The following is a 288,358-nucleotide window of genomic DNA, read 5'->3' on the forward strand; positions in this document are numbered from 1 at the left end:
GAAGTGGATATAATGCTGTTTGTTGTTGTTGTTTTAATTGTTCCCATTTTATAGTTGAGGGAACTCAGGTGTATTAAACTACTCTCCATGGTCGTGTGGTTGGTAAACAGAAAACTCAGAGTAGGACTCCACCCTGTGACTCCTAGGTCAGCCCTTTATCCACTGCACAGTGCTGCCTCTTCAGCCAAATTTTTGGGTGTAACTTAAATACGTAAGAGAAATTTAGAATGACCCAGTTGAAAGAGTAAAGAGTGGCCGGTCGTGGTGGCTCATCCCTGTAATCCCAGCACTTTGGGAGGCCAAGGCGGACAGATCACGAGGTCAGGAGTTTGAGACCAGCCTTGCCAATGTGGTGAAACCCTGTCTCTACTAAAATTACAAAAATTAGCTGGGTGTAGTGGCAGGTGCCTGTAATCCCAGCTACTCAGGAGGCTGAGGCAGTAGAATTGCTTGAACCCGGGAGGCGGAGGTTGCAGTGAGCTGAGATTGCCCCATTGCACTCTAGCCTGGGCGACAAGAGCAAAACTCTGTCTCAAAAAAAAAAAAAAAAAAAAAAAAAAAAGAAAAAAAAAAAAAAAAAGAAAGAGTAAAGAATTCTTAGTTTTCCAAAAACACAGTGGGCATTGTACAGGCAAATAAGTCAAGGAAACAGACCCTACTGCCTTCTGATAAGGAACTCCTGAAAGGACTGAATATTCTAAAGCCTAACATTAATAGTGAGAAAATGGTCTTTCCAAGGGGCCAATTAGAGGCTTGATAACCTGATATATTTTACAGAATGTCACAGCTCAAGAAGGCTGAAGAAAAGTAGTTATGCCTACCTTGAACAATTGCTCAAACTGAGTTAGTAGCATTGCTTCCATTTTTATGAAAGAGAATGCCTTTCTAATTTTAGAGTTCTTCAAGAGGTGGATGGGCTTTTGTGCAGAGGGAAGCTTTTCCCAGTGCTCATCTCAAGAGGTGCCTGTGAAATCATTTTATATCCTGTTTGGAAAAGGAAGACAATGTGGTAGAAATAAAAAAATGAGTTTGCATAAAAAGTTATCTTCCCCAGAAGAGATGGTAGAAATAGGGTTCTACAGCCATACTTATTACTTTTTTCCTGTTATAGAGCTATGTGTTATCAGTTTAATGTAGTTATTTGGATCCTTTAACTGTAATGTGTCTCCTGATGTTATACAGTAAGAACTATTTATTTAGCAGATCATTCAAGAAGGGATAGAGACTTTTTAACTCCTGGAGGGTGTTGGGTTTTTCCCAGCTTCTCAACAGCGCCATTGTAATTTATTTTGCAAATTCCAATTCTTAAAGCATTAAAAAGTAGCTTGTAAGACAACCTTTTTATTTTTGAATCCATTGTTTCCTCTGGTAAAACAGTAAATATTCCAAATACAAAGACCCAAGGAAAAGAAGAGAGTTCCCATCAAGGACCTGAGGTCTCTTTACAGGCTGGCAATTACTGTGTGTAGCTTTGTTTAAGTTACTGAGGTTGGATTATGTCCTGAGAAGCCATTTTTCAAATTTCGTTTTACCCAAAATTTTACATGTACTTTAAAAGTAGGAATTCCATCTAGAAAGAGCAAAGCTTAGAGAAACATAGGACCCAAATCTGTAAAATTATCAAGTGGTCTGGTGGTTGCTAAGTCCTGGAAAACTAGGGGGAGTTTAGATTAGAATTGAAGGTATTCTTTTCAGAACCAAAGCTAATGAGATTTCTCTGAATGGAGAGTATATTTTTAAGATGTCCATTATCTACAGAGAGTGTGTAAATGTAAGGATTAAAAAAAAAAGGATCCTAATGAGTATTTGACATATATGGTCCCATTTAATCCTCACAGACTACTCTGTAAAGTACATATCTTACAAAGAAAATAATAAGTCACAGACAGAAGTTCAATAATAGGCTTAAGGGTAATAAATAATAGAACTAGAATTACAACCCAAATCTATGAGGCTCTCAAAGCAGTGCTCATCTTATCATAGTAGGTTCAAGAAGACCTTAGGTAAACCCTTCGTAGACAGATATATATAGTTATTAAGGAAAACCAAGAATACTAAAGCTCTCCTTAGTATTTGAGACTGATATCAAGGACAGCTAGGCCTTTCTACCTTCAACCCCAGAGACAGAACTTGAAGCCAAGTAGACTCTACAGCTGAAGTTGCAGTCATGCCAGGCTCCTATGTAGGCCAGTTTGCAATAGGTACCTTTGACTTAGATCAGTTAGATCACATCCATAGCTCAATCAGCTAATGCCAGTGTGTCCTGGTGCAAAACATTAGGATTGTTGGGGCATATGTGACCTATAAGGATTTTTTTCTGGTTACTGTGTTCACCTGGTGCTTGTTATAGGCATGCAATTTCCTGTCCTGTATAGGTGGATATATAGAAGAGATCTGTCCAGGATGGATTTTTCACTTGCTAGTATTGGACAAACTGCCTCTAGATCCAAAATAAGATTTATAATCATTAAGATCTGGCTTAAATGGAACTTTTTCTTCCAATAAATATTTTTGTTATATGATATTTTCTAATTTTTTTGAATTGATGTCTTGTCATTTTTAGTCCCTCAAACTAGATCTTAATATGCATTTTTCATAAAATTTTTGAGGGCCCTGGCCAGGTGCAGTGGATCACAACTGTAATCCTAGCACTTTGGGAGGCTGAGGTGGGTGGATCGCCTGAGGTCAGGAGTTCAAGACCAGCCTGGCCAACATGGCGAAACCCTGTCTCTATTAAAAATACAAAAATTAGCCGGGTGTGGTGGCGGTCACTTGTAATCCCAGCTACTCAGGAGGCTGAGGCAGGAGAATCGCTTGGACCCTGGGGAGTGGAGGTTACAGTGAGCCAAGATCGTGCCACTTCACTCCAGCCTGGGTTTAAGAGCAAAATTCCATCTCGGAAAAAAATAATTTGTTTTGGAGGGCCCCTCATGTGTGCATATGCATATATGTGTATGTATGTGTGTGTGTGTGTATATATGTGTATATATGTATGTATATATGTATGTATACATATGTGTGTATATATGTATGTATACATATATGTGTGTGTATGTATGTATACATATATGTGTGTATATATGTATATACATATATGTGTATATATGTATATATACACATATGCATATACATATGTACACATATGCATATACACACAAATATATATATGCATGTATGTGCATATTATTTTGAAATCTCTATCTTTAGCTCCTATCTCTTTCCAGAGTATCATAACTCATCTCGAATGTCTCCTCAGCAGCTTAACTTGGATGTCCCACCTCAAACCTGGACTCATTTTTTTTCCACAATACCTCCTCTCTCTTATTTTTAGCATCTCTGTGAAGGGTACCACCATCCACAGAACTACTTACATCAGAAATGTGGGAGTTATTATTTACTGCTCTCTTTTCTCTCCACAGTAGATCTCTCACTAAGTTCTATTGATTCTACCTCTAATGGTATCCTGAGGGTGGAGTGGGTTGTGGAGAGTGAGGAGTGATTGCTAATAGGTGCAGGGTTTCTTTAGGAGATGATGAAATAATTCTGAAATTAGATCGTGGTGATAATTGCAAAGCCTTGTACATTTTCTAAAAAATTTAAAAAAACACTTTAAAAAGGTGAATTTTGTGACATGTGAACTATGTCTCAAAAAGCTATTTAAAAAATTACTATATTTCAGTAACTCTGAGATTTTGTCTTAGACCTGTCAGCAGGATGTAACCTTTTTTTTAATGCCACTTTTTGAAAAACTGCTGAAAGAACATACTCCTGCTTAATTGATCTCCTGTTAATCTCTGGTTGAGGTGGCCTCTGTCCTTCCCACTTCATTGTGTTCTCTGGTTGCTGGGCTGACTCATTTAATCAAAATAAAATCTTGGCCCTGTCATGATCATTTTTCTGTCTTCATCTTAATAATAATGATAATAAAAATAGTTTATTTTATTGTAGGTTTGCCATGTGCCAAGTACCTTTTTCAATTAACCCTTACAAAAATCTAATGAGTCAGGTACTATTACTATCTCTTTTATCCAAATAAGGAAATTTGCTCATAAAGGTTAAGTGATTTCCTAAGATCAAGCAGCTATAAATATGTGATGGAGCCAATATTCAAACCCAGGTCTATCTGACGTCAACGTCCCCACATTCTCCTTCTTTCTTCCTCCTCCTTCCCCTAGGCCTCCTCTTCCCCTCTCTTCACATATATTAGCTTTTTCATAACACAAAGAAGAAAACAAATAAATAAAACACTCATAATTCACCTCCTAAATAACCACTTCCAGGGCAATATATGTAGAAAGTTTGAAAGAAAGTTGAAAATCCAGATAGTGCAGAAAAGTACAAAGTGCAAAAGAGAAATTTTCTCTGTCCCTCCTCAAATATCTCTTCCCAAAGTATACCATTGTTAGGAGTTTCTAGTAGTTTCTTCCAACGTCCATTTTTTCTTTTTTATTTCTAAGAAGTAGTATTCCATGGTATGGGTATACCACAGTTTGTTTAATCATTCATCCACTGAAGGGCATCTGGCATGATTCAGTTTGTGGCCATTACAAATAAAGCTGCTATTAACATTGTGTACAGATTTATAAGTTTTCATTTCTCTGGGAAAAAATGCCCAGGAGTGCAATTGCTAGGTCATCTGGAAGTAGCATGGTTAGATTTTTAAGAAACTGCCAAACTTTTGCGGAACAGAGCTACCATATTCTGAGATTATTATCTCTCTCTTTTTTTTTTTTTGAAAAGCACATGAATAGTATTTCAGTTTTCATAAAATTGAGTTTCTTCATATGTATACATTCTTTAATCATTTAGTGTTCCCACAAGCAGTGTATGAGTCATCCAGTTTCTTCACATCCTCTCTAGAATTTGTTGTTGTCATTATTTTTCATTTTAGCCATTCTCAGAGGTGTATAGTGATATTTTCTGGTTTTATTTTACATTTCTCTGATAGCTAATGATGCTGAGCATATTTTCATGTGCTTATTTGCCATCCATTTATCCTTTTTGGGGAAATGTCATTTGTCTGTTTTCTAATTGGATTGTTTCCATTGATTGATTGATTGATTGTTGGAGTCTTGCTCTGTCGCCCAGGCTGGAGTGCAGCAGCACGATCTTGGCTCACTGCAACCTCCGCCTCCCGGGTTCAAGCTATTCTCCTGCCTCAGCCTCCCATGTAGCTGTGATTACACGCGCCCGCCACCATGCCTGGCTAATTTTTTGCATTTTTAGTAGAGATGAGGTTTCACCATGTTGACTAGGCTGGTTTCGAACTCCTGACCTCAAGTGATCTGCCTGCCTTGGATTCCCAAAGTGCTAGGATTACAGGTGTGAGCCACTGCACCCAGCCTCCTTTTATATTTTTACTGTAGAGCTTTGAGAATTCTTTGTATATTCTAGATACTTCTACTCCATTATCAGATATGTCCAATTTCTCTAGCACCATTTGTTATGAAAGTTATCCTTCCTCTATTGGATTGCTTTTGTACTTTTTTCAAAAATCAGTTGGACATATTCTTTTGGGCAATATTTCTAGAATCTCTATTCTGTTTCACTGATTTATGTGTATAGCTTTCCACCAATATCACACTGACTCGATTACTGTAGTCATATAGTAGGGCTTAATATTTAATAGACACATCCTTCTCACTTTATCTTCAAAAGCATTTTAGTTATTCTAGTTTTTTGCCTTTTCATATATATTTTAGAATAATTTTGTCTATATCACAAAAAAGTCTTGCTGGAATTTTGATATAAATTGAGTTAAACCTTGCTATGGACAGAATTGTGTCCCTGACAGATTTATAGGTTAAATCCTTAACCCACAATGTGTTTGGAGATAGGGTATTTAGGAGATAATTAAGATTAAATTAGGTCATAAAGATGGGACCATGCTATGCTTTGGTTATGGTTTGTCTCCATCAAAACTTATGTTGAAATTTGATCCCCAATGTGGTGGTTTTGGGAGGTGGGGCCTAGTGGGAGGTATTTGGGTCATGAGAGCCAATCCCTCATAAATGGCTTGGTGCTATTGTCATGAGAGTCCTCTTTCTGGCAAGATTATATTAGTACTCGTAGGAATGGATTAGTTCCCATGAGAGTAAGTTGTTAAAAAGCTAGAAACCCTTTGGATTTTGCCTGTTTGCATGTATCTGTTTCCCCTTTAACCTTCATAGTGTTATGATGCAGCACAAAAGGTCTCAGCAGAAGCCAGGGCCATGCCCTTGAACTTCCCAGCCTTCAGACCCATGAGCTGAATAAACCTTTTTTCTTTATAAATTACCTAAACTTAGATGTTCTGTTATACCCACAAAAAAACAGATAAGATAGGCCATAATCTGATAGGAATGTGGCCTTACAAAAGAGGAATATCTGTTCCTCACTTATTCTGTCTCTCTGCCAGGTAAGGACACAGTGAGAAGGTGGCCATCTGTAACCCAAGAAGAGAGCCTTCACCAGACACCAACACTGTTGGCACCTTGATCTTGGATATCCAGTCTCCAGAACTGTGAGAAATAAATTTCCATTGTTTAAGCCACCTAGTCTATGGTATTTTGTTAGGGCAGCCAAAGAAAACCTGTACATCAATTTAGAGAAAATTGACATCTTTACTATGCTGAGTCTCCCAACCCATGAACATGGTGTATCTCTCCCTTTATTTAGGTCTTATTTGATTTCCTTCATTAGCATTTCCAGCATGTAAGTCCTGTATGTGTTTTGTTAGATTTACACATAAGTATTTACATTTTTCAGCAACTGTAAATGACAGTTCTTTTTTTCAGCACTTAAAAATGGGACCATTTTCTGGCCTTCATGGTTTCTGGTGAGGAATCCACTGTTACTTAATACTGTTTTTCCCCATAAGTAAAATATCTTCTCTCACTTACAGCTTTTAAGATTTTTTATTTGTCATTAATTTTCACAAGATTGGCTACAATATGTCTTGGTGTGGACATCTTTGAGTTCATCTTGTTTTCAGTTTGCTCAACTTCTTGAATCTTTAGGTTTGTCTTTTGCCAAAGTTTGAAAGTTTTAGCCATTTATTTGAATATGTTTACAACCCCACTGTTGCTACTTTCCTTCCAGAACTTCGATCACATGAATGTTAGGTATTTTAAGTCTCACAGGTCCATAAGGGTTGGTTCTTTTTTGCTGTTGTCTCATTCATTTTTTTTCTCTATTGTTCAGATTGGGTAATTTTTATTATTTAACCTTACAATTTTTTTGGTTCCTCCATTTTGCTGTTGAGACCAACTATTTGGTGTTTTTATTTTGATTATTGTAATTTTCAGTTCTAAATGTTTCAGTTAGTTTTTCTTTATGTTCTTTATTTGATCGGATTATACTTTTTCATTTGTTTATATTGTGTTCATAATTTCTCTTCCAACCATTTTATAATGACTACTTTAAAATCTTTTTAGCATCTCTGCCATCTCAGTGTTGGTGTTTATTGATTATCCTTTTACATTCAAGTTGAAATTTTTCACAAGTGATGATGCCACCATGTTTCTTCTCTGCCTATTGTGATTCTAGTTTTTGGTTGGAGACTGGGATGTTAATTCTCTGGGGCAGGAAAGAATCTTGGAGGAAAGAGAGAATGCCTTCTGGCAAAGCCTCAATTCTTTCAGCCTAATAAGTTAGAAATGCTTGGTAGATGCTACTCTAGAGGGGATGGAAATTTGCAATTACTTTTCTAGCTTTGCAATCCAGCATGTTGCATCTCTGCCTTTTACCTTCACAACTTTCTAAGAGCATCAGTAATTCAATTTCACCCCTTGTTTCTAGTAAGGAAAGTATAAAGACAACTGTAATTTGACCTAGAAGCCCTGGGGAACAGGTTGTATGTAGAGAGTGCCACCATGGGGCACTCCTTTTATTTTAGGTTTTTTAGTTTTTAGATGGAGTAACGCTCTGTGGCACAGGCTGGAGTGCAGTGGTGCGATCTTGGCTCACTGCAACCTCCACTTCCTGGGCTCAAGTGATTCTCCTGCCTCAGCCTCCCAAGTAGCTGGGATTACAGGCATGTGCCACCATGCCCAGCTAATTCTTGTATTTTTAGTAGAGACGGGGTTTCACCATGTTGCCCAGGCTGGTCTTGAACTCCTGACCTCAAGTAATCCGCCTGCCTCAACCTCCCAAAGTGCTAGGACTACAGGCGTGAGCCATATATATATATATATCTGGGGTGTAACACATTAATTTTTCTATCAATGAAATGTAAACTGATCTGGGCTTCGGTCTTTGCAATCTCTAAGTTACCCCCTTTACTGCAGCCAATATGACTTATCTCCCTTGTCTCTATTTCCAGCCTAGGCTTTTGCACTGAGCTACTGACCCATATAAACAGCTGCCTAAGTAACATCTTCTTTTGGATGTTTCAAATACACTATCTTCACTCCCACCAAAACCTACTTCCCTTTTAAGATTTCTTTTCTTTTTCTATTTATTTATTTATTTATTTGAGACAGAGTCTAGCTCTGTCACCCAGGCTGGAGTGCAATGACGTGATCTCGGCTCACTGCAACCTCCGCCTCCCGGGTTCAAGCAATTCTCCTGCCTCAGCCTCCTGAGTAGCTAGGATTACAGGTGCATGCCACCACGCCCGGCTAAGTTTTGTATTTTTAGTAGAGACATGGTTTCACCATCTTGACCAGACTGGTCTCGAACTCTTGACCTCGTGATCTGCCCGCCTTGGCCTCCCAAAATGCTGGGATTACAGGCGTGAGCCACTGTGCCCAGCCTTCTTTTCTTTTTCTTAAAAGAAATGACTACCCAGCTCTAGTAATGCACTAATCAGAGTCTGTCATTTCCTTGACCTCACAGCCTCTTAACTGGTTTTCTTGCTTCTACTTCTGTTCCTCTCCACAGTTCTCTACCTAGCAGCCAAAAGAGCTTACTAAAATACAAGTCTGATCACATCAAATTCCTGCTTAAAATTTTTTTAATGGCTTCCCATTGCTGTTAGAATGCCCTGAATAATTTGCCTACTTCTACCCTTCCCAATTTATTTTCTTTTCCCCCATGTCCTATCGAGTGACAGTGATGGATATTTTGCCTCCAAGATGTATTCTGAATGTATCTATTTATTTCCATCTTCAGTGCCACCACTCCATGTCAAGCCACCATTTTTTTCTTTACTGTATGTTCATTTTGTGGTAACTAATTACCTAGATTTCCTGATTATACGCTTGTTTCCCTTTATCTACCTCTGCTTAGCAGTTACAATAATCTGTTAAACATAGATATGCTCATATGACTTCTTCTTTTACCCCCTCTTTCATATAAAGCATAGAATCTCATCTTTATAGTATAGCACACAAGGCCCTCCATGATCTGACTTCATCCCTATATTTTCAGCCACACTACAGCATTAATTCACCCTGTACTATAGTTTTAACAATAATTATGATAATAATAGTACCAAATACTACAAGCAGTTACTGATTACTAACCCCCTTCAATACACTAACCCTGTAAATATATTACCTCTAATTCTCAAAACAGTCTTCCTACTTATATAACTGCTACTCTAGGCATTATTAATTGTAATGCTGATTATTTGTTTGAAATGAAAATGTCATGTTAAGTGATTATCTTTCTGTTTCAAGTTTATTAAAATTTTATGAGGAAAACAATGTGGAATTTGATAAAAACCTTTTTATATCTACTAAGATGATGTCTCTATCCATTCAGGCTGCTATAACAGAATACCTTAGACTGGGAATCTATAAAGAATATAAATTTATTTTACACAGATCTGGAGACTGGGAAGTCCAAGATCAAGGTGCTAATAGATTCAGTGTCTGGTCAGGGCTTGTCTCTGCTTCTCAGAGGGCACCTTCTCACTGTGTTCTCACATGATGGAAGGAGCAAATGCTGTATCCTCACATAGCAGAAGGGCAAAACAACTCCCTTGAACCTCTTTTATAAAGATACTAATCCCATTCATGAGGGCTTTGCCCTAATCACTTAATCACCAAATAAAGGTCCCACCTCTTAATACTATCGCATTGATGATTAAGTTTCAGCATATGAATTTGGGGGGACACATTCAGATCACAGCAGATGGTCATATAGATATTTTTGTTACTTTATTGATGTGGGATATATTATGGCTGCAGATTGCTAATTAAAGGATGTGACATTTGAGGAATTACTCCTACTTGTTATCATGGTATTTTAATCTTTTAATATGCTGTTAGATTTGTTTGAGTTTATTTAGCGTTTTAAAATCTATATTCATAACCGAGATGGGTTAATTGAGATGGGTCAATACCTTTTTATGTATGTATGTGTGCACATGCAGATATGCATGTGTGATGTCTTTATAAGCTTTGTTATCAGAGTTGTACTACCCTCATAAAACTGGTAAGCCTACACAATATTCTCATAATTTTTTTGTTTAGTATCTGTCCCTCCCAGTAGATTATAGTCTCTGTGAGGACAGAAAGCAAGTCTAGGGTAATCCTAGCACAGTACTTGGCACACTAAAATTAATATGTAAATATTTGCTGAATGTTTAAATGAATCCTGGTTTTGTAGACAGGAAAGTGAGGCTCGGCACATTAAAATTAATATATAAATATTTGCTGAATGTTTAAATGAATCCTGGTTTTGTAGACAGGAAAGTGAGGCTGAGAGTATTTAAGCAATGTGGTCAGGATCCTATAGTTAGTAAACGGTAAAGCCGGTCCTAAGATAACTATAAATAGAATAAATAGAATCTAATGGCCAGGAGTTGGGTAGGAAAGTAGGGTACATGGATTGGAAATTTGAGGTTTTGTGGTTAGAATTTCAAAAACGCAAAATCAAATCTCAAAGTCATCTTCTCTTGTTTTGATTCAGACTTATGGATTCTATTCTGACTTCAGAGTCTGTGCAAGCTTCCACTTTATCATATGGCCTCCCCAACCTACAGCTTTTTACATATGCAGAGTATATTGCATAATGTATTGTCTTGGGCACCAGGATGTCTGATCCTCCCGTTCATATATATATTATGTGTTGTCACTCATATCCGTACATTTGCCCATGCTGTGCTCTATGCCTGAAATGCCATTTCTCCTTTATGTAGCCCACTCTTACTAATCCTTCAAATTCTTCTTGCTCTGAGAAGCTTTGTCAGGCTCCTGCTTTCCCCACAGCATCAGTCAAGTGTTTTATTCTTGTGTATATTCAGCACTCTGTGATTATTCCATTCCAGCATTTATCATACTGTTACAACTGTATGTGTTTAATGGTCTCCCTTCCTGATAGGTTGTGAGCCTACCTGAGGTCAGGAACCATGTCTTTCTGCCCTAGTGCCTGGAAGTGCTTGGCATATTTTAAGGACTTACTAATTGTTTCTTGAATATATGAATCCATGGACAGACAAATGAATGAACAACAAAATAAAATTGCTCTTTTCATACCCCCAAACGGCTATCTTTTGTGAAGGGAACGGGGCAAGAAAACATGCTCATTCCTTCCACTTGATGTGCGTGGCTGAGATCTCTCCACTGTCAACCGTTTAGGAAACATTAGGGCTGGAACAGATGGCCTCGCTATGCTGTGAGGCATGCTAAAGGGTGCTCTAAACAATACAGCTTCCACTAGTGTGCCACACTGCCTGGAATGCTGCCACCACAGCCATTCCTTTGGGGTAAATACTGTCTCCAGATGGCCACTCCTAAAATGTACATGTATTATCTGAGAAGAGTAGCCCTGTAAATTATCACTCTTTCCTTTACCCACTTAGATTTTACTGGAAATGGGATATAATATATAGAATGGTTGAATCTGGGTGGCAGTGGGATAGGTCCATTGGATGGAATTTTCCTTGTCTGTAATTATTTATCTATCCATGAGATTAATATGTGTCTCCCTCACTATACTGTGAGCTCCATGAAGGCAGAGAGATGTCTCCTTTTTTACTCAGTACCCAGTATAATACTATATATACTGACCTATGTATAGTAGATGTTCAATAATGTTTGACGACTGACTGATACTGTGGTCACATACCACTTCGTATGTACTTATAGACCTTATATCATTGAACCTCATTTGTTTATTTACATTTTATCAGACCTTGCTTTTATGCAGCATCACTCAAATTGAGGAACATTAAACCTGTGGGTTTAGACTGCCCATCCCAGCATCCAATCTGACCAGTGCAGGCCAGGCATGGTGGCTCACGCCTGTAATCCCAGCACTTTGGGAAGCCAAGGCAGGCAAATCACGAGGTCAGGAGATGGAGACCATCCTGGCTAACATGGTGAAACCCCATCTCCACTAAAAATACAAAAAAAAAAAAAAAAATTAGCTGGGCGTGGTGGCGAGCGCCTGTAGTCCCAGCTACTCAGGAGGCTGAGGCAGGAGAATGGCGTGAATCCAGGAGGCGGAGCTTGCCGTGAGCCAAGATCATGCCACTGCACTCCAGCCTGGGCAACAGAGCGAGATTCCATCTCAAAAAAAAAAAAAAAAAAAGAAAAGAAAAGAAAAGAAAAAAATCTGACCAGTCCAGGATCTATATTACCAAGTGGAACATTGACTTGTTTTACTTCCTGGTAATTAGTTATGTGTGTGTAGACCAAATCTCAGAGCCCCTGTGTGCTTAAGGAGCCACAGCATGTCTACTAATCCCTGCTGTTCTGATCTTCAAATAACCCTGATTGGCTCTTTCCATATTCCCATCCCCACCTTCATGGGATTGGATCATGCTTTCTGTACCCTCAGATTCTGGCTATGTCCCTGTATTATAAGATTGGATAATGATAATTTTAGAGTGTGAGCTTCTAACTGTCAGATACTTTGTTATATTCATTGCTACACTCCTGATGCCCAGTACAATGCTTGGCATGGAGTAGGCGTTCAATAAATGCCATTCAGATGAATGAATGATGAAACCCTTTCCAGAGAAGGTATGCCTTCTGTGTGTGTGTGTGTGTGTGCGTGCGTGTGTGTGTGTGTGTGTGTGTGTAGATCTTGGACTGTAGTAGTAATAGCTATCATGTATTGCTTTCATATTCTGTGCCAAGTCCTTTGCTAAGCATTTTAAGAACTTTAAAAAAGTTGGCATAATGATGCCTATGAAGCAGGTAGTATTATCTCCATTTTACAGATTCCTAAACTGAGGCTCACAGACATTAAGCAATATAACTAAGGTCACAGGGTAGGTTGTGGAACAAACCCATATTGTTATGATTCCAGAGCCCCCATACTTTCCATTTTATCTTATGAGAGAGTAGTGCATTGGTGACAGTGGGATGGCAATTTGGTGGGGGCACAGATGAGTTAGGGAGGAGGTAAGGGTAGTAAAGAGACTTTATTTCCTGACATATTTGCCAAGTACCAGCTCTGTTGCCCTTTGAGTCTGAAGCTGCTGCTACCCTCAGAAGAGTCAAGCTGTCTATCTCTGAGATGTATGTGGCTCAGTGAGCACTGAGATCAGACAGGACAGAGAAGGTGGATAGGTGTTGATTGGCTATGCTGGGAGGTGGCTCTGTTTTTTACCACCTGCTCTGTGCAGGCTAGTCAAGGTGCTGGGAATTTGTGTTTACATAGGATTTTAAGTTGAGGAAAAGATTATTATTATTATTATTAGTTCTGGGGTACACATGCAGGATATGCAGGTTTGTTGCATAGGTAAACATGTGCCATAGTGGTTTACTGCACCTATCAACCCATCACCTAGGTATTAAGCCCAGCATGCATTAGCCATCCTTTCTAATACTCTCCCTCCCCCAACCCTTCCCCTCAACAGGCCCCAGTGCTTGTTGTTCACCTCCCCATGTCCATGTGATCCCATCATTCAACTCCCACTTATAAGTGAGAACATGCAGTGTTTGGTTTTTTGTTCCTGCTTTAGTTTGCTGAGGATAAAGGCTTCCAGCTTCATCCATGTCCCTTGAAAGGACATGATCTATTCCATTTTATGGCTGCATAATATTCCATGGTGTATAGGTACCACATTTTCTTTATCCAGTCTATCATTGATGGACATTTGGGTTGATTGCATTTCCTTGCTACTGTGAATAGAGCTGCAATGAACATACATGTGTATGTATCTTTGTAACATAATGATTTATATTCCTTTGAGTATATACCCAGTAATGGAATTGCTATTTCCTATTTCTGGTTCTAGCTCTTTGAGGAATTGCCTATTTCTGGTTCTACCTCTTTGAGGAATCGCCACACTGTCTTCCACAACTGAGGAAAATATTTTTAATGAATTTGGGATTATCTGCTTGATTCCCCAAGAGAAAAACTCAAATGAATTTATCTATAAAATTTAATCCCCCCCATCTCATTCCTTCACCAGCTCTGTCTCTCAGCAGTATATCTGATGAAATCCTTTTGGGGTAGTTTATTATACTTAGGAATAACTAGTGGCAGGAGGCTGGAATTTGAATGGAAAGGAAGCCAAAATATGAAAATAATTGTGTAAAACATTTTTTAAAAATATCTGAAACTCAAAGGAAATACTGAATTATGGGGAAACCAACTCACACACTTAGCTTTTGCCAGGTTGGCTGGTTTGGAGGTGGTGGACATATGGGGTTAGCTGGCATATTATAAATAATCTAGCCTCTTGCTTTCTACCCAGGATGCTAGGGACTTAATCTAGCTGAAATACATTCTAAGGAAAAATTGGACCAGCCTACTGTGGGTGGAAATTGCAGGTGGCACTGCTTTTGTTAACAGTGGAGGGTGTCCAGGTTCTTGGTGTCTGGAACAAAGAATTGGACAAAACATATAAACGAAGTAAGGAAAGAATGAAAGGACTTATTGAAAATGAAAGTACACTCCACAGTGTGGGAGCGGGTTTGAGCATAGAGGCTCAAGGGCTCCGTTACAGAATTTTCAGAGCTTAAATACCCTCCAGAGGATTCCATTGGTTACTTTGGGTATGCCCAATGTAAGTGGAGAGGATGAAGTAAAGTTACAAAGTCATTTACTTGGCCTACGCCCTATGGAGAGGATATTTCCTGTCATAGCTGAAGTTTGAATCAGCCTTATGTTCCCTGTCTCCAGACCCTATTTTCCTGCCCCATCTTCCCTCTGAGAGATGTAATCCTCATAAATCTTTATGGGAGGCAGAGGGACCAATGGTCTTTTTTCTGTAACTGCTTCATGCTGGCTTGAGGTGTAGTTCCTACCTATTGAGGATCATGGAACTCTCACCCTGCTCTATGTAGTGGAAGCAGAATAGCTTCTTGATGACCAGGGGTGGTGTCTTCACCTGGAACTGACTGTAACCTTCGTTGCATGATTATCTGAAACTTGATGATCTCTAGGTGAGAGGTAAAGAATTTGGTTAAAATATTTAATGGGAACTTCAGGGGGTGGATAGCTATGCTGTCAGAAATGTTTGTTATAGAAATTTGCAGGAGAAAAAACAAAACCTGGTCGGTTCTAGAATCTTATGTGTTTCCTTAAAGTCTTAACACAAACGACCCCATTTTGGCTTGATTTGGTCTGTTGGGGCCTAGTGCATGAGCTCAGTCCAAAACAATGGCCTCCCAGAATTTTGTTTAAAAAATTCCCCCTTTTTGGTTAGGTTCTCACTTAGGTGAGAGTGTGACCAAAACTTGGGGCCATAGCGCCACTCTCAGTTACCATCATTTTGGGTTCCCAGTCTCAGCACACCACTTATAGGTTATGGTGTCCTCATGGTTGCACATTTCTTTCAGCTTTTGTAATTCCAGTAGAAGAGAGATCATTTGACATTCTAGAGATGGCTGCATGCAAGCATTTAAAGCCTTTGAGAGAATACAGCACACCAGGGAGACTATTGTTATGACTGTCGGGTGGGTAATACCAGAAGTTTGAAGTATGCTCCTTACCCAGGATCACCATAAACCAAACCACCTAGAATTAAATAGATTAAAGAACGAACTAGATGAGGAGTCTATTTGCTTAACTAAGCAATTTTTTTTGTCAGTCCCCTACTGTTGAGTTTCTATAATCTTCATTTGATGTATTTCCCCATAGGCCACAAGTGCTAGCAGCTGCACAGGTACTTTTGTTTAGCCAGTTCTATTATATAGCATAACTTTCTAAAGAGAATTTAAAGTCTGTTGTGTAACGATAACCTTTCATGTAGAATTTGCTATAGAGCCTATCATAAGGGATGCATTTCTAATCATTGCTTCTTTTACTTTAAACCATGGAAAAAGGGCCTAATAAGTTAGGCCCTTTTGGAAGAGTGAAGGCCTCTTGGCCCTGTTCTCTTCAACCCAGGATGTGGGTTAAGAGGAGTGATCCAGTGTGTTGTTCTTGACCGATTATGAGGCAACATATGTACTGTTAAAGTTTCTTACCTACGTTGGGCCTTCATCTTTTATCTATCAAAGTATAAGCTCATCCATGTATAAGGCTGGCTGAAAACTCCTTCACAAATAAAAGTGCACCCCATTAGTGCACATAACAGACCCCTTTTCCACTTCTATTGTTCATAGAGGCATAAGCACGGAAAATTCTTCAAAGATAATAACTTCATGATAATAGAAGTCTTAATCTGTGAACTTGGGAAAATATATTCACATCAAGGATGCCATCTTCTTCTTTGGAGAAATGTCCCTGGTTAGTTTAACCTTAAGGGTTCCAGTGGGTGTACAGTTCCAAGAGTGTGGAGGGACCCTTCTTAGTTATGAGACCATGAACCCAAAGCCCAAATCCCCAAGTTTTATTGTGGTCTGGATGGCAAGGACAGTCTTTCTGTGATGTTTCCAGAAGATTCAAACCATAAAAAGTTTTCTTTACCTGGTGAAAATACACTGTAGCATAATAATCTACTGTTATAACAACGCTCTTGCATGGGAAAGCTTTTATACCACCAGAAAACATGCACTGAAAATAACAATAGAATGAAATCCCTTTATACAATGTTTAAATGGCTGACCAGGTGATCAAATGTGCCTGAAGCTTTAATTGTTTTTCCAGGAATATGGGACCAAGCATTGGTTATAAATTATTTTAAACAATTTTAGTATCAGCTGGTTTAACATGAAAATCTGACAAAGCATTTTCTTGGTATTTAATTTTTCTTCTGCTTGGGTTAGAAGATTTATACAAGGAAATTTGGTTATTTCTGTGGTTTACAATAACTTAACATAATAATCATAATTACAATTGATAGCATACACTATTTTAGAAATCCCATACAATTTTGGATCATATATTAATATTATTCAAAAAATATGACCTAAAGAAGATTGAACATCATTTTGGCAATCCCATGTACCTAAACAAGTCAGATAACCCTGTTTACCTCCTTTCTGGATGCTTCCAAGGGCCCTTTGATCCATCCAGAAAGCCAGGCATTAGGAAAGACAATTTTGAAACTGAAGTGTGATTTTGGAATTCTATATTACCATAAATTATTTATTTTGCCAAAATGATGTTTCAGAAATTTTAAAGAAGCAAAAACCTTTTATAACCTTTTACCAAAAAAACCCACATTCTACTGCTTTTACACACCTTGCATGTAAAACTGTTTCTAGTAGTCTTCATTGCATGTTACAATGGTGACTCTTAGCAATTTTAACTTTAATGTAAAACCTGGTAAGTTATGTTCTGATAAAGTTTGGCTATTTCCAGCATAGCTAGGGGCGTGGCCAACTCCACATGTCCTCAGGACTTACTTAACTGGAAAGCAGGCAAGTTAAACAATTTTCAAAAGCCAAAGAAGCAGTTTAGCAAACCTAATACTTGAACATAATTTAGACCACATATTTACATTTTGAAGACATTGTAGTTTACCAATAATCTTTAAAATCCTCTTTATTTCCCAAAGATTGCTAAAGTCACTTGAACTAAAAGGCATTACGCTTTCTACTTTTCTAACAAAATATTTAATTTAAGCTCTTACTATTATTAAACTAATTAACTTAAAACTTTACACAGGAGTTAAACAGTGACTTTCATTTTATATATTTAACCAGTTGGCACAGTTAAAGAGGTCAGAGACTGACTGGTAAGAAATTCTTACCCTTTTGCCTGCATGCCAGGTTTCTAGACTCTCTCCCTGAGTGGTCCTAGTGACCCTGCTTGACTGTATGCAAACAAACACATTGCCTTGAATTAAGAATATTCATGGGGCTGAGCGTGGCGGCTCACTCCTGTAATCCCAGCACTTTGGGAGGCTGAGGGGGACGGATCATGAGGTCAGGAGATCGAGACAAGCCTGGCTAACACGGTGAAACCCTGTCTCTACTAAAAATACAAAAAATTAACCGGGCGTGGGGTGGGTGCCTGTAGTCCCAGCTACTCAGGAGGCTGAGGTAGGGGAATGGCGTGAACCCGGGAGGCGGAGATGGCAGTAAGCCGAGATTGCACCACTGCACTCCAGCCTGGGCGACAGAACGAGACTCTGTCTCAAAATATATATATATAAGCAGTTTATAAATTTTAGAGAAATTAGGCAGAGAAAGAGATAGGACTAAAATTATATTTATGAGAATATTTTCAACATTCTTTTTTTTTTTTTCTGAGACGGAGTCTCACTCTGTTGCCCAGTCTGGAGTGCAGTGGCCGGATCTCAGCTCACTGCAAGCTCTGCCTCCCGGGTTTATGCCATTCTCCTGCTTCAGCCTCCCGAGTAGCTGGGACTACAGGTGCCCGCCACCTCGCCCGGCTAGTTTTCTGTATTTTTTAGTAGAGAGGGGGTTTCACCGTGTAAGCCAGGATGGCCTTGATCTCCTGACCTCGTGATCAGCCCATCTTGGCCTCCCAAAGTGCTGGGATTACATTTTCAACATTCTTAAAGCATCAGGAAGCCTAAAATTCAAAAAATTAGTTTATAAGGATAGAAAGCTGGTGTGCTCCATTAATTCTTGTAGCTCAATAAAGGTAGCTTAGGAATTCCAAATAAATGGAACAAATGATGACTTGCTAGAAATGCAAAGGAAACAAAGTAACTATTCACAGAACCAAATAAAAGCCTTCCACTAGGAACTAAAAAAAATCGTAGTTTTATATATGTGGACACACAAGCAAAGCCAGAAAAGAATAAACAGCAAACGAATGAAAACTAGAAGCAAAAACAAATACACAGGAAACCAACCCTAAATTTTTATACTCAATTCACCCTGGAGGCTACAGTGTTACCTAGGACCCCTCCCAAAAACCCACTGTATTAGTCCGTTTTCATACTGCTGATAAAGACATACCCAAGATTGGGAAGAAAAAGAGGTTTAATTGTACTGTGGTTCTACATGGCCGGGGAGGCCTCAGAATCATGGCAGGAAGCTAAAGGTACTTCTTACATGGTGGCAGCAAGAGAAAATGAGGAAGATGCAAAAGCAGAAACACCTGCAAAAAACCATCAGATCTTGGGAGATTTATTCACTACCCCAAGAACAGTATGGGGGAAACTGCCCCCATGATTCAAATTATCTCCCACCTGGTCCCTCCCACAACACATAGGAATTATGGGAGTACAATTCAAGATGAGATTTGAGTGGGGACACAGAACCAAACCATATCATTCTGTCCCTGGCCCTTCCAAATCTCATGTCCTCACATTTCAAAATCAATTATGCCTTCCCAACTGTCCCCCCAAAGTCTTAACTCATTTCAGCATTAACTCAGAAGTCCATAGTCCAAAGTCTTATATGAAACAAGGCAAGTCCCTTCCACCTAAGAGCCTGTAAAATCAAAAGCAAGTTAGTTACTTTCAAGATACAATGGGGGTAAAGGCATTGGGTAAATACAACCATTCCAAATGACGAAAATTGGCTAAAACAAAGGGGCTACTGGCCCCATGCAAGTCCAAAATACAGCAGGGCACTCATATCTCAAAGCTCCAAAATAATCTGCTTTGACACCATGTCTCACATCTGGGTCATGCTGAGGCAAAAGTGGTGGGTTCCCATGGTCTTGGGTAGCTCCACCCTTGTGACTTTGCAGGGTGCAGCCTCCCTCCTGGCTGCTTTCCCCAGCTGGCATTGAGAATCAGCAGTTTTTCCAGGGACATGGTGCAAGCTGTCAGTGGATCTAATATTCTCAGGTTTGGAGGATGGTGGCCCTCTTCTCACAGCTCCACTAGTCCCCCTCCCAAGTAGGGACTCTGTGTGGAAGCTTCGACCCCACATTTCCCTTCTGCACTGCCCTAGTAGAGGTTCTCCGTGAGCTCCCCGCCCCTGCAGAAAACTTCTGCCTGGGCATCTAGACATTCCCGTACATCTTCTGAAATCTAGGCAGAGGTTTCTAAACCTCAATTCTTGACTTTTATGCACCACAGGCTCAACACCACATGGAAGTTGCCAAGGCTTGGGGTTTGCACCCTCTGAAGCCGTGGCCTGAGCTCTATATTGTCCCCTTTCAGCCATGGCTGCAGCAGCTAGGATGCAGGGCACCAAGTCCCTAGGCTGCACACAGTACCGGGACCCTGGGCCTGGCCCACGAAACCATTTCCTCCTAGGCCTCCAGGCCTGTGATGGGAGGGGATGCCATGAGGACCTCTGAAATGCCCTGGAGACATTTTCCCCATTGTCTTGGGGAATTAACCTCATTACTGCAGCTGGCTTGAATTTCTCCTCAGGAAATGGGTTTTTCTTTTCTAATGTATGGTCAGGCTGCAAAATTTCCAAACTTTGATGCTCTGTTTCCCTTTTCAAGTGAAATGCTTTTAACAGCATCCAAGTCACCTCCTGAATGCTTTGCTGCTTAGAAATTTCTTCTACCAGATACCCTAAATCATCTCTCTCAAGTTCAAGGTTCCACAAATCTCTAGGGCAGGGGCAAAATGCCACCAATCTCATTGTTAAAACATAAGAAGAGTCACCTTCGCTCCAGTTCCCAACAAGCCCCTTATCTCCATTTGAGACCACCTCAGCCTGGACCTTATTGTCCATATAATTATCAGGCTTTGGTCAAAGCCATTCAACAAGTCTCTAGGAAGTTCCAAAGTTGCCCACATTTTTCTGTCTTCTTCTGAGCCCTCCAAACTGTTCCAACCTCTGATTATTACCCAGTTCCAAAATCGCTTGCACATTTTTGGGTATCTTTTCAGCAATGCCCCACTCTATTGGTACCAGTTTACTGTATTAGTCCATTTTCACACTGCTGATGAAGACATACCTGGCTGGGCATGGTGGCTCATGCCTGTAGTCCCAGCACTCTGGGAGGCTGAGGCAGGTGGATCACTTGAGGTCAAGAGTTTGAGACCAGCCTGGCCAACATAGTGAAACCCCATCTCTACAAAAAAATACGAAAATTACCCAGGCATGGTGGCACACACCTGTAGTCCCAGCTACTCATGAGGCTGTGGCAGGAGAATCGCTTGAACCCAGGAGGCGGAGGTTGCAATGAGCCAAGATCATGCCAGTGCACTGCAGCCTGGGTGACAGAGCAAGACTCCATCTCAAAAAAAAAAAAACAAAAGTCATACCTGACAATGTGAAAAAAAAGAAGTTTAATTGAACTTACAGTTCCACATAGCTGGGGAGGCCTCCAAATTATGGCAGGAGGCAAAAGTCACTTCTTATATGGTGGCAGCAAGATAAATTGAGGAAGATGCAAAAGCAAAAACCCCTGATAAAACCATTAGATATTGTGAGACTTATTCCCTACCACAAGAATAGTATGGGGGAAATTGCCCCCATGATTCAAATTATCTCTCACTGGACCCCTCCCAAAACACATGGGAATTATGGGAGTAAAATTCAAGATGAGATTTGGGTGGGGACACAGAGCCAAACCATATCACCCACACAATGAATATTTTATTCCTGATTCACAATTTGATATCCTAAATTCACCAATATTATTATACATTCTGTGCAATCAAGAAATTCACTTTGGGCACATGACCAATAAGTACTCTAGCACTATCCACACAAAATGATAAACATAGTGTGAAGCAATGCAAGTATGTAGGTGAAATTTGGCTCCACACTAAATACAGCTTTATGCTTAACTTTATTAAAGAATTTCCAAACTGCTGATGCATTTATTTACAATACTTCCTGTTTTACTTTAATCAAGACTAAGAGCTTTAACTATGAAATTCTTTGTTTGTTTCTTTTTGAGATGGAGTCTCGCTCTGTTGCCCAGGCTGTAGTGCGGTGGTGTGATCTTGGCTCTCTGCAACCTCTGCTTCCTGAGTTCAAGTGATTCTCCTGCCTCATCCTCCCGAATCTGGGATTATAGGCATGAGCCACCATGCGCGGCTATTTTTTTTTGTGTGTGTATTTTTTGTAGAGATGGAGTTTCACCATGTTGGTCAGGCTGTTCTCGAACTCCTGACCTCAAATGATCTGCCTGCCTTGGCCTCCCAAAGTGTTGGGATTACAGGCGTGAGCCACTGTGCCTGACCAACTGTGAAAATGTTAATTAGCCAAATGTCTCCAATTCTCGACCAGGTTTTAAAGAATATTTTATTATTTAGACTTTTCCACATCTTTGTCACCTATTTAATGATTCCTTATGACATTGTTTAATAAATAACCTTTTCAAATCTGTAATTTGATCTAACTTTTAGATAACTTCTGAATTAGACAAAATTAATCTTTTTTCCACTGATACCATAACCCTTTCTGGCATATTTGTATACATAATTATGTGTTAACTAGAATTTTATCTTTAGTAACCTAAAACTGTAGTGAAACCCTAAAAAGCAAGAAATACTGAACTATTAGATATGGACATTTGTAGATAAAAGCAACTCCACAATTTTAGAAACATACTTCCCCATATTACAATCCTTTCTTAATTGAAAATGACCCAGATATTAAATGAGCATCAAAAATAACTTTAAGATTTTAAATTACACAAAAAGTTTACCTAAAACAATTATCCTATTCGCTGTACTTAATTTTTCACTTTTAACAAGGGAGACATGAGACATCAATCAACATATGTAAAATGAACATTGGTTTGGTCTGGAAAGGCAGGACTACTTGAAGCAGGGAGGGAGGCTGGGGCTTCCAGGTCACATGTTGGTGTGAGAGGAATGGCTGCATTCTTTTGAGTTTCTGATTAGGCTTTCCAAAGGATGCAATCAGATATGCATTTATCTCAGTGAGACTTTGAATAGAACGAGAGGCAGGCTGGCCCCAAGCAGCTCCCAGCTTGAATTAACACTGACATTTAAAAATATCTAGCAAAGACAAACATACAATTCAGAAAAAATGTATGCTGACAATTCTGAAGGCATTTCTACTTTTATTCCACCAATAATTTTAAAGCTAGTTTGTTTAGTAAACTTATACTTTAAGTCATGTGAACTTGAAAATTGCTTAGACTTATTTATTTAATTTATGAGGCTCTTTTACTTGTAAGCCAATTTTGGTACACACAACCTATAACAATAAGTGTAGATACAAATAAACACATCTAGACCTGTATACACACAAGTAAATGAAGATCCAATAGCTTGGAACCTTATCCATGAGATAACAATATAAGCTTGCCAGTTGTACTTTGCCCCAGTAGATAATCCAATGAAGGCTGTGAACCAAAATTTTGGATAATGCATTCTCCATGGGAGTTTGATATTTAAAGGCCGAACCTACCAGACTCCAAAGAGCAGTGGGGCCAAACTGTACAAAAGGAGGGTGTTACACACTAACCAGGCCTCCTGCCTAGAACCGCAGCACAAAAGCCTGGATACATGCAATGCCGTTCCACTTTCCCATTCAACAGTAAACTCCAGATTCCAAACAATGTTGAGGCTAAACAGCATTGCAGCTATGAGAGAAAATTCTAAGCGGGGGCTTAGTACTGGACTTCAGAACCTCTGCCAAGAGCATCCCTTTTGGGCAGGTCGAGGTTTGCAGAACACTTGGAGCATCTTCCTGTGGGGTCTAATTTTAGAGTGTCAGTTGTCTCTGACATTAGGTGGGCACCAGCACCACATACAGGTTTCTCCCTCCAGAGCATACTATGAACTTTATAAGAATAGCCATGAACTGTTGTGAGAACTGGATGTTGGGTGTACCTCTTTATTCCTTAGCCAGTTGAGTATAATAAGGGAAGAATTTACCATAGGAAAAGAAGGTTTAAGTCCCCTGAAACATGTACAAATTTGCTTCGAGCTCTGCCACCCATAGGGACCAGGGACCACACGAGGAAAAGATAAAAAAAAAAAAAAAAAAGTCCTTCCACCTTCGGGGCAGCGCAATTATAAACAGCCACTGAAAGACTGAAATAGAATGAAGGGACTCTGGAGGCTGAGACAGGAGAATCATTTGAACCCGGGAGGTGGGGGTTGCAGTGAGCTGAGAACGCACCGTTGCACTCCAGCCTGTGTGACAGAGCAAGATTCTGTCTCAAAATAATAATAATAATAATAATAATAATAATCATAATCATAATAATGAAAGAAAAAAAAACCCCAAAAGCCCCAGGTTCCTTAAGCAAACTGGGTGGTGGCAGTCAGGCTTCTTCATATGGAAACCCCTTAGTTTCACTGGCCATGACCAGAAACCTGCAGTTGTCTCCATGTTTAGGTGCTGCCCACCAAAAGTCCCAAATTGGAAAGGAAAAGAGAGAGAGAAAGCCCCTGTACCGAGCAGAAAGGAAAGGGAGAAAAATGAATCCCAAACTTTGAGCTTACTTCTTCCTCCTGGCTGGGTCACCAAAATATGTTAATGGTGGAAGGGGTCCAGGTTCTTGGCGTCTTGAACAAATAGTTGGACAAAATGTACAAGCAAAGCAAGGAAAGAATGAAGGAATTTATTGAAAATGAAAGTACACTGCACAGTGTGGGAGCAGGCCCAAGCATAGGGGCTCAAGGGCCCCATTACAGAATTTTGGGGAGTTTAAACACCCTCTAGGGAATTCCATTGGTTACTTGGGAGTACACCCTATATAAATAGAGAGGATGAAGTAAAGTTACAAACTCATTTACTTGGCCTATGCTCTATGGAGAGGGTATTTCCTGTCATAGATGAAGTGTGAATTGGCCTTATGTTCCCTGCCTCCAGACTCTATTTTCCTGCCTCACTTTAGACCAGTGGAAAGCAAGTGACCTCAGGTCTAAGGAGATGTACATGGGGCAATTAGTTTACTGACCAGGACTAGTGGTAAGTCTGTCAGGTCTTGAATGCACTTTCCAAAACCAGTGGGCATTTGGCTTATTCAAAGGCGCTGCCAAGAAAGGGAAACAATTGAAATTATAGGGGAGCTTCCATGTGGTATTTCAAAGTTTTGACTTCCTAAGAGGGAAGTTGTTCCTTGGTAACAAGTAGCTATTGGTATTCTCTGTATGCATCAAAAGACGCCTCACTACACCCAACATGTTTCTTGTCATCAAATCAGACTGGTCCATGCTCAACCTATTCATTCTTGCCTTTGTGTCTTTTTTTTTTTTTTTTTATATTGTACCCTTTGCCTGGATTACTTTCCCTATTTTTTTTTTTTTTATGTGTAGGTAATTCTTCATCTTTCTCCAATTCCTCCTTTTCCTTTTCTTTCCCCTCCACCTTCTCTTCTCTTTCCCCTTTCTCCTTCTACCCTTCTTCTGCTCTGAATAAACACAAAAAACCAGTGATAATAAAATAATAGATTACATTTAATGTTTACTTAAAGAATTACTACAAAATCTGTATGCATGCTAAATAGAAGTTACCTGAATGATCTCTCTTTTGAGAAAATTTTTTCTTTTATAATCTCATGCATAAGGACTCTATCAACAGTTGAAGATCCAAAAATAGCTCTCAGATACTGCTTAAATGATTTCCAACCACTAACAAGAAGAAATATCCAAGGAGAATAAAGAAAAAGTAAAATTTATCTAATGGAGGAGAACATATGGATAACACTTAACTAGCACACACAGGGACTTGTGGCCACCGTGTAAAATGTGACAGGCACTGTGCTAAGTTCTTTAACTTTCATTATCTTGATTAATCCTCATAAAAACCCAATGGGGAAGATATTATTGTTATCTTTATTTTAAAACAGATACAGACACTGGATTTCAGAAAGGTTAAGTAACTTGCTCAAATTCAGGTAGCTAAGAAATAGTGGGGTTGTAATTTTAACTCATGTTAGTTTTATTTCAACACATCCAGCTCGTAAAAACCTCCTTGGGAACTCTAACTCAGTAAGTTGGTTTATAATCTGAACTCATATAACACAGTCTGTACTACCCAATTTAAAACTCGAGTATATACTATCACAAATTATCTTTTAATTGCTTTATATATATGAGCTTTGTCTTAGCCGCTAGACTTAAGCTTCCTTTTATATACAGTGCTGAGCATATAGCAGGTACATAGAACATACAATTCATCTTGAAGAAGAAGGAAGTAAAGCTGTGGTTCTGGCAGTAGACGTTTCAGGAATGAGGGGTCTATGTTTATTCAAAATCAAAACAAGTGGATAAAGCATTAAAAATTCCAGTCAAATAACTGTTATGTGTGGATTCGTTTGGGGAAAGCTGAGGTGAGGTCAAGGAACTAGATAATGCAAAAAGATAATTTGGCTGATTTTTCTCTTCATTGATTGACCAGTTGATGTAGAAATCACAGGTTTCACACATACAATCCCATTGACTATGTTGGCTGAAACATCCAGGTAATGACGAATCATAGGGTAAATAAGACAATATCAGATAATTAAAGTTGGCTCTATAGATGCACCACATTCTATAAGTTGATCAATTCCTGAGAAGTACATGTTGATTCAAACCCTCTCTTTTATAACTTGGGTTTTCACTTCAGATGGGCTTCATCTTTGACTGGCAGTGGTTTATTACATGTTAGCTTTAAATTTTTATCTTGCTCATCTCTCTGTCAATTACGAGTGACTTCTTTAAGAAGACTTAAGTTCAAAAAACAAAAATGAGACAGTGGTTATTTCTATTATGAAATCATTGACAAGAAGATTTCTATCCACAGTTTGCTTTATGTATATTAACTAGGATTGTATTTCTAAAATTTTCACTGATATATATATGGTCAATATGCACAAAATGTATACAAATTTTAATAATGTCTATTAAGTGAAAGAAGCTGTAATTAATCTATAAACCACCCATAAATGTATTGAGTTTTTGGTACTTGAAAGTACTCTTTGGTGAAAGGTTTTTGATGTGGGAATAACCACCTGTTATTTATTGGCATTTGTCTCTCAGAATTTTGTTCTGTTGAGTTTTCATAAAGTGAAGAATGCCTGTATACCAAGTTTTCTCAACTTTGGCACCATTAATATTTTGATCCAGTAATTTTCTGCTGCATGTGCATTCTTTCCTATTCACGTTGGCCATGGAGAGGGATATTCTACATGGTCAGCTGTGTGCCTGTCAGCATGGAGAACTTCAGATAAAGGCTGATGTATGGTTTTTGTTTATACCAAACTACACATTTGTAGGCCTAATCTTGGTCATTAACCACTTTTTATTTATTTTTTAAATTGACAAGTGAAAATTCTACATATTTATGGTGTAAAACATGATGTTTCAAAATATGTATACATTTTTGTGAAATGGCTAATTGAAACTAATTAACAAATGCATTATCTTCCATTCTATTTTTTTTGTAGTGAGAACACTTAAAATCTATTCTTAGCAATTTTCATAGTTACTATGGTGTACAATAGACCTCTTGAACTTACTCCTCCTAACTAAAATTTTGTATTTTTTGACCAACGTCACTAACCACTTTTGACTGAGTCCATGAAAATTATGCTGTTTGAGAGACTGAATGTGGTGCATATTCAGGTGGAGCCCATCTTATGCTGACTCTAGGATTAAACATTGTTGGTGGATTCTATTGCAGTATTTTCATGAAAAATAATTCATAATTCAATTTTAGCTGAGCTTGGTGAACTCACATTGCTCAAGCTTGATCCCCTAGCCTGAAGAGTGTGGGTAGTTCCAAAATGCCAGTGTATTCCTGCTGGGCAGTTATGCAAAATTTTCAGATATGAACTTTCGGTAGTTTGCAGATCAAGGATAGAGTGAAAACATAAACCCACGATCTTTTCTTGGGTGAACAGCAGGTGCTATTGAAAGTGTATAATTTGATCTCTGGTTTTTGACATTGGGTTTTGTTATTCTTTACAAACAGCTAGCACCAGACCCTTGATTGGTTATAGTTTAAAGAAGTATAGTTGTCTGAAAAGGCTTTATCAGGTAAGACAGTTTCTGCAATTTAATGCATTCAATTCCTTTCCTCATTCACCATTTATTAAGAGTCAGTATAGCATAATGTTTAAGACTATTGGCTCTCAAATCAAATTTTACCTATGGCACTTACTAGTTAGTTGGATGATCCTTGGTAGATTACTTAATCTTTTAAAGCCTCAGGTTCCAATTTGTAAACTTGAGATGTGTAAATAGTATTCAACTCAAAAGAATTGTTTTGAGGATTAAATCAAATAATGTATATAACGTACTCAGTACATACTCAATAGGTGTTGGCTATTACTAGTATTGTGTACCTATTATGTCACTGTATATCTACTAGGGGAGAGAAAACAAGGACATAAATAAATACAGCAGAATATGGCAGAAGGTGATATGTCACAAAAGAAGGAATGATAAAATGCTTTGGTAGTTCAGAAGAGAATGGGAGTCCTTTTGGATGAAAAAATAAAGCCAGAATCATGGAGGAAGTGACATCTAAGATGAGTCTAAAAGGAAGAATAGAATTAAGGCATACAGTTGTGAAAACACTATTTCTAGAATCAGCTATAAATATCTTCTGGGACTGGACTGCAAATGATGATTCATGCTTTTCTTCATCATCCTAGCAATATGCAGAGAGGAAATCCACAGTGAAAGCAGATTTCTGCCCACTGGTGTCCCCCTTCCTTCATTTTCCAAGGAGAACATAGAAGGGCAGTCTTATTTCCTGGTGAAATAATAGATGCACTAAGTTCAAGGTCATGTAGTCAGCCTTAAATTAGATGAAGGTTATGAACTCTGTAATAAGTAATCAAGCACCAAGTAGATTTGTTATTAGGTATCTACCCTAACTCAATATTGTGTGGTACTTTGGGGGTATAGCCCTTCAAGAAATTATGTTCACATTGGGAAATAATGACATAAATACACTAAGTAATATATAAAATAGAATAGACTCCAACATTCAACTATGTGGGATAGATTCTCTAGTAGAAGTTCTGAGAAAAGACTGATCAGTGAGTCCTGGAATTTCTTTGGAAAAAAGGTTTCATGGAAGGATAGGAGCTTGAGTCGTTTGGAATTGGTGTTGCGGGGTAGTGGGGAGAAGAGCATTTGAATTGGGAAAATTCATATAGCAAAGCAACTGAGGTAGTAATTCATGAAGAATGAATGAAGATATCTTTTAATTAATGGATTAAAACTTCAGTAATCTCTCCATCTTCTCAGCTGAGTGATATTTGCAGAGATGTGTTTGGATCTGTGTCCTGATGTACCTGCTCCAGCTGATTTATAAACTGCACATAATTAGAGTACTTTCCTCAAATTCCTGCTCTTGCTGATATTTCCTATCATCCAGAAACTATGCATGCATGAGTTAAATGAATGTCATGCTATTGACAGGAATGATTCACCTTTCTAGACATTGTGAGGAAATGAATAATATTGGCTTATTTCAAAAAGGGGTCTTTCAAAGTCAGCACATTCTGACACTTCTCTCTTCTCCCCCTTCAGCGTGTGAACCCCACTGATATCTTAGGAAGATGCACTGGTTGTCATGGTAAAAGCTATGCTAATTGGCTTCCTCTAGTTGATGTTCTGTCAAGCTCACTGCCCCACTGAGGATTTGGAATAAAGCGCTTAACTTTTTGCTCTCAAAGAACATGTTCCCAGCAAGTCAGCTGCCTCAGCAGAAAATGGAAGGTATTTGAAATGTCCAATATGTTATCCAAATATTTCACTCTTCATGGGGCCAGACATGCACAGTTTCACTTTCATTTGGTATCTTCTTTCCACAGAGAGTACTGATGGAAACTCAGCTGGATATTTTTAACTGAATTAAGTGGATTTGGGGAACTTGTAAAGAATGAAAGTATGTGGGCAAACAATTACTTTGCAGAGACCTGAGTTCAGGTCAGAGTTGGTCTGGAGCCAACTGTGAAATAATCCTCTCTTTTGTTGTTTTCTTGCCCCTTTTCTTGTTGCTACAAGGAAAAAAGGAAGGAAAAAGAAAAGAAAGAAAGAAAGGCATACAAGCCTAGTGCTTCCCTTACAAGGTGGAGTCTCAGCTTCAGACTATTTCTTGTTTTTCTTCTGCTATAGTCTGAATGTCCCTCAAAATTCACGTTTTGAAACAAAATTCCCATCGGTGCTATTAAGAGGTGGAATCTTTGGGGAAATGATTAAGTTAGAGGGCTCTGCCCTTATGAATGCATTAGTGGCTTATAAAGGAGATGAAGGGAACTAGCTTGGGCCCTTTTTTTTGGCCTTTCCATCCCTTCTTCTATGTGAGGGCACATCATTCATCCCCTCTTAAGGATGTAGCAACAAAGAGCCATCAAGAAAGGAGAGACGGGATCCCTGATCAGGCACCAACCCTGTGGTGCCTTGATATTGGACTTCCCAGACTCCAGAACTACGAGGAATACATTTCTATTTTTTTAAATAAATTATCCAGTCTGTGATATTTTGTAATAGCAGCACAAACAGGCTAAGACACTTTGTATTCCAGACTTTCAAATCAAAATGTAACTATCTGGTACATCTTGCCAGGGATATTTTCTCTGTTTGAAAACTTATAAGGAAATCTGAACTATGATTTTCATGGCTCTAAATGACTTAACATATCACTTATATAACTTATCATTTGAAACTGCCCTTGAGGACCACTGGGCTAGATATTTTGGTAATTCTTATACAAGATCAGGTAAACAGGTGCCATCATCTACATACTGATTTAGTTTTGTTCTAGATCTTATTGGTAGGAATGACTCACTGAGAAATTCTGAGCAACTTGTGTAACTCTATGCCTGTTTTCCCACTGGAAAAATGGAACTTGTAAGGCTGCTTCCTCTTTGTTTGAAGGAACTTTACATGGTATGATATCTTATATCTCCTGCAACACTTTTAGCCATATTGCAAGCTCACCTGAAAACTCCCATCTATTATTTTAAATCCAATTTTAACTGTCATTGGTCATCTATACCTCAGTGTGAATGGGTGTGAGAGAAAGTTCTGGGTCTTGGCCACTTGAAAAAACAAAGAGGTAAAACACTAGGAAAAAAAAATGTGTCCAGTGGGTGTTTGAAACTAGAAAACAAGTTGCCTTTTGAAGAATTTTGCCTCAGGCTTCATCATTACGAAGTGCTGCCCAATTAATTGCCTAATTGGGTATGATGTTATATATTGAGAACTTCACAGTCAGTTTCTTTTCTTTCTTTTTTTTTTTTTTCTAGATGAAGACTCACTCTGTCGCTCAGGCTGGAGTGCAGTTGTGCGATCTCTGCTCACTGCAACCTCTGCCTCCTGGGTTCAAGTGATTCTCCTACCTCAGCCTCCTGAGTAACTGGTATTATAGGCACGCACCCCCAAGCCTAGCTAATTTTTTTTCTTTTGTATTTTTAGTACAGACAGGGTTTCATCATGTTTACCAGGCTGGTCTCTAACTCCTGACCTCAAGTCATTTGCCTGCCTGGACCTCCGAAAGTGTTGGGATTACAGGTGTGAGCCACCATGCCCAGCCTTGACATAGTCAGTTTCTGCAATGAGCCTAATGCAAGCATACTGTCATAGATACTGTGTTGGCATATGGAAGTATGGTAAGGTGGCACAAAATATGTGGTCCACATTACACACAGGCTAAAGATCAGTTGATTTGGGGGAATACGGGTCAGTGAGATTAAAACTATGCAGGGAAAAGGAATCTGAATATTGATTTGGCTTTACCTTCTCAGATATTTAGAAATGTTTCTGCTCTCTTTCCTCCTTCAGAAAGTAATGTCATAGAATCTTTGGTGATAAGGAAAGCCCTTGCTAGGCATCAGAAACATTGTTCAGACTAACAGAGATCACTGTCTATTCTTGGAAATGGAGGTGGAGAAGGTGAGGGTTACATAAAGATTCACACAAAAACATCCCTTGGAAGATGGTTTTGGGAGACCTTATAGAATAAAAGAGGATAAATATATACTAAGACTTACTGTTACTAGGTTTCAAGTACTGTGTGAAACACCCTATGTCAATTATCTTATTTAATTCTGCTAACAAATGTTATATAGCTGAGGAAATTGAGGAACCGAGAGTATAAAGAAGTTGCCCAAAGTCATACGGCTATACATATTACCCAGCTCCTCCCCATACATACACACTATACTAAATTTGTGTGATTTTTTTTGTTTGTTTGTTTTGGCTTTGTTTGTCATCAGGCACTTTCTTTGCAAAAAGTAGATGCAGTTAGTTGAGAACTCCACTTCTTTGGGTTTCTGGTTAATTGAGGTTTGGCTCTTTCATAGGGAGTTCGCAGTTCAGTCCAGGCAAATTTAGCCCCTTTTTTTCCACTAAATAATCACATCTCATGGTAGCTTGTAGTTGGAGACTGAGGAGTCTAATGTTAATACCCCAAAGGAACTTGAATCATCAAAGGAGAGGCCTGATTTAAATAAACTAATTTAAATGGCCTGGAACTCTGTTGAATTCAAGCTGTTAAAATTCCATCATTGTTAAATCTCTTCTTTTCCAACAATCCACCAGCTGCCCAACCATAATGGCTTGTTTATAATACATAGGGTTCCTTTGTTTGAAAGACAAAAAGAGCTTTGCAGCTCATAGGGCGGTGGTGAAGCCTGCCTATGCTGTAGTTCCTACAGTTTGCCCTTACATGTTTCCATAGAAACAGAATTGTTGCTTGAAGAAAAAAATTCTTAAATTTTATTTTCTCTTTATGTTCTTTGAAACTTGTGCTAACTTTGTCAGAACTGAAGGACAGATTCCTGGGAAATTAGTGGAACCTGTGTGCTCAGAGGAGAAAGAGGGCACTCACGAGTTTTTAGAGTCAGGTTTGTGTTCACCCTTGATACCAGTGAAGAGAGAGATACTTGGAATCCCTTTCCAATCCTCTTTTCCAACTCAGTTTTTCCATTCAGCTCAGCCATTCTGTCCCGGAGCATAAGATCATTTTCAAGGCAAGAGAGTGGTTAAATGGATGTGGGCTGTATAGTCAGGCAGACTTGGGTTTGACTTCTGCCCCTGCTACATATCAGCCTATCTGAGCTTTAGCAAGTAGTTTAAGCACTCTGATCCTCCCATCCTCATCTGTAAAATGGGGGATATCGAAATACTGTGAAGGTTAAATGAATTAATCCATGCTTGGCATAATGCCTGAAACATAGCAAGCACTCAATAAATGGCAGCTTTTTAAAAAGTTATTTTTCTTCTCCCTGAAATCTTATCAATGTCCCCTAGTCAATCACCCCTTTTAAGGCCTTTTCTTAAATCCCATTGTCAAAGGCGTCCAAACCAGAGCAACTTCATTTTGAGTGAGGGCTAGGAAAATGAGGCTGGGGATTGCTGGGCCGCAATCCCAGAAAGTCAGGCATTCCTAACCTCTAGATATTTAAGGTTAAGGGAACAAATTAATAATGTTACTAAACAGAACCAGACTCGGGAGTGTCCAGATATCCTGATACCTAGAGAACAAAAGGAATTCCTAATTTTGCTTTAAAGATAATAATACTGATTCTTGCAAAATATAGTAATTAAGAAAATTAATAGTTTATCACAAACCGTTGTAGCACAGCACATCTCCCCATATATACAAGCATTGTACCTAGGGTGGATGCGTTCCTCTTCTTACTTTCAGGAACCTCCTACTCTGTCTATGGAGTAGCTGTTTTTTCACCACTTTACTTTCTCAATAAACTTGCTTTTACTTTGCACTGTGAACTCGCCCTAAATTCTTTCTTGCACAAGATCTAAGAATGCTCTCTTGGTGTCTGGATTAGTACTCCTTTCCTGTAACATATTTCTGGCAACCCAGATGGGACTGTAGTACAGAAACCCTGACTCAACGGCTACCTTTGGGTAAGTGTTGGGGTCCTGTAACATATTTCTGGTGAACCATGGAAGGAGTGATACTGAAGAAACCCCGCTAACCCAAAGGAAATAGACTGCAGCACTGATTGGATGACTTTGGGTAACTAGTGGTGTACCGGGATAAAGAATGGGATTGGGTTAGAGGCCCAACTTATGGGAGTTAGAGCCTCTCTTAAGACAGAGTGGGTTAGAGGCCCTTCTTAATAAAAGGCAAGGACACTTGATGACCTTGGGTTAGAGGCCCAACTTAGGAGGGATAGAGTCCCTTCTAAGATTTAGGGGGTTAGAGGCACCTCTTGATAAAATCACTCTTGGCTAAAAATGGGTTTAGCACCACAGGCTATGTATTTTGTATTAATCTGCATTGTCCTCCTTGCTGCATGAACCAATTTCTTGGCTGCTGTCTCTGTTTCGCTGTCATTTTCAGCAGACTTTATTTAACTGGTCTTAGAGATTTAACTTTCTCTTTTCCTATGTGCCTCCTGATTTCCGTCCATCTGCTTGTGAAACATTGGGAACAAAAAACATTGAAGGCTCTGTCTCTAAAATTGCTGATTGAGATTTGGTATTTAACAGCTATGAGCAATAGGATTAGACAGATGTGGTTATGTTTTGTTGCCGCTATGCCAACTAGGTGTGATCCAGAAGCAGTAGGATGGAAATCAGGGGACTTTCCCCCTTGCTGTTTTGTTTCATTTTGCACACTAAAATACACTTCTTTCTTGGATTTGGGCAAACCAACTATGCTTCCTGCTATTGTCCAAAACCTGCTTGCTCTGGTCATTCCCATCTAAATCCTCTTCATTTCCTTTGCCTTATTTCACATATTTATCGAAGTCCATGTTGTGGTTTATCTAAGATTCATGGCTCGGATCACTTTCATTATTCAGATAATGTGAATCATGTTTGATGAGAAGAAAGAAAGAAAAAAGAAACTAGACATACTAAATGATCCTTTAATACAAGCCCCCTTTCCCTGGTTCAGTGGGCAATTTTGGGTGGAGAAGAACCTCCTTCTGTTGGCTCTGAAGTTGCAGATGTGTTGGTCCTTTATCCCTTTCGTCCACCTGAAAGTTCTATTGAGAATCCTTTGTCCCCTCCTCCTTACCCATCTACTCCAACTCTATACCCATCACTCGTGAGGAACTTAGCCCAGTGAGTACTACTCAGAGTGGAGCCTCCTATCAACCTCCAAAGGGAAATCTTCGTCCACTTAGAGAGGTGGCAAATAAGGAAGAAGACCTATGAGAGAACGTGTCCCCCTTTCTAGGTCTGATTTGACTCTATGTAAAGAGAGGTTTGGTCATTTCTCTGAAGATCCAGGAAAATTCATAGATGGGTTTGAGACATTAACTCTGACCCATAATTAAACTTGGCAGGATCTATACATTTTGTTGTCTCTGTGTTGTACAGTGGAAGAGAAACAATACATTTTGGGGACAGCTAGGGCCCATGAAGATGAGGTATTGGCTTGCAACCCAAACCATAGTATATATCAGGCAGGGGCAATTCCAGATCAAGATCCAGATTGGAACTATCAAAGGGGCAGTGAGGACTTGGGGAAGAGAGATCATATGGTCACTTTTTTGTTGGAAGGGTTGAAGAAATTTATAAAAAGCCTTTTAACTCTGAAAAGGTTAAGGAAGTTTCTCAGGGTAAAGATAAGAATCCAGCTTTGTTTCAAGGGTGTTTAGTTGAGACAATCAGGAAATATACTAACACTGATCCTTCCTCAAGGGAAGGGCAAACCCTTTTGGGGGTATATTTTATATCCCAGTCTGCCCCAAATATCCATAGGAAACTACAACAAGCACCTATGGGTCCCCAAACTCCTATGGAACAGCTTTTGGATATGGCATTTAAAATTTTTAATAACAAGGACAAAGCAGAAGAAGCAGAAAGAGCAAGAAGGACCTCCCACAAGGTGCAGCTCTTAGCTGCAGCCTTACGTTCACCTCTCACATGGGGTTGTCCTCCTGGCTCTTGGCTGGAGAAAGGAAAGCTGAAAGGTGGGAAGTCCAGAGCTGGACAGCTTTGGGCATAAATCAGTATGCACACTCTAAGAAAACTGGTCATTGGAAGAGGGATTTCCCAGCGTTCTGAAGGGAGACATTGGCACCTGAACCAATGATGGCCGAAATAGCCAGGCAAGCCCAAGAGTGATTGGGTCGAGTCCTTCTACCCCAGCTCCCATTGAACAACTAGCCATATCTCCAGAGAAGCCTCAGGTAACCCTTGATGTGGCAGTCCCACAGGCCAATGGAAGGTAAGAGACTGATACCATTTATTCCTATGAGCCAGTCAGTGACCTCCAACTCCTGTTCAGAAGAAATGAAAGGGATGGATAACATAAAGATATGGATTGGCATTCTACTTTTGGGTATAAGTTGGAATCATGCAGAGAGTAACTTATTTACTGAGTGGGCAAAGGTTTAGCCCCTCTTTTCCCATATATTGTATATAGCCACATGGGCCTTAGCCCCTTCCCCTACTGTGAAAAGACAAGAAGGTACCTTTTTATTTTAATTAGAAAACAGCTAAACTCCACCCTAACTTTAGGTTATACTATACATAATGAACTTGGGTGAATGCCAGCTGTTCAAGTGCAGGTATCAGGCAAACTACCTCTATGTTTTGAAAGGCACAATAAATAGTCACCACCAAACTGGAACCCATGATATGGAATGACTGTTATTTCAACAATGTAATCAGACTCTTCTTCTAACAGACCAGATGTAGATGGGATGGCAAGATAATTTGCCAAAAATGAGTGCCTACCCTTCTTCTTGGAGATGGTTATGAGCTTGTGGAACTTATGGCTGGCCATACTTACCTTATAACTGGACTAGAAGGTGTAAGTGGGGTTGCCCTTATCTCCCAGGACATATCCTCACCAAATTGGACTCTCTGTCATCTAACTGGGAAATTATAAAAGCTCGCCATGGGCAACAAAAACAAGCATCTTGGAGAGTCTATCCTATGGCTATATTTTCCCTGCAGGCAACTACAATCAGTATCGAGTTAAAGTTGAAGCCTTAGCAAAGCACACAGTTGCAGCTTTCCATAATACATGCCATGCCCTTACCCTCCTAACTGAGGAAACTTCTCAGATTAGGCAGGTAGCCTTACAAAACTATGTGGCTTTGGACATTTTAACAGCAGCCCAGGGGGAACTTGTGCTTTGATCATAACCAAATGTTGTGTGTGTGTTTCGACTATTCACATAATATTACCCAGGCTGTGAAAGCTTTCGACACTCATATATCTGCCATTGATGTGCTATCAGTCGACCCTTTATTGGCTTGGTTGCTACAACTGCCCAGTTCTTGGAAGGCCTTTCTGTTTAGTTTACTTGGAATGACTTTACTTATTTTGCTTTGCTCTTGTGGAATATATTGGGGTTGTACTCTCTGTGTAGGAATGCAAGACAAGCTCACTCAATGCTTTCTTAAACTGGGTACTTGTTAATCTTTGAAATATCACCTTTTGTAGGAACTCAGAGTTATGAACGACCTTCACCATAGCAACGCTTTCTAACTGCGTTTCTCTCTACCCTGAATGCAGGAAACCCTAATAGTTAGGCAGGAATATCATCATCCCTATTCAGCCTGATGAAGTTACAGAAGACGAATCTTTGTCCCTCTGCAACCCTTAGGATTAAGGGTCCTCTTGTAAAGGGAGGGGGGATCTCTGTCAGAGGCGTTTGAACCAGAGTGACTCCGTTTTGAGTGAGGGCTAGGAAAATGAGGCTGGGGCTTGTTGGGCTGCATTCCCAGAAAGGCAGGCATTCCTAGCCTCTAAGATGTTTAAGGTTAAGGGAATAAATTAATAATATTCTCTAAACAGACTCAGACTTGGAGTTTCCAGATATCCTGATATCTGGAGAACAAAGGCATTCCTAATTTTGCTTTAAAGATAACAATATTGATTCTTGTGAAATATAGTAATTAAGAAAATTAATTCTTTATCACAAACCCTTGTAGCAGAGCACATCTCCCCATATATATGAGCACTGTACCTAGAGTGGACGCATTCCTCCTCTTACTTTTGGGAACATCCTACCCTGTCTATGCAGTAGCTGTCTTTTCACCACTTTACTTTCTTAATACATTTGCTTTTACTTTGCACTGTGGACTTGCCCTAAATTCTTTCTTGCGTGAGATCCAAGAACCCTCTCTTGGGGTCTGGATTGGGTCCCCTTTCCTCTAACACCATCTCATCTTGCCTGCTTTAATGTCACATTGCTTGCAACTTTTGAGTTGATTGGCAATTAGGTTTTAGTTATTTTATTATAGATGGGTTTTGTCTCCCAGATCAACTAGATTGTAATCACTTGAGGGCCCAAGTGGGCTCTTGTTTAGCACACTACTGAGCACTCAGGAAATGCTAATTAGATGTTTATTGAAGTAAAGACTGGACTCTGGGCTTCATTAACTTTCCTAGAGACTGTTTTGAGTTGGCTTTTTGTCTCCACAGGAATCCAGATAACCACTCTGTTTCCTAGCTTTTGCAGCCTCACTAATACAATCTGGTAAGACATGTTCAATGTGCCTAGTATAATAGATTCCATCTGTCTAAGGATTGGTGAAGGTGAAAGAATGATATCACATAACCTGAGGCTTCTCTGCCTTGAGTGTCCCTGTGCCTGAGGTTTATGTTATTTGGGGGAAGCACTATATTAAGTTTGGTCAGCCTCAAGGACAGACACTGGAGCCTCTTATTTGAGAGTAAGATAGAAATGCCTCCAGGTGGACTGAGCTGGGACCAAGGTCCACTTCACTTTAAGATTATCCTTTTGATCATCACCGGGTGATGGTATTACATCAGTAGATTGAAAATGTTAACTTTCAGCCTGGGCTATTTTTCTCAGATATTTTGTGGTTAAAGATGATATCTAAGGTGAAAAATCAATGATAGGAAAGTGCACAAGTTAAACAGTGAGTTGTTTGCAGGCAGCTTGCTGGAACAAAAGGGGAGACAAGGAATTATTAAGGAAAAAGTCAAGCATTTACTAGTGCTTTGCAAAATAGAGGAGGAAATGAAAGTAGGGTTTCTGTGGTAAATGAACACAGAACATGGATTTGCCTCAGTTCTAAACTTTTTTTATCACTCCAGTCAAATAGTAGAAGTTATTTGAACTTTTTTAAATTATTTATTTATTTATTTATTTATTTTTTGCCACACTGAATAGAGCAGGCATCCAAGGAGGGACTTCAAGAGCTTTTTCAGGTCAAAGTCACATTCCAATGAGATAGGAATTTTGCTACTCTCTCTGTAGCTTTCCCTATAGCTATCATTGTGGGTGGCATCTAGATGTCAAGTTGGTTGAATTTTTTCCATGAAGTAAACTACCCAACCTTGGAAACTTCTCCCTCCAACTTGGAGACCTGCCTGCACTTCCACCGGGGACTAAGGGCAGGCCTGAGGCACTGACTGGTGAGAAGGCAGAAGATAGAAAAAGAAGAAGGGGGAGTGTGGGAGGAGAGAAAGGACGGGGATAAAGGCAAAGAGAAAATTATTGAGCCAGCCTGTTAATTGCACTTCCTACTTTTAGTCCTGTCTCTCTTTAATCCACTTTTCGCAGAACCACCATTGATCTTCCTCAACAAACATCTGATTGTCTCATTTTCCTCTTTAGTGTTCCCTATTAACATGAGCATCAAGTCCATCCAAGCTCCTTGTCATGATGTATAAAGCCTTGCATTATCTGTCTCTTGCCATGATCAGTCTCACCTTCTCTTACTTTCTGCCTCCCACTTGATACTATGGTAATAGTGATACTTACATACAAAAGGCTTTCTCATGTCCTTGCCCAGGCAAATTACTCTTCCTGAGATAACTGTTTCTAACTTTATTTGCTAATTTCTGTCCATACTTCAAGATACAGCTCAGATAGCACCTCCAATTCCTTCAGTTCCATGGGATCTATGAATACCTCTATATCTGTCTCTTACCCCATTATATTAAAATTATGTATTTACATATTTGTCTTCCTCACTAAACTGAGAGCTTGTTGAGGAGGAAGCTAAGGGCACCCAAAGTATTTCAAATGGTGGTAAGTGGTATAGAGAGGGCAAAGGCAGTGGTCTTACGTGCCTGTCAGAAGCAGGTTTGAGCTTTCTTCCTGTTCAACAGATGCCTGATCTCTCATTGGCATACATATTTGTGAAAAGTTGTTATGCAATTATTCATTAAACTCCTGGCTCCATGAAATGTTTGCATTTGCAATGGATGTCCTTAATACCTTACCTCTGGGGAACAATGGAATTTCAGAAACTGAGGCAGGCTGACATAGAGACATAGTTTTCTGGACCCTTGTACCACCTGGTGTAGGCAGCTGTCCATTAAGCCTGTGCTTTCTTAGGGTCACCTTGGAACCCAATGCCCACTGAGCACCATGGTGATTTGTCAGTAGTCAGTTAATTTGTCTCTTCAGAAAAAGCATGTGGGTGTGTTGATTCTGGGGCTCTAGCTAGAGTGTGAACTCTTTGAAGAGAGAGACTGTTTTTAACTTGGCTGGGACTCCCCAGAAGGCTCTATAATATGAGAGAGCCTTGTGGGGAGGGGGATTTCTTGACTAAATCTGCTGATCAATGTGGGGGTTCTCTTTTTACATTATGCCTAAACCAGAATGGAGAGCAACACTTTAATATAGTGCTATCAAGATTGGTTGTCCTGTACCTTAAACCCCAGAGTGCTCTCTTAACTGTAAGTCTGAGGCTTAAATAAAATCTAGTGCAAAGGAAGTGAAGGATAGATGGGGAACAGCTTGGACCATCAAACTTGGTTGCTTTTATCACACTATCATTTCTCAGAAATTTCAAATGCTTCTTATTGAAAAATGAGAAAAAATGAAGGAATCACATCTTATAGTATCCAGAGAAAATGTGCTTTAATTAGCCAGATCCAGTCTTTCCTTATTGGAGGAATGCCAGTTTTACTAATGGAAAGAGTTTTCTCAGACCATCTGTCAGTTATCACAGCAGGCTGTGCTTAACCCTTTCTGTGCCAGCATGAAAAAATTCACTAATCTAGTAAATTGCTCCATCAGGTGCTATGGAGAATAAGGCATGGCATCTGCCTTCGAGGGGCTTAAAATTTAATAGGCAAGACAGGAGACATACACGACCATGTATAAAGCAGGCAGAATGCACTAAGCATTATAAGAGAGCTACCAAATGTGGTGGAAGCATTAATGAGAGGAAGATTACTCTTGGCTAGAGGCTAGGGAAGCCTTCATGGAGGCACCTGAAGATAGGTGAAAAAGGCAAAAGTTGTGGGCATTCTCGGTAGAGGGACTAGCATGTTAAATGCCATAGAGGGGAAAAAGCCCAGACAGGTCTGTACAATGAACGGGAATAGTCTAGTGTGATAGGAGTATAGGATGTGGAAATAACAGTGGATATGGTTTTTCAGATTGTTTGGGGATCACATGAAGGAGGCATCTGATTGTCAGATTAAGAGGTAGGCATTTTATTCTATAGCGTAGACAATGGGTTGTCAGTGCCTTGCTCAGAGCTGTGCTTTATTTGGGCATCCTAGGCAGTATGAGTTAAATGCTGAGCTATTTTCTCTAACCTCAGGGGAGGTGGAAATGGGTCCCTGGCTTCTGTTGTTCAAGATGTGATGCACTGGGTTTTGCAGATTTAGAGCTATATTTTTATTTTATTATTTGCTACTAGATTGATAGCCCTGAGGTGGCTGCTTAGGATAAGACATCTAGCCTGGCTGGGATGAGAAGGTACATTTTTCTGCTGGACTTTGAATCTGTGTAAACTTTGTAGGTTTTGAGTTAACCTGAGCCAAAGTTTTAATATCTGCTTGATGTTCTTTATGTTATAAATTGTGTATGTATTTACATATGAATGTACATGTTTCCAAATTTTGCGGGGGGCTGGGGGATAATTTTTATAACTCAGTTGTTCTGTGTTTCATGGAATAAAACAGCTGGAGGTTGGGGGTGGTGGTGAGGAGGATGTGGAGTCACATCTTAAATATCTATATTTTTATTCTCCAAGTTCCTTCTGGCTTAGTGCTATCAAGAGGCTTACATTATGGGGTATATTTTTTAAATAGGAATAGCACCAGCATTTCTCAAAATCTGGCCCTCCTTGAAAATTTGCCACAGAATTCACCCAGAGAGGTACCTCGTTGGGCTGAAATCAGAGGCCATATAGCAGCTGCCTGTTTAATAAGCTAAACATGAGATTCAGATACGTGCTCAGATTTGAGGACTACTTACGTAACAAAAGATTAAGAGCCAAGAAATGGATTTTTGAATTTTAAAAAGGTGAAAAATGGCAGATAATAAAGCTATTAAAAGGAGTTTTGAAAAGCCTAGGAAACTTGGGCTTTTGGATATTTTTCTTTTAATTTGGCAAGATAGGAATTTCGCAGTCAAAAAGAAAAATTTGTGGTAGAAGGACCTTCACATCTTGAAATGGTCTTTCTCCTTTTTTTCCCTCCCTCTAGAAATCTGACCTATTCCTAAAGGCTTATCTTCTCTTACATGTTTCATGACCACTCTAGTCAATGAAATTTATCTTGGTTTTTAGAGTTGCCTTCTCTTATATTTGACATTCAGCCTTAGGGCCTCTTTTATTTTTAACTTGCCTACAGTGGTGACTTCACCTTTTAATTAGGATTTACGAACTTCATGCCTGTTGATATGGTCTCTCCAACTATCCATGTTTATCACCCAGTAAGAGCCAAATAGATGCTTCCAGTGTGCATGAGAGTATTTCAGAGGGCATAATGCAACTTTGCTTGAGGAACATGAATACTAAAGCTCTGTTGAGGGAAAGTGAACTTAAAACACATGGTTATATTCACTAAAATAGTCAAATATTTAAAAATGTAGTGTGCAGAGTTCTCTTTCTCCCCAATAGTTTTTAAAGAAATGTGGTGAACCAAAATTCTTTATTTTCATTTATGAGAAATAAACCCATTTCCATAACTCACCTTTCGTTTCAACACTTTCTTTCAATTTCACCTATGACTCAGACTTGGTTTATTTCTGGCAGTATGTTGTCTTTTAACTGAGAAGTAAAAGAACTCGGAACAATGACTTTCCAACTCCTCTAGTCCTTCTATAATAGTTCTTAAGTGCTGAGAGATAGTCGTTTGTGTGTTCACTGATTAAATCATCCATTATACTGGCCCTGTCTTGGGATCCTTTTCTTCCTTTTGGAATTTGACAACTGACTTTCTTTAATTTCATTTGTAGAAATGCATCTCACCCATTTATCCCTTCCCCCTCATTCTCCCTTCGAAGCCCTAGTGTCCCTGATTTTAGTGTGGGGGACTAGGGGTGGGTGGGAATTGATGCCTGCCTGGGGTTTTTAAGTACCAGAAGCAACATTATTTCTATATTTTTTGTTCTGCCACTGAAAATGCCTCAGCCCACACATAACTAGTTCTGGTTCTCTTCCTGTTCCTCCGCCTACAGCATCCTCCCTCTCCTCTTCAGATGCCTGCCCCCCTTCACAGAAGGCCACTTTCCTTCACAGTTCCAGAATGGTTTCATTCATCACTGTCACAGTCCCTGTCAATGGTAAACTCTGCCATCTTATCTGTGGCCACCAGTAAATGAATTTGCATTTAACATTTTAAAGAGTTTTCTTTGTTTCTGACATTTCTCCACCCACTGATACTTGTACTTATGCGGCTTGCTGTCACCTTTTTTTCCTGCCAGTTGGTTGGCAGGAACAAATCTCCCCCAGAAAATGCAAGAGGATCGTCCTGCCACTCAGAAAATCTTTCTAATCTTAATCTGACATTGGTTACAAGTGCTCACATTCTTCTTTGGGTGAGAAAGACAGACTTAAGAAGAAGAGGAACAATTTGAGAATTTGGCAGAGGTAGCTGAAAGTTGCAAATGATTATATTGGACATTGGGAAATTTTGGATTTGACTCCCTGCCCTGGGCTGACCTGCTGTCAGTTCTGTGTAAATTACTTAGTCTATTTGTGTCCTCTTCTGTGCTATGGGGATGACGTTAATTTCTAAATTGGGATGGGAGGTAGGTAATGGATACCACAATTTGAACTATTAAGATTATCAACAATAATGATATTGTTTGTTGAAAGCTTGGTATGTGCAAAGGTGCTAGGTGATTTGTACCCATGATGTCTACTTCTCAAGACAACATTGAGCAACTTGGGGCCCAGAGTAATTCAGTGTCTTGCTCAAGATCACACAGCCACAGCTTGTAAGGAATAGAACAAGAATTTGAACATACATCTGTCTGGTTCCAGAGTTCGCACATGTATGATGACTTTGTTACGTAAGATCAGGGTAGTACTGAGCACAATTGGGTGTTCTCAGTGATTTGTGTCTCCCCTTGCCTTGGTCTCCTTCAGGATATCGACTGATACTGGGTTTGTGTGTGACCAATAGTGTCTGTGTTTGAATTTCAGTTCAGCCATTTGCCAGCTATCTAACTTTAGGCAAGTTAGTTATCTAATCATTCTGTGCGTATTATCCACATCTGTAAAATAGGATGATAAAGGATGATAAAAACTTTTACCCCATAGATTTGTTGTGAGTGTTGACAAGTAAACACATATAAACAACTTTTGCTTAACATATTGTAACCCCTCAACGATTGTTACCTATCATCATTGTCAGCTGCAACATTATTTCCCTTCAGTGCTTCTCTGCAGACCTGTTCTGACTGGTTGTTTGACCATGCTCCAGATGGATTCTTCCTTTTATCCGTGTGTGTGTGTGTGTGTGTGTGTGTGTGTGTAACAACCTGTTCAGTTTTTTTTTTTTTTTTTTTTTTTTTTTTATGAGAGTCCCACTCTGTACCTTCCAAGGTGACTGACTCTTCCAGGATAAATTAACTCATTCTGTGGTATTAGTAGTAGATGATTTATTCTTGACTAGAATTTCTATTGACACGATACTTTAACCCCAAGATGTAAAATCATTTAGTGTAGATTGCAGGGATGGGGTGTGTTGGGTTATGGTGTAGTTTGTACTATAGCACGTTTTCTTCAAATAGAGCAGGGCCATATTTTATCTTTTATGCATACATTTAATTTCCTGGTAAATTTTTTATTTGAATTATAATAATAGCTAGCACCTACATAATACTTAACTTTATGCCAGATATTGTTCTCAATACCTCATATTATCTCCTTTAATTCTTTTTTTTTCTTTTCTTTTCTATTTTTTTGCGACGGAGTTTCACTCTTGTTGCCCGTGCTGGAGTGCAATGGCATGATCGTGGCTCACCGCAACCTCCGCCTCCCGGGTTCAAGCGATTCTCCTGCCTCAGCCTCCCGAGTAGCTGGGATTACAGGCATGCGCCACCACACCTGGCTAATTTTGTACTTTTAGTAGAGATGGGGTTTCTCTATGTTGGTCAGGCTGGTCTCAAACTCTCGACCTCAGGTGATCCACCCGCCTCGGCCTCCCAAAGTGCCGGGATTACAGGCATGAGCCACTGCGCCTGGCCTATATACTTTAATTCTCAAAAAACCTGTGGGGTAGATGTTCTTATCCTCATTTTCTGTAAGCTAAAGCACAGAGAGGTTAAGTAACTTGTTCAAGATTGCATAGCTAGGAAGTGATAAAACTGGGATTTGAGCTCAGACAGTGCCCGTAACTGGTACAGTGTATTGACTCTAACTGAAGAAAAGGTTGCCCTGGCACTTTGGTAAGTTTGAAAACCACTGATATTTAATATTGGAAATTTAGGGCACAAACCTGTGCAAAGGCTGGGTGATGTCAGAAAGGTGTCAGCCTGAGACTGTAGTTTTGATTTTTTCAATATTTCTATATTTTTAAATGTTTCAAGATTTTATTTACTTTTTAGTAACTGACCCTGTAATTTCCAAACACTTCTCACCATCAGGTGGTAGAAGACAGTTGTTAAGTCATGTGATTCATAAAGGTGGAAGCAGATATCAAAATGCTTACATATGTTTTTTTAAAATTTCAACTTTTATTTTAGATACAGGGATACATGTGCAGGTTTGTTACATGAGAACATTGCGTGATGCTGAGGTTTGGAGTATGGATTCCACCACGCAGGGAGTGAGCATAATATCTGGTAAGTAGTTTTTTTTTTTTTTTTTTAACCCACCCCTCCTCCCTCCACTCTCTAGTAGTCCACAGTGTCTATTGGTCCCATATTTATGTCCATGTGTGCTAAATTTTTAGCTCCCACTTATAAGTGAGAACATGTGGTATTTCGTCTTCTGTTCCTGCATTAATTTGCTTAGGATTATGGCCTCCAGTTCCATCTATGTTGCTGCAAAAGACATTATTCCATTCTTTTTATAACTACATAGTATTGCATGGTACATATATACCACATTTTCTTTATCCAGTCTACCATTGATGGGCACCTGGGTTGATTCAATTTCTTTGCTATTGTGAATAGTGCAGTGATACATATACAAGTGCATGTGTCTTTTTGATAAGAATAATCTATTTTTCTTTGGGTATATACCCAGTAATAGGATTGTTGGGTCGAGTGGTAGCTCTGTTTTAAGTTCTTTAAGAAATCTCTGATACATATGTCTTTTACTTAAAATACTGTCTTTATTAGCAAAAGAAACTCTTAATAATATGGACCTTAATGTTTTCAGAACTCCTTATGGAACAAAATCAATATGTCTGATACAAATAATCTCTAAAAACCATGTCATACAGAAAAATGGTTGAAAGAAGTAAGGTTGTTTCACCTACAGTGAGAAGGCTTATGGAGATGAGATAACTGTCTTTAAATATTTAAGCATCAAATGTTTGTTATGAGGGGGTGGAATTGGGCTTGCTTTCTTTGGACTGAAGGACTGAGCTAGGATTCATATGTAAAAGTTATAAAGATAGCAAATTTTGGCTCATTATAAGGGAGGGTTTTCATAAAGGTTTTTCTCTCAAAAAGTTTTTATTGATACACAATAGACATACATATTTTGGGAGTACATGCCACATTTTGATACATTTATGCAATGTGTAATGATTGACTATTGTATATTTGAAAATATCCAGAAGAGAATGAGGAGCTTTTTAATGACACAAAATTTCTTACGATTTTTAAAATTATGACTAAAATACACTTGGGGAAATAAGATTTTCTGAGCGATGGCTATCAAGCAAGTCTTCATATATGTATTTTCTTAGTTTTTATTAATATTAAATGTGTTCTTTCAAATTGTTAAAACGGCTCTAGTAGTGAGTGGTCTCTTCTGTACACACACCACTTACTGAATACTTACTATGTCTCAGTTCTGACTTATTTGAGCTTTGGGTCCCTAGTCCTTAGACAACCTCTAACTTTTCACCATAGCTGTTTATATTATCAGTGACTTAATGCCCTCCTTCAGGTGGCCCTCTTCTATGTGCTACTTTGCCTTTTGATTTAACCTGAAAAACTCAAGAGACTCAATCATTAGACCTGTCAGAACACTAAAATTCCACATCTCCTCATCAAGAGAAGGGAGAACATCTATCTTATTCTCTTGGCTGGTTGAATAAGCTTCCTAGTATGCAACATTTTTCCTGAGAAATTACTCTAAAATGAAGACAGAGAGGATTATAAGATGACAGAATCTTGTAATGCAGAAATTGGAACAAAATTTGAACCTTTTAAAATCACAGGGTGAACCTTGGTGTGTAGTCTAAAATCACTTCTAGGTATTTTCCTATTTTACCCTTTTAGACTCAGGCAAAAGGTTTTATCACTATATTGAGAAGTATAGTTTTGTTAAATAAATAACTCTCTTGTTTCTATGAGGAAAGCAAACTTCAGTAAGAGCTCTTCAAATATTTTTTTTCAAGACAATTCTGAGACAGAGTTGGGGTAAAAGAGGCTGTTTTATCTGCTCTATGCTGGTAGTACCAAATAGTCTCTCATTTAAAATTCATCAAATTTCAGTGTCCCATGACAGATGAAAAACACTGATGAAATACTTGGAAAGCGATCATATCTGGTGTGTCAGATTCAAACCTAGTGAGATTTTTAAAGAATTTAAGAAGTATTCTTAGAAGTATATAATCATTTCTTGGTTGAGGACTCCTTAATATAATGCAGATTATATTACGAACCAAGCTCCCTCCTCCCCACCCTATCCTCAGTTTTCTGTTATTTTCTTATTTCATAAGCATGGCTAAATATTATGTTTCTCTAGACTCATGTTAGACAGGAGGAAGAGATGTGTCATCATGTTTTGACTAACGTGAGGGATGGATAACAAAGATAAATTAATCTTTCAAAGCAGGCTCCATTTTATTGAGGGTTCAATCTAACTATAAACCTTACTTGGTGCTGTTAAACAAAAGTTCACATTTTTCTATTTGGAGTTAACACCTTTTGTTGCTCTGACTACTGTCTAGTCTGCAAGCTAAGGGAGCCAGGATCAAGTCAGGGAAGAAGCTTAGAGCCCAACGAATATCTGATTGGCCCAACCTCTCTTGAATACATGAGAAATAACTAAAGAATCCATAGAGGGCTGCATTAAAGGAGAGATAACTGTATTTTTTAAAATCAGTGTTTGCAAACTGAGGATTGGAAAATAGGGGAATTGTTATAACCGCTGCAAAAAAATGGTATTGCATTTTTAACCTAAGTCAGTCAGTTGAGAGAAACCAGCTGCTTCTCAACTACTTTCATTCTTTTCTGCACTTTTCATAAGGAAACCTCTATTAACCTGAATGTATGTAGGAAGAAGGAAAGCATGAAAGGTTCTGATTAGGAGGATTTTTAGGACATGGAAATTCTTTTTTTTTCTCTCTCTCTCTTTTGGTGAAAATATTTTCAAAACATTGGAATAAGAATAACTACTATGTATTGAGACCCACCTGGGTCAGTGCTTACTTTATACCTGCCCTGGGTGGTAGCTGGTATATATTATCCTGATTATACAGACGAGAAGTCTGAAATTCAGAGAGCTTAAATAGATTTTCCAAGGCCACTCAACAAGGAAATAGAACACAAGGGATGAAATCCAAAGCTTTTTGCCCTTGCTCTGCCAAATTTACCACACGAGGATCATGTTAAGCCTTAGGACTTCATTTTGGTGTCAGCAACCACCTCAGTGTTGGGGTTATTGTTCCCCACTTGACCGTCTTCTACAATAAAGTTCTCTAATAGAGACTATTTATTAAGTGGTAGTTGATGCCTATAAGAGACAGGAGTCAAGATGGTTGTTTTGGGGCATTATAATCTAATAGGAGGAACAGGAAACATGTTAAGTCTTTTTTAAAAAATCACCGTGCTCTGTCAATACACAAGAGAAAATCTCCACACAGGTATGACAGAATTTCTCGGTAGGTGTGCAAGTTCTGCTGTATAAAGGTTCAATAACTACTCAGAGATAAACATCATTTCATGGTGTTTGAAACAGGAATGAATTTCACTAAGAAGTCATGTCCTTCTGCAGGAAATACTATGAGAATACTCAGAGTCTCCCCAGTGCTGGCCAATGTCCTATTTTTTTTTACAATCTGTGATGTATCTCAATTACCAGATAAATTTAGACTGACACAGTAGAAATGTTCCTGAGAAGTTAACTGGTGAACACCAATTTTTTTCTCAAATGAATTATTTTTAACGTGTGCTTATGGAGCAATTATAAAAATCCTGTGATTGATCTCTTTTAAAACAAAGTAAGCATACCCCAGTTGAGTTGGTTTGTGTGTGTGTGTGTGTGTGGTTTTTTTTTTTTTTTTTTTTTTTTTGAGATGGAGACTCACTCTGTCGCCCAGGCTGGAGTGCAGTGCAGTGGCACGATCTCAGCTCACTGCAACATCCGCTTCTCCGGTTCAAGCAATTCTCCTGCCTCAGCCTCCCGAGTAGCTGATATTACAGGCACCTGCCACCACGCCCAGCTATTTGTATTTTAGTAGAGACAGGGTTTCACCGTGTTAGCCAGTCTGGTCTCCAACTCCTGAGCTTAGGCAATCCACCTGCGTCGGCCTCCCAAAATGCTAGGATTACAGGTGTAAGCCACTGCGCCCGGCCTTGACTTGTTTTTATGTTTGTTTTTTTATCTATTAAACACCTTGAAGTGGAGCAGATCAACACACACAAACTCTGGACAGCTCCTTAATTTATTGTAATAAGGTTTAAACTTTATTTCAAACTATAGTCACAAATGCCAAGGGGCTGTGTAGAAAAGAGGGACAAAGTTTCCTGGGAGAGGCTGTCTTCCCTCAGCGATGTGAACAGTACAGCTTGTCTGTTTCCCCCTTAATGGCACGTGGGGATACGCAGCACTATAATAATGAAGGAGATACTGTTTTCCCCTAAATGAGAAATGGCAGGCGAGGTAGCTTTTGGTGTATTATGGATTTCTGAGAAATACTATAGGGATTCTGATTTTAATTCAGTCCGTTCAGATTCATGAAGCATTTTGTGTTTAAAAATATAGTGCAGAGTTTCCGAGTAGGATGTGCTAGATGAAGGAGTGTGTTTTAGATCTGGTTTACAGGGGAATTCTTGAGGGGAATCCTTTAGTAAAACTGTAGAAAGACACTTATTTACTGGAACCATACATTTTAGTGGTTACCTTTGGTAATTGTGGGTCAAGGCTGAGTCCTTAGTTGTCTGCCTTTATAATTGTAGGGGAATGCAGGTTTTCATTTTTGTTTTCATGGCCATTTACAAATATTAATACATTGATACAACAAAAGAGAAATAACTAAATGAGATTAAATTTATTGTATTTTACTTAATTATGTACTGACAAAAACATATAATAAAGGATCCTGGCTGCAGAACTATGTAATAATACTTAAGTTTTGCATCTTTCAAGCATTTTACAGATAATAATTTCCATAGAAACACAGTGGAAGAAGTAAATATTATTTCCATAGATAGGCAGATCCCAGCAAAATGTGACCAAGGGATCTAGGTGTAGGTTTCAAAATTTGCATCTGGCCTTTTGGGCATATCTGGTAAAGCATCAGCTTATGTGTTTAGCGGGGAAAAAGCAATCATTAAATCCTCTGAGGTTGACCATTTGTTTTAAGGGGGAGATAGGATTCTTCAAAGCAATCCATTCAGAAGGAAACAAAAATATGTCTGAATTTTAAAAAATGTGTTAGTTTTTTAATGAAAACCACATGTTTAGCATTGAGTTAGCAAACTGCAGTCTGTGAATCAATCCTGGGTGCCACCTGTTTTTGAATAAAGTTTTATTGGACCACAGTCACCCATTCATTTCTGTATTGTCTGTGGCTAATTTCATGCTACAATGGTAGAGTTAAGTAGTTGTAACAGAAACTGTATGACCTGCAAAACCTAAAATATTTACTTATATCTAGCTATTTACAGAAAAACTTTACTTATACCTGCTATATATTATTTCATAGAAGAATACATGCTGAGACAGCATTCATATGATATCCCTTGTAATTAATGCATTATTTCTTATTGTAAGAAATACACAAGTACCTAACTTTTATTGAGGATTTATCTGTTCCAGATAGTTTACTATGTTCCTTACATACAGCCAATTTAATTTTTACAATTATGCATTCAGGAATAGATACTATCAATATTTTCATTTTATAGATGATGAAATTAATGTTTAGAGAAGTTGACTACCTTGATACTTTTGTAAGAGGTGCTAAAAGATTGAATGACTCATTTAAAGTCATATAGTTAGTGGTGGAGCCAAAATTCAAACCCAGACTTCTTTTTTATATTGTGGTAAAATATATGTAACAATATTATTTTAACCATTCGTAAGTGTACAATTCAGTGCCATTAAATACATTCATAATGTGTAGCTGTCACCACTATCTACACCCCAGACTTTTTCATCATTTCCAACAAAAACTCTGTACCTATTAAATAACTCTTCCTTTCCACTTTCCCTCAGATACTGATAACCTGTCTTATACTTTCTGTCCCTATTAATCTGCATATTCTAGGTATTTCATAGAAGTAGAATGACAAAATATTGTCCTTCTGTGTATCACTTATTTCGCTAAGCATAATGATTTCAAGATCCATACATGTTATAGCATATATTAAAATACTATTCTTTCTTATGACTGAATAATATTCCATTGTATGTATCATATTTTGTTTATCCATTTGTCTGTTGTTAGACACTTAGGTTGTTTTTGCCTTTGGATATTGTAAATAATGAACATTGGGGTACACATATCTGTTCAAGTACCTGCTTTCAATTCTTTTGGCTGTATACCTAGGAGTGGAATTGTAGGGTCATATAATAGTTCTATGTTTAACCTTGGAAAAACTAACAAACTTTTTTTCAAAGTGGTTTCACCATTTTACATTCTCACTAGCAAGTGTGAGAATTAATTTCCCCTTACCCTAACCCACATTAATTTAAAAATTTAAAATTATGGCCATCCTGGGAGTGGAGGTAAAGTGGTATTTTGTTGTGGTTTTGCTTTCCATTTTCCTGATGACTAATGATGTCGAGCGTGGTTTCATGTGACTATTGACCATTTGTATACTTCCTTTGGAAAGATGTCTTCAAGTTCTTTGTCCATTTTTTAATCAGTTTTTTTTTTTGTTGTTGAGTTTTAGGAATTCCTTATATTCTGGATATTAATCCCTTAGCAAATATTTGATTTGCAAATAGTTTCTAGTAAATTAGTAGATTTCATTCTCTTAATAGTGTGTTTTGATGGGTAAAAGTTTTAATTTATCTATTTTTTCTTTTTTTGCTTGTGCTTTTGGTGTCAGATCTATGAAGTTGTTACAAATCCAATGTCATGAAGATTTTCTCTAATGTTTTATTCTAAGAGTTTCATAGGTTCAGCTGTTAAGTTTAGGTCTCTGATCCATTTTGAGTTAATTTTTGTATATGGTGTAATGTCCAACTCATTTTTTGGCATGTGGATGTCCAGTGTTCCCAGCAACATTTGTTGAAAATACTGTCATTTCCCCATTGAATGATCTTGGTATCCCTTTAAAAAATCAACTAAAACCAGATGTGGCAGCTCACAGCTGTAATCCCAGCATTTTGAGAGGCTGAGAGGGAGGATTGCTTGAGCCTGGGAGGTTGAAGCTGCGGTGAGCCATGTTGCACTCTAACCTGAGCAGCTGTGTAAGACCCTGTATCCTCCTAAAAATTAATTGATCAGAGATGTGGCAGTTTATTTTTGGACTCTCTATTCTTTTTTAAAAAATTTTTTTAGGCTGGGCGCGGTGGCTCAAGCCTGTAATCCCAGCACTTTGGGAGGCCGAGGCGGGTGGATCACGAGGTCAGGAGATCGAGACTATCCTGGCTAACATGGTGAAACCCCGTCTCTACTAAAAATACAAAAAACTAGCCGGGCGTGGTGGCGGGTGCCTGTAGTCTCAGCTACTTGGGAGGCTGAGGCGGGAGAATGGCGTGAACCCGGGAGGCGGAGCTTGCAGTGAGCCGAGATCACGCCACTGCACTCCAGCCTGGGAGTCACAGCGAGACTCTGTCTCAAAAAAAAAAAAAATTATTATTATTATACTTTAAATTCTAGGGTACATGTGCACAACGTGCAGGTTTGTTACATATGTACACATGTGCCATGTTGGTGTACTGCACCCATTAACTCATCATTTACATTGGGTATATCTCCTAATGCTATCCCTCCCCCCCTCCCCACAATAGGCCCCTGTGTGTGATGTTTCCCTTCCTGTGTCAAAGTGATCTCATTGTTCAATTCCCACCTATGAGTGAGAACATGCGGTGTTTGTTTTTCTGTTCTTGTGATAGTTTGCTGAGAATGATGGTTTCCGGCTGCATCCATGTCCCTACAAAGGACACGAAGTCATCCTTTTTTATGGTTGCATAGTATTCCATGGTGTATATGTGCCACATTTTCTTAATCCAGTCTGTCACTGATGGACATTTGGGTTGATTCCAAGTCTTTGCTATTGTGAATAGTGCTGCAATAAACATACGTATGCATGTGTCTTTATAGCAGCATGATTTATAATCCTTTGGGTATATACCCAGTAATGGGATGGCTGGGTCAAATGGTATTTCTAGTTCTAGATCCTTGAGGAATCGCCATACTGTTTTCCATAATTGTTGAACTAGTTTACAATCCCACCAACAGTGTAAAAGTGTTCCTATTTCTCCACATCCTCTCCAGCACCTGTTGTTTCCTGATTTTTTAATGATTGCCATCCTAACTGGCAAGGACTTCGTGTCTAAAACATCAAAAGCAATGGCAACAAAAGCCAAAATTGACAAATGGGATCTAATTAAACTAAAGAGCTTCTGCACAGCAAAAGAAACTACCATCAGAGTGAACAGGCAACCTACAGTATGGGAGCAAATTTTTGGCAATCTACTCATCTGACAAAGGGCTAATATCCAGAGCCTAGAAAGAACTCAAACAAATTTACAAGAATAAAACCCCATCAAAAAGTGGGCAAAGGATATGAACAGACACTTCTCAAAAGAAGACATTCATACAGCCAACAGACACATGAAAAAAATGCTCATCATCACTCACCATCAGAGAAATGCAAATCAAAACCACAATGAGATACCATCTCACACCAGTTAGAATGGACTCTCTATTCTATTCTATTGGTCTGTATGCCTGCCCTTATGCCAGTAACATCATGTTTTAATTATTGTAGCTTTGTAGTAAGTTTAGAAGTCGAGAATTGTGAGCCCCCCATCTATGATCTTTTTCAAGATATTTTTTGGTTATTCAGGCCCCCTTGAAATTTGATGTGAATTCGAGGATAAGCTTTTACAGTTCTGCAAAAAATATTCTTGAGATTTTCATAGAGATTTAAGTGAATCTGTGTATCACTTTGGATAGTACTAGTATCCTACAAATGTCAAGTCTTCCTATTCATGAACATGCATGTCTATTTCTGTAATGGAATTTAAAGACTTAAAAATAAAATCTATTTTTTCAGCATTATTTCGTAGTTTTCATTGTATAAGACTTTCACTTTCTTGATTAGATTTATTCCTAAGTATTTTAATTTTTTAGATGCTATTATAAATAGACATGCTTTCCAATTTTCTTTTTGGATTATTCATTGCTGCTGTATAGAAACATGATTGATTTTTCCATGTTCATATTGTTCCCTGCAACTATGTTGAATTTATTAGCTTGACTAGCTTTTTTGTGTGTGGATTCTTTGGGATTTTCTATATATTTAATTATGTCATATGTGAATAGACATTGTTTTGCTTTTTCCTTCCCAATTTGGATACTTTCATATCTTTTTCTTGCCTAATAGTTCTGTCTAGAACTTTCAACACTATTTTGAATAGCGGGGGTAAAAGCAGGCATCCTTGTTTTGTTTCTGATTGTAGAGATAATTCTTTCAGTCTTTCACCATTTAGGATGATGTTAACTGTGGGTTTTTCATGATACTCTTCATCATGTTGAGAATTTGGATATTTAGATTCATGTTTTTCTTTAAATTTTGGAAGTTTTCAGCCATTATTTTTTCAAATATTCATATTTCCTCTTTCTCATTTTAGGATTCTCACAATGCATATATTTATCCACTCAGTGGTATCCCACAAATCTCTTAAGTGCTTCATACTCTACCATCTTCCCTGCCATTATCCTCCAAACCAGACTTCTCAAATGTGGGCACCTATTCTCTCTCTTTTTTCCTTTTATACACACACACACACACACACACACACATTATTTTTTTAGAATATGAAAGTTATATATTTTCATTTTAAAAATATTAATACCTGAATGTGGGAAGTAAGTTCATTTACCCCCAAATGAGCAGTTTGTGAAAATTTATATATATATATTTTTGCATGTCCTATTTTAAAACAAAAGTGGAATAACACTACATACATTTTTAAGTAACTGCCCTTTTTTGCCCAATTTTAAGCACATGTTGTATAGCATTGAAAATTAAGTCAGTTTTTTTTTTTTTAATGGAGTGATACTAATATGACTGGCTACTACAATTTTTTGTTTTTAATTGTACAATTCACTGGTTTATAGTATATTTACAGAGTCATGCAACCATCACCACCATTGTTTTAGTCTGTTTTATGCTGATATAACAGAATACCATAGAATGCATAATTTATAAGGAACAGAAATATATTTCTCACATTCTGGAGGCTGGGAAGTCCAAGATCAAGAGAGCTGCATATGGTGAGGTCTTGCTGCACCCTCACACAGTAAAAGGAGAAAGGGCAAGAGAGAATGAAACTTTTTTTTAGTGGCAAAAAATTTTTTTAGTGGCATTGATTTATTCATGATGCCTCCCATTAGGCCTCACCTCCCAACATTGCTGCATTGGGGATTAAGTTTCCAACACATGAATTTTGGAGGGACACATAATCAATTTTAGAACATTGTCTTCACCTCCCCCGTAAAACCTACATCCATAAACATTTATTCCCCTTTTTCCTCCAACCTCTATAGCCCTAGTCAAACACTGATATACTTTCCTTCTCTATGGAACTAATATACTTTCCTTCTTTATAGGCATTGTAAATAAATTTAATCATATAATACATAGTCTTTTGTGACTCATTTCTTTCATATATAATAATTGTTTAAATCTCATTCATGTTATAATATGTATCAGTACTCCATTCCTTTTTGTAGCTGAATAATATTCTATTCTAACTATATACCTTTGTTTTTTTGTATTTTTAATAGAGACGGGGTTTCACCGTGTTAGCCAGGATGGTCTCCATCTCCTGACCTCGTGATCTGCCCACCTCAGCCTCCCAAAGTGCTGGGATTACAGGTGTGAGCCACCGTGCCCGACTACTTTGTTTATTTTCACATTGGGTTATTCATCTTTTATTATTGTGTCATAAGAATTCTTTGTATATTCTAGATACAAGTCCTTCATCAGACTTGATCAAATTTACAAGTATTTTCTTCCATTTTTTTGTCTTTTCTCTTTTTTGATAATGCTCTCTGATGCACAAAGCTTTTAAATTCTAATTAATATTTATCTATATTTTCTTTGCTTGTGTTTTGAGTGTTATATATAAGGAACCATTTCATAATTCAAAGTAATGGAGATTTACTCCTATGGTTTTTACTAAGACTTTTTATAGTTTAAGGTCTTATATTTAGGTTTATGGTCCATTTTAAGTTTTTATATGCAGTATGAGATAGCAGTCCAACTTCACTTTCTTGCACATGCATATCTAGTTGTTCCACCACTATTTGTTGAAAAGTCTGTTGTTTTCCTCATTGATTTGTCTTAGCACCCTTGTTGAAAATCAATTTACCATAAATATAATGTTTTATTTCTGCACTCTCAATTCTGTTCTATTGATTTTTATATGCCTATCTTTATGTTAATGTAACATTGTCTTTATTAGCTTTAAAATTTTTTTCATTCATTTTATTCCACTTTGCACACATAATATTTTCAGAATAATAATGCTAACACTACCACCTACTATATAATTACTAAAAAGAGTTTAAGAGGTTTTTTTTTTTTTTTTTTTTTTTTTTTTTGAGACTGAGTTTCACTCTTGTTGCCCAGGATGGAGTGCAATCTCCAGATGGGATATCGGCTCACTGCAACCTCTGCCTCCCAGATTCAGTCGAGCTTGCCTCAGCCTCCTGTGTAGCTGGGGTTATAGGCATATGTCACCATGCCCAGCTAATTTTGTATATTTTAGTAGAGACAAGGTTTCACCATGTAGACCAGGCTGGTCTCCAACTCCTGACCTCAGGTGATTCGCCCACCTTGGCCTCTCAAAATGCTGGGATTACAGGCATGAGCCACATTGAGAAGAAGAGAGTATCATACAAAGATGTGATGTTAGAATAAGAGTAAGAAAAATACAAGGGAAGTGACTTGATTCATTGGCTTTAAAGATGGATAAAGGAGATGATATACCAAAGAATGTGGGCAGACTTTAGAGCTAGAGAAGGCAAAGAGACAGATTTTTCCCTTAGGGACTCAATACCACCCTGCTGATACGTTGATTTCAGTCCAATAATACCCATGTCAGACTTACGACTTACAGATCTGTAAGATAATAATTTTGGGGGATTTTTTATTTTTGTTTTTACTTCAATAGTTTCTGGGGGAATTGGTGGTTTTTGGTTACATGGATAAGTTCTTTACTGATGATTTCTGAGATTTTGGTGCACTCCTTACTTGAGCAGTGTACACTGTACCCAGTGCATAGTCTTTTATTCCTCAGCATCTCCCCACCATTCCTCCCGAGTCCCCAAAGTTCACTACCTCATTCTTATGCCATTGCATCTTCATAGCTTAGATCCCACTTATAAGTGAGAAGATACAATATTTGTTTTTTTATTCCTGAGTTATTTCACTTGAAATAATGGTCTCCAACTCCATCCAAGTTGCTGCAAATGCAATTATTTCATTTTTTTTTGTTTTTTACAGTTGAGTAGTACTCCATAGTATATATACACCACATTTTCTTTCTTTTTTCTTTTCTTCTTCTTCTTGTTTTTTTAATTATTTTTATTTATTTATTTATTTTTTATTTTTGAGAGAGAGTCTTGCTCTGTCTCCCAGGCTGGTGTGCAGTGGTGTGATCTCGGCTCACTGCAACCTCCGCCTCCCAGGTTCATGCCATTCTCCTGCCTTAGCCTCCTGAGTAGCTGGGACTACAGGCACCCGCCACCATGCCTTGGTAATTTTTTTTGTATTTTTTTTTTTTTTTTTTAGTAGAGACGGGGTTTCACTGTGTTAGCCAGGATGGTCTTGATCTCCTGACCTTGCGATCCACCCGCCTCGCTATACCACATTCTCTTTATCCACTCGTTGATTGATGGGCATTTGGGCTGGTTCCATATTTTTGCAATTATGAATTGTGCTACTATAAACATGTGTGTGCAAGTGTCTTTTTCATATAATGACTTTTCTCCCTTTGGACAGATAATCAGTAATGGAATTGCAGGATTGAATTGCAGATCTACTTTTAGTTCTTTAAGGTATCTCCATACTGTTTTCCACAGTGATTGCACTAGTTTACATTCCCACAAGCAGGGCAACAGTGTTCCCTTTTCACCATATCTGCGCCAACATCTATTATTTTTTTATTTTTTGATTATGGCCATTCTTGCAGTAGTGAGGTGGTATCCCATTGTGGTTTTAATTTGCATTTCCCTGATAGTTAGTGATGTTGAGAATTTTTTCATATGTTTGTTGGCCAGTTGTATATCTTTTTTTGATAGTTTTCTTTTCATGTCCTTAGCCCATTTTTTGATGGGATCATTTTTTTTCTTGCCAATTTGTTCGAATTCCTTGTAGATTCTGGATAATAGTCCTTTGTCAAATGCATAGTTTGTGAAGATTTTCTCCCACTCTGTGGGTTGTCTGTTTACTCTGCTGATGATTTCTTTTGCTGTGCAGAGATTTTTACTTTAATTAAGCCACATATATTTATTTTTGTTTTTGTTGCATTTGCTTTTGGGTTCTTGGTCACTAAGTCTTTGCCTAATCCAATATCTAGAAGAGGTTTTCTGATTTTATCTTCTAGAATTTTTATGATTTCAGTTCTTAGATACAAGTCTTTGATCCATCTCGAGTTGATTTTTGTATAAGTGAGAGATGAGGATCCAGTTTCATTCTACATGTGGTTTGCTAATTATGTCAGCACCATTTGTTGAATAGGGTGTCCTTTCCCCACTTTATCTTTTTGTTTGCTTTGTCAAAGATCAGTTGTGTGTAAGTATTTGGCTTCATTTCTGGGTTCTCTATTCTGTTCCATTTATCTATGTGCCTATTTTTATCATGCTCTTTTGGTAACTATAGTCTTGTAATATAGTTTGAAGTCAGTTAATGTGATGCCTCCAGATTTGTTCTTTTTGCTTATTATTGCTTTGGCTATGTGGGGTCTTTTTTGGTTCCATATGAATTTTAGAATTTTTTTTCTAGTTATATGAAGAATGATTATGGTATTTTGATGGGAAATGCATTGAATTTGTAGATTGCTCTTAAGATTCTTTACTTTGTCTTGACTTTATATAACTTGATGATTATGTGCCTCAGTGATGATCCTTTTGTGATGTATTTCCCAGGAGTTCTTTGAACTTCTTGTATTTGGATGTCTAGATCTCTAGCAGGGCCAGGGAACTTTTCCTCAATTATTCCCTCAAATAAGTTTTCTAAACTTTTAGATTTATCTTCTTTCTCAGGAATGCCAATTATTTTTAGGTTTGGTTGTTTAACATAATCCCAAATTTCTTGGATACTTTGTTCATTTTTTTGTTTTTGTCTCATTAATTTAATTTGAAAGTTTTTTCTTCAGGCTCTGAAGTTCTTTCTTCTACTTTTTCTAGGCTATTGTTGAAACTTTTTCTGGTATTTTGTATTTCTCAAAGTGTGTCTTTTATTTCCCAAAATTGTAATTTTTAAAAATGTTATCTGTTTCTTCTTTGGAATTTTTTTTAAATCATATCCTGTTTTTTTTTTTGTTGTTTTTTTTTTGTTTTTTTTTAGTTTTCTTTAAGTTGATTTTAACCTTTCTCTGATATCTCCTTGAGTAGCTTAATAATTAACTTCCAAAGTTCTTTATCTGACAATTTAGAGATTTCTTCTTTGTTTGGATCCATTGCTGGTGGGCCAGTGAGATCTTTTTGGTGTCTTACAGAACCCTGTTTTGTCATATTATCAGAATTTCTTTCCTGGTTTCTTCTTATTTGAGTAGACTATTTCTTCAAATTGTAATTTATTTTTGATTGGAGTGTTTTTTTTTTTCTAATTTAAATGTTTTCCCCTCTTAAGTACCAGACTTTAATTTTTTTTTTTTTTTTTTTTGCCGAATTTGATTCTTGGTTCCTTAGTTATAGAATGTCTTTGTGCACTGGATTTCCCTGATGCTGCTTGTAGTAGTTACATTCTTGGTGTATGGCTGAGTTCACTGTCTCCTATGGAGCTGATTGGCAGGGATATCTTGAAGGTTATCTCATTCTTTCATGATGTACATTTTATTTATTTAGTTAGTTATTTTCCAGTGTTTTATTTACTAAGTTGATGATTCAGGCTTCAGGCCTATAGGCGCAGTATCCCTGGGTAGGCACCAGTTGTTCATCGATGTTCATCAGGGATATTGGTCTAAAATTCTCTTTTTTTGTTGTGTCTCGGTGAGGCTTTGGTATCAGGATGATGCTGGCCTCATAAAATGAGTTAGGGAAGATTCCCTTTTTTTCTGTCGATTGGAATAGTTTCAGAAGGAATGGTACCAGCTCCTCCTTGTACCTCTGTTAGAATTTGTCTGTGAATCCGTCTGGTCCTGGACTTTTTTTGGTTGGTAAGCTATCAATTATTGCCTCAATTTCAGAGCCTGTTATTGGTCTATTCAGGGATTCAACTTCTTCCTGGTTTAGTCTTGGGAGGGTGTATGTGTCCAGGAATTTATCCATTTCTTCTAGATTTTCTAGTTTATTTGCATAGAGGTGTTTATAGTATTCTCTGATGGTAGTTTGTATTTCTGTGGGATTGGTGGTGATAACCCCTTTATCATTTTTTATTGCATCTATCTGATTCTTCTCTCTTTTATTCTGTATTAGTCTTGCTAGTGATGTATCAATTTTGTTTATCTTTTCAAAAAACCAGCTTCTGGATTCATTGATTTTTTTGAAGGGTTTTTTGTGTCTCTATCTCCTTCAGTTCTGCTCTGATCTTAGTTATTTCTTGCCTTCTGCTAGCTTTTGAATGTGTTTGCACTTGCTTCTCTAGTTCTTTTAATTGTGATGTTAGGCTGTCAATTTTAGATCTTTCCTGCTTTCTCTTGTGGGTATTTAGTGCTGTGAATTTTCCTCTACATACTGCTTTAAATGTGTCCCAGAGATTCTGTCATGTTGTGTCTTTGTTCTCATTGGTTTCAAAGAACATCTTTATTTCTGCCTTCATTTCGTTATGTACCCAGGAGTCATTCAGGAACAGGTTGTTCAGTTTCCATGTAATTGAGCAGTTTTGAGTGAGTTTCTTAATCCTGAGTTCTAGTTTGATTGCACTGTGGTCTGAGAGACAGTTTGTTATAATTTCTATTCTTTCACATTTGCTGAGGAGTGCTTTACTTCCAACTATGTGGTCAGTTTTGGAATAAGTGCGATGTGGTGCTGAGAAGAATGTATATTCTGTTGATTTGGGGTGGAGAGTTCTGTAGATGTCTATTAGGTCCACATGGTGCAGAGCTGAATTCAATTCCTGGATATCCTTGTTAACTTTCCGTCTCGTTGATCTGTCTAATGTTGACAGTGGGGTGTTAAATCTCCCATTATTATTGTGTGAGAGTCTAAGTCTCTTTGTAGGTCTCCAAGGCCATCACAAATAATTTTTTAAAATATTTGATAAGCTTTATTATGATGACATTTACAAAGAATAAGATTCATCAATTTTAAATGTACAGTTCTGTGAATTTTCACAAGTGTATCAAGTTGCCTCACAAATAATTTGTATCCAGCTGGAAGAAGGAAGTGGTGGGAGGACACTTTTATTCTCATCCTGTTGGACAGAACTTAGTCATGAGTCCATACCTAGCTGCAAAAGAGTCTGGAAAATATAGTCTTTCCTTAAGATGGCCATGTCTCCAGCTAAAAACCAAAGGTTCTATTTCTAAGAAGAAAATGGAGAAAGGATACTGAGGAAGAAGTAACCTCAACCACAGGCAGTAATAAATTATTTGAATTGCTGGCTTTTTTTCCCTGAATTCACTCTCATTGGCCTAGTAGGACAAAACACCCATTTTCGTTTTTTTTTTCAACTTTTATTTTAGTTCAGGGATACATGTACAGGATGTACAGGTTTGTCACAATAGGTAAATGTGTGCCATGGTGGTTTGCTGCACAGATCACTCCATTACCCATATATTAATCCCAGCATCTACCAGCTGTTTTTCCTGATCCTCTCTTTCCTCCCACCCCTTGCCCTCTGACAGGCCCTAGTGTGTGTTCCCCCCTCCATGTGTCCATGTATTCTCATCATTTAGCTTCCACTTATAAGTGAGAACATGCAGTATTTGGTTTTCTGTTTCTGCATTAGTTTGCTAAGGAGAATGGCCCCCAGTTCCATCCATGTCCCTGCAGAGGACATGACCTCATTCCTTTTTAGGGCTGCATAGTATTCCAGGAAAACACCCATTTTCTATGGAATGTAAAAATCCATTTCCACCACCTTTAGACAGAACACGAATTTGATATAGAGCTTCTTTATACCATTTTATGAAAAATATAATCGTTAATGATTTTGATTTTTAAGGGGCATGGACATTCATAAATATACTACAGAGTGTTGGTGGATTAACCAGAAGCTAGCATATACTTATTTAGCGCCAAGTACTTATTTAGCGCCAAGTAATTGCCTGGTTCCACAATAAGTGCACATATATGTTAGAGGAATGAGATTAATATGAATGAAATGACTACAGAAAAATAAAAATTATATTTCTTTGTTTGGCATTTACCATGTATTACCTCATTTTATAGCTATCTATGTATCCTATATCTTGTCTTTGAACTCATGACTGTTAAGGTCTCACATGATTCATCATCTTGACCTCCTCAGCACCCAGCATAGCGTTGCATACATAGAAGTTGCTCAGTATGTGTTCAAGTGGAGGGACAAACCAATGAACTATAATTTACTATGTCAATTCAAAATTTAGGGATCCTCTCTAAGGCCTCCCTTTCTTACCCCTTATATCCATATCCATTTCATCAATAAGCCTGGTTGCTTTAGCTCTAAAATATATACAGATTCTATTTTTCATCACCCCTATTCTCACCACTCTAGTCTAATCCATCATTATCCCTAACCTGTGTGGCAGTTCAGTCAGGCTAGTGGGAAAAATTTTAGTTGCAATAGCCACAAACCCTCTTGGAAGGCCTGAGAGTTTGCATAACTTTGGTAATAGATCTGGCTACTCCTTTTTCCTTTAGTTAAATAAATTAAAGTAGATACAAAGGAATGTGGGGGAGTTTCTCTAACTAGCTTGTTTACTCATGTGGCCCTAAGACCTTTGATCTACTGCAGTTGCTTAATTGCTTTCTACTCAGGACGTTCACAAGGTCAATTACCCTCCAGTGGTGTTGACTCAAGCCTTTGTCAATTAATCTTTACTGAATAAATGTGAGTCTCCCTGGTTAGTCGAGGCTGCGGCAGCAACTGTTTACAGCACTCTCCTGGGAGTATGTAAGTGGCCCAGATGCTCAGCTGGACTGGCAAAGCAGAATATCTGTGTCAGTGCATGTTATTCATCCATCATTGGGTCAGGGTCTGCGGGACAGACCCCCGCAAACCTAGACTTCTGCAATAGCTTTCTAATTAATTTTCCCAATTTTATTCTTCTTTATAATCTTATCATAGTAGCTAGATTTGGTTTTTAAATGTATACATCAGATAATTTCACTGCCCTGCTTGAAATACTCTAACTTCCCAGTTTACTTAGAATGAAACCCAAACTCCTTGCTATGATTTGACCCCAGACCATCTCTCCAACTTCATCTCTTATTACTTTTCCCTCATTTATACTACAGGCACATTAACTATCTTTCAATTTTGACACCATGACTAATTCATGTATACATTAAGGCCTTTGTACCTCTGGTTCTCTCTGCCTGGGATGCTATTACTGCAGATGTTTGTGTGTCAGACTGGTTCAAATGTTACTTTCTCACTGAGGCCATCATCACACAATCTAAATTAGCCAACCCGATTGAATCTCTGTCACATCACCCTACCTTTTTTTCTTAATACTTATCACTATTTAGTATATTGTTGTTTACTCATTTGCTTTGTTCATTCATTATCTGTGTCCCTTCACTAAAATAACAAGCTCCATGAGAGCAAGAATTTTATCTTTCTCAATGATGCATCCCTGATACTGAGAAAAACTGCCCAGTACACAGGAGGCCCTCAATGAATATTAGTTGAACCAATGAATGTTTAATGAACTAGAATGTATTGGACATTTCTTATATCATTGCCTATGTATTAGGCCATTCTTGCATTGCTATAAAGTTGTACATGAAACTGGGTAATTTATAAGAAAAGAGGTTTGGTTGGCTTATAGTTCTGCAGGCTGTACCAGAAGCACAGCGTCATCTGCTTCCAATCATGGGGGAAGATAAAGAGGGAGAGGTGCGTCACTTGGTGAGAATGGGAGCAAGAAAGAGAGTGTGTTGGAAGTGCCACATACTTTTAAATGACCAGATCTCATAAGAACTCAGAGCAAGAGCTCACTTATCACCAAGGGGATGGCCCAAGCCATTCACAAGGAATCCACCCCCATGACCCAAACACCTCCCACCAGGCCCCATCTCCAACATTGGGGATTACAATTTAACATGAGATTTGGGTGGGATATCTAAACCATGTCAACCTATGTTGTCATAAACCCAAGGATTGAGTTTCCAAGGAAACAGACTCTGAGATGGCATTTAGACTATTAGGAGTATTCTTACGTTCAAAACCTATGGGAGAGAGGAAAGAAGCAAAAATGGGCTGAGGGAGAAGGTGAGCTGTAGACTCAACAATAAGTTTGGCCAACCCCACAGGGAGATCTGGAGATGTAAATGTCCTTCATAGCTTTCCCAAGTTGGGCTAGAGTGGCTAGGCTCTTATATAATCTTATCTGTCAGTCATTGGATATGGGCTGCCCCAGGAAGGATCATGGCTTTGAACAACGTGACTCTCTGCATTTGAGGTAATCTGTGAAGGAGCTAATAGGTGAAGGATGTGTGCCAAAGTTTCTCCAGCAAAGGGAACTTTATTGGAGGGGGATCTGAGCAGTGCATCACAATATGTATCGCAGTCTACCCCTTGTACCATTGAGATCTAATTATTCAAACATGTTTTGGTGCATGTCCTCCAGGATTCTGTGGATGTCTCTTCCTGTGGAAAGCTTAGAGAAGGAACATTAGTGGGGGAAGAATTACTACTCTCACAGCTGCAGGTGGTTTTAGGGATGCAACTGATGTTTATCATCTCCCTCCTCCACTGTTAATTCTAGATTTCCCTCAACTTCAGCTAGCACTTCTGCTGGTCTTGGTTGCTTACATTGTGACTCACACTTTCGATCTTGAGGGGATAACTTGGTGGTGTCTCAATGTGTTCACCATTAGTATATTCTGTCTGAACACTGTAGACCTTTTTAAATTGTGATAAAGTGCCTCAGTGGTTAGCTCAAGGCATGCTTGCCCTTTATTGGGCAGAGGAAAACCATTTCAAAGTCTTTTCTTTACAATATGGCAGCAGGTACAGCCTTGGAGTTGAAAAGCTAAATGTGTCATTGAAACAAATTGAAAGTTGATGAATTTTTTATATAAATGTTTTCAGGTGCTGTAAGAAAACTGCCCATGGCTCCTTTCCCAGCGTAATAAGGTAAGAAGAAAATATTCAAAGTCCCAACTAGCATGGTCAAAAATATGCAAAGCCTATTTAAGGCTTTATTTAAACCCTGAACTTAAGGTAAGTGGAATGCTTCTAAAAAACTATCAATCCCATGTTTCTAAATCGTTAACATTTTACTATGCCTGCATTCTAATTACTTTTTGCTATTTGAAAATTATTTCTCTTTTCTTAGCAAAAATATGCCCCAACTGTATCTGAAAATTAACTTGTGTATTCTTTGTGGATTTATAGAGAGCTTTTTCATTTGATTTTGGGTGCCAGCATTATCAGAAACTTTATCTCAGCAATGGGAAAAACTAAGGTACTTAATCAGTGAGTTTTCCTGTTAGAATCCGAAAGGAACAGTGGGCCAAATGACAGACTCAGAGCCACCTTAATGCAGATTGTATCATAGCATATATTACATGCACTTTCTTTGTGCAAGACACACTTTCTCAGTGTCTCCAATGTCTCCAATGAAGTCTTCCAATGAAGACTTGGTTGCATTGTGTCCCCCTTCCCAACCTACCCTACCTCACCACAGCTCACTAGACACCACATGACTGAATTTCAAAGTTCCTTGTTGATACTATTTTTTCTTCCTTTCCTGTACTTTTTTTTTTTTTTTGAGGCAGAGTCTTGCTCTGTTGGCTAGGCTGGAGTGCAGTGGCACGATCTTAGCTCACTGCAACCTCCGCTTCCTGGGATCAAGCAATTCTCTGCCTCAGCCTCCTGAGTAGTTGGGATTACAAGTGCCCACCACCAAGCCCAGCTAATTTTTTGTATTTTTAGTAGAGACAGGGTTTTACCATCTTGGCCAGGCTGGTCTTGAACTCTTGACCTCGTGATCCACCCACCTTGGCCTCCCAAAGTGCTGGGATTACAGGCATGAGCCACCGCGCTTGGCCTCATCTCCTTTTAATAAATAATAGTAATAGTACCTACAAATATTGAATGCTTATTGTGTGCTAGGCACTTTGCCAAGTGCTTTACATGTATTGAATCATTTAATTCTCCCAGCAACTTTGAGGTAGGTGGCAGTGTTATCCCCGTTTCACAAATGGGTCAACTATGGCACAGAAAGATTATATAACTTACCTAAGATTATTTATTCATTCACCAAATATGCATTGAACACTTCCTAATTTCCAGACACAATCCTAGGTGTTGGGGATATAGCAGTGAACAAAGCAGATGACAGTGCCCTCATGCCCTCATTTAGGTTACGTTCTGGAGTGAGAGCTAGACAATAAACAGAAAAGTAAATTTATTTGAAAGAAAAGTAAATATAATTGAGAGAAAGCATATTGAAGGCTGGGATTGAAGGCATAGATATTGTATTAAATAGCATCAGGATAGGCCTTACTGATAGTTATAATTGAGTAAAACCTGAAGGAATGGAGAGGAAAAGCTTTGTAGATACACGGGTAAGAGTTTTCCAGGTTTAGGGAACAAAATGTATAAAGATGCTGAGGTGGAATCATGCTCAACATACTTAAGGAAGAGCAAGGAGCTACCATAAAGTGGGATAAGCCAGTAGGAGATGAGATCAGAGGGGTAACAATGGGGGAAGGGAAGGCTCTTTGCAAGACCTTTCAGGATTTTAGCTTTTACTACGAGTGAGAGAGGAAGTCCTTGGACGGTTTACAGCTGAAGAAGCACATGATCTGACTTATGTTTTAATAGGATCTCTAGCTGCTCTGTTGGGAACAGACTATGGAAGGCCATGACAAAAGCAGGAAGGCGAGTTAGGAAGCTGTTATAATAATCCACGTAAGAGATGATGGTGGCTTATACCAGAGTGGTAGTGGTGAAGTTGTTGAGAAGTGGTAGAATTTTGAAAATGTTTTGAAGATAGGGGCATCAGGATTTGCTAACCAAATGGATGTTACATATGAAAGAAAGATAAGAGTCAAAGGTGGTACCAAAGTTTTTGGCTTGAGCAATCAGAACAGGGTTTCCAGCAACTGACATGGGGGAGATGATTAGAGAAACAGGTTTGAGAGGAAGGGGCTGGAGTTTGGTTTGGGATGTATTAGGTTTTAGGGGCCTATTAGCCAAATGGGAAATGTTAAGGGAGCAGTTCCGTATACATATCTGGAGTTCAGGGGAGGTGCACTGGCTGGAATTATAAATTTCAGAGACATCAGTGATTGGATATTTAAAGTCATGAGATTCAATGAGATCAGCAAGAGAGTGTTTTGGAGAGGAGAAGAAATTTCAGAATGGAGCCCAGGGCCCACTCAAGCATGTAGAAGTTGAGAAGAGTCAAAATGGGAAAGTAAGAGAGAGAAGTCCATGAGATAGGAGTAAATCCAGGAGAGTGTATTGACCTGGAGTCTAGGTGAAAAAAGGATATCTTTCAAGTTGGAGAAAGAAAGTGGTAAATACTGCTGATAGTCAAATGAGAACTGACAATTTACCATTGCATTTGGCAAAGCCATTCTTCACCTTGACAAGAACAGTTTTGCGAAATGGTTATAAAAACTTGACTTGAGAAGACTTAAGAGAATTCACACAAGAAAGAAGTGGTATGAACTCAGTGGTATATGTCACTTGCCCCCAAATAAGATGAGAATCATTGTCTTAAAGTTTTATTAATGGTGGAAATTTCAGGCACCACAAAAGCCAGTGTCAGAATGTTCCCAGGATTTCACAAGATATACCATATAGCCTCTGAAAAACAATGTGGAAATGTTTAGAAAGTTGAGCATGGTGACAGATTATAGTTTTTTTCCAATAGCATTTTAAAATCAACCTTTGCTTTTTTGGATTGCTCCCTTAGCTGGTTGTGTGTGTGTGCATGTGTGTGTGCGTGTGTGTGTGTGTTTGTTAGAGAAGCAGAGCAAGAGAGAGGGAGGGGGAGAATTGGAGAGAGAGAGAAGAGGAGGAGGAGAGTGAGAAAATGGCTCAGTCCTTAAGGCTTAGGTAAGGCACATAATCTAGTTGGGGACTTGAGTTTTGTCCATAGGTCACATTATCCTTTCTGCTATGCTAACTGCTTTCTTTCATGTAATTTCATTTGTGTATGTTGGGTCTTCCAAAGTAGTTTAAAAACAACTCTAGGCTAAAGGCCAAGACTTTTACTTTTTTATGTAGGAAATGCTTAGTAAATGCCTCTTGTTCAGCTAAAGGATGACTTGTCGTTGAAAAGAGGTTGTACTCCCCCTAAACACATTTGGGGTATAATATTTTGTCATAGTTGTCATAGATTATCTTTGTTTCACATTTCAATTTTAACAAAAATTTTGTGATGTTTATATAGTTACAGAGCAAATAAAAGCGGAATTTCTGTTTTTACAATTACATAACTGATTTATATAATATTGTACTTCATGTGGTTTAATCTTTTGGATTGCTGCAAAGTTGTGTGTTTCTCTAGGTTCTTGGAGTGTTTCACTGTGATGTTCAGGTGTTGGGTAGGGGTTATTTGTGCTTCTGACCTTCCTGATGCTCTGCTATAGTCTCCAAACAAAATCCTAATCACTACATGTTTTTTAATGTATCTAAATGCCACAGCCAGACTTTGATTCCTAGTTTATGTCAATGCATGTGGGTTATTCTGATACATTTGCTCCAGCAAGTAATGGAATGTCATTCTCAGCAGATGCCAATTAGAAATTCCCAGGCCAACAAGGCTCTAAGGCATCCAATCTTGCCTAATATAAAATTGTAATCAGTTAGATGGGCCAGCCGAGTTCAAGAGCTACAAATTTAATTGGAAATGCCTTCTCAGTACCAGAAGGCCACTGCAGGAAAGGGAATGGAGAAACTCCTTCTGAGATGAACAAAGAGCAATCCACACTGCTTTTGAAGGTGGTGTTGGTTATATGACCCCTAGAGTCTCCAGAAGATAGTACTAACAAAAATATTACTAACAAAAATAGCACTTAGTACTAACAAAAAATATAACTTAATGTCTTGAAAATTAGTGTTCACCAGAACTGGCTTCATCCATAACAGGAGTTTAGGGAAACCAGGAAAGGTAACCTCTTGCTTCCCAAACATCTCCCTGTTGGTTCATTTGGTGCCCGAATTTCTGTCATTTTTAGGCGTGACTTGGGTAGCTGGAGTATTGCTGCTTTTGGGAATTTCGTTTACTATGTAAATAGATCTGCAAGAAACACTTTACAATATTATCAGTCATTGGTGCCTTTGCATGGAAGACTTCATTGTTTTTGCTGCTTTTCATCAGAAATATATTTTGGAAAACAGGCATAGGAAATCAGAAGAAATATGACATTCAAAAGGAACTTGTTCTGGAACAAGCAGAATGTTTCTTGTTGCATTTTTTTCAGGAAGCCCAGGTGTTCATATTTCTTGGAACTGGTAGCACAGGCAACACCAGCATAGGACAGTAGAAACAGTGCAAGACTGTGAGCTGAGAACTTGGGTTTAAGTCCCATCTCTACCACGAATCAGTTTGATGACCTTAAGCAAACCCTTTCTTTTCCCTGAGATTCAGCATCCTTATTGAAAAATGAGGGAATTTGGACTAGATATTCTCAAACTTTAAGGTGCATAAGAACTATGCAAGAGTGTGTTAAAAATTCAGATTTTTTTTTGTCATCTTCCATTTCTTTATCCTTTGATTTAGTCAGTCTAGGTGAAGCCTAGGAATCTTTGTATTAAGAAGCCCCTCAACGGATCCATATAGCTTAAGGATCATTCTTTGAGAAACTAGATTAGATGATTTCTAAAGCCTTTTCCAGCTCTAAAATTTCCTTCTTTCAGGTAGTTGTACTTCTGTTTTGAATGAGAAGCAACAATTTTTGTACTTTTATTAGTCCTGCTCTCTTCCTTTCTTTATTCCATCTTTTCCTTCCCATGCCACCTTCACTCCTTGCCCACTGTTTCATCTACAAAGTAACAGTTGGGTCCAGTGGGGCTGGGAGCAGTTCAGTCAGCACTGACCCTGGAAGTATCATGTGGGATCCCTGTAAGTACAGGGCAAGAGACAAGGACAGCTAAGCCCCAGTCCCTGGTTGTGGTTGGAGATATGTCATATGCAGCTCCTAGTGATACATGACATGTGGGACGTGTGTTTTGATAGAGATAGAAACTGCAGGGTAGTCACACAGGAGCACAGGAAAGAAATTAAGGGACTTTTGATGGGTAAATATGAAATGTTCCCGTTTTTCCATCACTTCACTTGTGACCTATTGGATACCATTATCAATGGCAAGAGCTAAAAGAATGCAAGGAAAAATGCTGTTCAAATGAAACTTTAAGGTGGCTATTTAAAACCAATTGTAGATACAGTTGTTCTCAACCTGACTGCACATAGAATCCCCTGGGCAGTATAAAAGAATAACAGTGCCTAAACTACACCACAGAATAATTAAATCCAAATCTCTGAGGGTGAGTGTGGGCACTGGCTGCTTCTAAAATATCCCAGGTGATTGCAATGGACAGCTGAGTTTGAGAACCACTGCTATAGAAGGTTACTTGTAGAAGTGAGAAGACTTAAATACTTGGTCTTCTGGCAAGTTCCTTAGCTGCTTACCAATATTGTCCCGGTATAGCAGGCCTGAAAGAGTTGTTGTTGTTGTTGTTGTTGTTTGAGACAGAGTCTTGCTCCGTCGCCCAGGCTGGAGTGCAGTGGGGCAATCTTGGCTCACTGAAAGCTCTGCCTTCCGGGTTCAGAGTAGCTGGGACTACAGGCGCCCGCCACTACGCCTGGCTATTTTTTTTTTTTTTTGTATTTTTAGTAGAGGCGGGGTTTCACCGTGTTAGCCAGGATGGTCTTGATCTCGTGACCTCGCGATTCACCCACCTTGGCCTCTCAAAGTGCTAGGATTACAGGCATGAGCCACCGTGCCCGGCATTTTTTTTAAAATTTGGTTTTGTTTTCTCTTTCCCCAGTTGGCCCCTAGCACTCAACTATGAGTTTAAACTTTTCTTTCTTTCTTTTTTTTTTTTTTTTTTCTTTTTTTTTCTTTTTTGAGACAGAGTCTTGCTGTATCACCCAGACTGGAGTGCAGTGGCGCGATCTCAGATCACTGCAAACTGCGCCTACCGGGTTCATGCCGTTCTCTTGCCTCAACCTCCAGAGTAGCTGGGACTACAGGCGTGACCGCCACCATGCCCAGCTAACTTTTTGTGTTTTTAGTAGAGACAGGGTTTCACCGTGTTCACCAAGATGGTCTCGATCTCCTGACCTCGTGATCCGCCCACCTCGGCCTCTCAAAGTGCTGGGATTACAGGCGTGAGCCACCGTGCCTGGCTGAGTTTAAACTTTTCTTACAAAGCATGTGCCCATGATGTCAACCTTACTCTATATATCCAGATTCTTGTCAGTGCCTTCTCTTACTCTGGGTTCAGTTCTCTGCTTTGGTCAGGGGTAGTGATATGGTTTGACTCTGTGTTCCCACCCAGATCTCACCTTGAATTGTACTCCCCTAATTCCCATGTGTTGTTGGAGGTACCTGGTGGGAGATAATTTGAATCATGGGGGCGGTTTCCCCCATGCTGTTTTCGTGGTAGTGAATAACTCTCATGAGATCTGATGGTTTTATCCGGGGTTTCTGCTTTTGCATCTTCCTCATTTTTTTCTTGCTAACACCATCTAAAAAGTGCCTTTTGCCTCCCGCCATGATTCTAAGGTCCCCCCAAGCTATGGGGAAGTGTAAGTACAATTAAACCTCTTTTTCTTCCCAGTCTCGGGTATGTCTTTATCAGCAGCAAGAAAACGGACTAATCCAGGTAAGAAGCACCCTGTTTCAGTGCATGACATGGATTTGATTTAAATAAATCAAGGGAACTTTGGTCTTTATTGTAGTTGGAGGCTCTTAGGCCACTTACTATTATTGTCTCAATTTTAGCTTTTGCATGTCCTATTAATTCCAGCAATAAAACCAAATATGTGAAATAGAAAATTCCTCTGATTTAGCTTGAGTCTCAATTCATTTCCTTCTAACTCTCAATTCAGGTTACCCACTGACGAGTACATTTTGGACTGTATTGATTGGTCTCCTTTTAGATGCTGTTATTGAATGTATTCTTATAAGCCTTGTCTTTGGAAACAACAGAATCTATAGCATGCTCAGTTTCTTTGCTTGCTCACAGTAGTGAAATAGAAGATTTTCCTCTCTCTCTGATAAAGATTATGTAAACACTTTGAAGTTTACAATAAGCTTTGCAATCCATTCTTTGATCCTTACGGCAAAACTATACAATAGGCTTAGCCTGAGCTGTTAGTGTTCTTTTAAAGATGAGAAGACAATTCACTTGCCCCAGGTTTATGCAGTAAGGACTCAAAATCTATTTTCTGCATAGCACTATCAGATACCTTTTGTATTGTTTGCTTATTAGTTTCCTGTTTATTATCTGTCTTCTCTGCCAATAGAATGCCAGTTGATATGAACAGGGGCCTTACCTGTTTATGTTCACCTCTATATTACTAGAGACTATATTAACATACTGAATATCATGAATGATTTTGTTGAATCTTGAAAGAAACCTCAATCTTCTTTTTTAAGTCTAACAGGAAAGATGAGTTTATTTTTAAGATACATAATGCTCTTAATTCTTTTTTTATTATTACACTTTAAGTTCTAGGGTACATGTGCACAACGTGCAGGTTTGATACATAGGTATACATGTGCCATGTTGGTTTGCTGCACCCACCAACTCATCATTTACATTAGGTATTTCTCCTAATGCTATCCCTACCCCAGCCCCCCACCACCCGACAGGCCCCACTGTGTGATGTTCCCCGCCCTGTGTCCAAGTGATCTCATTGTTCAATTCCCACCTATGAGTGAGAACATGCTGTGTTTGGTTTTCTGTCCTTGTGATAGTTTGCTGAGAATGATGAAGAAGCCTCAAACTTCTTGTCCCAAGTCCTGTGTTCTATTGAATTACCTATGGCTATTCTTCTTTTGTCAGTCTTCAAAGAGATAGAAAAATATATGAATGTTTATGGAGTTAGTAGTTAGTGGAGCTAGAACCAGAACCCAGGTTGTTTAATTCTTGGTATATTTATGTTACTTTATTTTATTTTTGGACACTGGCAGACCCAAAATTATGGCATGACATGTTTTAGAAAGATCCTCAAAGGGTGATATGCATACTCTTAAAGAAACGGACAGAACCAAACTGCAAGGCTGTGGAGTAGGACAAGTTTGTCTTCTTTTCCTGCATACCCTCTTTACTCTTTACTGAGCAGATACTCAGTGGTTTTGGGTTATTAGTGTCCCTACCATGGGGCCCCACCCTAGCCTTCTTCCCAGTGTTCAGGGTCTTTCCAGATCCCTTCTCTCCTATCAATATTTTTCTCTTTGAACCTCTCTTAGTGCAAATGTCAGCTGTTGGCTGAATGGCTACTTTACCTCTTTGAGTCTCAATTTTCTTACCAAAAAACAATGATAATAATTTGTCCTTCTTACATATGTCATTTGTATCGTATGAACATAGAAAGGAACAACATATAGGTTATAGTCAGTTTACAAACGTGGTGGTATTAGTTTTTTTCTAGGAAACTGCCTAGTATAGCAAACAAATCCCTCTAGGGCCCTAAGGCTTTTAATAATGGCTGGAATTACTTTTTCTGTGTCTTCCAGTTATATTTTAACAAAGACAGTTAATACCTTTAAACTAAAAGAGTAATCCCTGTGGTGGGAATTTAAAGATTCTTGGTAGATCTGTGAGGGACAGATTTTTATTTGGGAGTGCAAGGAAAGGGTTTTTAGGATGTAGTTGTTCATTCTCTTTTCTTGTAACATGGTTCACCTTAACTCTTTGTTCATTCAATGTAGCTGCTACCTGTGAATTGATCAGGTCTGCCAGTACCTTGTGATGACCAGTTTGACTTGAAATGATTTTAACTCATACAAGCTAGGGTCTGTTTGGCTCACTTCCAGAAAGTTTTGCACTATAATCTCTAAGAGCCCACTACACAACAGATCTCTACTGCGCAGGTGCAGTTGAATTTGTATACAGTGTTTCTTTGCCTGCTCGTATTCTGTGACAAGGGGACCAATGCCAGTGAGGTGAAAGGTGAGGGTTAGATAGTGCATAGAAGACCACATTTGAAAAGTCTGAGGGCAAACAGGATGGTGTCCTATTCATATGAAATCTTACCCTAATGTGTACTCACTGGGGTCCCTTTGTCAAAATCTGTCAGCAAGTTCTGTTTTTTAGAGTTGTGAGACCCAGAGGTTGGTGTCTTCCCAGGCATTTTCCTGTCAGAACTGTCATTTCTGAAAATTATAGAGTGTGGATTGAAACTAAGATTATAGGTTTAAGCAGCCCTCATGTCTCTCTGACTAGGAACAATCTAAGCAATGCCAAGAAGCTAAATTTGGTCTTGGTCATTATAAAAATTGAAAGTAATGCTTTACGATTAAGAGTTTGAAAACAGCCTTTAATTTAGATTCCATAAAACACTGATGGGGCCGGAGGGTGTGATGCTGAGGGCTCAGAGGGCCTGTATTAAAGATGAGTAGAGGCTTTTAAAGCTTTGTTACTAGTTCAAATATGGTTCAAGGGCCATGTCAGTTTGAAAGCATTGAGATTGGTTGATTATTCCAGGTCCTGTGAAATGCAGTATTCAACATCTTTGTAGCAATAATTATCAGAATTACTGCTTAGAAAGGCAAAGTAAAGCTTAGGATTCCAAATAGGTAAGGTGAACTCTAAATAAATGGAACTAAGAAGTAAGTAAGAGACTGACTTTAAGAAATAGGGGTATTCCAAAAGGACCATGGAATTTTTAAAAAAGTAAAGAAAACTTGTCTTAGTTTGGTATGTAAAGAAGGAAAGAATTGTCAACATAGAGAGCAGACAAGACCAAACTTGGAAACTAAAATAAAAATTGGGTGATGTCTTACAAGTTCCCACTCAAAAGTTTTCAGCCTAACAAAAAATAGAAGAAATCCTGGAACTAACAAACTTTTCCTAACTTGGAAGAGCCAGGGCTAGAAAGGAAGGTAGCAGGACACTATGATGTAGAAACCATTACATTGAAGGGGGCTGGTCTGAGTCTGGCCAGAAAGTAAATAGAGGAAATGAAGACAAAGTTCCTATGCCAGCATTACTTGTGGTTCTGGCTTCCTTTCCATTACCTTTATGCTCTAGATTACTGAGCTAGAAACTAGCTTACACTATGTGCATTTGGAGGTGTGAATGTGATATTTATGGTTTTTGTGTGTGCGTGTGTGTGTGTGTGTGTACGTGGGTATATGTTGGGATGGGGGAAGAAGAAGAAAGAAGTATCCAAAATCTCACTACCTTGAGATAGCCACTTTTAGGATGACCATCCTTTTGTGTGGTTTATTTTGCGTATACATATATACATAGGTAACTTTTCATAAATGGCATCATTGTCGAATGCTTGCTGTATTGTTAAGGACAATTTTGGGGGAAGTTGTCCTCCCCTCTTCTTTTCTTTCTTCTAATTTATACTTCCCCAAGGTAACCAGAGTTAACAGTCTGGTGCATATCCTTCTATACATTTTTCTAAAGTCCCTTCATCTGATTCACACACACACACACACACACACACACACACACACACACACAGAGCTTTTGTTTGGACATTATTTAAAAATGCGATTATTGTATGATACACTTTTTTTCTGTATCTTTTAATCAGTACCTAGTGGAATTTGCATACGTTCCACTGTTGTTCTCTTAGTGGTAGCATAATAGCTCATGATATGAATGTATCACAGTTTATTCAATCATTTCCATATTAATGGGTATTTACTGGATTTCTAGCTTGTCTCTATCACCATAGATACTGCAGTAATTATTTTTATTTTTCAGTTTAAACCATATTAAATTGCTGTTTTGTATGTCAAAAATAGTCAACTGTGAACAAAAAAATGATACTAGCATGTAAAAAATAAATCAGCAGCAGTATGATCAGTTTTGAGAATGCAGAAATAAAATCAGAAATTTTTGATGCAACCCAAAACTCTCCTAGAATGCAGAGGAAAAGAACAAGGAGATAAAAATAACAAGAAAATCAATAATTAATATAATGGCCAGTGAATGTAGAACCAACATATTGAAAGGAATTAGCTAGCTTGCTTTAGGTAGACAGCAAGGGAAGGGTACCAGGAAAGCCCCCAGCCCATAGGTCAGTGCCTTATCCCCACATAACACAAAAAGCAGCCTGGCAACATAATTCAAGCTGCAGGCACCGATAAGGTAACTAGCACAGGGTGTTGTGCCTGAAGACATGCCCATGGCTGCACAGATAGAAAAACCTCCTGCCCGTTTGGATAAAAACTGACACAGAACCTCCAACTCACTCAGATAAGGGAACAAGGCCTGGCATCCAAATGCCTTTGTCCTTTGTATAGTTAGCGTGTTCCCAGGAAAAGTTTCTTCTCCTTTTGTGGGCATGGGCACGGTGGGCTCTGGTGGGTTTGGGTGGGCACTCTACTTTCCTTTATTAGAACTATAAGTCCGGGCCAGGTGCGGTGGCTCACGCCTGTAATCCCAGCACTTTGGGAGGCTGAGGCGGGCAGATCACGAGGTCAGGAGTTCGAGACCAGCCTGGCCAATATGGTGAAATCCCGTCTCTACTAAAAAATATACAAAAATTAGCTGGGTGTGGTGGCGCATGCCTGTAGTCCCAGCTGCTCAGGAGGCTGAGGCAGGAGAATCTCTTGAACCCAGGAGGTGGAGGTTGCACTGAGCGGAGATGGTGCCACTGCACTCCAGCCTGGGCAACAGAGTGAGACACCGTCTCAAAACAACCAACCAACCAAAAAAAAAAAAAAAAACTCAGTAAGTCCGACTTCTATGAATCATCACCTCAGCTCCGGATTGGTCCCAGGCCAAGGTCCCCCCCACCCCTGGCCCCCCGCCAAACTTCATGTCAGCTTCTGATAGGCCCTGGGACAAGCTAAGCAGTATCTGTGAATCATCATTTCAGCTCCTGATTGGTCCCGGGCCAAAGTCCCGGGCCAGGCTGAGTCACGGGTTAGCCAAGACAGCCCACAGACTACGCACATTTCTTCCCTTTTCTGGTCCATAAAAACCCCAGAATGGGCCCCACAGTGAGTATACCTGTTCTGGACCCCCCTCTCTGCTGATAGAGAGCTTTCTTCTTTCACTTATTAAGTTTTCACTCTAAGCTCAGTTTTGTGTCCGTGCTCCTTAATCATCTTGGAGGTAGGACAAAGAGGCGTTATCTCAGACAGCAACAGACTGTTTCAATATGGCTTATCTAATATCTGAAAGACAAGAATAAATGAATAGAAGCAATAATAGAAGAAAACATCTATAAAATTAAGAAACAGCAGAATCTCCAGATCAAAAGGTACCAAACTAGTAAGATATAACTGATATCTACATAATCCTGATGAATGTTCTGAATTTCAAGGATAAAGAAAAAACTTCTGTAAGTATCTAGTCAAAGAAAGAGACAACAAAAACCGAAAACTGGGTACCTCTAAAGAAAAAAAAAAGGGATATCCCTAGAATTTTCCATAGTATTAAATGTCAGAAGACAAATAATGGAACATTTACATTTTTGATGGGAAAATGTGATGACCAAGAAGTTCTCTGACAATGCAACATAAAGATATTTTCAGAAATGCAAGAGCTCAGAGAATGTACCCTTTATAGAACCCTTGGGAAATGACGTGGCGAGATGCAAAATAAATTCTCAAAGCATCTTGCAAACAATAAAAAACAATAAAAAGACCTTAAGAATATAGACTATGTTATAAAAAGAATGATGTGTTCATTGAAACTATTGAATATAGAATTAGTCTAATAGTATAGATAAGGTTACAAAACAGAATGGATATATTAATTCTTGAAAGGGTAGACAACATAATTTTAAATATACAAAAACCAGACTAAAATCTCATACTATGCCACCATTACCTGGGAGACAGAGGGGTGGGGTAGGAAAGTAGAGGAGGTATGAGAGAGAGAGTTTCAAGGAGAAATATAAATTCATTTATTTTAAATTTAGGGGTAACCTCTTATAGAATTAAAACTAGAAAGTATACTTTACAAATGACTCCAGCAGAAAAATAAAACCACATAAAATTAAGAAGAAAGCATAATGCAAATACAACAATTGAAGAAAGACCAATAAATGCCAGTAAATGGGCGTGGGTTAAACATTCCTATTATAAGAGAAAGATTCTCAGTTTGAATTAGAAAACAAGGTTCAACTGTAGTTTCTTTGGTTTATAAAAGACATATCTAAAAGTGATTCTTAAAGGTGAAAGGCAGAAAAACTATATATATACAAACTGTATATGTATATATACATGTATGAATATATACTGAGTATATATACATGTATGAATATACTGTATTTACTTAGTTTATATATATATATGTAGAGAGAGATGGAGAGATAGGTATATAGATCTGAATATATCAGCAATTTGAAACAGAAAAAAAGCATAATATTATAGACAAAGTGGAATCCAAGGCAACTACATTAATAAGATAAGGCTTTTCATTTATTACTGATTAACTATGACTATCCAATCGGGTAGTCACTAGCTACATATGACTATTTGAAATTATTTTATTTTATTTTTTTAATTTCAACGACTTTTGAGGTATAAGTGGTTTTTGGTTACACAGATGAATTGTACGGTGGTGAAGAATGGGATTTTAATGTACCCATCACTTTAGTTCTGTACATTGTACCCAATAAGTAGTTTTTTGTCCTTCCTCCACCTCCTTCTTCTTCCCCTTCTGAGTCTCCAATGTGCATTAACACCAGTCTGTATGCCTTTGCATATCTGTAGCTTAGGTCCCACTTAAAAGTAAGAACATGTGGTATTTGGTTTTCGATTCCTGAGTTACTTCACTTAGAATGATGGCCTCCAGTTCCATCCAAGTTGCTGTAAAAGACATTATTTCATTCTTTATCATGAGTGAGTAGTATTCCATGGTATATGTGTACGTGTGTGTGTGTGTCTATCTATATTTTATATATATATATATAAAATATATAGATAGATAGATAGATGCACCACATTTTCTTTATCCACTAATTGGTTGATGGGCACTGAGGTTGACTGCATATCTTTGTAATTGTGAATTGTGCTGCAATAAATAAACATGCACAAGAGTTTTTTTTTGATATAGTGACTTCTTTTCCTTTGGGAAAAGATTGAATGGAAGATCTACTTTTAATTCTTTGAGAAATCTCCATACTGTTTTCCATAGAGGTTGTACAAATATACATTCCCACTAGCAGTGTATAAGCATTCCCTTTTCATTATGTCCATGACAACATCCATTGCTCTTTGACCTTTTAATTAATGGCCATTCTGGCTGGAGTAAGGTGGTATCTTATTGTGGTTTTAATTTGCATTTCCCTGATTATTAGAGGTGTTGAATGATTTTTATGTGTTTCTTGGCCCTTTGTATATCTTCTTTTGAAAAACTGTCTATTCATGTTATTTGCCCACTTTTTGATGGGATAACTTGTGGGTTTTTTGCTGATTTGCTTGAGTTCCTTGTAGATTCTGGACATTAATTCTTTGTCAGATGTATAATTTCCAAATATTTTCTCCCATGCTGTGAGTTTCAGGTTTACTTTGATGATTATTTTTTTTGCTGTGTGGAAGCTTTTTAATTTAATTAGGTTCCATTTATTTATTTCTGTCTTTGTTGCATTTGCTTTTGGGGTCTTAATCATAAATTTTTTGCCTATGCCAATGGCCAGAAGGGGTTTTTTTTTTCTAAGTTTTCCTCTAGAATATTTCTGATTTCGGGCCTTAGATTTAAGTCTTTAATCCATCTGCAGTAAATTTTTGTATAAGGTGAGATAGGGATCCAGTTTTATTCTTCTACATGTGGCTATTCAATTTTCCTAGCATCATTTATTGAATATGGTGTCCTTTTCCCAGTTTATGTTTTTGTGTGCTTTGTCAAAGATCAGTTGATTGTAAATGTACGAATTTATTCCTGGCCTCTCTGTTATGTTCCATTGGTCTGTGTATCTCCTTTTGTACCAGTACCATGCTGTTTTGGTTACTATAGCCTTGTAGTATTATATGATTTGAAGTTGAGGAAAATAATGCCTCCAGATTTGTTCATTTTCATTACGATTGCTTTGGATATTTGGGGTCTTTTTAAGTTCCATTATGAATCTTAGGACTGTTTTTTCTAGTTCTGTGAAAAATGAAGTTGGTATTTTGATAGGAATTGCATTGAATCTGTAGATTGCTTTGACAGTATGGTCATTTTTACAATATCGATTCTTCCAATCCATGAGCATGGTATCTATTTCCATTTGTTTGTGTCATCTATGATTTCTTTCTGCAGTGTTTTTTAGTTCTCCTTGTAGAGATCTTTTACCTCCTTGCTTAAATATATTCCTAGTTATTATATTTTTTGTAGCTACTGTAAATGGGATTGAGTTCTTGATTTGATTCTCAGTTTGGTCACTGTTGTTGTATAGCAGTGCTACTGATTTGTGCACATTGATTTTGTACTATACTGAATTGAGACTTTACTTACTTCACTTATCATACCTAGGAGTCTTTTGGGGGAGCCTTTAGGGTTTTCTAGGTATATGATCATATCATGGGCAAACAGCAATAGTTTGGCTTCCTGTTTTCCTATTTGAATGCCCTTTATTTCTTTCTCTTGCCTGATTGCTCTATGACTTCCAGTACTATGTTGAATAGAAGTGGTGAAAGTGGACGTCCTTGTCTCGTTCTAGTTCTTAGTGAGAATTTTCAACTTTTCCCCATTCAGTATGATGTTGACTGTGGGTATGTCATATATGGCTGCTATTATTTTGATGTATGTTCCTTCTATGCTTGTTTGTTAAGGGTTGTTAAACATAAAGAGATGGTGGATTTTGTTGAATTCTTTTTTTCTGTGCCTATTGAGATGATCATATGGTTTTTGTTTTTAATTCTGTTTATGTGGTGAATCACATTTATTGACTTGAGTATGTTGATCCATCACTTCATCTCTGGGATGAAACACACTTGATCATGGTGAGTTATCTTTTGGATATGCTGTTGGATTTGGGTTGCTAGTATTTTGTTGAGGATTTTTTTGCATCTACATTTTTCACAGATATTGGCCTGTAGTTTTGCTGTTGTTGTTGTGTCCTTTCTTGGTTTTGGTATCAGTGTGATACTGGCTTCATAGAATGAGTTAGGGAGGATTCCCTCCTTCTAAGTCTTTTGAAATAGTTTCAGTAGGATTGGCATCAATTCTTCTTTGAATGTCTGATAGAATTCAGCTATGAATCCTTGTGGTCCACCTCGGCTTTTGTTGTTGTTGCTGTTGTGGGCAGTGGTTTCCTTTCTTTAAATTACTGATTAAATTTTACTGCTTGCTATTGATCTGTTCAGGATTTCTATTTCTTCTTGATCAAAGCTAGGGGGATTGTATGTTTCCAGGAGTTTATTCATTTCTTCTAGATTTTCTGGTTTATGTGCATAGAGGTTTTCATAATAGTCTTGAATGATCCTTTGTATTTCTGTGGAGTCAGTTGTAAAGTTTACCATTTCATTTCTTTTTTTGCCAATTTTAAATAGTTTTATTTAAGACTTTACATTTTTCCACATACAATAGTGTTTATAAAGTGCAATGTTATATCCTTCCCCTGTGCATATGTTCCATATTCAAGTATTGAGAATGCCCAGTAACTTACTATAGCAGCTGAACTTTTTAAAACTGCCACAGAATTTGCTACAAATTTAGATCCTTCAATATTTTAAATGTGTGGAACAATGCTACATCTATACTTGTGTTGACTTAATCAACCTCTTCAATGGTGAGCCCTGATGAAGCACCACCAGAGGGAGGAGCTCCACCACCAGGAAATCCCCCAGGCATTCCTCCTGGCTTGCCTCCTGCCCTCAGGTACAGCTTGGTAATGATGGGGTTGCAGACTTTCTCCAGCTGTTTCTGCTGATGTTCAAATTCTTCCTTCTCAGCAGTCTGATTCTTATTGAGCCAGTTGATAATTTCATTATACTCGTGCAGAATCTTCTGTTTGTCTTCATCGTTAATCTTGCCTTGAATTTTCTCATCTTTGAGAGTTGCTTTCATGTTGAATTCACAGGAGTCAAGTGAATTCTTGGATGACACTTCGTCCCTCTGCTTCTTATCTTCAACTTTGTACTTCTCAGCTTCCTGGACCATATGTTCAATGTCTTCCTTGCTCAAATGGCCCTTGTCGTTAGTGATAGTAATCTTATTCTTTTTTTCTTGTACTCTTGTCCACAGCAGAGACATTGAAGATGCCATTGGCATCAGTGTCAAAAGTGACTTCAATCTGAGGAACACCTCAGGGTGCAGGAGGTATGCCTGTGAGTTCAAACTTGTCAAGCAGGTTGTCATCCTTGGTCATGGTATGCTCACCTTCATAAACCTGAATAAGCACACCAGGCTGGTTGTCAGAATAGGTAGTGAAGGTCTGTGTCTGCTTGGTAGGAATGGTAGTAGTATGTTTGATGAGGTCGGTCATGACTCCACCAGCAGTTTCAATACCAAGGGAAAGAGGAGTGACATCCAAGAGCAGCAAATCTTGAACATTTTCAGACTTGTCTCCAGACAGAATGGCTGCCTGGACAGCTGCACCATAAGCAACAGCTTCATCAGGGTTGATGCTCTTATTCAGTTATTTTTCATGGGAGAAGTCTTGGAGAAGATTCTGAATCTTGGGGATATGAGTAGAAATACCAACCAGGACAATATTGTGAATCTGTGACTTGTCTAGTTTGGCATCTCGAAGGGCTTTCTCTGCCAGGTCCAGGGTTCTATGGAACAGGTCAGCATTCAATTCTTCAAATCAGGCATGGGTACTGGAGGTATAGAAGTCGATTCCTTCAGAGAGAAAATCTATCTCAATACTGGCATGGGTGCTGGAAGAGAGAGTACTCTTAGCACGTTCACAAGCAGTACGGAGGCGTCTTACAGCTCTCTTGTTCTCACTGATGTCCTTCTTGTGCTTGTGCTTGTGCTTGAACTCAGCAATAAAACGGTTGACCATTCGGTTGTCAAAATCTTCTTCACCCAAGTGGGTGTCTCTGGCTGTAGATTTGGCCTCAAAGATTCCATCCTCAGTATTGAGGATTGACACATCAAAAGTGCCGCCTCCCAGGTCAAAAATCAGCATGTTTCTTTCTGCTCTAACCTTTTTGTCTAAGCTGTAAGCAATAGCATCAGTAGTTGGTTCATTAATAATTCTAAGTACATTGAGACCAGCAATAGTTCCAGCATCTTTGTTAGCCTGATGCTGAGTCATTAAATTAAGCTGGCACTGTGACCACAGCATTAGTAATAGTCTTCCCAAGGTAGGCTTCTGCAATTTCCTTCATCTTTGTCAGAACCATAGAGGACACCTCCTCTTGGGTAGAAGCTTTTGGTCTCTCCCTTGTATTCTACTTGGACCTTAGGCCTGCCAGCATCATTCACCACCATGAAGGGCCAATGCTTCATATCAGATTGGACAACAGCATCATCAAATCTGAATCCAAATAGATGTTTGGCATCAAAAATCGTGTTGGTGGGGTTCATTGCAACTTGATTCTTTGAGGCATCACCGATCAATCGTTCAGTGTCCGCAAAGGTGACATAGCTTCGAATGGTTCGGTTTCCCAGATCATTGGCAATTATCTCTATTTTTCCCTGCTGGAAAACACCCACACAAGAGTATGTGGGGCCAGGAGCCATACCAACTGCAGGTCCCTTCGACATGGTTGCTGGCATGCAGGCCTGGCTGCAACAACAAAGAAAGCCACAGGAACCCTGAGAGCTGCAGGCAAGCTCAATGAGCTACAGTTTCATTTCAAATTGAACTTATTTGAATCTTCTCTCTTCTTTTCTGGGTTTATCTAGTTACTGGGCTATACATTTTCTTTGTTTTTTTCTGAGAACCAACTTTATGTTTTATTCATTTTTTTGCTTTCAATTTCATTTAGTTCTGCTTTAATATTTGTTATTTTTTTCTTTTGCTAACTTTGGGTTTGATTTGTTCTTGTTTCTCTAGTTCCTTGAGGTGTAACAGTAAGTTGTCTATAATAGACTTGTTATCTTTCTGTCTTTTTGATGTAGGCATTTAGCGCTGTAAACACTCCTCTAGCAGTGCTTTTGCTGTATTCCTGAAGTTTTGATAACTTGTCACTGTTATTCATTTTGAAAAAATTCTTAACTTTCAATTTGATTTCATTATTAACCTACAAATTATTCACAAGCATATTGTTTAATGTCCATTTATTTGTAGTCTTGAGGGTGTCTTTTGGCATTGATTTCTAGTTTTATTCTACTGTGATCTGAGAAGATACTAGATATGATTTTAATTTTTTAAAATTTTATTAAGATTTGTTTTGTGGGTGAGGTGGCTAGCAAGATGGCCACATAGGAACAGCTCTGGTCTGCAGCTCCCAATGAGATCAAATGCAGAAAGTGGGTGATTTCTGCATTTCCAACTGAGGTACCCAGCTTATCTCATTGGGACTGGTTAGACAGTGGGTGCAGCCCACAGAGGGGAAGTCAAAGCAGGGTGGGGCATTGCCCCACCCTGGAAGTGCAAGGGGTTGTGGAACTCCCTTCCCTAGCCAAGGGAAGCCGTGAGGGACTGTGCCATGAGGAATGGTGCATTCCAGCCCAGATACTATGCTTTTCCCATGGTCTTCACAACCTGCAGAACAGGAGAGTCCCTTGGGTGCCTACACCACCAGGGCCCTGTGTTTCAGGCACAAAATTGGTGGCCGTCTGGGCAGACACCGAGCTAGCTGCAGGAATTTTTTTTTCATACCCCAGTGGCACCTGGAATGCCAGCGAGACAGAACCGTTCACTCCCCTGAAAAGGGGGCTGAAACAAGAGAGTCAAGTGGTCTAGCTCAGCAGATCCCATTCCCATGGAGCCTAGCAAGCTAAGATCCACTGACTTGAAATGCTTGCTGCCAGCACAGCAGTCTGAAATCGACCTGGGATGCTCAAGCTTGGTGGGGGGAGGGGCATTTGCCATTACTGAGGCTTCAGTAGGCAGCTTTCCCCTCACAGAGTAAACAAAGCCACTGGGAAGTTTGAACTGGGCAGGGCCCAGTGCTGCTTGGCAAAGCTGCTGTAGCCAGACTGCCTCTCTAGATTTCTCCTCTCTGGGCAGAGCATCTCTGAAAGAAAGGCAACAGCCCCAGTCAGGGGCTTATAGATAAAACTCCCATCTCCCTGGGACAGAGCACCTGGGGGAAGGGGCAGTTGTTGTGGGCACAGGTTAAGCAGACTTAAACGTTCTTGCCTGCTGGCTCTGAAGAGAGTAGCAAATCTCCCAGCACAGAGCTCGAGCTCTGCTAAGGGAGAGTGCCTCCTCAAGTGGGTCCCTGACCCCCATGCCTCCTGACTGAGAGACACCTCCCAGCAGGGGTCAACAGACACCTCATACAGGAAAGCTCTGGCTGGCATCTGGCGGGTGCCCCTCTAGGATGAAACTTCCAGAGGAAGGAACAGGCAGCAATCTTTGCTTGCAGCCTCCGCTGGTGATACCCAGGTAAACGGAGTGGACCTCCAGCAAAATCCAGCAGAACTACAGCAGAGGGGCCTGACTGTTAGAAGGGAAACTAACAAACAGAAAGGGATAGTATCAATGTCAACAAAAAGGACGTCCAAACCAAAACCCCATCTGAAGGTCACCAACATCAAAGACCAAAGGTAGATATAAGCCATTTGAACTGGAGTGGGATGATATCTCATTGTAATTTTGATCTGCTTTTCTTCAATGACCAGTGGTGTTGAGCACCTTTTCATATGTCTATTTGCTATTTGTATGTTCTTTTGAGAAATGTCTATTCATTTCTTTTGCCTATTATTTAGTCATATTATTAGCTTTTTTCTATAGTGTTGATTCAGCTCATCATGTATTCTGTTTATTAACCCCTTGTCAAGTGGGTAGTTTGAAAATATTTTCTCCCATTCTGTGGGATGTTTCTTTACTTTATTAATAGTTTTCTTAGCTGTGCAGAAGCTTTTTAATTTTATGTGATCTCATTTGTTCATTTTTGCTTTCCTTGCCTGTACTAGTAGGACATTACTCAAGAAATTTTTGCCCACATCAATGTCCTGCAGATTTTCCCTAAGGTTTTGTTCTAGCAGTTTCATAGTTGTGGGCTTTGGATTTAAGACTTTAATCCATTTTGATTTTTTATTTTTCTGTATATGGTGAGAGATACGTATCTAGTTTCATTCTTCTGCATATGAATATCCAGTTCCCCAGCACCATTTATTGAAGGGACTGTCTTTTCCCCAATGTATGTTCTCAACATCTTTTTTTTTCTTTTTTTTTTCTATTTTCTTTTTTTTTATTATTATACTTTAAATTCTAGGGTACATGTGCATAACGTGCAGGTTTGTTACATATGTATACATGTGCCATGTTGCTGTGCTGCACCCATCAACTCGTCAGCACCCATCAACTCGTCATTTACATCAGGTATAACTCCCAATGCAATCCCTCCCCGCTTCCCCCTCCCCGTGATAGGCCCCGGTGTGTGACGTTCCCCTTCCTGAGTCCAAGTGATCTCATTGTTCAGTTCCCACCTATGAGTGAGAACATGCGGTGTTTGGTTTTCTGTTCTTGTGATAGTTTGCTAAGAATGATGGTTTCCAGCTGTATCCATGTCCCTACAAAGGACACAAACTCATCCTTTTTTTATGGCTGCATAGTATTCCATGGTGTATATGTGCCACATTTTCTTAATCCAGTCTGTCACTGATGGACATTTGGGTTGATTCCAAGTCTTTGCTATTGTGAATAGTGCCGCAATAAACATATGTGTGCATGTGTCTTTAGAGCAGCATGATTTATAATCCTTTGGGTATATACTCAGTAATGCGATGGCTGGGTCATATGGTACTTCTAGTTCTAGATCCTTGAGGAATCGCCATACTGTTTTCCATAATGGTTGAACTAGTTTACAGTCCCACCGACAGTGTAAAAGTGTTCCTATTTCTCCACATCCTGTCCAGCACCTGTTGTTTCCTGACTTTTTAATGATCGCCATTCTAACTGGTGTGAGATGGTATCTCATTGTGGTTTTGATTTGCATTTCTCTGATGGCCAGTGATGATGAGCATTTTTTCATGTGTCTGTTAGCTGTATGAATGTCTTCTTTTGAGAAATGTCTGTTCATATCCTTTGCCCACTTTTTGATGGGGTTGTTTGTTTTTTTCTTGTAAATTTGTTTGAGTTCTTTGTAGGTTCTGGATATTAGCCCTTTGTCAGATGAGTAGATTGCAAAAATTTTCTCTCATTCTGTAGGTTGCCTGTTCACTCTGATGGTAGTTTCTTTTGCTGTGCAGAAGCTTTTTAGTTTAATTAGATCCCATTTGTCAATTTTGGCTTTTGCTGCCGTTGCTATTGGTGTTTTAGACATGAAGTCTTTGCCCATGCCTATGTCCTGAATGGTACTACCTAGGTTTTCCTCTAGGGTTTTTATGGTATTAGGTCTAACATTTAAGTCTCTAATCCATCTTGAATTAATTTTCATATAAGGAGTAAGGAAAGGATCCAGTTTCAGCTTTCTACTTATGGCTAGACAATTTTCCCAGCACCATTTATTAAATAGGGAATCCTTTCCCCATTTATTGTTTCTCTCAGATTTGTCAAAGATCAGATGGCTGTAGATGTGTGGTATTATTTCTGAGGACTCTGTTCTGTTCCATTGGTCTATATCTCTGTTTTGGTACCAGTACCATGCTGTTTTGGTTACTGTAGCCTTGTAGTATAGTTTGAAGTCAGGTAGCGTGATGCCTCCAGCTTTGTTCTTTTGACTTAGGATTGTCTTGGAGATGCGGGCTCTTTTTTGGTTCCATATGAACTTTAAAGCAGTTTTTTCCAATTCTGTGAAGAAACTCATTGGTAGCTTGATGGGGATGGCATTGAATCTATAAATTACCTTGGGCAGTATGGCCATTGTCACGATATTGATTCTTCCTATCCATGAGCATGGTATGTTCTTCCATTTGTTTGTGTCCTCTTTGATTTCACTGAGCAGTGGTTTGTAGTTCTGCTTGAAGAGGTCCTTTACATCCCTTGTAAGTTGGATTCCTAGGTATTTTATTCTCTTTGAAGCAATTGTGAATGGAAGTTCATTCATGGTTTGGCTCTCTGTTTGTCTGTTACTGGTGTATAAGAATGCTTGTGATTTTTGCACATTAATTTTGTATCCTGAGACTTTGCTGAAGTTGTTTATCAGCTTAAGGAGATTTTGGGCTGAGACAATGGGGTTTTCTAAATATACAATCATGTCATCTGCAAAGAGGGACAATTTGACTTCTTCTTTTCCTAACTGAATACGCTTGATTTTTTTCTCTTGCCTGATTGCCCTAGCCAGAATTTCCAACACTATGTTGAATAGGAGTGGTGAGAGAGGGCATCCCTGTCTTGTGCCAGTTTTCAAAGGGAATTTTTCCAGTTTTTGCCCATTCAGTATGATATTGGCTGTGGGTTTGTCATAGATAGCTCTTATTATTTTAAGGTACGTTCCATCATTACCAAATTTAATGAGCGGTTTTAGCATGAAGGGCTGTTGAATTTTGTCAAAAGCCTTTTCTGCATCTATTGAGATAATCATGTGGTTCTTGTCTTTGGTTCTGTGTATATGCTGGATTATATTTATTGATTTGCGAATGTTGAACCAGCCTTGCATCCCAGGGATGAAGCCCACTTGATCATGGTGGATAAGCTTTTTGATGGGCTGCTGAATCCGGTTTGCCAGTATTTTATTGAGGATTTTTGCATCAATGTTCATCAGGGATATTGGTCTAAAATTCTCTTTTTTTGTTGTGTCTCTGCCAGGCTTTGGTATCAGGATGATGTTGGCCTCATAAAATGAGTTAGGGAGGATTCCCTCTTTTTCTATTGACTGGAATAGTTTCAGAAGAAATGGTACCAGCTCCTCCTTGTACCCCTGGTAGAATTCAGCTGTGAATCCATCTGGTCCTGGACTTTTTTTGGTTGGTAGGCTATTAATTATTGCCTCAATTTCAGAGCCTGCTATTAGTCTATTCAGGGATTCAACTTCTTCCTGGTTTAGTCTTGGAAGAGTGTAAGTGTCCAGGAAATTATCCATTTCTTCTAGATTTTCTAGTTTATTTGCGTAGAGGTGTTTATAGTATTCTCTGATGGTAGTTTGTATTTCTGTGGGGTCGGTGGTGATATCCCCTTTATCATTATTAATTGCATTGATTTGATTCTTCTCTCTTTTCTTCTTTATTAGTCTTGCTAGCGGTCTGTCAATTTTGTTGATCTTTTCAAAAAACCAACTCCTGGATTCATTGATTTTTTGAAGGGTTTTTTGTGTCTCTATCTCCTTCAGTTCTGCTCTGATCTTAGTTATTTCTTGCCTTCTGCTAGCTTTCGAATGTGTTTGCTCTTGCTTCTTTAGTTCTTTTAACTGTGATGTTAGAGTGTCAATTTTAGATCTTTCCTGCTTTCTCTTGTGGGCATTTAGTGCTATAAATTTCCCTCTACATACTGCTTTAAATGTGTCCCAGAGATTCTGGTATGTTGTATCTTTGTTCTCATTGGTTTCAAAGAACATCTTTATTTCTGCCTTCATTTCGTTATGTACCCAGTAGTCATTCAGGAGCAGGTTGTTCAGTTTCCATGTAGTTGAGCGGTTTTGATTGAGTTTCTTAGTCCTGAGTTCTAGTTTGATTGCACTGTGGTCTGAGAGACAGTTTGTTATAATTTCTGTTCTTGTACATTTGCTGAGGAGTGCTTTACTTCCAATTATGTGGTCAATTTTGGAATAAGTGCGATGTGGTGCTGAGAAGAATGTATATTCTGTTGATTTGGGGTGGAGAGTTCTGTAGATGTCTATTTGGTCTGCTTGCTGCAGAGATGAGTTCAATTCCTGGATATCCTTGTTAACTTTCTGTCTCGTTGATCTGTCTAATGTTGACAGTGGAGTGTTGAAGTCTCCCATTATTATTGTATGGGAGTCTAAGTCTCTTTGTAAGTCTCTAAGGATTGCTTTATGAATCTGGGTGCTCCTGTATTGGGTGCATATATATTTAGGATAGTAAGCTCTTCCTGTTGAATTGATCCTTTTACCATTATGTAATGGCCTTCTTTGTCTCTTTTGATCTTTGATGGTTTAAAGTCTGTTTTATCAGAGACTAGTATTGAAACCCCTGCTTTTTTTTGTTCTCCATTTGCTTGGTAAATCTTCCTCCATCCCTTTATTTTGAGCCTATGTATGTCTTTACGTGTGAGTGGGTCTCCTGAATACAGCAGACTGATGGGTCTTGACTCTTTATCCAGTTTGCCAGTCTGTGTCTTTTAATTGGAGCATTTAGTCCATTTACATTTAAGGTTAAGATTGTTATGTGTGAACTTGATCCTGCCATTATGATATTAACTGGTTATTTTGCTCGTTAGTTGATGCAGTTTCTTCCTACCCTAAATGGTCTTTACATTTTGGCATGTTTTTGCAATGGCTGGTACTGGTTGTTCCTTTCCATGTTTAGTGCTTCCTTCAGGGTCTCTTGTAAGGCAGGCCTAGTGGTGACAAAATCTCTAAGCATTTGTTTATCTGTAAAGGATTTTATTTCTCCTTCACTTATGAAACTTAATTTGGCTGGATATGAAATTCTGGGTTGAAAATTCTTTTCTTTAAGAATGTTGAATATTGGCCCCCACTCTCTTCTGGCTTGTAGAGTTTCTGCCGAGAGATCTGCTGTTAGTCTGATGGGCTTCCCTTTGTGGGTAACCCGGCCTTTCTCTCTGGCTGCCCTTAAGATTTTTTCCTTCATTTCACCTTTGGTGAATCTGGCAATTATGTGTCTTGGAGTTGCTCTTCTCGAGGAGTATCTTTGTGGCGTTCTCTGTATTTCCTGAATTTGAATGTTGGCCTGCCCTACTAGGTTGGGGAAGTTCTCCTGGATGATATCCTGAAGAGTGTTTTCCAACTTGGTTCCATTTTCCCCCTCACTTTCAGGCACCCCAATCAGACGTAGATTTGGTCTTTTTACATAATCCCATACTTCTTGCAGGCTTTGTTCATTTCTTTTTCTTCTTTTTCCTTTAGGTTTCTCTTCTCGCTTCATTTCGTTCATTTGATCCTCAATCGCTGATACTCTTTCTTCCAGTTGATCGAGTCGGTTACTGAAGCTTGTGCATTTGTCACGTATTTCTCGTGTCATGGTTTTCATCTCTTTCATTTCGTTTATGACCTTCTCTGCATTAATTACTCTAGCCATCAATTCTTCCACTTTTTTTTCAAGATTTTTAGTTTCTTTGCGCTGGGTATATAATTCCTCCTTTAGCTCTGAGAAGTTTGATGGACTGAAGCCTTCTTCTCTCATCTCGTCAAAGTCATTCTCCATCAAGCTTTGATCCGTTGCTGGCGATGAGCTGCGCTCCTTTGCCGGGGAGATGCACTCTTATTTTTTGAATTTACAGCTTTTCTGCCCTGCTTTTTCCCCATCTTTGTGGTTTTATCTGCTGCTGGTCTTTGATGATGATGGTGACGTACTGATGGGATTTTGGTGTAGGTGTCCTTCCTGTTTGATAGTTTTCCTTCTAACAGTCAGGACCCTCAGCTGCAGGTCTGTTGGAGATTGCTAGAGGTCCACTCCAGACCCTGTTTGCCTGGGTGTCAGCAGTAGAGGCTGCAGAAGATAGAATATTGCTGAACAGCGAGTGTACCTGTCTGATTCTTGCTTTGGAGGCTTCCTCTCAGGGGTGTACTCCACCCTATGAGGTGTGGGGTGTCAGACTGCCCCTAGTGGGGGATGTCTCCCAGTTAGGCTACTCAGGTGTCAGGGACCCACTTGAGCAGGCAGTCTGTCCCTTCTCACATCTCAACCTCCGTGTTGGGAGATCCACTGCTCTCTTCAAATCTGTCAGACAGAGTCGTTTGCGTCTGCAGACGTTTCTGCTGCTTTTGTTGTTGTTTACTGCGCCCTGTCCCCAGAGGTGGAGTCTACAGAGACAGGCAGGTTTCCTTGAGCTGCTGTGAGCTCCACCCAGTTCGAGCTTCCCAGCGGCTTTGTTTACCTACTTAAGCCTCAGCAATGGTGGGCGCCCCTCCCCCAGCCTCACTGCTGCCTTGCTGCGAGATTGCAGACTGCTGTGCTAGCAATGAGGGAGGCTCCGTGGGCGTCGGACCCTCCCGGCCAGGTGTGGGATATAATCTCCTGGTGTGCCTGTTTGCTTAAAGCGCAGTATTGGGGTGGGAGTTACCCAATTTTCCAGGTGTTGTGTGTCTCAGTTCCCATGGCTAGGAAAAGGGATTCCCTTTCCCCTTGCGCTTCCCAGGTGAGGTGATGCCTCGCCCTGCTTCAGCTCTCGCTGGTCGGGCTGCAGCAGCTGACCAGCACCGAATGTCCGGCACTCCCCAGTGAGATGAACCCAGTACCTCAGTTGAAAATGCAGAAATCACCGGTCTTCTGTGTCGCTCGCGCTGGGAGTTGGAGACTGGAGCTGTTCCTATTCGGCCATCTTGCTCCGCCGACTTTTCTTTACTGGGAGTCTTTTTATCATGACTTTGATCTCGTTACTTGTTATTGGTCTGCTCAGGTTTTAAATTTCTTCTTGGTTCAGTCTTGGTAGGTTGTGTCTGTCTAGAAATTTTTCTATTTCCTCTAGATTTTCCAATTTTTTGGCATATACTTACTTATAGGAGCCATTAGTGGTCCTTTGAATGTGGTATCAGTTGTAATATCTCGTTGTTTTATCTCTGATTCTATTTATTTGGGTCTTCTCTCTTTTCTTAGTCTACCTAAAGATTTATCAATTTTGTTTAACTTTCCAAAAAAGCAAATTCTGTGTCATTGTCCTTTTGTACTGTTTACTTCTTTAAAATTTCATATATTTTTCTCTAATCTTTAATATTTCTTTTCTTCTACTGGTTTTGGGTTTGGTTCACTCTTGCTGTCCTCATTTTTTAAGATAGACCATTAGGTTGTTTATTTAAAGCTTTTTATCTTTTTTGTTGTAAGCAATTATAGCTATAAACTTCCCTCTTAGTCCTGCTTTTGTTGTATCCCATAGCTTTTTGTCTGTTGCGTTTCTATCATTGTTTTCAAGAAATTTTTAATTTTTTTCATAATTTCTTCATTGACACCCTGGTAATTCAGGCGCATATCATTTACTTTCCATATATTTTTAGAGTTTCCAAGATTCCTCTTGTTATTGATTTCTAGTTTTATTTCATTCTGGTCACAGAAGATTCTTCATATTTTTTCCATTTTTTTAATGTTTCAAAACTTGTTTTGTGACCTAACATGTTCTCTATTTGAGAATGATCCTTGTGCTGAGGAAAAGAATGTGTATTCTGCAGCTGTTGCATCAAAAGTTCCTTATATATCTATTAGGTCCATTTAGTCTATAGTGTAGATTAAGTCCAATTTTTCTTAGTTGATTTTTTGTCTAGATGATCTGTCCAGTGTTGAAAGTGGGGTGTTGAATAATGTAGCTATTATTGTATTGGGGTCTATCTCTCTCATTAGCTCTAATAATATTTTCTTTATATATCTGGGTGCTCCAGGGTTGGGTGCATATATATTTAAAATTGTTATATCCTTTCACTGAATTGACGTCTTTATCATTATATAGTGACCTTTTTGGCTTTTTAAATAGGTTTTATCTTGAAATCTAATTTTTCTGATATAAGTATAACAACAACTGCTCTTTTTTGATTTTCATTGGCATGGAATATCTTTTTGCATCTCTTTATTTTTATGATATGTGTGTCTTTATAGGTGAATTGTGTTTCTTGTAGGGAACAGATTGATTGGTTTTATTTTTTAATCCATTCCATCACTCTATGTCTTTTGATTTTAGTGTTTATTCTAGTTACATTCAATGTTATTGATCAGTGAAGACTTACTTTTGCCATTTTGTTGTTTTCTGGTTATTTTGTGGTCTTCTCTTCTTTGTCTTCTTCCTGTCTTCCTTTTAGTGAAAGTGATTTTCTCTGGTGATATAAATTAGTTTCATGCTTTTAACTTTGTGTGTGTGTATGTTGTATATTTTTTGGTTTGAGGTTACGATGAGGCTTGCAAACACAATCTTATAACCCATTATTTTAAGCTAGTGAAAACACTTTGAAATGAAAACAAGGAAACAAGCAAAAAGAAAACTAATAAAGGCTCTACATCTTAACTTCATTCCCATACTTTTTAACTTTTTGTAGTTTTCATTTATATCTTATTGCTTTATGTCTTTAAAATTTGTTGTGGTTATTATTATTATTATTATTTGAAACAGAGTCTCACTCTGTCACCCAGGCTGGAGTGCAGTGGTACGATCTCGGCTCACTGCAACCTCTGCCTCCCGGGTTCAAGCGATTCTTCTGCCTTGGTTCATTGTTTATTCTTTCTACATAAGATGAGAGTAGTTTACACACCGCAGTTACAGTGTTATAATATTTTGTGTTTTTCTGTACACTTAGTATTGCCAGTGAGTTTTATACTTTCAGATGATTTCTTATTGCTCAGTAATTTCTCTCTCTTTCTGATCGAAGTACTCCCTTTTACATTTCCTGTGGGACAGGTTTGATGTTGATGAAATCTGTCACCTTTTGTTTGTTTTGGAAAGTATTTATTTCTCTTTCATATTTGAATGATAATTTTGCTGTATATACTATTCTGGGGCAATTTTTTTTTCTTCAACATTTGAAATATGTCATGCCACTCTCTCCTGACCTATAAGGTTTCCACTGAAAAGTCTGCTGCCAGACGTATTGGAGCTCAATTGTATGTTGTTTCTTTTCTCTTGCCGATTGTAGGATCCTTTTACAATTCTTGACCTTTGGGTGTTTAATTATTAAATATCTAGAGGTAGTCTTCTTTGGGTTAAATCTGCTTTGTGTTTTATAACCTCCTTGTATTTGGATATTGATATCTTTTTCTAGGTTTGGGATGTTCTCTGTTATTATCCCATTGTATAAATTTTCTACCACTATCTCTTTCTCTGCCTCGTCTTTTAGGCCAATAACTGAAATTTATATTTTGAGGCTATTTTCTAGATCCTGTAGATGTGCTTCATTGTTTTTTATTCTTTTTTCTTTTGTCTCCTCTACCTGTGTATTTTCAGATAGACTATTTTCATTCCCACTGATTCTTTCCTCTGCCTGATCAATTCTGCAATTAAAAGGCTATAATGCATTCTTAATTATGTTACTTCCATTTCTTCGGTACTTTTTCTTGATTCTTCTGAATTATTTTGATGCTTTGTTAAATTTGAGTGACAGAATTCTGAATTTCTTCTCTGTTTTCTTGAATTTCTTTGAATTTTCTCAACACAGTTATTTTGAATTCTCTTTCTGAAAGGTCACATATCTCTTGTTTCTCCAGTATTGGTCCCTGGTGCCTTATGTACCTCATTTGGTGACGTCATGGTTTCTTGAATTGTCTTGATAGTTGTAGATATTCCTCTGTCTCTGTACATTGAAGAGTTAGGTATTTCTTTTAGTCTTCTCAGTCTCAACTTGTTTGTACCCACCCTTAATGGGGAGGCTTTTCAGATATTTGAAATGACTTGCATGTTGTGATGTAAATTCTATCTGAATTTGGCAGCACCCCAAACCCAGTAACACTGTGGTTCTTGCAGACTCATAGAGGTACTGCCTTGATGGTCTTGGACAAGATCCAGAAGAATCCTCTGAATTACCAGGCAGAGACTCTTGTTTTCTTCCCTTTCTTTCTCCCAAACAAATGAAATCTCTCTATCTGCTCTGAACCACTTGGAGCCAGAGGTAGAGTGACACAAGCACCCCTGTGGCCACCACCACTATGACTGTGCTGGGTCAGACCTGAAGCCAGAACATCACTGGTTCTTGCCTAAGGCTTGTTGTAACCACTTCCTGGCTACTGCCTATGTTCACTTTAGGCCTTGGGGCTCTACAATTAGCAGGTGGCAAAGCCAGTCGAGCCTATGTGTTACCCTTCAGGGTGACAGGTTTCCCCAGGCCTTATATGGTCCCAGTGGTGCCATCTGGGTGCCAAGGACTAAGGTCAAAAATATTAAAAATCTACCTGGTGTTCTGTTGTACCATAACTTAGCTGGTACTCATACCACTAGATGTGGTCTTCCCACACTTTTCTCCCCTTTCCAAAGGCATAGGAACCTCACCCTGTGGCCACTGCTACCTCATACCCACAGTGATTACTGCCAGACTACTACCGATTTTCCCTTGAGTCTCAAGCACTCTTCAGTCAGCTTGTTGTAAATGCTACCTAGCTTGGGACTCACCCTTTAGTGCAGTGGGGTCTCCTGTGGTCCAGGGGAGTTTCAGAAACCAAAGCCAAGGCCTGGAATTGGGGGACCCAGGAGCTTACTTGGTGCTCTACTTTACTGTGACTGACCTGGTACCTAAGGTGCAAGACAAAGTCCCCTTTACTTTTCCCTTCATTATTCTCAAGCAGAAGGAATCTTGCCCCATAGCCACCACATTTGGGAATATGCTGAGTCTCACCTGAAGCCAGCAAGTCTCACCCAAGCACCTCAGTGTAGTCCCTAGGTATCACTGCTGGTTGAGGGTCCAAGGGCCCTTCGGTTAGCAGGTTATCAATCCTGCCAGGACTGGGTGCTTCCCGTCAAGTCAGAGTGTTCCCTTTTAGCTGGGTGTGTGCCTGTAAGTGTCGTCCAGGATCTAGGGCCTGAAAAGGGGTCCTCATGACCCTGATCAGTGCTCTTTTCTGCTCTGGCTGAGCTGGTATTCAATATGCAAGACAAAGTCCTTCCCACTCTTCTCTCTCCTCTTTTCAAGCAGAGGAAGAGGTCTTTTTTTGTTGTTGTTGTTGCCGTAAGCTGTGAACCCTGGGGTTAGGCAAGGGGTGATGCCAACACTGTCTTAGCTACTCTGGCTGGTGTCTCAGTAGACCATGTGTTCCCCTAGTCCACTGTCCCTGGGCCAAGTTCAGCACTAGGACTCACCTAGATGTTGCAGTTCTTGTGGCCTTGATGGATTCCCCTCTGGCTAGGGCTGATTTAAATACCGTGATATGGTTTGGATCTGTGTCCTCATCAAAATCTCACATTGAATTGTAATCCCGCAATCCTAGAGGTGGGGCCTGATGGGATGTGATTGGATCATGGGGGCGGATTTCTCATGAATGGTTTTGCATCATCCACTTGGTACTGTCTGTGGGATAGTGAGTGAGTTCTCATGAGATCTGATCATTTAAAAGTTTGTGACACTTTTCCCCTTTCTCTCGCACTCCTGCTTTCACCAAGTGAAATGCTTTCTCCTGCTTTGCCTTCTACCATGGGTAAAAGCTCCCTCCAACCTCTCCAGAAGCAGATGCTGCCATGCTTCCTATACATCCTGCAGAACCATGAACTAATTAAACCTCTTTTCTTTATAAATTATCCAGTCTCAGGTATTTCTTTATAGCAATGTGAATGGATTAATAGCTGCTCCTTCCATGGACAGGCAATAGCTGTTTGGTCCAATTTTGTTTTTTGTTATAATAGGGCAGCACTGAGTTCAATTCCTCAAAATTACTGCAGTCTCCCTCTCCCCAGGACACAGAAATGCTCTCAACACCACACTGTCACTGCCAGGGTATGGGAGAGAGGTGGCATCGGTGATTCAACACTGTTTTTCCTACCTCTGTAGTGTATATTTCAGTGATACGAAGTTAAAACCAGGTACTGTGAATGTTTACCTGATTTTTGGTTGTTATGAATGTACTTTTTTGTGTGTGTAGATAGCTGTTAAATTGGTGTCCTTTTGCAAGGAACAATTGGTAAATCCTTCTATTCCACCATCTTGTTCCACCTCAACTCTGAAGTATGTGTCTTATAGGAAGCATATAGTTGGATTTTGTTTCTTTATCAATTCAGTCACTCTATGCCTTTTAGTTGGAGAATTGAGTCTATTTATATTCAATATTATTATTGGTAAGTAAGGACTTACTATTGCCATTATGTTGCCTATTTTCTGGTTGTTTTACAATTACTCTTTATTTTTTTTCTTTCTTACTGTCTTCTGGTTAAGAGATTGTCTCTGGTAGTACATTTTAATTTGTTGGTTTTTTATTTTTAGTTAAATAATTACAGATTTTTGCATTGTGGTTACCATGAGGCTTACAGAAATCATTTTATAGATATAAACCATTTCATAGATATGTTTTTTAAAGAGATGACAGATTATCTTAGATCACAAGAATAAAAGCAAAAAAAATGAAAAAAGTAGTTACACTTTTACTCTATTACCCCCTTATTTTGAGTTTATGTTGTCTCAATTTATATATTTTCATATTGCCTTTCTCTTGACAGGCAGCTGTTGCTGTTATTGTTTTTTTAACCCATAACTTAGCGACTTAGCTATTATTGTTTTTTATAGGTTTTTCTTTTGGACTTCATACTAGAATTATAAGTGAATTGCCTACCACAATTACATTATTGGATTATTCTGGGTTTGTCCATGTACTTAATTTTGCCAGTGAGTTTTGTAACTTCAAATCTTTTCTTTTTGCATGTTTTTTCTTTCAGATTGAAGAATTTCCTTAAGCATTTCTTGTAAGATGAATGTTGTGATGAAGAATTCTCTCAACTTTTATTTGCCTGAGAAATACTTTATTTCTCATTTATATCTGAAGGATAGCTTTGCTGGATACAGTATGTCTTGAGTGTTTTTTTTTTTTAATTATTCTTTTAGCACTTTGAGAATGTAATCTTACTCCCTCCTTCTGGCCACTGTGGTTTCTGTTAAGAAATCTGTATGAGTGCCTTATATGTTATTTGCTGCTTTCCTGTTGTTGCTTTTAGGATCCTCTCTGTCCTTGATCTTTGAGAGATTAATTATTAAATGCCTTCGAATAGTCTTATATGGGTCAAATCTGCTTGGTTTCCTTTAACATTTCTTGATCTGGATATTTATCTCTTTCTCAAGTTTTAAAATTTTTTCTGTTCTTATTTCTTTGAATAAGCTTTCTTCCCTTTGCTCTTGCCCAATTCCTTCTTGAATGCCAAAAATTCTTACATTTGTTGTTTTGAGGTCATTTTCCATATTTTGTAGATAATCTTCATTCCTTTTCATTCTTTTGCTTTTTTCTCCCTGTCTGTATATATCAGATATCCTGTCTTTGAGCTTACTGATTCATTCTTCTTTTTAATCCATTCTGCTGTTGAGAGCCCGTGATGAGTGTTTTAGTTGAATATATTTCTTATTTCCAATATTTCTTTTTGATTTTTAAAAAATTATTTCAATCTCTTTCTTAAATTTTTCTAATAAATTTATGAATTGCTTTTTTTGTGTAATCTTGAGATCACTGAGTTTCCTTAAAACTGCTATTTTGAATTCTTGATTGGAGAGTTCACATATTGCCGTCTTGTTAGGGTTAGTCACTGATTTCTTGTTTTGTCTATTTGAAGAGGTTATGGTTTCATGTTCGCTGTTGTTTTCTGTGGATATACATCTATGCCTTTGCATTGAAGAATGACTTAATTTATTCCATTCTTCTCTGTCTTGTTTTGTTTTGTATTGGATATGTTTGCTTAGAGATTCTTTGTAATATACTTTTTGACTTTCTCTGTTTCTTCCTGCTAGATTACTACCTTTTTGGCATTAGATGGTGCCTTAAGCCCGGGTTTGCCTTGGTTCTAGTCAACAATTAGAGTGCCAACTTTCCAGAATGGAGGAGGTTTCAAAGGAGATATCCTGGTGGCGTAGGAAGGCTGGATAGGGGTTCGTGTCCAGAGGACCTATGGAATGAATGTCCTATAGCATGGTGCTACTGAACAACCACACTGAATTAGTGTCTCTGTTGTCCAAGTTACAGATCAGAATTTCCAGGGCTGCAGACTAGCCCTTCCTCCCGCCTTTATCTCTGCCTGTCCTCAGGAATATTTCTCCCTTCAGGCACTCATGATGCTTCCCATGGGTTAAGACAGGGAAAGATCTTTTGCCAATGAACCCAAAATGATGGGGAAACTGGTTGTCCACTCAAATCTTACTTTTTCCAGTGTAGAAATTGTGAGTTGTGTGCTTGGTGCTGGGCAGACTGGGGAGAGTGGTGTCATGAATATGGAAGTCTTTCTCTCTTACCATCTCCTCAGTGTTTTTATTTACTTTTCTGTGGCCCCAGGTACTATCTTATCCTCATATTTGAATTGTACGACATTGCTCCTGATAATCTTGGTGCTATATATTTATGTTTTGTTTTCTGTGTACGTGGAGTAAGTGAAACTAGCTTGCTTCCATGCTGCCATTTTGGAACCAGAATTTTCTCATGGGTAAGATTTATTATATCAAATGATGTAGTACAAGAGCAGTAGGAAAGTATATGCATAGATAAAGGCTGCAGAAGTCACAGGCATGATTCCAATTTCTATTCTCTCCATCTGCTAACTAAAGAGATATGTATGTGAGATGTCTCCATTCAGGGAAGTCCACTCACTTCTTGAGATGCAGAGTTCTCAAAGGGGAATGGTCACATGGCCAGCCATAGTGTGAATCTTAAACCAGGTGCCAGCTGCACATTATGAATCTCTATATTTACTTTAAGAATGGTGACAGTCTGGTTCATCTTGACCCACTGCTTCAGGAATATGGAATAACATTCTTTTTCTTTTTTTTTGAGATGGAGTCTCACTCTGTCACCCAGGTTGGAGTGCAGTGGCGTGATGTTGGCTCACTGCAACCTCCGCCTCCTGGGTTCACGCCATTCTTCTGCCTCAGCCTCCCGAGTAGCTGGGACTACAGGTGCCCGCCACCACGCCTGTCTAATTTTTTGTACTTTTAGTAGAGACGGGGTTTCACCGTGTTAGCCAGGATGGTCTTGATCTCCTGACCTCATGATCCGCCCACCTCGGCCTCCCAAAGTTCTGGGATTACAGGCGTGAGCCACCGCGCCTGGCTGGAATAACATTCTTAATCAGTAACTAAGTGAATATTTCTATAGCTTACTCCTAAGAGTTTGAGCAAGAGTTATTGCTATGGCTACAGAGCTAAGCAAGAACTGAATAAAATGGACCTGCTGCATTAATGCTTTTTTAAGAGAGCTTTTGTAAGTCTTTTGAGTGCACATGTGTGTATAAGAGAAAAAGAGAGAGAGAGAAAGGGTGTTTATACTAATAGTTTGTAAGATTGTATTTTCTTTCTATTTCTTCAGATAGTTACTATTGTAACTATAACTTCATGTATTTAATCTTTCAATTTTAAAGATGGTGTCTATTGACTGCATAAGCAAGGACAAAATGAACCTACTTCTTTTTACTCCTATGTTCTTTTCCCACCATCTTACACCCCCTTCACCCAATTATATTTAGTTGTACTATTGTCTTTTTCTTTCTCTCTCTCTTTCTTTCTCTTTTCTTTTTTTTTTTTTTTTTTGAGACAGTCTCACTCTGTCACCCAGGGTGGAGTGCAATGGCATGATCTCGGCTCACTGTAACCTCCGCCTCCCAGGTTCAAGTGATTCACTTGCCTCAGCCTCCTGAGTAGCTGGGATTACAGGTGCACGCCACCATGTCTGGCTAGTTTTTGTAGTTTTAGTAGAGATGGGGTTTCACCACGTTGGTCAGGCTGATCTCAAACTCCTGACCTCATGATCCGCCCACCTCAGCCTCCCAAAGTACAGGTGTGAGCCACAGTGCCCAGCCTAGTTGTACTATTTTGTTAGTTCTTTTTAGCTTTATACTTTTAAATATACCTATATATATCACTTGATTTATCAGCCTTAAATGATATTGTTTGGTTTCCAGCTTTAAAATACGAAAAGACCAGGCGCCAGTGGCTCATGCCTTTCATCCCATCACTCTGGGAGGCCAAAATGGGAGGATCACTTGAACTCAGGAGTTCAAGACCAGCCTGGGCAACAAAATGAGACCCCCCCCCCCATCTCTTTAAAAAAAGCATTTCATCCTGGTCTCTCATTTAAGACTATAAAAATAAAATAAATTATGAAAAAATCAATATACCTACAATAAGTCCTGACTTCTCTGTCCTTGCCTATCTTTATTTTTTTTAGTTATATAATTCTTTTATTTATAAGATTTACATTCTATTCTGGAGCCATAATTTTACAGGTTGTTTTCATCCTAATCCTGTAGCTAAATGGTTTCTGTGGAAAGTGCTAGCCATCTTACCAGAGATAATCCATCATATTTTTGTGTAGGCTATTTTTCTTCCAATAGTTTTTTTAAGGAAGTGCTCAAGTGCTCATGTTCCCTAAGTTCCTGTATGATCCAAAACACTTGTTGCTTTTGTTTGTGAAAGAATGCATAATAGGACATATTTCTTCTCCTGAAGGTTTGGTAGACAGACATTGTTTCATTTTCTTCTAGTGCTGAATATTGTTCTAGAAACATATGAAACCAGCCTGATATATTCCCTTATTAATGACTTTAATTTATTGTCTAGATACCCAGAAGATTCTTTATTCTTGAAATTCAGTTGCTTTACTAAGATATATTTTAGTGTTAATAATTCTTTATCAACTTTTATAGGGGTGTGGTATGTTTTTTCAATCTGTGCATTTAGTTTTCTCTTTGGTTGTTTCTGGGAAGATTTAAATACTTTCTAGACCATGTTTTGTTTTATTCTTTATGTTTCTCAATTACGTTTACATTGGATCTCCTTTGTCTATTTGTCTATCCTTTTTATCTATTGTGTTATTTTATACCCTTTTAAACTCCTTATTTATTTACTTTTTTTTTTTTTTACTTTTTATTTATTCTGTATACCACATATCACCTACTGGGTTATCAGTATCAATTCTCCTTTGTGTTATTTATAGTGTGGTTTTATTTTCTGCTTCCATTGTCTTTTGTTTTTTTAGTTCATCCAGCAGGTTTTTTTCTTATCCCCCGTATTTACCCATACAATAAAACCATCTTATAAAATATAGTTTATCAATTTCTTATTGAAGGGATATTTCCTCCTAACCTCTACTAGTTACTTATTTTTTAAAGTGTTAATCTAGATGTTGTTTCCTCTAGGAAGCTTTCCTTGACCCCCTGACCCCTGCACCTTCAGTGCTTGCCTGATTATAGCACTTAACCACACAGTTCTGAAAATTTCTATTTGCTGGTGTGGAAACTCTAAGTCGTGGAATGTCAGGGCCTGTGTTTATTGTTCTTGTTCAGTGATGCATTCCCAGCATCTGGCCTGTAATAACCCTTCCATTTATACCCTAAAATGTCTGGAAGAACTTCAAGATGAAGTTCACCACCAGAAAGAACACAATCTTATAAATCACTAATTGTGAGCATGCTTTGAATCCTTAGGATGGTGCAAAAAGTATTCTGTACTTTTTCTAGCTCTTCAAATTACAGATGAGTTAGATGAATGCTCAAGAAGCCCATTTTTTGCCTAATGATGCTCTAGCTTCTACTTTCTATGCTTCTTTCTACCTCTAGGGCTCTGGCTCTCTTCTTAGTGATCAAAGCCATGCACTTTCACCGGAGGCTTCTTTCAGATATAGTTGAAGATGGCTTTGTAGAATAGTTCATTATATCTCCTTTGGAAACAAGCTTAAATCTTTCCGTTGCTTCTTAGTGGGGCATCTATATGACAAATATTTTTTAAGAAATTAATATTCATTAATGTTCATTGTTTTGCTAAAAGAGCGTTTTCACCACTAGAGATGCCAGTAAGAAAGAAAGTAGGGGTGAGTGGCGATAAATTATGCTCCCTCAGTTGTAGGCAGTGGTTAGTAAATATTTGTTGAATTCAAGAATGAGTGGTGTAACTAGGGGTGACGTTTGTCTTCTCTCTCTCTCTCTCTCTGTCTCTCTCATGTGTGTGAACATGCTTTTCAAATATTCTTCAATGTGTATATAAAACATTTGAAATAAGCAACTAAATGAATTTTGTTTAAAATTTTAAAACCTAAAATTCAAAGAAAGGAAATTAACGTGGGGCTTATGACTATCCTGTCACCACCTTACATGGTATGAATTGAGAGACTGAAAGAAAGTTCTTCCTAAAATGATCTTCCACAACTGCATCAGGGCCTACAATTCCACCATGCTTTGGGCTAAGGCTTTAAGGCATCTGAATTATTACCTGGGATTTAATTCAAGTCTGTTCACACACTAGTATAATGGGATATGGGATGCTATTGAATTCCGCTGGATACTTCATTATCGGGATAGTTTCTTTATTTAGCTGCCTCTTGAGATAGACAAGGAATCAAATGTAAAGGATGACCCTCTTAAAGGTGGGAATTGAGGTACCTTACCAGAAGCAGAATGAAGACAGTGGGATGACATGGGTAAATAACTCTATATGTGGTTATATCCTGGCTCAATGTGGCTACCCCCTGCCTGTTTTTAGTAGTTGTAGCACGCTGGGATTCTTTTACCTTTTTCATACCTTTGTATCTTTAACTGTTTGTTCCTTTCAGCTATGTTGTTGCTTTCTGGGTTGCTTCATTGTTTTTTAGCTATCCAACAGGAAGTAGGGAAACAAATGAGAAAAACAAAGTGTACAGGGACTAGAGGCCCTAGCATTTGAAATGTGAAGCTCTACTTAACAGCCCCAAATATATATAAGCAGAGGCCTAACAAGTAACAATTCTTAGACTGACACAGAAGTCTTATGATCTGTCCCTAATCAACAGCTCTTTAAATTTTACCTTTACCCTCTCTCATACTTACGCTTTTCAAAGGACTGTCCAGTTTGATGAAGGCAGCTTTGCATAGGGAATGGTGAGGGAGATGTATTCACACTTCTTTACACTTCCAACTCTGCTTTGGAGAACCTGTTTAATGGTTGCTGCTGCTGTTTCAAATGGGATGCCTTCCTCCTAGCTTCTCTAAATCCTACTTTTATTTTTTTTAAGGATCTAACTTAAATCTCATCATCTTCTTGAAGCCTTTTGTGATTCTCCGTCTTTCTCCTTTTATTTCTAAACCTGATTGTCTGATTTTGAATCCAAGCTTTGTCATAATAAGTGTGACCTTGGACAAGTTACTTAATCTCTCTGTGCCTCAGCTTTCCCATCTGTAAGTTGAGAATAAGAGTGCCTATTTCATCACATTGGCTTTTGTGTGAATTAAATTGGTCAATATCTGTAAAACACTGTGAACAGTGCCTGACAGATAAAACAATGCCTGCTCAGTAAATTTTTTCTTATTATTACTTCTAATATGACTTACAACATATATTTTAACAATTTTTTCGTGGAGTTTCTATGGCTCCATTTTATCTCCTTATGTGAGCTTGGGGTAATGTAACATAGTGGAAAAACTATGGACTCTGGATTCAGACTACCTGAGTTTGAGTCCTAACTCTGCTACTTACAGCTCTCTGATCTTGGACAAGTTATTTAATCTTTTTGAGTGTTGGTTTCACCATGCGTAATGGGGATAATGATACCAAACTACTTCAGAGACTCTTTGTGAGGATTAAATTAGGTAATCCTTACAGAGTACCAGGCACGCAGTAGTTGCCCCATAAATGGAAATGCTGTTATTACACATTTGAATATTCACAGAGGCTAGGCCTAGTTTAGGCACTCATTGAATGTTTGTTAAATGGATTTGGCAGTAAAATATTATTCTCTTTGATGTATTTATCTTTTGTGTTATTCAGAAATGAAATCAGCTGGAAAAGGGATGACTGCATCTTTGGACTCTTGAAGTTAACTGTAGACTCAGTATTTTTCCTACCCATCAAGCTGTCCTTTTTGTTGTGTTAGGTTTAGTAATGTCAATGATGATTAAGAATAAGAGAAGCTACCATTCGTTGATTTCTTACTATGTGCTGTGTATGTGCTACATGCTTTACACATCCCTAGTTTTGTTCCTTCTCATGCTACATTCTCTTCCTAAGTAATCTTATATATTATCTTGGCTTCAGATACAGTCTATGTGCTGATGACCCCTAAATTCCTGTCTTTACTCTAGACCACATTTGAGCTCTAAACCTGTATATTTAACTACAAACTTGACATTTTCATTTGGATATCACAGGGGCAATTGAAACCAAACATTTTCAGAACTGAACTCTATCTCCTATAGTTTTTCCCACTTGAGTCCCATTTCTGCTTTTCCTTTTGTACATCCCATCACTGTGAATGGCACCACCAACTATTTAGTTATATCCCGCACTCAGAACTTTAACAAGTTCTCATAGATTTTCCTCCAAAATATATTTTAAATCTGTCTATTTCTTTCTTTCTTCAGTACCCACCATAGTCAAAGCTACCATCATAGTCTCTGGAGATTATAACAGCCTACTAAATGGTCTCATTTTTTTTTTTTTTAATTAAATCGCACTTGTTGCCCAGGCTGGAATGCAATGGCGCGAACTCAGCTCACCGCAATCTTTGCCTCCAGGGTTCAAGCGATTCTGCTGCCTCAGCCTCCCAAGTAGCTGGGATTACAGGCATGTGCCACCATGTCTGGCTAATTTTGTATTTTTAGTAGAGACAGGGTTTCTCCATTTTGGTTAGGCTGGTCTCGAACTCCCGACCTCAGGTGATTCACCCAGCCTGGTCTCATCTCTTATATACTTATCTCCTTCCAATCTATTGCCTATATTGTGGCCAGATGTTTTTTTTTTAAACTCTTTCAATCGCAGTATGGCATGCATACAGCAATATGTACAAAGTGTACTAATCTCAAGTGTATAGCCTGATAAATTTTTCCATATGTATATACTTGTGTAACCATTTCCAAGATTAAGGTTTAGAACACTTCCAGCACCTCAAAAGCTTCTTTGAGCCCCTCTGGGAGGTAACTGCTATTTTTATGTCAGATTTTTAGAATTGATCATTTGAGGGAAAGAAAAAAACATAAATATTGAACTGAAGTTAATGATATGCATATTGAAGTATTTAGGTCAAAGTGTATTGATTAATTCAACCTACTTTCAATTTACTTTGAAATGCAAAAGAAAATAAGATAGAACAGATGAATACAAGGATAGATGGATAGTGATAAAACAAGTCTGATAAATGTAAATTATACAGTCTTGGTGGTGTATATGTGAGGTGTTCACTGTAAAATTCTTTCATATCTTTAAGTTTGAAATTTTTCATTATAAAATGTTGCAAAAAAGGATCTTTTGAAAACACAAAATAATCTTGTATTACCTAAAGCTCTTCAATGGCTTTCAAATGTACTTGATACAAAATATTTAGTCTTTAATATATCCTAAAAGGCCCAATGTTGCCCCTACCAGACTCTCTAATCTCTTTTCGCTCATTCTTCATCTTCTTCACTGTATTCAAGCCCCACTTGTCTTTTTCCATTTCCATCAATATACAATGCTGAATGAGGGAATAAAAACAGCGATATGCTTATAGGCAAGCTGTTCACAACAATGGGACAATCTGGGAAGAGGACACTTTTTCAGAAATACAGTTTCAGGCAGACGATGATGTTTGGGTTAAAAACAGAAATGAGCCCTAGTCTCTAGTTGCTAAAACACACCCAGTCACCTATTGCTGCAACTGTGCTATATGCATGAGGCCTATTTGTAGCACAGAGGGGACACTGTTGTCTTCATCTTATAAATTCTATTAAGGCAGGAACAGTGTGTAGCTTTTTATTTGATGTGTCTGTAGCACCTAGCATAGTCTCAGCTAGCCATAAAGTAGACACTCCATAAACATTTGCTGAATACATTAGTGAACTCATTAAATACTTATAACATCTCTACAGGCTAGTTATCAGTTGACTTCCATTTTCAGATGAGGAAACTGAAGCCCATAAAGGTAAAATATCTAGCTTAAGCTCATCCAGCTTTTAGTAAAAGAGCTAGGATTCATTCCCAGGTTTGTTTGACTCCAAATCCCAGGCTCTTATGTGCTCTTCTGCCTTCCCTAATGCAAATATTTCACCCTTTGTGGAAGTCACCCCAAGAGTTAAAAGGGCAGAGCATGAGAGGGCATAGGAGAGGAAAGGGTGACTCTTTGGATATAACAGAAATGCTGGGTGATTCTATACCAGGGTGATTTCCTCTCCCTCATAAACTCCTTTCTAGTGGTGCTGGAGGCTGCAACTTGGAGCACACACATGGAAGTGAACAATATACCTGCTGAGCCAACACTCCTTCCCAAATTGGTGATTCATTTTGGCTAATCACCTCAGTTTTGCACATTAGTTTCCTTTTCATTATGTCACATGTAATAACTGCCGTTTTAGATGGGCGTGGGATTGGGGTGGAATAAAGTACTAGAATGAAAAAAATGAAAAAATAATTCTCCAACAAAACCAGCTTGAGACACACTTATAAAGTGAAGGTATTCATAGGCAGCCTGATTTTCACTGGGCATTGGACCAAAGTACTCTCTGGCCCCATGCCTAGGTGAAGTAAGCAGCTATCTATGTACTGCAATGTGAGGGAGGTTAAAAATCCTTGATTACTATCAAGTCTACCCACTCAGATATGCCACAGTAGTTGAAACCTTCATTGAAATCATTGCTTCAGGGTAAGAAACCTAGGCCTGCTATTAAAATGTGTATCTCCCACTAGGGACCACTTCGTTAAGTCACTATCAGCCATAACCATCTTACCTTGTTAGCTGTTGCTCTGTTTCCTTTGTTGTCCTTCCTCCTCAGCTCTTCCCAGATGAGCCCACAGATATCTAAAAGTACAGATTTAGTCATGCCTCTTGAGCCTGTCCTGAATGAGATCAGAAAGAATACACATAATTGTTAACATTTAATGAGTGCTTACTATGTTCTGGGTACAATATTAAACATTTTATATATACCATATCAACTTACTCTTTTTTTAACAACCCAATGAGATATTTTTTATCATGCCTATTTTGTAGAAGGGAAAATAGAGGTGCAGAGAGGTCAAACAATTTGCCTAAGATTACACAGTATGGCTGAGTTAGGATTTGAGCCCAGGTGGTTTGATTCCAGAGCCCATAATCTTAATTGCCATACAGTAATGCATTTGTTAGCCTCAGTCTGACTGTTTGAAATTGTTGTCATAGTGTATCTCCAGGACCTGATGTACTTGTTATGAGTTCTGGATCCCTACAGGATATGTAAGTCAGAGCAAGAGAACAAGGGCTGTAGAAGACAAGTGGGCTTCAGATTTGGCCTCATGGAAGACACGTGTAACCAAGCTGTTGTGCTACAGTTTTCTAAGTAATTATTATAATAATTAACACTTACTGAGGACTTTTTCTCTGCCAAGCACTGTGCTATGTTTGTTATTTGTATTAACTTATCTGGAGACAGTAGTTTTGGAGATCCAGCCTAGATCCTCATTTTGCCGTATCCTAGATCCCAGGGTCATCTAGGTTAGGGTTTTATCAGGAATATTGACTCAATTAACTAGGTTTCTGATACACAAAACTTTCTTGCCAGTACATTCTTAGGGGTAAGATACTATTCCCTGTTTGTTTGGCTGATGTTTTGGGGACCTGTTGTATATTAAAGGATCAATTAGAATCTGAACACTGACATTCTGTCTTGGATTTCTCACTGACTTATTTACTGACCTGATTGAATACTAGACCAATACTGAATGCTTTCAGGTTTAGGATGGAAACCATCACACTCCTTGGGAGACTGAGCTGCCTTCTCCTTAGCTAGCCTTTGAATCCAGCTTCCCATTCTGTATATAGACTAGTTCTATCATCTTCCCAATTCGAAAACCAACTATTAAATTTTGAAGTTACCTTGGCTGAGTACTCTTCTTCATTTTAAATTTATCTCCAAAGTATCAGTAACCATACCTTTTCCCCTTTGATTCTCAGTAGGATACTCTAACATACTTACCTAAAGGTTACAGCTATAAAAATAATAAGATCCAATCATTTGCAACAACATGGATGGAACTGGAGATCATTATGTTAACTAAACTAAGCCAGGCACATCAATACAAAATTAATATGTTGTCACTCATTTGTGGACCTAAAAATTTTAACAATTTTACTCATGGAGATAGAGGACAGAATGATTGTTACCAGAGGCTGGGAAGGGTAATGTTGGGGGAAGTGGATACAGTTAATGGGTACAAAAATCCAGTTAGATAGAGCCAGGCAGGCACGGTGGCTCATGCTTGTAATCCCAGCACTTTGGGAGGCTAAGTTGGGCAGATCCCCTGAGGTCAGGAGTTCGAGACCAGCCTGACCAATATGATGAAAACCCGTTTCTACTGAAAACACATAAATTAGCTGGGCATGGTGGTATGTGCCTGTAATCTCAGCCACTCAGGAGGCTGAGACAGGAGAATCGCTTGAACCCAGGAGGCAGAGGTTGCAGTGAGCCAAAATCACGCTATTGCACTCCAGCATGGGCAACAAGAGCAAAACTCTGTCTCAAAAAAAAAAATACGGTTAGATAGAATGATTAAGATCTAGTATTTGATAGCATTACAGGGTGACTACAGGGTGACTATGGTCAACAATAATTTACTATTCATTTTATAATAACTGTAAGAGTATAATTGGAATGTTTATAATACAAAGGAAGCATAAATACTTGAGGTGATGGATACTCCATTTACTGTGATATGATTACTATGCACTATATGACTGTATCAAAATATCTCATGTGCCTCATAAATATATATATACCTACCATGTACTCATACTTTTTTGAAATGTTATGACACCTTATGATTTAAGATTTCACTCCATAATGTTTGGCCTCAGAGCTTTTGGCAAATAAAGTTTCCTGTATGTGACCAAAATGTATTTGTAAGTTGGAGATGGAGGAACAGGTTTAAAGGAGTATACTCTTTAAGGAATCACCATACTGTTTTCCACAGTGGTTAAGCTAATTTACACTCTCACTAACAGTGTATAAGCGTGCCTTTTTTTCCTCCACAGGAATGCCAGCATCTGTTATTTTTTAATTTTTTAGTAATAGCCATTCTGACTGGTGTGAGATGATATCTCATTGTGGTTTTGATTTGCATTTCTCTGATGATCAGTGATGTTGATCTTTTTTTCATATGCTTGTTGGCTGCATGTATGTCTTCTTCTGAAAAGTGTCTGTTCATGTCCTTTGCCCACTTTTTAATAAGGTTGTTGGTTTTTCTTCTTGTAAATTTGTGTAAGTTTCTTGCAGATGGTGGATATTATCTTTGACAGATGCATAGTATGTAAAAATTTTCCCCCATTTGCAGGTTGTTTGTTTACTCCATTAATAGTTTCTTTTGCTGTAAGAAGCTCTTTAGTTTAATTAGATGTCATTTGTCATTTTTTGCATTTCTTGGAATTGCTTTTGATGTCTTTGTCATGAAATTTTTGGCCATTACTATGTTCAGAATGGTATTGCCTGGGTAGTCTTCCAGGGTTTTAATAGTTTTCTGTTTTACATTTATGTCTTTAGTCCATCTTGAGTTCATTTTGTATATGGTTTAAAGAAGGGTTCCAGTTTCAATCTTCTGCATATGGCTAGCCAGTTATCAGAGCACAATTTATTGAGTAGGTTGTCCTTTCCTCATTGTTTGTTTTTGTTAACTTTTTGAAGATCAGATAGTTGTAAGTGTATGGCCTTATTTCTGTGCTCTCTTTTCTGTTCCATTGGACTGTGTCTGTTTTTGTAACAGTACTATGCTGTTTTGGTTACAGGAGCCCTGTGGTATAGTTTGAAGTCAGGTAGTGTGATGCCTCCAGCTTTGTTCTTTTTGCTTAGGATTATCTTAGCTGTTTGGGCTCTTTTTGGTTCTATATGAATTTTTAAATAGCTTTTCCTAGTTCTGAGAATCATGTCATTGATAGTATGATAGGAATATCATTGAATCTATGAATTGCTTTGGGCAGTGTGGCCATTTTAACAATATTGATTCTTCCTGTCCATGAGCATGGAATGGTTTTCCATTTGTTTGTGTTATCTCTGATTTCTTTGAGCAGTGTTTTGTAGTTCTCCTTGCAGTCACCTGTCACATTCCTAGTTAGCTGTATTCCTAGGTATTTTATTCTTTTTGTGGCAAATGTCAATGGATTTGTGTTCCTGATTTGGCTGTCAGCTTGAGTGTTGTTGTTGTTTAAAATTCTAGGGATTTTTGTATATCGATTCTGTATCTTGAGACTTTACTGAAGTTGTTTATCAGCTTAAGGAGCTTTTGGGCTGATATCATGGCGTTTTCTAGAGATAGGATTGTGTCGTCTGCAAACAGGAGTAGTTTGACTTCCTCTCTTCCTATTTGGATCCCCTTTATTTATTTCTCTTGCCTGATTAGTCTGGCCAGGACTTCCAATACGATGTTGAATAAGAGTGATGAGAGAGGGCATCATTTTCTTGTGCTGATTTTCAAGAGAAATTCTTCCAGGTTTTGCCCACTCAGTATGATGTTGGCTTTAGGGTTTTGTTTTTGTTTTTGTTTTTTTGATGGAGTCTCGCTTTGTCACCCAGGCTGGAGTGCTTTGGGGCAATCTCGGCTCACTGCAACCTCCGCCTCCTGGGTTCAAGCGATTCTCCTGCCTCAGCCTCTGGAGTAGCTGGGACTACAGGCACGCACCACCATGCCCGGCTAATTTTTTGTATTTCTAGTAAAGATGGGGTTTCGCTGTGTTAGCCAGGATGGTCTTGATCTCCTGACGTCCTGAGCAATCTGCCTCAGCCTCCCAAAGTGCTAGGATTATAGGCGTGAGCCATCGCACCTGGCCCTTTGGGTTTGTTATAAATGGCTCTTATTATTTTGACGTATGTTTGTTCAATACCTAGTTTATTGAGAGTTTTTAACATGGAACAGTGTTGAATTTTATTGAAAGCTTTTTCTGCATCTATTAAGATAATCATGTGGTTTTCTTTTTCTTTACATCTGTTTATATGATGAATATATTTATTGATGCATGTATGTTGAACAGCCAGCCCTTGCATGTCAGGGATAAAGCCTACTAGATCATGGTGGATATGCTTTTTGATGTGCTGCTGGGTTTGGTTTAGCACTGTTTTGTTGAGAATTTTTGCATTGGTGTTCATCAAGAATATTGGCCAGAAGTGTTTTTGTTGTTGTTATGTCTCTGCCAGGTTTTGGTATTAGTAATGAGGGAGAAGAAAAGGAAAAAGCAGTTGGGTAGACAACTAAGACTAGCCCTCAGAGAAGCAGCCTGCCTGAAAAATCACAGCTGCAGGCAAAATAGAGCAGCCTGGAGAAAACTGAGACTGCACCTGCATAGAGATAAGCAGGCAAGGCAGGCAAGGTCCAGCACAGAAGCCTTTTGTTCTTTGTGTGATTAGTGAGCTCCCAGGAAAAAGTTTCCTCCCCTTTTCAGACATATATATGGTGGGCTCCATGGAACTTGCACAGGGCGAAGGAGGGCTTACCTAAAACAAACCCATAGTTATGCAGACAAGAGATACAGCACTTTGTGCTTGCCTAGAGACATGCCCACAACTACATAGATAAGGGGGAGTTGTGCAGACAGCTTTTCAGATAAAAGAAGTTACTCAAACAGCTACAGAGATGAGAGGAGTTTCTTATAAAAGCTTTTGGATTCAAGTATATAAACGGCAACCCACTCAGGCTCCCCTCTCTGCTATGGAGAGCTTTCTTCTTTTGCTTATTAAACTTTTACTCCAACCTCACATTTTGTGTCCACGCTCCTTAATTCTCTTGGTCATGAGAGGAAGAACTCAGATAACACCTTGAACAATGAAACCAGTGACCCTGACCTATTTCATTAGGATGATGCTGGCTTTATAGACTGAGTTAAGGAGGAGTCCCTCTCCTCAATTTTTTGGAATAGATTCAGTAGGAATGGTACTTGCTCTTCTGTGTGCATCTGGCAGAATTTGGCTGTGAATTCACTTAGTCCTGGGCTTTTTTTGTTGGTAGACTATCTACTATTGGTTCAATATTGGAGCTCATAATTCGTCTAGTCAGGGATTCAATTTCTTCCTGGCTCAGTATTGGGAGGGTGTATGTGTCCAGGAATTTATCAGTTTCTTCTAAATTTCCTAGTTTATTTGCATAGAGTTGTTCATAATATTCTCTGATGGTTATTTTTATGTCTGTGGGGTCAGTGGTAATATCTTCTTTGTTCTTTCTCTCCCTTCCTTCCCTTCCTTCCTTCCTTCCTTCCTTCCTTCCTTCCTTCCTTCCTTCCTTCCTTCCTTTCCTTTCCTTTCCTTTCCTTTCCTTTTTCTTTCTTTTCTTTCCTTTTTCTTTCTTTTCTTTCCTTTTTCTTTCTTTTCTTGAGTCTTGCTCTGTCGCCCAGGTTGGAGTGCATGATCTCGGCTTACTGCAACCTTCACCTCCCGGGTTCAAGTGACTCTCTTGCTTCAACCTCCCAAGTAGCTGGGATTACAAGCACATGTCACCACACCTGGGGGTTTCACCATCTTGACCAGGCTGATCTTCAACTTCTGACCTTGTGATCCACCCACCTCAGCCTCCCAAAGTGCTGGGGTTACAGGCATGAGCCGCCACGCCTGGCTTCTTTGTAATTTCTAATTGTGTTTATTTAGATTTTCTCTCTTTTTTTTTTGGTATTAATCTAGCTATTGGTGCACCTATCTTATTAACTTTTTCAAAACACTGACTTCTGGATTTGTCGATCTTTTGAATATTTTTTTGTGTCTCAATCTCCTTCACTTCAGCTCGGATTTTGGTTATTTCTTACCTTCTGCTAGATTTTGGTTTAATTTGCTCCTGTTTCTGTAGTTATTTTAGTTGTAATATTAGGTTGCTAAATTGAGATCATTCTAACTTTTTGATATAGCCATTTAGTATTATAAATTTCCCTCTTAACACTGCCTTAGTTGTGTGCAGAGATTGTGGTATGTTGTATCTTTGTTCTCATTAGTTTCAACAAACTTCTGCCTTAATTTTATTATTTGCCCAGAAGTCATTCAGGAAGCAGATTACACAATTTCCATGTAATTGTATGGTTTTGAGCAAATTTCTTAGTATTGGTTTTTAATTTGGTAGCTCTGTGGTCTGAATGGTTTTTTTTTTTTTTTGGTGTGTTTTTTTGTTTGTTTGTTTGTTATTTTATGATTTCAGTTCTTTTGCATTTGCCAAGGAGTGTTTTGTGTCTCATTATGTGATTAATTTTAGAGTATGTGCCATGTTGCAGTTAGAGGAATGTATATTCTCTTGTTTTTGGTTGGAGGGTTCTGTAGATGTCTATCAGGTCCATTTGATCCAGTGCTGAGTTCAGGTCCTGAATATCTTTGTTAATTTTCTGCCTTGCTGATCAGTCTGATACTGACAGTGGGGTGTTGAAGTCTCACCCCCAGTTATTGTGTGGAAGTTTATGTTTCTATGAAGGTCTTTAAGAACTTGCTTTATGAATCTAGGTGCTCCTGTGTTGGGTGCATGTATATTTAGGATAGTCAGGTCTTCTTGTTGAATTGAACCCTTTATCATTATGTAATGCCCTTCTTTGTCTTTTTTGACCTTTGTTGGTTTATTGCCCATTTTGTCTGAAATTAGAATTACAACCCTTTCTTTTTTCTTTTTTTCAATTTTCTTTGTAGATTTTTCTCCATCCCTTTATTTTGAGCCTATAGGTGTAATTATATGTGAGATGGGTCTGTTGACGACAGACCAATGGATGTTGGTTTTTCAGCTTTCCACTCTTGCCTTTTATTTGGAGCATTTATCCCATTACATTCAAAGTTAATATAAATAAGTGTGGATTTGATCTTGTCATCATGATATTAGGTGGTTATTATGTAGACTGGTTTGTGTGATTGCTTTATAGTGTCACTGCTCTGCGTAGTGAAGTGTGTTTTCATGGTCGCTGGTAATGGTATTTGCTTTCCACATTTAGTACTTCCTTCAGGAGCTCTTGTAAGGCAGGTCTGGTGTAAAGAATTCTCTTAGCATTTGCTTGTCTGGAAAGGATCTTATTCCTCCCACACTTACGAAGCTTAGTTTGACTGGATATGAAATCCTGTGCTGGAATTTTTTTCTTTAGGAATGTTGAATATTGGCTCCCAATCTTTCTGGCTTGTAGAGTTTCTGCTGAGAGGGCCACTGTTAGTCTGATGGGCTTCCCTTGTAGGTGAACTGACATTTCTCTACAGCTGCCTTTGATATTTTTTCTTTAATTTTGACCTTAGAGAATCTGATGATTATGCATTTTGGGGATGATCTTCTTTGAAGTATCTTACTGTGGTTCTCTGCATTTCTTGAATTTGAATATTGGCCTCTCTAGCTAAGTTGGGGAAGTTCTCATGGGTGATACCTTGAAATATGTTTTTCAAGTTGCTTACAGTCTACTCATCTTTTTCAGGGATACCAGTGATTCATAGATTTGATCTCTTTAAATAATCCCATATTTCTTGGAAATTTTGTTCATTCCTTTTCATCCTTTTTAAAAAAATTCTTGTCTGATTGTCTTTTTTCAGAAAGCCCATCTTCTAGCTCTGAGATTGTTTCCTCAGCTTGGTCTATTCTGGTATTAATACTTGTGATGACATTATGACATTTTTGTAGTGTATTTTTCAGCTCTACTAGGTTGGTTACTTTCTTTTCTATACTAGCTATTTTGTCTGTCAGCTTTTGTATCATTTTATTGTGATTCTTAACTTCCCTGGATTGAGTTTCAACATACTCTGGCATGATCTGCATTCCTGTCCATAATCAGAATTCTATTTCCGTCATCTCCATCATGTCAGCTCAGTTCAGAATGCTTGCTGGAGAGGTGGTGTGGTCGTTTGAAGAAAAAAACCCACTTTTTGAGTGTCAGGTTTCTTGCATTGGTTCTTTCTCATCTTTGTGGGCTGATGTTTCTTCAATCTTTGAAGTTCCTTACCTTTCGATGAGATTTTTTTTCTTTTATCCTATTTGATAACCTTGAGGTTTTGATTGTGGTAGAAGGTGGATTTAGCCAACTAGCTTGTTTCTGGAAGATTTTAGGTGGTGGAGGCAATGCTCAGTTTCTGACTCCTGGATTGTATGCTTTAACTTGGGGGACTTGTATTGGGCCCTGATTTTGTTCTCTGGCTCCCTGAGATTAGGAATCCACTGGGCTAGTGGGGTCAGGTGCTCCCAGACTGCTGGTCACTACACATTGATGGGTGGTGTCAGCCAAAGCATTTCATAGTGTGGTTGCAGTGGGATCTATTCTCATTTGCATGTGCTAGCAGCAGCGGCAGCAGCATGCCTGTCAGCTGCAGCAGGGTGCTAGCAGATGCCTGCCTCTGTGGGGGTGTTTACCACAGTGCTGGAGGCAGCACGGCTTGCGGGGCGTAGACCCTGCTCATGACTGTGCCTATGGTCACATTGGTGGTGGTGTTAGCATGAGGACTGGTGGGCACAGGTCTGTGGATATTCTCTGTGTCCTACAGGCAGGGGAGGTCTCTCAGGGTTCGGGGGGGTTTGCTGTTCTCTGTGCCTATTTTCACTCCCAAGGCAGTGTTGGTGCAAGGTTTGAGTGCTGGTATAGGTGAGGCTGTCTGACTCTGTGCTTGGCTAACCTCCAACTGCAATGGCAGTGCTGTCGGAGCACAGGGGTGGAGTGCACTCCCACCACAGCAGTGGCAGAGCAGGGTGCATGTGCACAGGCTTGCAGGTGGGGCAAAGAAGGCAAAACACACACACACACAGACACATGCACACATGCACACACACACGCACCAGCAAAGCAATGTTGAGGTGTTGCTGTGGGCCTGGGGGAAGCTGCAGTGTGAAGAGGGAGTGGGTGGGCTTGTGCATGGTTGCAGGGGCCACCCTGCTGGAGTTTTCTGCCAGTCAGGCATAGTCTGCCAGTGCAAGAGCTAGATATGGGCAGTTCTTTCTGCCAACTCTAGTGTCCCTGGTGGTTGAGGGGTCACCTCCTGCTGGGACTCCAGAGGCCCATGGCAAGAGCAAGTTGCTCCTTTCCAGTTCAACTCACCTGCTTCACAGGAGTCACTGGGGTCTGGAATAAGTCCTGGTGCAGGGTAGCCCTGTGCAGAGTTGCCAGCTTCCTTTCACTTCAGCCCAGCTGCTGTGTCTTTCCTTCTTCCATCCTTGGTGTCTTCCCTCTGAAGATCGGTTAGGAGTATTCCAGTCATCTCAGTCCCTCAGTGGCAGCTCTTCCACCTGGCTGCGTCTTGTTTGCCATGTTTCACTCTCTCCTTTTGTCTATTTTTAAAAATTGAATCATTAGATATTTTTTCCTACGGAGTTATTAGAGCTCCTTATATATTCTGGTTATTAATCCCGTGTCAGATGGGTAGTTTGTAAATATTTTTTCTATTCTATTGCATGTCTCTTCACTTTGTTGATTGTTTCCTTTGTTGTGCAGAAGATTTTGAATTTAATGTGATTTCATTTGTTCATTTTTGCTTCGGTTGCCTTTTCTTGTGGGGTATTGCTCAAGAGCTCTTTGCAAAGACCAATGACTTGGAGTGTTTCTCCAATGTTTTCTTGAAGTAGTTTCATGGTTTGTGGTCTTAGAATTAAGTGTTCAATTCACTTTAATTTGATTTTTGTATGTAGTGAGAGATGGAGTCTAGTTTTATTCTTCTGAATATGGATATCCAGTTTGCCAGTACCATTTATCTTGGCAGCTTTGTGGAGAATGAGTTCCCTCTAGATGTCTAGATTTATTTCTGTGTTCTCTATTCTCTTCCATTGGTCTCTGTGTTTGTTTTATGCCATACCATGGCATTATGGTTATTATTGCTCTGTAGTATAATTGAAAATCAAGTAATTTGTTCAGGATGGCCATGGCTATTCTGGGTGTTTTGTGTTTCCATATAATGTTATGATATTTTTTATTTCTGTGAAGAATATTATTGTTATTTAGATAAGGATTGCATTGAATCTGTAGAGTGCTTTGGGGAATATGGACATTTTAGCAATATTGATTCTTCCAATCAATGAACATGGAATATATTTCAATTTTAATGTGTCCTCCTTAGTTTCGTTCATCAGTGTTTTATAGTTTTTATTATAGAGACCTATCACTTCTCAGTTAAGTTTATTGCTAGATATCTTTTTTTTTTTAATTTTTAGGTATTGTAAGTGGAATTATTTCCTTGATTGTTTTTTAAGATGGTTTACTGTTGGCATATAGAAATGATTATTATTTTTATGTGTTGATTTTGTATACTGCAACTTTACTAAATTTGTTTATCTGTTCTAGTAGTTGTTTTTGGTGGAGTCTTTAGGCTTTTCTAAATATAAGATCATTGTATTAGTCCATTCTCACACTGTTATACGTATGTTTATTGCGGCACTATTCACAATAGCAAAGACTTGGAATCAACCCAAATGTCCATCAGTGACAGACTGGATTAAGAAAATGTGGCACATATACACCATGGAATACTATGCAGCCATAAAAAAGGATGAGTTTGTGTCCTTTGTAGGGACATGGATGCAGCTGGAAACCATCATTCTTAGCAAACTATCACAAGAACAGAAAACCAAACAGCGCATGTTCTCACTCATAGGTGGGAACTGAACAATGAGATCACTTGGACTCGGGAAGGGGAACATCACACACCGGGGCCTATCATGGGGAGTGGGGAGGGGGGGAGGGATTGCATTGGGAGTTATACCTGATGTAAATGATGAGTTGATGGGTGCAGCACACCAACATGGCACAAGTATACATATGTAACAAACCTGCACGTTATGCACATGTACCCTAGAACTTAAAGTATAATAATAATAATAAATAAATAAATAAAGAAAAAAAAAGAATACTGAGACTGGATAATTATAAAGGAAAGAAGTTTGATCAACTCACCGTTCTGCAGGCTTAATGGGAAGCATGGCTAGGAGGCCTCAGAAAACTTACTATTATGGTGGAAGGTGAAGGGGAAGCAGGCACCTTCTTCACAAGGCAGCAGGAGGGAGTGTGTGTGAGAATGAGGAAATGCCACACTTTAAAATCATCAGCTATTGTGAGAACTCACTATCATGAGAACAGCATGGGGGAAACCACCCCTCTGATCCAGTCACCTCCTACCTGGTCCCTCCCCTGACTTGAATTACAATTTGAGATGAGACTTCAGTGGGCACACAGAGCCAAACCATATCAAGCATATAATCTTCAAACAAGGATAACTTGATTTCTTCTTTTCCAGTTAGGGTACCCTTTATTTATTTCTCTTGTCTGATTGCTCTAGCTAGAACTTCCAGCACTGTATTGAATAACAGTGTTGAAAGTGGGCATACTTGTTGTGTTCCAGATATTACATAAAAAAACTTTCTGTTTATTCAGTATGATACCAGCTGTAGGTGTGACATATATGGCTTTTATTGTGTTGAGGTATGTTCTTTCTATACCTACTTATTTGAGGGTTTTTATTATGACAATGATGAATTTTAGCAAATGTTTCTTCAGCATCAGTTGAAATGATTATATGGTTTTTGTTCTTTATTTTGTTGATATGATATATCACATTGATTTGCAAATATGGAATCATCCTTGCATCCCTGGGCTTAATCCCACTTGGTCATGATTAATGATATTTTCAATGTGTGGTTGAATTCAGTTAGATGGTATTTTGTTGAGGATTTTTGCATCAATATTCATCAGGTATGTTGGGCTATACTTTTCTTGTTTTGATGTTTTGTGTGGCCTTAGTATTGGGTAATACTGGTCTCATAGAATGAGTTTGAAAACATTCTCTCCTCCTCTATTTTTCAGAATAATTTGATTAAGATTATTATCATTTCTTCTTTAAATGTTTATAGTATTCAGCAGTATAGCCATCGGGTCCTGGCCTTTTCTTTACAGGGAGGCTTTTTGTTACAGCTTTAATCTTGCTACTTGTTATTGGTCTGTTCAGGTTTTGGATTTCTTCATGGTTCAATCTTGGTAGGTTGTATGTGTCTTAGAATTTATGCATTTTTTTCTGAAATTTCCAATTTATTGGAATATACTTTCTTATAATAGCCTTTAATGATCCTTTGAATGTCTTTAGTATCTGTTGTAATGTCTTCTTTTCCATTTCTGATTTTATTTATCTTAGTATTCTCTCTCTCTCTCTTTTTTTTTAGTCTGACCAAAGGTTAGTCAGTTTTGTTTACCTTTTTAAAAATAACTTTTCATTTCATTGATATTTGTATCTTTTTTGTTTAAATTTCATTTATTTTTGCTCTGATTTTTATTATTTTTTTTCTCTAATTTTGGGTTTGATTTGCTCTTTCTTTTCTAGTTCTTCAAGATACATCATTATGTTATTCATTTGAAGTTTTTTTTTGATGTAGGCACTTATAGCTATAAACTTCACTCTTAGTATTGTTTTTGCTATATCTCATAGGTTTTGGTGTGTTGTGTTTTCATTATCACTTGTTTCAAGACATTTATCAATTTCATTCTTAATTTCTTCATTGAGCCACTGGTTATTCAACAGCATATTGTTTAATTTCCATATACTTTATAGTTTCCAGAATTCCTCTGGTTATTGATGTCAAGTTTTATTCCATTGTGGTCAGAGATAATCCTTGATAATATTTTCATTATTTTTTTTTCAGACCTGTTTTGTGACCTAATATATGGTGTATCCTTGAGCATCATTCATGAGCTGAAGAGAAGAATGTGTATTCTGTAGCCATTGGATGGAATGTTCTGTAGATATCTATTGGATTTATTTGCTTTATTTATTTATAGTGCAGATCAGTTCTGAACTTTCTTTGTTGATTTTCTGCTAGATGATCTTTCCAGTGCTGAAAGCAGCATATAGAATTATGCAGCTATTATTGTATCGGGGCCAATCTTTCTCGTTAGCTCTAATAATGTTTGCTTTATATATGTTTTGTTTGGTGCTTATATATTTATATATTCTTTTGTTTGGTGCATATATATTTATAATTGTCATATCCTCTTACTGAAATGACTCCTTTATCATTATATAATGAGGTTTATTGTCCCTTACACTTTTTGTCTTGAAATCTATTTTGTCTGGTGTAAGTATACCTACCCCTGCTCTCTTTTGGTTTCCATTGGCATGACATATCTATCTTTTTCTGTCCCTTTATTTTCAGGCTGTGTGTGTTTTTATAGGTGAAGTGTGTTTTTGTAGCAAACAGATCATTGGGTCTTGTTTGTTTATCCATTCTGACACTCTTTGTCTTCATTGGAGTGTATAGTGCATTTACATGTATTGTTATTATTAATAAGTAAGTACTTTGTCATGCTATTTTGTTATTTGTTTTCTGGTTGTTTTGCGATTTTCTCTTCCTTCCTTCCTGTCTTTCTTTTTGTGAATATGATTTTCTCCAGTGGTATGTTTTTATTTCTTGTTTTCTATTTTTTTGTGTATCTGTTATACGGTTTTTGATTTAAGGTTGCTATGAGCCTTCAAATAACATCTTTTAACTCATCATTTTAAATTAATGACAACCCCAATTACAATAAAAAACAAACAAGTAAAGAGAAAACTACTAAAAACTGTGCATTTCAACTTCATCTTCCCATTTTTTACCAATTTGTTTTCTTTATTTATACCTTTTTATACTGTCTATGATTTGAACAGTTGTTGTAGTTATTATTTTTGTTAGGTTCATCTTTTAGTCTTTCTACTCATTATATGAGTGGTTTATACACCACAATTACAGTGTTATAATATTCTGTGTTTTGGGGCATGTACCTACTAGTACTACAGTGAGTTGTGTGCCTTCAGATGACTTCTTATTACTTGTTACCATCTTTTTCTTTCAGAAATAACTCCCTTTAGCATTTCTGATAGGACAATTCTGGTGTTGAAATCCCTCAGCTTTTGTCTTGGAATATCTGTATTTTTTTTATGTTTGAAGTGTACTTTTGTTGGATATACTATTCTAGGATAAAAGTTGTTTTTTTTTTTTCCTTCAGCACTTTAAACATGCCATGCCACTCTCCTGGCCTGTAAGGTTTCCACTGTGATGTCTGTCAAGGTTTCCACTATGATGTCTGTTGGCAGACATATCCTTCCTTGATATGATGTTAAAAGCAGATACTGTGATCACTTACCTGATTTTTTGTTCTTATGGAAGTGCTTTCTTGTGTAGATACTTGTTCAATTTTTTGTCCCTATGGGAGGGACAATGACTGGAGGTTTCTGTTTATCCATCTTGCTCTTCCTGTACTCTTTGTCATAACATTTTGATATAACGGTGTTTAAGTATTGTTCCATGGCAGGGTCATATATATGTAAAGCAACCACCAAATAAAGAATAATCTCATAAATTAAAGGAGGAGGCAGACAAGTCCAACTTAGTATTATAGAGTGGTTTTATTGGGAAACTTATGAACAGAAGTTTGGTCTTGGGTGGCCACAAAACAGGTAGACTTCCACACCATCACCCCCCAGACCCAGAGACTATATACCATAGGGGAGGGTAGTATCAGATAGAATTGGTAGGAATTTGTCCTAAAGTAGAGTGAGTTTACAGTAGGTATAAGTTTATCAAGTTTGATTTGCTCTAATGGCAGGGTTTACAGTAAGTACCATGCTCTTACACAAGGAACAATAAATAAACTGGAAGTCTCAGAGGCATTCCTGGAACATGGTTTAATTAGAAGTCAACATGGTAGATTAGCTTCCAAGATGGAGTTAATTTAGCTTCCACAGGTACACAGAATAAATGTCTTCTGTCTTGTGATTTGCAGAACAAAGTAATAGTGCACATTATGTACTTAGAATATTTGGATTTTATGAAGTTAGAAAGACATATAAAGGAAGAACTAGATTTTTTTTTTAGACAGAATTTGTCCAGCATGCCATTACTCAGCAATACCAAGGGATCAGGATTGTATCTCAGTGTATTGATGGGTCACGTTTTTTTTTAGATTAGCCCCAACTGGCATCCTAGAACATCAACAGGATTTCTCTGTGCATTTCTACAAATGAACACATTGTATCTGACACACTAAGGCTGTTTCCAGATCCTGTTTTCTAGTGTTCTTCAGATATGATCTGTAAACCACCAGTATAAGAATAGCATGGGGTATTTGTTGAATATGTAGATTTCTGGGTCTTACCCCAAACTTATTGGGCCAAAAATCTCTGGGGGTAGGGTCCAGAAATATGCATGTTTTAACACATGCTTCTATTCCAATAACCACTGTTCAGCACTTTATGTAGTATTGCCTCTTTTTAGAATATTCTTTTTCTTATCCTTGCCTATGGAACTCCTGTCTTTTCCTCATGGCCCAGTTTAAAGGGTATCTCCTCAATGAAGCCACCCTAATACACTTCCCTCATGCCCAATAGATAAAGCCCATTTTGGTGGCAATGGAAGGGGGAACATGAAGGCCTCACAACTGGGGTGCAGGGAAGAGTTGAGGGAACTGAAATGGAATAGTGTGGACTGAGTTAGAGAGAGGACTCTTGAGTTTTACAGGAAAATTTTGCCCCTAGGTTTTGCTTTTGACTTTTATGCAAAGGAAAGAAACTAGATAAACCAAAAACAAAGTAACAATTGATCTGATTGATCAGAGCAGTGAATTCCAGCCCCATATCAACCATGTTTGAGAAGGAGGCTTAGTGGCCATATCAGCACAGGGAAGTAGGAGGAAAAAAGATACAAAATGCCCACTTGACAGCAGCCTCAAGGATAGAGTAAGGAGGGATAAAATTATTTTATAGTGTTCCCAAAACACAGGAAACTAATTAAATACGCTACTTTGATATTTATATAGCATTTTCAAATTTACGTATCCTGGGAATCACTTAATATTTGTCACTGTGTTTTCTCAATTATCAGGTAGAGAAGAAAAGCAGTTGTCATGTGAAGATCTGAGAAAATGTGTGGTGAGAAGTTCTCACATTTTCTGAAAACAGCTGGAAACTATTAAACTAGCTATGAGATACCATAATGCAAAAGCAGTTTGCAATAGTCCATAGAAGAGGCAGTTTGAAGTCAATCATTGCTGGTTAGTTAGCTGTTGATAGCTGAAGTTGTCTTTAGGTGAAAGGTAATTACCAGGAGCACTAGGTTCAGCCATAATAAGAGTAAGAGAAACCAGTTTTCCCCTCGAAGATCACTGCTCTGGAAACATTTCTCTTCTGTTCCTGCCTTCCCACACACCTCGTTCTTTCGGCACCCAGCAGTGGCCCCTGGCACCACAGGTGGGAGGGACACTGTGATCTCTGTTGTTACCATGGGACATGACTCTACCAGAGAAATTTGATTAACAGATAAGTAATTTTAATTTGAGGTTTTGCTCCTTTCCTACCAATTTTCTGTCATGCTGAATGAGATGCTTGATGTCCCTAAACAATAAACCCATCTCCCAATGGTTATAAGAATATAGAAAATAAATGACAAAAGATCACACACATCAGCAAATATAATGTTGGGTGTCAAAGGGCACATTACTTTAAATACCAGAGGCTTTACATTTTTTAAAGCCAGTTTAATAATCTGCCTCCTTTTTTTTTTTTTGAGACGGAGTCTTGCTCTGTCACCAGACTGGAGTGCAGTGGCATGATCTCAGCTCACTGCATCCTACAGCTCCCGGGTTCAAGCGATTCTCCTGCCTCAGCCTCCCAAGTAGCTGGGATTACAAGTATGCACCACCACGCCCAACTAATTTTTGTATTTTCAGTAGAGATGCGGTTTCACCATGTTGGCCAGGATGGTCTCAATCTCCTGACCTCATGATCCTCCCACCTTGGCCTCCCAAAGTGCTGGGATTTATAGGCGTGAGTCACTGATCCTGGCCTGCCTCATTTTAAGAAGCAAAAACATTTAATTAGGACTTGGAAGAGTTATTCATCTACAGATAAACTGCTTTGTGACATGGATTGATCTGGTTGCCTTGAGTTTTCATTAATCTGTGTTATTCAAATGCACTGTATATGGATACAATAAATAGTGTTAGTCTTGGGGAAGCACGGAACTGCATAATTCCGGAAGCTTGTACTCACCACCAGAGTTCTCATGCAATGACAGAGCTTATTATTTTCCAAAGCTATCATTTTATATTTGGAGATACTGAGGCCCAGAAAGGCATCAAATCACAAAATATCAATGTTGGAAAGCTGTCTAGTCTAGTCAAGGAACGAGGTCAAGATCACTTCGCTAGTTAGCAGATAAAGCAGGACCAGATTCCTGAGAGAATGTATCATCATGGTTACTTTGATAATATGGTACCTACTATGTTCCAACCACTGTTAGCAGCTCTTTACAAATATTAAATCGTTTAATATTTATAACACACTTATGAGGTAGGTATTATTCTTTTCAGCCCAATTTTACCGATAAGAAAACTGAGTCACAGAGAATAAGTAATTTTCCCATTGACACATAACTACTAAATTGTTTTTTTTTTTAAATTAATTTATTATTATTATACTTTAAGTTCTAGGGTACATGTGCATAACGTGCAGGTTTGTTACATATGTATACTTGTGCCATGTGGGTGTGCTGCAGCCATCAACTCGTCAGCACCCATCAACTCGTCATTTGCATCAGGTATAACTCCCAATGCAATCCCTCCCCACTCCCCACTCCCCATGATAGGCCCCGGTGTGTGATGTTCCCCTTCCCGAGTCCAAGTGATCTCATTGTTCAGTTCCCACCTATGAGTGAGAACATGCGCTGTTTGGTTTTCTGTTCTTGTGATAGTTTGCTAAGAATGATGGTTTCCAGCTGCATCCATGTCCCTACAAAGGACACAAACTCATCCTTTTTGATGGCTGCATAGTATTCCATGGTGTATATGTGCCACATTTTCTTAATCCAGTCTGTCACTGATGGACATTTGGGTTGATTCCAAGTATTTGCTATTGTGAATAGTGCCGCAATAAACTTACGTGTGCATGTGTCTTTATAGCAGCATAATTTATAATCCTTTGGGTATATACCCAGTAATGGGATGGCTGGGTCATATGGTACATCTAGTTCTAGATCCTTGAGGAATCGCCATACTGTTTTCCATAATGGTTGAACTAGTTTACAATCCCACCAACAGTGTAAAAGTGTTCCTATTTCTCCACATCCTCTCCAGCACCTGTTGTTTCCTGACTTTTTAATGATTGCCATTCTAACTGGTGTGAGATGGTATCTCATTGTGGTTTTGATTTGCATTTCTCTGATGGCCAGTGATGATGAGCATTTTTTCATGTGTCTGTTGGCTGTATGAATGTCTTCTTTTGAGAAATGTCTGTTCATATCCTTTGCCCACTTTTTGATGGGGTTGTTTTTTTCTGGTAAATTTGTTTGAGTTCTTTGTAGGTTCTGGATATTAGCCCTTTGTCAGATGAGTAGATTGCAAAAATTTTCTCCCATTCTGTAGGTTGCCTGTTCACTCTGATGGTAGTTTCTTTTGCTGTGCAGAAGCTCTCTAGTTTAATGGGATCCCATTTGTCAATTTTGGCTTTTGCTGCTGTTGCTTTTGGTGTTTTAGACATGAAGTCTTTGCCCATGCCTATGTCCTGAATGGTACTACCTAGGTTTTCCTCTAGGATTTTTATGGTATTAGGTCTAACATTTAAGTCTCTAATCCATCTTGAATTAATTTTCATATAAGGAGTAAGGAAAGGATTCAGTTTCAGCTTTCTACTTATGGCTAGCCAATTTTCCCAGCACCATTTATTAAATAGGGAATCCTTTCCCCATTTCTTGTTTCTCTCAGGTTTGTCAAAGATTAGATGGCTGTAGATGTGTGGTATTATTTCTGAGGACTCTGTTCTGTTCCATTGGTCTATATCTCTGTTTTGGTACCAGTACCATGCTGTTTTGGTTACTGTAGCCTTGTAGTATAGTTTGAAGTCAGGTAGCGTGATGCCTCCAGCTTTGTTCTTTTGACTTAGGATTGTCTTGGAGATGCGGGCTCTTTTTTGGTTCCATATGAACTTTAAAGCAGTTTTTTCCAATTCTGTGAAGAAACTCATTGGTAGCTTGATGGGGATGGCATTGAATCTATAAATTACCTTGGGCAGTATGGCCATTGTCACGATATTGATTCCTCCTATCCATGAGCATGGTATGTTCTTCCATTTGTTTGTGTCCTCTTTTATTTCACTGAGCAGTGGTTTGTAGTTCTGCTTGAAGAGGTCCTTTACATCCCTTGTAAGTTGGATTCCTAGGTATTTTATTCTCTTTGAAGCAATTGTGAATGGAAGTTCATTCATGATTTGGCTCTGTGTTTGTCTGTTACTGGTGTATACGAATGCTTGTGATTTTTGCACATTAATTTTGTATCCTGAGACTTTGCTGAAGTTGCTTATCAGCTTAAGGAGATTTTGGGCTGAGACAATGGGGTTTTCTAAATATACAATCATGTCATCTGCAAAGAGGGACAATTTGACTTCTTCTTTTCCTAAGTGAATACCCTTGATTTCTTTCCCTTGCCTAATTGCCCTAGCCAGAACTTCCAACACTATGTTGAATAGGAGTGGTGAGAGAGGGCATCCCTGTCTTGTGCCAGTTTTCAAAGGGAATTTTTCCAGTTTTTGCCCATTCAGTATGATATTGGCTGTGGGTTTGTCATAAATAGCTCTTATTATTTTGAGGTACGTTCCATCAATACCGAATTTATTGAGCGTTTTTAGCATGAAGGGCTGTTGAATTTTGTCAAAAGCCTTTTCTGCATCTATTGAGATAATCATGTGGTTCTTGCCTTTGGTTCTGTTTATATGCTGGATTATGTTTATTGATTTGCGAATGTTGAACCAGCCTTGCATCCCAGGGATGAAGCCCACTTGATCATGGTGGATAAGCTTTTTGATGTGTTGCTGAATCCGGTTTGCCAGTATTTTATTGAGGATTTTTGCTCAATGTTCATCAGGGATATTGGTCTAAAATTCTCTTTTTTTGTTGTGTCTTTGTCAGGCTTTGATATCAGGATGATGTTGGCCTCATAAAATGAGTTAGGGAGGATTCCCTCTTTTTCTATTGATTGGAATAGTTTCAGAAGGAATGGTACCAACTCCTCCTTGTACCTCTGGTAGAATTCAGCTGTGAATCCATCTGGTCCTGGACTTTTTTTGGTTGGTAGGCTATTAATTATTGCCTCAATTTCAGAGCCTGCTATTGGTCTATTCAGGGATTCAACTTCTTCCTGGTTTAGTCTTGGAAGAGTGTAAGTGTCCAGGAAATTATCCATTTCTTCTAGATTTTCTAGTTTATTTGCGTAGAGGTGTTTATAGTATTCTCTGATGGTAGTTTGTATTTCTGTGGGGTCGGTGGTGATATCCCCTTTATCATTTTTAATTGCATCGATTTGATTCTTCTCTCTTTTCTTCTTTATTAGTCTTGCTAGTGATCTGTCAATTTTGTTGATCTTTTCAAAAAAACCAACTCCTGGATTCATTGATTTTTTGGAGGGTTTTTTGTGTCTCTATCTCCTTCAGTTCTGCTCTGATCTTAGTTATTTCTTGCCTTCTGCTAGCTTTTGAATGTGTTTGCTCTTGCTTCTCTAGTTCTCTTAATTGCGATGTTAGAGTGTCAATTTTAGATCTTTCCTGCTTTCTCTTGTGGGCATTTAGTGCTATAAATTTCCCTCTACACACTGCTTTAAATGTGTCCCAGAGATTCTGGTATGTTGTATCTTTGTTCTCATTGGTTTCAAAGAACATCTTTATTTCTGCCTTCATTTCATTATGTACCCAGTAGTCATTCAGGAGCAGGTTGTTCAGTTTCCATGTAGTTGAGCGGTTTTGATTGAGTTTCTTAGTCCTGAGTTCTAGTTTGATTGCACTGTGGTCTGAGAGACTGTTTGTTATAATTTCTGTTCTTGTACATTTGCTGAGGAGTGCTTTACTTCCAATTACGTGGTCAATTTTGGAGTAAGTACGATGTGGTGCTGAGAAGAATGTATATTCTGTTGATTTGGGGTGGAGAGTTCTATAGATGTCTATTAGGTCTGCTTGGTGCAGAGATGAGTTCAATTCCTGGATATCCTTGTTAACTTTCTGTCTCGTTGATCTGTCTAATGTTGACAGTGGAATGTTGAAGTCTCCCATTATTATTATATGGGAGTCTAAGTCTCTTTGTAAGTCTCTAAGGACTTGCTTTATGAATCTGGGTGCTCCTGTATTGGGTGCATATATATTTAGGATAGTTAGCTCTTCCTGTTGAATTGATCCCTTTACCATTATGTAATGGCCTTCTTTGTCTCTTTTGATCTTTGATGGTTTAAAGTCTGTTTTATCAGAGACTAGTATTGCAACTCCTGCTTTTTTTTGTTCTCCATTTGCTTGGTAAATCTTCCTCCATCCCTTTATTTTGAGCCTATGTATGTCTCTGCATGTGAGATGGGTCTCCTGAATACAGCAGACTGATGGGTCTTGACTCTTTATCCAGTTTGCCTGTCCCCAGAGGTGGAGTCTACAGAGACAGGCAGGTTTCCTTGAGCTGCTGTGAGCTCCACCCAGTTCGAGCTTCCCAGCGGCTTTGTTTACCTACTTAAGCCTCAGCAATGGCGGGTGCCCCTCCCCCAGCCTGGCTGCTGCCTTGTGGTTAGATCGCAGACTGCTGTGCTAGCAATGAGGGAGGCTCCGTGGGCGTGGGACCCTCCCGGCCAGGTGTGGGATATGATCTCCTGGTGTGCCTGTTTGCTTAAAGCGCAGTATTGGGGTGGGAGTTACCCGATTTTCCAGGTGTTGTGTGTCTCAGTTCCCCTGGCTAGGAAAAGGGATTCCCTTCCCCCTTGAGCTTCCCAGGTGAGGTGATGCCTCGCCCTGGTTCAGCTCTTGCTGGTCGGGCTGCAGCAGCTGACCAGCACTGATCGTCTGGCACTCCCCAGTGAGATGATCCCAGTACCTTGGTTGAAAATGCAGAAATCACCGGTCTTCTGTGTCGCTCGCGCTGGGAGTTGGAGACTGGAGCTGTTCCTATTCGGCCATCTTGCTCCGCCCCCCCTAAATTGGTTTTTAACTTAAGTCATAGTTTCTTAGAAGTTTTTGAAAGGAATAAAATTATTCATGTGAAGTTCTTAGCACAGGCTTCAGATAAGTGTGAGATATTATCGTGGTTACTTTTACTACATGTTGTAGTGGAAAGAAAATAGATTTTGAAGTCAGATACCTGAGTTCCAAATCAGGCTCTGCCACTAATTGGTTATAGTCTCTCAGAGTCTCAGTTTCCTCATTTGCGAAATGACTATGATAAATTTTATAGGGCATTGTGAAGATGAAATGAGATAATCTGTATAAAGTATCTAATGCAATGTCTTATACACAGCAGATGGTGTATTAGTTTCCTATTGCAGTTATAACAAATTACCGCAAAGTTAATGGCCGAAATAATACAAATTAATTATTTTATAGTTCCGGAAATCAAAAGTCTGAAGTGAGTCTTACGGGGCCAAAAACAGAGTGTCAGCATGCCTGGTTCCTTCTGGAAGCTCAAGAAAAGAAACCATTCCTTGTCTCTTCCAACTCTTGTGGCTGTTTATACTCCTTTCCTTGTGTCCATATCATTTCAATCAATGCTTCCATCATCATATTGCTTCTTTCTCGTCTTTCTGGTAATACCCTCTTTTGCCTCCTTCTAATAGGGATATTTGTGATTGCATTTGGGTTCAATTGAATAATCCAGCCAAATTTTTACACTCCAAGATCTTTAACTTAATTATATCTGCAGAATCTCTTTTGTCATATAAGGCAACATATTCCCAGGTTTCACAGGACTTGGAGATCTTTGAGAGACCATTATTCAGCCTACCATAGATGCTGATATGGTTTGGTCCTGTGTCCTTGCCCAAGTCTCATCTTGAATTGTATTCTCATAATTCCCGTGTGTTTTGGGAGGGACCCAGTGGGAAATAATTGAATCATGCAGGTGGTTTCCCCTGTACGGTTCTAGTGATAGTGAATAGGTCTCTTGAGATCTGTTGGTTTTATAAGGGATTTCTGCTTTCACTTTAGACTCATTCTGTCTTACTGCCGCCATGTAAGAAGTGACTTTCACCTTCTGCCATGATTGTGAGGCCTTCTAAGGTACATGCAACTGTGAGTCCATTAAACCATTTTTCTTTCTAGTCTTGGGAATGTCTTTATCAGCAACATGAAAATGGACCAATACAGTAAATTGGTGCCAAAAAAGTGGGGTGCTGCTGAAAAGATATCCAGAAATTTGAAAGGAAGCAACTTTGGAACTGGGTAACAGACAGAAGCTGGAATAGTTTGGAGGACACAGAAGACAGGAAAATGTTGGAAAGTTTGGAACTCCCTAGAGACTTGTTGAATGGCTTTGACCAAAATGCTGATAATGACATGGACAATGAAATCCAGACTGAACTGGTCTCAGATGAAGATGAGGAACTTGTTGGGAACTGGAGCAAAGGTGACTCTTGTTATGTTTTAGCAGAGAAACTGGTGGCATTTTGCCCCTGCTCTAGAGATTTGTGGAAATTCAAACTTGAGAGAGATGATTTAAGGTATTTGGTGGAAAAAATTTCTAAGCAGCAAAGCAATCAAGACGTGACTTGGGTGCTGTTAAAAGCATTCAGTTTTATAAGGGAAACAGAGCACAAAAGTTTGGAAAATTTTTGGCCTGACAATGCAATAGAAAAGAAAATCCCATTTTCTGAAGAGAAATTCAAGTCGGCTGCAGAAATTTGCATAAGTAACGAGATGCTGAATATTAATCACCAAGACAATGGGGAAAATATCTCCAGGGCATATCAGAAAGCTTTGTGGTATCGCCTCCCATAATAGGCCTGGAGGTATAGGAGAAAAAATGGTTTCATGCGCTGGGCTCAGGGTCCCTCTGCTGTCTGCAGTCTAGGGAATTGGTGCCCTCCATCCCAGCCACTCCAGTCGTGACTGAAAGGGGCCAAGGTACAACTTGGACGGTTTTTTCAGAGGGTGCAAACCCCAAGGCTTGGCAGCTTACATGTGGTGTTTAGCCTGCACAGAAGTCAAGAATCGAGGTTTGGGAACCTCCACCTAGATTTCAGAGAATGTATGGAAACACCTGGATGTCCAGTCAGAAGTCTGCTGTAGGGGTGGGGTGCTCATGGAGAGCCTCTGCTAGGGCACTATGGAAGGGAAATGTGGGGTTGATGCCCCTACAAATAGTCTTCACTGTGATGCTGCCTAGCGGAGCTAAGAGAAGAGGGCCACTGTCCTCCAGACCCCAGAATGGTAGATCCACTGACAGCCTGCACCATGTGTGTGGAAAAGCTGCATTCACTCAATGCCAGCTTGTGAAAGCAGCCAGGAGGGAGGCTGTACCCTGCAAAACCACAGGGGTGAAGCTGCCCAAGGTGATGGGAACATACCTTTTTTTTTTTTTTTTTTTTTTTTTGAGACGGAGTCTCGCTCTGTAGCCCAGGCTGGAGTGCAGTGGCCGGATCTCAGCTCACTGCAAGCTCTGCCTCCCGGGTTCACACCATTCTCCTGCCTCAGCCTCCCGAGTAGCTGGGACTACAGGCGCTGCCACCTCGCCCGGCTATTTTTTGTATTTCTTAGTAGAGACGGGGTTTCACCGTGTTAGCCAGGATGGTCTCGATCTCCTGACCTCGTGATCCGCCCATCTCGGCCTCCCAAAGTGCTGGGATTACAGGCTTGAGCCACCGCGCCCGGCTTGGGAACATACCTCTTACATCAGCATGACCTGGATGTGAGACATGGAGTCAAAGGAGGTATTTTGGAGGTTTAAGATTTGACTGCCCTGCTGAATTTTGGACTTCCATGGGGCCTGCAGCCCCTTTGTTTTGGCCAATTTCACTCATTTGGAATGGCTGTATTTACCCAATGCCTGTATCCCCATTGTATCTAGGAAGTAGCTAACTTGCTTTTGATTTTACAGGCTCATAGGTAGAAGGGACTTGCCTTGTCTCAGGTTAAGACTTCAGATTGTGGACTTTTGAGTTGATTCTGAAATGAATTAAAACTTTGGGGGACTGTTGGGAAGGCATGATTAGTTTTGAAATGTGAAGACATGAGATTTGGGAGGGGCCAGGGGTGGAATAATATGGTTTGGCTCTGTGTCCCCACCCAAATCCCATCTTCAATTGTACTCCCATATTTCCCATGTGTTGTGGGAGGGACCCGGTGGGAGATAACTGAATCATGGGGGCAGTTTCCCTCATATTGTTCCCATGGTGGTGAATAAGTCTCTTGAGATCTGATGGTTTTATAAGGGGTTTCTGCTTTTGTTTCTGCGTTATTCTCTCTTATTGCCACCATGTAAGAAGTGCCTTTTTTCTTCTACCGTGATTGTGAGGCCACTCCAGCCACATGCAACTGTGAGTCCATTAAACTTATTTTTCTTTACAGTCTCGTGTATGTCTTTATCAGCAGTGTGAAAATGGACTAATACAGATGCTTACTCTTCGTACTGTTAGAACCCAGTTCTTCTCAATACAGGGATACGTTCTTTACATTTCACTTCCTCATATCAACTTTGCATGGGCAGTATTTATAAAGAATTTAAAAACAATAATGAAATGAAAAGTCAGTCTGAATCTTATTATCCCTTTACACCAAAAATTATAAACAATATTAATGATGAAATATTCCTCCCAGCCAGGCAGACCTCTCTCACTGCATTCCCTACCTGCCTGCCACTCCCATTTGTACATCACTATTTAGGAATGACTGTGAAGCCATGGGATTCAGAGATAGGTGGTTATTTGGGTATAGTGCTATCTTCTCTCCTCTACTTACTCCACCATCATTAATTCCTGGACTCAAGTTTCCTTTTATAATGTAATAACACTTATCCAAGGGCCCTGAAGGCTGCTTTGAGGCTAACGGGCATGTGTTAGGGATATTTTCTTCCACTACATTAGACAGTCGTCTCCTATTTTCGTTATAAATGTTCTCACAAGTAAGAGGTTTGTTTGGTGGATGAATTCATAGCTTCCCATAGCCTTTAATTTAGAATAAAAGAAATTATTCTATATTGGCAGGAAATCAGGCAGAGATTACCTAGTGGGAGGGTACATAAATTATTGTTAGGACAAACAGAAAATGAAGATATAATTAGAAGATGAAGGAAAGATGCAAAGAAAGGCTTATATGATCCATCTGTGATCTGTGCACCTACAGCTGAAATTCAGGTTACAAATGGAGGTATAGCACTAGAGAGTGAGAGCTGGGAGAGATCTCACCGACCATTTATAATAAAGCCATCATTTTTACATCAGAGAACTTGAGGCCCAGAAGGATAAAGATCTGTCCAAGCTCCTGCAATAAGCCAGGGATAGAAATGTCTTTTCTTGTGTTTTAAGAGGCAGATATTCTTGGTGTGAGACTGCTCCCCTCCTCCACCCATTTTTCTCTCTTTCTTACCCTTGTCCTTTAATTGATTTTAAAATGTTATTCTCTGGGTATATAAATGCCATATTACGTTATTTGGCTATCCATTGGCATTCTCTCTGTTGAGTCAGAGATTACCTAATATAAGGAGTCACATTGTTATTCATAACATAATTTGTAGCAACTTGTCTTAGTTGATTGGAACAAATCATTATCTACGTGCAAATAGACTTTAGGGGCCAGAATTGTAGCTCAGCGCTCACTGAGGGCTAGGTAGTTTGAACCTGTTACAGGGTCTTAGACCATATCCCTATCTTAGACATTCTTTTGAAGAAATCCTTTAATTGACTTAATTAGACAGGATAAATATGTATAAATCCATTCCTGCACTTGTGAGGACAATTGGGTGTTTACATTAGGTTGCTGATGGCCTCTTAGTTCTAGCTATGGAGATGAAGGAAGATTGTCAGTATCCTGGGGGCATGTTAATATTAGCATCTGACATACTGCTGGATGTTTTCATCACTTAACCACCTAATCCTTGTAGATAGTCCAGGTTCCTGAGTATATGGTTATACCGCAGCAAAATAGTTACCATTGTGCTCATTGTGCTCAACAAGGCTGGTCTGAGGTATGTGGTCTGGGAGGTAGCAGTATGGGTAGGTTGCTGGCAGCTCCAGATTCACAGTCTGGCTCTGGATCTGTAGCTTCTCCCGCATTGTTCATTCCACATCCATCTTACAAGAACCACTCGATGCCTATTTCTTTACCTTTGTTGATCTACGTTTTTTGCCTGATTTCTTGGTCCTTTATTGCCTTGCCTCTAGGCCCAGTATTTTGTTGGCTGAGGCCTGACTTCGCAAGCTTTCAAGCCTGTGGGTCTCCTGGTCTTCCACACTTGAATGAGAGCCACTCTGCTGATAGGTTTTCTGCTTACATATTTTATAGACTGAGCTGCTATGTAAGATTTTTTTTTTTTTTCAGACTGGGGAGGAGGGAGAGTGCATGTTTCATTGCCAAAGAAAATACCATTTTGAATATCACTGGCCTATATGGTGTGTAAGGGATCTTATCTGATTCTGTTTTAGGTGTGTAGTAGAGCCTCAAATGTTAGCATATTTAATATTTTTGGGGTGGTCCTTTTGCTAAGATCCTCCATATTAGACTTAGGGGATCAATTTCTGGCAGCATTTGGGAATAATAAAGCTATTGTTCCTTGAGGGCCTGTAGAGACACATTTCAAGCATTTTCAAGTTATTTTGTTGCAGAGCTTTTAAAAGTATCCTGAGTTAGGATTGGCCAGAATATTTATGTTAGGCAAAAACCAGTAGTAAGATTAGGTGCATTTGTGAAAGCCAAGCCATTCAACATGCTAGGTGTTTTACTTCTGCTTCTGCTATGTTATTTACAAGTCACAAAATGGCATTAATACATAGAAAGTTGATAATAGTGGCATCAGAAATGATCACAGAACCTAACAATCAAATGACAATAATAACATTACAGTTCATGAGCTAGTGGAGGTTGAATACATTGAAAGCTTACTCTGTTTAAAGAGGGATATTAGGTATAATCATTTTGCTCTTTAAAAATCAATAGTCTAAATACCACAAGTTTCACAGTCTGTTTGCTTGGGTGGAGTCAGTGGAAATTGAACACAATTCTCAGAAATGCTTTTAGTAGGTGATAGTTGGTGTAGGAGGGAAAATTGTGGTGGGAAAATGTCAGAGGGAAAAAAAAGATGTTTTTTAAGGCTTTATAAGTAATTCAGTCTTAAAAGAAATTTGCATTTTATAAAACATCTTCACCAATACATGACATGATATGCTACATCTACTTTATAGATCAACTCTGTATTATTTTGGTCAATGAGCTAGTTGGAGCAGGTGAAATGCAGTCAAAGCAAAGAAATTAAATTATGTAGGTGTCTGACTTGATATTGCATTTTCAAAAGTGATTTCACCCTTAAAGCTTTGTAGAAGTCAGAGATGTTCTCTTAAAATTTGTATTGCTGATTTTCAAAATGGCAAAGCTTTGGAGGCAAAGGTACTAAGTGGCACTGATTGAAACATCTTGGAGACTTGTATTCATTTAAAAGTTTGAATAATACAGTATTTTTTTAATTGAAATTCTATCACTCTCAGGTACATTTAATGGTACTGTTTATTCTTTAACTTATTTAACAAATTTTTACATCTACGTGCCAGACACTTTTCTAAATGCTATGAATATAGCAGTGAACAAAACAGAGAAAATCTTCTCTCAGGCTTGTCGTCTAGTGGAGGGAGAAAGACAAAAACAAATAATTGAAATATTAAATACAATGTAAAATTATAAATATTAAACAAATTTAGCTTAATAAGGATCCCTAGTGGAGCTGCCTTAGTAAGTAGCTAATGATCTATAATTTTCACATCCATTTGCATATGTGTTATTCGTGAATAATGGACTGTTTCTAATAGTTGGTGGTTAAGAAATATAAATATGCATTTTGAAATTTTGTCTATGTTAATTTGCATATCAAACTTCTTTTTCAAATGATCAGATTTTCACATTATTATTGTTTGAATTAATGAGGTTCTCTTACAGACCATTCTATAGAATTTATATTTGTCTTTTGTTTCACAGTATATTAAGGAGAAATCTTAACTCTCAACCTTGGCATTAGATCAAAGCTGAAATCTTTAAACATGTAAAGAGTTTCTTCAGTTTGCTAAATAAATAAAAAATAAAAGCAAATGTAATTTAGAGAAGGCTTTGGAAGATACATATTATTGTGATTAGAAGAGACAAAAATTAATTGCTTCTGTTGACTTTTAATCAAAGGCCAGAAGAGAATACTCTTCTTTATGTACAAATAAACCTTCCAAGTCTTTCTTCTAAAGTCTCTTTGTTTATCCCATAGCCATTGACTGAGCATGCACTATCTGCAAAGCACTGTGCTAGAGAAGTGTGTGTGTATATGTGTGTGTGTGTATATGTGTATGTGTTTGTGTGTGAGAGACAGAGTGAGAGAGAGAAAGAGAGAGAGAGAGAGGATTAAGAGGGCAAGAGAAGGGAATGAATGAAGTAGGGAAGGAATGAAGTGTGTGTGAGTTGAATCAGTTTTCATTATAGAGGAATGAACAGGTAAATAGGATAAAAATATTAAAATGGGTTCCCTGTAAAAAAAATTTAAAATAACGTTTTATGTGAGTTCAAGAAAGAGAGTTGTTTTTTCTGCCTGGAAGGACTAGATAAAGTTTCATTCAGGAAGACGTCCGGATTTGCTTATCTTTTCTTTGATGTCGTATTAAGCTGAGACTAGGGACTTGTTTATGATAATTTGATAAATACTAAAATATCCACCTGCAAAAAAATTTATCCCTTCTTGACTCTGCTATAGGGCTCTAAATTCCCATTGTTACTTAATTCTTTGGAAGCTTGTTATAGCCCAATTGTGGTTAGATCAATGGGAAGAACATTTAAAACTATTTGGCTCCCGTTAATGCCTTAGTTGGGATTTGTTTCTCAAATAAACCATGAAGAAAATATTTCTGAGGGAATAGGACACAGAACTTGGAGGTTCTACTTGTCAGGATGGTGGAAAAAGGGGTTCAGGAATGGTCTAGAATGGTAGTCTAGAAGAAGGGTCTTGGCCTGGGAAGGCAGATGGCTGCATGAGTTTTCTGGGTACTTGTTGCTGAGGAATACAGAAAGACAAAAGGCAAACTTAGAACTTTGCCTGAACACCTAATCCCCTTCCAGTGTTCACTATCTCAGTGAATGGCAACTTAATCCATCCACTCATGCAACTGAACAACTGGTGGTAGCTACAGGCTGGAACTTGATGTGCCCTTTTCTTTCTTTCTCTACTCAGCCATGGAGGAGACACTGGTTGGAAGCTTAAGGCATGGCTGAAAACAGCTGAAGTCTCTTTTTTAATATATTGTTATGGCAGCTAAAAGTCAATATTGCATGCAAGAAAATTGTAGAATGAAGATTATTTATGAGTGTCATTCTACAGCTCCATAGTACTGTGGTAAACCTCAGAAACACTCATAGGCTCCAGAAAGTTTTTGATTCTAAGAGAGATTCGGGGTATCCTAAGCATCATTTTTTACTTCTCTCTCAAAGGGAATCAAGACTATTTTAAGAAATGATGATGATAATTTATGTTTTATGAAGCAAAATGTTTTTATTTTTATTTATTATTATTTTTATGCTAAATTTTTGTGAGTACATAGTAATTGTATATATTTATGGGGTGCATGAGATATTTTGATATAAGCATGCAATGTGAAATAAGCACATCATGGAGAATGGGCTGTCTATCTCATCAAGTGTTTATCCTTTGAGTTACAAACAATGCAAATGCATTCTTTATTTTAAAATATACAATTAAGTTATTATTGACCATATTCACCCTACTGTGCTATCAATAGTAGGTCTTACTCATTCTTTCTAACTATTATTTTTTACCCATTAACTATCTCCATCTCGCTCCTCAGCCTTCCACTACTCTTCCCAGCCTCCGGTAACTATTCTTCTACTCTCTTTATGTCCATGAGTTCAACTTTTCCAATTTTTATTAGAACTCATAAACAAATTTAATAAAATTGCAGGATACAAAAGCAACATACAAAAATTAGTAGAATTTCTATGTACCAACAGTGAACAGTGTGATAAAGAAATAAAAGTATAATTCCATTTACAATAGCCACATATGAAATTAAATACCTAAGAAATAACGAAATAAGTGGAAGATTTCTACAATGAAAACTATAAAACATTGATGAAGGAATTGGAAGAGGACACTAAAAGCAGTTTCTCTATTCTGTTCCACTGATCTATGTACCTGGTTTATGCCAGTACCATGCTGTTTTGGTTACAATAGCACTGTAGTATAATGTAAAGTCAGGTATTGTAAAAAGTCAGTTTTGTTCTTTTTGCTTAGGGTAGCTTTGGCTGTTCTGAGTTTTTTGTGGTTCCATATAAATTTTAGAATTTTTTCCATTTTTGTGAATAATGTCATTGGTATTTTGATAAGGATTGTATTGAATCTGTAGATCGCTTTGTGTAGTATGAACATTTTAAGAATATTGATTTTTCTAATCAATGAACATGGAATATTTTTCCATTTTTGTTGTCCTTTTCAATTTCCTTCATCAGTGTTTTATAGTTTGTATTATAGATATATTTCACTTCCTTGGTTAAGTTAACTGCTAGGTATTTATTTTATGTGTGGCTATTGTAAATGGGATTGCTGCTTTTGATTTATTTTTCAGATTGTTCACTGTTGGCATATAGAAATGCTACTGAGTTTTGTATGTTCATTTTGTATCCTACGACTTTATTGAATTTGTTAATCAGTTCTAATAGTTGTCATGTGTAGTCTTTAGGTTTTTCCAAATATAAGATTATATCATTAGCAAACAAAGATAATTTGACCTCTTCCTTTTCAATTTGGATGCCCTTTATATCTTTCTCTTATCTGACTGCTCAGGCTAGGACTTCCAGTACTATGTTGAATGTCAGTGGTGAAAGTGGGCATTGTTGTCATGTTCTAGATGTTACAGGAAAGGCTTTCAGTTTTTCCCCATTTAGTATGATATTGGCTGTTGGTCTGTCATATATGGTTTTTATTTTGTTGAGGTATGTTCCTTCCTTCCCCAGGTTTTTGAGTGTGTTTATTAGGAAGGGATGTTGAACTATATCACACGCTTTTTCGGTATCAGTTGGAATGATCATATGTTTTTTTTTGAGATGGAGTCTCACTCTGTCGCCCAGGCTGGAGTGCAGTGGCGCCATCGACTCACTGCAAGCTCCGCCTCCCGGGTTCATGCCATTCTTCTGCCTCAACCTCCCCAGCACCTGGGGCTACCGGCGCCTGCCGCCATGCCTGGCTAATTTTTTTGTATTTTTAGTAGAGACGGGGTTTCACCATGTTAGCCAGGATGGTCTCGATCTCCTGACCTCGTGATCTGCCCGCCTCGGCCTCCGAAAGTGCTGGGATTACAGGTGTGAGCCACCTCACCCAGACTTTTTTTTTTTTTTTTTGAGAGGGAATCTCACTCTGTCGCCTAGGCTGGAGTGCAGTGGCGTGATCTCCGCTCACTGCAAGTTTGGCCCTCGGGTTCATGCCATTCTCCTGCCCCAGCCTCGTGTGTAGCTGGGATTACAGGCGCCCGCCACTATGCCTGGCTAATTTTTGTTTTGTTTTGTTTTGTATTTTTAGTAGAGAAGGGGTTTCACGGTGTTCACCAGGATGGTCTGGATCTCCTGACCTCATGATCCTCCTGCCTTGGCCTCCCAGAGTGCTGAGATTAAAGGCATGAGCCACCGCACCTGGACGATCATATGGTTTTAATCCTTCATTCTGTTGATATGATGTATCATTTTGATTGATTCTTGTATGTTGAACTACTGTTGCATTCCAGGGATAAATCCCGCTTAGTCATGATGAACGATCTTTCTAATGTATTGTTGAAATCGGTTTGCTATTATTTTGTTGAGGATTTTTGCATCAGTATTCATCAGATATATTGTCCTATAGTTTTATTTTATTGATGTGTCTAGGTCTGGTTTTGATATCAGGGTAATACTGGCCTTGTTGAATGAGTTTGGATGTATTCTCCCCTCCTCTATTTTTTGGAATAATTCGAGTAGGATTGGTATTAGTTCTTCTTTAAATGTGTGGCAGAATTCAGCCATGAAGCTGTTGGGTCCTGGGCTTTTCTTTACTGGGAGACTTTTCATTATGACTTTGATTTCCTTACTTGTTATTGGTCTCTTCAGGTTTTGGATTTCTTTTTGGTTCACTCTTGACAGGTCATATCAATCTAGGAATTTGTCTGTTGCTTCTAGATTTTCCAATTTCTTGGCATGTAGTTGCTCATAGTAGCCACTAATGACCCCTTGAATTTCTGTAGTATCAGTTGTAGTGTCTCCCTTTTCATTTCTGATTTCATTTATTTGGATCTTTTTTCTTTTTTTCTTCGTTAGTCTGGCTAAAGGTCTGTCAATTTTGTTTAACTTTTCAAAAAGCCAACTTTTTGTTTCATTGATCTTTTGCATTTTTAAATTTCAATTTCACTTATTTCTGCTCTGATCTTTAATATTTCTTCTGCTAATTTTGAGTTTGGTTTGCTCTTGCTTTTCTAATTCTTTAAGATGCACTGTTTGAGTGTTTATTTGAAGTTTTCTCTTTTTTGAAGTAGGCACTTATACACTTCCCTCTGGTTATTGCTTTTGCTGTGTCCCACAGATTGTTTTCTTTTTTTCTTTTTTTGATATAGAGTCTTGCTCTGTTGCCCAGGCTGGAGTGCAGCAGTGTGATCTCAGCCCACTGCAGCCTCCATCTTCCAGGTCCAAGTGATTCTCCTGCCTCAGCATCCCAAGTAGCTGGGGTGTTTACAGGCATGTACCACCATGCCCAGCTAATTTTTGTATTTTTAGTAGAGACAGGGTTTCACCATGTTGGTCAGACTGGTCTCGAACTCCTGACCTTGTGATCCACCCACCTTGGTCTCCCAAAGTGCTGGGATTACAGGTGTGAGCCACCATGCCTGGTGCCCATAGATTTTTATGTGTTGTGTTTCCAGTATCATTTGTTTCAAGAGATTTTTCAATTATCTTCTTAATTTCTTCATTGACCCAGTGGTCATTCGGAAGCATGTTGTTTAATTTCTGTGTATTTGTATGGTTTTCAAAATTCCTCTTATTACTAATTTCTAGTTTTATTTCATTGTGGTCAGAGGAGACACTCGATATCATTTCAATTTTTTGAATATTTTAAGACTCATTTTGTGACCTAACATAGGGTCTATCCTTGAGCATGATCCATGTACTGAGGAAAAAAATGTGTATTTGGAGCTCTTAAATAAAACATTCTGGAAATATCTACTGGATTCATCTGGTCTATACTGCAGATTAAATCTGATGTTTCTTTGTTGATTTTGTGTCTGGAAAATCTGTCCAGTGCTGAAAGTGAGGTGTTAAAGTCTCCAGTTATTATTTATTGGGGCCTATCTCTCTCTTTAGGTCTAATAATTTTTTAAATATATCTGGGTGATCCAGTGTTGGGTATATATATATTTAAAATTGTTATATCCTCTTGCTGAATTGACCACTTTATCATAAAATAGTAACCTTCTTTGTCTCTTCTTACGGTTTTTGTCTTGAAATCTATTTTGTTTGATATAAGTATAGTAACTACTGCTCTTTTTTGGTTTCCATTGCCATGGAATATTGTTTTCCATCACTTTATTTTTAGTCTATGTGTGTCTGTATAGTTGAAGTGCATTTCTTATAGGAAACAGTTCAATGGATCTGATTTTTTTTTATCCATTCAGCCAGTCTATGTTGTTTGATTGGAGAATTTAGTCCATTTACATTCAATGTTATTATTGATAAGTAAGCACTTTCTCCAGTCATTTTGTTGTTTTCTGGTTGTTTTGTGGTCTTCCCTTCCTTCTTTTTTTTCTTTTCTTTCTTCCTCTAGTGAAGATGATTTCCTCTGCTGATGTGATTTATTTTCTTGCTTTTTGTTTATTTGTTTGTTTGTGTATTCATTGTATGTTTTCTTGGTTTGAGATAACCATGAGGCTTGCCAATACTTTTTTTTTTTTTATTTTTGGAGATGGAGTCTCACTCTGTCACCCAGGCTGGAGTACAGTGGCATGATCTCAGCTCACTGCAACCTCCGCCTCCCAGGTTCAAGCAATTCTCCTGCCTCAGCCTCCCGAGAAGCTGGGACTACAGGTGCACACCACCACGCTCGGCTAATTTTTTTGTATTTTAGTAGAGACGGGGTTTCACCGTGTTGCCCAGGCTGGTCTCGAACTCCTGAGCTCAGGCAATCCACCTGCCTCAGCTTCCCAAAGTGCTGGGATTACAGGCGTGAGCCACTGCGCCCGGCCGCCAATACTATCTTACGACTCATTTTAACCTGATAACAACAACACCATCTGTATATACAAACAAAAAGCAAAACAAAAGCTAATCATAATTCTGTGCTTTAACTTCATCCCCCCACTTTCTTTTTGTTGTTTCTATTTATATCTTATTGTATTGGCTATGTCTTGAAAAATTGTTGTAGTTATTATTTTGGGTATGTTCACCATTTAGTCTTTCTACTTAGGATAAGAGTAATTTGCACATCACAGTTACAGTATTATGATGTTCTGTTTTTCTGTATACTTACTATTACCGGTGAGTTTTGTACCTTCATATGATTATTTATTGTTCATTAATGTTCTTTTCTTCCTGATCGAAGTACTTGCTTTAACGTTTCTTGTAGGACAGGTCTGGTATTTATGAAATCCCTTAGCTTTTTTTTTATATGGGACAGTCTTTGTTTTGTCTTCATGTTTGAAGAATAGTTTTCACTGGATATACTATTCTAAGGTAAAAGTTTTTTTTTTTCCCCTTCAGCAGATTAAATATGACAAGCAACTCTCTCCTGGCCTGTAGGATTTCCACTGAAAAGCCTGCTGCCAAATGTATTGGAGCACCATTGTATGTTATTTGTTTTCCTTGTTGCTTTTAGGATCCTTTCTTTATCCTTGACCTCTGGGAGTTTGATTATTAAATGCCTTGAGGTAGTCTTTTTTGGGTTCAATCTGCTTATTGTTCCATAACCTTCTTGTATTTGAATATTGATACCTTTCTCTAGTTTGGGAAGTTCCTTGCTATTGTTCATGCGGATAAACTTTCTATCCTTACCACTTTTTCTGCTGCCTCTTTAAGGCCAATAACTCTTACATTTGCATTTTTGAGGCTATTTTCTAGATTATGTAAATGTGCTTTTATTTTAAAGTTTTGTCTCCTTTAACTGTGTATATTCAAGTAACCTGTCTTCAAGCTCTCTAATTCTTTCTTTTGCTTGATCAATTCTGCTATTAAAGGACTCTGATGCATTCTTCAGTATGCCATTTGCATTTTTCAGCTCCAGAAATTCTTCTTGATTCTTTTAAGTTATTTCAATCTCTTTGTTAAATTTATCTTTTAGAATTCTGAATACTTTTTCTGCATTATCATGAATTTCTCTGATTTTCCTCACTATATCTATTTTGAATTCTCTGAAAGGTCACATATCTCTGTTCTTCCAAAATTGGTCTCTTGTTCCTTATTTAGTACATTTTGTGATGTCATGTTTTCCTGGGTGGTGTTGATGCTAGTGGCTATTTTTCAGTGTCTGGGCATTAAAGGATTAGGTATCGATTGTAGTCTTAATATTGGTAACCATTCTTCTTAGGAAGGCTTTTCAGATATCTGAAAGGACTTGGTTGTTGTGATCTAAGCTGTATCTGCTTTAGTGGGCACCCCAAGCCCAATAACAATGTGCTTCTTGCAGACTTGTAGAGATACTGCCTTAATGGTCTTGGACAAGATCTGGTAGAATTCTTTGGATTACCAGGAAGAGACTCTTGTTCCCTTCCCTTACATTTTCCCAAACATACAGAGTCTCTCTCTCTTTTTTGAGCCACCTAAATCTGGTGGTAGACACAAGCAGCCCTGTGGCCACCACCACTATGACTACACTGAGTCAGACCTGAAGCCATCATAGCACAGGGTCTCATCCAAGGCCTGCTGTAATTACTCCCTGGCTACTGCTTATGTTAGCTCAAGGCCCTGGGGATCTACAATCAGGAGGTGGCAAAACCAGCCAGGCCTGCTTTCTTCCCTTTAGGGTGGCAATGTTCTCCAATCCTTGGGCGAGTCCAAAAGTGCTGTCTGGGAGTCAGGGACTTAAGTAAAAATCCTCTGCTATCTACCTGGTGTTCTGTTGTACTGCAGCTGAGCTGGCATTCAAACCACATGAGGCAGTACTTGCCACTCTTCTCGCTCCTTTCCAAAGGCAGAGGAGCCTCACTCCATAGCCACCACTACCCTAGGCCATGAAGAGTGCTGCCAGGCTACTGCTGATGTTCTCTTAATGCCCAAGGGCTCTTAAGTCAGCTTGTCATGAATGCTGCCTGGCCCTGGACTCACTCTCCAGGGCAGCGGGCTTCCCACTGGCCCAGGGCAGGTCCAGAAATGCTGTCCAAGTGTCAAGTATTGGAATCAAGGACCCCAAGAGCATGCTTGGTGCTTTATCCCCTTGTGGCCTTGCTGGTACCTGAGGTACAAGACAAAGTACCCTTTACTTTTCTTGCTGCTTTTTGCAAGCAGGAGTACTGCCCTGTAGCCACCACAGATGCTTATGTGGTGAGTCTCAGCTGAAGCCAGCAAATCTCGGAGGTGCACCCAAGTCCCTGGCTGTAGTACCTGGGTATCACTAGTTATTCAGGGCCCAAGGGCTCTTCAGTTAGCTAGTGATGAATGCTTCCAGGACTGGGTCCTTTCCTTCAAGGCTACAGGTTTCCTTCTTGTCTGGGGTGTGTCTAGAAATGTGTTCTGGAAGCTAGGAGCTGGAATGGGGGCCTCATGACTCTGACAGGTACCCTTTCCTGTTGTGGCTGTGCCGGTATCCTAGATGTAAGATGCAGTTCTCCCAACTCTCTCTCTCCTCTCTTCAAGTGAAAGGAAGGGGTCTGTTATGGAGCTGTGAGCTGTACAGCCTGGGGTTAGAGGAAGTGTGATTGCAGCACTCCCTTGGCTTCCCCATCTGATGTCTCAGTATGTCATGTGCCCCTGCAGTTCACTGTCTCTGGGCCTAATTTAGCACTAGGACTCACCTAAGATTTGCAGTCCTTATGGCCTAGACTGCCTTTCAAGTTTACCTGGAGACAGAGAGTGCTGTAGCCTTTGGTAGCAAGGTTTGCAGGCACTCAAATTCGGATTGCTGGGATCTGCGATTCCTCTCTGGCGAGGGTTGGTTTAAAAGCTCCCCACATAGGCGGGCATCAGCTGAATCTTTCGAGGGTTTTCTTTCTGCTCCAACAAGAGAGTAATGAGTTCATTGCCTCACAATTGCTGTGCTCTGTCCTCCCCAGCACCCAGAGACAGAGACGCTCTCCACACCATGCTGGTGATGCTGGGTGGGGGATGGGTGGTATTGACAATTCAGTACTGTTTTTTTCTATCTCTTCAGTGCCTCTTTCGGTAATACATAGTTAAAACCAGGTACTATGAGTGCTCGCCTGGTTTTTCATTCTTTTGAAGATGCTTTTTTCTTTGTAGATAGTTGTTAACTTGGTGTCCTTGTGGGGGAACAACAGTAGAGGTTTCTATTCTGCCATCTTGCTCTGCCCTCCAAAGTTGAAAAATGTTTTTATTTTTAAAGTCTTGCTATGAGATATAACTTCCCTTTTGTATATATGTATTATTACTTTAATATAGTTGAGTTTTTGAAAAAAATGATAGAGGATACACGTACTAAATTAGTTTCTATGTATGTCTATGTTGAGATTAGCTAATATTCCAAGTCAACATAAACTAGGCACCAATGTATACTTGATGTCAGTTTCCCAAATTGCAAGCATAGGGCAAAAGTGTAGATATATAACTGATAAAGAACTAACTTAAACAATTTGGCACTCATGTGAAAAGATTGCTGTGACAGTTAAATGGGATAATATATGTAAAACATTTAGAATAGCATCTGACACATAGTAAGCACTATGTGTCTTTGTTGTTGATGCTATTACTGTTGTTAAAAAATTATACTACAGTATATTTGTGTGTATATATGTGTGTGTGTGTGTGTGTGCATGTGTATGTGTGTATAAAGGGCTTGACTTTAGTTTTAAAATATCTACAATTTGTTCTGTTAAGTACTACCCAGCATAGGTTTCCCGGGGCTTAGATTTAATCAACAATTCTAAATTATCTTCAGAAATCCAAGAGAAACACATAGGTATGTAAATATTAATAGAACAATGGTATAATATTCATTATTTATATTTAATTCTATTAACATGGTTTATTTGCATCTTATAACTATTTTCCTTTATAATCAAGTAAATGCCATTATAGTTGTCATGATTTTACTAATACTCAATGTGTGGCTTGAAAAGTTAGCTCTTTATCATTTATTTATTCTTTAGCACTGTGCTTACAATTTGGGAAACTGTTGTCAGGTATGCATTGATGCCTAGTATTTATATTGACTTGGAAAATTAGCTAATCTCACTCTAGGCACGGAAATCTGATTTAGTACATGTATTCTCTATAATGTTTTTGCTTGTTTGTTTGTTTGTTTGTTTGTTTTGAGACGGAGTCTCACTCTGTTGCCCAGGCTGGAGTGCAGTGGCGTGATCTTGGCTCACTGCAAGCTCTGCCTCCCGGGTTCATGCCATTGTCCTACCTCAGCCTCCTGAGTAACTGGGACTATAGGCACCTGCCACCACTCCTGGCTAATTATTTTGTATTTTTAGTAGAGATGGGGTTTCACCGTGTTAGCCAAGATGGTCTCGATCTGACCTTGTGATCTGCCCGCCTCGGCCTCCCAAAGTGCTGGAATTACAGGCATGAGCCACCGAGCCCGGCCTGTATTCTCGATAATTAACCCCAGTGTACAGATGAGGAAACTGAAGAATGTTAACAATAGTAACTCAAATTTCTCTGACTTTTGACTCTACTTACTTATATAAGGCCTCTAGCTCCTTGCAGATCTCCTAATTTTACTCTTCCCTATCCTTTATTATTTCTGAGTGTCCAGATACAGCTTGTGAATCTACACAGCTTGTGTTGTGTCCTTCTGTTGGATAGTTATGCTTCTGTGTGTACCTTACCTATCACTAGTTTCCCACTTGGTACTATTGCTCCTCTGTTAGGCAGTATAGTCTATTGTGTGTTTTGGGGAGAGTGGAGGTACTTTTTATTTGTACTCTATTGACTCTTAGAAGGTGGCATCATTGATTCATTATCCCTCACGGGAAAAAGCAGTCTTCTGCTGGGTGCCCCCACACTTTCCTTGGACACTATTGCTGCTTTTCTAGACAACCCTCTAGAACACTGATAGTAGCAAAGGTGAACTGTCTTTTGTGATAAAGAGACCCCTCTTTTGCTTTGTTCTACATGATTAGTGGAGTTGAGAACAGTCTGTTTATCTCTGAATGTACTAGAATTTTTTTATTGAAACCGCATTTTGCAACTTTTACACATAATACTCTCTCTTTTCAGAGTTTAGGACAGAGGCTGGGCCAAGGACAGATTTGAGTCATATGTTATATGTGGAATTACTACTCCCTTCAGATGACTAAGATTTGTTGCTGGGTTGAGTTTTTGTCTTCTCCCATCTCTCTCTCTCTCTCACTTCCTGTAGGATGAATTTCCTCTTAATAGCCTCTTTGTCCCCCAGTTTATCCTTCTAGATTTGCTCAAGGATTTCTTAACCAATAGTTTAGGCTCAAGTTTGGCTCATTTTCATAGAGAAGAGACCATTTGGTTTTGCAGTACCCAGTGTGCCCTCTTCAAGGTGTGAGTCATCAACAAAGATAGAATTCTGCTGCAATTTGATTTTTGTAAAAATAGAGTGGTTTCAGCTGATGAAGCAGAACCAATAGGAGCTATCAAGTTGTGCTTCTTAAATGCATTTTTACATTTCAACCTTTTCGAAGATTTTAATTAAAAAGAATGCCCCTTAGTACCCAAATACTCCAACCAGTACTCCTTTCCCTTTTTGAGTTTATGCAGCATATAATTTTTTTCATGAATTCTGTCAGCACATTAGTAAGAGAATATTGTGAAAGTAAATAGCTTTTTATCAAAATTAAGCAGCTTTGCAAGGATACAGTTCCATCTGGATATATTTTCAAAATGCATGGGTGCAAAGAAAACTCTCCCTGTTGCTGAGATACAAATATTTTATTTTCTCGTGATTGAGTGTTGGTAATGCTTGAATTTAAAGAAAAGCATGCATTAGAGAATCGCTAGTGGTTTCATGGGGGTAATTTCAGTAATATTCCAGCCCTTGAAGTTTATTATGAGAAGGTTTGAGAGCTTGGGGTCAGATTAGTGTTATTTAGACTAACGCCCATGGATCAATCCTTCAACAATATTGCCAAACCAAACTAATGTAATCAAATAGAGGATTCCTCTATTGTGGCGCAGTCAAGTTTTCAAAGTTGACAAGTAAGATGAATTTAGAAGAGAGAGAGTTTATTAGACAATATAAAAATAAAAGTCAATCTTAAAGCTTACCAATGAAAAATAGGCATTTCAGCTGTGCAAACTGAACACAGCTGAAATGCTAAGATCATTTCTTGTGTAGAAAGGGAGACACAATTTCATTCTGATTCTACTGACATTTTGCTTTCTAGGTGTTAGGCACTGAGCTAAGTGCTTAAGATAGCTTAATAAAATGTGATTTACAAATCTCTAAAATTCTTTAAAAAGGAATACTTAAAGGAAGAGGTTCATATACATTTTATTTCTCAAATTGAAATTAGTTTAATAATTACAAAATGTGTTTACTATAGAAACATTAGGAAATATAGTCAAGGAAAACATTTCTAAAAATCACTTATAATTTTATTATCCAGAAATAACCATTGTGGCATCTGGGTGAACATTTTTCCAGGACCATTTCTATGCATGTACTTCATTTTATAGGGATATATTTCTAAAACAGCTTAAAGTCTTTCCAACTTGCCTTCTTCTTGACTGCAGCATGCTAATTATTATTTAGCTTCATAGTGATCACTCAAAGTCAGGATTATAAACATCGGTTTTTAGTCTGTTTTTGCTATATGAAGTCTTCATTCTAGAGTTCTAAAAGAGAGGCAGCCAAGAGGCTACTTTTAATCTAAAGGATTTAGGACTCAGAGCAATACCACAATAGAGCAAGAGTGCAAATTTCAGACATTATTCTGAATTATCTATGGATTCTCTACTTGATTGGTAGGATGTTTTGAAATAATGCTTTAGTCTCAAGGGAGGGAATATGCATACTTATTTAAATAGATTAGTTGAAGCAAAACTGGACCATGGGTTTAACTGTTGTTACTAGTAGGCAGACTAGTTGATGGGTTATATAAGATTGTAGTATGAGATATACTAGAAAACATATCAAAGACATTCCTCCAAAGATCTCTCTCACCACCTACTTCAGTGATGTACAGCATTCACCATTAGAGCTACTTCCTTGGTACAGGGCATTAAAATCTCTGTGAAAATACAAGTATGTTATATGAGAGGGAAAATACCATCATCCAGAAACATCTGAGTTTGAATGAGTAATGGAACTCAGCAAATAGCACAGTGCCTGGCACATAGTTTGTATGACAACTAATTTATTAATTGGATGTTGACAAAAGGGCACAGAGGATTTGATATAAGCTTGAACAAAATGACCCAGAAAAGCATCAAACACAAAAACAGCTTCTCTGCTGTTCTCAGTTTATGGAATGTGTAGTGTTCACAGCTTTTGGAATGGTGAACATCCCAAATAGAACAGATGAGGAAAATGTGTTGTACCTTTTGCTACTCTGCAAATGGTATTTGGACAGAAGATAAAATTCCCTAATCAAATTTTAGTTGGATATTTATCTGGAGATGACCAGAGAAAAACTGAGTATATTTAAGGGTAAGGAAAGTTACCCAGTTTTCTAAATTGGGATGATGTTATTACCACGTTTCAACAAGGACATTCTAACCCAAGGGTATGAGGCAATTATTTGAGTGGTAAAAACAAGTCTCATTCTCAGTTGATTTATGGTTGATGCTTCAGATCAAGAGTTTGCTCCTCTCCTTCCAGAGCACTCTACTTACAGGAAAGCTACTCGAGAGTAAAGAGTATAAATGCTGAGTTGAGTAGTAAAGTTAGACTGCTTGGCTTGGGAGTCAGGATCTACTTACCCTGTCTGATGAACAGTTACCACCCAGAGAAACATGGCAGAGTATTGGATTCTGAAAAGACAAGAAGCAGTTTGACCAACATCTGATAAAGAGGAAAGAAATTGGGCACCTGGGGTGCTCTCTTAGCCAGGAGTCAGGGTACCATTCTGGGTATCTCTACATCCAGAAAGGAAGGAATTTAGGCAAGCTTGAAAAGAAGGAGAAAAAAAAATGCACCAGAAGATAAGACTGCATCTGTGTCACTTTACCATGGCCAGCACAATATTCTTAGGCCCATGAGATCCAGGAGAGGTAGGAATTTCAGGATATTCTGTTGGTTTTGCTTCTATTTTCTCTTCTCATTGCTTGGATTTTATATTTTTCTCTATGGACAAAGAGAACATTTTGTACTAGCTTTGGATGAAGAAATAGCTGTAAGTGTTAAAAAATGCCAGGAAGTAAAAACTCAGTTAAAAATTTATTTACCTTTCTGCCATCAGCTTTTCTTTTTATGGGCAGATATATTAGTTATGAAAATTCCATTTATGGTATGAATATCAGGAGAAACCCAATAAATGTAAAGTAATGCACTTTAATAGATGCTCAAATTTAATTTTTGTATTTTTTATTTTAGAAATGCTCTTAAAAATATGTGGCTCTTGTCTTTGGTGAGAGAGAGATGAAAAAAAATCTATGCATTCCAGGAAGCAGAGCAGTTTTAATTAAAAATGTCAGTCTAATTTGTCTTCCTCCCGGAGCTACCAGTATTTTGCCTTTGGGCTGTTGTGTAGACTTGTGTATCATTTGTCTGAATATAAATAACTCTCATTTTCACACTTGCTTTTTCTTGCCTAAATCCTGTGTAGGATTTAGACAACCTAAAGTCTGTCAAATGGTTGGTTATAGTGGCAAATTAATTTCATATCTGGTGTGTGTATGTATATATGTGCTTAAATATAAGTATAAATATATATACATATATATCTCTATATATCCTGGTATATGTGTGTCTATTTGTGTGTGTGTGTGTGTATATATGTGTGTGTGTATTTATATATATATATAAACTTAGGAACAGAAAACGATTTTATCTTTTGTGTGAATGAAACAAGAAAACATTGTCATGTTGGGGGTCCCCATGATCACCCTTCAATGGGATGATTCACTAGAAGGACTGACAGAACTTACAAAAGCTGTTATAGTTATCGTCATCATATATTACAATAAAAGGATACAGATAAAAATCAATAAAAGGTAAAGATGCATAGGGCAGAGTCCACAAGAAATAGGTGTATTCTTCCAGTTGTCCCCTCCCACTGGAGGGACACAGACAGCACTTAATTTTCCCAGCAGCCATGTGTGACAATATGAGAAAAGTGTTGTTAAACAGGATTGCTCATCCAAGACTTGATTGCCAGGGTTTTATTGGATGTCAGCCATTTAAGCATGCAAAGCATAACTGACCTTAGCTACTCAGTCTCCATCATCTCTCTGTCCTCATCAAACTGATTCAGTGTGGCCCAGGGCCCCAGATGTTCATGATAAATCACACTGTTAGCATATTCTATCTGATGTGTCCCAAGGCTCTGGGTATACAAAGACATTTAATCAGGCAGCATATTCCAAGGGTTTAGAAGTTATTTCACAGGACCCTATCAAAGGTCAGTCCTAAGAACCTTTGGAATGTGTAGGATTTAGACAACCTGGGACTTCTGAGATTACCCTTTACTACACAGTGGTGGTGCCAAATACAAAGGCTTTTCACATCAACCGGAGTGCTGGATTACTTCCTTGGGAAAATGGTAAAGGCACCATGGTTGCTTTGCCTTTAAAATGTTGAAGCCAAGTGGACAAACACTGCTTTACCTCAAAGGTGACTTTTCTGTTGTGTATATGTTCTAAGGGGAGACTAAGTAGCATTGTGGAGGCCAACAACAGAGGCCTGATTTGTGGAACAGCCAGTATCGCTGGTACTATGTGCATTGTCTCTAGAGGGCCGTGTGTCAATGTTAAAATATCATATGGAAGAGGAAACACTACTTGGTTAACTATTTGTTTATCTGTGTAAATTTCTTTATCCTGTTATACAGCATAAAATCTGGCAGAGAAGAAAACACTGGGGAATGATGAATGAACATTTTTATTGGGAAAACTGAGAACAAAAGTCTGGAGTGAAGAGTGATAAAAATGGTTAAGCTTGTGACCACACATGGGTATTTCTGAGAATCAACAGGGAATTCTGAGGGTGGGATGTATGAAGAATATTCAATAAATATTAATTCAATATGAAGATACATTCCTCTAACTTCCCAGTTTTCTTGGAGGGCAGACTGTGAGAATATGATATGTTTTTGGTTTTGTGTTTACTTGTCAATCTCACTTCATTTCAAACATTTAGAAGAATATAATGAATATATAGGATATCTGGGTATCCATGACTTATATTTAAGACTTCTTACTTTTAATAACAAGATTAATTTCAGACCCCACCTGTGGGTAGAGCAGCAGCTGGATACAGTGGTGGGAATTTAAAGGAAAGCCATGGCACTGATGGTTAAAAGGTGAACTGTGGTATCAGGTAACAAACTGGATCTTATTCAACATAGAGCAAGGTTTAGTATAAAGACCAGTTTACTCTTATGGTATCAATGTAAAATTTTACATCTAGAAACTTGAATTATCCAGCAAATATAAATTTTTTATTCAAATGGTATTTTAAAATTATACTGAGTCCTCTGTGATTTGGATACTAAATTTATAAAAAGGTAAATTTAAGGAGCATGTAGCAAACATAGATCTGAATAAACTTGGTCCTTTAATATTAGTAGTGATGGCTGAACATGTTTAATGAGCAGACAACTTCATAGGAATAATTTGTCAAAACAGTAAGGTCTACTAAAAAAATTTGAAGCTGAACTAGAAACTCAGTTTTATGTTTCTTTTTTTAAATTTATGGAATATAGAATTGTTTGTATTTCGGGTTCTGCCAAAGTGGTTGCATAAAAGAACATCCTGTATTTTTCAGTAATTAATTTTAAAATGGTTTCAGGTTTTGTTAAAGAGAAATTGATTTGATAATTGTTCTGTCTTCCAAATGTGTTTTAATTTTATACTGTACAATTCAAAGGCTGTGTAACTTTTACTTAAGGAGCCACCTAATTTTAATTATTCTTATCTCTGTTTTTCCTCTCCTCTTTTCTGCTGCTCTGATTTTTGCTCTCTGAGACTCTCTCCCCTGCCACCTTTTCTCCCTATGTTCATCCATCCATCTATCTATTGAATAATTATTTTACATCCTCCTATTTACAAGTATAATACTAATTACTAGGGGCACAGAGATGAGTAAAGCTCACATCATTTCCTTAAGAATTGCTATATCTGCACCTATTCAGTGTTGTCAGTCTTCTTGTGATTGTAAAATATATACTAATTGTGGCTTTAATTTGTATTTCTCTGATAATTAATGAGGTTGAGCACCTTTTCAAGTACTCATCGGTCATTCATATAGTTTATTTTGTGAGATGTCTAGATCTTTGGCTAATTTTTATTGGATTGTGTGTCTTTTTATTATTGCATTGTAGGAGTTCTTTCAAAGTTCTGGATACAAGTGTTTTCTCAAATAATATACATTGAAAAAATATTTTCCATTCTGTGGCTTTACTCTTTTTTCCCAGATTTATTGAGGTATCATTGATTGATAAATAAAAAATGTGTATGTTTAAGGTATACAACATAATGCTTTGATATATGCATTGTGAAATAATCACCACAATCAAGCTAATTAACATATCCATCATCTTGCATAGTTACCTTTTTTGGTGAGAATATTTAAGGTGTAATTTCTTAGCAAATTTCAAATATATAATACATTATTAACTAATGTCACCATGCTATACATTAGATATCCAGAACTTATTCATCATATAACTGAAAATTTATGCCCCTGGATGAACATCTTCCTATTTTCCCACAATCCCCAGCCTCTGGTAACCACCATTCCACTCTCTGTTTTGGTAAGTTTGACTTTTACAGATTCCACATATAAGTGAGATCATGAAGTATTTATTTGTTTTTTTGTGTCTGGCTTATTTCCCCTACCATAATGCCCTTCAGATTTATTCATGTTGTCTCAAATAGCAGGATTTCATTTTGTTAAGCCTAAATAATATTACACACACACACACACACACACACACACACACAGGTTTAGTATCTCTTATCTGGAATGGGAGTGCTTGGGAGCAGAAGTGTTTTGAATTTTGAATATTTTCAAGTTTTGAAATATTCACATAAATATAATGAAATATCTTGAGGATGGGTCCCAAGTCCAAACACAAAGTTCATTTATGTTTTATATATACCTTGTACACATAACCTGAAGGAAATTTTATATAATATTTTAAATAATTTTGTGCATGAAACAAAGTTTTGACTGGAAGCTATCACAGGTCAGGTGTGGAATTTTCCACTTGTGCTGTCATGTCAGCACCCAAAAATTGTTAATTTTGGAGTATTTCAGAATTTGGATTATTGCTTTAGGGATGCTTAACCACATTCTTTATCCATTGATTTGTTGACGGGCACTTAAGTGGTTTCTAGTTTCTATATCTTGGCTATGGTGAATGATGCTACAATTTACAAAGCAGGGCAGTTATCTCTTTAAAATAGTGATTTATTTTTTTTGTATATACCCAGAAATGGAAGTGTTAGATCACATAGTAGTTCTATTTTTAATTTTTTGAGGGGCCTCTACACTGTTTTCCATATAACCGGTTTAGCAAGAAACATAAATGACCTAATGGAGCTGAAGAACACAGCACAAGAACTTTGTGATGCAAACACAAATATCAACAGCTGAATCAATTAAGTGGAAGAAAGAATATTAGAACTTAAAGACTATCTTGCTGAAATAAGGCGGGCAGGCAAGATTAGAGGAAAAAGAATGAAAAGGAATGAACAAAACCTCTGAGAAATATGAGACTGTGTAAAAAGACCAAAGCTACGACTGATTGGAGTACCTGGAAGAGACAGGGAGAATGGAACCAAGTGGAACACAACTTCAGGATATCATCCAGGAGAACTTCCCCAACCTAGAAAGACAGGCCAACATTCAAATTCAGGAAATACGGAGAGCCCCAGTGAGATACTCCATGAGAGGATCAACCCCAAGACACATAATCATCAGAATCTCCTAGGTCAAAATGAAGGAAAAATATGTTAAGGGCAGCCAGAGAGAAAGGCCATGTCACATACAAAGGGAAGCCTATCAGACTAACAGTGGACCTCTCAGCAGAAGCCCTACAAGCCAGAAGAGAGTGGGGGCCAATATTCAACATTGTTAAAGAAAATAATTTTCAACTCAGAATTTTATATCCAGCCAGACTGAGCTTCGTAAGTGAAGAAGAAATAAAATTCTTTCCAGACAAGCAAATGCTGGGGGAATTTGTCACCACCAGGTCTGCCTTGCAAGAGCTCCTGAAGGAAGCAATAAATATGGAAAGGAAAAACTGGTACCAGCTACTGCAAAAACACACTGAAATACAAAGACCAATGATACTATGAAGAAATAGCCTCAACTAGTGTGCAAAATAACCAGCTAGCATCATGATGACAGGGTCAAATTCACACATAGTAATACTAACCTTAAATGTAAGTGGGCTAAATGCACCAATGGAAAGACACAAATTGTCAAGTTGGATAAATAATCAAGACCCATCTGTGTGCTGTATTCAAGAGGCCCATCTCATGTGCAAAGATGCATAGGCTCAAAATAAAGGGATGGAGGAAAATTTACCAAGCAAATGGAAAGTAGAAAAAAGCAGGGGTCGCATGCCTAATTTCTGACAAAACAGACTTTAAACCAACAAAAATTTAAAAAGACAAAGAAGGGCATTACATAATGGTAGAGGGATCAATTCAACAAGAAGAGTTAACTATCCTAAATATAGATGCACCCAATACAGCAGCACCCAGATTCATAAAACAAGTTCTTGAAGATCTACAAATAGACTTAGGCTCCCACATAATATTAATGGGAGACTTAAATGCCCCACTGTCAATATTAGACTGATCATCAACACAGAAAATTAACAAGGATATTCAGAACTTGGACTCAGCTCTGGATCAAGAGGACCTGATAGATATCTACAGAACTCTCCACCCCAAAACAACAGAATATACATTCCTCTCCGTGCTACATGGCACTTACTTTAAAATCAGTTATGTAATTGGAAGTAAAACACTCCTCAGCAAATACAGAAAAAAAAAAACTGAAATCATAACAAACAGTCTCTCAGACCGCAGTGCAATCAAATTAGAACTCAAGATTAATAAACGGACTCAAAACCACACAACTTCATGGAAATTAAACAACCTGCTTCTGAATGACTCCTGGGTAAATAAAGAAATTGAGGCAGAAATCAAGAAGTTCATTGAAACCAATGAGAAAAAAGAGACAACATACCAGAATCTCTGGAGTGGCTAAAGCAGTGTTACAAGGGAAATTTATAACACTAAATGCCACATCAGACAGCTAGAAAGATCTGACATTGACACCTAACACTGACACCTAACAACTAAAAGAACTAGAGAAGCAAGGGCAAACAAATCCAAAAGCTAGCAGAAGACAAGTAATAACTAAGATTAGAGTGGAACTAAAGGAGATAGAGACATTAAAAAAACCCTACCAAAAAATCAATGAATAGACCACTAGCTAGGTTAGTAAGGAGGAAAAGAGAGATAAATCAAATAGACACAATAAAAAATGATAAAGGGAATATCACCACTGACCCCAAAGAAAAACAAACAACCATCAGAGAATACTATAAACACCTCTATGCAAATAAGCTAGGAAATCTAGAGGAAATGGATAAATTCCTGGACACGTATACCTTCCCAATACTAAACCAGGAAGAAGCCGAATCCTTGAATAGATCAATAACAACTTCTGAAATTGAGGCAGTAATAAATAGCCTACCAACCATAAAACACCCAAAACCACATGGATTTACAGCTGAATTCTACCAGAAGTACAAAGAGGAGCTGGTACCATTCCTTCTGAAACTATCCCAAACCATTGAAAAGGAGGGACTTCTCCCTAACCCATTTTATGAGGCCAGCATCATCCTGATACCTACACCTAGCAGAGACACACAAGAAAAGAAAACCTCAGGTCAATATCCCTGATGAACACCAGTGTTAAAATCCTCAGTAAAATTCTGGCGAACTGAATTCAGCAGCATATCAAAAAGCTTATCCACCACGATCAAGTTGGTTTGGTCCTGGGATGCAAGACTGGTTCAACATATGCAAATCAATAAATGTAGTTTATCACATAAACAGGATCAATGACAAAAATCACATGATCATATCAATAGATGCAGAAAAGGCCTGCAATAAAATTCAGCATCCCTTCATGTTAAAAGCTCAAAATAAACTAGGTATTGATTGAACATATCTCACAATTTATGACACATCCACAGCCAATATCATACTGAATGGGCAAAAGGTGGAAGCATTTTCTTTGAAAACTGGCACAAGACAAGGATGCCTCTCTCACTACTCCTATTCAACATAGTATTGGAAGTTCTGGCCAGGGCAATCAAGCAAGAGAAATAAATAAAGGGTATTCACATAGGAAGAGAGGAAGTCAAATTATCTTTCTTTGCAAATAACGTGATCCTATATCTAGAAAATCCCATCGTCTCAGTCCAAAAGTTCCTTAAGCTGATAAGCAACTTCAGCAGTCTCAACATACAAAATCAATGTGCAGAAATCACAAGCATTCCAATAGACGAATATTAGACAAGCAGAGAGTCAAATCACGAATGAACTTCCATTCACAATTGCTATAAAGAAAAGAAAATACCTAGGAGTAAAGTTAACAAAGTCTGTGAAGGACCTCTTCAAGGACAACTAGAAACCACTGCTCAGGAAAGTAAGAGAGGACACAGACAGATGGAGGAATATTCCATGCTCATGAATAAGAAGAATCAATATTGTGAAAATGGGCATACCACCCTAAGTAATTTATAGATTCAGTGCTATTCCCATCAAACTACCATTGACATTCTTCTTAGTAAAAACTACATTAAAATTAGTTAGTAAAAACTACTTTAAAATTCATGTGGAACCAAAAAAGAGCCCTTATAGCCAAGACAATCCTAAGCAAAAAGCACAAAACTGGAGGTATCATACTAAAGGACTTCAAATTATACTACAAGGCTACAGTAACCAAAACAGTGTGGTACTGGTAGCAAAACAGACATTTAGACCACTGGAACAGAATAGAGATCTCAGAAATAAGACCACACATCTACATTCATCTGATTTTCAGCAAACTTGACAAAAAACAATGGGTAAATGATTCCCTGTTTAATAAATGGTGCTGAGAAAACTGACTAGTCATATGCAGAAGAATGAAACTGGACCATTTCCTTACATCTTATACAAAAATTAACTGACAATGTATTGAAGACTTAAATGTGAAACTCAAAACCATAAAAACCCTAGAAGGTAATCTATGCAATAGCATTCAAGACATAGGCATGGGCAAAGGTTTTATGATAAAATCATCAAAAGCAATTGCAACAAGCCAAAATTGACAAATGGGATCTAATTAAACTAAAGAGCTTCTGCACAGCAAAAGAAACTATCATTAGAGAAAACAGGCAGCCTACACAATGGGAGAAAATATTTGCAATCTACCCATCTGACAAAGGTCTAATATCGAGAATCTACAAGAAACTTAAAGAAATCACCACCAGGCCTGCCCTACAAGAGATCCTGAAGGAAGCACTAAACATGGAAAGGAACAACGAGTACCAGCCATTGCAAAAACATGCCAAAATGTAAACACCATTGATGCTAGGAAGAAACTGCATCAACTAACGAGCAAAATAACCAGCTAATATCATAATGACAGGATCAAGTTCACACATAACAATATTAACCTTAAATGTAAATGGAATAAATGGTCCAATTAAAAGACACAGACTGGCAAATTGGATAAGAGTCAAGACCCATCCGTTTGCTTTATTCAGGAGACCCATCTCACACTCAGAGACACACATAGGCTCAAAATAAAGGGATGGAGGAAGATCTACCAAGCAAATGGAGAACAAAAAAAAAGCAGGGGTTGCAATTCTAGTCTCTGATAAAACAGACTTTAAACCATCAAAGATCAAAAGAGACAAAGAAGGCCATTATATAATGGTAAAGGGATCAATTCAACAGGAAGAGCTAACTATCCTAAATATATATGCACCCAATACAGGAGCACCCAGATTCATAAAGCAAGTCCTTAGAGACTTACAAAGAGACTTAGACTCCCATACAATAATAATGGGAGACTTCAACACTCCACTGTCAACATTAGACAGATCAATGAGACAGAAAGTTAACAAGGATATCCAGGAATTGAACTCATCTCTGCAGCAAGCAGACCTGATAGACATCTACAGAACTCTCCACCCCAAATCAACAGAATATACATTCTTCTCAGCACCACATCGCACTTATTCCAAAATTGACCACATAATTGGAAGTAAAGCACTCCTCAGCAAATGTACAAGAACAGAAATTATAACAAACAGTCTCTCAGACCACAGTGCAATCAAACTAGAACTCAGGACTAAGAAACTCAATCAAAACCGCTCAACTACATGGAAACTGAACAACCTGCTCCTGAATGACTACTGGGTACATAACGAAATGAAGGCAGAAATAAAGATGTTCTTTGAAACCAATGAGAACAAAGATACAACGTATCAGAATCTCTGGGACACATTTAAAGCAGTGTGTAGAGGGAAATTTATAGCACTAAATGCCCACAAGAGAAAGCAGGAAAGATCTAAAATTGACACTCTAACATCACAATTAAAAGAATTAGAGAAGCAAGAGCAAACACATTCAAAAGCTAGCAGAAGGCAAGAAATAACTAAGATCAGAGCAGAACTGAAGGAGACAGAGACACAAAAAACCCTCCAAAAAATCAATGAATCCAGAAGCTGGTTTTTTGAAAAGATCAACAAAATTGATAGACTGCTAGCATGACTAATAAATAAGTAAAGAGAGAAGAATCAAATAGATGCAATAAAAAATGATAAAGGGGATGTCACCACTGACCCCACAGAAATACAAACTACCATCAGAGAATACTATAAACACCTCTATGCAAATAAACTAGAAAATCTAGAAGAAATGGATAATTTCCTGGACACTTACACTCTCCCAAGACTAAACCAGGAAAAAGTTGAATCCCTGAATAGAACAATAGCAGGCTTTGAAATTGAGGCAATAATTAATAACCTACCAACCAAAAAAAGTCCAGGACCAGACGGATTCACAGCTGAATTCTACCAGAGGTACAAGGAGGAGCTGGTACCATTCCTTCTGAAACTATTTCAATCAATAGAAAAAGAGGGAATCCTCCCTAACTCATTTTATGAGGTCAACATCATCCTGATATCAAAGCCTGACAAAGACACAACAAAAAAAGAGAATTTTAGACCAATATCCCTGATGAACATTGAGCAAAAATCCTCAATAAAATACTGGCAAGCCGGATCCAGCAGCACATCAAAAAGCTTATCCACCATGATCAAGTGGGCTTCATCCCTGGGATGAAAGGCTGGTTCAACATATGCAAATCAATAAACGTAATACAGCATATAAACAGAACCAAAGACAAAAACCACATGATTATCTCAATAGATGCAGAAAAGGCCTTTGACAAAATTCAACAGCCCTTCATGCTAAAAACTCTCAATAAATTCGGTATTGATGGAACGTATCTCAAAACAATAAGAGCTATTTATGACAAACCCACAGCCAATATCATACTGAATGGGAAAAAACTGGAAGCATTCCCTTTGAAAACTGGCACAAGACAGGGATGCCCTCTCTCACCACTCCTATTCAACATAGTGTTGGAAGTTCTGGCTAGGGCAATGAGGCAAGAGAAAGAAATCAATGGTATTCAGTTAGGAAAAGAAGAAGTCAAATTGTCCCTCTTTGCAGATGACATGATTGTATATTTAGAAAACCCCATCATCTCAGCCCAAAATCTCCTTAAGCTGATAAGCAACTTCAGCAAAGTCTCAGGATACAAAATTAATGTGCAAAAATCACAAGCATTCTTGTACAGCAGTAACAGACAAACAGAGAGCCAAATCATGAATGAATTTCCATTCACAATTGCTTCAAAGAGAATAAAATACCTAGGAATCCAACTTACAAGGGATGTAAAGGACCTCTTCAAGGAGAACTACAAACCACTGCTCAGTGAAATAAAAGAGGACACAAACAAATGGAAGAACATGCCATGCTCATGGATAGGAAGAATCAATATCATGAAAATGGCCATACTGCCCAAGGTAATTTATAGATTCTATACCATCCCCATCAAGCTACCAATGATTTTTTTCACAGAATTGGAAAAAACTGCTTTAAAGTTCATATGGAACCAAAAAAGAGCTCGCATTGCCAAGACAATCCTAAGTCAAAAGAACAAAGCTGGAGGCATCACGCTACCTGACTTCAAACTATACTACAAGGCTACAGTAACCAAAACAGCATGGTACTGGTACCAAAATAGAGATATAGACCAATGGAACAGAACAGAGTCCTCAGAAATAATACCACACATCTATAGCCATCTATCTTTGACAAACCTCAGAAAAACAAGAAATGGGGAAAGGATTCCCTATTTAATAAATGGTGCTGGGAAAATTGGCTAGCCATAAGTAGAAAGCTGAAACTGGATCCTTTCCTTACTCCTTATATGAAAATTAATTCAAGATGGATTAGAGACTTAAATGTTAGACCTAATACCATAAAAACCCTAGAGGAAAACCTAGGTAATACCATTCAGGACATAGGCATGGGCAAGGACTTCATGTCTAAAACACCAAAAGCAACAGCAACAAAAGCCAAAATTGACAAATGGGATCTCATTGAACTAAAGAGCTTCTGCACAGCAGAAGAAACTACCATCAGAGTGAACAGGCAACCTACAGAATGGGAGAAAATTTTTGTAATCTACTCATCTGACAAAGGGCTAATATCAGAACCTACAAAGAACTCAAACAAATTTACAAGAAAAAAACAAACAACCCCATCAAAAAGTGGGCAAAGGATATGAACAGACATTTCTCAAAAGAAGACATTCATACAGCCAACAGACACATGAAAAAATGCTCATCATCACTGGCCATCAGAGAAATGCAAATCAAAACCACAATGAGATACCATCTCACACCAGTTAGAAAGGCAGTCATTAAAAAGTCAGGAAACAACAGGTGCTGGAGAGGATGTGGAGAAATAGGAACACTTTTACACTGTTGGTGGGATTGTAAACTAGTTCAACCATTATGGAAAACAGTATGGCGATTCTTCAAGGATCTAGAACTAGAAATACCATATGACCCAGCCATCCCATTACTGGGTATATACCTAAAGGATCATAAATCATGCTGCTATAAAGACACATGCACACATATGTTTATTGTGGCAGTATTCACAGTAGCAAAGACTTGGAATCAACCCAAATGTCCATCAGTGACAGACTGGATTAAGAAAATGTGGCACATATACACCATGGAATACTATGCAGCCATACAAAGGGATGAGTTTGTGTCCTTTGTAGGGACATGGATGCAGCTGGAAACCATCATTCTCAGCAAACTATCGCAAGAACAGAAAACCAAACACCACATGTTCTCACTCATAGGTGGGAATTGAACAATGAGATCACTTGGACTCAGGAAGGGGAACATCACACACTGGGGCCTATTATGGGGAGGGGGTAGGGGGGAGGGATGGCATTGGGAGTTATACCTGATGTAAATGATGAGTTGATCGGTGCTGACGAGTTGATGGGTGCAGCACACCAACATGGCACTAGTATACATATGTAACAAACCTGCACGTTGTGCACATGTACCCTAGAACTTAAAGTATAATAATAAAAAAAAGAAATTTACAAGTAAAAACAATCCCATCAAAAAGCAGGGAAAGGACATGAACACAGTTCTCAAAAGAAGACATTTATGTGGCCACAAACATATTTTAAAAAGCTCAACATCATTGATCATTAGAGAAATGCAAATCAAAACCACAGTGAGATACTACCTCACACCAGTCAGAATGGTGATTATTAAAAAGTCAAGAAAGAACAGATGCTTGGAAGGCTGTGGAGATATTAGGAATGTTTTTACACTGTTGATGGGAATGTAAATTAGTTCAATCATTGTGAAAGACAGTGTGACAATTCCTTAAGGATCTAGAACAAGAAATACCACTTGATCCAGCAACCCCATTACTGGGTATATACCCACAGGAATGTAAATTATTCTATTTATAAAGATACATGAACATGTATTTCATTGCAGCACTAGTCACAATAGCAAAGACATGAAATCAACCCAAATGCCCATAATGATAGACTGGATAAAGAAAATGTGGTACACATACACCATGGAATACTGTGCAGCCATAAAAAGGAATGAGATCATGTCCTTTGCAGGGACCTGTGTGAAGCTGGAAGCCATCATCCTCAGCAAACAAACACAGGAACAGAAAACCAAACACTGCATGTTCTCACTCATAAATAGGGGCAGAGCAATAAGAACACATAAACACAGGGAGGGTAACAACACACACTGGGGCCTGTCAGGGAGACAGGGGGAGGGAGAGCATCAGGATACATAGCTAATACATAATACCTAGGTGATGGGTTGATAGGTGCAGCAAATCATCACGGCACACGTTTACCCATGTAACAAACCTGCACATGCTGCACATGTATCCCAGAACATAAAATAAAATAAAGAAAAATGCCATTGGAAATTTGATAGAGGTTGCATTGAATCTGTAGATTTCTCTGAGTGGTAGACAGGATGCATATTTTAACAAATTTTTTTTCATTCGTGAACATGAGATGTCTTTCCATTTATGTGTGTCCTTGATTGCTTTCATCAATTTTTATAGTTTTTAGTGCACAATCTTTCACATCATTGGTTAAATTTAATTCTAAGTATTTTATTCTTTTTGATGCTCCTGTAAATGGAATAATTTTCTCAATTTCTTTTTCAGATAATTCATTGTTAGTGTATAGAAATGTTACTGATTTTATTATTGGTTTTGTGTCTTACAACTTTACTGAATTTATAATTGTAACAGTATTTTCATTAAGTCTTTTGGGTTTTTTATACATCAGATCATGTAATCTGCAAACAGAGACAATGTTATCTTCTTCCTTTTCAATTTGGATGTCTTTTTTTTGTTTCCTAATTTTTCTGGCTAGGTCTTCCTGTGCTATGTTGAATACAAATGGCAAGAATGGACATCATTAATTTGTTCTTCATATTAGATAAAAAGGTTTCAGCTTTTCATTCTTGACTATGATGTTTGCTGTTGGATTGTCATATCTGGTCTTTATTATGTTGAGGTACTTTCTATATTTAATATGTTGAGAGTCTTTATTATGAAAAGGGTGTTGAATAATGTGAAATGCTTTTTCTGCATTTATTGAAGTGATCACACGATTTTTATTCTTAAATTTTTAACGTGGTTTATAATATGTATTGATCTGCATTTCTCAAACCATCATTGCATTCTAGGAATAAATTCCACTTCATAATGGTGTATAATCCTTTAAATCTGCTACTAAATTCAGTTTGCTAGTATCTTCTTGAGGACTTTTTATATTTATGTTCATTGGAGATATTGCCCTACCGGTTTTGTAGAATTATTGTCTCTCTTTCGTATCAAGCTAACGCTGACCTCATAAAATAAGTTCGTATGTGTTATTTTTAATCGTTTGGAAGCCATTAAGAAGCGTTGGTATTAATGCATCTTTAAATGTTTGGAAGAATTCACCAGTGAAGCCATCTGGTCCTGAGATTTTCATTATTTGGAGATTTTTGATTGCTGATTCAGTCTTGTTGTTCATTATTCGTCTATTCAGATTTTTGTATTTCTTAGTGATATAGTATGGTTTACTTGTATTTGTCTAGTAATTTATTTCTACTAGGTTTTCCAATATGTTATATATTGTCTATATTTCTATGGAATCAATTATAATTTCTCCTGTTTTATTTCTTATTTCACTTACTTGAGTCTTCTTTTTTCTTAATCTAGCTAAAGGCTTGCCAATTTTGTTTACCTTTTCAATAAAACCAACTCTTAATTTCATTAATATTTTCTATTGTTTTTCTAGTCACTAATTAATTTACTTCTGTTCCTGCCTTGTTATTCTCTCATACTACTAACTTTGGACTTAGTTGATCTTTTTGTAGTTTCTTGAGTTACAAAATTTAGTTGTTTATTTGAGACATTTCTTTTCTCTTCATGTCAGCCTGTATCATAATGTCCCTTTAGAACTGTTTTTGCTGTATTCGATAGGTTTTGGTATGTTGTATTTTCATTTTTGCTTTCCCCTCTCCCCCCCCCCTTTTTTTTGAGACAGAGTTTCACTCTGTCATTCAGGCTGGAGTGCAGTGGTGTCATCTCAGCTCACTGCAACCCATAACTCCCAGGTTCAAGCAATTCTCATGCCTCAGCCTCCTGGCTAGCTGGGACTATAGGTGTATGCCACCATGCCCAGCTAATTTTTGTATTTTTAGTAGAGACAGGTTTTCACCATGTTGGTCAGGCTGGTCTCAAGATTCTGGCCTCAAGTGAGCTGACCACCTTGGCCTCCCAAAGTGCTGGGATTATATCAAATTTTTTTTAAAATTTCCATTTTGATTTCTTCCTTGTTCAGGAGTGTAATGTTTAAATTCCATGTTTGTACATTTTCAAGTTATCCTCCTGGTATTGATATCTAGTTTTATATCATTGTAGTTGGAATAAGGTATTTGATATAATTTCAATCATCTTAAGTTCGTTTGCTTGTTTTGTGGCCTAACATATAATATGTCCTTTATAATGTTCAATGTGTACTTGAGAAGAATGTATACTCTGCTGCTATTGCATGAAATGTTCTGTGTATATCTCTTGGGTACATTTGTTCTAAAGGGTAGTGTAAGTCCAAAATAATTTCTGATTTTTTATTGGAGTCTTTTCTTCATTAGTCTAGTTAGTGTTTTATCAATTTTATTTATCCTTTCAAAGAAAAAAAACTTACCATTTTGTTGATTGTTTGTATTGTTTTGTTCATCTGTATTTCATTTAGTTCTTCTCTGATCTTTATTTATTTATTTATTTTGCTAATTTTGAGTTTGGTTTGTTCGTGGTATGTTGTGTTTTCATTTTTGGTTTGTTCTTGCTTTTGTAATTCCTTGAAGTGCATTATTAGATTGTCAATTTGTAACTTTCTACTTTTTTGATGTAAGTATTTATTATTATAAACTTCTCTATTAGCCCTGATATTGCTGTATTCCATAGATTTGGTATGTTGTATTTCTATTTTTATTACTTTCAATAATTTTTAAATTTCTAGCTTATTTTTTTATTGACACAGTGGTCATTCAGGAACATGTTTTTTAATATCTGTGTTTTTGTATAGTTTCTGAATTTCCTCTTGGTATTAATTTCTAGTTTTATTCAATTGAAAAGAAACTTGAAATGATTTTTATTTTTAAAATATTTGTTGAGACTTGTTTTCTGGATTAACGTATTGTCTATCCTGGAATATGTTCCATGTGCTGGTAAAAAGAATGAATACACTGCAACACTGGCATTAAATGCAATGTTTCCTTACTAATTTTTCTGTCTAGATGATCTGTTTCCACACTGAGAGTGGGATGTGGAAGTCCTCCACTATTATTGTATTGTAACCTATCTCTCTCTTTATATTTAGTAATATTTGCTTATGAATCTGGGTGCTCCAGAGTTGGGTGCATATATATTTAAAGTGTTTCATCCTCTCTCTAAATTTATCCATTTATTATTATATAATGATCTTCTTTGTCTTATTTTTTTTTTACTATACTTGACTTAAAGTCTATTTAATCTGATATAAGTATACCTATTCCTGTTTCCCTGTGGTTTCCATTTGCATGGAATTTTTTTATCTTTTTACTTTCAGTCTATGAATATATCTTTGCAAATAAAGTGCATTTCTTGTAGTCAGAGTATCATTGGATCATGTTTTCTTATCCATTCAGCAAATATGTATCTTTTAAGTGGAGAACTTAATCCATTCACATTCAGGGTTTATTATTGATGTGTGATATGGTTTGGATTTGTGTCTTGCCCAAATCTCATGTCAAATTGTAATAACTAATGTTGGAGGGAGGAGCTGGAGGGAGGTGACTGGATCATGAGGGCAGATTTTCTCCTTACTCTTCTCATGATAGTGAGTGAGTTCTCTTGGAACCTGTGTATTTTAAAGTAGGTAGCAACTCCTGCTTTGCTTCCTTCCTTCTGCTACAGCCATGTAGGATGTGCCCGCTTCCCCTTTGCCATCCACCATGATTGTAAGCTTCCTGAGGCCCCCCCCAGTCATGCTTCCTGTAAAGCCTGTGTAATTGGGAGCCAATTTTATAAATTACCCTATCCCAAATAGTTCTCTATAAGTAGTGCAAGAACAACCTAAAACAGAAAGTTGGTACTGGGAGTGGGGTGTTCTTATAAAGATACCCAAAAAAGTGGAAGCAACATTGGAACTGGGTAACAGGCAAAGGTAGGAAGAGTGTGAGGGGCTCGGAAGAAGACAGGAAGATGAAGGAGAGTTTGGAACTTCCTAGAGACTTGTTAAATTGTTGTGACCAAAATGCTGATACTGCTATGGACAATAAAGTCTAGGCTGAGGAGGTCTCAGATGGAGATGAGGAACTTATTCAGAACTGGAGTAAGGTCATTCTTGCTATGCTTCAGAAAAGAGACTGGAAGCATTGTACACCTGCTCTAGAGATCTGTGGAAGTCTGGACTTGAGAGTAATGATTTAGAGTATCTGGACTTTCCCAGACAAACAAAAGCTGAGAGATTTCATCAACATCAGATATGTCTTACAAGAAATGCTAAAAGGAGTATTTTAATTAGTATGCAAAGGACATTTATGAGTAATAAGTAATCATCTGAAGGTGCAAAAGTGACATAATAATAAATACACAGAACAACACAGAATATTATGATGCTCTAACTGTGGTGTGTAAGTGTCTTAAGTAGAAAGACTAAACTATAAACCAATAAAAATAATAACTACAACAACTCTTCAATACATAGTATAATTAGATATAAATAGTCACAAGAAAATTTTTAAAATATCGAGGATGAAGTTAAGGCTTAAAGTCTTTATTAGTTTTTTTTATTTTTTGCTTGTTTGTCTATGAAAACAATGCTAAGTTGTTATCAGCTTAAAATAATTGTTTGTAAGATACTACTTAAAGCCTCATGGTAATTTCAAATTAAAAAACAGACAATGGTGACACAGAAAATAAATAGCAAGAAACTAAATCATATCACCAGAAACAAAAATCACCTTCACTAAAAGGAAGACAAGAAGGAAAGAGTATGGAAGAGAATACAACAAAACAGCCAGAAAATGAATGATAAAATGGCAGGAGTGAATACTTACATATTAATAATAACATTGAATGTAAATGGACAAAACTCTCCAATCAAAAGACGTATGGTGGCAGAATTTGTTTGTTTGTTTGTTTTTTGAGACGGAGTCTCACTCTGTTGCCCAGGCTGGAGTGCAGTGGCACGATGTCAGCTCACTGCAAGCTTTGCCTCCCGGGTTCACGCCATTCTCCTGCCTCAGCCTCCTGAGTGGCTGGGACGACAGGCGCCCGCCACCATGTCCAGCTAATTTTTTTGTATTTTCAGTAGAGATGGGGTTTCACTGTGTTAGCCAGGATGGTTTCGACCTCCTGGCCTCTTGATCCATATGCCTCGGCCTCCCAAAATGCTGGGATTACAGGTGTGAGCCACCTCACCTGGCCTCAGAATTGTTTTTAAAAAGAAGACCTATTAATCTATTGCCTACAAGATACTCACTTCACCTATAAAGACATACATAGACTGAAAATAAAGAGATCAAAATGGATCTTTCATCCCAATGGAAACCAAAAAAGAAAGAGTTTCTATACTTTTATCAAAATTGATTTCAAGGCAAAAACTATAAGAGACAAAAAAGATTAACATAAAATGAGAAAAGGTCAATTCAGCAAGAAGATATGACAATTTTAAATATATGTGTACCCAACACTGGAGCACCCAGACATTTAGAGCAAATATTATTACAACTAAAGAGAGAGATAGACTCCAATGCAACAAATAGCTGGAAACGTCAACACCATACTTTCAGTGTTAGACAAATATTGTGAACAGTAAATTAAAAAGAAACATCACACTTAATCTTAACCGTAGACCAAGTGGACCTAATATATATTTACAGAATAGTTCATTTAAAAGTTGCAGCATAGACATTCTTTTTCTCAGAACATGGATTATTCTCAAGGATAGAACCTAGGTTTGGCCACAAAACAATTCTTTTTTTTTTTTTTTTTTTTTTTTTTTTTTTTTTTTTTTTTTGAGACCGAGTCTTGCTCTGTCACGCAGGCTGGAGTATAGTGGTGCCATCTCTGCTCACTGCAAGCTCCACCTCTCAGGTTCACGCCATTCTCCTGCCTCAGCCTCCCAAGTAGCTGGGACTACAGGCACCCGCCACCACGCCTGGCTAATTTTTTGTATTTTTAGTAGAGACGGGGTTTCATCATGTTAGCCAGGATGGTCTCGATCTCCTAACCTCGTGATCTACCCGCCTCGGCCTCTCAAAGTGCTAGGATTACAGGTGTGAGCCACCACACCTGGCCAAAACAATTCTTAAAACATTCTATGTGTGGGATATTATCTCCAAAGCTGGAGGCATCACACTACCTGACTTCAAACTATACTACAAGGCTACAGTAACCAAAACAGCATGGTACTGGTACCAAAACAGAGACATAGACCAATGGAACAGAACTGAGTCCTCAGAAATAATACCACACATCTACAGCCATCTGATCTTTGACAAACCTGAGAGAAACAAGAAATGGGGAAAGGATTCCCTATTTAATAAATGGTGCTGGGAAAATTGGCTAGCCATAAGTAGAAAGCTGAAACTGAATCCTTTCCTTACTCCTTATACGAAAATTAATTCAAGATGGATTAGAGACTTAAATGTTAGACCTAATACCACAAAAACCCTAGAGGAAAACCTAGGTAGTACCATTCAGGACATAGGCATGGGCAAAGACTTCATGTCGAAAACACCAAAAGCAACGGCAGCAAAAGCCAAAATTGACAAATGGGATCTAATTAAACTAAAGAGCTTCTGCACAGCAAAAGAAACTACCATCAGAGTGAACAGGCAACCTACAGAATGGGAGAAAATTTTTGCAATCTACTAATCTGACATAGGGCTAATATCCAGAACCTACAAAGAACTCAAACAAATTTACAAGAAAAAAACAAACAACCCCATCAAAAAGTGGGCAAAGGATATGAACAGACATTTCTCAAAAGAAGACATTCATACAGCCAACAGACACATGAAAAAATGCTCATCATCACTGGCCATCAGAGAAATGCAAATCAAAACCACAATGAGATACCATCTCACACCAGTTAGAATGGCAATCATTAAAAAGTCAGGAAACAACAGGTGCTGGAGAGGATGTGGAGAAATAGGAACACTTTTACACTGTTGGTGGGATTGTAAAGTAGTTCAACCATTATGGAAAACAGTATGGCGATTCCTCAAGGATCTAGAACTAGATGTACCATATAACCCAGCCATCCCATTACTGGGGATATACTCAAAGGATTATAAATCATGCTGCTCTAAAGACACATGCACACGTATGTTTATTGCAGCACTATTCACAATAGCAAAGACTTGGAATCAACCCAAATGTCCATCAGTGACAGACTGGATTAAGAAAATGTGGCACATATACACCATGGAATACTATGCAGCCATCAAAAAGGATGAGTTTGTGTCCTTTGTAGGGACATGGATGCAGCTGGAAACCATCATTCTTAGCAAACTATCGCAAGAACAGAAAACCAAACAGCGCATGTTCTCACTCATAGGTGGGAACTGAACAATGAGATCACTTGGACTCGGGAAGGGGAACATCACACACCGGGGCCTATTATGGGGAGGGGGGAGGGGGGAGGGATTGCATTGGGAGTTATACCTGATGTAAATGACGAGTAGTTGGGTGCTGACGAGTTGATGGTTGCAGCACAGCAACATGGCACAAGTATACATATGTAACAAACCTGCACGTTATGCACATGTACCCTAGAACTTAAAGTATAATAATAATAATAAAAAAAAGAAAAACATGAAAAAAAACATTCTAAAATATGGAAATAACATCAAGAATTTTCTATGACCACAATGGAACAAAACAAGAAATCTATAACAAGAAGAAGTTTAGAAACTGTACAAATACATGGAAATTAAACAATATACTCTTGAATGACCAGTGGGTCAATGAAGAAATTAAGAAGAAAATTGAAAAATTTATTGAAACCAATGATAATGGAATCACAACATACAAAAACCTGTTGTATTCAGCTAAAACAGTACACAGAGGGAAGGTTTTAGGTATGGCAACCTACATCAAAAAAGAATAACGTAAAATAAACAACCTAAGAATGCATCTTAAAGAACAAGAAAAGGAAAAGCAAAGCAAACCCAAAATTATTAGCAGAAAAAGAAGATCAGAGTCAGAGCAGACATAAATGTAATTTAAAAAAAACAATACAAATAATCATGAAACAAAAAGCTATCTTTTTTGAAAAGTTAAATCAACAAACCTTTACCCACACTAAGGAAAAAAGAGAAAATACGTAAATAAAGAAAATCAGAATGAAAAATGAAACGTTACAACAGATATTGCTGAAATTCAAAGCACAGTTAGTGGCTACTGCAAGCAACTATGTGCCAATAAATTGGAAAATCTAGAAGAAATAGACAAATTTCTAAACACTTACAAACTACCAAGGGTAAACTATGAAGAAATCAAAAACTCTAACAGACAAGTAATGACATAAAAGCCATAATAAAGGTCTCCAAGTAAAGAAAAGCCTGGGAACCAATGGCTTCACTTCTGAATTGTACCGAACATATAAAGAAGAACTATTACTAATCCTTCTTAAAGTATTCTGAAAAATAGAGGAGGGAATCTTTCCAAACTCATTCTATGAGGCCAATATTACCCTGATACCAAAACCCGTTAAAGACAAAGAAAAGAAAGCTGCAGTACAATGTGAATGATGAACACTGATTCAAAAATTTTCAGAAAACTATTCTCAAACCAAATTCAACAAGTGGTATTTATCCCTGGGATGCAAAGATGGTTCAATGTACACAAATTAATCAATGTGATATATCAACAAAATGAAGGACAAATCTGCGTGATCATTTCAATTGATTCTGAAAAGCATTTTATAAATTCAACATCCCTTTTTGATGAAACCCTAAAAAACAGGGTATAGAAGTAACATACCTCAACATAATAAAAACAACATATGGCAGACCCACAGCTAATATAATTTTGAGTAGGGAAGAACTGAAAACTTTAACATCTGGAAAATGACAAGGATGCTCATTTTCACCACTGGTATTCAACATTATACCAGAAGTCCTATCTAGAACAATAAGAGAAGAGAAATATATAGTAGGCATTCACATTGGAAAGGAAGAAATCAAATTATCCTTGTTTGCAAATAATATGATCTTATATGTGGAAAAACCTAAAGATCTCACCAAAAAATGATTGGAAGTGATAAACAAATTCTGTAAAGTTGCAGGATACAAAACGAACATACAAAACTTAGTAGTATTTCTATATGCTAACAATAAACAAACGGAAATGAAATGAAAAAATGTAGTCCTATTTATAATGGCAACAAATACAATTAAATACCTAGGAATTAACTTCATTAAAGAAGTGAAATATCTCTGTAATGAAAACTATAAAACACTGATGAAATTAGAGCAGGTACCAAAAATTGGAAAGATATTTCATGTTCATGCATTGAAAGAATCAGTATTGTTAAAATGTCCATATTGCCCAAAGAAATCTACAGATTCAGTGCAATCCCTATTAAAATATCAATGACATTCTTGACAGAAATAGAAAAGAACAATCCTAAAATCATTATGGAACCCAGAATAGCCAAAGCTATTCTAAGCAAAAAGAACAACACTGGAGGAATTACATTACCTGACTTTAAATTATACTACTGAGCTATAGTAACCAAAATAGCATGGTACTGGATAAAACAGATACATAGGCCAATGGAACAGAATAGAGAACCCAGAAAGAAACCTAGGCACCTACAGTAAATCAAGTTTTGACAAAGGTGTAAAGAACATTTTTAAAATTATTATTATACTTCAAGTTCTAGGGTACATGTGCACAATGTGCAGGTTTGTTACATATGTATACATGTGCCATGTTGGTGGGCTGCACCCATTAACTTGTCATTTACATTAGGTATGTCTCCTAATGCTATCCCTCCCCACTACCCCCTCCCCACAATAGGCCCCGGTGTGTGATGTTCCCCTTCCTGTGTCCAAGTGTTCTCATTGTTCAATTCCCACCTATGAGTGAGAACATGCGGTGTTTGGTTTTCTGTTCTTGCGATAGTTTGCTGGGAATGATGGTTTCCAGCTGCATCCATGTCCCTACAAAGGACACGAATGCATCCTTTTTTGTGGCTGCATAGTATTCCATGGTGTATATGTGCCACATTTTCTTAATCCAGTCTGTCACTGATGGACATTTGGGTTGATTCCAAGTCTTTGCTCTTGTGAATAGTGCTGCAATAAACATACGTGTGCATGTGTCTTTATAGCAGCATGATTTATGATCCTTTGGGTATATACCCAGTAATGAGATGGCTGGTTCAAATGGTATTTCTAGTTCTAGATCCTTGAGGAATTGCCACAACTGGCACAAGACATAGATGCCCTCTCTCACCACTTCTATTCAACATAGTGTTGGAAGTTCTGGCTAGGGCAATCAGGCAAGAGAAAGAAATCAAGGGTATTCAGTTAGGAAAAGAAGAAGTCAAATTGTCCCTCTTTGCAGATGACATGATTGTATATTTAGAAAACCCCATTGTCTCAGCCCAAAATCTCCTTAAGCTGATAAGCAACTTCAGCAAAGTCTCAGGATACAAAATTAATGTGCAAAAATCACAAGCATTCTTATACACCAGTAACAGACAAACAGAGAGCCAAATCATGAATGAATTTCCATTCACAATTGCTTCAAAGAGAATAAAATACCTAGGAATTCAACTTACAAGGGATGTAAAGGACCTCTTCAAGGAGAACTACAAACCTCTGCTCAGTGAAATCAAAGAGGACACAAACAAATGGAAGAACATACCGTGCTCATGCATAGGAAGAATCAATATCATGAAAATGGGCATACTGCCCAAGGTAATTTACAGATTTAATGCCATCCCCATTAAGCTACCAATGACTTTCTTCACAGAATTGGTAAAGAACATTTATCGCAGAAAAGACAGTCTCTTCATTCAATGATACTGGGAAAACTGGATATTTATATGCAGAAGAATGAAACTAGACCCCTATTTCTCACCATGTACAAAAGTAAAAATGAATTAAAGACTTAAATCTAAGACCACAAACTATGAAACTGCTACAAGAAAACATTATGGAAACTCTCCAGGACATTGGTCTAAACAATGATTTTTTAAGTAATATTCCACAAGCACAAGAAAGAAAAGCAAAATGAACAAATGGGATTTTATCAAGTTAAAAGCATCTGTACAGCAAATGAAACAATCAGCAAAGAGAAGAGATAACCCATAGAATGAGGTAAAACATTTGCAAACTACCCATCTGATAATTGATTAATAACCCTAATATACAAGGAGCTCAAACAACCCCATAGAAATAAATCAGATAATTCAAATAATGGGCAAGAGATTTGAATAGACATTTCTCAAAAGAAGACATATAAATGGCAAACAGGCATATGAAGAGGTGCTCAATATCATTGATTATCAGAGAAATGCAAATCAGAACTACAATGAGGTATCATCTCACTCCAGTTAAAATGGCTTATAGCCAAAATACAGACAATAATAAGTGCTGACGAGGATGTGGAGGAAAGGGAACTCTTATACACTGTTAGTGGTAATGTCAGGTAGTACAACCACATGGAAAAGGGTTTGGAGATTCCTCAAAAAACTAGGTATAGACCTACTATATGATCCAGCAATTCCACTGCTGGGTATGCACTCAAAGGAAAGGAACTCAATATATCTAAGGGATATCTGCACTCCCATGTTTGTTGCTGCACTGTTCACAATAGGTATGACTTAGAGCAACCTAAGTGTCCATCAACAGATGAATGGATAAATAAAAAGTGGTACTTATACACAATGGAATACTATTTAACTAGAAAAATGAATGAGTTTCAGTCATTTGCAGCAACATGGATGGAACTGGAATTCATTATGTTAAGTGAAATCAGCCAGGCACAGAAAACAAACATTGCATGTTCTCACTTATTTGTGGTATCTAACAGTTATAACAATTGAAGCCATGGAGATAGAGAGTAGAAGGATGGTTACCAGATGCTGGGAAGAGTTGTGGGAGTGGGTTGGTGGGAGTCGGGAATGGTTAATTGGTACAAAAAATAGCCTGAACAAAAAAGGCCTAATTTTAGATAGCACTACAGAGCAACTATAGTCAATACTAATTTAATTTTACATTCAAAAATAACTAAAACAGTATAATTGGATTGTTTATAACACAGAGGATAAATGCTTCAGGGGATGGATACCCCATATTTCATGATGTGATTATTGTACATTATATATCTGTATCCCAAAATCTCATGTATTTTAAAAATATTTACACCTACTATGTACCTACAAAAATTAAAATTAAAAAAATGAAAATAAAATCAAATCAGTATTTTGACTTCTTTATCTGAGATTTTTAAAATTTATTTTTGATTTTGATCCATTGCTAGAAAATTATTGTGTTCCCTTGGAGGTGTAATATTTTCCTTGCTTGTTCACATTTCCTCTTGCCTTACCTTTGTATCTGAAAATCTGGTGTGACAGTTGCTTCTTCTAATTTTTTGAATTTACTTTCATAAGAGAGGACTTTTTCCTGACGATACATATGTGTGTGTGTGTGTGTGTGTGTATACACACATATATATACACACATACACATATAGATAGGTAGATATAGATATGTAAACAGATATAGATAGATATGGTGCTTTGGCTTTTATTTGGGCTATGTGTAGTAGTATAATATCTGTATGATTTTTTTTTTGGCTCTAAATAGCATCAGTGTTATTTTTTATTTCCTCGGTGTCTTAGGGTGCAGTTATTAGTAAAGACTATGGTAAAGTTTAGGATGCCAGGCAGGGCAGTCTTTGGGCCCCAGTGTTGGCAAGAGTAGGCTGAATATGCCTGTTCTTAGATGAGAGGGTGGCTTATAATGACACTCATGTTAGTGGGTCCTGGCAGGGTGAGTCTTGGTCTTCCATGTGACTTTCTTGGGTGCCAGTAGTTACAGTGATGGTCTTGGCATGTCGGTGATTTCTGGGGTTTGTCCACAGCAGGTGTGATGTGGATGATTGCGGTAGTGGTCATGGAGCAACCCACTAGAATCCAAGGATTGTGTACTGGTTTTGGTGGTGGCCTTAGCAGGTTGGGTATGCTAGTACTCTTGTGTGCTGGTGGTAGGTTTGGGTGGATTCCAACTGTGGTGGTACCAGCATGTTGTCTCAACCCAAACTCAGACCTTGGCAAGAATGTTCAATTGCTAACTGTGGTGGACTGGGCTGGGGAATCCCCAGGCCCCTGGACAGTTTGCTCATGTAGTGGGGAAAGGGGACTGGGATGGCAGATCTGTTCTCAGGCCCCTTGGTAGTACATTCAGGCACTGGCTGTGATAGGCAGTGGCAGGGTGGTTTCTAGGTTGTTGATGGGATGCTCAGGTATGTGTAGTAGTGGGTGTAGCTTGAGCTTGCCATTTGGGAGGGCAGGGCCACTCTCAGTGTGTGCAGGGTAGGCAGGTAGTTGTGGCAAGTGTGGTTTTCTCACACCTTGGTCTCATGGCAGCACACAGCAGTGCCAGTGGGATTTGTCCTCAAGGTGCACAAAAGTGCTCAGCCCCTCCTCTTTCTCCTTTGTTTGTTGGTGGCAGCAGCCGTGTTAGCCTCAGCCCTATGGCAGGATGTAGATCTTTGGAAGCTGGGCTCTCAGAATGGCACCAACTGTGTGAGTGTTACTGGGGAGGGAAGGGTCACTGTTAGTGGGAGCACTATATATCTATGGTTGTGAGGAGTGCTGTTTGCTTTTGCTTCAGTCTCATATTGCAGTGGTGATGGGATTTGTCCTTGGGATGCATGAAGGTGCCTGGCCTTCTCTATCCCTCACTGGCCTCGTTGCAGCAGTGGCAGCATCAGCTCTGGGGCAGAATGCAGTCCTTTGGGTGCTTGGCTCTTAGAATGGTGCCAAGCTGTAGTTTCTCAGGGCTCAGAAGCCTGTTTGCCTCAGTGTGAGTTCCCTCTCTACAGCAGTGCCTCTATATAATCCTTAGGCAGCTCCCTATGTTAGTCTTGTGGCCTGCGTAGGTCAAGGGGCTCTCTCATAGCTTGGACTATACAAGTCCATGATGGGAATGTAGAACCCTGGGCAGCTGTCACTTATCCTTACACCGCATCTAAGAGCTTTACTTGGCTCCAGCCATTCCCAGCCAAATAGGGTGCTTCACTTTTGTCTACTTCTTAGCCTTCAATACTTCCTATCACTTCGCTGTTGAATTCCAGTTTTCTCTCTTAGATGATATATTCAAAGTGTGAGTATCTTCTTGCTATTTTGCTCCTTTCCATGGAAGAAGTGAATACTAGCTGCATATAATCAGCCATTTTGTATTTGCCTTCATGGGAAACTTTTTATTACAGTTTCAGTCTCCTTACTCATTATGAGTTTGTTGAGGTTTTCTATGTCTTTATTGTTCAATTTTGATAGGTTTTATGTGTCCAGGAATGTATCCATTTCTCCTAGGGTTTTCAATTTGTTGACTTACAGTGGTTCATAATAGTCTCTAATATTTCTTTGTATTTCTGTGGTCTCAGCTCTTTTTGTTTATGGTTTTATATATTAGGGTCATTTCTCTTTTTTATTCATTAATCTACCCAAATTAAAGATTTGTCAATTTTATCTTTTCCAAAACAACTTTTTATTTCATTGATATTTTGGTTTTTTTGGTCTCAATTTTATTTATTTCTGCTCCGATATTTATTATGTATTTCCTTCTACTAATTTTAGATTTGGTCTGTTCTCAGTTAACTAGTTCCCTGAGGTGCATTATGGGGTTCTTTGTTTGAATTTTTTCTTTGATATAGATGTTTATTGCTGTGTATTTCTCTCTTAGTACTACTTTTGCTGTATGTTGTAGTTTTTGATATGTCACATTTCCATTTTTGTTACAATAAATTTCAAAATTATCTTCTTAATTTCTCCATTGAATAATTAGTCATTCAAGAGCATATTGTTTAATTTCCATGTGTTTGTGTATTCTCTGTGGTTTCTTTTATTACTGATTTCTAGTTTTATTCCATTGTGGTCTAAAAAGATACTTGATGTGATTTCTACTCGTTTGAATCTGTTGAGACTTGTTTTGTGGCCTAACATATGGTCTATTCTGGAGAATGTTTTATGTGCTGATGAAAAGAATATATATTCTGGAGCAGTAGGGTAGAATGTTCTGTAAATGTCAGTTAAGACTATTTGGTCTAGTGTGTAGTTTAGCTCCGTGTTTCTTTGTTGATTTTCTGTCTCAATGATTGGTCTGTTACTGAGAGTAAGATGTGTCAGTTCCCTATTATTGTTTTATCATACTTTCTCTCCTCCTAGTTCTATTAATATTTGCTTTATACAGTTGGTAGCTCTGATGTTCATGCATAGATATTTATAATTGTTAAATTCTCTCTGAATTGACCCATTTATCATTATGTAGTGACATTCTTTGTCTTTTTTATACTCTTTAGCGTATAGTCTATTTTATCTGCCATAAGTACATCTACTCCCACTTTTGATTGGTTTCCAATTGTGTGGAATAACTTTCCACCTCTTCACTTTCAGCCTATGTATGACCTTACAGGGAAAGGATTCTTGTAGGCAGCATATAGTTGTATATATTTTCTTTATCCATTCAGCCACTCTATGACTTTTAATTAGAGAATTGAGTCTGTTGACATTCAGTGTTATTGTTGATAAATAAAGACTTACTACTACCATGTTGTTTTCTTGTTTTTTGGTTGTTTGAGCCTCCCTCCCTCCCTCCCTCCCTCCCCTCCCTCCCTTCCTTCCTTCCTTCCTTCCTTCCTTCCTTCCTTCCTTCCTTCCTTCCTTCCTTCCTTCCTTCCTTCCTTCCTTCCTTCCTTTTCCTTCCTTCCTTCCTTTTTTTCCTTCCTTCCTTTTTTCTTCCTTCCTTTTTTCCTTCCTTCCTTCCTTCCTTCCTTCCTTCCTTCCTTCCTTCCTTCCTTCCTTCCTTCCCTTCTTCTTCTTTTCTTTTCTTTTCTCTTTTCTTTCTGTTTTCTTTTGTGTTAAATAATTTTCTGTTAGTAAGTTTTAATTCATTGCTTTTCAAATTTTTACTGAATATATTATAGGTTTCTACATTGTGATTTTAAAAAAGCATCTTATCGATATAAGAAGTTATGTTAAGGAGATGGGAACTTATCTTAGGTCACAAAGAAAGGAATAGCAACAAAGAAAAAATGAAAATAAAACTCTACAGTTTAACTCCATCCCCCTCACATTTAGACTTTATGTTGTTTCAGTTTCTATCATTTTGTAATACCCATCTCTAATAGGTTGCTTTTCAAAATACAGTTTTTGATACATTTTTCTTTGGGATTTTGTATGAGTTATGAGTATATTGCATACCACAATTACAGCATTAGTGTATTTTGCATCATTTGCCCGTGTACTTAATTTATTTGTGTTTTATACCTTCAAATGTTTTCTAATTGCACATGATTGTTTTTTTCTTTTAGATTGAAGAACTTCCTTTAGCATCTATTGTAAGATGGGTCTGGTGGTGGTGAATTGTTTCAGCTTTTGTTAGTCTGGGAAAGACTTTATCTCTTCTTCATATTCAAAGAATAGTTTTGTTGGATACAGTATTTTTGGGTGACAGTTTTTTTTGTTTTCCTTAGACACTTGGAAAAGGTGATCCTACTCCTTCCTGGCTTGTATGGTTTCCATTAGGATATCTGCTTCCGGATTAATTGGAGTATCTTCAGATGTTATTTTCTTCTTTTCTATTGCTGCTTATAGAATCCTCTCTTTGTCCTTGACCTTTGAGAGTTTGATTACTAAATGCCTTGGCGTAATTTAATTTGAGTGCTTTGTGTTTGGAGTTTTCTGACCTTCCTGTGCCTGGATACTTATCTTTTTCTCAAGTTTTGGAGTTTTTTCTGTTGTTATTTCTTTAAATGAGCTCTTCCCCCTTGTTCTTGCTCAACTCCCTCATGAATACTAATAATTCTTAGATTTGGGGTTTTAACATAATTTTCTATATCTTCCAGGTGATCTTCATATTCTTTTTGTCCTCTGACTATGTATTTTCAAATAGCCTACCTTTAAGCTTACTGATTTTATTCTCTGTTTTATCTATTCTGCTGTTGGGAGCCTCTGTTGAATTTTCCAGCTCGGCAAATGTATTTCTCATTTCCAAGATTACTGTTTTGTTTTTGTTTTTTTTAAATATTTCAATCTCTTTGTTAAGTTTCTGTGATAAATTTCTACTTTGGTTTTCTGTATTATCTTGGAGATCACTGAGTTTCCTTAAAAGTGCTATTTTGAACTCTTGATCAGAGAGTTCACATATTGCTAACTCATGAGTGTCAGTCACTGGTTTCTTGCTTTGTCTGTTTGTGGATGCCATGTTTCCCTGTTTGCTGTTTTTTCTTGTGGATATACATCTATGCCTTTGCATTGAAGAAGTAGTTATTTATTCCGATTTTCTTTATCTAGCTTGTTTTGGTTTCTATTCTATATTTGCTTAGATATTCTTTGTAACATAGCTGTTGATTTTCTGTCTTTTGTTTCCTTTTCACTATGCTGCTGCCTCCTTTTTGGCACTAGATAGTGCCTTAAGCCCAGGTTCCTCTTGATTCTAGTAAACAATTGCAGTTCTGCCTGTCCACATAGGGGGAGGTTTCAAAGGAGATATACTTGTATTTCAGGAAGGCTGGCTAGAAATTGATGTTCAGGGGCTTGTGACCTCCTACCATGTGGTGCTGCCAAACAGTCACTCTAATTTGGCATCCCCTTTATGTGAGTTACAGAGCAGAGGTTCCAGGGCTGTGGATGGTGGTTCTTTCTCTCATCTTTGTCTCTGTCTTCGGGTATATCTCTCCCTTTAGGCACTTGCAGTTCTTCCCTAGGGTTGAGGCAGGGATAGATAGGTCCGAAAGGAAGCCCATGTCCACCTTTATGTTACTTTTTCCAGTATAGAAAACATGAGTTGGGGGGACATTTTCTGCATTCTCGATGAGGGGTAGAATGGGAGCAAAGAGCATTGTGGATATAAAAATATGTTTCTCTTATTGTCTGTTCAGAGTTTTTAAATTTTCTATGGCCCTGGAAACTCTCATTCTCATATTTGAGTTCTGGAATATTGCTGGTGATAATCTTGGTGAGGCATATTTGTTTGGGGTTTTCTGTTGGGGAGGGAATGAAGCCAGCTTGCTTCCATGTCACCAGTTTGGTACCAGACCTCTAGCTCAAAATATTTTAAAACGTTATTGTGATTTTTTGATGTATAGTTATTTTGAACTGTGTTGCTTAGTTTAAAACTATGTGAGGATATTTAAGTTACACTTTGTTATACATTTTCTAGATTAATTTCAATATTTGAAGGGAATATTCTCTGTGTAATTTTGAGCTTTTTAGTCAATTTTAGTATAGTTCCTTTGTATACTTGCAAAATATTTTCCCTTCAATTAGATATGCCGTTCTCTACATGTCGATTATATCTAATTTAATGTTTTCATTGCTTTATTTAAATTTGTATATTTTAGTTTGTTTTTCTATTTCCCTATTCTATCAATTACTAAGAAAATAGTGTTAAACTTTCCCAGGGTGGTTGGTGATTTGTCTGTTTGTATTTTCAGTCCTATCAAATTTTCTTTTATATATTTCAAAGTTACATTGTTATGTTCATATAAATTTAGAATATTTTAATCTTCCAATTGGAATGACCACTTTATTTTTAAGAAGCTTTCCTGTCTGTTCTTAGCATTACTTATCTCCTTAATAGTTTACTTCGATATTAGTATAGCTACATCATCTTTTGATTTTGGTGTACATTTTATATTATTCTCATCCTTTAACCTTCAGCTTACTGAATTCTTATATTTCATATGTATCTCTGTAAGAAGTATATATATATATCTGTATTTTATTTAGTCAATCATTTCATTAGTGTATCTTGTTTGTATGCATTGTAATTAGTAATATATTTGAGTTAATTCCACTATATTGTCTAATCCTTCATTCAGCTTCCATTTTTTCTAAATTATTTTTGTTCTCTTTCTTGTCTTTTTTAAGATTGACTAGATTTTAGTTATTTTTCACTTTGTATTAGCGTGGTAACTACATACTCTTTTATTATTATTTTAGTGGATACTCTAGATATTACAACATGAATCCTTGGCTTTTTCCTGTCTTTAAACACAGTAACTCCATTTTAACTCTTTTCAATGTCTATGATGTTGTAATTGTGTATTTTGAATCTCTATATATTTTAAACTCCGTAAGACATTGTAATTGGTATTTTTTAGCATCAATAGTCATCTTGATTTACCTATGTATTTATGCTTTCCTGTCTCTTTCTGGCTTGCTACATTTCCTTGTTTGCATCTGGTATTATTTTCCTTCTTCCCAAACAGCACCCTTTTACCATTTCTGTGAGTGTGAGTCTAGATGGTGAAAAATTACACTGGTTTTTGTTTTTTATATAAAAATGTCTTTTTTGTTAAGTCTCATTCTTTAATAATCCTTTTTTTCCTATTATAGTATTTTAGGTTGACAGTTATTTTCTTTCAGCACTTTGAGGTTTTCGTTGAATTTATTTCTGAATTCTTTTGTCTCTGTTGAGGTAAGCAGTTGGACTAATTATTAATACTTTGAATATAATGTATCTTTATTAATATATTTTCTTATTTCTTGTTTTTATGGAGCTAAAATTAACCATTTTAACTATTTTATAGTATATGTTCATTTAGTGGTTTTTAATATTCTGATTTCTTTGTATTTTTATCACATTTACTATGATGTTCTTATGTGTGGTTTTATTATTATATTTACTATTTGGGCTTCATCTATTCCTTGGTTCCATCTTTCATTTGATTTCTTTCTCCAATTTTAGAAAATTCAGTTATTATGCCCTCAGATATTGCTTCTCTTCTCTCTTTCTCCCTTCCTGTTTTGAGACTTATTTTCTGACCTATTTTCCAGTTCACTGAATTTCTCTTCTGGTGTATTTAATTTGCTGTTAAAATCATCAACTGAGGCCAGACGCAGTGGCTCATGCCTGTAATCCCAGCATTTTGGGAGGCTGAGGTGGGTGGATCACCTGAGGTCAGGAGTTCAAGACCAGCCTGGTCAACACGGTGAAACACCATCTCTAATAAAAATACAAAAATTAGGCAGGCTTGGTGGCAGTTGCTTATAATCCCAGCTACTTGGGAGGCTAAGGCAGGAAAATTGCTTGATCCCGGGGGGCAGAGGTTGCAGTGAGCCAAGATCACGCCACTTCACGCCAACCTGGGTGAAAGAGCGAAACTCCATCTCAAAACAAAACAAAACAAAAATCATCAATTGAATTCTTAGTTCTAGAACTTTTTATAGGTTCAGTTTTCTCCAAATATTCATAATATTTTCTTAAGTATACTTGTCACTTGATATTTAAAAATCCATGTCTGATATCTTTATTATGTTTATTTTCTGATTTATTTTTTCCTTTTTGTATCATGTTATCTTATGCCCTGGTTTGTGTTATCATTCTTTTATTTAGTGTTGGATATTGTGAATAAAAATTATAGAAAGAATTTGAGCCCTAATATGACATTATGTTTTCAAAGAAAAGATTACCCTTACCCCTTTTCTAAACTGGCAGATAATGGCTGTAGGAACTCACAGTATTGGATCATCTTAATCAAATTTCATTTGCTGAAAGGCCTAGTCCCTGACAACTGGTATAATTTCAGTCTATCCTTATTTCTAGGACATAAACCCTTGTAGGCCCAACCTACTCTGCCTGCCATAGAATCTTGACTTCAGTTTTTCTCCCCTAACCTCATCAGACTTTCAAAATAATTGTTTATTTAGCCTCTTAGGGGCCTAGTCCAGAACGAAAGATCCAGATAACCTGTCTTGGTTTCCTTATTTTTTATCTTGGCTCCACAGTATTTTGTCATACTTTTAGTTTTCTAATTCCTTCTCAGACTTTTAAAAGATTTATGCCAGGTACGCTAATTGTTTCGGAGGAAAGTTGGTCCTTATTACCCCTTGTTACCTAGTGCACCTTTATACAAAGTAGAAATTTGCTAGTTTAAAAAATATCCTTATTTGGCCAAATAAACAAATTTGCAACCTTTTGTGAGATCTCCAGAGTCTTTTTGTAGGGAGTTTAGTTATCCATGAAATCCATTAGTTTAATGGGTACTGATTAAAGGGACACGAAAGAAATAAAAGTATCAGTTCTTGTGATCAAAGAGCTTTCTATGTAGTTAGGAAATAATATTTAACATGGGTGAAGCAATTAGTGACTTATAGAATATGGAATTTATGTAAGGCTTTGATTGGGTAGCACAACCTCAAACAGCAGTTAAGAATTCACATATAAGATAGGGCTAGAGCTAGGTTTGAAAAATAAGGATAGCCAGAGGGAGGAGGAAGGGTGTTTCAGGCAGGGAACAACATAAGCTAAGGCTTAATCATTATTGAACTAATTTAATTGATACCTTGATGACTGAATAGTTTATCCCTTAATCCCTCTTTCTCTTGGTTTATTGTTAATACTAATCAGGCTGTGCTGAAAGCTTGGGAATTCATTGGAGCACACTGTGATACATGTGTTAATTTGACTGCCTGTGATTCCTTTAGCAGACCCAGAAGTACAGCTAACATGCAGGTGATTCTATAAAGTCTGCATAGTCTCCCAGCTGGATGTTTTATAATCAGCCCTACCTCAGGAGAACCTCAGCTAATCCAGCTATTTTCATCTAATGCCCAGTTGAAGAAATCCCTTGTATTCACTCCCCTGCCTTGGTACTGAAGTGAGACATTTGTGACTATAATTCCAAAGCATAAGCCACACTGGTAAAGATTGAGAAAGACCCACATTATCCCTGCCTATTCATGATTCTGATTTCACCTGGCTGATGTGACTACTTTTTAGAGCTCAATATTTTTCTCTATGAATTTGCTTAAGATGAATGAAGCATCTTTTTCAACTGCTAAGGGCATGAAACTTCTATTTTTTAGATACTCGAGTCTGAATTTCTGGTGGTGGTGGTAGGGACTAGGCAAGGTAGTATAGTGAGTATACATTTTACATCATAAACTCAGATATACAAGAAATATTTTATATATTCCTTTAAATCAAGTTTAATCTACCCCGAGCCTCTAATTTATTAGGCTGATTAGAAACTCAGTCTCATTTATTCTTTGTGCTTTCTCCTGGCTCTCTACCTCCTGCATTATGCAATCATTCTGGAAATTAGTACAGAACAGGACTTGTAGAGAGGACTCTTTGATCTTTGGTTTATACTGATCACCACTGGCATACTCCTTGTCCAAGTCAGCACAATTCCTTGAAGGTAAGTTCCACTGTGGCTTCCATGGATTTGTGCCAAGTCTTAGAGCTCCAGTGTCCAGGATTGATCCTTTTTGGATATTACTATACATCAATTGTCCTGTGAGGTCCTGCCATTATCCCATGGTTCTATGAAGGGAAGGGCATCTGAACATGGTTCCCTCCTTAGTCTTTTAGAATCATTTCTTTTTTCAGAGGCAAACATGAAAGCATAATGGCAAGTATTATGAAGTTGCCTCAAAGCAATGCTACCAGTAGATATCTCTTTCTTCCATTGGGTGAAAGGGGGTTGTGGGAATCTGGCAACTAAGAGAAGTATTGGGGCAGAGGTTGAACTTTCTAATCATTAGTTGATTTATTGGTCACCTATTTGGTTTCAGGCCCTAAGCAATGAATAAGTCCTGGTCTGTACCCTCAGGCAGATTTTATTCAAGCAGAGAGTGAAGAATATAGTAGAAAAGGGGGGCCCTTTTTTACTATTGACCACAACTTCTGAGGGGAACACCTTAAATCTCAGCTCTCAAATTGCCTTTTTCCATTTCCTTGGTAGTTATGAATCAATCAGTCTTTGGAGGTGCTTGGCCTGTAACTGTAGGAATAGATGCATGTGTCTATTTTTATACTAGAAGCTCTTGGGCTGTGTCCTCAAAGGATAGAACTGTGTGGGACTGTCACTTTTCTGAAATCTCTGGCTTTACAAGACTTCCCACTGCAGATAAGGACACTGACTTCTCTTATCTGCTTGTCCCTAGGTTCCTCTCTCTGGTGAAATACCGACTTTACCTGCAGAGCTGGATAGCTTTTATCACTGAACTATATACCACAGACACTCAAGATTAGTGCCAGGAAAGGAGAAAGGGTAATTGTTTCGGGGAAAGAGAATTGTGTAGGTGGTAGTTGTTTAAAAAACTGGGGGCTAGAGTGGTATTTAGTCAAATATAGCTCCCACAGAGCGATGAAAAGGCCTTTAGGCATCTTTTTCAAAGAGCTCAACACTTACATGCTTTGTGCTCTGGCAGTTATTCTAGGGAAAAGTGTTTACAATGTTTCAGCCTCTAAAAAAATCCCTCACCTGTTTTAGTTGCTTATCACCTTTTTGTTGAAGCCTCTGAAATACTAAAATTGTATCAGGTTTTTATTAATTCAGTGATGCTGTATTGTAAATCAGAAGGTTTAAGTCCTTGGCCCATACTGTCTTAATTTTCCAACCCTCTGTGCAAACTGCAACTATTACTTGATAAGTATCTGAATACTCTTCTTGTCAAGTATATATTTATCTTTAAAAACTTGGTCCTGGAGAGACCCTTTTATGTGTAATTTTGACTGCATATTTTGTAAACCTGTATTGATTTTTTTCATCTGCACACAATTGGGATTCCTTTTTAGTGTTTTATCCTTTTTAACAAATGTGAGTAAATCTAAATGAAGTTTTTAGAGAGAGTTCTTAAAATTGCCCCAATGACTTAGGGGTATCAAGGTTATAGCCATCCATTTTAATTTGGGCAGAAGGGAATTAATCAGGAGCTATCAGCATGTTAAACCACATTCTCCTCATAGGATGTTAACTTCTTAAATATATGTCTTCTTGTCACTTGAGATGTATATGAGAGAAAGAACGGTAGTAGACATAACTGGGGTGTATATATAGGAGAACCACATGGTTTCCATAATTTTTCCATAGTCCTTCTCCTTAGCTTTTATGGGGACCCCACATGCTTTCTATATCTTGAGAAAACCTGATTTTAGAAAGAACGTACTCTTAGTAGAGCCCGAGTAACTTATGACTTAAAATGTCACTATCCGAAACTATTTGCATTTGATTAAGTTGACAAAGCCCAAAATAAAACATTTCCCAGGAGATTTTCAAGCATCATTCCTCTAGTGGGAAGGGTATTATTCTGCACCCCCCACCTTCAGAATCACCATTTGAGGTCTCCCTAATCTTTTTTTCTACATCTATTCCTAACTAGTATCCATGCTGAGTGGCAGCTGAACTATAGCTGACCACGTTTTTGACATTGTGTGTTTATGGGATCGGGGAGGGTGAGAGAATGAAGATGCAAAGAGGAGGAACATTGATAAGAGAGGAAGCAAGTCTGCCATCACGTATCTATCCACTATGGGCTAAATGGGGCTGTATGTTTTGGAAAGATGGAAAGGCAAGCATAATTCCTGGTTCATACAATAAGCATTTTATGATTTTGGTGATTAAATAAGATAAAAGTTTGAAATTTATTAAACTGCATTTGGGGTCAGGTCAATCTAGGGCTTGTATGTCATCCTAACTTCTTCTCAACTACATATTCTTGAATGAGTCTTTTATTCTCTCTAGCCTTGAATTTCTCAAATGTAAATGGGTGTCATGCCTATCTACTGTTAAAAGGATGTCATGAAAAACAAATGAGATAATAGATATAAAAGCACTTTACAAACTCAAAAGCTACAAAGTGCTATATAAAGCTGAGATGTTTGTAACTTGGGATAATCATTTAAAAACATTTAGCTGATAGCTTTAACGCCTTCTCTCCTAAACTGCATTGCCTTTTACGTGATTCACTGGCTTGGAAAGGCCACAGTGATGTGTAAGTGGTGGCCTTACATGGGTAAACAGGATAGTTTAGTGCTCCTGGGCAGTCACACAGCTCCCCACATGCAGAACAGTCCTTCACTTGGCCTCATGATCCACTCTTGCTATTTTTAAACTTTTAATTTTTGAACAAAAAGTCCCACATTTTCATTTTGCATTCAGTCCTCAAATATGAGGACTGAATGGGCTCAGTCCTGCTCTTGGGCTGCCCTCTATTCCTTTGTGCAGTGATGGGAACCAGAGTTCCTTTATGAACCCAGGGATAGAGGCAGGCATGTGGAAGTTAGGTGAGAGTTTGGCTGGGAAGTTTGCTAGAGGCGGTTCAGTGGCAGGGGTGAAGTGGCTCTCTAGATGAGGGTTGTGGGGTAGTTAGTCTGGGCTGAAGATCAAATGTATGTGGGTTGCAGACATTGGGGTGTCCCTGTGCTAGCAAATGCCATGTTGGAGTCTAATCAGCAGCAAGAATCATCAGATCCTGACCATGCTAAGAGAAAACAACTCAGAGTTCATCAGTCTCTGACTTCATCAGCAAATGCGGAGTGAACACTGAGCAGACAGACAGGGCACATTGTTGCAGAGACCCAAAGAATTAGGGAATCAGAGGACAATTACAGGAATCCATGCGTGATTATGAGCCTCCCCTGCATTTTGTTCTGCCACAAAATTGTGTAATGGTTACAGTGAAAAAATAGAACTTAACAACGTTAATTCACAAAGCATCTGTATTCTACCTATTTTCCTCACTGCCTGCTCAAACCTGCTTGGAAATTTTGTTCTTTCCTTGCCACTGGAGAAAATTTTGGCAGATACTAAAGCTCTTAGATAATTAAAAGTTCTCTGGTTGCATCTTACCATAACAATTGCCTCATTTCCATAATTAAAATACCAAGTTCTATGTAATAGTCAATATTCTGAAGGTCACTTATTGTTACAGTTTTTCCCCTCTCTGAAAGTGGTTTACTTCAGGCTTGGAAACCTGTAGTAGAAAATGGGGCACATTTTTTACCTTCTTCTCAACTTTTCTTCAAGGCTGGTCTCGAATTCCTGGTCACAAACGATTCTCCCACTTCATCTTCCAGAGTAGCTGGGACTACAGGTGTGAGCCATTGCACCCAGCTGTGGTCTGACTTCGATGTCCTGTTTGGTAGGTATTTAAACCTGACTATTCAGTTGTCTTCATGGGTTATTTGGTGATCTCTTACCTCAAGGTTCCTTTACGAAATTAAAGTCTCTCTTCTGTATCGCCATTGAGGAACTACCTCCCACTCCTGCCGACTCCTGATTTTGATAGTACACCTCTAGCCTCTTTCTGCTTAGGTCCCATTGCTCCAGGCTAGAAGCCCTCTTGAGACAGAGTATTAAAGAACGCTTACTTCTGGTCCACAGTAGGCTGAATAATGGTATCCCAAAGATGTCAATGTCCAAATCTCTGGAAACTGTGAATGCAGAATCAAAGGGACTTTGTGGACATGATTCAGGATTTTGAGATGAGGAGATTATCTGAGATAACTTGGGAAGGACTGATTCCTTATAAGAGGGAGGCAGTAAAGCAGAGGTAAGAGAAGGCAGTGTGACAATAGAAGTAGAGATTGAGGTAATGTGGCCACAATAAAGGGAGTCTGGAAGTCTCTAGAAGCAGGAATTGATGAGGAACAGATTCTCTCATGGAGCCCACAGACGGAACTAACCCTGCCAAAACCTTGACGTTAGCCTTTTAAGACTCATTTTGGACCTCTTAACTCCAAAACTGTGAGATAATAAATTTGTGTTGTTTTGAGCTACTAACTTTATGGTAATTTATTACAGGAGCAATGGGAAACTAATACATTGTCCAAATGAGATACTAAAGAGCCATTTATGTGGACAAACTTTAAGTGTGTAGGCTACTGTCAGTGCATTGTCCTCTCTTTCCTGTATTGTCAGAGCCACTAGGCAGCCACAACTGTTGCCCTTTAGATTTCTAAGTTAGACACCAGGCTCTTGTGACCCCCAAATGTCAGAGGACCAAAAGTAAGCTCTCTAAATCTTTCAGAGGTCACCCTTACTTGGCTTGGGATAAGGGGAAAGCAACGACTCCCTTTTTCTATTGGGAGAATGAAGAGTAATATTACAAGAAATCAATAACTATTAATATTTCTGAAAGGGATTGTTTCTTTCCAATTTCCAATCCCTCTTCAAACTCAACTCTTTATGTCAGGAGGGAATATTACATTACACTAAGGGTTTCAAAATAGGGTTTGGACCCTATTTTGTGCATTGGTGGTTCAAGAGTCTCACTTTGGAATGTAAGCATACTTGGAATGTAGGCATACTTTGCAATGTAGGCATAAAATATAGCCAGCTATTTTTAATTCTTGGTCTTTTCAGGTGTCAGATTAAACATATTCAAAGGGCCCCAGTTTAGTATATTTTTACATTCATGAATTCCCTCTCATAAAAGCCCAGGTGCCATCTTGGAGGTGAGCAGGAGGATGGGAGAGAACATTTCAAAGACTGTGAAGTTACCTGAAGAGACTCAGTTACTTGAAAATTTGAAATGATTAGATTGGGCTGAAATGAACAAACTGAGCTAGATAAATTTTTCTGTTTTATCAAATGCATGATTGTGTATAAGGAATATTAGATCAGTTATCAAATAAGTGAATAAGCTACATATTCTTCATGCATTGGAGTGCAATGTGAGCAATTGTTTTTCCTGCTACATATTTGGTTTCTGAGTAATGATTGGCAAAGTCAGCAATGCTTCCTCCATGTCAGGACTATCTTGGAGACTACCTTAGTGATTGTTACAGAAGCTAGTTGCATAGATCTAATAAAAGGCTTTTATTGAGTTGTAAAATAAAGAGCTCTTATCGGGCGCGGTGGCTCACGCCTGTAATCTCAGCACTTTGGGAGGCCGAGGCGGGCAGATCACGAGGTCAGGAGATCGAGACCATGCTGGCTAGCATGGTGAAACCCTGTCTCTACTAAAAATACAATAATTATCCGGGCGTGGTGCCAGGTGCCTGTAATCCCAGCTACATTGGAGGGTGAGGCAGGAGAATTGCTTGAACCCGGGAGGCAGAGGTTGCGGTGAGCCAAGATTGCGCCACTGCACTCCAACCTGGGTGACAGAGTGAGACTCCATCTCAAAAGAAAAACAAACAAACAAACAAAAAAAAACTTTCAAGGTAGTACTTGACAAATAGTGGGTGAAAGAAGACATACCTTTATGTCTCCAGTATTCCTAGTATATAGATGGCAGTTGTGGGATAGGTCACCTTCAATGAATAGGTGCATAAAGTAAAATTTAAAAATTTTTCCCTTTACTTTAGAGAGCCCCAGCTGGAAGACTCTAGGTTCTCATCTTCATGCCCTGATGTAAGGAGAGTGGTCCATCAGTATATGCATTGCCTACTTTCTCCATGTAATATCTCAAGTGAGAAAAAATGATAAAAATAAACACCCAGAAACATCTGTTAGATCTGAAAAAGCACAGAGCTAATTTACATCTAGAACCATCATCAGCTGAGAAATGAACTAACAAGATGGCATGTTTAATGCATCGTATACAGCATCTTAGTTGTAAGTGCTTCCTCTATAAACAGAATATAAACTTTATTATTACACTTATTGCTCAGGTGGTAATTACACAAATAAAGGTCACGCTTGGATCACAAGTGATTTCAGGAAGCCAGTAGTATGATTTTAGTTCTGGAGGAATAGTTTCTGTAAAGTAAATGATCTCATGGGTTTTATTAGAAACACATGTGATATTATCCAAACAGCATGAACTAGGAGTCAGGAGAAATAGGTTCCAATCCCATCTTTGTCATGTATTAGCTATTTTATCTTAGACAATTCACAGCCTATCTGGGCCTGATTTTTCCATCAATTAAAAGTAGATAACATTCCCTGCCCTGCCTATGTCCCAGGGCAGTTATGAGACTCAAATGAAAAAAAAAAAAATACATGAAAGAGCTTCATGTAAAGTGCTATGCAGATAAGAAGGCATTAGCTTTAGAATGACTCATGTATGTGTCTTTATTGAATCCCCATTCCCTCACACTTTCCCTCTAAGGAATTCCCATCACTATCCCAAGGATAATCTATTTTAAGTAGGCCATCTTGAGTGTGGTCTGCTATTTTAGTTTCTCAAGACATTTCCCTCTGTGTTTAATGAATTTCCATTACAGGAAAGGATGATGAGAATCTGTTCCTGCCACCTGAAATAGTTTCAAAATTTGTCTCTTTGCCTTTTATGTTAGAACTACTGTATTTGCTGACATGTATCTCCTTTTTTGCATGTTAGTTTTCTCTATTTGTTGTTTCTATGATTAAATATAAGATTTATTTTGCCTATATTTCATTCTTGACAGGATATTAATTTCTAGCAGCAATTAGATTCTAACTTTGGAAGACTGGGTCAGAGCAGTTTAAGGAATATAAACTACATTGACTCTATAAACCAAGTTGTATTAGTCAGGATAGGCCAGATTATATTTTAAGAACAAAGAATACTGAAATCTCAGTGGTTCCAAACACAAACATTTTATTTCCTGCCTATTCCAGCTATACCCCCATCACAGGTCTTCTGAGGGCTCTGCTGTGCATTGCCATCATCCTTACTCTGACTCAGACTGATGGCGAAGTGGCTATCAGGAACATTTCCAGTCTTTGTGGTAAAGGACAAAGAGATCCCTGAAGCTTCTCACAATGACAATTATCTGGTTTGGAATCAGCATATATCACTTCTAGTTACAACTCATTGTCCATAACTGGTCATGTAGAACCACCTAGAACCAGCAGTAGTCCAGGAAGCATGATCCTACTATGTATTTGGAAGAGGGGAAAAACTAAACATTTTGACAAACAGCACCAATGAGTGACAGACAAGCTTAAACTGCTCACACTGTTTTGAGGCCTTTGATCTATAAAGGAGGAGGTTAGAACCATTTGTCAGTTTTGCTGTGGAGGCAAAGGCAAATGGTGACATTTGCCCCTGAGATCTGGCTTGTAGAGTTAAATTCCTTGTTAAAGTCAGTACTGGTTTCAGTTATGCCACTTGTTATTTTTGATGGCAGGACCTGGTGGTTTGCAGCTTCCTATGTTCATTCACCTAAATGCTTTTAGTGAAAGTGATGTTTCTCAGCAGTGGTAAGAAAACAGAATGATTCTTGTTTATTCACGTGACTGCTTTTGTTGATGCTTCAAATTTCCTATCATTTATTCATTTTTATCCATCCATCCATCCATTCATTCATCTATCCATCCATCCATTCATCCAACTCAAACGTTTATTGAACACTTCCTATAAGCAAGGCACTATACTGGATACTAGAGATAAAAAATAGAGTTAAACATAGTCTCTTTTTCCAAGGAAATCCTAGTATTTATTTTCTAATCCATGCCACTCTTTTATAAACATGAAAATGTCATGCCTTTAATGCTATTTTAAATTACAAAATAAACTATTGTGACTTAAAACATATCAAAGGAATTACTGTTTTATAGTTGTTTTTTTTTTTTTTAAGAAAAATAACCTACATACCTCTTTCCCCAAAAGATTTTATCCTCCATGGGGAGTTTTCTCCCTGTTCTCCATCTTTGAAGCACACTTTTGCCACCCTGGTTGAGAATCAGTGCTGATTATGTCATTTTAGCTTATATCCATTGTTAGAATGGGGAGTAGGGAGCTTTTCAGGCTGTGTGTGTGAGCCCACAATGTTGATGCTTAAATTGGTTACAGTCCAGAATCACAACTGTAACTGAAATTCCTTGTTTTAACTAAAGCTGGATTATTTCTGTTGCATCCTTTCAGATGCCCAAGAAGGTAAGTGTTTGAGTGCCTGCTCTTGTCAGGTACTATGATAGGTGCTATACAGAATTTCAAAGAAATGGAAAACAGCCTCTAATTCTAAGTAGCATTGATGTATCTGTCAGAATCAGTACAGGATCAAGTCATCTAAGAAAATACCAGAACAAATGTACAACTTGGGTTAGGCTTTGAAGGATAAGTGGGTTTTGAGTGGTTAGATGAGAAGAGATTCTTAACTGAATCATAACACAGTACATTATGATTTCTTACTCTATTTCTGTTTATAGCTTCCTTTGTGTCCCTTCATAGTGCTGGGCACATAGTGGATAGTTCTAAACTTGCTTATTCTGAGAACAAAGAAGTTGACCTGACCTAAAACTCTTGTTTGGAAGCTCAGATATTGACAGGCAGGTAACTGTAAAATGTATTAACTACTACAGCAGAAGCAAATTCTCAAATATTAAAGCCTTTCTTAACCTTTCATGAGGGATTCTAGTCTGGATATGGAAAGAGACTTGGGGAAAAAGCAGCTCAAATTCGTTAATTAGCTGACATAGAGACAGAGATACATAATCTAGGACTGCGGAACCTCTTAGTGCTCCCCACAAACAACCAGCTCTTTGGCCATCATGTGAGAACCTTGTCTTGTTCTCATTTAGCTTTGTGCTGTAAGCTTTCATTACCTGGTTTGAATTCCCCACTACTGATCTCAGTTAGCAAATAAAAATCAGAACATTGTCTCTGCCAAAGCCAGTGTTAAAAATCAGAGATGTTTCCTGGGTATGCATCTTTTTAAAATTACATATTTTTAGGTTTCATCTTGGATGTCACAAAATGCTTGTCTCATAAACCCCAAAGGGAACCAAAAAGATAATAATGGAAATGGGGTCTTCATGCGAACACCTGGAAAACTACACCTGTCACATTAGCTCTGCTGCTGCCCTTCACCAATTTGGACCTTGGACTCTCTGACTCCATGTTTGTCTTCATTCTATATTGTCCCGCAGCCCACCTGACTTTGCTTCTAGGTGGGCTTCCTTCTAAACTGTGCAGCCCTGCTGATTTGCCTAAAGAATGGCCTTCTTCACTTAATTTACAATTTCTCTCTGATTTTTACCAAAAGATAGAAAACCTATCATCAGTCTTTCTTGTCTTCACCTCTAGATTTCACTTTGTGTAATTGCTCCAAGTGAATTCTGGGGGGTGGGTGGTGGGTGGTAATTGCCATGGAGCATTTAGCCCATTGCTGTGATGGAAAAAAATAATGGCAATAATAACTATTATTATTATTTGCAGCAAAGAACGCTTTGTAAAGCTGATAGTTGCTCCAGATGATCTTACGAAAAGATAAAAAATTACACATGAGGTTTCCTTAAAGCAAGATCTTCTTTTCAGCACAGACTTTCTTGCTATTCCTTTCTCTGCAAACTAGTCCTCCTACTATTACCATGGGGAATTTCAGTGGGTCTTCTTTGGGAAATGTAAAAGGGCAACAACCTAATAGTCTCCTCAAAGGGTAATGCTTTCTTGGGGACATGGCCACTTTTTTTTAATGCTTTGGACATAGCCACTCTGTGCTCTATAAAATGAGACACAAATATAATTTAAAAATCATTTCCTGTATCTTAATATCAGACTTTACTAGGAAAGCAAAGTTTTATTTCTCCATTTTCTCCATCCCTTTACCTTTCAAAGCCAATATTTCCTCAGGCCTAATAAAGCCAGACCTTTGCTTTTTGCCCTTTTACGCTCCCCTCTTAGTTCTCCTGAAGAATCAGGATTAAAAGGATTACATTACTTTTTAATTTTCTGCAATGTGCACTTCCGTTCCCTGAATGCAAGGCTCCTCAGCTAGATCAGGTCATTATTACTTGATGATTTTATTTCCCTGATCACCCTTTGGCATTTAATGATTTCTAGTTTTGCCTGTGTATAAAACATGAAATCCAGAATACTGTGAATCAAGGCCAGGCCCATCTTCTATTAATGAAAGTTTTTTTCCTAGGGTATTTTTCAGGTTTGAAAAGTTGTAGTAAGATAACTTAGAGTATTTTCATTGGAGTTACTAAACTTTCCAGGAAGAGCCCTATGAAATGGAGTTGAGAAGGGAAGGCAAGCTTGATATTGACTATACTGAGAAAGTTCTGGGAACACCAGCTTGGAGAAACTTTTCATTTTTTAGACTCTCTGGTGCTCAATATCTAGGTTAAACCCCTTTAGATAAATGTTGTGCTCAAGATTAATAGTTTAATGTATAATAATTTTGTTCCAATTCCTTTTTTACTAATCCACGGTTTAAAATCCTAATTAAGGTTTGCATACTCCAGAAAGCCTGTCTTGGTGACTGTATACCAAAGTTTTGTCTCTTCTGAACTGTTAGCAGTTATCTGGCACTTAGTTACTTATTACAGTTTGGCAATTATTGTCTCCAGTTTCTGTGTTACTCTCATACTGTGATTTAAATGTTTATGAATACATACATTAGTATAGCTTACCCCTTTCCTTTAGGACAAAGTTAATATACCTTATTGTCTGCCCTACAACACTTAGCATCATTCTTTGTAGAACTCCAGGAGATGCTTTTTGAATAAATGTATTGTTATAATTACCTTTTAAATTATGAATAATCTATAAATTATTCCAGCAGATGACCATATCTTTTTAAAAGACCATTCCAACCTTAGCTTGGGAATTCCTTTTTGTGATTAATTTGAATCCTTTATAATGCACTCTAGTGTAACTATTCTTGAAGATAGTTACTGTTTATTTTCTCTCCCCACTTCTTAAAAACTTCTTACACTTTTCTTCTACCTTATTTCACAATTGTGGTTGTTCTTCAAGGCTCTGTTTTTCTTTCTCTGTGCTCCTCCTGGTACATTTTTTGTTTTGGCAAGTTTATTTACTGTCCATCTTCAACTCCTTGTAGTTACTTCTCAAATCTACTTTTCCATTCCTGTCCTAAGGACCTTAATACACTGTTTTCAAATATTGGGCAGAATATCATCACTTGAGTATATTTAAATCACCTCAAACTCAATGGTTTACAAAAAATAATCATCTCTTCTACCACCCAGACCACCCGCTCTTTGCATTTTTTTCTTAATTCTTGTTGTGTGTACTGCTGTTATCCATGGCTCCTGTGCCTTGGAATCTTCTCACTCCTTTCTTCTTTACCCTTCATATTCTGTCCCCAAATTGTGTTGAATCTTTCTTTTGAATATTTTTGAGAGTCAGTCTCTCCTCTCTGTGACCTCAGCAAATGGGTTAGTCTGGGAGATTATCTAGGCCTAAATTGTATGTATGTATGTATGTATGTATGTATGTATGTATGTATGTATTGAGACAGAGTCTTGCTCTGTTGCCCAGGTTGGAGTGCAGTGGCACGATCTTGGCTCACTGCAACCTCTGCCTCCAGATTCAAGAGATTCTCATGCCTCAGCCTACCGAGTAGCTGGAATTACAGGCGTGTGCCACCACACCTGGCTAGTTTTTATATTTTTAGTAGAGACTGTTTTGCCATATTGGCCAGGCTGGTCTCGAGTTTCTGACTTCAAGTAATCTTCTCACCTTGGCCTCCCAAAGTACTGGAATTACAGGCATGAGCCACCATGTTTGGCCAAGGCCTTAAATTTTAGATTACTATTACCATAGCTTTCTAATTGCTTCCCTTGATATTATTGTTGTTGGTAATGATGACAATAATATGACTATTAGCATAAAAGTTGCTATTTATGAACTCTTGTGTGCTAGGCATTGTACTAATGTACTTTTTGAAGATTAGTTTGATTCTCATAATGACCCAATGAGGTATATATTAATATTACCATTTTAGAGATTAAAAAACCTGTAACATACAGAATATACATTACTTGTCCATGGCTTCATAGCTAATAAATGGAAAAAGCTGGGATTTTAACTTTGAAGCCCATGTGCAATAACAATACCCTGCATTTTTCCTGTTAGACTAATGCATTCTTTTCATTGTGTCACTCACCTGTTCCAGAACATGTGGAGACTCCGATTGCCTGCATTGAGGATGAATTCCTTCATCTGATACGAAGACCTGCCATGATATTGTGCCACCATCTTTCCCCAACCTTATTTCTCATGATTCTCAATACCTACTCATTGTTCCATTCAAGCTGACTTGATCATTGTTTCCCCCTTTATTCCCAATGTTTACTCCTGCTTAATGACTTTGTCTAAATCTGAGATACCTTTTCCTCACCTCTTCAAATTCTGCGTATACTTTAAGGTCCAGTTCAGATCCTACTTCTCCATGAAGTCTTCACAAAATAGTCCAAAATACAATGAGCTCTTGTTTATTATCTTAACTTCTCTGCCACATTAGTTTGTGTACTATACCACTAACCACTCTGTGATGTACTCTTGTAACACTCTCTAGTATGAGATGGTCCAAGAAATCATTTTAATTTTAGTAAAAATTACCTTTGATAACGTTTCTTTCATCTTGTCTCCTTACCATTCTCCTGCCTCCTAGGCATCAAGTAAACCTTCATGCTGTCTCTAGATTGCTAAGCCCTCACCTCTACCCAACTGCTGGTATACCCTGCCCAGACTCTTCTCAGGTTTTCTCAAGTAGAAGTGAATTGTCATTCACCCACTTTGTAATGCCCTTTATCCAACCTCAGCTAGGGAACCTATGTAAAGGTATATGTGATTGCTTGTCCACCTTTCTGAGAGGCTAGATTTGAGCATCAATTGTTTGTAAAGCCATATGTACTTTGGTGTTTGAAATTTCAGAAAGTTGAGATTGTGGAGTATAGCAGAGGGAAGTAAGGGATATCAAAGAGTGGGAAGGAAAATATATTGGGGCAGGTAAACCTTCCTGGTATCCATTAAAACATATCATGTAAGTCAGTCACTTCCAATTCTGCCAAAGTATGAAGTTGTATCTGGCTGTAGTGTTTTCAGTTTTTTTCCTCTGTAGCAGCAGTTCCCTGCCTCTAACCTGCAGCTACAAAGTATTGCCCTTGGTGCTTTCTGAAAAAAGAAAAAAAAGTTTGGAGACTAAATAATTTCTCAAAAAAAAATACATATATATATATATGCCATTTTCAGATTCAGGTGCAGGTTTTATTTAAATACAAATATATTTAAGAGCATGACTGAATTCATAGCAACTTTTGGTCATTGCCAATTTTCATACTTAGTGAACACCACCAGTATAATGCTATCATGGGCAGATCCACAGAACATTATCCTTTAAAAAGGATCTAGAGGCCTGGTACGGTGGCTCACACCTGTAATCCCAGCACTTTGGGAGGCTGAAGCAGGTGGATCACATGAGGTCAGTAGTTCGAGACCAGCCTGGCCAACAGGAGGAAACCCCATTTCTACTAAAAATACAAAACTTAGTCAGGCATGGTCGTACACAACTATAATCCCAGCTACTCGGGAGGCTGAGGCAGGACTGCTTGAACCTGGGAGGCAGAGGCTCAATGAGCCGAGATCACACTACTGTACTCCATCCTGGATGACAGGGCAAGACTCTGTCTTAAAATAAAATAAAATAAAATAATAAAATAAAAAGGATCTACAGCTCGAACTGTATCAGAAAATCCTGGAGGGCACAGATTATGTCTTTCACTTTGTTCACATTCCCCAGCACATGCAACAATAGTAGTATGATGGGTCTTTGAACCTCTTGAATGAGTGATAGAAAGAAGAAGTTGGATAAGGAATTTTTTTTTCTGTTACCAGTCCTTTCATTTTTCAAATAAGAGGATCAGATTAGGTGATGTTTAAGTTCCTTTGTAGCTCTGGCATCCTAGGCTGATGTGTACTTGACTATAACTGAAATGCTTAACTGCTTACTTTGTACTAAGGAATGTTTGGGAGAAGGTGGTTCTTCTTAGTACAGTTCTTAGTATCCATGTTAACTTGATTTATCCATTCTCAAAAGTGCTATGAATCATAGAAAATTGTTGGAAGCTTTCAGATGCTTTCTGAATTTTCACTATACAACATCATTGTTTGGAGTGACAAGTTTTGCCACCTCAACAATGTGGTAAGCCATGGATTCATTTTGCAATTAGTGAGTTTTTGATTATCCATCTCCATGGAGAATGGCCCATACCCCTCTCCTCAACACAAATTCTCAAGAGTTGAAGGTAATACTGTATCTATGCTCATGGAAACCAGTTAGAGGAAGGGTAGACAAATATGACTTCTAACAAGTTTGGTTTGGTTTCGCCTAGCCATATTTACACCACTTACAAGTCTAGCAAAATTGATCAGATTTCAAGTAAGCTACCGCTCTCTGCCTAATTTTGGTACGTTAAAATAACAACTTGCTCATCTGACCACAGACAGCAGCTCTGGCCAAGTAGCTTCTTTCTTTCTTTCTCTGTCTTCGTTCATAATAGCTAGTTACTTCTGGTTTACAATCCAGATTCTGTCTCTCATTATCGATATGATCTTGAGCAAGTGCTTTTACTGTTTTGAGCCTCAGTTTTCTCTTCTGTAAAACTAGTCATATTGTTTAGTGGTTTAGGAATAGGGGCATATTAAAATGCCTACAGAAGTATCAGGTTTAAAATATGCATTTAGTAAATGAAGATGTCACTGTTATTCTCTCTCTTTTTTTTTTTCCTTTTCTCCTTTCCTTTTATCTCTCCTTGTACCCTGCCTCTGTCATGAGAAGAGAAATTATCTTTACCAACTTTCGTGGAAAAGACTTAAGTGGCTAATGGAAATATCAGCCTCTCAGCCTGCAACTCTTTCCCCCTGTAATTTGTGATTTCGGGTTTGAAACTAGGGCACTAATTGTGGGTGCTTGGTCACAAGTAACAGGTTGGGAAGAAATTAATGCCATGGTCACTGCTGCTTTTCAGTTGCTTTAGTCCAGGGCATCTGAACGAAGAGTTGTATCTCATGTAGGCTGTTCCTGCAAAGTTATCTCTGAATCTTCTAGATTTACAAATCATTTGGTACCCAGCTGTTATGCTGAGTGATTCATGGTTATGGGTGCCTTGTTTCAAATGCTTGTCAGCAGTTTCTTCCCTGTGGTTGCCTTGTGATTCAGTTGTTTTTGGTATGTGTGCATCTCTTCACATTCATTTGGACTCTGCCTCCCCCAACTTCTGTCATGGAACAAATGAGTCAGTGTCTAATCGTGCTGGCTTGCCATCCAGTTACTTCAAGTTTCCTATGGTGGGTGGGCACCAGAGAAGATGGTACTGCTGGCTCACAGAGGGAGCTGACTGTCCTGCTGCCAAACTGCTCTGAGAAGGGGGAAAAGAATGGCCACATTTCTCAGAATGAATATTCAGGAAGCATTCAGTATACAGGAGGCAAGAGAAAGCACATTCTTGTTCAGTAGGTGGCAGTGTGGTCTGCCTTGAAGCAGCACAGCATATTCAGGCATGTATTTTGCAGTGCTTTATCCCGATGCCTTTGACAGCTCCAACTTGAGATTTTATTCTGAGTATTTTAGTATCTTTTGTCAAGGGCTCTTAAAACAAAAACAAAACAAAACAAAAAAAAGACAAAAATCCTTCATTTTGTTAGAAACTTCTCTCTTGGTAGTGGGCAGCATGTTTGTGTCAAGTACTGTGATTTGAAGCTTTTGGGAGCTAGGTGGCTAATTATTCTTAGTTGGACATCTTGCCAGGTAGACTGTACTTCGTTTCCTAGCTGTGGTGAGAGGAGTTCTTTCCTAATGAAGATGGTGGTTATTTCACTGACTTTATCAGTGGGGAATACTTCTTTAGCCTGTGGATCATTAATAGTTTCTCCGTTGAGGAGGGAGGCTCCTGAGAACCAGTGTGTCAATTCAGTTGGAGTTCATTCAGCCTTCAGGGAACAGTATATTTGATATGGCTGAGCCTGGACTATAATAGCGCAGTGTCCTCTTAAAAGCTGGATATAGGGCAAATCCCAAACTCTGTCTCTGTACCTTGCCTCCCACTGCAAAGCCCTTTTCCAGAATGGCTTATTTCTCAACACATGTAGAAATCATTGAAAAGCTTTGCATTTCAGTAATAAGCCTACTCTCCAGCATGAGGCCTGGGCAGGAGGAAGAAAGTATGCCTAACTAGGCCACAGGCAGTATAATCCGTGAGGATTTTCTTCCAAGCAATTGACTAGGGCGAGCGGACTACCTTAAACAGCACTGATCTGTTGGTTTTTCAAATGTGTTAGTTAGCAACTTATTGGCCAGCAATTCTGTGGACTAATATTAAGTAGGTTTCAATATAGAGTTGAATGTGATTACACATTGTATACCTGTGTCAAAATGTCTCATATACCCCATAAACACACCCATAAAATGTTATATACCCATAAAAATTAAAAAGAAAAAATATAGAGTTGGAGTAGAAAAATTAAATCCAAATCACGTTTATAAACTCAAGCAAACTACCACTTTATATACATGTGCCTGAGTTTGGATATTTATAATGGAATTTGTGGTTTAAACTCAAAAAGTAAGAACAGGCTGGGCATGGTAGCTCATGCCTGTAATCCCAACTACTGGGTAGGCTGAGGTGGGAGGATCACTTGAGGCCAAGAGCTTGAGATCAGCCTGGGCAAAGTAGTGAGACCCCATCTCTAAAGAAAGAAAAGGTAAGGATGATGGCTTGAACCTAAAAAGTCAACTTGATAACCTTTAGTGAGTCAGAAAGTCTTTTTGTTCTGCTTTTTATCTGTACAAGGGAAACAAAAACACAAAATTGTCTTATCTGTTCATTGTCAATAAAAAAAATTTACTACTATAATCAAGAAGTTTACAATTTCTTGGGATAACCCCATTCTCCTGCTGGGCCATAATAATTCTTAGAGTATCTTTCTTATTTTTAGTTAAGATGTGACACCTTATAACTTCTGCTCCTAGAGTCACACAGAATATTAGAATAATATCTCTTCCGCATGATTAGTATTTGTACATCTCAAGGCAGCACTGAAGTTGTGCATTCATCTTTTTTTTGCTATTAATTCATTCATCCAGTTATTCAACAAATATTTATTGAGAACCTACTATATGTTAGGGATTAGGGTAGAAATTAAAGGTATATGGGTGATTAAAAGACACATAATCCCTGTGTTCATGGATCTTGTGTCTACCTGAGTCTTTTTTTTTTTTTCCAGGCTAAATATCTCTAGTTTCTTGAACTTTTCCACACATTGCATGGTTTGGAGTCCCCTCACAGCCTTGGTCACCTTTTCTGGACATATTATCAATTTCTCTCTAGGAGTGTGAGTCCCAAATCACCCCCAAAGGAGCAATCTAACAAATGGTTAAGGACTTTCTGGGTTCAAATAGCAGCTCTATCTCTTACTATGTTATATTGAGCAAGGTATTTAACTTATTTGGGCCTCCATTTTCTCATTCTTAAAATGAAAATAATAATGATATTCTCTGGGCTGTTGTGAGAATTAAGCAATATAATACACATAAAAAGCACTTCATGCAGGACTTGGCACCTAATGCTTACAAAGGAACAAAACATCATTTTATTCATATTTGTGAAACAGCTTAAGATGGCATTATCATTTTTGGCAAATATATTCTGCCGTTATTGCCTCCAGAGGCTGCAATCACTTTAAACCTCCAAGTCATTTTCTATCTTTCAGGGAAATTACTTCTTTCTTCCAGAGCTGTGCTCAGATGTCAAGCCTCTATCAACCTCTTTAAGACACGTTTTGACCAACTTTGTCTGTTTGACTGGCTTGTGTGTCATCTTCCTGAGAGATGGATGTAATTTCAGTGCCAGGATCAATGTCCTTGACTTGACTTTTTTTTTTTTTTTAATCTCTGGGTTTGCTAAGAATATGGAAATTTGCTTGTGGCCTCCCTCAGCTTTAGAATCTTTTCTGTAAAAGTACAGATTATAAACATAACACCTTAAGCAATAGGGGGAAAATGTTGCCCATTCTCTTTGTGCCTTGGTTTATTATATTTAGGAAGCTTTTAATTAATATGCCTTTACAAGATGATTGTTGAATAAAATTAATCCCATTTCATAATATGATCATTTAATGATGGCTTGGCTGTTTTTGCCTGCTCCATCATTTTGTTTTAGAACTTTGTCTGGATTTCTATTACTGATTTCATTTCTTGGATGTAAACACAAACACATATAATTTCTCCCTTCCCTCACTGCTCTCCAGGGATCTTTGACAATAATTCAGAGGGTGAGGAATCATGAGTGGGAATGAGGGTAGGGAGAGTAGAGATCAGAGCTGTGACTTGTATGTATTATGGAGATTAATATAACCCTGAGGACAGGGCTTTTTGTACTGTTTCTGGGCCAGAGTTAAATCAGGAACATGGGAAAATAGACCCGAGGGTGTACTAAGGATCTGAATTCTTTTCTCTTCCATTCTAGTTGGTCCCTGAGAAAATCCTCATCTACCCATGTGGCTCATATGCCATTTAGCTCACTTTGATGTCTAAAATCACCATCATTAGAATCATTCTTCTTTGGCTAACATATTATCAGTATCCATGATCACTTATAGATTACTGGTGTTCATCAGGAGAGTTGGGGCTTCTGGTGTTAGGGAAGGTCAGGAAAGATGAAAAATGTCCATGCCAAGTGGAGAAATGAGAAAGCAGTCAGAAGGCACTGGTGTGAGATAAAGCAGTACAGAAACAGCAGCAAATGGAAGACAGAAAAGAGATCCATAAACAAAACTCGTTTAATTGCTTAGACCCTGTCCACTCTTAGACCTGGGCAAGAAGTGCTATTGCCCTGGGCTTTGTGCTTTTCTAAAAGGCCTCACTCTGGCTCTCCTTTAGCCATACTCTTCTCTATAGGGAGGGGACTTTGTGCTGCCAGTGTGTGCATCCCTAGGCTTGAGGAATACCATGCACAGGGGAGTATAGTCTAGAGTTGCCAGATGAACTATATGACACCCTGGAATTGTATTTATAGAATATGGCAACTTTAGTATAGTCAGAACTTGGATGTGTAGGCTGGAATGCCCATATGCATATGTGTGGGGCTACTCATTCTGTGGGATAGATCCTAGGATGGAAAGAGAAGGGAGCAAGTCGGAGATCTGGAGCCACCTCTCTCTCTCTCTACACTGATATATTTTAGTTCAGAACTCTGGGGGAATCTGAGAATTAAAAATTTGAACCTGGCATGCGAAGTTGTTTTGAAGTATATTTTTTCAAGGTAGGAAGATAGAACATATTTTATTTAACTATTCTTAAATTTTAATACATATTTTTAAAATATGTAGACATCTGGTATGTGGGCCTCCATTTATACCCTTGTCCCAGGCTCTGCAAATGCTAGTCAAGAGCATTTAATAATGGCAACACATTGCCAAATGAGGGTATTGTGCCATATGTTTAGAACCATAACTTTATTTAATCCTCATAATAACTTGTGAGTTTGGCACTGTTATTCTCTCCATTTAACAGATAAGGAAACTGAGGTTCAACAAATTGCAATGACTTTTCCAAGGTCAAAGAGTAAATGACAGAACTGAGATTGAAACTCAATCCTTAGACTGTGTGCATATAATAAGCTTTAAATCAATATCACTTGAGTCAGAATCCTGCCTCTGCTACTTGCTAGCCCTTTCCCTTTGAATCTTGTGTGCGTTATTAACCTCTCAGTGCCTCAGTTTCTTGAACTGCAAAATGTAGATGTGTGTATGATAATAACAGTACCTACCATATATGATTACTGGGAGGATATAAAAAGATCTTATATATTAGGCCAGGTGCGGTGGTTCACTCCTGTAATCCCAGCACTTTGGGAGGCTGAGACGGGTGATCGCTTGAGGTCAGGAGTTCACAACCAGCTTGGCCAACATGGTGAAACCCCGTCTCTACTAAAAATACAAAAATTAGCCAGTCATAGTGGTGTGTGCCTGTAATCCCAGCTACCTGGGAGGCTGAGGCAGGAGAAAAGCTTGAATCCAAGAGGTGGAGGTTGCAGTGAGCTGAGATTGTGCCATTTCTCTCCAGCCTGGGTGACAGAGCCCGACTCTGTCTCAAAAAAAAAAAAAAAAAAAAAAAAGATCTTGAATATTAAAGTGCTCAGTACAATGCCTGGAAAATCAAAGAGCTGAAAAATATTAGCAATTATTATTAGTAGTAGTGTTAGTAATAGTTGCAGCAGCTGCTTTAAATTGAGATATAAGTATAGTATGAGCATAGGATTATATTACTTATTGTTGCATAACGAATTACCCCAAAACTTAATGGCTTAAAACAACACACATTTATTTTCTCACGCGTCTTTCTGTGGATCAAGAATCCAGTCACAGCATATCTGAATCCTTTAGCTCAGAGTTTCCAACAGGCTATAATGAAGTCTCTACTGGGGAAAGATCTGCTTGCAGTATCATGCCTGTGGCTGTTAGCAGGTCACCATTCCTTGCTGACTATTGGTTGGAGGTGTTTCAGTTCCTTGCCACATGGGCCTCTAAAGGGCAGCTCACAAGATGGCAGCTGACTTCCCTCAGACAGAGCCAATGAGAGAATGCTAACAACAATGGAAATCACAGTCTTTTGTAACCTGATGATGAAGGTGAAATACGATAACATTTTTCATATTCTGTTCGTTGGAAGCAAGTTGCTATAGGAGGAGATTGTAAAAAGGCATGGATAGTAGGAAGCAGAGATCACTGGGGTTTGTCTTTGAAAGCTGCCTGGCACAGATAGATGGCATTATGTCAGGGCTGCGTGAGGTTCCATGGGACAAACATGATGCATCTTCTCTGGGAGGCAGCTTCACTATGCAGCAAATGCAACTTTAATTCAAAATGCAGCTACATCATGTACTAGAAACAAAATTCACAAATACTAAAAATTAACAAAAGCATGAGATTATAAAAATGCCTTATATTTGTGGCTGCTGTTTCGGCTGCATTGCCTCCTTAACTTATGCTGACTCTACTTCAGTGATTCTCAGTTGAAAGGAAAAAAAGATTCATTTTGAAAAGGTGTGTTGTGTATTTTCTCTGTTCCCCAGCCTTTGTTTCTGTTTATTTTAGAAGCTGAGATGGTCATCTTTGTTGCCTCACCTCTCTGTAAGATTTAGGGGAGGTTGGGAAAATATCGTTCCCAGTCCAGTGGTCTTCAATTTTGGCTGTATGTTATAATCATCTTGGAAATTTTTGAAAAGTGCTGAGATCAGAGCCTTTCCTCCAGAGATTATTTGTTCTTAACAAATAATGTCTAATGAAAACTAATAGCACATGTTAACCATCTGTTAACATGTCTAATAAACATGTTGGTTTATTAGAATGATGGAGGAATTGATTTGTTTGGTGTACTTGGTGCCTTTCACCACTGAAAATAATGATAGTTAATATTTTGCATACGTATGACATAACAAGCTGTTCTAGGAGCTTTATGTGCAATACTGCTTAATCGTCACAAAAATTGTATTATCCCCATTCTATGGACAAGGAACTTAAAACCATGTTAAGTAACCTGTCCAAGGTTATAAAGCTCAAAAGAAGTAGATAATTGTAGTGAATACTTATATGATGTTTATATGATGCTCAGTGTGTTATATTCACTTTTCCAAGCATGATTTATAGAATTATTTAATCTTCACAACAGCCCCATGGGCATACTACTTTTATTGCCACTAGACAGATGTGGAAACTAAGAAACAGAGAGATTAAGTGACTTGTCTAAGATCACACAGCTAAAATGTAACAGAGCCAGTATTTAAGCTCAGGCTATCTGGCTTCAGAATATACCCCCTGCCCCAACCATACTGCATACTGCTTCTTGTGTAGTAATCAAACCCAAGTAACATGAATCTGGAGTCCAGATCCTGTGCTCTTAACTGCCATGCTATTCTGCCTGAGAACACTGAAAGCTAATATTTATTGAGTTGTTATGATGTGATGAACATGAAGGCCTTAATTTTAATTATCTTATTTAATCTTTATAATAGCTGTACAATATCAGTACGTGATACAATCATAAGTAAGGCCTTGGAACCATATCTGGTAGGTTTCATCTCTCCCTGCCCCAAATCATCTGCCTCCAGAAAGTGAGTTCCTGACCCAGCCTCCGTTAGTTAACTATGAGACCTTGGGCAATTAACCTAGCCCCACTTCAGTTTTTTAACATTTAACGTGGGAACAATAGCAACACCTTCTTTGGTTACTTCAGAATCCTATTGTATGTATTTAATCAGATTATGAATGTGAAATTACTTCACTAAATACAAAGTGCTAAACAATGTGAGGTGTTTTTCTTATGACTCCTCTCACATTCTCTGCTCTAAACAGGAAAATCACTGCCATGAAGATATTCTAAGAGCAGGCATATCAAAAGCTTGAGGGTTCCCCTTAGGCCATCGATGGGGATAGCTCCTGGGAGTCTGGAGGTATATAGGGAGAAGCTAGCAACTGGGAAGGCCTTGGAAACTTGGCACCTAAACTCTCAGGTGGGGAGAGACTAACTTGCATTGGTTGAACAGATTAAAGTTGGAACAAGAGAAGAGATTTCAGTCTCAGTAGCTATGGAGGATAGAAACCAAACCAAAAACAAACCATAGGTAATGATGGGATCTGTCAAGGTGGGAGAACTGAAGGAGAAAATATTGTCCAGCTCTAAGTGAGGAAATGCAAGCAAGTTGAGTTACAAATGATGTTGAGTTAGACTTTCAGAGCCACTGTGGGAAATTCAGGCACACAGACAGGGCCTGGAGGTCTATAAGAAGAGTTATTCTAATATTTTGTATGCGAATGAAGGAAGAGGTGCTTTCTAAGACATGAAGCTAGGGATCCTGGTCACAGCTTCCAAATCTTAAGAGCATCTTGTCCTGGACATGCTAGGGAATGGGTCTGAATCTGAAAATGCCATAATAATTCTTACCTGTGGATCTTCATGCATTCTAGTGTTCCATTGTCTGAGATATTCTCTAGTCCTTACTCTGTCAATATAAACCTATATTGTCTTAGAGATTGTTTGGCTGCAAATAACAGAATCTCAGCCACAAATGAGGTTACATAAGATAGGAAAATACATTATAATAATGCAGAACTATCTCACAATACCTAAGGACAGGGCTGGCAGCCAGCTTCATGAGGCATTGAATTTAGGATGTTGAAACCCATCTGAGACTAAAGCAGCTACTCTCTCACATATTTTTAAAATCTGGGGATGTATGGTCTTTTCTCTGCAAATAAGCTTTGCATTGCTGTTTCATAGCAGGAGAAAATGGCCATCATGAACCTACTAGGCCTTCTAGTTTATGAATGAATGGAGACTAATGAGAGTCCAAGACTAAATTCTAAATTTTGGAGAGAAGTAATGTGATTGTTTCATCTTGGGTCTTGTTTTACTCCTGGGTTAATCTAGCAGTGTCCATTGAAGTATATCTTTGACCCATTGCTTACCCGACTGGAATTCATACAGTAGACTCTCTAAGATGGATGGCAAAGACTATGACTAGTCATCCCCAAATTTCTACTTCTCTTATTACTTTTTTAGAAACATAATTTTTGATTTTTACCTGGGTATTATGACCACACAGTATAAAGACTATATTTCCTTGACTTGCTTATAGTTAAATGTGGCCGTGTGACTAAGCTTGGTCGATGAGCTATGACGGTACTATGTGTAATTCCTTGTTCTGCCTTTAAATTGAAGGAGAGGCTATTCACTTCATCATTTTTTTTCTTCCCATTGGTTAAAATGTGGATGTGGCAATGGTCCATCTGGATAATGTAGGCAACTCCTATAAATACTGGAGCAATGAGACAAAAGGGGCCCTGATCCTCGATACTATCTAGCTACCACGTCAGCCCTGGTCTGCTTATGCCTGGACTGTTACATAAGACAGTTGAAAAATCTTTCATCTGGATAAGCCATTGTTATTTTGAATCTGTTCCAGTAGACAGACATAAATCCTATGGCAGATACAAACCTGGAAAGTTTCTGTAAGAAGAGGTATAGAGACGAGAAGGAACTTATTGATGCAGGCAATTATTGCCATTCATGCATAGTGTAAATTGGGCATTCCATGACTTTCAGTTTGGGTCATATGACAAATTTCATAGCCAGAAAATGAAGGACACTTATGGATGTGAAGTAGGTGTTCAATAAATACATAAATGAAAAGATAAATAAATACATAAAAAATATAAATAAATACATAAATACATGAATGAAAGAGCATCATAGTATGGACACAAGACAGAGATTAGAGTTTTGGGATAAGTCATACTGGATATACCTAATGCATTGTTTTCCTAGATATCGATGACATAAATGAAGCTTTGATAAGGAATCATCATCTCATCCCCAGTGTCAACATGGAAATGCTGACAGGCTATAAATGCTGGCAATGCCCAATTTATGCTATGCATGAATGCCAATAATCTCCTGCATTAAGGGAAGTAGGCTGTTCAAATGGTCTTAGAGGTAAAATGTAGAAGACTCAAGACAAATAATTATCCTAGGTTCTAGGACTGGTTCTGCCAATATTTCTTACATGAGAGATGTGAAAATACACAAATGAAAGTGCAAAAACTTGCTTCAGTTTACTAGTATATGAAAAGGTAAAAGTTCCTGTTTTTCATAAACTGAAAGAGACCTTAGAAGCCAAATTCATTTCCTACTTCATGCTCTGTGATTCTCCAGCTTAAGTGATTATTCAACCTCTGCTTGTAAACCGGTAACTCACTATTACTCAGTGGTGACCACCACAATTTGAATGTGTTTTCCTGTGTTGTACCAAAATTATAACTTCCACACATTGATCCTGGTTCTTCCTATTGGAGTCACCCCAAAATGGTTCCATTCAGAATTACCACAACATAGCATAGTGTTTAAGAGCACAGGGTATGGACTCAGAGTTACAGCTACTTTGTTGAAATCCTGACTCAACCATCTATTAGCTGGGTGACCTTGAACAAATAATTTAAGCTGAAATATACTTTTCCCATCTGCAAAATGAGTGGAATTGTATCTTCCTCAGATAGGTTGTGAGTATTTAGCATAATTTCTTATACTTGGTAAGTATTAAAAAATGGTAACTGCTATCAGTAATAGGAATACCACTAAATAATATGACCTGTTTCTTTTCACTGGATAGCACTACATATATTTGGAAAGAGTTACTCTTCCCAAGCACCCTTTTGTCTCCAGGCTAGACATTTTCAGTCTTTTCAAGTTGGCTTCCTGTGATGTGGTTCTTAGACTCTTCCCCATTTTGTTTTCTCTTGTTAGTTTAATAAATGTTTCTCATTGGGGATAGATGCTACTTACATTTTAGGCAAGAAAGGTCTGCATACATGTAGAATCCTCTTGTACATGACAAACTGTTTAGTATCCCTGGTTCTGCCCACTGGATGTTAGTAATTCTACCCAGTCATTGTGAGAACTCCAAATGCCCCCAACACATTTCCATATGTCCTCTTGGGGCAATACTGCCTCTACATGAGAATCAACCTAACTAAACAGAATTCCTATGAAGTAGCACCGCTATTTTTTTGGATCAGCTGTCTAATAAAGCCTATTTATTAGTTTTGTAATAACTGATAGTACATTTCTCTTAAAGTAGTTTTGTTTATAGTTGGTAGGAGCCACAACACACTGTTAACTAAATTGAATTTGTTAACAGAAACTTCTAAAACGGTTTATAGGTCAGGTCTTCCTATCTTGTACCTATATATATTTGATTTTTGGAATACAAGTGTGATATGCAAATATGGTACTTAATTCATCTTTTGCTTCAATGTTTTATATTTTGATTCTGTCAGCTAATGTATTTGCTAATCTTTCAAACCATTTGTCACATGGAATTTTAACCAACAGTTTCTCAGTAGCTTCATTCAAGTTAGTGATTACCAATGTTGTCCCAGATTAAGTGAAGAACAAGAGCCCTATGTGTTACTGTAGACCTCCTCCCAGGCTGTCATTGAGCCATTAGTCAGCATCAATTAGTTAAGGTTGCACCTAACCATATTGCTATCCAGAAATTCTGCATTCTTAATCTTGCCCATAAAAGTATCATGAAATGCCTTTTTTAAAAAAATGTTGATAAAATCGAAAATCACTCTAGCAACATATCTCTTTTGATCTACCATTTCAAAGTACTTTTCATAAAACTATCAATTATATGGTTCATCATTTTATAGACAAGTTCTATTAGCAATTAGAAATTACATTGAATAATGAATTTGATAAGTGTTTTAGAATTTAAAAGATTTTATTACCTCTAACATTCATGAGTAATATCAAGATGTACCTTACATGTTAGGTCTGTACTTGGAATCAGTCCTAGTTTTAGATGGAATCTCTGACTTCAGGATACCTAAGAAAGGTTGTAGTCCCCCTCCTCCCTTAAAAAGAAAACATTCACTAAGGCCAGAAATTCCTTCAGTAGGAGACCAAAAAAAACAAAAAACAAAACAAAACAAAAACAAAACAAAACAAAAAAACATTTGTCATTCTGCAAAGAGACGTTGGAATTCATCCACCACTGGGAAAAGAACATGGTGTAGTACTCTAATTAAAGTATTAATGACATTGCAGTTTATTTTATGAGAGCAGATTTTGATGAAAGGAAGGGAAAGAGGATGAGGATACTGGTTCCCTGGTTAGGGGAAAGATTGATTTTAGAGGATAGAGAAGTAGGAAGAAAAAGGTACAGAAAGGGGAGACTGGAACCATGGAAAAGTTTTCTATTTGACAGTCAGGATTTGGACCCACCCTGTCTTCTACCAAATTTCTGTGGAGCATGAAACTTCTACCCACTAAAATTGCTTTTTGAAGCTTTTTCAAAATGTGCATTTTTACTGTGTTAGAGATGTCTGCTTCTGGGAGAGTTAACATACTATTTTTCTGATTCAGGCCTGCAGTCACCTAGCAGAGAGCAGGTGTTGAAGCCAGAGGCCTTCCTGAGAAGGCAGGGGTGGGCAGCAGGAAGACAGTGAATACTTGGGGGAGGTGGAGCCCAAAAGGGCTAAAGGGATTCAGTAATAGGGGTAATTGGGTTGCTGAAGACCCAGATTATTTAATTAGCAATTTTAGGGTATTGCCCAGGGCATGAGTGTTCATATGATCAGAACCTGTACTCCTCCTCTCATTTGGACACAGATCTAGGCTTGGAAGATCCCCCCAGGGGTGGCTCTGCTTCTCCAGTTTTTCTCTAGTTTGCATTTCTGCTTTTGCAGGTTCTTGCACAAATACTTTCTTGGCAGTGTGTTTTTTGCATACTTCTCTCTAAAGGCTGAACATTGATGAATCTGACTGTACTTCTTGTGGCACATGCAGCATTAAAGAATCTGTTTGTATATCTTTTTTCTTCTTCTTCTTTTTTTTTTTTTTTTTTTTTTTTGTTTTACATCTTGCAGTTTGAAACAAAGTTAATCAGCTGGCTGAGTAGCAAAGAGAGCTCTTCTGTTCTTGACCAGTGCTTGAAAGGAGTATGATTTGGCCCGTGTCTCCTCAGCCTACCTCTTCCTTGCCTCAGCCTTTAGCTGTCTCAGCTGCCTAGCCTGTGGGAACTGAATTATGGACTATGACTAAAGGAGCTACAAATGAGCCTCAAAGAGGTAAAGTTAGTAATGAGCCAGGTCTGAAACCCGTCTCCTGACCCCAATCTATGGTTCTTTCTGTGGCATCATTGTGCTGAGAACATTCATGGCAACGTTTCTTTTTTTTCTTTTTTTTTTTTTTAAGAGATATCATGATTCTTTCTTTCTTTCTTTCTTTTTATTATTATTATACTTTAAGTTCTAGGGTACATGTGCATAACGTGCAGGTTTGTTACATATGTATACTTGTGCCATGTTGCTGTGCTGCACCCATCAACTCGTCAGCACCCATCAACTCGTCATTTACATCAGGTACAACTCCCAATGTAATCTCTCCCCCCTCCCCCGCCCCCGCCCCCCCCCCCCCCCCCCCGCCCCTCCCCCCTCCCCCCTCCCCATGATAGGTCCCGGTGTGTGATGTTTCCCTTCCCGAGTCCAAGTGATCTCATTGTTCACTTCCCACCTATGAGTGAGAACATGCGGTGTTTGGTTTTCTGTTCTTGTTACTCATCTGACAAAGGGCTAATATCCAGAACCTACAAAGAACTCAAACAAATTTACAAGAAGAAAACAAACAACCCCATCAAAAAGTGGGCAAAGGATATGAACGGACATTTCTCAAAAGAAGATATTCATACAGCCAACAGACACATGAAAAAATGCTCATCATCACTGGCCATCAGAGAAATGCAAATCAAAACCACAATGAGATACCATCTCACACCAGTTAGAATGGCGATCATTAAAAAGTCAGGAAACAACAGGTGCTGGAGAGGATGTGGAGAAATAGGAACACTTTTACACTGTTGGTGGGATTGTAAACTAGTTCAACCATTATGGAAAACAGTATGGCGATTCCTCAAGGATCTAGAACTAGATGTACCATATGACCCAGCCATCCCATTACTGGGTATATACCCAAAGGATTATAAATCATGCTGCTGTAAAGACACATGTACACGTATGTTTATTGCGGCACTATTCACAATAGCAAAGACTTGGAATCAACCCAAATGTCCATCAGTGACAGACTGGATTAAGAAAATGTGGCACATATACACCATGGAATACTATGCAGCCATCAAAAAGGATGAGTTTGTGTCCTTTGTAGGGACATGGATGCAGCTGGAAACCATCATTCATGGCAACGTTTCTGATGATGCCAGCATTGTGCTTCTGTTTTTCCTAGTGGAACTGATATCCCCAGTACTAAGAGGCATGCAAAGAGATGGCAGCAGAAATGATGGCAAGGGTGATTTGTTTACTGGATGACCATATTCCCCCAACACTTAGATATGTTTCTCTTGTGGGCTTGTTTGATGCAAAGGAAATCAAGTTGAATTTTATTCTTTTCCACTTACTCGCATTTTTCTCTCTTTTCATCTGGTTTTGTCATAACTGCCTCATCCTATGCCTATACGCAATTATCTTCGACTGCCCCTGGGCTGACTAATGTCCCTATATTGTTGTTCTCCTACCGCAGCAGTACCTCAAGTTTCAGTCTTTCTCTTCCCTGCATCCCAAAATGAATCCTACATGAGTCAGCTTATCTACACATTTGTTAAAGAACCACTAGGAGTTATGGATCAATATGTTCATATTATGTGATTTTAACAATGGGCTACTGGAAGCAATAGCTTACCTGAAGGCATCTGAACTATTCAGAGTGCTTGGTAAAAATGTGTGTCACTAGGGCTGACCATCGATTTTCTAAACTACAAACTCAGGAGGTGAGACCTGGGAATCTCAATTTTAATAAAAATTTTAAGTCATTCTGAAATATACTAACAGTTGAAAATTACTACCTTATGTTGTGTTTAGAATTAAAGCATTTGTTGCAAATGTGCGAACATGTTAGCAGGTATCAATGGTCATTGTTAAGCTGACTGATGAAATCTTGCCTTTAAAATTACATTTCATGTGTAATTATTACCCCCCAACTTCCACCACCCACCAAATACATACAGTGGACCTGGAATCTATCTGTGAATCTGAATTTGTCTTCCTAAGATCTTGGGCTGCTGCTATTTTATACTGGAGGTTCACGTATAACCTGTGACCTCTGGAATAATTTTCTTCTGGAAAAATTTCTAATCTTCATGTCTAGCTACACATTATGACTTATGCTATGTTCAATATATATTGTGTGGTCCACATAGCAGAAAGCACTTAATTTCTCTATAACAAGGGAACCCAACACTTTCCTCTGTGATTTAAAAGCAGCTATGACTTGAAAGAAGAGAGGAAGATTGGTAGGTAAATAGGGAAGTCCTCAAAAGATGGCTGTATTCTATGTCCCATCTTATAGTCTTGTTCTCCTAAGAAAATAAGAATATATTATAAAGATGTTTACCCTTGGGCTCCAATGTAATCTTTTCACATGGGCAGATGTTTTAAAACTCAGATATCTGGATTCACTGAAGAGATACATGGTAAATAAAAATATGACTCAAATGCAACCTTGCAGCCAAGGGGGAGCTATTTCTGACTGCTCTCAGAATTGGTGCAATAACTTATCTTTTGAATTTCTTGTTTATGCAGTGTATAGATCATCTCTGGCTACAGAGAAGACAGGCTCAGCTGTGCAAGGAATCTCTGCTCTTGATATAAACTGGAGAGCTGTTTGGTAGTCATGCTGCCAACGGTGATCAGTAACACTAAAGTCACACTTTTGGTCTATTATTCTACATTGTTTTCAAGCTAGGGGAATGCTTTTTACCCTTCCACCTATTTCCTATCAAATAAAATGATTGGATTTGAATTTGTGAAGAATATTTATCTAAATCCCTTGTTTTTAGTTAGGACCCTCACAACTCTCTACTGGGAAGCTTTACTGGGATGCTAGATGTACTCACACCTTAATACTTATTTTTGACCAAAGGGGTAAAACTAGTGATCACCCTGATTGAAATAGGAAATGAGGCAGTTGTATTACTTATCAAAGCTCAAGTGGAGACACTGACCCAATTTTAACTACATCTGTCCTTTGACAAGTTTATTCACCTACCTTTACACAGAAAATCTTCATTCTAAAGCTTAAAAATTTAGCATTAAAATCAAGTTTAAATGTTTTATTTATTTAACCCATTGAGTTTAAAAATCATAAATTCTCAAATGATAGTTAATTTTTATAAACACCTGATAGCTATCATCTTTATTTACTGGTTTTTCAGAGGTGAATGGGGGCAGGTAAAGTAAATAATGACTCCGGATTTTTTTTTTCTGTGACTCTTGCAAGCCAGAGAAATAGAAAGGTATTAATAATCTGTAAGATTTTCCTTTTACCACTAGTTATAGGTAAGGAACCATGCCTATCCTCTCGCTATAATGCAAAAGCATTCTTGTGCCTGTTATAGGTAGACAGTCTCATTTGAGATTTTAGGAAGACTAATTCTGCTTTCATAAGACTAATGAAGTTATACGTTATTTATGCAATTTTATACTCATCACATTTATGCACTAAAGTGCAAACAACTTTCTTCACCATTATCTTCTCAGAGCGTTTAATTTGTTCATATTTGAGGAGCAGCTCATCTCAATCTCGTGTGATCCTGCCCTTCTTGCTGTGACTGATGATATTTAGATACACCTCAGATTCTCCAGAAACTGTTTAGTTGGGATTACAAAGACTGAATCAGTTGGACTGCTGAGTCATGAACATGGAGAAGTTGGTTAGAACAAATGAATAAGGCAGATTTATAGAGAAATGGAGATGAGAGACCACATGGTCCATAGAGAGAGACAGGGAGGCAGAGTAGCTATCTTTTGACTTTATAGTTTCTGTGAGGTCCATCTATACTTCTCGCAATGGGATTCTATGAGAATGTCCTGCTTTTGTAAAATAAATCCCTTTTCCTAAAATAAATTTACTTTCAGTGGGTGTTTGGTCACTGTAACCTATGATCCCAAGTAGGAATAATTTGAACTTGGTACACAAAATTTTTATTTTTCAAAGTCTTTCATATCTATTATCTCCCTTGTTCCCTATTCCAGTCTCATATCAGAAATAGGGCAGGAATGATAATTGCCTTGAAAGCCAAAGAAACTGAGGCCTCAAATAGAAAATGTACTTGCTTTAAGTCAAACAGCAAGGTAGAGGGCAGAGCCAGGCCTGAAATACATGGCTTCTGGCTCCCATGCCTAGAACTTGGCATTTACTAGGCATGCAACAATTATTTGCAGGATGGTAAATCTAAACGGGGATGGGTGATTCCATTCAGAAACAATGAAAAGTAGCTGGTCTTAACAGACATCAGTATTCTGAAGGAACCCAACAAAAGAAAGCCACAGGAGACACTAGCAATTCTCCCCATTTTTACCTCTTCACTTAAGAAAAGCAATGTACAGACAGATTCACAACCAAATTATACCAGACGTTCAAAAAAGAATTGGTACCAACCCTACTGAAACTATTTCAAAAGACTTAGAAGGAAGGAATCCTCCCTAACTCATTCTATGAAGCCAGTTTCACCCTGATACCAAAGCCAGGAAAGAACAAAACAGAAAAAGAAAACTACAGACCAATATCCTTGATGCTTATCCAAAAATCCTCAACAAAATACTAGCAACCCAAATCCAACAGCACGTTGAAAAGATAATTCACCATGATAAAGTGGGATTGATACCAGGGATGCTGGGATGGTTCAACATACACAAGTCAATAAATGTGATTCACCATGTAAATGGACCCAAGACTGCATATCTACCCAAAGAGAAAGAAGTCATTACATGAAAAAGACACTTGCACACACATGTTTATGACAGCAGAATTCACAATTGCAAAAATATGGAACCAACCTAAATGCTCATCAACCAATGACTGGGTAAAGAAAATGTGGTATGCATATTCCATGGAATATTACTCTGCCATAAAAAAATGAAATAATGTCTTTTTCAGCAACTTGGATGGAACTGTAGGCCATTATTCTAAGTGAAGTAACTCAGCAATGAAAAACCAAATACCGCATGTTCTCACTTACAAGTGAGAGCTAAGCTGTGGGTACACAAAGGCATACAGAGTGGTATAATAGACATTGGAGACTCAGAAGAGGGGAGAGTGGGAGGAGGGTGAGGGATAAAACACTACATATTAGGTACAATTTACACTACCAAGGTAATGAGTACACTAAAATCTCAGACTTAACCACTATATAATTCATCCGTATAACCAAAAACAACTTGTACCACAAAACTATTGAAATAAAATTTAAAAATAAAAAAAAATTAAAAAGAAGGCAATGTATTTGAAATGTCTTCCCTTGTCTCCCTCTACAACAGACTGCAAATCAGATCTTGCCTCTGAAAATGTTGACTGGGTCTTACCTCTCTGCAACTGTTGCTAGTGGAGGTACAGTTTGGCGCAGTTCGGTGATTTCTACTTGACCATTAGGAAAAATAATAGTCCCTGTGGTGAAACTTTGAGTGCCAACTGAACTAGATATACCTTTTCTTGGCAGATCATCTTTTGGTACTGAAGTGCTGACAGGACCTAGCATCTAAAGGAGTATTTAAAGCTGCAAATAGAGGTATCTCTTTAACTGTTAAGCGGTTGCAGCCTCTTCAAGCTAGGTCTGTTAGGGTATGGTTTTGAAGTATTACATATGTCTCTGTGGTGGTGTCCTATTTTCTAAATAATGACTTATTTGTATTTTGAAAAACAAATAATGAAAGTTACCTGTGTATATGAATATATGTATGTGTGGGTGGGAGGGGGGACCTGAAGGTATGTTTCCAGTGTTATTTTATGATATATTAATAGGTGTTAGACCAGAAAATACACTCTGTCTTAAGAGAATGCAGGTTTTACTCAGTATTTCACATGGACTTTGAAGATTTGTGTTCCCATTTTAAATAAAAGAAACCCAATCAGTGCATGACACATAAGGTTGCTGTTCTTTTTGTTTGTTTGTTTCATTTTGTTGTTGTTATTGTTTTTTGAGACAGAGTCCCACTCTGTTGCCCAGGCTGGAGTGCAGTGGCGTGATCTCAGCTCACTGCAACCTCCGACTCCTGGGTTCAAGCTATTCTCCTGCCTCAGCCTCCTGAGCAGCTGGGATTACAGGCACCTGCCTCCACACCTGGCTAATTTTTTTGTATTTTTAGCAGGTGATCCGCCTGCCTTGACCTCCCAAAGTGCTGGGATTACAGGCGTGAGCCACCACACCCGGCCAGGTTGCTATACTTTGTATTTATAAGGAAAGTAGAATTAAACAATGATGCTGGGGAAAGAACCATTTAGACACATGGTCCAATGAGAAAATCTGAATAAGGAAACAGAGGTTGTTAAAAAGCTTGTTATTAAAGGCTCTGGAAAATCTTTCAGTAAAGAAGCCTGTTTTAACTTTGTTTCAGTCAGCATTTCAAAACTATTTTTTAACCATGGAATCCTTTTGGTCATATAAAATCTGTTAACATACAATTTCCCTTTAGAGAACACTGGGTTAAACTATGACCTGCATAAGGAGGTAGGATGAGAGATAAGCGTAGAAATGTAGATTGAGAACATATAATGGAAAGTCTTGAATACTGTGCTGTGGATATTCACTTTTTTATAAGCAATGGGGTAATCATTTTTTTTTCTTCACTAGCTTCCCCACTTGTCTCTCTGTTTGTATTCTACTTTTCAGTCCATCCTGAATAGCATTGATAGACTAATCTTCCTAAAACTGTTTTCATCATTTGTCTGCCATACTGAACCTAAATGATGCTTTTCAGGATCCTACATTTTGGTATCTTTTCAACTTCAAACAGATTTTTTTGATGATCTGTCTTGTATTGCTGTCTGTTGTTACCCATGTGTCCACCATTTTGTCAAATAGGCTCTATTCTTTTTGTAAAAAAGATCAGTTGTAAAGTGGTTCTTAACCATGGCTGCACAGTAGAATGACCTGGGGAGTTTCTCAAAGTCTGTGATATGGTTTGGTTCTGTGTTCTCACTCAAATTGCATCTCAAATTGTAATCCCCACTTGTCAAGGGAGGAAACTGTAATCCCCACATGTCGAGGGAGAGAGGTGATTAAATTATGGGGCCAGTTCTCCCCGTGGTGTTCTCGTGAGAGTGAGTGAGTTCTCACAGATCTGATGGTTTTATAAGGGGCTCTTCCTGCTTCGCTCACTGTTGCTCTCTCACTCCTGGCTGCTTTGTGAAGAAGGTGCCTGCTTCCCCTTCTGCTATGATTGTAAGTTTCCTGAGGCCTCCCCAGCCATGTGAAACTGTGAGTCAATTAAACCACTTTTCTTTATAAATTACCCAGTCTTGGGTGATAACTTTATAGCAGTGTGAGAACGAACTAATACAGGGTCCCAGTGTCAAGGCCCCATGTTGACTGATTATATCAGAATCTCTGAGTTCAAAGCTCAGGGATCAGTCATGTGTAAAACTTTCTGGGTGATTTCAGTGTGCAGCCACATTTGAGAACCAATGCCCTGAAATCTGGCATGATGCTGAGTCCATAGTACATACTCACTTAAGACATGTATGTGTGGTAAATGCACCTGATAGAAATAATTTAAGTATGCCCTGAGAATGACCTTGTATGGCAGACACACCTAAATGCGTGCTCAGAGTGAGGGAATATGGGAGTAGCCAACCTGGAGATTTGTTCTTTTTCTGTGAGGAACATCTTGAGCCCCTGGTCCATCCTGTGGATTGGGGGCCATGCTGGGAAAGGAGGCCCTGAAGTTTTGGGTTGAATGAAGGTTGTCAGGTGAAGGTTGTTAGGGAAAGGGTGTTAAGTGAAAATGCTATACAATCTGCATGCTTTTTGCAGGCAGTTGCAGTTTTCTTGTCCAACCCACTGCCATTGGACTGTATGTAAGGCAGTTCTTCTGTCCAGCTCGCCACCACTGGACTCTCTCCCCTGTATGTAAGCTCCTGGTAAAACTCCATGTTTGCTTTGCTGGTTCTGGGTCTCTTCTTCGGCCACTTGAACCTGTTCCTTGTCCATTTGAGTTGATAGGAGTTTGGCAAAACAACATTAGTCATGTGGTTGATATTACATTAATTTCCATAGAGCTTTACATTTACTTAGCAAAGGGAGACTCTAATCCTCCTCTGGAAAATCAAAGCTGTCAGTTTTGTGCTTGAAAAGAGGAAATTATTTTACTAATAAATATTCTTATTTTTTGAAGAAAATCATAAGTACAACAGGAGCTTTGGAGACCAAAGGACTATTGAAGTTTTTTCTAGTAAACTCATTGCAAGTGTCTTTGTCAGTCAATTTGATTGATTACAGCATGCACACATTGAAGTACACTTCAGACAGCCAGTTTGTCTGAAGGCTTGCTGTTAAATCTCTTGTGAAGTAATTTAAGATTTAAACCTCAGAGAATTCCGAACTGCTCTTTGAAGGCAGCAAGCTCTTGTAAATATACCGTCACTGCACACTATTAGAGAAATCAGATGGGTATTGAGTTCTGGCATTTAACAATAACAACAAGGGTAGGATGTTTGGCAAGGTTGCTTTTTCCTCTTCTCGGAACTTGTCCTTTAATAGAAAAGATGACATTCAGGCCACAGAAGAGCATGGGTTGTCTGGGCGTAGGGCATTGAGAGAATGTGAGGTTGAAGGGTTAGGATCCCAGGAGTGCAAGATTCCTGAGTTTAATCCAAACCCTCTTTGATCAGGTGTTTTTGTTTGTTTCTATTTGTTTTTACCTTGGCTAAGCAACATTGTTTGACTGTCCCCTTTTCCAGCTGTGTCCAGTGGAGTGCAGGCACAACACCAACACCCTTCCACCTCATAAGCATGGGAAGTATGTTGCTGTGATCCTGAATTTTAGTCCATACTTTCCATAGCTTTGAGAAAACTGGTTCTGAATAGATTCCACTTTTCTTTCCAATAGTGTCTTGATTCAGCTCTTAGATGGAAACTACCTATCCTGTCTCTTTTTTTTTTCTCTTCCTTATCATTTTCTTTTTTTAAAAAATTTATTATTATTATTATACATTAAGTTCTAGGGTACATGTGCATAACGTGCAGGTTTGTTACATATGTATACTTGTGCCATGTTGGTGTGCTGCACCCATCAACTCGTCAGCACCCATCAACTCATCATTTACATCAGGTATAACTCCCAATGCAATCCCTCCCCCCTCCCCCCCTCCCTCCCCATGATAGGCCCCGGTGTGTGATGTTCCCCTTCTCGAGTCCAAGTGATCTCATTGTTCAGTTCCCACCTATGAGTGAGAACATGCGGTGTTTGGTTTTCTGTTCTTGTGATAGTTTGCTAAGAATGATGGTTTCCAGCTGCATCCATGTCCCTACAAAGGACACAAACTCATCCTTTTTGATGGCTGCATAGTATTCCATGGTGTATATGTGCCACATTTTCTTAATCCAGTCTGTCACTGATGGACATTTGGGTTGATTCCAAGTCTTTGCTATTGTGAATAGTGCCGCAATAAACATACGTGTACATGTGTCTTTTTATAGCAGCATGATTTATAATCCTTTGGGTATATACCCAGTAATGGGATGGCTGGGTCATATGGTACATCTAGTTCTAGATCCTTGAGGAATCGCCATACTGTTTTCCATAATGGTTGAACTAGTTTACAATCCCACCAACAGTGTAAAAGTGTTCCTATTTCTCCACATCCTCTCCAGCACCTGTTGTTTCCTGACTTTTTAATGATCGCCATTCTAACTGGTGTGAGATGGTATCTCATTGTGGTTTTGATTTGCATTTCTCTGATGGCCAGTGATGATGAGCATTTTTTCATGTGTCTGTTGGCTGTATGAATGTCTTCTTTTGAGAAATATCTGTTCATATCCTTTGCCCACTTTTTGATGGGGTTGTTTGTTTTTTTCTTGTAAATTTGTTTGAGTTCTTTGTAGGTTCTGGATATTAGCCCTTTGTCAGATGAGTAGATTGCAAAAATGTTCTCCCATTCTGTAGGTTGCCTGTTCACTCTGATGGTAGTTTCTTTTGCTGTGCAGAAGCTCTTTAGTTTAACTAGATCCCATTTGTCAATTTTGGCTTTTGCTGGACTTCAAACTATACTACAAGGCTACAGTAACCAAAACAGCATGGTACTGGTACCAAAACAGAGATATAGACCAATGGAACAGAACAGAGTCCTCAGAAATAATACCACACATCTACAGCCATCTGATCTTTGACAAACCTGAGAGAAACATGAAATGGGGAAAGGATTCCTTATTTAATAAATGGTGCTGGGAAAATTGGCTAGCCATAAGTAGAAAGCTGAAACTGGATCCTTTCCTTACTCCTTATATGAAAATTAATTCAAGATGGATTAGAGACTTAAATGTTAGACCTAATACCATAAAAACCCTAGAAGAAAACCTAGGTAGTACCATTCAGGACATAGGCATGGGCAAAGACTTCATGTCTAAAATACCTTTCCTGTTTCTTATCCTGGATTATTATCCCTCTACCAACTATATGATCAAATTGAAAATTATAAAATCTGGACATAATCTTGGCCATCTCCCTGTCACTCACTTCTTACCCCCTCCAATCAATCCTCAATCCCTACAAGTTTTATAGATCAATGATTCTCAAATTTAACATGAACCAGAATCTTCAGGGCATCTTTTTAAAGCACAGGCTACTGGGTCTTACCTCCAGAGTTTCTGAAACAGTAGGTCCAACGTGGACCCTGAGTATTTGCGTTTTGAACAAGTTCCCAGGTGAAGCTGGTAATCTGGGGACTACATTGAGAATCTCCTCTAGTGCAGTGGGTGTCAACCTCAGTTGCACATTAGAGTCACCTGGAAAGTTATCGGTAACTACTGATACCAGTCCAGTTTTCCAAGACTTCTGATTTATTTGGTGTGGGTAGGACCCAAGCACAGTTGTGGTATTTTTTTCAAAGCTCTAATAGGTGGTCAGGGTTGAGATTGATTGCTGTACATTTTTGTCTCCAAAATTCCTTTTGATTTCTTTGTCCTTTTTGATGCCTATAACCTTCAAGTATTTTCCCATTGCCTACAGAATGTATTTCATACTCCTTAGCATAGCTTACCAGATGCTTTATAATCTCACTACAGTAGTCTCCCTTATCCATGAGGGATGTGGATTTCAAGACCCCCCCAATGGATACCTGAAACCATAGATAATATCAAACCTCATATAAACTATGTTTTTTCCTATATATACACAGCTTTGAGAAAGTTTAATTTATAAGTTAGGCATAGTAAGAGGTTAACAACAACTAATAATTAAATAGGACAATTATAATAAACTGTAACAAAAGCTATGCGAATATAGTCTTTATAAATATCTCAAAATACCTTATTGTACTGTACTCACCTATTCTCAGACTGTGGTTGACCACAGATAACTAAAACCACGGAAAGTGAAGGTGAAAATTAAGGGGACCATTGTGTATTAATTTATTTTTTCAAAGAATTTATCGATGGTGATGGTCGTACACCAATGAGAATCTACTTAATTTCACTGAACTTCTCACTTAAAAATGGTTTACATGGTTAATTTTATGTTATGAACATTTTACCACAATAATAAAAAAATTATTGACACCTTCTGTGTGTCAGGTACTTTCCAAAATTATTAACTGTCTTGTTTTTTCCTGAGCATGCCAGCCTTTTTCACATTCGGTCCCCACTTTCTGGAATGTCCTCCCCTCCTCTGACTAGCAAACTCTCCTATTACATTAAATATCCAGTAAATGTTCCCTCCTACATAAAGCGTTTTCTAATTACTAGGTATAAAGGAACTTATCACATTAAGATTATAATTGAGAATGTATTTATTTACCTCCACTAAACTGTATTTTCCTTGAAAAGGGGACAGTGTTGCATCCTTCTTACTTTTTGTTTTTGTTTGTTTCTATCTGATTCCCACCTTGGAGTAGATGAGGTAGGCAGACTTGACTGGGTGCTGGTGTTGGAGTGTGGATTATGAGGGGCCTATGCTGGAGCAGGCACCAGGGCACAGTGGATATTTAAGAATTGGTTTAAACCATAGCTTGTAGGGGAAAGCTAGGGTTTAAAAATCAGGGGGGACAATGTATAAATGCCAAGCAAGCCACAAGGGACAATGGTAAAGAATTCAGACTTGGCTGAAGATGTGTTCTAAAATCTTTCTCCTACTGACTTGACCCAAATAGCCAGAATCCCCATCATTAGAGATCCTTTTCTTGTGCTTATGCCATAGTGCCTACTAGAAATAAACCCCTATGAAAGATACCAATGATCACAGAATGGGTACCACATTGACTTTCCTTTGACAACTCAGCACAAATGAGTTACTAAGATGTTCAGGCTATCACTTTGAAAAGCAATGAATAAGAGCCTAAGTGATGTTTCAGTGAAAGAACGGGACGGATTTTCCGTGAGCTCTCTAGTATGGGGTCTGGGTAGCTAGGTAGCAGGAAACTAGTGGACTCCTGGGACAGTGGCTGTCAGAGAGGGTAGAAATACACTTTACCTTTATTCAGGTCCTATTCTGAGCTGAGTCTGTTTCTAAAGGAAACATGGTCCAATCTCTGATCCTTAGAAATTTGGTAGCTGTGGGCATAAAATGTGTGTGTGTGTGTGTGTGTGTGCGCGCGCGTGTGTGTGTGTGTGTGTATTTTATTATTTTTTTTGACATGGAGTCTCGCACTGTTGCCTGGGCTAGAGTGCAGTGGCACGATCTTGGCTCACTGCAACCTCCGCCTCCCAGATTCAAGTGATTCTCCTGCCTGTACCTTCCGAATAGCTGGGATTACAGGTGCCTGCCACGATGCCCAGCTAATTTTTTGTGTTTTTAGTAGAGACGGGGTTTCACCATGTTGGCCAGGCTGGTCTGGAACTCCTGACCTCATGATTTGCCCACCTCGGCCTCCCAAAGTGCTGGGATTACAGATGTGAGCCACCACGCCTGGCCAAAATGTAGATATTTTAAAGAAAATGAAGGCCATAGAAAAGATTGACTCTGAATCTGAATGTCTTCTCTCAGAAGCAAAAGTTATAAGAGGAGGAGAAGGAAGATTGAGATAGATTTGGTGCTTTAGTATAGTTAGTAAGTGAGGTAAGGCAGGAGACTGCATGCATTTTCCCCCAGCTGACCCTTCTCTTAAGTGGCCTGAGAGCCTAATTTTTTGCTTGCTAGTCTGCTTTTACATAGTAAGTTCCTTGTCATTATTCTTCCTGGCTTGATTTACTATTGGTATCACTTTTAGTAATTGCAGGTGTCTGTGGGACAAGGAGATACTCCTGTGACTTGCTGCAAGTTTAGATGCTCCTTTGTCTCCTGCTGCATGGACACTCTTAAGTTTCTCTGGAACGAGACTGTTTAGATTCTTGCTCAATGAGTGTGTTATCTTCAGTGAGTGGCTCAATATGTGTGTATTGGAATTTAATCTATATTTGGAATGTACTCAGATGCTATAGTTTGTGTGTGACAGGGGACATTGTGTGTTTATATCTCTCTGGACAATTAAATAATCTAATAACCAAATCTGCAAGTCCTGCTTACAGTACTCAGTAGGAAATTCACATGCATGTCAAATCACTTTGGAAACTGTAAACTGCTTTACAAATCGAAAGGATACTAACAAGCAGCTAAACACATAAGATAGCCCCTGAAAATTCTTCATTAGCAGATCAAGCCTGCTGAGCCAGGTGCAGAGACAAATTTCATATTATCTTTACTCACTGGAGGAGAACATTGGCACAGTTAATCTAAGAGCGGTAGATAATCTAGGCATCCTTGATAATTTGTGCTAGAGGTGTATCATATTACAAGTTAACTTTTGTGTTTTATTGAATCCAGTAGAAATACCAGTTGTCTGTCAATGAGCACAACTACATAGGGTATGGATTATTGATAGCCTAGGAATTAAGCACTTTTTTGACTAATGCACAAAGTGGTTGATTCTCATCAAAATACAGATTTTTGAGACTTGAGATTATTCCATGTGACACCTGATTCTATATTGCCTTATAATGTTCTCCATTTATGTCAAAGATATTTGGCTTATTACTCTAACTATATTAGTTAAAAGCAAATCTTGGCCGGGTGCGGTGGCTCATGCCTGTAATCCCAACACTTTGGGAGGCCAAGGCGGGTGGATCACCTGAGGTCAGGAGTTCGAGACCAGCCTGGCCAATATGGTGAAACCCTCTCTCTACTAAAAGTACAAAAATTAGCTGGGCATGGGGGCATGTGCCTGTAGTCCCAGCTACTTGGGAGGCTGAGACAGGAGAATTGCTTGAATCTAGGAGGCGGAGGTTGTGGTGAGCCAACATTACACCACTGCACTCCAGCCTGGGTGAAGGAGAGAGACTCTGTATCAAATAAATAAATAAATAAATAAAAATTATGAAATGAAACTCATTTATTGAAAAAATTCCATGGGATGATTATTTTTCCAGGCTCTTTCATGTATATTACAATCGTTGAATCCTCACAGCATTCATGCAAAATGGAATTTTTACTCTGTTTTTCTTGTTGAAGTGCTGAGAGCTTAAGTCAACTTGTGGAAGGTCACACTACCACTCAATGAGGAGTAGGGATTCAAAGCCAGGTATTTCCATCACAAGTCACTGCTTTTTCATTTTTGGTGCCTGCTATTCTCTTTTATCTGACTCTGATTTCTCTAAATGGGAAAATATGTACATTCTTCATACACCTTAGTTGATGGAGAAGTGACCCAGAATCCCTTTGTTTGTCAGCAGTATTAGAAAGGAATCACAATTCTTTAACTGCAAGCAAGAGGAGTCCGAACACTATTTGAAAATTTTCTATTAGGTTGATGCAAAAGTAATTGTGGTTTTTGCCATTGAAAGTAATAGCAAAAACCGCAGTTACTTTTGCACCAACCTAATAATATAGAAACCTGGAAATTCTCATGATACTTTCACTGTCGCATGATGTACACCTGAGGAGATTTTGGGAAGAACACTTTGAATCTCTCACCACATCTGTGAATTTCAAAGTGTATGTGGAAAATGGTAAGATTGTCTAGGGAGCAGAAAGACAGGTATTTCTCCATGAGCACTAAGCTGTCTTATCCATTTTTTAGTCACTCATTTTCTAAAAATGAATCTGACATGTTTTTTTTCTTTTTCCAGGAAAAAATGAGAACTCATTTAGGTTAAATTTTCAGCTATAAAATCCACTTTTAATCTGTCACTTCATTACTAGTATCTCAGCCAGGAGAGAAAGGTCTCAAAAACAAAAATGATATTCCAGTATGTATTAATCAATTGGATGGAAATACTTTATGTCTTGAATGCAAAATTTTGAAATGTATCATTTAAGGATCAATATGGTTTCTAAGTAACTAAAGCTAAATCAATACCAGCTCGACACTTCACTTTGGTAACAGATCGTTAGATTCTAGTGTTTCTGAACCTGTAACTACAAATACATACTGCCCAGAAATAGTTTTCAGAGTAAAAATTTTTCCGATTTGTCTTTTTAGATGTTGATTTATTTGTGCATTCCATGTATAGTCAAACCTTTTTATAATGTTACTGTAGAGGTAAGGCAAATTCTCTTAGAAGAACTGTATTAGACTTATTTTGTGGGGTTTCTAAGTCTCAAAGGGCTTAATTTGACCTATGTATGTCCAAAATCATGTAATAACAGAGTTCAGCTGTATTGTGTATTATTGATTTCTGCTTACTCACTGTAGTTTTAGTGCACAGTGGGCTTAGGGAATTAATGAGTTTTATGTTAAATGCTTAAGGACAAAAGGATAAATTTCAATTCTGCATTTCAGCATTGAAGAAAACCCCAAGTGTATATGATTTAACCTCTTATGTGAGGGTTTGAATTAGTTCCTTGTACAGAATTCCTGGCAAGGTCATTCAATCTTAGATTGGATTAAATAAAGCATAGAATTTAGAGGAAAATAGGTTGAATTGCACAGATACCTTGCAGGAGACATATAAGACTCTGAAGACACATTTGAGGAGAGTTTAATAAAGGGGCTATATACAAAGGTATGGAGAGGGATTTGGGATATGAACAAGAGATAGTCATCCACTATCAATAATATGGAACTATTATCTTTTTTAAGCCTGAAAGAGCAAAGAGAGAAGCAGTTTCTGGAATTCCAAGAGTTCCTGATAGGAACTGTGGCCTTTGGTAGAAAAACACAACTACAGCCAACCTGAGATTGAGCAGGAGTGAGTACCAGGGGAATAAAATCTCTGCTTCCACACCCTCATTTTCCTCCTGCATTCCCTCTCCAGTGATTTCCACAGTCCAAAACTAACTAAAATCTATAGGACAAGAGAGCCTAGTTAATGTGGTACATAAAGGAGTTCAGACTTGTTGGTAAAGAGCAGAGTAAAGAGTAGTTTGGAAGAGGTAAACAGAAGATATTCAACTGAAAGGTGGCAGTCTCTCTTTACCCTATCAGAGCACGTCTAGAGTCTAGTAATTAATTCTCAACAAAAAAGGGCCACAGTGAAGCAAATGTTTTCAAATAAAGCAAACCAATATAATGAGAAAACTCAAAGGCATTCCATATGAAAAAGTTTAGAGGAAGTAGCACTGTTAATGCTGATAAAGAAAAGATTTGAGGATCAATATAATATGGTGGTAGAAGGTATAGACTCTGAAGTCACCTCTGAACTTCCTAGCTGTGTGGCCTTGGGCAAGCCACTTAACTTCTTGTTGCCTCAGCTCTCTCATTTGTAAAGTTGTGGTTGACACTTGTATCTACTTTGCAGGGTTGTTATGAGGATTAAATTACTCATTATGCAAAATACTTAAAAAAGTACTTGGTACATAGTAAATGCTATGTATGTTAAACAATTGGGGAGAGTCATGGTAGAGAAATTTGAGTTGGTCTATATGTCCTGAAACAGTTGATTCAAGCCCACTGAATGAAAACTCTTAAGACAGATTTTCATTCAGTATAAAGATAAATTGTCTCATAGATGTATTAAATAGTGATCTAATGTAGTAGTGAGTTTCCCATCTTAGAGGTGTTCAAACTGAGACTAAATGACAAGTCATGTCCTGCAGAGATTCAAGCTTGAGAGATTGGATTTAGAAGACCTTTAGAATTCATTTCAATCCTGGCATAGGTCTGATTCTTCAGAAAAATTCATGTGTGTTGCATTGTATATATAACCTTGTTAGCTCAGCCTCTGTCTTAACCAACAACTGCCATGTGGGCTATAGTTTGTCCAGATGTGATTCTTGACCTTTAGGTAGTATATGAAAAAGCAGATTCAGGCTCGATGCAGTGGCTGTCGCCTGTAATCCCAGCACTTTGGGAGGCTGAGGCGGGTGGATCACAAGGTCAAGAGATCGAGACCGTCCTGGCCAACATGGTGAAACCCTGTCTCTACTAAAAATACAAAAATTAGCTAGGCATGGTTGCATGCGCCTGTAGTCCCAGCTACTCAGGAGGCTGAGGCAGGAGAATCACTTGAACCCAGGAGGCAGAGGTTGCAGTGAGCTGAGATCGTGCCACTGCATGCCAGCCTGGTGACAGAGTGAGACTCTGTTCCAAAAAAAAAAAAAAAAAAAAAAAAAAAAAAAAAAAAAAAAAGCAGATTCTGAAATTACTTTGGATTATATTATGTTCCCCATCCTCCATCATCTTGCAGTAATCTCCCACCATTTCCATTTTCACCAATAAAAATAAATGGACTAGGTGTCATAGTTTTCTGTTTAAGAGTGTAGCCTCTATAGTTATACCATTTAGATTTCAGATTTAATCTCAGCTGCCTACTAGATATATGTTTTGAACAGATTGTTTAATCTTTTACACCATCAGTTTTTGCCACTGTAAAATCAGGATAATAATAATCGTTACAGGCTCGTGAAAAGGTTAAGTGAGATATTATAGACAAAGTTCCTGGCATATAGTAAACTTTGAGTGAAATCACTTGTTATAATAATATCTCATGCAAAATGTTTTTGTTATTATAAAACTAGTTCTTGAGATGCCTGATTAACCTTGGATGTTGCAGGTTTTCACATTTCCCTTGACAGGAGCCTACATTCTCCAGTTAATTCTGAAGGGTTTCTGCAGGGATTGTAAAGCTTCTGGGCAAAAGGAAAAAAGATAATTGGTCTTTCAATAAGAGACACCTTCCACCTTCCTCTTTCCTCTGAGGCCATCCCCATCCCAAAGCAAGTCATAAAGAATGGCGTGCAGCAGAAAAGCAGTCCTCTAGCTATATGGAGGAGACCATGCCAACAAAGAAATTCTCCTTTTTCTCAGAAACCAAGCATAAAGCTTATATTTGGGTTTTCTTATGAATAAAGCTTCAGAAATTAAAATAGCCAGCTGTGAAAGGCCTGGCTGCTCCTTGATCTGTAGAACAAGAGCATATGATAAAGAATAATAAAAGAGAGAAAAATACCACCTTCCTAGGCTTCGTCTATATAATGAAAGGAGTTTTCAAACTTCCTTTAGCTGTAAATAATTTCAATTAGCATTTTTGATGAGGATGAATGTAAATACCAATTCTGCTGTATGCTAGAACCAGTTGATTAGCTATTGTATGAAGTGCTACAGGCTTCTATTTGGGGAAGGAGGAAAAACAGGCACTCTTGTTTGGCATTCTGTCCTTGTCTCCTCCAGAGGCATTGAGTCCAATCTTCCCTTTTCTCTTTTTCATCTAACCACCCCAAATGCAAATTGATTTCTTAAGGGTGGCATCTCAATGCGAAAATGACAAGAAAGGAAACTTAAGGGTAGAGTGAAAGACTCATCCCCAGTTTGCTTATTCCAGTTATAGCACTGAAAGCCTTGTGTCCTGGGAGCTCCCTCAATCTTGGACAAACCAGGATAGTTGGTCACTCCAACTGGGCCCATAGGAAACATTATTCCTGAAATCATGGATTAAAACCTCTGTGAAAAACCTTGTCAGCCTGAAGGTTAGTGTCTGCATATCAATAGGTCACCTAGCTAGACTAGTGAAACAAAGTTATCTTTGACCTGAGAATCGGTAAATAAAATGAAACACAAATAAGAAGAGAAACAATATTGATGAAGAAGGAGCAGAGAGAAGAGGAAGAGGAGGAAACACAGTTGGCATTTATGTAATGCTTTCTATATGCTAAGGGTCATATTATTTTATATAAAGTAGGATATAACTTACTTCAATCCACTATTATCCTCACTTCATAAATGAGAAAACTGAAGTTCAGTGAAGTTCTGTGACTTTCAAAGTCAAGTGGAGCCAGAATTTAAATCCACACCTTTTTAACTCTGAAGTACACACTCTTAACCATACAATAATGCCTTGTTTATTGAGAACTGCCTATATTCCAGGCATTGTGCCAGGCCTTTTGGATACAGCAGTGAGCCAAACACACGTGATCCCAATCCCTACCCTCATGGCGCATCAGTCCATGTAAGAGTGACCCATGTAAAAATTAGATACTTGTTTTTGAAATCATTACAGTTGCATGAATGTCACTGCTAAGTCACCAATTTGAACCAGAATTCCAGAAAGGGTCTATTATTTCTTGATGTTCTATGTCTAAGCAATTATAGGAAGTGGCTAAACCAGTTTTTGACTCATCTCAGAAGGATGAGGCCCTTGTTTTAGGAAGCTAAATTAAGTATGACAACATGAGCAGCTGCTGATGAGATAAGAAAGTGAAGGTGATTGTTCTGTCAGTGTTCTATTATGCATCAAACAAAAAGAACATGATTGAAAAACATTTATTCATGGTGTCTCTTTAGAACCAAAAGGTAGGTCTTCATTAACATAGATTTTATACTAGTTGCAAGGTTTTTTGTTTTTTGTTTTTGTTTTTTTCTTTCTGTCTGTCAGTAACTGTCAAAGTTAAGATCTACTTATGTTTAGAGCACTTATGGTGGGGGTTTGTACCTCCTCAAACGTTAGCCTTACCTTGAAAGTTAGTGTAGCCTATTAAGTCCTGCTATGATCTATTTCTTATATTACAGGACAAATGGCAGTCATAATATGTATTACTTGTTGTGGGGGGCTATGCATATGTGGAAGTAGGGGATACATAGAAATCTCTGCACTTTCCATTTGACTTTGCTGTAACCTAAAACTGCTATAAAAATTTATTTAAAAATACATAACATCTACTTTTAGGATCTGCTTAGTCCATACCTAGATCAGAGGTTGACAACTATGGCCTGGAGGCCAAATTCAGCCTGCTGCCTATTTTTGTACAGCCTGTGAGCCCAAAATGATTTTTACATATTTAAATGGTTGAAACAAAAATCAAATGAAGAATATTTTTGGCATGTGAAAATTACATAAAATTCAAATTTAAGTGTCCATAAATAAAGTCTTGTTGGAACACAGCCATGCTCATTCCTTTATATATACCGTCTATGGCTGCTTTCCTGCTACAGTGGCAGAACTGAGTAGTTACTACAGAGACTGTATGGGTCACAAAGCCTAAAGTTTACTATTTGATCCTTTATGGAAAAAATATGCTGACCTTTCTATACGCAGGATTAGCCCCTTCCTCTAGGCCAGAGGAAGGGGCTAGAGCAAGGGGCTAATCCTGTGTATAGAAAGCATACATGATAAAGCTCACGATTATGAAAAAAGTCAATCATAATCATCAGTGTTATATTTTGGAGAAAATAGCAATATCAGCAAACATAAATTGATCCAGTAAATGCAAGTCAGTTGAATTCTACAAAGATTAAGAAAAAACCTTATATTATATCTCTAATCATAATCGTTACAGTATTTTTAAACTTCTATTTATAGTGGCTATGACCAATAGCCATTGATCACTGATAACGAGACCCCACAAAAACATACATAAAACTTTGTATTTTAGCTGACATTTATATATAATACATAAATATACGATGTATATATTTTATATATCTGTTTGAGTTTTCATCCAGGCTTCACTACTACTAAGATTAACCCTGGAGAAGCTACTGAGTCAAACGAACAGTAAAGATGTGATTTATTTTTTGCTATCCCTTTCTCAGAGCTTCTCTGTAATACTTCTGACTTAAAACTGTGGCTCTAATTTTTTCTCCAAAGTAAAGAGAAGAAATAAATATGCAGAGATTTTTCTCCCCTGCTCCACTCTTCCAAAATCCCTGGCTCTTTTTTTCCAGCAGTATCATTACCTGCTATGCAGAAATGATGAACTCAAAAATATTCAGTTAAGATGTTCCTGTCAGTGTTGATTTAATAAATCAACACTGGAAATTAAACTATTAATTTTTCAAAACATTAAACAGCAAAGGAGCACAAGAAGAAAGATTAAGGGAATAGGAAATTATCACCTAAGAAATATTTACCCTTCATGATAGCCCTTGTATAACACTGCAGATTGAGATTCTATCATTTGTTACTGAATACTATAGCAAAGGAAATGGATTGCTGTGTATTTTATTTAGAGCTGGACTGGGTGCTGGATGGGTGAGCAAGTGAGTAGAGGTCTAGGAATAGAGAGGGCTAGGTCAAAGGTCAGTGTAATGAAATATGGGACAGGGCTCAAATGCTTTCATCATACTGAAGAAACAGTGACTAGGAGCATGGACTCTGGAGTCAAATGGACTTGGGTTTGAATTCTGGTGTTTCCATTTAGTATCTGAGAGGTCTTAATTGGGTTATTTAATCTTAATGAACTTTAGTTTCTTCATTTGTAATTGTAATTTTAACCCTTTATGAGATTGTTGTGAGGATTAAATAAGGTGTATATAAATATGCTTAGCAGTGGGCCTGGCACACGTACTCAATATATGTTTATTTTTGTTGTTGTTAGGGATGCCAAATGAAAGAGTACTGGAAATCATTGTATAACTAATTAATAATTTTTTATATGGTGAATTTCCATATACTCATATAAAGGAAGGCAGTGGAAGGAATAATGAGTGGAAGTTAGGAGACCTGTGCTTTAGTCTGGATAGTAATAGTAACAACAACAATAAGTTAGTATTTATTAGGCATTCACTCTGTGCTTAATACAATAACTCTAAGAAGGGAATGCCCTTATCCTCATTTTAAATTTATAGGAACTAAGGCTTAAAATGATTTGGCTTCTTGCATAAGTCAACACAGCTATTAAGTGCAGAGTTGGGATTTGAACTCAGGCAGACTGACTCCCGAGCCTCAGTGATTAACCGTGAGACTATACTATCCTGGTTCTGCAATTATCTAGCTCCTATGACCAAGGGCATAACAGCGCTACCCATATGATTGTACAGGTTATGCACTGCACATCTCAAGGGGTATTCTATTCATATTGGGTATATGCAGTGAATAACCTATGCAATCATATGGGTGGTCATGGGGAAGTTCCTTATCTTGTCTAGGTTTTAGTTTCCTTTTCCCTAAAAATGAAAGGTTGGAATTAATTTGTCACCAGGCCTCTTCCAGCTAAGGGTCTAGTGTAAATATGTGGATAATTAAACAAGAATTCTTACTTGCTTTGGAGAATTTTACACATATAGTTGAATTTGTGCTTATCTGATGAAATAAGTACCTAGAGCAAATCAATTAAGGACATGACACTAGGGAGATCTGGGGCTGGATGATTAGGGAGCTGCCTCATGCACTTCTGCTCAGGTTCTCAGTATCTTGAAGAAACAGTCCATATCTACCACGGATTCTAGAATAGCAAAAGCAAACATCGCTTTTTCAGACATCCCCAGGAGTTAGGGATATGGCTAACTGAATAGGTCCAAAATGCTTTCTTTGCCAGGATGTGAATTGCATAAAAATTAACTGCATACAGCACCATAGATTCAAAAGCAGTCATTCAAGTAAATTAGGTGTTGCCTATAGGAACCCATTTCAGTGAAGCAATTAATTAAGCAAGAATTGTATGTACTATCCATCAATAAGCTTAAAGGCATGATTTAATTGTTAATATTGTAGATATACAGATCTGTAGAGATAAATTGGATTGAGGTATCAGGATGTTTCTATCACGATACTGTATTATCACTCAACATTGTTCCTCTTAGATATTTTGCCTAGTTTCAGTTAAATGATGCTTTCTATAGTCAGGCTTAACTGAAGAATAGATTAGCATGTTCTATTCAATTGTATTCCATGTCCAGATAGAATTCATTACTAATTAGTTGTATTTTACCATTAACGACCTATGATTAAGGTAAATTTAAAAATAAGTATTCTTCTGATCCTTCCTCCTCACTAGGCTTCTTACTCTTTTTAGAGTTAAAAATTCTCCCATCCTCAATAAAATTTTATGGCTCTGGCACCTTACCAACTGTCACAGCCCCTACAGCCTTTCTTATGTAGGCAATCAATTTAGCTCCCCTGTGAGAAAGGTAACTACCTGCTTACAACTAATCCAAGGTTGGGAATTTCTCATGTTTTCTATGCTTTAAGATGACCTCTTGATTCCTACTCTAGTTATGCTGGTTTCTTCACCATTCGATGGCTTCTCCTTCATCTTCCTGCCTCAGAGGTTTTGCTCAGACTGTTTCCTCACCTGAAATCTGTCTCCCATTCACCCATTTCTGCCTGTTCCTCTTTACATTTAAAGCCCAATGCAGATTGCACTTCCTCTAATAAGTTTTCCTCAGAACCCATCTTTCCATCTTCTACACCCTCTCCAGCATTTTGCTTATATTTTAGTTATAACTACAGTGACTGCATTTGCTGAACTGTACAATCAGGACACATGCTTTGACAACTCTAAGTATACTTATGAACAATGTGATAGATTATTTGAAATCAAGGCAGTTCTAGAAAATCCAGAGTGCGTGTTTGCCTTAATTGTAGCACTCATTACAGTCTGCCTTGTGTTGGCGTTAATTATGCATTTGTTCAGATCCTTCTTGATGTTGCAAGCAAGAATTGTGTCATATGCATCCCTGTGTCACCCTACACCTGTCATATTTCTTTGTCTGCAGTAAGCATTTATTTTTCATACAGTCATCAAATATTTATTAAGCTAATATGTGGCAGGCCCTAAGTGCTAAGTGTTGGAGATAAGATGAGGTCCCTACTTCCATGAAATAAATAATTACACCACCAGGAGATAAGCACCATTTAGGGTAGACCTGCAACATGTACGAGGGGCTCCTAACCTAGACATTGAGAATTAGGGAAGTCTGGGAGCAAGTGATTCATAAACAGAGGACTGAGAATGGGAATGATTTCATCAGGAAATGATGGGGCTTAGGGGTTCAGGTAGAGAGAACAGTGTGTGAAAAGGTCCAGAAGTGGGAGAAGAATGGCCATTTGCAGAAATTCAGTTTTTCAGTCCCATTTTGAATGTAGAATGTGAAGAACGGAATGAGAGAAGAGGCTGAAATGGGAAGTGGGTCACTGGGCCAGGTGCTAGGGATACAGGCATGAATAAGGAATGACCCTTGATCTCACAGAGTTTACATTAAAAAGAACACGGAGAAGTAATGGACAAATTGTGGTACAGTATGATGGTGCTCTGATTACAGACATTCTGTGTACTGTGAGAACACATATTAAGATACTTCACCCTTAACAACTAGGGGAGGTTTACCAGCAGATGTGAGTTTTAAGTTGAAATGTAGATCACTACATGCTAAGTAAATTAAATTGCTAGTATTTAGCTATTTTGCCATTTCTACTATTCTGAATCATAGCGTGAGACAGAAACTACCAGAGAATAAGAGAAGGTTCCTTGCTTTCTCTGGTTCCTTGCTTTCCTCTCTACATCTATGCACAGTGGCTGAAATAGAGAGATTGATTAGATAAAATATAATCCTTTTTCCCAGTAAGAAAGCAGTTTCTCAGTCACTTTATTACTTGGCTTGAAGCATCTTCTCTCTCTTCTGATCAATATTTTAACTGAACGTTACATAAAATGAAATTTACATTTAAGTGTTCCCTTAGCAACCATCACACAAAATCAAATACATCTGCTTTCAGAATCCACTTCTCTTTTGAAAATCCTTATAGTTACACAGTTTTCTTCTATTAGTAAAAATGGCTTTCTAAATGGACTACCATCTCTTTCAAAACGAAGTGTTTTAAAAACCATATTTAAATATAATGTATGGGATTTTAGAATAGAGATATGAAATGGTTGTACCAAAACTTTTCTTCATTTATTTAATCAATCAGTCAATTAATAAACATTTATTAGTACCTATAGGTGCTATGTCAGGTACTGAGGGTTACAAAGATAACATATGGTCCTTTGCTCTTATAAAGGTAATAATGGAACACCTACAGCAAAGTATAATACAATGCTTAAAATGATGATACACAGTAAATGTTGTGGGAACACATATATATTTGGGTTTGTTATAATTTGTTATTACAATCTTTAACATGTATTGGAATGAATCTAAGAAATATCAGCTGTCAGCTTTTGCTGCTCTAATCCCAGAAGTGAATTCTGAATATATAAAACGTCTTTGTATCTGTGAGTGCTCACATTGTCATAGGAATCTGGAAAAATCATAAAAGTGCCATGAGGAACTGTCAGTAACTATGTGCTACATAAAGTCAATGTGCAGTTCACAGAGGGATTTCCGGAGTTTAATTTTTCAGCAAATGTGATGTCCTTGCCAAGAGAGAACATGGAATACTGAAAGGATGTGAAATGTTCAAAGATTACTGTGATTAAAATAACATTTAAAATAGTATGCTTTCTTCAAAATAGGGAAGGGGGAATCTATGCCTAAGTCCACAATATGGAGTTTTAAACTGTTAAAATCCACCTTCACAGGCCCTTTAGTCTTTTGTAATCCTGTTCAGAATTCCTTAGATGTTCTGTAGGACAGTAGCAATTCTAAATTGCACGTGAGCCTGCCTCAGGTTATTAACACTAGTGGTGCTCTGACTTCTTCAAGCAAATATCTTCTTTGCTAGTATAGGTAATTTGTGCGTTTTTTCCTCAGCATGTATTTACTCATTACTGTTATACTTAGGGTAAAGACTATGTTTCTTACTATAGTCTACAAAGCTCTGCATGGTCTGGTTTCCACTTGACTTCCCAACCTCATTCTACACATTTCTCTGCTTTGCATTTTAAGCTCCATCAAGACTAAGCTACTTGTAGTTCCTGAAACACAGCATGTTGTTTTAGGTTTCTGAGCTGTAAGTCACACTTCTCTTTATGCTTGGATTGTTCTGCTGCAACTTTGATTAATCCATTAATTATATAAGATTTAGCTCAATTACCAACTCCTCCAGACTGCCTTTCTTTACCCTTCATCTTCATATGTCGGGTAACACAGTCTCCTTCTCTGTTCCTATAGCATCTTGTAATCATATCTGCTACCTCTCTCTCAGAAATTTAAACTTGGCTCAAATCTCCAATTTTATAACTTCTGTCACTTGAGTGCCTTCTGCATCATCTCTATAAATTCCCAGTTTTACTTCCTGATGTTTGCTATTGTGTCTGTTTTGGGGTCTACACAGATTCTTCAGTTTTGCTTAGTACTAAATGTAAAAACCAAACTACTCTTCTTTAATGTATTATACAAAAAATAAAGTCACATCAAGCATATGGTACATTTTTTCAGTTTTACTAAATATTTGCAGGGTCATAGAGAGGAATGAGATCTCTCACTGTATAACATTTTTCCATCTTGCTAACTCCTTCTCATGATTACCTTCCTTCCAAAACCTTTTCTCCTAACAAGTGATCCTCTCAGCAATATTTAGCTCTCTGGAAAATGTGTGATAATCTACCTTCATCCTACTTACATGCCACCCTCACTTTTTTCTTTTCTGAAGACTGGCTTCTCAAAGGCCACTGGCTTTTCCCAACTCCTCTAGAATTTAGGGAAATTATTTTTTCTTAATCTCTCTATATCCTTATCCCAAAAATTTTAAGGTTACATTTAAAAGGTTTGCTTACATATTTCTCTCTTCCATTGTGAGGAAGGAAGATAACTGATTTGTTCTATTCATTGCTGTATCCCTAGTGTTTAGCATAATGCTTAACATATAATAGTTTCTTAATAAATGTATGATGAATTGTCATTTGAACACATCCTAGAAAGCTTTGAGCTAGTGCTCATGCTAATGTGTTCAAGGATTATGTGTTTGGTCTGTGGGTAAGCCATTTCCTTTTGTTCAGTTCTATAGTCAAAGTTTATACCACAAAGTCATGTTAACTTATACTTTGTAAGCACAATATATATCCTCTGCCTATGTACTAAGAATAGATGAAAAGGACTAAGAGAAGCTACCTAATAAAAACAAGCACTGTTCTAAGCACTTTATGCATATTAGCTTGTGTTCTCACAACAACCCCTGTGAAGTAGATATTATCGTCTCTGTTTTCCAAATAAGGAAGTTGAGGCACAGTGAGGTTAAGTAACTTGTCAAAAATCACATACCCAACAAGTACAGTAATTTGAACTTAAGGCTAGACAGTCTATTCTAAGAGTCCTGCTCTCTCAGTTACTGTGTAATACTGCCTTGAGAGCACAAGAATTGGGTTTTCAGGTATGGATTTTAAAGGCTTAGCATTAGAAAATATAAACTTCATAAGGCCTAGTATAATCAGAGAAGTCTGCATGAAAGAAATGTACATTGAAAGGCAAACAGATTTCTATTTTTGTTGTTTAACTCCATTTGGCCAGGTTTTCTTGCTGCCACAAGCCAATTTATGCAAAATTACGACCTTTAGATTGGTGGCCAACAAAAGCCAAAGTGGTTGGCACCAGATGGATCACTTGACCTATCTGCTACTGTGTGAGCCTTTTTACGTAGTTTTTATATTCTTGTAATTGGAATAATGATACTAGGTCACGTGATTTGTCTGAGTTTCAAAGGGATAAGAAATGCCTTGTCATTTACAACTGAAAAACAAAATTCAACTGGTCATCTGTTATCTCTTTTTGTGATGCTTATCAGGGTTCAGATTTTAGTACCAAGGAGTGTTAAAGCCAGTTTAACATTTTAAGTTATTTGCAATCAGATAGTAAAGAGAGCTCACTAAAATACCAATTAGGCTAAAAGCAAAAGGTGAAGAAATAGTCATCTATTGCCTGAGAGCACAGGGGGAGGGACAGTGATCTGGATATAAACCCAGGCATTTCAGCAGGCAGTGGCAACCCCCTTTGGGTCCCCTCCCGTTGTATGGGAGCTCTGTTTTCACTCTATTCAATGTTACAACTGCACACTCTTCTGGTCCGTGTTTGTTCTGGCTCGAGCTGAGCTTCTGCTTGCCGTCCATCACTGCTGATCGCCACCGTCACAGACCCGCCACTGACTTCCACCCCTCCGGATCTGGCAGGGCATCTGCTGTGCTTCTGATCCAGTGAGGTGCCCATTGCCACTCCTGATCAGGCTAGAGGCTTGCCATTGTTCCTGCGCGGCTAAGTGCGTTCATCCTAATTGAGCTGAACACTAGTTGCTGGGTTTCACGGTTCTCTTCCATGACCCACAGCTTCTAATAGAGCTAACACTCACCTTATAGCCCGAGGTTCCATTCTTTGGAATCTGTGAGGCCAAGAACACCAGGTCAGAGAACAAAAGGCTTGCCCCCTTCTTGGGAGCAGCCCGCCACCATTTTGGGAGCAGCCCGCCACCACCATCTCGGGAGCTCTAAGAACAAAGACCCACTGGTAACACCATTAACACATATACTAGCCTTGTATTCATGGCATAAATAGCAACAGTCATAGTTGATGGATTTTTATTATGATAAAAAATAGATAACATGAGATAAATTCTCCTAACAAATTTTTAAGTGTGTGATACAGTATCGTTGAGTATAAGCTCAATGTTATACAGCAGATATCTAGAACTTTTTCATCTTGCATAACTGAGATTTTTTTACCCATTGGAAAACATTCCACTTCTGCCTGCCACCAGCCTCTGGCAACGAGCATTCTACTTTCTGCTTCTATGAGTATGACTATTTTAGAAAGTTCATATGAATGGAATCATGCAGCATTTGTCCTTCTGTGACCAGCTTATTTCATTTCACACAATGACCTTAAGTTTCATTCACCTTGTCTCAAATGACAGGATTTCATTTCTTCTTAAGGCTGAATAATATTCAAATGTGTATTTATGTGTGTCTCTCTATATAGCTCTCATTTACTTTATGCTAATGAAGAACACATGTGTTTTACATATCTTGGCTATTTTAAGTAATGCTGCCTTGACCATGAGAGTTCAGATGTCTCTTCTAGATATAATTTCATTTCTTTTTGACATATACCCAGAAGCGCGGGAGTGCTGGATCATATAGTAGTTCTATTTTTAATTTTGTGAGCAACATCCATACTGTTTTCCACAGTGGCTGCACCATTTTAAATTCCCACCAGCAGTGCACAAGGGTTCCCTTTTCTGCACAACCTAACAGTTGTTATCTTCTATCTTTTTGATGATAGCCATCTTAGTAGGCAGAAGAAGATACCTCATGGTCATTTTAATTTGCATTACCCTTATGATTAATGATGTTGGGCATCTTTTCATACAGCTGTTGGCCATTTGTATGTCTTTGAAAAAATGTCTATTCAGGTTCTTTATCCATTTTTTGAATTGGGTTATTAGTTTGCTTGCCATTAAATTGAGTTTCCTTATGTATATTAGATAGTAACCCCTTACCAGGTATATGATTTGCAAGTTTTTTTCTCATTCTGTTATTTCATTGATTATTTTCATGCTGTGCAGAAACTTTTTAGTTTGATGTGGTCCCACTTGTTTATTTTTGCTTTTGTTACCTATACTTTTGGTGTCCTATCCAAAAAAATCATTGTGAAGACCAATGTCAAGAAGCTTTCCCCGCTCCATGTTTTCTTGTAGGATTTTTACAGTTTCAGGTTTTATGTTTAAGTCTTGAATTGATTTCGAGTTTATGTATAGTTTAAGGTAAGGTCCAATTCCATTCTTTTGTATGTGGTATCCCATTTTCCTACCACCATTTATTGAAGAGACTATCCTTTCCCCATATGTGGCAACTTGGTGAAAGAATAGTTGGCTGCGTATGCATGCGTTTATTTCTGAGCTCTATATTCTATTCCATTGGTCTGTGTACTTGGTTTTATGTCACGACTATGTTGTTTGATTACTATTACTTTGTAATACCATTTGAAATCAGAAACTGATTACTCCAACTTAATTTCTCTTGCAGGAGATTGCTTTAAATAATCAGAGTCTTTTGTGTGGTTCCAAATGAATTTTTTTTTTTTTTAAGAGTCTTGCCCTGTTGCCCAGGCTGGTGTGATCTTGGCTCACTGCAACCTCTGCCTTCCAGGTTCAGGTGATTCTCCTGCCTCAGCCTCCCAAATAGCTGGGATTACAGGCATGTGCCACCACACCTGGCTAATTTTTGTATCTTTGGTAGAGAGAGGGTTTCACCATGTTGGCCAGGCTGGTCGTGAACTCCTGACCTTGTGATTCACCCACCTCGGCCTCCGAAAGTGATGGGATTACAGGCATGAGCCACCATGCCCAGCCGATTCCAAGTGAATTTTAGGATTGCTTTCTCTTTCTCTGAGAAAAATACCATTGGAATATTGATAGACACTTTACTGAATTTGTAGATTGCTTTGGGTAGTATAGACATTTTAACAATATTAATTCTTCCCAACCATGAGCAAGGGATATCTTTTATTTATTTATTTGTGTGCTCAATTTATTTCATTGATGTTAATAGATTTAAATGTCTAGATCTTTTACATATCTATATCTATATCTATATATCTGACCACAATGGAATAAAACTAGAAATCAACAATTAGAGGAATTCTGGAAACTATACAAATATATGGGAATTCAGCTGGGCACAGTGGCTCATACCCGTAATCCCAGTACTTTGGGAGGCCGAGGCAGATGGATCACTTGAGGTCAGGAGTTCGAGACCAGCCTGGCCAACGTGGTGAAACCCCATCTCTACTAAAAATACAAAAATTAACCAGGCGTGGTGGCTCATGCCTGTAGTTCCAGATACTCGAGAGGCTGAGGCAGGATAATCGTTTGAACCTGGGAGGTGGAGGTTGCATTGAACTTAGATCGTGCCACTGCATTCCCGCCTGGGTGACAGTGTCAGACTGTGTCTCAAAAACAAAACAAAACACAAATATATGGGAATTAAACATTGTGATCTGAATGACCAGTCAGTCAGTGAAGAAAATAAGAAAATTGAAAAATTTTAGCAAGGTCTCACAATACAAAATCAATGTGCAAAATTTACTAGCATTCCTATAAAACAACTACAGTCAAGCCGAGAGTCAAATTAGGAATGCAATCCCATTCACAATTGCTATTAAAAAATACCTAGGAATACAGCCAATCATATAAATGAAAGCTCTCTACAAGGTGAACTACAAAACAGTGCTCAAAGAAGTCAGAGATGACACAAACAAATAGATAAACATTTCGTGCTAATAGATAGGAAGAATCGATATTGTTAAAATGGCCATAGTGCCAAAATAATATAGAATCAATGCTATTCGTATTAAACTATCATTGACATTCTTTACAGAATGAGAAAAAACTGTTTCAAAATTCATATGGAACCAAAAAGGAGTGCAAATAGCCAAAGCAATCCTAAGCAAAAAGAACAAAGCTTGAAGACATGCTACTTGACTTCAAATTATACTATAGGCATACGGTAACCAAATCAGCATGGTACTATTACAGGAACAGACACATAGATCATGGTACAGAATAGAGAGCTCAGAAATAAGACCACACCTGCAATTATCTGATCTTTGACAAACCTAACAAAAACAAGCAGTGGGGAAAGTAATCCTTATTTAATAAATGGTGCTGGGATAACTGGCTAGCCATATGCAGAAGATTTAAACTTGACCCCTTACACCATATACAAAAATTAACTCAAGATAGATTAAAGACTTAAATGTAAAATCAAAGCTATAAAAACCCTGGGAGACAGTCTATGCAATATCATTCTGCATATAGATACGGGCAAATATTTCAAAACGAAGACATCAAGAGTAATTGCAACAAAATCAAAAATGGACAAATGGGATCCTATTAAACTAAAGACCTTCTGCACAGAAAAAGAAACTATCAAGAGAAAGAGCATACAACCTATAGAATTATAGAAAATTTTTCATACTATGCATCTGACAAAAGTCTATGAAGAACTTAAATTTATTAAACAATTAAAAAGTGGGCAAATGACATGAACAAATACTTTTCAAAATAAGACATACATGCAACCAATGATAATATGAAAAAAAGTTCAACATCACAGATTATTAGAGAAATGCAAATCAAAACCACAATGAGATAACATGTCACAACCGTCAGAATGGCTATTATTATTTTTTATTATTATTTCAATAGTTCTTGGGGAAAAGGTAGTATTTGGTTACAGAGATAAGTTCTTTAGTGCTAATTTCTGAGATTTTGATGCACCCACCATCTGAACAGTGTACAGTGTACTCAATGGGTAGTCTTTAATCCTTCACCTTCCTTCTACCCTTCCCGACTGAGTCCCCAAAGTTTATTGTATCATTCTTTTTTTTTTTTTTTTTTTGAGGGCCCAGAGAGCAAGTTTATTTGGTGAATGCTGACGGCAAACATCATCCAAGAGAGACAAGATGGGAAAAGTGCTGAGAAAAGAGAGCCTAGGGAAACTTCAGGATAGATAGAAAATTCACACAGGGAAAGGCACGGAGTCAGGAGACTGGGAGGGTCCTCAGCCATTCAGCACCATGCGGACGAGCTCTTCATAGTTGATACAACCATTGCTGTCCTCGTGCCCTGCCACCAGCATCTCTACTTCTTCCTCTGTCATCTTCTCACCCAGTGTGACAAGAACATGCCGGATTTCAGCACCCATGACGGTGCCATTTCCTTCCTTGTCAAACACCCGAAGTCCTTCGACATAATCCTCATAGGTGCCCTGGTCCTTGTTCTTGGCCACTGTCTGCAGCATGGGCAGAAAGTGCTCAAAGTCCAGCACCTTCACATTCATCTCATCACTCTTGGGGTTCCCCAGGACCTTGAGCACCTCGGCGTTGGTAGGGTTCTGGCCCAGGGCCCTCATCACGTCCCCACACTGGCTGTACAGGATCTTGCCATCACCTGTTCGGTCAAACAGCTGGAAGGCCTCCTTGAACTCTGCAGTCTAGTCTTTGGTGAAGTCACACATCTTGACTGCTCAGCTCAGCGGGACCTTTTCCTGCAGTAATGGCCTATTGTATCATTCTTATGCCTTTGTGTCCTCATAGCTTAACTCCCACTTATAAGTAACATACCATGTTTGATTTTCCATTCCTGAGTTATTTCATTTCGAATAATAGTCTCCAACTCCATCCAGTTGCTGAAATTGCTATTATTTTGTTCCTTTTAATGGCTGGGTAGTATTCTATGTTGTATATATACACATCACATTTTCTTTATTTACTTGTTGATCAGTGAGCATTTGGGCTGGTTCTGTATTTTTGGAATCGTGAATTGTGCTGCCGTAAATGTGTGTGTGCAAGTATCTTTTTCATATAATGACTTATTTTCCTCTGGGTGGATACCCAGTAGTAGGATTGCTGGATCAAATGGTAGATCTACTTTTAATACTTCAAGGAATCTCCATACTGTTTTCCATAGTGGTTGTATTAGTTTACATTCCCATCAGCAGTGTAAAAGTATTCCCTTTTCACCACATCCATGCCAATATCTATTATTTTTTGATTTTTTAATTATGGCCATTCTTGCAAGAGTAAGGTTGTATCACATTGTGGTTTTGATTTGCATTTCCCTAATAGTGATGTTGAGCATTTTTTCATACGCGTATTGGCCACTTACATATATATTTTGAGAATTGTCTATTCATGTCCTTAGCCTACTTTTTGATGTGATTATTATTTTTTTCTTGCTGATTTGAGATCCTTGTAGATTCTGGATATTAGTCCTTTGTCAGATACATATATATATAGATTGTGAAGATTTTCTTCTACTCTCTGGGTTGTCAGTTTACTCTGTTGATTATTTCTTTTGCTCTGCAGAAGTTTTTTGGTTAAGTCCCATCTATTTATCTTTGTTTTTGTTGCATTTGCTTTTGGGTTCATGGTCATGAACTCTCTGCCTAATCCAATGTCTAGAAGAGTTTTTCTGAGATTATCTTCTAGAATTTTTATGGTTTCAGGTCTTAGAGTTGAGTCTTTGATCCACATTTTGTTGATTTTTGTATAAGGTGAGAGATCCAGTTTCATTCTTCTACATGTGGCTTGCTAATTATCCCAGCATCATTTTTTGAGTAGGGTGTCCTTTCCCCACATTATGTGTTTGTTTGCTCTGTCAAAGATGAGTTGGCTGTAAGTATTTGGCTTTATTTCTGTGTTCTCTATTCTGTTCCATTGGACTACATGCCTATTTTTATGCCACTACCATGCTGTTATAGTAATTTTATCCTTATACTTTAAAATCAGGTAATGTGATGCCTCCAGATTTGTTCTTATTGCTTAGTCCTGTTTTGGCTATGTGGGGTCTTTGTAGTTTCCTTCTGCATTTTAGGATTTTTTTTCTAGTTCTATGGAGAATGATGATAGTATTTTGATGGGAATTGCATTGAATTTGTAGTTTGCTTTTGGCAGTATGGTCATTTTCACAACATTGATTCTACCCATCCATGAACATGAGGTGTGTTCCCATTTGTTTGTGTCATCTATGATTTCTTTCAACTGTGTTTTGTAGTTTTTTTTGGTAGAGATCTTTTTGGTTAGGTGTATTCCTAAGCATTTTTTTTTTTTTTTGCAAGTATTGTGAGAGACATTGAGTTTTGATTTGATTCTCAACTTGGTCACAGTTTGTGTATAGCAGTGCTACTGATTTGTGTACATTGATTTTGTATTCTGAAACTTTACTGAATTCATTTATCAGATCTAGAAGATTTTTAGATGAGTCTTCAGGGTTTTCTAAGTATACGATCATATCATTGGTGAACAGGGACAGTTTGACTTTCTCCTTTTCAGTTTGGATGCCCTTTATTTTTTTGTCTTGTCCGACTTCTCTGGTTAGGACTTCAGTACTATGTTGAATAGAAGTGGTGAAACTGGGCACCCCAGTCTTGTTCCAGTTCTCAGGGGGAATGCTTTCAGCTTTTTCCTGTTCAGTATAATGTTGTCTGTGTGTTTGTCATAAATGGCTTTTATTACTTTAAGGTATTTTGCTGAGGGCTTTAATCATAAAGCGATGCTGGATTTTGTCAGATGCTTTTTCTGTGTCTTTTGAGATGACCATATGATTTTTGTTTCTAATTCTGTTTATGTGGTGTATCACATTTATTGACTTGTTTATGTTAAACAATCCCTGAATCATTGGTATGAAACCCACTTGATATGCTGTTGGATTCAGTTAGCTAGTATTTAGTAGATGATTTTTGCATTTATGTTCATCCGAGATATTGGTCTGTAGTTTATTGTTGTTGTTGCTGTTGTTGTTATGTCTTATTCTGGCTCGGGTTTTTGGGTAATACTGACTTCATAGAATGGTTTAGGGAGGATTCTCTTTTGCTCTACCTTTTGGCATAGTTTCAGTAGGATTTTTACCAATTCTTCTTTGAATGTCTGGTAGAATTCAGCTGTGAATGCATCTAGTCCTGGAATTTATTTTCTTGGCAGTTTTTTTTAAATTTCCATTTCGATCTCACTGCTTGTTATTGGTCTTTTTAGGGTTTCTAGTTCTTCCTGGTTTAATCTAGGAGGGTTGTGTGTTTCCACGAATTTATTCATTTCCTGTAGGTTTTCTAGTTTGTATGCATAATGGTGTTCATAGTAGCCTTGAATGATCTTTTGTATTTCTGTCGTATCAGTTATAATATATCCAGTTTCTATACTAATTGAGCTTATTTGGATCTTCTCTCTTCTTTTCATGGTTAATCTCACTAGTAGTCTATCCATTCTGTTTATTGTTTCAAAGAACCAGCTTTTTGTTTCATTTATCTTTTGTGTTTTTTGTTTCAATTTCATTTAGTGTTCTGTTCTGATCTTTGTTATTTCTTTTCTTTTCCTGGGTTTGGGTTTGGATTGTTCCTATTTCTCTAGTTCCTTGAGGTGTGACCTTAGATTGTCTATTTGTGCTCTTTCAGACTTTCTGATGGAGGCATCTAAGGCTATGAACTTTCCTCTTAGCATTGCTTTTGCTTTATCCCAGAGGTGCTGGGAACAAGCCCTAAGCCTGTCATAAACAGGCCTTAAAGAAACTGGCCATAAACAGGATTTATGCAGCAATGTGACATGCTCGTGATGGCTATCACACACACTGCTAGAAGTTGTTGGTTTACCAGAGCAGGGCAAGGAACACCTGGCCCTCCTGGAGCGGAAAACTGCTGTGCCTTAACAACATGTCTTTGCTGCAGATAATTAGCCAGAGCCTGTTTCTCTACTCCTTGCTAAAAATGCTTTGTTTCTGGTAAGGAATGCTTTTAGTTAATCTATAATTTATAGAAGCAATGCATATCACTGGCTTACTGTCAATAAATATGTGGGTCAAACTCTGTTCGTAGCTCTCAGCTCTGAAGGCTATCAGCCCCCTGCTTCCCACTTTGCACTCTATTTCTGTGTCTTTGTCTTCAATTCTTCTAGCACCGTTGGGTTGGGGTTTCCATGACCGAGCTGGTCTCAGTACAGAGGTTTTGATAAGTTGTGTCACTATTATTGTTCAGTCCAAAGAATCTTTAAATTTCCATCTTGATTTCACTGTTGACCCAATGATCGTTCAAGAACAGATTATTTAATTTCCGTGTATTTACGTGGTTTCTTTTGGAGTTGATACCCAATTTTATTCCACTGTGGTCTGAGAGAGTACTTGATATAAGTTTGATTTTCCTAAACTTATTGATACTTGTTTTGTCGCCTATCATATGGTCTGCTTTGGAGAATGTTCCATGTGTTATTGAATAGAATGTATATTCTTCTGTTATTGGGTGGAATGTTCTATAAATATCTGTTGGGTCCATTTGTTCCAGGGTATAGGTTAAGTACACTTTTTGTTGTTGTTGACTCTCTGTCTTGATGACCTGTATAGTGCTGTTGGTGGAGTATTGAATTCCCTCACTATTATTGTTTTGCCATCTATCTCATTTCTTAGGTCTAGTAGTAATTGTTTTAAAAATTTGGGAGCACCAGTGTCAGGTGGATATATATTTAGGATTGTGTTATTTTCCTATTGGACTAGTACTTTTATCATTATATAATGTTCTGCTTTGTCTTTTTTAACTGTTTTTTCTTTAAAGTCTGTTTTGTCTGATATAAGAATAGTTACTTCTGCTCACTTTTGGTGTCCATTTGCAAGGAATATCTTTTTCCACCCCTTTACCTTAAGCTTATGTGAATCCTTATGTGTTAGGTGAGTCTCTTGAAGATGGTATATATTTGGATGATGACTTCTTATCCAGAATCACTATTACTAAAAGTTTAAAAAATAATAGATGCTGGTGAGGTTGCAGAGAAAAAGGAATGCTTATACACTGTTTGTGGGAGTGTAAATTCATTCAACCATTGTGGAAGACAGTGTGGAAATTTCGCAATGACCTAAAAACAAAAATGCCATTTGACCCATCAATCCCATTAGTGGATACATATTCAAAGGAATATAAATTGTTCTATTAAAAAGACACATGTATGCTTATGTTCTTTGCAGCACTATTCACAGTAGCAGAGACATGGAATCAACCTAAATGCCCATGAACAGTAGGTTGGATTTTTAAAAAGTGGTAAATATATACCATGGAACACTATGCAGCCATAAAAAACAAAATGGTCATGTCCATTGCAGGGACATGGGTGGATCTGGAGGCTATCATTCTTAGCAAACTAACACGGGACTCTAAAATCAAATAGTACATGTTCTCACTTATAAGAGGAGCTAAATGATGAGAACATATTGACACATGTAAGGGAACAACACACACTGGGGCCTATCAGAGGGTGGAGGGTGGGAGGAGGGAAAGGATAAAGAAAAATAACTAATAGGTACTAGACTCAATACATGTATGACAAAATAATCTGTACAACAAACACTCATGACACAAGATTACCTACGCAACAAACCTGCACATGTACCCCTGAACTTAAAATTTAAAAAAACTTAAAAAATACAGGCCAGTATCAATGATGAATATTGATGCAAAAATCCTCAACAAGACACTAGCAAACCAAATTTACCAATACATTAAAAAGATCATTCATCATGACCAAGTGGTATTTATCCCTGTGATGCAAGTATGATTTGACATTCACAAATAAATTAAAGTGATATGTCATAACAACAGAAGGAAGGACGAAAACCACATGATAATTCAATTGATGCTGAAAAAGCATTTAATAAAATTCAACATTCCTTCATGATAAAAACCCTCAAGTGACTGGGTACAGAAGTAACATATCATGACATAATTAAAGCCATATATGACAGATCCACAGCTAGTATCACACAAAATGGGAAAAACAAATTCTTTCTTTTAAGATCTGAAACACAACAAGGATACTGACTTTCACCACTGTTATCAACATAGTACTGGTAGTCCTAAGTAGAGTAATCAAAAATGAGGGGAAAAAAGGGCATCCAAATTTGAAAGGAAGAATTCAAATTCTTTGTTTTAGATGATATGATCTTATACTTGCAGAAACCTAAACCTCAACAAAAACTATTAGAATTGATAAATTCAGTAAAATTAAAGAATACAAAATCAACATACAAAAATCAGTAACATTTCTATATGCCAACACTGAACAATCTGAAAAGGAAATGATAAAAGTGATTTTATTCATAATAACCACACATAAGATTAAATATTTAGGAATTACCATAACCAATGAAGTGAAATGTCTATATAATGAAAACTATAAAACACAAAAGAAAATTGAAGAGGACACAAAAAATAAGATATTTTATGTTCTTGTATTGGAAGAATCAATGTTTTTAAAAGTTGCATACTGTGCATTCAATGCAATTCCTGTCCAAATACCAATGACATTATTTACAGAAATAGAAAAAAGAATCCTAATATTTATATGGAACCACAAAAGTCCCAGAATAACCAAAGCTTTTCTAAGCAAAATGAACAAAACTAAAGGAATCATATTACCTCCTTCAAATTATACTGCAGAGCTATAGTAACCCAAACACTATGGTACTGGCATAAAAAAAGACACATACATTAATGGAACAGAATAGAGAACCCGGACACAAATCCACACACCTACAGTGAACTCATTTTTAACAAAGGTGTCAAGAACTTATACTGGGGAAAAGACAGTCTCTTCAATAAATGGTGCTGGGAAAACTGGATATCCATATGCAGAAGAACGAAACTAGACTCCCATTTCTTGCCATATACAGAAACCAAATCAAAATGGATTAAAGGCTTAAATCTAAGACTGCACCCTGTGAAACTACTACAAGAAAACTTGGGGGAAACTCTCCAGAGCACTGATCTGGGAAAAAAAATTCCTTAAGCAACACCCCACAAGCACAGGCAACCAAAGCAAAAATAGACAAATGGGATTAAGTTAAAAGCCTCTTCACAGCTAAGGAAACAACAAAATGATGATACAACCCACAGAATAGGAGAAAATATTTGCAAACTACCTATCTGGCAAGGTGTTGGTAACCAGAATATATAATAAACTCAAACAATTCTGTAGAATAAAAGATATTAATTTGATCAAAAATGTGCAAAAAATTTTAATAGACATTTCTCAAAAGGAGACATACAAGTAGCAAACAGGCATATGAAAATGTGCTCAATATCATTGATTATCAGAGAAATGTACATTGAAACTCCCATATGATATCATCTCACCTCAATTAAAATGGCTTCTATCCAAAAGTCAGCCAATAACAAATGCTGGTGAGGATGTGGAGAAAAGGGAAGACTCCCACTCTGTTGGTGAGAATGTAAAATAGTACAACTACTATGGAGAACATTTTGGAGAATCCAACAATCCCACTGTGGAGCATATAACAAAAGAAAGGAAATAAGTATCTGCACTCCCATGTTTGTTGAAACACTGTTCACAATAGCCAAGATTTGGAAGCAACTTAAGCGTCCATCAACAGATTAATGGATAAAGAAAATATTGTACCTATACACAATGTAGTATTATTTAGTCATTAAAAATATCAAAATGGGTGGAACTGGAGATCATTATGTTAAGTGAAATGAGCCAGGCACAGAGAGACAAACATCACATGTTCTAATTTATTTGTGGGGTCTAAAAATAAAAACAATTGAACTCATGGACATAGAGAGTAGAAGGGTGGTTGCCAGAAGCTGGGAAGGGTAGTAGCAGAGGACCGGGAGGGGAATGTGGGGATAGTTAATGGGTACAAAAACATAGAAAGAATGAATAAGGTCTACATTTGATAGCACAGCAGGGTTACTATAATCAATAATAACTTAATTGTACATTTAAAAATAACAAAAAGGTGCAATTGAACTGTAACACAAAGGATAAGTGCTTGAGGGGATGGATTCCTTATTCTCCACGATGTGATTGGTACGCATTGCATGCCTATATCAGAACATCTTATGTACCCCACAAAAATATACCTACCGTTTACCCACAATAATTTATTTTAAAAATTAAAAATTGTTAACAGTAAATACATTGAAGTGAAAAAAATATATGTATGATATATTTTCAATCATCTCAAATTTGTTAGACCTGTTTTTTGGCCTTACATATTCTCTATCATGGAGTATTTTCCTTATGTGCTTAAAAAGACTACATATTCTGATGCTGTTGAATAGAATGTTCTGTATATGTCTGTTAGGTCCATTTGGTGTATAGTGTTGTTCAAGCCAGTTGTTTTCTTACTCATTTTCTCTTTGGATAATCTGTCCATTGTTGAACATCAGGTACTGAAGTGGACTGTTATTTTATTGCTGTCTATTTCTCCCTTCAGTTCTGTTAATAAATACCTTATAGATTATATTTAGGTGCTCCAATATTGCATACATAGATGTATTTGCATTTGTTACATCTTGTTGATGAATTTACCCCTTTATCATTGTATGATGACTTTGTCTATTGTGACAGTTTTTGACTTAAAGTCTGTTTTTTTTCTGATATAAGTAAAATAAATATAGCCAACCATGCTCTCTTTTGGTTACTATTTGCATGGAATATCTTTTTCCATTTCTTCACTTTCATCCTCCCTGTGTTCTTAAAAGTAAAGTGAGCCTTCTTACTTAGCATATAGTTGGATTCTAATTTTAAAATCCATTTAGTCACTCTGTTTTCTGATTGGTAAATTTAATTCATTTATATTTAAAGAAATTATTAATAGGTAAGTGTTTATGATTGCCATTTTGTTAATTGCTTTCTGACATTTTGTCATTCCTGCGTCTTTCTTCCTCTATTTCTGTCTTCGTTTGTGATTTATTTCTGTAATGGTATGCACTGATTTCTTTTATCTTTTGTGTATTTACTATACATTTTTTTATTTGTGATTACCATGAGACTCGTATAAAACATCTTAAAGACTATTACAAGATGTTTTACGAGTCTCATGTTAATCACAAAGATTACTATTATAAGCTGATAACTTTGAACATGTTACAACAACCTTACACTTCAACTTTTTCTCCCCCCCCATTTTATGTTATTGATGCCACACTTCACATCATTTATGTTGTATATACTAAAAAGTTATTACAGTTACAGTTATTTTTCATACCTTTTTCTTTTGACTTTTGTGCTAGAGTCAAACATGATTTATGTACCACATCATAACGTTAGAGTATTTTTTTTTTTTGAAACAGAGTCAGACTGGAGTGCAGTGGCGTGATCTTGGCTGACTGCAACCTCCGCCTCCTGGTTTCAAGCGATTCTCCTGCCTCAGCCTCCCGAGTAGTGGGGACTACAGGTGCACCACCATGCCTGGCTAATTTTTGTATTTTTAATAGAGATGGGGTTTCACTATGTTGGCTAGGCTTGTCTAGAACTCCTGATCTCATGATCTGCCTGCCTTGGCCTCCCAAAGTGCTGGGATTATAGGCGTGAGCCACTGCACCCGGCTACATTAGAGTATTCTTAATTTGACTATGTTCGTTATTCGTGAGTTTTATACTTTTCTATATTTTTGTTGTTAGTGTCCTTTCTTTTCAACTTGCAGGCCTTTCTGTAGCATTTCTTGTAAAGCAGGTCTAGGGGTGTTGAATTCCCCTAGCTTTTGTTTGTCTGGGACAGTCTTTATCTCTCCTGCATATCTGAAGGGCAACTTTGCCAGATAAAGAACTACTGATTAGCAGTTTTATTATTTTATCACTTTGTGTATGTCATCCTACTCTTTTAGCCTGCAGGACTTCTGCTGCAAAATCCTCTGATAGTCCAATGGAAGTTGGTTTGTATGTGACAAGGCTGTTTTCTTTTGCTGCTCTCAAAATTCTCTCTTTGTCTTTGAATTTTGAGAATGTGCTTATTATGTATCTTGAGGAGGTGTCTTTATGTTTAATATATTTGGGGTTCTTTGGCTTCGTGGATCTAGATGTTCACTTCCTTCAGATATGATAATTTTTCTGTCATTATTTACTTCAATAAATTTTCTGCCCCCTATCTGTCTCTGTTCTGTTGGGCTGCAGATAATGTGTATATTGGTCCACTTGATTGTGTCTCATAAGTTCTGTATACTTTCTTCATAATTTTTTATTCTTATTTCCTTTTGTTTTTACTGAGTAATTTTGAATAAGCTGTATTTGAACTCACGGATTCTTCTGTTTGATTGAGTCTGCTGTGGAAGATATCTATGGAATATTTCAGTTCAGTCATTGAATCATTGTGTTCTTTAGCTCCAGGATTTCTGCTTGGTTATTTTTTATTTTTTTATTTTTTCTCTTTTTCGAACTTGTTCTGTTCATATAATGTTTTCCTGATTTTGTTTGGTTGTTTATCTTGTACTTTGTTTTTTTTTGTTTTTTGTTTATTTTTTTAATTTTTATTGTTTGTTTGTTTGTTTTGTTTGTTTTTTAAATTTTTTCTTGAGACACGGTCTCACTCTGTTAACCAGGCTTGGGCACAGTGGCATGAACACAGCTCACTTCAGCCTCAACCTTTGGAGCTCAAGTGATCCTCCTGCCTCAGCTTTCCAAGTAGCTGGGACAAGAAGCTGGGACTATAGGCATGTACCACAATGCCCGGATATATTTATATATTTTTTGAGATGGAGTCTTGCTCTGTCCTCCAGACTGTAGTGCAGTGGTGTGATCTTGACTTACAGGAACCTCTGCCTCCTGGATTCAAGCAGTTTTCCTGCCTCAGCCTCCCGAGTAGCTAGGATTGCAGGCACCCACCTCCATGAACAGCTAATTTTTGTGTTTTTAGTAGAGACAGCATTTCACCATTTTGGCCAGGCTGGTCTCAAACTCCTGGCCTCAAATGATCTGCCTGCCTTGGCCTCCCAAATTGCTGGTATTACAGGCATGAGCCACCTAAGTTTTAAATATTTTGTAGAGACAGTCTCATCATGTAGCCCAGGCTGGCCTTGATCTCCTGAGCTCAGGCAATCTTCCTGCATTGACCTCTCAAAGTGTTGGGTTTACAGGCATGAGCCATCGTGCCTGGCCTCCCTGAACTTTTAAAGATCATTATTTAAAATTATTTGTCAGGCATTTCATAGATCTCCATTTTTAGGGTCAGCTACTGACACTTTATTCTGTTCCTTGGGTGGTGTCATATTTCTTTGATTATTCATGATCCTTGTGGTCTTGTGTTGGTATCTGCACATTTGAAAAAGTAGGCACCTCTTTCAGTCTTTACAAACTGGGTTTGGCAGGGAAACTGACTTTACCAGTCAGCTTGCTTAGACGTTCTTTTTGGGTCAGCAGATGGAGTCCATGTTCACACTTGGTTCTGGAGTTTTTGGGCAGGCTGGCCTTGTTTTAGGGCCTGGTGCCTAGGTTCACTATAGCTGGCCTTGTGTATGGATCTGCTGGGTCAGGCCTTGAGCTCAAGCCTGTATAGGCAGGCCTGGTATCCTGGTTCTTAAGGTTGAGCCTGGCTCTGGGTACATGGGGTTCAACCTTGCAGGGAGGCAGAACTTGAGCCTGAGCTGGGGAGGGTCAGCTTTGTGTGGGAGTGTGCTTGTGTTTTGGGTCCACAGGAGCCAGTCTGACACCAGAGTATGTCTGGAGCCTGAGACTGTGGGGTCTGGTTTGGACCTGGGTCATAGGGGCTGGCCTGAAGTCTGGGTCCACAGATGCTAGCCTAGAGCCTTGGGCCACAGGAACTTGCCTAGTGTTGAGGTTGGCCTAGGGTCTGGGTCCACAGGTGCTAGTCTGTGTCCATGAGGGCCTAATGGGAGCCTGATGCTGTCTGGGCTAGCTCAACACTGGGGTGGGCCTGAAGCCTTGTTCCACAGAGATGGGCCTGGAGCTTGTGGCTATGGTAACTGGCTTTGCATTGGGGTGGGCCTAGAGCCTAGGTCCATGGGTGCTTTCCTGGTGCTGGGGTCTATGGATAAGGTGAATGGTCATCCACTGTCATTCCTCCATGTGGAGGATGTGTCTCTTCATGCTACACTGTGAGGGCTTTGGGGAGGGGTGGTGTGGTTATTTGTGTAACTGTCTCACACACCACATACCCTTTTCAATGCATCTTATTTTATTTCATTGTTCCACCCAGTTGCTGCAATCACTTACATAGATTCCTTAACTGTTGTGAAGGTACTTTCATGAATCGGTAATTTTTCAAATTGATGTTTCTTTGAGGAGTCCAGCACTGGATGCTCATATTCCAGCATCTTGCTTCATCACTCTTCAATCATTTTCTTTTTGAAAGTAGTAAATATCATATAGTTTGGTTTGCGGAACTGACAGGCAAGTTCTAGCTGACTAATTGATGAAGATGCAGAAGAGGTTGGCAATTTACAATTTTGCAAATTTTAAATAGAAAAATCCCGATTGGAATAATTGAGTTAGGGCCAAATGCACAGACTGTCACATGAAGAGAAGCATGAGTTCTGGAAATACATATATTTGACCCTTTTGTGTTTGTTTTGGCCTTCAGCCCTCCTACCTATTAGATGATGGAAGACTTTGGACACTGGTAACTTGGGATGGACTCTAATTTCAAATTGCTCTTATCTTAGACTAGTTTTCTTTTTTGATATGGTTTAATGTCTGTGTGCCCAATAAGGAAGTCATTGGCTTGAACAGATTTGTGGCTCGGTGCTGAGGAAAAGTAGAATTGTGGATCTATGCCCAGGATGGATGTGTAGGAACAAACAGTTGGTGGCTGTGAACAAAGAATAATTTTTTACAAGGGAGTATTTCTCAGCATTTTACATCCTCTAATTTGAAGACTTTAGGATTTCTTTTTCTCTTAAATTAATATTTTAATTTCATTCTTCTTTTAAAATTTCAAAACATAGATGAGACCAATAACTCCAACCTCAATTTTTATTGGCACACGTGTGTGTGTGCATGTGTGTGTAAGAGTTCATGTGCATGCATGATCACAAAAGTTTTATTCTGTACAAATTGTCTTGAAACTTTTTTTTCTTCACTTATCAAAATGTCTTGGTGCAATATTTATGCCATTGCGTGTATATCTAGCTCATTCCTTTTATTAGCTTTATATTATTCTATAATATAAACATTCTGTATTTCATTTGCTGTTCTTTTATTCATGGACACTTTTGTTGTCTTCAAATTTTCAATACTAAAAACAAGACCATAATCAACAATTCTGTGGATGGCCCTGTGTGCATAGATGCAAGTATTTCTATATGGAAGACGCAGAGGAGTTTACTTGCTAACTACAAGCAATTGCAAATTTGCAAGTTGCTTTGGGTGCAAACAATCTTGACAACTACATATTACTCAGTTGCTCTCCCAAGCCTTTCACAGCATTTACTCCGTATTCCACCCAAACCTTGACAAAATCAGAGTTTTTAATTTTTGCAAATAATAAATGATAAGTACAGATGCTTCTCAACTTAAAATAAGGTTATGTCCTGATAAACCCATTGTAAGTTGAAAATGTATTTAATATGCCTAACATAGCAAACATAATAACTTAGACTAGCCTACCTTAAATATTCTCAGAACACTTGTATTAGCCTACAGTTGGCCAAAATCATCTGGCGACACAGTACACTATAGCATATTAATTGTTTACCCTTGTGATAATGTGGCTGACTGGGAGGTGTGGCTCACTGCTGTTGCTCAGCATTGTAAGAGAGTATCATACCACTTTCTACTGAATGTGTATCACTATTGTACCATCAGAAAGTTGAAAAATCATTTAAGTTGAACCACTGTAAATGTGGGATCATTTGTAATAGCTAATTTTTCTGATTATTATTTCCCTGATTGCTAGTGAGTTGATCATTTTTTCATCTCATTATTGGCCACTTCTATTTCCGCTTCTGTAAACTGCCTGCACAAATCATTTACCTATTTTTCTACTGGGTTGTCTTTTATTTTATGGATTTGTAGGAGTCTTTTGATCACTCATTGTTAGTTGAATGTATTTTAGATATCATCTCCTAGTATGTTGCTTGCTTTTAACTTTGGTTTTGATATATTTTTGCATATCATTTTTATATTTTGGTATTATCACATTTATTTTGTTCCCTATGATTTTTGTTTGTGTGAATTGTTTTTAAATGACATTTTAAACATTAAACATCTAAATGACCCCCTTTTAAACCACTAAAATATTTTATTCTAGCGTTTAAATTAAGCGTTTAACCATTAAACATTTAAATGGCATTTTAAACCACTAAAAATATTTTCTTCTAGTGTTTTAATAGAATTCTTTATTACTGATTTTTACTTACTTTTAAGGGTTTGACGTATTTGGAATATGTATTTGTGTGTACATGAGCATATGTCTGTCTGTGTATTTGAGGTAAGTGAGGTTAATTTTTTTACTCAAGTTTTAGATACATTAGGTTCCAGGCAATTCAATATTTTTTTTTTTCTCTTTCTCTTCCCCAACTGCCTCTACTCTCCTAATACCTGAATCATCCACCCCATACCCATGTTTGCTTTCTGGTTCATATACAACATATACTAGATTTTCAGTCAACATTTCTATTTGGTCAGCTTTCAGAATTATTCCTCTAGGAGGCTCTACAGATGTAGAATACATAGTTCTTGTTCTCAAAAACCTGGAAAGGTTAAGAAGCTATCCAACGTCAGAATAAGCAAAAGGTCAAGGTTGTGGTGTCAGGCCTATTGCAAGAGGAAGGAAAATAGTATTTGTTAACAATAGTATTTGATAAATAGTATTTGTTAACATGAAATGCTGTGTATGAGGTGTTCACAGATTGTTTTAAGAATCTCACCATTCCTATGAGATAGATATTATTACCCCCTGTATTAGTCGGTTTTCACACTGCTATAAAGAACTATCCAAGACTGGGTAATTTATAAAGCAAAGAGGTTTAATTGACTCACAGCTCCACATGGCTGGGGAGGCCTCAGGAAACTTAGTCATGGTGTAAGGCAAAGGGGAAGCAAGGACCTTCTTCATATGATAGCAGGAGAGAGACAGGCTAGCAAGAGGAGGGAAAACTGCCTTATAAAACCATCAGATCTTGTAAGAATTCACTCACTATTACCAGAACAGCATGGAGGAAACCACCCCCATAATCCAATCACTTCTTACCAGGTATCTCTCTAAACACTTGGGAATTACAATTCAAGGTGCAATTTGGGTGGGGTCACAGAGCCTAACCATATTACTCCTGTTTTATACATGAAGGAGAAAGTTGGGTCCATAGTGGTTGAGGAAGTTGGGTTCACCGTGGTTAAAGAACTTGTTTAAGGTTACCTGAGTGGTGTATCATGAGTGTCAGAGTTCGCCATAGAAACAGAACTAATAGGACAGGTTACATGTTTATAAACTACCTTCACAGAAACATTCAGGTTAGCAGACTAGGACAGTACCGTATCCTAACCAAGCTGACATGTAATTAACCATCACAAGTGGTAAGGGTAAGAAACGAAATGTAAATTCCTTTGTAAGTGGCTCCAACACCTCCATTTATAACTGCAGGGATCCTGTTTTGTTTCCCTGTATCTGTGTTTTTGCTTTGCACATAGGTATATTTTGTTAATGGATGAATTGGTGAACTTCACTTCCTAAAGAATTGAATTTATTGTCTTCCTGGACTCGTCTGTCTGAGACTCAGTGTATTTGCTTTAGGATTTCTGCTGTTCCAACTCACTTAGTTGGCTTCATACTTAATTGGACATCCAGAGTCTTGGAACCACTTTGCCTTCCAGTGCCCTACCTATCCTTCCTCATAGAAATATCTAGTTTTGGAGCTCCTCTGTGCCTGCCTTTTACATTTACTAAAACTTGATGATGTTCCCTAGTTTAGATGCCTTGGTTCCTTGCTTTGCTTGGTCCTAAATTCCAGGACCCAGGCCTTCTTAGAGTGTCCGGTTCGCTTTTATCCCAAATCCCAGGTCAGGAACTCAAGGAAATCATGGTGGAAATCAGTGATCATGGTCCAAGATTAGCTTAAACAAGCAGGACATTGGGCTGAATCTGTACTGAGATCAGGGATATCCCTGGAATTTGATCTGTTACTCCTGTTGTTTTTAATAAACCTCTGGCACAAGCTTATCTTGTCACAGTATTCTTTCTACTAATATATGAACATAGGAAAAAGAGTTTAATTGAAATAATTATTAGTTGGACTACATTTAATTTAGATTTTGTGGTATTTGTTTATGAAAATGTAGCAGTCACCCTGGCACTATCTTATTTAATGTCTGCTAAAAACATTAAGAAGTGAATTAGATAAATGGCAAGGAAACCCATTGCCAGTCATTAACTCTTAAGAATTAGTGAGAATGTAAACAATCGTGATGGTAAATTATAGTTCCTGCTTACCCAATAGAGTATAGCTCTTTTCAAAAAATGTCATTGTTTCTACAGTATTTGGACATCAGACAATATTCTGTGCTGAGGTCTAAGAAATCATTGAGGAACTTAACACCCTTAAACCTTGCTTAACACCTCCAGGCTGATTCTTTCCTGGTTAAATGAAGTTAGGCCACTAGATTTGTGTATGCTCAAACTTAACAACTGATAAAGAAATTTATCTTTTAAAAGGACAGAGAAAATAAATCCCTCCAAAGGGTAAGTTTGGAGTACTTACTTGGAAAGAGGACTTAGTCTCAGATTATGTCTCATTCTATGTTGTACCCAGTGTTCTCAGTATTGCTCTCGTGGGGCATTTCCTAGAAACATTCCAGGAAAATACTAAGACTAGCCCTGAAGGACAATTCCCTGGCTTTGAATTATTTCAGTACTTGCATTGCTTTGAAATATTCTCTAGTTGAAAGAACTTGATTATAATTCAGTCATTCAACAAATACATATTCAGCACCTAATATGCACCACACACTGTTCTAGGCATTTGGGGATAAACCCACAAATAGCAATCTTAGAAGCTTTATCCCTGCACCAGCTACCCTCACATAGGATCATGGTTACCTTTGTCTTCCTACTAATGTTGCTGCTTCAGTTTCTATATACCTGACCTAATGAACTCTGAATTTCTTTCTATTTTGCCCATGAAAACTTGCCTGATCCTGATATGTAGTGGAGTCAGAGAAGATGGATTTCAATCTTGATTATATAAATGTTTCTAAAAAGTAAAGAAAAATTTACTTTTTTCTTTTGTTTCCTTCCCTACAGTTCACATAGCAGACCTCCATAGAAGCCTGTATACAAAACAGCAGAGGAGGGTAAAATCCTGTGTCCAGAAACAGATAAATCTTGGCTTTGTCACTTTACTGGGTGTGTGACCCTAGGCAAGTTAGTTAATCTTTCTGAACATTAGTTTCCTCATCAGTAAAATGAGAAAATCATCAGTCACCTAAGAGGAAGAGCTATGAGGAATTTTAATAATCTTATTTTGCAAGTAAGATGTCTGGCACATAGTGCTCCATAAATGACATCTATTGTTATTGTGTTATTGCATATGCCTTAGAAGACAGTAAGGATTTTAAGGCTTGACATATTCCAACAGCAGAGGGTATTAAATTAATCAGTGATGCTAACCATTCCTTTGCTCCATTCTTCTCCTTGGGCCCATATCCTACATTTGCTAGACTCATATCTCTTTATTTTAGTGGCGAGGCATCTGGAGTTATCTCTCTCTCTCTCTCTCTCTCTGTGTGTGTGTGTGTGTGTGTGTGTGTGTTTTCCTCCTGTGGCTATCTTGATGTAAAATGCTGACAGTGCTGAATTGTTCAAATAAGGTAAGTAGCAATTCAGCAGAGGCTTATTGGCCAGGAACAGTTTGAAGATATGTGATCTTTGGAATCCAAGGGATTTTAGTAACAGGAGAGGGAATTATGGATGGAATTAGCTTGTCTGATTCAAGTTTTATAGAGGTCTTTTGGTAGTACCCATTTGAATAGTAAACTGGGTTTGCTTGATTAGGCGAATTCTAATTGATCACACATTTTTACCCATCATGGTTTAAGAGCTATGAGGGAGAAGAGAAGGAAAACAACAAAATAAATTAAGAGACCTTATTTATTTTTTCAGATTTGCCGCTGATTAGTTGTATGACCTTAGGTTGGATATTGAGAAATAGTTGGAGATATTTGGGTTGGAAAGGAGTAAGTTCAGTTGTCCCACAACAAGTAACTTTTACTAAGTGGCCTCAAGATATAAAAGCTGGGACAAATGTATAGAGAATACAGTAAATATAGTCTTTGACTCAATAGGGGAGAGAAGTATAAAAAGGGAAATAAATGTCTTTCTCAATGAGTAACTGGGATTCTTCAAGCACCTTGCAGGATTCTGGTAGAGGGAATTCAAACATCTGTTGGAGAGTTAGGCAATAATTTTAAGGATCCTTCCAATCCTGAGGTTCTATTTTTAGTCATTTTACTTTTTTAGACCTTAGTTATCCCATCTGTAAAATGAGAAGCATGAATTATATGACTGTGTACTTGCTTTCTACCTCTAATGCTCTACGGTTTGTCTGATGAGCAGACATGGAGGGGAGTTCAAGGTAGATTTTTTTTATGACTGTTCTGGGATTTGTTTTTGTGGGTCATGAGGCAAACCAGTTATAGATATAGAGGAAGAGGCCCAACTGTCTCTGTTTGACAGCTTCCTGCATTTACCAACCCTTTAACACCTTTTTCTCTTTTAAAAGTTAATTTTAGATTATTTATCTTTTTTCTGTGGTAGTTCATGAATTTTGCCAGTTGTATGAAGGAAGCTAAATTTTTTATTTCTACTATAGTAATTTCTACATATCATCACCATAGAGAAATTCAAAGCAATGTGGGCCTTCAATTTCCTGTATTTTCCCCTGAAGGAAATTATCACTCAGGTCTGCTAATTACAGCAGAACCTTTAGCTGTATGGAAATTTTATACCCTTAATGTCTGTAAGACCCACATATGAACAATGGACTCTTTGTAGTTATCTAGAATGTAGAATGAAATATTTTGGATTCAGAAAAAGAAGGAAGGAGTTTAATTATAGCTAGCACAATTTCTATGGTTTAACCTGAAGGATAGCATTAGAGCTGGAAACCAGCTACTTAATTTGAGGGGGTTCAGTGCAAAATTAAAATGTGAGCTCCCTTGTTCAAAACACAAGAATTAAATAAAAGCCGTATATGACAGACCCACAGTTAGTATCATACTGAATGGGGAAAAACTGAAAGCCTTTCCTGTAAGATCTGGAACATGACAAGGATGCCCAATGTCACTTATTCAACATAGTACTGAAAGTCCTAGCTAGAATCAGACAAGAAAAAGATATAAAAGGCATCCAGATTGGAAAGGAGTCAAAATATTCGTGTTTGCAAATGATATGATCATGTATTTGTAAAAATCTAAAGACTCCATAAGAAAACTATTAGAACTGAAAAATTCAATGAGGTTGTAGGATACAAAATCAACAGACAAAGCTCAGTAGCACTTCTTTTTTTTTTTTTTTCAAAATGTATCTTTTGTTTCTGTTGAAGTAATGTGAGACATCAACATAAGGTATCAATGCATTCAAACAAAGAGAATATAAAGTCTCAAAAGTGAAACGAGGGTGACTTTTAACCATACCATTTACATGTTCTTTTTATTATTATTATTATTATTTTTTTAATTATTATTATTATACTTTAAGTTCTAGGGTACATGTGGATAATGTGCAGGTTTGTTACATATGTATACTTGTGCCATGTTGGTGTGCTGCACCCATCAACTTGTCAGCACCCATCAACTCGTCATTTACATCAGGTATAACTCCCAATGCAATCCCTCCCCCCTGCCCCCTCCCCGTGATAGGCCCCGGTGTGTGATGTTCCCCTTCCCGAGTCCAAGTGATCTCATTGTTCAGTTCCCACCTATGAGTGAGAACATGCGGTGTTTGGTTTTCTGTTCTTGTGATAGTTTGCTAAGAATGATGGTTTCCAGCTGCATCCATGTCCCTACAAAGGACACAAACTCATCCCTTTTTATGGCTGCATAGTATTCCATGGTGTATATGTGCCACATTTTCTTAATCCAGTCTGTCACTGATGGACATTTGGGTTGATTCCAAGTCTTTGCTATTGTGAATAGTGCCGCAATAAACATACGTGTGCATGTGTCTTTATAGCAGCATGATTTATAATCCTTTGGGTATATACCCAGTAGTGGGATGGCTGGGTCATATGGTACATCTAGTTCTAGATCCTTGAGGAATCGCCATACTGTTTTCCGTAATGGTTGAACTAGTTTACAATCCCACCAACAGTGTAAAAGTGTTCCTATTTTGGGCTGAGATGATGGGGTTTTCTAAATATACAATCATGTCATCTGCAAAGAGGGACAATTTGACTTCTTCTTTTCCTAACTGAATACCCTTGATTTCTTTCTCTTGCCTGATTGTCCTAGCCAGAACTTCCAACACTATGTTGAATAGGAGTGGTGAGAGAGGGCATCCCTGTCTTGTGCCAGTTTTCAAAGGGAATTTTTCCAGTTTTTGCCCATTCGGTATGATATTGGCTGTGGGTTTGTCATAAATAGCTCTTATTATTTTGAGGTACGTTCCATCAATACCGAATTTATTGAGCGTTTTTAGCATGAAGGGCTGTTGAATTTTGTCAAAAGCCTTTTCTGCATCTATTGAGATAATCATGTGGTTCTTGTCTTTGGTTCTGTGTATATGCTGGATTATGTTTATTGATTTGCGAATCTTGAACCAGCCTTGCATCCCAGGGATGAAGCCCACTTGATCATGGTGGATAAGCTTTTTGATGTGCTGCTGAATTCGGTTTGCCAGTATTTTATTGAGGATTTTTGCATCGATGTTCATCAGGGATATTGGTCTAAAATTCTCTTTTTTTGTTGTGTCTCTGCCAGGCTTTGATATCAGGATGATGTTGGCCTCATAAAATGAGTTAGGGAGGATTCCCTCTTTTTCTATTGATTGGAATAGTTTCAGAAGGAATGGTACCAGCTCCTCCTTATACCTCTGGTAGAATTCAGCTGTGAATCCATCTGGTCCTGGACTTTTTTTGGTTGGTAGGCTATTAATTATTGACTCAATTTCAGAGCCTGCTATTGGTCTATTCAGGGATTCAACTGCTTCCTGGTTTAGTCTTGGAAGAGTGTAAGTGTCCAGGAAATTATCCATTTCTTCTAGATTTTCTAGTTTATTTGTGTAGAAGTATTTATAGTATTCTCTGATGGTAGTTTGTATTTCTGTGGGGTCGGTGGTGATATCCCCTTTATCATTTTTTATTGCATCTATTTGATTCCTCTCTCTTTTCTTCTTTATTAGTCTTGCTAGCGGTCTGTCAATTTTGTTGATCTTTTCACAAAACCAACTCCTGGATTCATTGATTTTTTGGAGGGTTTTTTGTGTCTCTATCTCCTTCAGTTCTGCTCTGATCTTAGTTATTTCTTGCCTTCTGCTAGCTTTTGCTAGTGTTTGCTCTTGCTTCTCTAGTTCTTTTAATTGTGATGTTAGAGTGTCAATTTTAGATCTTTCCTGCTTTCTCTTGTGGGCATTTAGTGCTATAAATTTCCCTCTACACACTGCTTTAAATGTGTCCCAGAGATTCTGGTATGTTGTATCTTTGTTCTCATTGGTTTCAAAGAACATCTTTATTTCTGCCTTCATTTCGTTATGTACCCAGTAGTCATTCAGGAGCAGGTTGTTCAGTTTCCATGTAGTTGAGCGGTTTTGATTGAGTTTCTTAGTCCTGAGTTCTAGTTTGATTGCACTGTGGTCTGAGAGACAGTTTGTTATAATTTCTGTTCTTGTACATTTGCTGAGGAGTGCTTTACTTCCAATTATGTGGTCGATTTTGGAATAAGTGCGATGTGGTGCTGAGAAGAATGTATATTCTGTTGATTTGGGGTGGAGAGTTCTACAGATATCTATTAGGTCTGCTTGCTGCAGAGATGAGTTCAATTCCTGGATATCCTTGTTAACTTTCTGTCTCGTTGATCTGTCTAATGTTGACAGTGGAGTGTTGAAGTCTCCCATTATTATTGTATGGGAGTCTAAGTCTCTTTGTAAGTCTCTAAGGACTTGCTTGATGAATCTGGGTGCTCCTGTATTGGGTGCATATATATTTAGGATAGTTAGCTCTTCCTGTTGAATTGATCCCTTTACCATTATGTAATGGCCTTCTTTGTCTCTTTTGATCTTTGATGGTTTAAAGTCTGTTTTATCAGAGACTAGTATTGCAACCCCTGCTTTTTTTTGTTCTCCATTTGCTTGGTAAATCTTCCCCCATCCCTTTATTTGGAGCCTATGTATGTCTCTGCATGTGCGATGGGTCTCCTGAATACAGCAGACTGATGGGTCTTGACTCTTTATCCAGTTTGCCAGTCTGTGTCTTTTAATTGGAGCATTTAGTCCATTTACATTTAAGGTTAATATTGTTATGTGTGAACTTGATCCTGCCATTATGATATTAACTGGTTATTTTGCTCCTTAGTTGATGTTGTTTCTTCCTAGCCTCGATGGTCTTTACATTTTGGCATGGTTTTGCAATGGCTGGTACTGGTTGTTCCTTTCCATGTTTAGTGCTTCCTTCAGGGTCTTTTGTAAGGCAGGCCTAGTGGTGGCAAAATCTCTAAGCATTTGCTTATCTGTAAAGGATTTTATTTCTCCTTCACTTATGAAACTTAGTTTGGCTGGATATGAAATTCTGGGTTGAAAATTCTTTTCTTTAAGAATGTTGAATATTGGCCCCCACTCTCTTCTGGCTTGTAGGGTTTCTGCCAAGAGATCTGCTGTTAGTCTGATGGGCTTCCCTTTGTGGGTAACTCGTCCTTTCTCTCTGGCTGCCCTTAAGGTTTTTTCCTTCGTTTCAACTTTGGTGAATCTGGCAATTATGTGTCTTGGAGTTGCTCTTCTTGAGGAGTATCTTCGTGGCGTTCTCTGTATTTCCTGGATTTGAATGTTGGTCTGCCCTACTAGGTTGGGGAAGTTCTCCTGGATGATATCCTGAAGAGTGTTTTCCAACTTGGTTCCATTTTCCCCCTCACTTTCAGGCACCCCAATCAGATGTAGATTTGGTCTTTTTATATAATCCCATACTTTTTGCAGGCTTTGTTAATTTCTTTTTCTTCTTTTTCCTTTTGGTTTCTCTTCTTGCTTCATTTCTTTCATTTGATCCTCAATCGCTGATACTCTTTCTTCCAGTTGATCGAGTCGGTTACTGAAGCTTGTGCATTTGTCACGTATTTCTCATGTCATGGTTTTCATCTCTTTCATTTCGTTTATGACCTTCTCTGCATTAATTACTCTAGCCATCAATTCTTCCACTTTTTTTTTCAAGATTTTTAGTTTCTTTGCGCTGGGTATATAATTCCTCCTTTAGCTCTGAGAAGTTTGATGGACTGAAGCCTTCTTCTCTCATCTTGTCAAAGTCATTCTCCGTCAAGCTTTGATCCGTTGCTGGCGATGAGCTGTGCTCCTTTGCCGGGGGAGATGCGCTCTTATTTTTTGAATTTCCAGCTTTTCTGCCCTGCTTTTTCCCCATCTTTGTGGTTTCATCTGCCTCTGGTCTTTGATGATGATGGTGACGTACTGATGGGGTTTTGTTGTAGGTGTCCTTCCTGTTTGATAGTTTTCCTTCTAACAGTCAGGGCCCTCAGCTGTAGGTCTGTTGGAGATTTCTTGAGGTCCACTCCAGACCCTGTTTGCCTGGGTGTCAGCAGCAGAGGCTGTAGAAGATAGAATATTTCTGAACAGCGAGTGTACCTGTCTGATTCTTGCTTTGGAGGCTTCCTCTCAGGGGTGTACTGCACCCTGTGAGGTGTGGGGTGTCAGACTGCCCCTACTGGGGGATGTCTCCCAGTTAGGCTACTCAGAGGTCAGGGACCCACTTGAGCAGGCAGTCTGTCCCTTCTCAGATCTCAACCTCCGTGCTGGGAGATCCACTGCTCTCTTCAAAGCTGTCAGACAGAGTCGTTTGCGTCTGCGGAGGTTTCTGCTGCTTTTGTTGTTGTTTATCTGTGCCCTGTCCCCAGAGGTGGAGTCTACAGAGACAGGCAGGTTTCCTTGAGCTGCTGTGAGCTCCACCCAGTTCGAGCTTCCCAGCAGCTTTGTTTACCTACTTAAGCCTCAGCAATGGCGGGCGCCCCTCCCCCAGCCTCGCTGCTGCCTTGCGGTTAGATCACAGACTGCTGTGCTAGCAATGAGGGAGGCTCCGTGGGCGTGGGACCCTCCCGGCCAGGTGTGGGATATAATCTCCCGGTGTGCCTGTTTGCTTAAAGCACAGTATTGGGGTAGGAGTTACCTGATTTTCCAGGTGTTGTGTGTCTCCCTTCCCCTGGCTAGGAAAAGGGATTCCCTTTCCCCTTGCACTTCCCAGGTGAGGCAATGCCTCGCCCTGCTTCAGCTCTCGCTGGTCGGGCTGCAGCAGCTGATCAGCACCGATTGTCCGGCACTCCCTAGTGAGATGAACCCAGTATCTCAGTTGAAAATGCAGAAATCACTGGTCTTCTGTGTTGCTCGCACTGGGAGTTGGAGACTGGAGCTGTTCCTATTCGGCCATCTTGCTCCGCCCCCTGATCAGCTATTTCAAAGAAACTTCTTAATATACGTTTACTTGAAGTGCCCACAATGCAGGCTGGTTAGTTTTAAGGAAATTCAGTTAACATTATTTAAAAATCTCATTTTAGTGATAGAACTAATGGTTAATTGTACAAATTTTAAAAAATATAGATAAGCAAAAAAAGAAAAATAAATCATTCTGTAGCACAATTATATACATAGGAAAATTAATAATAACACTTTGATTTATATCCTTATAGTATACTTTAAAAATAGTTATACAACAAACATTTACCTTTTTTTAATATTCAAAAATGAAATCTTGGAATATTCAATAAAACCACTTACATTAATTTTGGATATAAAACTATTCAAAAATAATGGAAATTAATTTTTTCAATAATAAATAACATTTAATATTATTCACCATTATTTTTAATGGTTGTATAATATCTTTTTGCATAAATGCTCCATAGGTTTTTAAGCAGTCCTCACTTTCTGATGTATAGGTAGTTTTAAAGTGTTCACTCCTAGAAACAATACTGCAAAAAACTTCCATATAGTATGATCTTTTAAAGTAGCAATAATAATTTCCTTAGTAGAACGTCTTCCAAATAAGGTTGATATATCCAACATTATACACTTAATGTTTTGATACCTATTGCCACGTTGCTGTCAAGATCAGTTGCACCAGTGTATAATATACTCATTGCCAGTGTCTAAGATTGCCCTTTTTTTTTTTTTTTTTTTTTTTAGATCTTCAACAACACTGGGAATTTTAATAATACAGAAAAGATTCCAGTCATTTGGTAAGTGAAAGATTGTAGTTTGTTCTTCAATTCTTTGATTCATATGATTTATAATGAGATGAAGTATCTGAAAATTATTATTGGCCTTTTGTAATTTTTTAATTCCCTGTTTTTAGTCCTATTAGCTTCTTTTCTTTAGTTCTTGTTGTTGATCCCAGATGGATAAGCCAATAATCACTGAGGAGACCAAAAGATTAGAAAGAGCTATGGAGCTGAAATCTATCAACTAGTTTCCTGAATTTATTAATTTATTCAAAACATATTTACTGGGTGCTTGCTATTTGCCAGACACTCTTCTAGATATTGTGGAAGACAAAGTTTGTGTCCACCAAGAATAAATCAAACACAGAATATAAGCACTTACTTCTAAATGATAAGTGCTAAGAAGAAAAATAAAGCAAGCTAGAAGACAGAGTTATGAAGGGTATAGTGGTGGCTATTTTAGTTAGGGTAGCCAAGGACAATCGGTACAGGTAACATATCTAAGCATAGACGTGAATGAATGTAGGAAGCAAGGCATCTATAGGACTATCTGGGAAGAGTATTCCAGGCAGAGAAAACAAGTACAAAAGTCTGCTGTGTTTTAAAGATTATTCAAATCAGTTCATTTAGTTGTTCATGAAGGTATAGCATTATTTCCTCTTCAACCCATCTATAGCTGTTCTTTCCAGTCAGCTTAGTTTTAAGACTAATGGATGGAAATATCAGCTAACTCTTTCTAAACAAACTTGCAAGATAATTAGAATTTTAAGAAAATGCAAGGGAAATGACTCTTTTAAGTTAATTTTAGTATAATGGCGATAGTTTTACTTATGCAGTTTTGAGTAACACATAATTACCAGGATATGATTTCTGTAAAAGTGCTGAGTAATCAAGAGCTGTTTTTTTGCTTTATAAACTCTCAAATGATGGAAATTATTTCTTTTAATAAAAAATGAGGATGTATAATAGCCTACAAAAAGAGGTTAATATGAGCTAGGGCACAATTCAAATTTATTCTTCAGAATTGATGGTAATAGTTTTATTTCCAAGAGAAGTGGACAATATGACATTCCAGTGACAGAAGCACGTTGATATTATGGAAGATTTACAGAAAATGCCATCACCGGGATTAGTCAATGTACTGTGGTGTTAACTTCACACTGGATAGCAGATGGCAGTGAGCTTCCATATATAGCACAGTTTGGAGTTTGAATTTCAGGGTGTTTAGTGGCTATCCTTTTTTTTGTTTTTTTGATCTGATTCTGTTCACAAGGATGTCCATGTCCAATATTTATACCATTTCATTATTCTCTATCAGGTTTTTCTTTCTTCAGCTTTTATTTTAGAATTGGTGGGGGAGGGGGGTACACGTGCAGGTTTGTAACCTGGGTATATTGTGTGATACTGAGGTTTGGAGTTCGAATGAATCCATCACCTGAGTAGTGATCATAGTAACTGATAGTAGTTTATCAGCCATTGCCTGTTCAAACTGTCTGTTGTTCCCATCTTTGTGTCCATGTGTACCCAATATTTGGCTTCCACTTATAAGTGATAACATGCAGCATTTAGTTTTCTGTTTCCACATTAGTTTGATACAATAATGGCCAGCAGCCACATCCATGTTGCTGCAAAGGACATAATTTCATTTGTTTTTATGACTGTGTGGTATTCCATGGTGTATATGTACCACATTTTCTTTATCCTGTCCTCCATTGATGGGCACCTGGGTTGATTCTATGTCTTTGCTATTGTGAATAGTGCTGCAGTGAACATACGGGTACATGTGTCTTTTTGGTAGAATGATTTATTTCCCCTTGGGTATATATCAGTAATAGAATTTCTGGGTCGAATGGTATTTCAACGACAAATAATAGTTCTTTGAGAAATCTCCAAACTGCTTTTCATAGTGACTGGACTAATTTACATTCCCCAAAACAGTGTATAAGTGTTGGCTTTTCTGTGCAGCCTCACCAACATCTGTTATTTTTTGACTTTTTAACAAAAGACATTTTTAAAATGACAGATGTGAGATGGTATCTCATTAGGATTTTGATTTGTGTTTCTCTGGGGATTAGTGATGATGATCACTTTTTAATGTTTGTTGGCCGCTTATATGACCTCTTTTGAGAAGTGTCTTTTTATGTCATTTGCCCATTTTTAAAATGGGGTTATTTGTTTTTTATTAATTTAAGTTCTTTATAGATTCTGAATATTAGATTTTTTTCTTTGCTATTTGCAAACTTTGCTGGATGCATAGTTTGCAAATATATTCTCCCATTTTGTAGGTTGTCTGCTTACTCCCTTTCTAACTAAGCATCTCAGGTTTGAATTTCATTTTAAAACTCTTTTTCTTTAGTCTTAGATGATAGGCTTGAAATATGCTTTGAAACTGTTTTTCTCCCTTTTTCATTATACACTCCCTTGCACCATGCACACTCATCTAATTATATGCTTGCTTAGGAATTCCAGAGGCTAATCTTGGAACAAACCAGAAACAGAGTCCCTATGGAGTCTTCCCACTTAAGGGAAGTCACAACTAGTCCGCCACCATCTGGCCAAAGTCAGGAAAACACCAACAAGACCCCTGGACAAGTAATTACCCAAGATAACCATCAGAACAAGAGACACAGACCCTGCACTCTGTTCCACTCCTGCATATCTCTTATACCAAGTTTCTATTTAAAAACCCTATAATAAAATTTAAAAGTTAAGATGATACTTTAGAAGGGTGGTTCACCATCTTCTGGTTTGCTGGCTCTCCAATTAAAACTTGCTTCTCCTCCCAACAAACGTTGCCTCTCATGTTTGGCTTTTGAGTGGCCTTGATAGTTTTCTTGCTGTGCAGAAACTTTTTAATTAGGTCCCACTTGTCAATTTTTGTTTTGTTGCAATTACTTTGGGTGACTTAGCTATAAATTATTTGCCAAGGCTGATATTGACAAAGATATTTCATTCCTAGGATTTCTTCTAAGATTTTTATAGTTTGAGGCCTTACATTTAAATATTTAATCCATCTTGAGTGGATTTTTTAAAATTATGATAGGTAGTGGTCCAGTTTCATTCTTCTGGAAACCCACAGCCAACATTACACTGAACAGGCAAAAGCATTCCCCTGGAGAACTGGAACAAGACAAGGATGTCCACTGTCACCACTCCCATTCAACATAGTAATGGAAGTCCTAGTCAGAGCAATCACGCAGGAGAAAAATAAAATGCATTCAAATAGCAAAGGAAGATGTCAAACTATCTCTCTTTGCTGACAATATGATTCTATACTTAGAAAACCCTAATAACTCTGCTAAAAGGCTCCTAGAAGTGATACACAACTTCAGTAAAGTTTCAAGATACAAAATCAATGTACAAAAATTAGTAGCATTTCTATACACCAATTAACATTCAAGCTGAGAACCAAATCAATAATGCAATCCCATTTACAATAGCCACAAAAATAATAAAATACCTAGGAATACAGCTAACCAAGGAAGTGAAAATTATCTACAAAAAGAAGTACAAAACACTGCTGAAATAAATCAGAGATGACACACATAAATGGAAAAACATCATGCTCATAGATTGGAGGAATCAATATTGTCAAAACAGTCATACTGTGCAAAGCAAAGTGCATATTCAACATTATTTCTATGAAACTACCAACGTCATTTTTCACAAATAGAAAAAAACTATTCTAAAATTAATACAGAACCAATAAAGAGCATGAATAGCCAAAACAATACTAAGAAGAAGAAAAACAAAAAACTGGAGGCATCCCATTACTGGACAACAAACTATACTAAAAGGCTACAGTAACCAAAACAACATGGTACTGTTACTAAAACAGGCACATAGACCAATTGAACAGAACAGGGAACCCAGAAATAAAGCTGCACACATACAACCATCTGATCTTTGACAAAGTCAACAAAAATAAGCAACGGAGAAAGTACTTCCTATTCAGTAAATGGTGCTGGGATAACTGGGTAGCCATATGCAGAAGAATGATACTGTACCCCTACCTATCACTATTATTCTGTATCTTTTAAATCTTATGTTCTTAGCTTGTTCCATATTTTGCCTGTTTTGCTTTGAAGTGTTTCAGCTTTCTGTACTTCTGTATGCTTTCTCTTCATTAAGTCTAAAATTTGCTTAAGGGTTAGAAGTACATAAACTCAGATAATTTATAGTACTACTTTGTTACGCCTTTTAACTAATCTAAAACAAGGCGGCTCCATCAACCAGTAATGCTCATGCTAAACAAATTAAAGAATAAATAGAAAGTGGTAAGCTCAGGTATTTTTCTTGGAGCTTGTTCATAATGGAATAGAAATATATATTGGCAAGTATGCTGAGGAGTCAATATTGCAAAAGGGAAAAAAGCACAGATTTCAAAGTCAGTGATTTTAATTTAAATCCAGTCATTGTCATTTTAAAGCTTTATACCTGAAGCAAGTATAACCAATTAGGATTCATTTAGCTGCCAGTGAAAGGCAGCCACTTCAAAAATGGTGTATGTAAAATGATACATACACCATTACATTTGATACTTTTAGATTTCACATATATTAGTGAAACCATGCAGTATTTGTCTTTCTACGTCCGTCATAGTTCACTTAGTAAAATGTCCTACAGTTTAATCTATGTTGAGGCAAATGGCAGGATTTCCTTCTTTTTTAAGACTGAGTAATATTCTACTGTGCACATATGCATGTATACATTTATGTAAAAATTTTTAACCAATCATTTGTTGATGGAAACTTAGGTTATTTTCATATCTCATCTATTGTGAACAATGCTGCATAAAATAGTTAGAAAGAATGAATAATACCTAATATTTGATAGCACAAAAGACTGACTATAGTCAATCATAATGTAAGTATACATTTTAAAATAATTAAAAGGGCATAAGTGGATTGTTTGTAATGGAAAAGATAAAGACTTGAAAAGATATATACCCCATTTTCCATGATGTGTTTATTATGCATTGGATGCCTGTATCAAAACACCTCATGTAACCCATAAATATATACACCTATTTACTCACAAAAATTAAACATAATTTTTAAAAGAGAAAAATAAAAAATGTGGTATATATACACAATGTATATTGGTCTGGACAAATGTATTCAGCTATAAGAAAGAATCAGATCCTATCATTTGCAACAACATGAATGAAACTTGATATCACTTTGTTAAGTGAAATAATACAAACATAGAAAGAGAAACTTCTCATGTTCTCATTTATTTGTGGAAGCTAGAAATCAAAACAATTGAACTCATGGAGATAGAGAAATCACAGATAGTCATTCAAGGTACTGATTTCATTTATTTTGGGTATACCAGAAGTGGCATTGCTGGATCACATAGTTGTTTTTGTTGTTATTTTTGTTTATTTGAGGTACTCTCATTCTATTTTCCATAAAGGCTGTACCAATTTACATTTCTACCAACAGTGTGCCAGGGTTGCCTTTTCTCCACCCCTTGCCAACATTTGTTGTATTTTGTGATTTGATAATATCTCTCCTGATTTGGGTGAGATGATACTGCACTGTGGCTTTGATTTTCATTTCTCTGGTGATTAATAATGGTAAACAGCTTTATATATAGCTGTTGGCAGTCTGTATGTCCTTTGTAGAAAAAAATGACTATTTAGATCTTTTGTCCATTGTTTATTTGCTCTGTTTAGTTTTTTAATTTTTAATTTTTGTGAGTACATAATAGGTATGTATATTTATGGGTTACATGAGGTGTTTTGATACAGGCATCCAATGCATAATAAACACATCATGGAAACTGGGGTATATATCTTTTCAAGTCTTTATCCTTTCCATTACAAACAATCCACTTATGCCCTTTTAGTTATTTTAAAATGTATACTTACATTATGATTGACTATAGTCAGTCTTTTGTGCTATCAAATATTAGGTATTATTCATTCTTTCTAACTATTTTCTTTGTACCCATTAACCATCCCCACCTCCCCTCATCCCTCCACTACACTTCCCAGTCTCTGATAACCATCTTTCTACTCTCTATCTTCATGAGTTCAATTGTTTTGATTTTTTAGATCCCACAAATAAGTGAGAACATGCAATGTTTCTCTTTCTGTGCCTGGCTTATTTCACTCAGCATAATGATCTCCAGTTCCATCCGTGTTGTTGCAAGTGGCAGGATCTCGTTCTTTTTGTGGCTAAACAGTACTCCATTGTGTATAAGTAAAACCTTTTTAATCCATTTTTCTGTTGATGGACACTTAGGTTGCTTCCAAATCTTGGCTATTGTGAACAGTGCTGCAATAAACATGGGAGTGTAAGCACCTCTTCAATGTACTAATTTCCTTTTCTTTGGACATATGCCCAGCAGTGGGATTACTGGATTATATAGTAGTTCTATTTTTAGGTTTTGAGGAACCTCCAAACTGTTCTCCATAGTTGTACTACTTTATATTCCCGACAACAGTGAGAGAGGGTTCTGTTTTCTCTACATCCTCATCAGCGTTTGTTATTGCCTGTCTTTTGGATATAATCCATTTTAACTGGGGTGAGATAATATCTCATTGTAGTTTTGATTTGCATTTCTCTGATGATCAATGATGTTGAGCACCTTTTCATATGCCTGTAAGTGATTTGTATGTCTTTTGAGAAATGTCTTCAAATATTTTGTCCATTTCTTAATTGGGTTATTAGAATTTTTCCTATAGTTTTGTTTGAGCTCCTTATATATTCTGGTTGTTAATCCCTTGTCAGATGTGTAATTTGAAAATCTTTTCTTCTTTTGGTTATCTCTTTACTTTGTTGATTGTTTCCTTTACTGTACAGAAGCATTTTAACTTGACGTAATTCAATTTGTTCATTTTTGTTTTTCATTGCCTGTTCTTGTTGGGTATTACTCAATAAATATTTGCCCAGACCAATGTCCTGGAGATGTTCCCCAATGTTTTCTTGTAGTAATTTCACAGGTTAGGGTCTTAGATTTAAGTTTTTAACCCATTTTGATTTGATTTTTGTATATGGCTAGAGGTAGGAGTCTAGTTTCATTCTCCTGTATATGGATATCCAGTTTTCCCAGCAACATTTATTGAAGAGACCATCTTTCCCCCAGTGTATGTTCTTTGCCCCTTTGTTTTAAGATAAGATCACTGTAGGTATGTGAACTTGTTTCTGGGTTCTCTATTCTATTTCATTGGTTTATGTGTCTGTTTTTAAGCTAGTAGTAATATGCTGTTTTGGGTACTGTAACTCTGTAGTATAATTTGAGGTCAGATAATATGATTCCTCCAGTTTTGTTCTTTTTGCTTATGATAGCCTTGGCTATTACAGCCTTTTATGGCTTCATATACATTTTATAATTGCTTTTTAAAAAATTTATGTGAAGAATTTCATTAATGTTTTGATAAGGATTGCGTTAAATCTTTCAATTGCTTTGGGAAGTATAAACATTTTAACAATATTTATCTTTCCAATCCATGAACATGGAATATCTTTCTATTTTTTTGTCTTCAATTTCTAGCATCGGTATTTTACACTATTTTTTGTAGAGATCTTTAACTTATGTGGTAAATTTAATTTTGAGGTATTGTATTTTATTATATTTGTCCCTACTGTAAATGGGATTGTATTGATTTCTTTTTCAGGTTGTTTGTTGCTGGTTTATAGAAATGCTACTGATCTTTGTATATTGGTTTTGTATCCTGGCACTTTACTGAATTTATCAGTTCCAATAGTTTTCTTGTGGATTTTTCAGTTTTTTTTTTTTTTCAAATATAAGATCATATCATCTGCAAACAAAGACAAATTGACTTCTTCTTTTCCAATTTGGATGCCATTTATTTATTTCACTTGTCTGATTGCTCTAGCTAGGGCTTCCAGTGCTCTGTTGAATAACAGTGGGAATGTGGGCATCCTCCCGAATCTTAGCTAAAAGGCTTTCAGTATTTCCCCATTCAGTAGACTAGCTATGGGTCTCTCATATGTGCCTTTTATTATATTGAGATATTATATTTCTTCTATACTCAGTTTTTGTTTTTTTTTTAATCATGAAGAGATGTTGAATTTTATCAAATGCTGTTTCAGCATCAATTGAAATTATCATTTCATTTTTCTTTTTCACTCTGTTTATATGATTTATCACATCGATTGATTTGCATATGTTGAACCAACCTTGCCTCCTGGGAATATATCCCACTTGTGTCGTGATGAATGATCTTTATAATGTGTTCTTGAATTTGATTTTCTAGTGTTGAGGATTTTTGCATCAGTATTCATCAGTCATATTGGCCTATAGTTTTCTCTTTTTTGATATGTCTTTTTCTGGTTTTGATATCATGATAATACTGGCTTCATCAAATGAGTTTGAATATCCCCTCCTGCTGTATGTTTTCGGAATAGTTTGGATAGGATTACTTCTTGGTATTACTTCTTTTTCTTATTTAAATAATTGGTAGAATTCAGCAGTGAAGCCATTGAGTCCCAGGCTTTTCTTTGCTGGGAGACTTTTCATTACAGCTTTGATCTAGTTACCTGTTACTGGTCTGCTCTGGTTTTGGATTTCTTCATGGCTCAACCTTGGTAGTTTATATGTGTTGGGAAATTTATCCATTTATTCTAGATTTTCCAATTTGTTGGCATATAGTTACCCATAGTAGCCACTAATGATCCTTTGGATTTCTGCAATATCAGTTGTAATGTCTCCTTTTTCATCTCTAAATGTCTTTGGGTCTTCTTTCTTTTGTTCTTACTTTGACATAGGTTTGTAAATTTTATCTTTTCCAAAAACCACATTTTTGTTTCATTGATCTTTTGTATTATTTTCGTCATTTAAAACTCATTTATTTCTGTTCTGATCTTTATTATTTATTTTTCTCTACTAATTTTGTGTTTCATTTTCTCCTACTTTTTTAGTTTTCAAGATGCATTATTAGGTTGCTTATCTGAAGTTTTTCTTTTTTTTGGTATAGGCACTTACACCTATAAAATTCCCTTTTAGTACTGCTTTTGCTTTATCCTGTGGAATTTGTTTTATTGTATTTCCATTAATATAAGAACATCTTGTTTTATTTTCATATGTTTGTATAGTTTTCAGGAATCTTTTGTTATTGATTTCTAGTTTTATTCCATTATAGTCAGAGAAGATGCTTGATATTATTTAAATTTTTTGAATGTTTTCACACTTGTTTTGTGACCTAATGTATGGCTTGTTCTTGAGAATGATCCATGTGCTGAGGAAAAGAATGTGTTTTCTGCTACCATTGGATGAAATGTTCTGTAAATATTTATTAGGTTCATATGGTCTGTAGTGCAGATTCAGTCTGATATTTCTTTGTTGATTTTGTGTCTGGAACATCTGTTCAGTGCTGAAAGTAGGGTATTGAAGTTTCCAGCTGTTACTGCATTAGGGAGGTCTATCGCTCTATTAACTCTAATAATATTTGCTTTATATATCTAGGTTCTTTTAGTGTTGGGTGCATGTCTGTTTACAATTGTTATATCTTCTTGCTGAATTGGCCCCTTTATCATTATATAATGACCTTCTTTGTTTCTTCTTATAGTTTTTCTGTTGAAATCTATTTTGCCTGATACAAGCATAGCTACTCCTTCTCTTTTTTGGTTTCCATTGGCATGAAACATCTATTCCAATACTTTTATTTTCAGCCTATGTGTGTATTTACAGCTGATGTGTGTTTCTTGTAGAGAATATATTATTGGGTCTTTTTTTTCCCCATTCAGTCAGTCTGTGTCTTTTGATTGGAGAGTTTAGTCCACTTACATTCAATGTTATTGAGAAGTAAGTACTTGCTCCTGCCATGTCGTTACTTGTTTTCTGGTTGTTTTGTGGACCTCTCCTTATAATTTTCTTCTTTCCCCTTTTTCTTTTAGTGAAGGTGATTTTCTCTGTTTGTATGATTTAAGTTGTTGGTTATTATATTTTGTGTATCTATTGTATGTTTTTTGGTTTGAGGTTACCATGAGAATTGCAAATACCATCTTATGTCTAATTATTTTCAGCTGTTAACACTACTTGCATAAACAAATAAGCAAAAACAAAAGTAATGAAAATTCTACACTTTACCTTGGTCCCCTAGTTTTTAGCTTTTTTTTTCTAATTATATCTTATTGTACTGTCTATGTCTTGAAAAGTTGTAGTTATTATTTTTTATTGTTTCATTGTTTAGTCTTTCTACTTAGGATAAGAGTAATTTACATACCACAGTTACAGCATTATAATATTTTGTGTTTTTCTGTGTATTTACTACTATCAGTGAGTTTTGTACCTTCCGATGATTTCTTTTTGCTCTTAAACATCCTTTTCTTTCTGAATGAAGTACTTCTTTTAGCCTTTCTTGTAGGACAAGAAATTTTGATTAAGTATTATGTTGATAAAGTCCCTCAGCTTTTGTATGTCTGGGAAGGTCATTATTTCTCATTAATGTTTGAGGAATACTTTCCCCAGATATACTATTCTGGGGTAAAAGTATTTTTCCTTCATCGCTCTAAATATGTCATGCCCCTCTAGCTTTTCTTGCTGCTTTTAGGTACTTTTTTTTTGTCCTTGATCTTTGGGAGTTTCATTATTAAATGCCTTGATGTAGACTTCTTTGGTTTCAATCTGCTTGGTGTTCTATAAGCTTCTTTTCCTTAGATATTAATATCTTTCTCTAGGTTTGGGATGTTTTCTGTTATTATCCCTTTGAGTAAACTTTCTATCCCTATCTCTTTCTCTATCTCCTCTCTCAGGCCATTACCCTTTAGATTGGCCTTTTTGAGGCTATTTTCTTGATCCTGTAAACAAGCTTCATTGTTTTTTATTCCGTATTTTTTTTTTGCCTCCTCTGACTTTGTGTTTCTAAATAGCCTGTTTTCAAGCTCAATAACTCTTTTTTTCTACTTGACCAATTCTGCTATTGAATACTTTGATACATTCTTCAGTATGCCAATTGTGTTCTTCACCTCCAGAATTTCTGCTTGATTCGTTTTAATTATTTCAATCTTTTTGTCAAATATATGTGATATAATTCTGAGTTCCTTCCCTAGGTTGTTTGGATTTCCTTGAGTTTCCTCAAAACAGCTATTTTGAATTATCTGCCTGAAAGTTCTCATATCTCTATTTCTCCCAGATTGGTCCCTGGTGCCTTATTTAGTTCATTTTGTAAGGTCTTGTTTTCCTGGATGATCTTAAAGGTTATGCATGTTCATCTGTGTCTAAACATTGAGGAGTTTGGTGTTTATTTTAATCTTTGTATTCTGGGCTTGTTTGCACTTGTCCTTATTGGGAAGGCTTTCCAGGTAGTCCAAAGATCTTGTGTGTTTTAATATAAGCCATATCTGCTTTAGGGGCACCCAAGCTCAGTAATGCTGTAGTTTCTGCAGACTCGGAGGTATCAGTTTGATGGTCTTGGAAAAGGTACAGAAGAATTTTTTGAATTACCAGGCAGAGACCCATATTGTCTTTCTTTACTCTCTCCCAAACAAGTGAAGTATCCCTCTCTGTGTTGAGTTGCCTGAAGCTGGCGGTGGAGTAATACATGTACCACTGTGACCACCAACATTATCATGGTGCTGAGTCAGACATTAAGCCAGCACAGCACTTGGTCTCACCCACGGTCCATTCAGCCACTACCTGGCTACCGCCTATGTTTGCTCAAGGCTCTGGGGCTTTACAATCAGCAGATGGTGAACCAGTCAAGAGTTGTGACCTTCCCTTCAGTGTGTCAAGTTCTCTCAGGCCCCAGTCAGGTACAAAGGTGTTTTGTGGGAAACAGGCATTGTCGTCAAAAACCTTAGAATTCTATGTGTTGTTCTATTGTTCTGCAACTGAGCTGGCACTCAAACTACAAGACACAGCCCTTCCCATTCATCCTTTTCTTTTCCACAGGCAGGGCAGCTTTGCGCCATGGTCACCAGCACTACAGGCCCACAGGGAGTAGTTTCAGGCTACTGCTGATGTTCCCTTAAGTCTCAAGGGCTCTTTACTCAGCTTGTGGTGAATGCTACTTGTCCTGAAACTCACCCTTCAGGACAGTGGGCTCCCCTCTGGTCCAGAGCAGGTGCAGAAATACTGCTCTAGAGCCAACGCCTGGAACTGGGGACTCCAAGAGCTTGCTTGGTTCTCTACCTTCCTGTGGCTTAGCTGATATCTAAGGTGCAAGATCAATTCCCCTTTACTTTTCCTTCTGCTATTCTGTAGCAGCAAAAGTCTCTTCTCTTAGCCACCAAAGGCGAGAAGGTGTTGTGTCTTACCTGAAGCTAGCTTGTCTCATAGTCTCATCCAAGGCCCGTAGCATACTACTTGGGTATCACTGCTGCTTCTTCGAGCCTCAAGGACACTTTAGTCTGCAGGTGATGGATCCTGCTGGAACTGAGTTCTTCCCTTCAAGGCAGTGGGTTCCTTTCTGTCCCAGGATGGGTCTAGACTTGTCATCTGGGAGCTAGGGCCTTGAAAGCGGTCTCGATGACTTTGACTTGTGCCCTATCCTGCTGTGGATGAGCTGGTATCCAAGATGCAAGACAAAGTTATCTTATTCTTCCCTCTCCTTTCCTCAAGAATAAGGAAGGGGTCTCTTTTGGTGGCATGAGCTGTGCAGCCTGCAGTTGGGGATTTTATGGTGCTTGTACTCCCTTAGCTCCCAGCTGTTGTCTCAGTAGGTCACATGCCCACTGCAGCCACTAGCTGTGAGCCCAGTTCAGCAGTAGAATACACCTAGCAGTTGTAGGGTTTTTGTTTGTTTGTTTGTTTTTGTCTAGACTACCTTTCAAGTTTATTTAGGCCCCAGAGCTCTTTACCCTGCCGTAATGAGGCATGCTGGAACTCAAGTTCTCACCACTGGGATGTGCGATTCACCTGTGGATAGAGGAGCTGGTTTAAATACTCCCTTAATGGGTGAGCATCGGCTGAGTTCAGCATGGTTTTGTTTTCTGCTGTGACAGGGTAGCGCTGAGTTCAATGGAATGTCTCACAATCCCTGTGCTCTTTCTCTACCATGTGCACAGATTCCCTCTCTATGCCACACAACCTTTATCAAGGTATGGGGAAAGGATTGCATTTGTAATTCAAGACTGTCTTTCCTAGCCAATTCCAGTGTCTCTTTCAGTGATAAAATGGTATAACCAGGTACTATGATTGCTCACTTGATTTTTGTTTTTTTTTATAAAGGTGCTTTCTTTGTGTAGATAGTTATTAAATTTTTGTAATAATTTGTTATAGAAGGCTCCATTGATTGCTGGAGGCACAATAAATGGAGCCTTCTATTCAGCCAACTTGCTCCACTGCTCTCTCTTTTGTCCATCTTTACATTGAGGTATTTAATTATGTTTTAGAAGAATTAATTTGAGTTATTCTTCAACTATTAACTGAGCTCCTAAAATATTTTGGGAAATAGCTTCTTATCAGATATATGGCTAATAAATATTTTCTTCCAATTAATAGTTTACATTTTCATTTTGTTGACTGTTTCTGTAGCTGTGCAGAAGCTTTTTAGTTGGATGTAGTCCCACGTTTTTATTTTTGCTTTTGTTTCCTGAACTTTTTATGCCTTATCTTAAAAAAATATTATTGCTGATGCTAATGTCAAAAAGCTTTCCCCTTATGTTTTCTTCTAGGAGTTTTAAGAATTTAGGTCTTATATTTTAAGTCTTTAATCCATTTTGAGGATTGTTTTATTCTGTGTGTGTGTGTGTGTGTGTGTGTGTGTGGTGTAAGATAGGGGTCCAAATTCATTCTTTTGCATGTGGATATCCAGTTTTCCCAATATTATTTATTGAAGGGACTATTCCAATATTACATTCTAGATGTAGTGCTCCTGTCAAAATTTGGTTCATACTATGTGCTTGGGTTTATTTCTGGATTCCCTGTTGCGCCCATTGGTCTATGTGTCTGTTTTTATGCTGGTGCCGTATCATTTTTATTACTGTATCTTTGTAATATAATTTGAAATTAGGAGGTGTAATGATGCCTCCAGCTTTCTCTTTTCTATCCAGATTGCTTTAGCCATTTGGGGTCTTTTGTGATTTCATATAAACTTTAGGATTGGTTTTACCATTTCTGTAAAAAATGCCATTGGAATTTTTATAAGAATTGCATTGAATCTATATGGCAGTATGGTCATTTTAACGAATTTAATTCTTCCATTCATGAACATGGAATTTTTTCCCATTTTTTGTGTCTTCTTCAGTTTCTTTCATCAATGTTTTATAGTTTTCAGTGTATAGATTTTTCATCTTTTTTGTTAAATTTATAACTAGTATTTTATTC

The 288,358-nt window shown here is 37.9% G+C and overlaps 1 protein-coding gene and 1 pseudogene across 2 annotated transcripts; both read right to left on the reverse strand.

Annotated features, from left to right (window-relative positions):
* Positions 1-82,745: 82,745 nt before the first annotated feature.
* LOC126946097 (heat shock cognate 71 kDa protein-like) lies at positions 82,746-84,891 on the reverse strand (annotated as a pseudogene). The gene has a single exon (XR_007722584.1). The product of XR_007722584.1 is annotated as a heat shock cognate 71 kDa protein-like (transcript).
* A 163,982-nt stretch (positions 84,892-248,873) lies between these two features.
* On the reverse strand, positions 248,874-249,534 carry LOC126946138 (myosin light polypeptide 6). Its single transcript, XM_050776152.1, has one exon. The coding sequence runs from the start codon at positions 249,380-249,382 to the stop codon at positions 249,032-249,034; it is 351 nt and encodes a 116-aa protein (XP_050632109.1). The 5' UTR covers positions 249,383-249,534; the 3' UTR covers positions 248,874-249,031.
* Positions 249,535-288,358: the final 38,824 nt, after the last annotated feature.

This window comes from Macaca thibetana, chromosome X (assembly GCF_024542745.1).
Source record: "Macaca thibetana thibetana isolate TM-01 chromosome X, ASM2454274v1, whole genome shotgun sequence".
Taxonomy (NCBI): Eukaryota; Metazoa; Chordata; class Mammalia; order Primates; family Cercopithecidae; genus Macaca; species Macaca thibetana.

What these genes read in the sequence shown, in the direction of transcription:
- LOC126946138 (XM_050776152.1), bottom strand. Translation starts at nt 249,382, where the DNA reads ATGAGGGCCCTGGGCCAGAACCCTACCAACGCCGAGGTGCTCAAGGTC.